The sequence below is a fragment of the Gopherus flavomarginatus genome, chromosome 4, assembly GCF_025201925.1.
Source record: "Gopherus flavomarginatus isolate rGopFla2 chromosome 4, rGopFla2.mat.asm, whole genome shotgun sequence".
Classification (NCBI taxonomy): Eukaryota; Metazoa; Chordata; order Testudines; family Testudinidae; genus Gopherus; species Gopherus flavomarginatus.
The window spans coordinates 136,149,071-136,394,630 of NC_066620.1; the positions used below are offsets into that span (position 1 = coordinate 136,149,071).

At 41.5% G+C, this 245,560-nt stretch overlaps 2 protein-coding genes across 2 annotated transcripts; both read left to right on the top strand.

The window, feature by feature from the left end:
• Positions 1-38,765: 38,765 nt before the first annotated feature.
• PREP (prolyl endopeptidase) lies at positions 38,766-207,590 on the top strand. Its single transcript, XM_050949268.1, has 15 exons — positions 38,766-38,879; positions 44,196-44,270; positions 55,189-55,322; positions 57,788-57,918; positions 66,291-66,500; positions 67,815-67,936; positions 88,037-88,142; positions 119,655-119,846; positions 135,216-135,413; positions 139,735-139,838; positions 177,320-177,456; positions 193,853-193,947; positions 196,486-196,617; positions 200,300-200,456; positions 206,838-207,590. The coding sequence occupies exons 1-15, from the start codon at positions 38,835-38,837 to the stop codon at positions 207,130-207,132; spliced, it is 2,133 nt and encodes a 710-aa protein (XP_050805225.1). The 5' UTR covers positions 38,766-38,834; the 3' UTR covers positions 207,133-207,590.
• LOC127049067 (zinc finger and SCAN domain-containing protein 20-like) lies at positions 187,649-190,080 on the top strand. Its single transcript, XM_050949341.1, has 2 exons — positions 187,649-188,371; positions 189,454-190,080. The coding sequence occupies exons 1-2, from the start codon at positions 187,849-187,851 to the stop codon at positions 189,717-189,719; spliced, it is 789 nt and encodes a 262-aa protein (XP_050805298.1). The 5' UTR covers positions 187,649-187,848; the 3' UTR covers positions 189,720-190,080.
• Positions 207,591-245,560: the final 37,970 nt, after the last annotated feature.

Genomic DNA, 245,560 nt, shown 5'->3' on the forward strand with positions numbered 1-245,560 from the left:
GGCTACGTCCAGACTACCCGCCGTATCGGCAGGTTAAAATCGATTGCTCGGGGATCGATATATCGCGTCTCATCTAGACGCAATATATCGATCCCCAAGCGCGCTTATATCAATTCCGGAACTCCATCAATCCCAACGGAGTTGCGGAATTGACAGGGAGAGCCGCGAACATCGATCCCGCGCGGTGAGGACGGATGAGTAATCCGATCTTAGATATTCGACTTCAGCTACGTTATTCACGTAGCTGAAGTTGCGTATCTAAGATTGATTTTCCCCTGTAGTGTGGACTAGCCCTTAGGAGGGAGGCTTCTGGAAATGTCTTTCTCTGAATTTGAAATTTCCATTATGGGGCTCTGGAAAGACTGTATGTATTCGCCATTATTTATTAGGCATATGGTTCTCAGGACGTCACTTTTTTTATCCCACATTTTTTTTTTGCTCTTCAGTGTTTAATTCCTTCTAAATTTCATAATTTAAATGATTTTGTTTTCTAATATGTCAGTGAAAACAAAGTCTGTTTCTGATATCCAACATACAGTACTTTAACTATTTACATTTACTGCATTTTCCCAGGGCTGCCAGGATCTGAGGGCCTGATCCAAAGCCTACTGAAGTTGGTGGGACTTTCCATTGACTTTAGTGAGCTTTAGGTCAGGCCCTTAGAGCTTTAGAAAAACAGACTGTTCTCAGTTTGAATCAAATCAGAGCTCAACCAAATAATGCAAAATATCTGTCAGTTTTCACTAATTGCAGCACATGGAGAATTCCATTTATGCCCATAAAGGTCAGATTGAATTGAATCCAAGCAAATTTTTTTCCCCTCATATTTTAACATCTTCAGTTTCACTCTGTTAGCTCACTTTTGAGAAATAAGTTGAATGCCTTCTTGTGAAATGAATAGCTTAGTACCACTGTTGTTATAGCTATGAGTGTGTTCCATTGTACAGAAATGAAAACAGAATCAACAATAAATACCAGATATTCTTTTGACATCAAACAACTTATTTGCCTTTGTTTGAACTCTCTGTGCTCCTCCTCTCAGTTTACTTTCTGTTATGGAGGGCAGAACAATTCTGTATCAGTGGCATAGTGACACCAACTGGTAATAAGAAAGATTGTAACTAGATAATCCATTGTCAATGCTCCTCATTCACCTTGGAGCAGGAACACAAGAGGTTCTTGTTAATGCTTTCAGCAGCAGCACTTTCTGAACGCGGGAGAAAGAATATTGCCTTGCACAATAAAATGCTGCCCTTCTGAAATCATATCTAAAGGCACCAACTCTATGCTCAGTTATAATGATTTAAATTGAATTGTACTAGAATAAATAAGATAAATATTTGGCCTTTGTTTTTTAAATGTCACTCTGATAAGCCTAAATAAAGTGCTTTATAAGGAAAATAAAATGACTGTGCAGGTGGGTGGATGAGTATGTGTGTGTGTGTGTGTATATGAATAGATATGTATCTATGTGTATATATATTCAGACAGAGAAAATTACTGTGTCAGCTTTAAGGAATAACACCCATAAAAGTAACACTTGAAAATGAGTATAAATTTACCCCTTGAAAATTCAATGAACAAAACTAATTTAGACCCTTCAGGCCAGATCCTCAGCTCAGGCAAAGCAGCATAGCTGGATCATTATCTACCCTACTCTGCCCTAACAAAATTACTTAAGCAATCCACAAGACACATCCTGCCATTCTCTTGTGTTTACTACAGAGGGAGTGGAGTGGAAATATAATGTATATGAGACAATTGTGCAGTATTTAGCGTGTCCTTTTAACAGACCATGTTTCAACAAGTGTTTTGATGCACAGCCACATTCCAGAATTTCCCTTACGAAAGTGAAACATGCGGCAGCACATCCTTCTGAACATTAACCTTAAAGCTGTAGCAAGCAGTTTGTCAGGGACTGAGGCAAGAGAGGGGTGAAATTGTTTTGCCTAATTTCAAACCCACTTGACCTTCATGGGTTTTAAAGTTCAACTGAGGCCTTGGCTACACTGGCGCTTTACAGCACTGCAACTTTCTTGCTCGGGGTGTAAAAAAACACCCCCCTGAGCGCAGCAAGTTACAGCGCTGCAAAGCGCCAGTGTAAACACTGCCCCAGCGCTGGGAGCATGGCTCCCAGCACTGTAAACTAATCCCCACGGAGGAGGTGGAGTACCTGCAGCCTCGACCACACTCGCATTTCAAAGCGCTGTATGGCTGCAAGTGTAGCCAAACTTGAATGGTTACGCAGTTTGCATTCTTCTTTGGTGAGGCTGCGAGAGTGGCAGAGAAGAGGAGAGAGGTGCTAGACTACGTAAGATTAAAAAATGGATCAGAGAGTGGGAAGAGAGACAAACAAATTCAGCAAAACAATGAAAAAGCAGCAAGGAGGAGGAAAGAAAAAATATAAAGAGTAAAAAAATATGCAGTACAGTATATTTATATTCTCTATAGCACACCTCATTGCTGATTGCTCTTTAAAGCCTATCATTGTTACAAAATGTGTTTACTGTGGTCATGTCTACAGGACAACAGAGAACGGGAACTTGTGCTAGAATAATGTAGAAACATAGAAGAATAGACAGCCCCTGTTCTGAAGAGCTTACAATCTAAGGCCTTGTCTACACTGGCAAGTTTCTGCACAGAAAAGCAGCTTTCTGCATTGTAACTCCAGAGGTGTACACACTGCCAAACTATTTAGTGCACAGAAACTGAGCAGTTGCAGCACTGTAAAAAACCCCATCCTGACTAGAGGTGAACAGCTTTCTGCTCTGGGGCTACACCACTGGTTGATTACAGCTCTGCTACTGGCCTTCAGGAGGTGTCCCACAATGCCTGTTCTCGCCTCTCTGGTCATCAGTTTGAACTCTACTACCCTGCCCTCAAGTGACCAACCGTGAGACCCCCCTTAAATTCCTTGGGAATTTTGAAAGTCACTTTCCTGTTTGCTCGGTGATGCGTGCAGTGGTCTCAGCACATCTTTCCAGGTGACTATGCCTGCTCTGTGCACCAGGCAATCCCCCACTTCATCAGCATTTGAGAAGAGGAGGCTGTTTCTTTCGCATGCTACAGAAGCTGGAGGAGTCTGAAGCAGATGAGAAGCAAGAGGAGTCAAAGGCTGTTTTGAACAAAGGCTTTGCCATTATGTTGTAGAAAAAGCAAATTCTCAGATTGTTCTCTTGGACTAAATACCTGAAAAGGTTCTGTATTCTGCAACATTTGAAAGCACTTTTCAACATTTGGTTCTAAGTATGTGACTTGTTTGGTAATCCAGTCAAATTCGATAACAATCTTATCATTCCTAAGGCCTCATCTACATTAATTCTGTAAGTCGATCAATTAGTTAAGTTATGTAAGTTACGTAACTTAAGTCGATGTAATTTACATAGACTTAAAGCAGTGTCTCCTTCCCTGTCCTTTTCCATCTCTCATTGAGGTGGAGTACTGAAGTGGACGGGAGAATGCTCTCCCATATACTTAGCTCATCTTCACCAGACCTGCTAAATCAATGGCAGCAGTGCTGATTTAGCATGGTAGTGAAGACAAGCCTTAACATTACTACCTCTGAACCTTAGATCTAAGAGGTTTGCAGCAAAAATCTTCCCATCTTTGAATAAACTCCTTCACTTTTACTCCTTCCTGACTTGTGAGTGGAGATGCACTTAGATTCTCAAAAACAGTTCACTTGCCCATAAGCTGAGGAATGTCTGACAAAAGTACTTTGTCTGGTTTAGATGCGGTGACTGCAGAAGCAATGGCTGTAGAACCTTCAAAGAGTTCTGCAGGTGAACCCAGAAGATCTCCTGATCAACTACAATGTATCATACACTTCTAACTACTTCAATACCTTTAAATATCACTGTTTCCTGAAAATCTACTTGGTTTTTCAATAAACTTTCAAATGACATCACCACACTTCCCCATCTTGTTTTGCTAGAAATTTTCAGTGTTACCATTTTATTCTTGTCATGCTTTTCTTCAGACTTCTTCTTAAATATTGCATCTTCAATATGAATAGTTTTTCACATATTTTAGAACTTTTCAGGGCTAAAATTCAGAGAGAACTGTCCAGAGCGGAGCTCCAATGAACCCCCTTGAGTTCTCATAGCATGTTGGAGCTAAGGAGGGTCTGAGGGGGCACTGGGAAATATTCTATAACAGTGGATCTCAACCTATTTAACAAAGTGTTACCTGGGCCGCACGTTGAGAACCACAATGCCCCCCACACCTAACTCTCCCCACAAACCCCTATGCACAGTGCCCTCCACCCAGAGACTTCTCCACAAAGTGGGGTGAGGAGTGGGGCATGGGGTGAGGAGTGGGGCATGGGGCAGGTGGCAGGGACCCCAATCCCAGTCCCTGCTGCGTGGGAACTCCCAACCCCACTGTTCAGGGCTAGGCAGCAACCAGACCCCGCCCCAATCCTGGACCCCACAACCCCGGACCCCAACCCGGCTGCAGAGAGTCCAGAGTCCGCAGCCCAACCCTGCTGCATGGGACTGGCAGCAGATGCCAGCCCAGGCCCCAATTCTGCTGTGTGGGTCTGGGCAGCAGCCCAGTATCCACAGCTTGACCCTGCCGTGTGGGCCCATGTGACAGTCTAGAGTCCGCAGCCCAACCCTGTTGTGCGGTGCTGGGCGGCAGCCTGGAACCCACAGCCCAGAGCCTAGAGTATGAGGCCAAGTGGCAGCCTGTAGCCTGCACCCTGAGCCCACTGTGCAGGCCAGGTGGCAGCCAGCAGCCCGACACACAGCCGGGCAGCAGGGCCCAGACCTATGGCCTTTAGCACACAGCTGTTCTGGGCTACATTTGTGTGCTAATTGGGCTGCATGTGGCCCATGGGCCACGGGTTGAGAATGGATGTTCCGCAAGAATTTAAGCCCTGCTTCTTTTGCTTTTTTATAGATCTTTTCCAGTGTGTCCCATTTCATGAAATCATTAAGAAGCAACTTTCGGCCATGGGGAGCATATCCTACTATCGTAATATGTGGATATTTTCCACTATGACACCCATACCGCTTTCATATTACTGGCATTATGAGTCAGTATAGCAAACACTTTCCCATTTCCAATCTTCTCTAGTACTTCACATATTTCACTACTAATATACTCTTCAGTATGTCTGTTCTCTCCTGTTTCAATGCTCTTGTATTAAACTGGTAAAGGTATTGTTATTACAAAGTTTACAATTTCTTCCCTCTATACATGTGTTCAACCATCTGTAAGTACTGCCAGACAAAGTGATTCATTGATATTTTTCTTGCACAGTTTGCATTGTGCATTCATACTGCAGAAGAGGCCTGCATGAAGAACGTCTGCTGGGTAATTGGTATGATGTTCTTAATAGTTTAAATGCTGTATTCCAAGAACTATTTTCAGTGACTGGTAATGGAGTGCTGGAGGTGAATATTGCTCTTCAGAGCATGGTCAAGTTTTTATTGATGTTCAGATGTCATCCTGTCTATAAATGAAGTAAATGCTGGTAGTATTTTGGATATAGTTGGTTGAGATGCCCATTTTCCTGATGATTGAAGAGCTGAACTTGAGAGTACACTTCCAGATGGTGATGTCACAGAAACAGAAGGACCTCTGGATTGAAAATGTTTATTGCACGTACAACCATTGTCAGAGTCATTTACTTCATACTCTTCTTCTTGACCTTCATTTCCACTCAGAAAGGATTTATTAATGTCTGCAGGACGTTTCATACTTACGATGTGTTTGGTCATCCTGGTAGCATTTGGAAATGCAGATTTCATTTGGTACTATTTGGAAAATAGAGGTCCTTTTGGGTCTGAATGACTTTCAGTGTGGAAATGCTTCCATATGTCCATTTTTGCTGAGGCAGAAGAAAAAAGTAATAAGAGCTCCTCCATGCTGGGTGCAGTTGGTTTCTCTTGTGGATTTCAGGGTAAGGATTCAGAGACAAGATTCATTCCAGCCTGATAAGGCGAGATGACAGCTAAGGGGTGAGTAGGCTGCTCACCAGGGCTAGGCAGGAGGACAGCAGCTTCAGGATAGCAACTGCGTCTCCCCTCCTGCTCACATTGTCTCCACACCAAACTTTACTTCCAGGACAGAAGTCACTCAAAACAGGCAGCCAGCAATCCACAAGAAAGGGCCCCTGTACTCACACACCTGTTCTCTAGCTCTCTCTACTGGTGGGGGCTGTACTAAGATGCCCCAGAAGATTACATAGATATATAAAGTATATAGACCTACAATATATAGGAATTGTACTTGCTTATTATTGTACATTTTGAAATAAATGAACATCATTTGAAATACTTATTAGTTATTAGAAAGCATTTTGAAGGACTGAAGTGTAGCATAGTAATATCAGTTTAAATATTACTCTAAAAATTCTTTCACTGTATATTCTGAGAGGAAATATTTCACATAAATATTTCTGTTCAATTTTCCCTCCAAATTTCCAATTTTTCCATACCAGGCCTCAGAGGGAAAAAAAAACACCAGTTTTTTTCCTGAAAGTTTCAGGGATTTTTCCGGCCCCTCACGCTGCATTGCAATGACAGCACAGTGGGTGCAGAAGCAGAAGCGCTCCTAATGGGATAATATTCTACTTTTATTACTTCCACTTAACTTTTATATATTGTTTTTTTCTTCAAATATAATTACTAATGTTCATTTTAATTGGCATCTGCCTTGGCTCATAAGCAGTACACCTTTTATGTTATTTTAAAACAGAAATCACACTCATTGGGCAAGGTTTTTTCAGTCTCTCACCAATCCAATTAAAATGTTTGGAGAGAAAAGGAATAACCTTATGGTTTCTTGCTGATGACATGTTTCTGCTCTCCATAGCTTTCTAACCAAAAAATGCCACCATACCTCAACTGGTAAAACCTGAGAAGAAGAGCCGTGTGCAATGCCTTCAGAAATTCCTTCACAGTGGATGTTTGAAATCACCTCATTCTTGTTGTTTTGAAATAAAAGTTGTTGAAATGCATTTATATACCAGAACCTTTCATGAAGACAGAAAAGTCTGTGGTACTCTCTCTTTTCTTATTGTTATATTTTAATATCTGATGTGTTCACAATTCACCACTTGCAGTTTTGTTTTCTTCCATTTCCCAATGTATCTGAGGTTTTCAGCAGATGAAAAGTGTTTAAAAATATTCCATTGCCTATAACAGGGAACTAGACAGCCCTGATCCACCTGCAATCTCTCCTTCTGTTTCTCTGGCATTTGAAAATAAATTATTTTTAAAATCACTAATGTTATATAGATCACTAGTTTAAGTGACTCTTGACAAGAGGAGAGCTTGTGAATTCAAGAAGTGGGTTTTTTGAGGCCTGCCCAGTCTCTTTGTTGTAGAGGTCCCAACATGAGGTCTCCCTGTGCTAGACTTAGTACATACACATAGTATGAGGCTGTTTTATGTATTTAGATTGCAAGATATTTGGGGGAGGGACAAAGGATGGAAGAAAGGAAGTAGTATTAGCCTCCATTTTATAGTTGGGAAACTGAGGCACAGAGATTAAGTGAATTCTCCAGGGATACAAAGGAAATCTGTGGCAGAACCAGAAATGTAATTCTGATCTGCTGAGTCCCATTCCAATGCATTTATGAAAGACCATCCTTCTCTATTCTTCTCCTATTCGCATAACTTCTATGACTACAACATCATTGGCAGTGGCTTCAGGTGCACTATAGTGAGGCAGAGTGGCCTCATTTCAATGCTGATGGGGAGGAACCCCTTTTCACCCCCCTAGTGGGCAGAGTCAGGCCAGCCCCACGACCCATGCTGGAGGCAGAGAGGCAGGACAGGAAGTATCAGAGGTGGAGCCTCCATCTCAGTTGGATGAGAGCCAGGAAGGAGGCAGATGCCCCTGCCTTGCTGCTGAACCCTGGACCGGGGACTGAGTTGTTCAGTGCCCGGACTGGTGGGAGAGACTGATGGTGGGGAGGAACTGCTGGGATTGCTGTCAGTCGAATACCCAGAGGAGCTGCTGGGACTGCCATCTGGTGAGTACCCTTACTGGACTGGGGTAGGAAGTAGCCCAGGGAAACCAGACATTAGTCTGGTTGAGTTACTGGGAGTTGAGTTAGCATGTTGCAGTGGGATCTTTGCCGACCCAGTGGCAGGATCACTCACCACTGCTAGTGCCCTGGGCTGGGACCTGGTGGAGTAGGGTGGGCCTGGGTCCCGCTCCCCCCTGCTGCCAAACCCACCCTTGGGGGTAGCCTATCCACCTGAGGCTGGAAGGCCTGTGTGTGTGTGCTGTCTGCCCAAACTAGGAAGCTGGGCTAGACTGCTAATTGCTCTGCCCTGTCCAGAGGGCTAGAGCCTGACTGTGTTTGCCATCTACCCAAGTGAGGGAGTTGGGTGATAGACTGCTGGTTACTCAACTTAGCTCCAAGGGGCCAGGGCCCTTGACCATTAACAGATGCCATACTTTTCTAATGCCCTGCCAATTGACTATCGATAGCTAAGTGTCATAGGAGACAGACTGGCCTCCCTCCGAGGCTGACTGGGAAGAACCACTCAAAGCCATTACATACACCCACAGCTGTGTCACCACCAAATGTCGAGAGATGAAGACCAAGGACAGGGTAGGCCACTTCCTCAGTGAGGGAAAAAAAGCAATAACAGAAAATATGGAAATGGCAGAAGTGCTAAATATTTTTTTCTTTCAGTAGTGATCAGATATCTAACACAGTGAATGTCAGTGACAATAAGAGGATCTGAGGCTAACATAGAGAAAGAACAAGTTAAAAATTACTTAGAAAAGTTATATGTCTTCAAGTTGCCAAGGTCTGATGAAATATATCCTAGAATACTCAAGAAGCTGACTGAGGAGATATTTGAGCCATTCGTGAATATCTTCAAAAAGTCACGAAAGATGAGAGAGATTTTAGAGGACAGAAAAAGAGCAAATATAGTGCTAATCGATAATAAAGGGGAATAAGGACCACCTGTGGAATTACAGACTAGTCAACTTAACTTCAGTACCCAGAAAGATAATGCTAGATCACAAGCTAAATATGATTCAACGGTGTAAAACTGCTGCAAAAAAACAAACCAACCTCATTCTGGAATGTATTAGCAGTGGTGTGATAAGCAAGACATGAGAAGTAATTCCTCCGCTCTACTCCACGTTGATTAGGCTTCAACTGGAGTATTGTGCCCTGTTCTGGGCACCACGTTTTAGGAAAGATGTGGACAAATTGGAGAAAGTTCAGAGAAGAACAACAAAAATGATTAAAGGTATAGAAAACATGACCTATGAGAGAAGATTGAAAACACTGGGTTTGTTTAGCCTGCAGAAGAGAAGAATGAAGGGGAATATAACAGTTTTCAAGTACATAAAAGGTTGTTACAAAGAGGAGGGAGAAAACATTTTCTCCTTAACCTCTGAGGATAGGACAAGAAACAATGGGCTTAAATGGCAGCAAGGGAGGTTTAGGTTGGACATTTGGACAAACTACCGAACTGTCAGGGTGGTTAAGTACTGGAATAAATTGTCTAGGGAGGTTGTGGAATCTCCATTGTTGACGATTTTTAAGAGCGGGTTAGACAAACACTTCTCAGGAATGTTCTAAATAATACTTAGTCCTGTCTTGAGTGCAGTGTCTTGAGTGGATTAGATGACGTCTCGAGGTCCCTTCCAGTCCTACAATTCTATGATGCTATGAGTTTTGGAGGCCGATACAAAAAATTAGTTTCATTTAGGCAATCATGCATTCTCAACATAAAAAACATAGCTACTTTTCTGACCAAATGCATTTCAATGTATAGACATAGGATCAAATACAACCAGTGTTCAGATGCACAAGCTAGAAGAGCCCACTTATTTTCCATCGCATCATCATGAAAAGTGCTGAGGCTCATTAGTGAACCATCAGGATTTGTGTATGGCATCATTCCAATACTGGAAGCAACACTAGACATTTTGGGAATACCCAGACTGAAAAGGATCCAGAATGACCACCTATGTCTTTCTCTTTCATTGTGTTAGCAATTGAACCGCCCAGTGCTTGCTTCCTCCAAATAACTGCCCAGTAATTGTTTCCTCTTGTCTAGCTCATTTTTAGAACGATATTAATTTCTCCTTCTATTGTTGATCCTGTTAGTTAAGTCTGTAATGTATATTTATTGCACACACATGACACCACCTAACTTTCTACCCTTCGTTAGCTTTAAGTGAAACTTCAGGGTAACAAATGTAAGTAATTTAAAAAGAACTGTTTTTGCCCATGTTACTATTTATAATGCCCACTTATACTATTATAAAAATTCAAATGCACTGTTCATCACTTATGCCATTTGCTTGTTTTATGCATTTCACTTAGACAATGAGTCTAGACTGACCAATTTCATTTTGTGATTCTGCTCAAGGATACAAATGTTGCCATACTTTGGTTACCAACACTGTAGTGTATTTACTTTTATTATTTTTAATCCAAGCAAAATCTCTTTTCAATTAACTCTTTGTTAAAAAAGATCCTGAAATATTCTATAAATATTAGGGTTTTATAATACTTAAATGCTGGGCTTAATACCCGATAGTGTCCCCTTAAATGTTCTCTTGCTTCTGTCTTTGGGAAGAGCTCAGCACCTCCATCTTCTTTGTTCCATTTTGAATTCAGTTTGCTTCAAGGAGATTTGATCCAGTTCTGCTCATTCTAAAAGCATTTAAGACTGGCTTCTCAGAAATCCTGATATTAATGCTTTCCCAATTCTAGCTGCTCTCCTCTGATACAAAGGAAAGCAACTAGAATGGTGAAAGTTCTAATATCAAGATTTTCTCTATTTCTCTCTCTTCTCTATTTCTGTCATATCTTTTAACGTTTTAATGTACTGACTTAGTGTTTCTCTCTAATAGCTGGCCTGCACTGACAATAAGAGCCTGCTGCTTTTGTGAAGTTAAGCGAGTTATTCCTTTAGCTGAAATTATAGGGATTGTGCTTTTGAGGACTGATCCAACACCCACGGACATCAGTGGAAAATTTCCCATTGATATCGGTGGGCTTTGGATCAGCTCCTGGATGATGACAGTCTCAGATTATATCACCAGTAATAGCCCTTGTGGTTATATGTATGCAGACCTGGGTCCTTTACAAAGTGGCATCCTAGATGAGGCTTTAACTTGATCCTTCTCCCTCATACTCTACTCATTGGATAGTCAATGTAAGGAAGAAAGAAAGGAGGGGGGGAACTAATGAAGATATATTTAAGATAATTTAAAGTTTCCATTTCCTGAATTACAGTTGCTGGATGATATAACCAACTCTCACTGTTCTTTATTTTCCACTTTGTTGAAAAATCAGCCATTTTGCTGACAAAAACGTAATTTTACTGTCAAGAATAACTGTCATGATTCATAACCTTAATGACTCCTCTCACATACACCAGAGTGACAAGAATAAATACAGGAAACCCTGACCTCTGATTTTCTGTATGTACTTCTCCTTTTAGCTATTGTTCTCCTATTTCATTACTAAATCCAGCAATTAAACTGAAACATTCGGGCATTTTAAACAATGTTTTCTCTATTCAAATTTTATTGCTTTCTAAATGCTTATATATATATATATATATATATATATATAAATATTTTCTACATATTTATATATGTAGAAAGTATTTTAAAGCCAGTTAGAAATATATATACACACACACACATGCATGCACAAAAATTAGGATCAAATGAGGAGTCTTCCTGTGAGCAATGGCAAGAGTGTGAAAAAGGAAATCCCCTTCTCCTCCGCACCATGCACCCAATGTTGCTAGCTCTACTTGATCCAATGGGAAGGTGACATAGCCTGCCCAATAGTGTTCTATCCCCAGAAAAGGCACAGCCAGTTAGGTTGGGGTCGTGGCCACAGCCTTGAATCTGCTGTGCTCACTTCAGCATCTGGCAACAGGAATGGAGAGAATATGCTATTACTTTCTAAAGGAAATGTAGTGAGTTCTGGGGCTCATGATGTTCTGGGGTATGTCTACATTGCAAAACAAAACCTAAAGCTCGGAATCTGAGAGCTGTGGTCAGTTGACTTGGGCTGTAGGGCTAAAAATAGCAGTGAAAACTTTCCTGCTTGGGCTGGAGCCTGGGCTTCAAGACCCTCCCCCCTTTCCAGTATTCAGAGTTCAGGCTGAACCTCTACACTGTTATTTTTATCCCCGCAGCCAGAGCCCTGTGAGCCCAAGTCAATTGACTCAGGCTCTGACAGTGACACTCAACTGCACGTTTTTCTTTGCAGCATAGATACACCACCATTTTCTCACACTCTCTGTGCCAGACAGGCAAACTAGCTACCTCTATTCAGATGCTTCAGCTACAAGCTTTATTTTCCAAGTAGAAACCAGGACACTTTAGGGTCACAAAAGACTTATTCAAAAGACACTTTTTTCAGTGTATGCTGATGTTTCTACTGCCAGCCTCTGACTCAACACTAACATGGCATATTTCTCAGAACCAAGAATTTTATTCTCCATCAATTTAATGTTCTGAATTAGGTTATCATGAAACCAGTGCTGTTAATATTCAACATGGAGCAACAGAACAGCTCTGATAGTGTCTACATACACTCATTCAGCTTTTCTCAGCACTTCAAACACTGTTCATCGCATTGATGACTTATTCTACAGCAGAGGCTCTCAACTTTTTTCTGAGGCTCCCACAACCTGCTATAAAAACTCCACAGCCCACCTGTGCCACAACAACTGCTTTTCTTCATATAAAAGCCAGGGCTGGCATTAGCAAGTAGGGCATTTGCCTGAGGCCCCGCACCGCAAGCCCCTACCTCAAGTGGCTCATGCTTCAGCTTCAGCTCCATGCAATGGAGCTATGGATTTCTGCCCAGGCCCACAGCAAGTCTAACACTGGCCCTGCTAGGTGTATCCCTGAAACCTGCCTGCAGCACCCCAGGGGCCCCTGGATCCCTGGTTAAGAACCACTGTTCTACAGGACTGTTTGTTCAAAGCAACTTCTGTTCAACTATGCTTTGAACAAACATTTTTCTGTTATCAGAAAGCAACAACAAGCATTTAGATTGATTAAATGAAAAACTGGAGCTTTTAGGTGTTCTAAAAGAAGTTCCCGGGACTTCATATTTAAAGCCAGGACATGTGATCTATCTGACCATTAGGTAGGCCCCTATCCCTAGTGCAGTAATTGTACTTAAAGGCATCACTTAGCCATGACTAGTAATAATGAAAATATCCTGCTGAGTTTTGCACAGAAAGAATTTAAAATAGACACAAATTGCACATTTTGTACCTCATGTCCCTTGATATGTAATGTGTGTAGCATTTCTGTGCTTTACTGTATCAGCAGAGGTTTTTAAAATGGTAAGCATTAGCTTATACATGATCATTTAAGGATTCTTTAAACTCCAGCAAGCTTCCGATAGCCTCCTAAAGAACAGAAGTGATACATTAACTAGACTTGAGCGACAGCGTTTGCTAACATTTCCATTCATACAAAACAAGAGGAAACCTAACCTTAGGAAGACCCTGCCAATGCTTGTTGCCAGACATTTTAATCATGAAGGAAGGGACAGCTACTGGGTGTTAAATTGCATGAGCCTGTGTGCTGCTGTTTAGATTTGTCTGCACTCTTCAAGCATGAGGGAAAATCCATTTATCAAGATATTTGCTGTATTTCAGTTTACCCTTAAAGCAAAAATATTGCATCTCCTCACTTACCTGGGAGCTGTATTTGCACTGGAATATTGTTTACATTTCTGATGAGTTGAGTCCTGCTTGCACATGGCTCAACACGTTACATTGCACTGTGTTATGATATTAAAGGTGGTGCTGTGTAACTTGAATGCTTTTTAGTGCATCAAATGACACAACGAAATGAAGCAGAAAGAATGTTGTGACATTTCTCAATAGGAAACATTTAACTCTGCTTCATCAGTGTTTAATTGACTTGCAAACCACTCAGGACTCCATGAATGTTAAGTGAACAGATCCTTAGCAGACAGTCATACTTTATATTAAGTGTCTCTAAGTGCACTTGTTTATAGTGTAAAAGTTCTGTAAATAACTCATTTTAAATAACACCTTTCTGCATGTTAGTGACTATGTGTAGCTTGGGCTCTGTCCTCACTGAAGTGTGCAGGGGTTTCACGTTTGGAACTCTAATAATAATTTTTGGAGTTACACAATGAGATCCCTGCTTATGTGTACCTGCTTGCATGCTCTTTGTATCGATCAACAACTGTTACAAAAAGCCTGAAAGTCCATTAGCAGCAAACTGTGACAATTTTAAAAGCAACTTTCAAATAATAGCTAACTTACCATGCAAGTTAGGGCCTGATACCATATTCCTTGGACTCAGTAGAAGTCTGGGTTATATGAGAAATCTAGGATCAGGGCCTTCACTGTCTTCTTTATTTGTAATATAATATATTTTGAGATTCTGTTGAACAATTTATGCAAACACTGGGGGAATTTAATTATAATATCTGTGTAATTTTCTACACCACTTCATCCTATTTAAACTGTGACGTAATCTTCTCATCCTTATTATATTTTCCATGCTTGCTTGTTCTGTTATTTCAAGTCTGAAATATGCTTTGGGCCATCATAAACTACCCAGAATGTAACCCATTTCTAGGAAATGAGTTATTGATTAAATATTGACAGATTTCTTCCCTCTTTACAGACTGGTCACTACCAATATGCTGCTCTAGAGCAGGGAAGAGAGAGGAGTTAAGACTCAAGCCTTCCTCGCTATGTCTCTGTGAGGAGAGTAGTGGCCTTAGTGGAGAAAGAGAGGGAAAGGGGCATTCTCTTTTGCTTTGGTTACTGCAAGAGAGAGGGATTTTAAATCCTCAACCTTAAAGGACTGTCCTCTCTGTGGATGACAATTCAGTTTTAGACCTTTCAGGCAAGACTGTTTTCTGTGAGCTGCACAGGCCTTTTCATCCCTCTGTCTGTCAGTGATCTGGGCTAGAGCTTTGGTCCTGGCTAGGACGGCCGGGAGCACTGCCTGTTTTCATATCATCATCCCCTAACAGCTCCTAAGAGCTCTATGCATGGAAGTAACATTGCCGAGGATTTTGGCCCTAAAGGCACACCGCAATTGGCTTTTATAAATTATCATGCTTTAAAGAAGTTAGATTTACAGGTTTGTCAAATTCCTTGGCACAAATGGTGTTTCCTAAACCTGGAGGTAAGGGGTAAACCCAGTCCCATCTGAAATTGCATGCTGTAATTTCTATATAGGAAATTCAAGAATAATTTGCATTCCAAATGTAAAGAGCTGCTTCTGCTACTTAATTATTTTAAACACTCCTCTTAACTTTCTGTGCCACAGTGACAACAAAATGGCCTCAAACAAAAGTCCCAGTATGAGAGATGAATGAAGGGTCATGAATCCTCAAAAACAACAATGCGACAGGTCTATTTTGGTAACTATCTTGGCAGACTAATATGGAAGCTTTTGTTAAGTGAACAACTTCCAAGTTTCAAGGGAGTGGGTCATAAATAGATTCTTCAGGAAATTCAAAAAGCTAGGGTCTGACACTGAGAAATGAAATTATTTGGTTAAAGGCACATGTTTGCATTTATACCCCTCTAACTGAATTACTACAACTGTGAAAGTTTTGTCGTAGAACTCTGAAGCTTTTCTTCTTGGCACCCTTATTTAGATTTTTTTAAATTAAACTCCCCTCCCTTTTTTAAAGGAGAATGTAAATGATCACGGAAGACAGTGATAAACTTTGAGCAAGGTTAGGGGAACATAGTACAATAAAACACATAGAGGTCGGTATGATGACAGCAGGAAAAGTGCAAGAAAAGAAAAGAGAGTGCTGCTGAAGGATATGTGCCAGAGAGGGAATGGAGACCTGAAGGGGTGGGGGGAAGCAGGGGTCAGAGAGTGAAGAAGATGAAGGAGTCCTGGAAGTAACTGTTATTTCAAGAGATGGCACTGATAGGCACAGAGTAGACTATAGAGCATGGCCACTGACCTTTAACTAGATTCATGTTACAGCGGCTGTCAATCTCTCACAATGACAAAGTTGTTCCCATCTTCAATATTCCTCTGAAACACTCATACACTGTATTGCACCTAATTCTCCCAACAGTTAAAAAAAGGCTCACTTTCCACTGTGTGTCATATTTAATCCACTCATAAATACCTCAGCTAGTCAAGCAGACTGTGCTTTTCTGCAGATTAGAGAGGGTAAAAAAAATTAATCCAAACAAAATTATGAGGAGAAAAAAGGGGCATTGTGGAAAAAAAATCAAAATATTTCATCGAAGGATTTAATTTCTTAAAAATAAAAGATTAAACATTTCAAAATGAAAAAATTTGAAATGTTCCACATTTTTTCTTTTGTTTCAGTAAGAAAATATTTTAAACCTTTTTAAAAGACATTCTTTTACTTTTTACATTTTTCCCCCTAGAAAAACATTAAAATAAATAAAAAGTCACAGAAAATGTGTAGGAGGAACCCTTTCTCTGACCGTTTTATTTTCTTTTTTTCCACTGGAAAAAGATTCTCTCTCTCTCTCTCTCTCTCTTTTTCACTATCTTTTAAAAAAGAAGATTAGGGTACTTCCAAACTTAAATGCTTTGATTTTGGCTTAAAGTATTTGGTTTTCAATTTTTTATTGAAAAATTAAAATTTCCCACAGAAGGGGGGAAATATTTTCTGACTAGCTTTCTATGGAAAGCAAGTAAAATAGAAAGGAATAGGCATAAAATCATTGGTGAATATAGAAGTTTTCATATTATCGCTAAAAGAAAACTAAGTTCAACCCATTCTTTATTATTAATAGGAAAAACTTACATTTATATAACACATTCCTCTCAAAGGATCCCAAAATACATTAGAAAGACATCTGAAGTACAAACCATACATAGGGATCACTTAATGTTATTGTCATGCCACCGCTCTGTGATGAAACTCAGCAAATAGTTAAAAGCAGGAAATGAAAAATATCTAATTGTAGGAGGAATAAATTTATGTTGATAATATAATACTTCAGTTTTGTATCTGAGCATGTCACCACATTTAACAACTCTGTTGTGACAAGTGTTATGAAATCCTTAATGGCTCAAATGATCAACTGCATTTCATCTGCATGATGTAACCCCCTAGGAGCATGGTACTGCCATAAGAATAGTGGGGACATTCCTGCCTGCTAGATCATAAACATCACTTTCTACAGCATTTGTGTGTTTCATGGACATCTCCTGCCCAAATACTATTCTGGCTTGACCCTATTCACATTATGGGAGCTGAGGGGCATTGCAGCACATAGTGGCATGGAAACTTAACATAAAGGGTTCACTCAGACTTACCACTCATCCTGAATTTTGTGAGACAGTCCTGATTTAAGCAGCTCAGTCCTGGGGCCTTCAAACAGCACAAGATAAAAATACCTAATTTAGGTTTTGTAGGAACAAGACCTCTGCAGAAATTTTGTTGTAAACTAGGTAAGCCACTAAAGAAACTTGATTGAAATCCAAGTTTGACCAACATTTTACTGAATTTTCTTCCTTTAAATCATGGGACAAATACAAGTTAAAACTGGTAGTTAGAACTTGTTCAACCTTTTATGCAATTATTTCCAGTGAATATACATACCTGCAGGTACCATGCCAAGAAAGTACAATGCACATTCCTGTGTACTAAATAAAGGTGTGCATTCTATTTGTTGTTTTGAAGACTTCAGTATTCTTTGATCAGCCTGCCATACCGGAACTGCTTTCTGAGGTATGTGGAGAGGAATGGCCTCTTAGTTACCCCCTGTTTTGTGAGAGTAAGACAAGTTAATTGGGCTTGACAATACAGATGACCCTTTCAAGTCATGTAAAATGAGACTGCTTTGCTTATCACAGATAGATAACCATTAATATTACTTGTACTGTCTATGGGAAGAGAAAGGGTCTTGTTTGTTTTAAATGTTTTCAAAGGTAGGCAACAAAGGGGTATTAAGGGGGTACCAGCATAGAGGAGACAGTGCAGCCATACAAATAGCTCAAAAGAAATTAACAGTCAGGATCCTTGAATAAAAATTGATCTTCACTCCTAAAGATCCGTTTATTTCTTTACCATTGGATTAAGCCTGTTCATTGAGAAGAACAAAAATTCAGAAACAGAATAACTTTATATTTTATTCAAGAGGAACTTCTGGGCAAACATTCCATTTGTTAAACCAAATCCTGAAATTTTTACCCACTTTTTACTCAATCCTTATTTATGTAAAACCCTTATTGATGGTGATCTGCACCACTCAGGATTTAGACCAATAGAAATTTTGCCTGAGTAAGTGACTGAATATATGCGAGTAAGGACTTGAGGATTTAGCACCTTACTAACATAAGCATTTATGTGGCACAATTACTGTAGTATACAGGCACACTGTACAATATTTAGATTTAATAGCAAATGTCATAGCTCATTAAATAGGCATATATTTCGCAAATCTAAGCAACGCTCAACTATCTAACATAAAATGGAGGGGGAACTAGTTAGTAGGGTAAGTGACAGGAGAATTTACAGGTGCAGTCAGTAGCCAGCCCAGACAAAGAGAGAAATTTTGCAAACACTGTAGCTGGCCAAATATTTTGTTTCCGTGGCACTAGTTATAGACCTGATTCAAAGCCTATTAAAGTCAGTTGAAATTGCCATTAAGAAAAGGAGACATGCCTCCCTACGAAAACTGAAAGCAAAATGTACATATTTCTTTGTTACATGTGGCTGTGATGCACCTTATGTGTATCAGTCTATTGAAGTCCATGAAAAGACTCCCATTGGCTTGAACGGGCTTTGGATCAGGCCTTAGCTGCTGTTTTTTCAGAAAGATCCTTTGCATTGGTGGTAGAAGCTTATTTCAGCTCAAAACTTAATGTTACAATCTAAAGATAGTGAAGCTGGAGACAGTATGAGCTGCTGTATGAACTTGTAGTAAAATAATATGAAAAAGACTACTCTGGTATTTATTTCCCATCAAATATATCATACAATGATCATTTTTGTATTATTTTAGGGACATCACTGTAAAATATACAAAAATAACTTCCCAAAACAGCAGCCAGGCATAGAGTTCATTGTTGAAAGGGAACTCAGTGGAGAAAAACATTACTGAATATGCCAAACCCCCAGTGGGCTGGAGTTCTCAGTACCCATTTATTAAGGGTCGGGACACCATTTTGTTTTCTGAACTTTCTGATGAACGTCTCCAAAACAGCAACAACAAAACAAAAAGAAAAATGTTTCCTCCTCTAATAAATAAATTTTCTTTAAAGAAATAAATGCATAATTGCTTTGCTTCAGCTGAATAATGAATTAAAATACCCAAAGAGACTTTGTACAAGATCAAACAAGAAGTTGAGTGCGTTATGTCAGTAAAAAAAGCCAGCATTTTCCAAATACCTTTCAAAAAACTTTTAAACTATTAAAAAATAAATTCTATGAAAACTACTAGAGTTGGTCAAAGAAGCAGAGTTTTCATTCTGCAGTAAGTTCTGACATTTTGACAATTTATTTCATTTTGAATTGGAAAGAAAAGTCTAAACTTCGAAATTTCTCACTGAATGCAATTTTTTTAAAAAAATTGATTTGGAAACATTGAAGCATTTCATTTTGATAATATCAAAATATTATAACATAATATAAAATTTAAAATAACATATAATATTAAACAGAATATACACATGTAATACAATAACATTGATATTTTAATATATTATAAAAGTCTAAACTAAATTAATTGAAACACTAAAGTTGAAACAAAATGATAAAGTCAACATGATACATTAAGACATTTTTCTGAAAAAAAATCTGAAATCTACACATTCCTTTGAAATGTTTTGATTTTGACAAAACTTCATTGGCAATGGAAAACTGTGTGTTCCATCAAAAAATGTCAATGAGCTCTAGAATATACCCTTCAGCATCAACTTTTCTGTGTTCATCATTTCAGATGTTCCAGTTTACACTTCTTGATGGAATGGATATTTACAGAAAGATGGCACAAAAGAGATAATGAACTCTATATTATATCTCAAGGCACATATAATCAAATATTTTAAGTTTTTTTCAGTGAACATATTTGTTAAAGCTGCCAGTGAACAAATCAAATTAAGCACTTGTTAATGGGCAATGCATTTTTCCATCAGCAGATTTAAGTAGTAGGGATCACAAAGTACTTTACAAAGCCGTGGAGTTAAATTTTGCTAGTACAACAGCCATACGTACTGAGCTATCGCTCGTATACAGTACTGGACAGTAGACCCTATACTGAGAGCAAATGATGCCAAGATATATTGAAGTTATTCTTTGTCCTTTGCAAGAAACATCATATGTTCTTTTGACTTCAGTAGCTAGAGATTATCATAAGAGAACTCTGTATAAAATTTCAAATGAAGGATTTATCCTCTTTGTAAAAGTCTTTCCATCATAAGAATAATGTTCCTTGTCTATACTGCGAAGTTTTGCTAACATAGCTATGTCAGCTAGGAGTGTGAAAAAATCACACATCCCTAGCCAACACAGAAATGCTGAGAAAACCCTCAATGTAGATGCAGTTAGGTCAATAAAAGTGTGCTTATGCTGGCTTAGCTAACCTCATTCAAGGAGGTGGTGTTAATATGCCAGCAGAAGAACTCTTTCTGTTGGCATATGCTGCATCTACAGTAGGGGGTTACGTTGACACACCTAGACTGACATAGGGTCTGCAGTGGACATATGGCCTTCAGAATGCTAATAACTCCCTTCAACCACTAACCCCCTACTAACCAAACCAAACCAAATGAACAAACTACTCTAAGAAGAGCTCTGACCCCATAATGGGAGAAGTGGCAGAGACTACATGAAGTCCTCTAGGGACTTCACTATTGCTATTGATTTAAAATAGCTCACACTCAGATACTTCAATGTTAGTCGGTCAGATAAAACCATAAGATTAGCTAGGTAGCTAGGATTGTGTCTCTAAATCCTCTTTCTCACAGTAAGATTTGAACAACTGCTATCAATTGTAGCACAGCATCAAGCTCCCCTGAGCCATTATTGAAAACAGTTTTAGCCCTCATGTAAACCTTCGTTTTAATTACTTGAGAATCCATTCCTCAGACAATTTGTTTTGTCCTTTGGAAAGGCAAAGATTTTGTTTGCTTTCTATAATTTCTGCATGAGAAGTAATTTGCAAAGACAACACGATGTACATACATTTTGAAGCAGGCCATAAAACTCATGCACTGGACAAATGAGGCTATATTCTATAGAAAAAATGGACTCTGTCCAGAGAGTTATCAGTCGGTCACTAGTTAATAAGTAACAGTCAATCTACAAACCCCAAGAAATGAACTCTTCATAATTCTACATCACTTGGGAAACTGCGCAGATACGGTCACCTTCCTTGATCTCATAAAATTTCCATTCACTGTGTTGGCTTCATGCATATTAGCTTTAACAAAAATTAGTTATTGTCAATAATTGACCTGATACAGTGTGATTTATTATGCAATAATACCCAGACAGATGTAGCTATTAACATAGAGAAATGAATTTGGAATATTTTATAAATAATAAAACCACAAACAATTATATATGTATATTTATAGTGCATGGAATTATTAAACCCTAAAAATATAGCTCTAAATTCAGTTAGTTTATGCAGGATCATATAATATAAAATATTTTGTAGGTTATTGACAAAATCTGTCAAACAAGTAGTTATTTATTTATTAAATCTTGACAAGTTTTTGATCAGCTGAAAACATATCAGCTTTTAATAGGCGGCAAACAGAAATGGAGCTGTTCAGGTTGTCATGTTGTCTTGTTAGAACTAAATGCATTGGAACAAGTTTATCTCTGATATAGCTCATTGGTCCAGATCCTAAATTGATACATATTTGTATAACTCTATTGTCTTAAATGGAGCTATTCTGATTTCATGTGCTGAGGATCTGGCCCAGCATTGACTTCAACACCAAGCTTAAATTTAGCCCATTCTTTTTTCCTTTCAAATTATGTAACAGGCACTTGAAGTTCTAAGGCATACAGATATCAACAACACTGGGTTCGCACCACCATTGGTGCTGAACCATTAGAGTTCCACAAAAGCACCCTGGAGTTCCACAAAAGCACCCTGGAATTGTGTAAGAATTATCCTTTCTGTGAAGATGGTAATAGTATTCTACCTTAACACAAAATATGCACACAGCAAACTTGTACACAAATGGGCACCCAAACTGAGAACGTTCCCATCCCTCACACACACACACAAAGTTTCAAAGTGATGCTGTGTTCCCAACTCCTAATATGCCCCTGATAGATCCTGATTCAAAAACTACAAACATTATTAAACTTTCATTGAACCTTAAAAATGTTTTGGCTCATTCCTTGGGCAGTGGTTTGCATTGATTCTTATTTATATCCCTAATTAAAACATTCAGTTTGATTCTTGGGTTTGCTGTCAAATTTAGGAGATAGTTGTTTTAACCACACATAGAATGTCTCAATTGTTTGCTAAAGGCTGTGGTCAGGGTCAAATACCCTTGCTTTCAACAGATTTTAACTTTGTATAACACTGACTCCTGAGTTCATGATAAGAAGGTAAAGCAAACCAAGAATGAGGTCTTCACACTGTATCTGAAGGAAATGCTGAATGTGCAGGGCCAAGTGTGCAGAGCATTCGAGTGGGGAAAGAGAACAGAGTGCATTGAGAGTGATCTTCCTTTGCATCTCTATGGAGGGGTCAGGCACATGATACCTTGATAGTGGTTGCAGTACAAACGTCCAGATAGACAGATGTTTGGTGCTTGCACTTCAGTGAGCAGAAAGACTCCACAAGATTAGTGGTACAAGTAATGCACACCTTTCCAAGGGTATGTCTTCCCTGCAGAGTTAGCTGAGGCTCTTACCAGGTGTTGCCTCTAACCCACCTGTTCATACACAAAACCTTCTCACCCAAGTTTGGCAGTGCTTTCAGTCTAGGCTAGCTGGGCTAGCTTCCCACAATTTGCCCCAAGTGCTCAGATAGACGGACAAGTTATCCCACAATTCACTGGGAAAGAATCATAGAGTGACCCAGTTTACTGCAGCACGAAGAACCATGTGATATGCTCCCAGAAGTCCTAGTTCTGCACATGGGTGAAACACAACACAATAACTTGAGTGTGGTTGCTCATACCTAAGCTAAGTGAATGCTGGTGCTCAGATCCAGGTGCCAATCACTTGAGTTAATTTTGAGATGAAGGTATGTTCCAAGTGGGTGGGAGGAAAAACCATGGCTCAGGGAAGAAAAGCACTGGAGAGTATTTTGCTACCTTCATCACTGTGGTATCTGTGCTTGTAGTCTCTGCATAGATGTGTGTCTGTTCACTATCCATGCATTCAGAGCCAGACTGTGATAGTCCCTTGTGTGGTTGCATGGGAATAAGAGGCCACAGAATCCTCCTTTATATGGCCTAGAACAAGGAATGATCATAATAGCAGTCCTTCTGATCAAGGACTGCTCATCCTTGTTCCCACAAAGGACCAAATTACTCAGAAAGAGGGGAGAAGAGGCAGAGCCTCAACTCCACTTAACACTGGCCTGTAGAGTTGGAATGGCACACTGGGAGAAGCAATCTGTTCCATTTTAATGACTTGCCCACAGTGTACAGCCTGACATGCCCACCAGGCAGCTCCACAAGAGCTTGAGCCCTCTGAGAGGAGAGGCGTTATTTAACCCAGTCAATGAAGATGTGCACTTTACCGGCAAAAGAAGGCAATATTCTCTTGATATATGCTTGGAACAAATGGACCAATTCTGTGTATTTTCCCTTGGAAAAGTGGGATTGCCAGTTATTTTCCGTTGCCAGGAAGAAGGGGACTCTCTTTGTTTATTTTCAGCATCCTCCAGGAATTAGTTTGTTAGGTGCATTATCCTGAAGTTAGACGACCAGTTTGCTTTCTTAAGTGGAAGTAAGGGCATGGGTACTGAACTTTATGAAACTTCGCCAGAAAGTGGAGACTTAAACCAACCCTATTATCTCTCCTCACTGCTTGGTGCCCAGATGTGCGTTGGCTGAGCTTGCCAAATTCAAACTCAGTCCGCCAATCCTCTGCAGAAGCCCTAAACATGCAGTAACCTTTGTTGCAATTCATTCAAAACACTCTCCATAAAATTATCAGGAGCTTGGTGAAAATGTATCTCCTCATATAAGTCACAGTTGTGTTTGTGGTAACATCATCCAGAAGCTGCCAGCTTTGTATTGTACGTGAAATTCAATGCAGTTATCTTACCAGAAAAAAAGAAAATCCAGGTAACATTACACAAGAGAAAGGTACATTTCTTTATAGAATCTCTTTATTGCTAATGAGGTTTAGATAACATGCTTATCTTTAAACAAATCAAGATATTTTGCAAGTCTGGCTTGGTGTGGTAACAACTATTACACTTTATACCTTAGTAAATATTGTGAAATTCACAACAGCAAGGGCACAAATAATGTTAGCAAACGTACCCTAACTCTGAACATCTCTTGCCTTTCAGCATGCATATTTAATTAAACAGTGAAAATTGATGTTTGGAAACTTGGTAATAGGACAAAAAACTCAGGTGACCAGAAAAAATTCCCCTAAAAGATTTTATCATTTCTTGAAGTTTTTGATAAGAAAAAATGAAAAATTTTTAGAGAGGTAATGAATGAATTCAGTGAAAGGCTGTCTACAGCATTAGCAACATCATAATAAGTAAAGATGGACAAGACCTGCTAGATAATCAAGACCATACCCCTGGAAAAGTAGGAGATATAGCCCACAATGTACAGTACTTGCATGTTTCCTTTAAATATGAAAATGAGATATTATTATTATTATTATTATCCCTCAGTATTACAGTATGGGGATAATTTAATAAAAAAAATAGCCTTCAGTACATACAAGATCTTTAAGCATAAAAAGGGAAAAGCTGTCTAAAATTTATCCTTATGAGTCACTAATAAATCTGGACCACCAACTGTCTCCTATGAGTTGGGTAATCAGGAGTTTTGTTAAACCCTCAGCAGAATTCCTACATTTTAGGTGCTCAACTGTACTTGCTCCTTAAAATTCTTGCAGTGCCTAAGACTCACGTCTTTTGGAGGTCACTGATCACGATGTTTGGCATGCCAAATGTGTTCTTGAGCTGCTCATACACCCTCACGGGTCACACCGAGTGGTCCAATAATCACTGAGCTTGCTTTTGTTCTAGTTTTCCATAATCATTCCACTTTGTGGTGGAGTTCTCCGTACTTCACTATCTTCTCTTCTTGTTTCTTTTTTATGTGTCTTTCTGCTGGTATGACAATATCTCATTTAACATGGTATTAATGATGATGATGATGCACTGGATTGTTATAAAGAAATTGAGTGTTGCACAGATGGAAAATTTGATATCAGTGCTCTCAGATTATAAAATGGAAAAATATAGGTTCTGATTAAGTAGTAACATTGACAAATACAAAACCAATTCAAACACTCAGGATCAGCTCCTCAACTGAACTACGCTGATGTACATCATCTGAGAAGGTGGCCCACGATTTCTTTTTCTCTGCCCTCCAGCTCTGATAGTCTTTGGGAAGCATCAATTTTTTCAGGCAGTTGATTAGGCTCCATTCAAATCTGATGCCAAAATTTTGGAGTACGTGAAATTATGGGAGTTTATATCCTAATACTTTTTGAGGGAGGGAGCAATCTAACTACTGATTCATTTCTCCAGAATGTGTCTCTTATAAGAAAACTCCCAAATACTTTAGCTCTGAAATTCAGACTAAAGAAAGAACGAAGAATTTGTTAGGATGTAATTATTGATTTTCAAAATTTATTTCAATAAATCTTTTTTTTAGTTTTAAACCTTCCCAAAAAGTATAGAAATCAAAACTGAAGATTACAGTAGAAGTACAGAAACGGAAACAGAGCAGTCTAATTTCAGTGTCAAAGCTGAACAAAATGGATAAGGTAAACCGTGTAAATGGTTAAAAAGAAAATTAGATTTTAAAAATATTCCTGTTCTAATAACCCAGCTGTTATTTGTTTCACTTCAAAGGACAATTTCTTTAAATAGGATTATCTTGAAAATGCTCCTCTAGCCCTTTTGGATGTTTTAGACATATACACATTTTATTAAGCCATAGTTAACTGATAGTATGGAAAGTGCTAGTGTTTTCAAGGCTAAACAAATTCCTTTATACCTCAGAGAAACTTTTGATACCAGTTAACTTTCCTGCTGAAGGATCTTTACTTAAGTGGTGTAAATTGGAGTGTCCCTGTTCAGCCCTAACTTAGGGCAGACGGAAAGGGGGATGGACGGCTCTGAATCACAACTGGCTCAGAGTGAAGAATCAAAACCTCAAATTCTGCTTCAAAGTAATTTTATTTACTGTAATATATTTGTCATGGATCCTGTTATCAGTTTCCACTGGAGCTGTGCTGTCAGGGAACAGGGTTGTTGAATTCTCAAAGCTAGTAGAGAGGCACTGATTGCCCTATGCCTTCTGACGTTCCCTTTGGGATGCTCAGGGTTTAAGGGTGGCACTTTCTTCCTCAATGATTTGGGTGAAATTCTGTGGAATTCCTCTTGTGGAGTTCTCCTCCTCCTGAACTCTGTCATGGGTATTTCTGCAAATGGGCACAATCCAGTCTGAGGAGCCTTGAACTGTGTCATTCTTCTTTTGACAATGTTGAGGAATTCCTTTCCATCAATGACAAAAAGAGTTTCCACTTTATGGAGTGCAGTGTCACACCTGCCGGTTGAAAATCACCTAATAAAGCTAATTATATATATAAAATTTGGTTGAAATGCAAAATTTTCCTCCAAAATTATTTCTACCAGCTGTGAAGATAGTAAAAATAAATAAATAAATATATTTAAAAATTGTGAAAATAACATTACCATTTTAAAATTTAAAAACAGTCGGGCTGTTCTAGTATCCAACACATGCTGCAATTTTTATGCAGGAGAAATTCCACAGCTCCATAGTAAGGGAAACACTACCAATTGTCTGCTTTAAAAAAATGCATAAGTGGCATTGGATTTCAGCAAGTTTACTGTGTCTTCAGAAGCAAAAAATTCATATCCATAAGAGGTAACTAATTTAGTAAATCATGTGGGGATTTAATTAGTTTAAATGCTAACCATTTAAAATTAATGAGCTTTTATTAACAATGAATGGCACTTTAGAATAGGAAAATAATGTCTCCATGCCCTCTCCAACTTTCTGTGGGAGATCCCTCTTGGTCCTTTTCCTGTCTCTCTCTACACTTTATATTGGGGGTAATCTCAGGCTAATCTGATCTGCAATCATAAATTCAACTACCATCTTACTACCAATGACTCACAGATCTCTCTCTCTGTTCCAAGCTATCTCCTTCTGTCCAAGCACGGCAGTCAGGCAGCCTTCGGTGGCATGTCTGTGGGCGGTCGGCTGGTCGCATGGATTCAGCAGCGTTTCTGTGGGTGATCTGCCAGTCCCATGCCTTCGGCATACCTGCCGCCCCCTGCAGCTTGCCACTCCAAGCACGCACTAGCTGGACTGGTGCCTGGAGTTGCCCCTGCTTCTGTTCAAATTAAAATCTCAGTCTGTCTCTCTCACATCATCTCCTTGTACATGTCTAGCCATCAGCTCAAGCTCCACATGGCTAAAACAGAGTTTTTAATCTTCACCCCAAGCACTCCCCGCTACCTCCTTTCTTAAACACTGTGTACACCACCACCATCCGGCCTGTCACTCAGACCCATAACCTGGGCATCATCTTCAACTCAGAGGCCTACACCAAGGCTATGTCTAAACTGTGAAGATTCTTTATTCATAACATTTCTAAAATACGGCCTTTCCTATCTAGCCACACCGAAGGCACCATGGTCAAGTGGCTAAAAGCAGGCTGGCCTGGAGTGCAAGGCTGTGGAAGGGAGCTTGGGGCAATTGGTTGGAAGGCAGCAGGGCCTGGGGGCCATGAGAGAGGTAGGAAATCTGGGGAGGGAATGGGGGACAGAGGGGATGGGGATGAATCTGGGGAGGCAGCCGGGGCTGGGGATGCCAAAATACAAGTTAGCCCAAGGCACCATTTTTCCTAAGGCTGGCCCTGACTTGTGGGCACTGCAATAATAAATAATAACAAACTAATAATTATTAATATAATTAATGTCAAGTTCAATTATAAAAACATTGGACATTTCTAATTTAATTACAAATTGTGTTTAGATTATGTTCATTTAGAAGAGAATCAAACACTACAGAAATTATCCAAACCTATAAAAATCAATTTTGAATTCTTTATGAATGCACTATTTTTATTCTGTGGTTACCTTGTTTTTCTTAATATACATATTCAAATATTTATTTTGGAACAGAAATTCTTGTTTCCTTCTTATTATTTTCTCCCTTATGAAATGTCAATGATAATATTTAAAATAAATTGTTTTAAAAAGCAGATAGAGCAATTTAACATGCAAAATCCTAGCACATTGCTTGATGTAGCATATCAGCTATAGTGATTCAACAATCTCTGAACTGTGCTGGGTTGGGGTTGGGTAGGGTTTTTTATTAGTTTAGTTGTTTGGTTTGGTTTTGGGGGGGGGTTATGTTAAGACGCTCTTCTCAGAGACATTCAGTTGATACTCATACAAGTTGAGCTTGGGTGGCTTTTCTGGTGTTTTTTACTCAAAAGTCTCTACTTTTCCTACAGAAATCTGTGGCATTATATGAAATTATAATGCAAAACCAAGCATGTGGTGGTAGAATGGGGTGTTGTCAAAATGTATGTATATAATAGAAGACATTTATCCATTTCTAAGAGTTTGATAAATGCAAGCAAAGTGTGTATATGTGCAACAAATAAAATTAGACAATGACTTCCTGAAAAAGATCTTTCATGCTGAGAACTCTTGTAAACAGGACAAAGCAAAGAGAGAAAATTGTTTTTCTTTCCCAGGAAAATATATCAATTTTCCTACATTTAGTATATTCCAGACTCTGTCAACAAGTCACAGCTTGTAAAAAGAAAGTTGACTTCTATGTTGTCTGCTAAGATTAGGGTTGAAATTCTGGCCCCATTGAACTCAGTGGCAAAACTTCCTGGATTTCATCCAAAACAAGTAAATGTTTATTGTTAGCTTTTGAAGATTGAAAAGAACACTCCCCTCCCATTCACACTTATCTACATTTCCAAGGACTGCACATTTAAAAGCTATTCATAGTATGATCATATTCAATAAAAAGGTTATTTTTGTAGATATTGATGTTTGAAGACAGAAATTTGTATATAAAGTATTCTTGCAGTGTACAACAAAAAGAATAAAGCAAAAATAATAGCAAACATATGTAAAAATAAACACACATCTGTACTCCCTTTAATATTTTTGTTCTGTATATATTTCTATAAAAAAGAGTAATTTATTGTTTACAGACATATTCTTGTTTTTACATTGTGATTTTTGCTGAGCTGGGGTGTGATCCAAACACCATTTAAGTCAATGAAAAGACTCCCATTGCTGGCTATGTGTCAGGCCCAGATGCAGTGTAAGACACTACAGAGAAACATAATATAAGCAGTTCCAGCCGCTCTGCAATAATTTTCTTTAGAAGAGCAGAAAATTTGTATTTTGTTCATGATGTCATAGCTGAATTAAACTATTTAGAGGTTTAAAAAAGTACTGCTTCATATTAAAGTGGGATAAGTTTCCAGAAATGCTGCAGGAAGTATAATTGATCTAATGGCATACATATATTGAGGGACCAGTCCAGCAAAGTGCTGGGCTTTTTATGGGAGGTAACGATTGTGCTCAACCACACTGATTTTTTCAGTGGGAGCTGAGAGTGTTCAGCATCTCCTCAGAGGCACTGAGGCCCACTTTTTCATAAATGGCGTCTAGTTTTTGGCACCTGTATTTTTCAGTGCCCAAGTCTAGTAGAGTTAGGCAGTTAAAAATTGAAGGACCAAAATTAGAGGCCACTTATGAAAATCTGGTTGTAAGTTTCTTGCCAGATCAGGCCCTAGACTATTGTTGAAAGAATATCCTATATTTCATTGCAAAAGAAAGGGAACAGGTTAGGCCTTGTCTACACAAAAAGTGTCACCACTTTAACTAAAAGTATTGGTTTCTAAACCAATTTAGTAAACTGGTACAACTTTTTGTGTGGCTATTTTTATATCAATTTAAACTTAGTTCATATTGCTTTCGCTTGTACCTGTGTGTAAACTAAATTGATATAAGATGCCAAAAAGTTTTAGCCAGTTTAATGAAATTGTTTTTTAACCAGTTTAAGTTAAACCAGCACAACTTCTGTGTGTAGACAAACCATAAGCACTTCACAGGGTGACGGAAGTTCCACATTTTATCTATATGGACAACAAAACTATCCAAAGTTATTATATTAAATACTAAAAATCAAGTTTTGGAAAAGATATAAAACCTCATCATTCAAGGGTTAAGCCAGTCTTCTGCTTTAGGAGCAGATTTTTCTGAGGGACAGTTTATCCTACTTGTGCTTACTTTGAGGCTTTCCCCACCTTCCTTGGAAGCATATAGTGCTGACCACTGTCAGACACAGAGATTAGATGGACCATGAGTCTGATTCAGTGTAGCAATTACTATGTATGAGCACTTTTTTTAAAGAGAAACATTTCTTTTTAATTTAATGTATTACAAAATAAAAATGTGTTTGAATCATTTGACTGGATAATTTCTTTCTGAGAGTTTTAGAAAAGTATTTTGCTCATAGAACTTCAGTAATTTCTGAGTCTAAACAACCAGCACATTAAAGTAAAAAGAACTAAACATTATTTTAGCAATTACTTCAATTTTTAAACAATTGATATTATTGGGGAGTTGTTGTGTACCAAATAATATTTATTTAATATGCTGTTGTATTATACAATACTAAAGACATATATAGAGATATGAATTTCATATTTCATCTCTACAGCCATGCAAGCTATCAATTATCCATAAATTATTTAAATGCTAATAAAATCTAAACTGTATATAGTGGGTAAACATGATTTAGGAGCTTAAGTCTCATTGAAAAACAATGGGATTTGGACTCATAACTCATGTAGGCATTTTTGAAAAATTTACTCACTATAGTGTGTATTTTCAGAAGCATATTTTCCCCAAACAACATTTTCCTGATATTATTAGACGAGTTTCAAATCATTCAGCAAACCCTGATACAAATAAGAAACTTTTCATTTAGCTGGTACAATATTTGTGAGAATGTGAAAGATTGAGGTTTTGCTGCCACCTGTTGGTAAATATCTGAAGAGCAGGATCTGTGTTTTGCCATAAGGAAAAAACACAAAAGTTGAGGAAAGCAGGAGCAAGGGTAGAAAGTTGACATCCGGCTTGAGGAGAGAAAAGTTTCAAGTTATTAAGTCATAATGATCAAATGGGGTGGGGAAAAGGGAAAAGGGAAGGTAAAAACTGAATTTCACAGGATTATTTTTCACATCTTTCTTTACAGAAGCAATGCGGTCATTTCCTACTGAGTCACTATACTACTGGAAGTGAGTCAGTGTGGATATGCTGAGTAAGTTGAAAGAATGTAGCTAATGACTGTATGATAGCCAGAAATATAATTATTAAAAGAACACAATGAACCAAAATATGTTTTTGAAATGAACAAACTAGTGCTAATATGGGAGTGCAGTGGAGAATATAAACCACATGCAGTGTTTGACCTTCAGCGGTTAAAAACCTTTTTTGAAGTAAAGGAAAAGAACCTTCCTTTACCCACTAACATAGAGTATTGCCTTCCATTTAAAAATTCAGGAACTATCTTGCAGGAACTGTTGTGTTGATAAAGGGGTTTCAGGCCCAACAGAAAATAATAATAATACCTAGCTCTTCTATATCATATTTTGTCAGTAGATCTCAAAGCACTTTACAAAGGTAGTCAGCTTCCTTATCGTCCGGGGGAAACAGAGATGGAGTGATTTGCCTAAGGTCACCCAGAAGGGAATAAAACCCACATCTCCTAAATCTTAACCCAGTGTTCTATCCACTAGGCAACACCCTTGTTTACTGCTACAGCTCTGAGGCCTGAGCTACACTACAAACTTAGGTCCATGTAAGCCACCTTGTGTCTACCTAGTTGTGACATGTGTCTACACTTAAATTTGTCTCCCATTGATGTAAGTGTCCAGTTACAGTGATGCAGTAAAGCCACCCCTCCACCTGCCCCCCAGTGGCGTTTAGCCATGGTCAACATACTGAAGTCGACTCAAAGCTAGTGTAGACATTGCATTACCTATTTCAACCCTAACAGTCCTCCAGCAGCTGATCTGCAAGGTCCAACACTGACCACTGTAATTACAATTGTGAGCGCCACACTGCCCAGGGGGTCATGGAGACTAGAAGGCCCCTCTCTCCTTTAAAGAAAGCCCTGTGGATTTTTGAAATACCTTTTCCTGATTGCCCAGCGTGGCGAGCACACCTAGCAGCTCTCCATTTTTGTGTGCAACTGCCCAGCTGACTATGGCAGCTAAAGTTTCATTCAACCAAGCAATTCCCTCCTCAATTCTATTTCTTCGGTGCCGCACTCACCATGGCTGATGCTGTGAGTGCCATAAAGCATCTGCAGATAGTGTATAGTCTGTGCGCATGCATACTTGGCTCCTTGCATCGGCACTGCTCATTCTTCCCAGGAGTTCTTGTGTTGAGTCACAGTGTGGCACACCATAGGTAGGGATCCTAGTGTGTAACCCACCACTGTCCAGCACACTGTCTTTTGGGAAGTTTTGGCAATGCATGGTGGGGAAGAAACAAGTTGCACAGGGTGACTGAGAACAAGAGGTCAACTTCACAGCATGCAATTTTCTCAGTCCCATAATGTCATCTGTCCCATCATTTTCATAAAAATCCTATAAAGCCCTCCTTACTGTCCACCATCTCTAACAGAAACCTGGGCATTGCTCTGCACTATTGTCATAAGCATTGAAAGCACGGGACACACAATCCTCTGGTATTTGCAGAGCCACAAGAAGAAGAGAATCAGCAGAGAACACACCCTTCTTTTAGATAGCATAGAACTATTGTTGCCATTGTTGCTGAACTCTGATCCTGTTTTCTTTAAGACAAAACAAGACAAACACATGAAAAAGACCAAACAGCAGAGAAGTTTTAGCTTCTGTCTCTGGTGCTGACTTTTAAAACTAACCTCACTACTATAGAATCACAGGCTCAGTGCATCTTCTTAATCAGCCTCACTCTGACAGCTGGCAAACTATAGGCCAGAGATTGGCTACCTTTGGCACATGGCTTGCCAGGGTAAGCACCCTAGCAGCCCGGGGAGGTTTGTTTACCTGCAGCATCCACAGGTTCATCCGATCGTGGCTCCCACTGGCCATGGTTTGCCACTCCAGGCCAATGGGGGCTGTGGGAAGCAGCAGCCAGCACATCCCTTGGCCCATGCCACTTCCCGCAACCCCCATTGGCCTGGAGCAGCAAACCGCGGCCAGTGGGAGCTTCGATAGGCCAAACCTTGACGTGGCAGGTAAACAAACCGTCCGGCCCGCCAGGGTACTTACCCTGGTGGGCGGTGTGCCAGAGGTTGCTGATCCCTGATATAGACTGTTTAAGCAGGGCTGGCTCCAGCTTTTTTGCCGCCCCAAGCGGCAAAGAAAAAAAAAACGAAAATAAAGAAAAACCTAGTTGAGCTGCCGCCGAAGTGCCACCGAAGAGGAAGAGAGGGAGTGAAGGACCCGCCGCTGAATTGCTGCCACAGACCCGGATGTGCTGCTCCAATAATGGATGGAGTGCTGCCCCTTTGTATTGTCTGTCCCAGGCACCTGCTTCCTTCGCTGGTGCCTGGAGCCAGCCCTGTGTTTAAGGCATTGCTTTTAGTTGTCTTTCTGGTCAAGTGCTCACAGCACAATAACAAAGGGTGAAGTTTTCTTGGTGGCTAACACAGAAGAGGGCTATTAGAAGACAAAATGAGAAAGATAGAACAGAGAAGAATAAAATGGAGAAGGAAAATGACAGACAAAGAGAAGAATGACCAAAGGAACCCAAGTCTGGCAATCCAGGTGTTGTTCAAGATTTAGCTAAAGCTGGTAGAGGTGATGATGTCATTTGGTTCCCTTTCTGTGGCCCAATGTGTTCAGAATATCTTTCAGGATTAGAATGATGAAGGCCCATTTTGTTGAAGAATTGCAACTTTTAGGTCTGTAATTGAGTGACCAGGGAGGTTGAAGTGTTCTCCAACTGGTTTTTGAATGTTATAATCCTTGACATCTGATTTGAGTTCATTTATTCTTTTGTGTAGAGACTGTCTGGTTTGGCCAATGTACATGGCAGAGGGGCATTGCTGGCACATGATGGCATGTATCACATTGGAAGATGTGCAGGTTAATGAGCCTCTGATGGTGTGGCTGCTGTGATTAGGTCCTATCATGGTGTCCCTTGAATACATATGTGGACAGAGTTGGCAACGGGCTTTGTTGCAAGGATAGGTTCCTGGGTTTGTGTTTTTGTTGTGTGGTTTCTGGTGAGTATTTGCTTCAGGTTGGGGGGCTGTCTGTAAGTGAAGACTGGCCTGTTGGGGGGGGAGCAATAGCTCAGTGGTTTGAGCATTAGCTTCCCAAACCTAGAGCTATGAGTTCAATCCTTGAAGGGGGCCATTTAGGGATCTGGGGCAAAAATCTGTCTGGGGATTGGCCCTGCTTTGAGCAGGGAGTTAGAGTAGATGACCTTCTGAGGTCCCTTCCAACCCTGATATTCTGTGAGAGTGAGGGCATGCCCTTCAGGATAGGTTGTAGATCCTTGATGATGCACTGGAGAGGTTTTAGTTGGGAGCTGCAGGTGACAGCTAGTGGCATTCTGTTACTTTCATTGTTGGGCCTGGAGTAGGTGACTTCTGGGTATTCTTCTGGCTCTGTCAATCTGTTTCTTCACTTCAGCAGGTGGGTATTGTAATTTTAAGAACACTTGATAGAGATCCTGTAGGTGTTTGTCTGTGCCTGAGGGATTGGAGCAAATGTGGCCGTATCTTCGAGCTTGGCTGTAGACAATGGATCGTGTGATGTGGTCTGGATGAAAGCTGGAGGCATGCAGGTAAATATAGTGATCAGTAGGATTCCAGTATAGGGTGGTGTTTATGTGAGCATCACTTATTAATACTGTAGTGTCCAGGAAGTGGATCTCTTGTGTGATAGCAAGCACCTTGGCAAAGCTTGCTCCCTCCAGTTCACCTGTTGCCATGCCCCCTTTTGGTGCCTCCCACCCCTCAGTTAAACGGTGTCCAGAGTAGGTGGCAACTTCATCTCATTAAAATTAACCAGTCAAAACACATATAAGTGATTTCTACTATAAACATTCCCTCCAACTTCTAGAGTCTCTCAGCTCATTGTCCTGTCAACCTGTGACAGGAGCCACTTATCACCATTCTTTTAACTTAATTCTGCTTGTACCAGTTATTAGTTTCCAACTTTTGCTGATTTTTACACTTTTATATTACAGCTGGACTTCCGTTTCCTTGGACAACTTAGACATCTGCTCAGCAGAACCTTGGTTGTGCATGGGGCTAACACTGGTAATTCACAATCAATAGCAATACCATGGCCAGAAATCAAAGCACCCTTTGTGTTTGACATTGCCTACCATGATGTGAGAATCCAGCCGACGGTGATTTGTAAAGCAACTTTCTACTTTGGACCTGCTCCTCCTCCCACTTACACAGATGCAGATCAGAAGTCACTCCGGTGAAATGGTTGGGACAATTGAAGGTAAGACTCAGGTGGCTGAGAAGGGAATCAGGCCCACTGTCTTAATAGTTCAGGGCTTGAAAATGTTACCAGATGCCCACTAACTGCAGGATTAAACCAACTGGTTACTACTTAAGAAAATACAGTGTTGGGAGACACATAAGCAAAGGTCAAAGACAGTGGCCTGATGAGAAGTCCAGCACTCGTGCCATGCCCAGCAGCTGGGAATGGGAAGGGTCACAGTGTTGGGTTTTCTACTAGATTGCTCCACCTTGTGTATCAGACTGAGGGCTTGTCTACACATTGAAGTTATTCCTAAATAAGGTAGGGTGTGAATTTAAAGGGGGCCAGCTTTCATAGCTCCATATGTGGACTGTCCTATTCTGGAATACCAGTGCCTTGTTCTGGTTTAGTTCTATTGACTTCCAAATGGCTCAAACTAAGGGTATGTCTACACTATGGGATTATTCCGATTTTACATAAACTGGTTTTGTAAAACAGATTGTATAAAGTCGAGTGCACGCGGCCACGCTAAGCACATTAATTCGGCCGTGTGTGTCCATGTACCAAGGCTAGCGTCGATTTCTGGAGCGTTGCACTGAGGGTAGCTATCCTGTAACTATCCCATAGTTCCCGCAGTCTCCCTCGCCCATTGGAATTCTGGGTTGAGATCCCAATGCAAAAACAGTGTCACGGGTGATTCTGGGTAAATGTCGTCACTCAATCCTTCCTTCGTGAAAGCAACGGCAGACAATCATTTCACACCCTTTTTCCCTGGATTGCCCTGGCGGACACCATAGCATGGCAACCATGGAGCCCGTTTTGCCTTTTGTCACTGTCACCGTATGTGTACTGGATGCTGCTGACAAACGTGATACTGCAGTGCTGCACAGCAGCATTCATTTGCCTTTGCAAGGTAGCAGAGACAGTTACCATCTCTATTGCACCGTCTGCCATGCCATTGTAAATTGGCAATGAGATGACGGTTATCAGTCGTTTTGTAATGTCTGCTGTTGTCATGGGTGCTCCTGGCTGGCCTCGCTGAGGTCGGCTGGGGGCGCATGGACAAAAATGGGAATGACTCCCCGGGTCATTCCCTTCTTTATGTTTTGTCTATAAATAGAGTCAATCCTGCCTAGAATATGGGGCAAGTGTACTAGAGAACCAGAGAGCACAGCCGCTCCGTGTCAGAGCCCCAGAGATCCCGCAGAAATGATGAGCTGCATGGCATTCTAGGAGGTGCCCCTGCAACAACCTCACCCGTTGCTTCCCTCCTCCCCCAACTTCCTGGCCTTCCGTGGCAGTGTCCCCCATTTGTGTGATGAAGTAATAAAGAATGCAGGAATAAGAAACACTGACTTTTTAGTGAGATAAAATGAAGGGGAGGAAGCCTCCAGCTGCTATGATAGTCCAGGCAAGACATTAAAGGGTGGCAGAGGAGAGGAGCCCAGCCTCCTGCTGCTATGATAGTCCAGGCAGTACAGAATCTTTTCTTTAGACATGAAGGGAGGGGGGAGGGCTGATGGAGCTCATCCTCCAGTTGCTATGATGAAGACGGTTACCAGCTGTTCTGTATCATCTGCCGGGAATGACCGGGAGTCATTTCCATTTTTACCCAGGCACCCCCGGCCAACCTCACCAAAGCCAGCCAGGAGTGCTCACGGGCTAATGATGACGATGGATAGCAGTCATATTGTACCATCTGCCACCGGGAAGGGGATGCTGGTGTTCAGCGCTGCAGCACCCCGTCTACCAGCAGCATGCAGTAGACATAGGGTGACATTGAAAAAAGGCGAGAAACATTTTTTTTCCCTTTTCTTTCGGGTGGGGGGAAGGGTGTAAATTGACAACATATACTCTGAAACACTCGGAAAAATGTTTTTGACCATTCAGGCATTGGGAGCTCAGCCAAGAATGCAAATACTTTTTGGAGACTGTGGGGACTGTGTAATAGCTCGAGTCCTCAGTACCACCTCCCTCCTCCGTGAGCGTCAATTTGATTCTTTGGCTTTCCGTTACGCTTGTCACAAAGCACTGTGCTGTGGCCTCTGTCCATCATAGCCTGGAGATTTTTTCAAATGCTTTGTCATTTCGTCTTCTGTAACGGAGCTCTGATAGAACAGATTTGTCTCCCCATACAGTGATCAGATCCAGTATCTCCCGTACAGTCCATGCTGGAGCTCTTTTTGGATTTGGGACTGCATCGCCACCCGTGCTGATCAGAGCTCCACGCTGGGCAAACAAGAAATGAAATTCAAAAGTTCGTGGGGCTTTTCCTGTCTACCTGGCCAGTGCATCCGAGTTCAGATTGCTTTCCAGAGCTGTCACAATGGTGCACTGTGGGATACTGCCTGGAGGCCAATACCATTGATTTGCGGCCACACTAACCCTAATCCGACATGGCAATACCGATTTCAGCACTACTCCTCTCGTCGGGGAGGAGTACAGAAACCGGTTTAAAGAGCCCTTTATATCGATATAAAGGGCCTCCTTGTGTGGAGGGGTGCAGCGTTAAATCGGTTTAATGCTGCTAAATTCGGTTTAAACATGTAGTGTAGACCAGGCCTAATTTGGAAACAAATTAACAAACCAGGGTTATTACAGGTTTGGTGTCCACACTTGTGAGCTCTTCAGGAACAGCTCATGTGGAGACAAGCCCTCAGGTGCTTGGTGCACGTGCAGCTCCACCTTCCTACATGCTGGAAGGGAATGAAGTGGTCAGGGTTTTTCTCCTCCCCTCCCTGCATCTCTGCTGTACAGGGGCTGCTCCCTGCTGGCACTCTGGAGAGCTGGGCAGCACGTGCCCACTAGGGTTCTCGCTTCCCGCTCTCTGCGGCGGACGCACCCCCTCCCCCTCCCCTCCGGCCTCACTCTGTGCACTCCCCCCACCCCAGGATGCTACAGCGCCACCAAGCGGGCAATATCCCCGCAGCCCTTCTAGCGAGCAGCGGCGGCCGGGGTCCGCTGCAGCCTCTTCCCTGCAGAGGGCGCTGTGCTCGCTGCGCTGCCGGCTCCCCGGCACACTCAGCCCTCTTGGCTGCGCGCAGCGGTGCCGGCGCAGCCGCTTCTTGTCAGGGGGGCGGGTCTTGGCTGCCGGCTCCAGCTGAGCGCGGCTCCACGCCTCTTTCCGCCTGCAGAGCCAGCGCCGCGGCAGCCGCTCCCGCGCGGCACCATGCAGAGCTTCCAGTACCCGGAGGCCTATCGCGACGAGGCTGCGGTGAGTCCAGCCTCGACCCCGCTGCCCTTCCTCCCGCTCCCCGCCGCCTTGGTCCGCAGTGGGCGGGCGGCACCCCCCGGGGTTGCTCCCGAGCAGCTGCCCGGCACGTGGGGCCCTTCCCCCCGCTCTGACAAGGTCGGGCCGGGGCTGTCTCTGCTGCTGTTGCCCCGCGGAGCGGATCTCAGCGGGGCTCAGGCTGAGGCAGTGGCATTCCCTTGGGGTGAGGTGGGGGGCAGCGCGCTGTGTTTTCGGCCACTCGGGTAGGGCCTGCCAGTGGGGGAGCCCCAAATTATTCGTAAACCGGAATGTCCCCTCCGCACCCTGTCAGTTGGGAGAGTATTAACAGCCCCATTTTACAGATGCAGATACTGAGTCCCTCCCTTCAGTGAGAGGCTAAGTGACCTGCCTGAGGTGCTAGTTAGCAGTGCTTGCTTTGAGCTCTGGACAAGGGTCTTTCCTGTTTTTGTTTTCGTTCAGGAAGCTTTGTTAGCATGATGTTATAAAATTGTGCTTATTATTTTTGTTCCTAGTCACTGTCTGTATTGTATGTTGTGGTGCAGTTTGTAGCACAGGTGTCAGTGAAAGGCAAATCTTATGAGCTTCATCCCAATCTTGAAAATGTTTTCTCACAACCCTCATCATTTTTTTTCCAGCTAAGCAGGCAGTAATGATACTGTTGATAAATAAAAGTATAATCTTTGTCCAGTAAACGGTACTTATGTTTTGTATTAGTTTTACAGACCTAAAGAGGTACTCCTACTGGAATTCTGTACCACTGCACAATGCAGAATTGTGCAGATTAATGTTCCCCTGTGCTGCTTGGGCTGACAACAGGAGTGTGATTATATTGTGTTATTTCTAGGGCTGTCAAGCGATTTTAAAAAATTGTAATTGTAGTTAATCTGTCTATTAAACAATAGTAGAATACCGTTTGTTTAAATATTTTTGGATGTTTTCTACATTTTCAAATATATTGATTTCAATACAACACAGAATACAAAGTGTACCTTGCTCACTTTATATTTATTTTTATTATAAATATTTACACTGCAAAAAACAAAATAAATAGTATTTTTCAATTCACCTCATACAAGTACTGTAGTGCAGTCTCTTTATCATGAAAGTTGAATTTACAAATGTAGAATTATGTACAAAAAATAACTGAATTCAAAAATAAAATAATGTATAACTTTAGAACCTACAAGTCCGCTCAGTCCTACTTCATTCCACCAGTTGTCAGACAAACAAGTTCGGTTACAATTTGCAGGAGATAATGCTGCCCGCTTCTTGTTTACGATGTCACCTGAAAGTGAGAACAGGCATTCTCATGGCACCATTGTAGCTGGTGTCACAAGATATTTATGTGCCAGGTGTGCTAATGATTCATATGTCCTTCATCGTCAACCATCATTCCAGAGGACGTGTCCATGCTGATGACAGTTTCTGCTCGATAACAATCCAAAGCAGTGCAGACCTACACATGTTCATTTTCATCATCAGAGGCTATATCTACGTTACAGCCAGGATCGACGCTCTGAGATCGATCCACCAGTGGTCGATTTAGTGGGTCTAGTGAAGACCCACCAGATTGACAGCAGATCACTCTCCAGTCGACCCCTGTACTCTACCCCCCCCCCATGAGAAGAGTAAGGTAAGTCCTGTCGATACCCCCCCCCCCCCCGCGCAGTGTAAACCCTGCAGTAACTCAACATAAGGTATGTCAATCCAGCTACGTTATTCATGTAGCTGGAGATGCATGGCATAGGTCATCTTGCCGCGGTAGTGTAGACATAGCCTGAGTCAGATACCACCAGCAGAGGGTTGATTTTCTTTTTTGGTGGTTCGGGTTCTCTAAGGCCATGTCTACACTTACAGTTTTGCAGCGCTGGTAGTTACAGCTGTGTTCGTACAGCTGTGTAGGGCCAGCGCTGCAGTGTGGCCACACTGACAGCTACCAGCGCTGCAGTGTGGCCACATTTGCAGCACTTGCAGCGCTGTTGGGAGTGGTGCATTGTGGGCAGCTATCCCAGCATTCAAGTGGCTGCAACGTGCTTTTCAAAAGAGGAGGGTGGGGTGGAATGTGACAGGGAGCGTGGAGGAGACAGACAGAATGGATTTTTGGAGTTGACCCTGTTCTCAGCTCCCTGCCTTGCAAGTTCTAAGGACTGTGGCTACCTTCAATCATTTTAAAAGTTCTAACTCCCTTCCCCCACTCTTCTCTCATTCACTAAATGCAAATTATGTACTTCTAAATACCCGTCAGACCAGATCAGCAACTGCTCAACACGGACTTCCCCCTTCCCCCCTGCCGTGTGAGAGTGCTGTTTCTCTCTTCAAGCAAACAGCTGTGAACATTCCAAAGTAATTCCCCTGCCTGCCTCCGCTCGCTCAGCAAACAGGAGCTGTGTTTGTTTTTTAAATAAGCAGTTTGGCTGAACTCCGAGCTCTCCCTTTCTTCCGGTTTGTTGTGGACAGGAATTCTGGGATACCTCCTTATACTCCGGAGGTCAATAAAAGCGCTGGTGGGCATCCACACTTGCTGACCAGTGCTGGATCACCAGCGCTGGAATCGCTACACCCGAGGCTCGACCGGGTGTACAGCCAGCGCTGCAACCAGGGAGTTGCAGCACTGGCCGTGCTTTGCAAGTGTGACCACATCCTAAGTTGCAGCGCTGTAACCCCCTCACCAGCGCTGCAACTCTCTAGTGTAGGCATGGCCTAAGTATTCTCCACACCTTGTCCCTCTCAGATTTTGGGCAGGGCTTCAGATTCTTAGACCTTGGGTCGAGTGCTGTAGCTATCTTTAGAAATCTCATAGTACCTTCTTTGGTTTTGTCAAATCTGCAGTGAAAGTGTTCTTAAAATGAACATGTGGTGGGTCATCATCCAAGACTGCTATAACATGCACTATATGGCAGAATGCGAGTAAAACCATGGAGCTGGAGATGTACAGTTTTCCCCCAAGGTGTTCAGTCACAAATCTAATTAATACGTTATTTTTTTAACAAACATTAGCATAGAAGCGTGTCCTCTGGAATGGTGGCTGAAGCATGAAGGGCAATACGAATGTTTAGCATATCTGGCTTGTAAATACCTTGCAACACTGACTACAAAAGTGCCATGCGAATGCCTGTTCTTATTTACAATGTCACTTGAAAGTGAGAAGCAGGCAGCAATATCTCCCATCAATGTAAACAAACTTGTTTTTCTTAGCAATTGACAGAATAAGAAGTATGACTGAGTGGACTTGTAGGCTCTAAAGTTTTACACTTTTTTTTGTTTTTTTAGTGCAGCTATGTAACACAGGAAAAAAAATCAGCATTTGTAAGTTACACTTTCATGATAGAGATTACACTACAGTACTTGTATGAGGTGAACTGAAAAATGCTATTTCTTTTGTATATCATTTTTACAGTGCAAATATTTGTAATAAAAATAATAAAGTGAGCACTGTACACATTGTATTCTGTGTTGTAATAGAAATCAATATATTTGAAAATGTAGAAAAAACATCCAAAATATTTAATAAATTTCAATTGGTAGTTTGTTGTTTAACAGTGCGATTATCATGATTAACTTTTTTGAGTTAATCATGTGAGTTAACTGCGATTAATCAACAGCCCTAGTTATTTCGATAAATATGTAGTATTTTATGGAAGTTTAAATTATTGTGCACAGAATTTTTAATTTTTCTTGGTGCAGAATTCTCCCAGGAGTACAGAGGGTAACAGTGTTGTGTTAGTACAGAAATCAGCAACCTCTGGCACATGGCCTGCCAGGGTAAGCACCCTACCGGGCCGAGCCGGTTTGTTTACCTGCTGCATCTGCAGGTTTGGCAATCGCGGCTCCTATTGGCCACGGTTCGCCGTCCCAAGTCAATGGGGGCGGCAGGAAGCGGTGCAGGCCGAGAGATGTGCCCAACTTGTGGACGCGGCAGGTAAACAAGCCGGGTCGCATGCCAAAGATTGCCAATCCCTGTGTTAGTATAATCATAGGACAAATAAAGGAAGGAATCGCTTGTGGAGTTTTCCCCAGAGAGTAATGTCATTGTTTGGGTGTAAGAAATAAAAGCTAAACTAAATCTTAAATTTATGGCAACTTTTTAAAAATTTACATATATAATTTATGTAGAAAAAACTATAGATTCAAATTTTCCAAAAGCGACTAGTGTATTGCAGGGTATTGGATTACCAATTTGAGATTTCTTAAAATGCCCTTACTCCTATAGTGCAGGTGCTCAGTGTGTCCAAAAATCAGGCCCTTTTGAGGGTTCTTAAATTTAGCATCCGAAAATTGAGGCCTCCAGAATCTCTAATCTCTTGGAAAATTAAGGCCTTAATCTAAATGTTGAAAGATGCAGAAAATCAGAAAGTTTATCTTCTTATATGATAATGCACCTGTAAGACTCTCACTTTGCTTTCTGTACATCAACATTCGGAATATATATTTCGAACACTAAACACCTCTGTGTTCAAATGGTGAAACTGATGTTCATTAAAAATAACCATGTAGGTTCTGTTAAAACTGGTTGGTGTTTTCCCCCCGCATCCTGTCCCACAAAAGGCAGTACTTTAGACCCTAATCCTGTAATACTTAGGTGTGTGTTTTAACATCACTCATGAGAAGAAGTGGATGCAGAATTGGAGCCTTAGTTGATACTGGCAAAAAGTTCAGCTTGACTTCCTACTTTTAAAGCTGAGTGAATTTATAAAACCTGAAATGTCTGAACTAGATTCACACCCTGGCTTGCCATGCAGTAACTTGTCATGTAGACAAGCCACTACTTAACAATATTCATGAGGCCAAGGAAAATTATTTAGGACAACTACAGTCAAACACACTCTTAAATAATTTGGAAACTTTAATTACTGAGTGACTGTAAAGGTTACTAGTGAAACGAAGAGTCACAATTCCAGTTAAACACTGGTCTTGTGGCCGTCTTAATTGTATTTTCAGATTGCTGAGCAAGACGATGAAGAGGATGCTAAATGATGGTTATTTGGCTTGGTTTCCCATATGAAAAGAGTATAGGATTTATATGTATCTTCTAGCAGTGAGTATAACTCCTGATAATCATCTGACTTTTTCTTTCATTGTGACTTTACTGACTTGGCCACCATTCTCCTGGCCACAGAAAATTGACTTGCTCATTTTGGAGCCAGGAATTACTGGGGTGGTTACTTGAGTGGTGCTTTTTATATTCCAGCTCTTCCGTTCCACAGAGCCTTCATCTTGATGTGGATCATCTGCTAATTTCAAAACAAACAAAGTTTGGTTTTGTGTTTTGTTAAAGAAATGTGTCTCTCTTAAATTCAGGTACATGATTACCATGGGTGTAAAATATGTGACCCGTATTGCTGGTTGGAAGACCCTGACAGCGAACAGACAAAGGTAACTTTTTATCTATGCAATCGGATGTTTTGACCCTCCTCTCTTTGTAGGCCTGCAAAATATTGGTAACTTTGTAACGCAGGGAGATGTCAGCAGTAACAATACTCTTTTTGATATCAATGAAACAGTGGTATTAAGACACTACATCTTGTGACTTTGTTAATGTAGAGATAAAGATATTAAACAATTTGGATAGTTCACATCTTACTTATAGTGCAGCCTACATCGGAGTGCTGGAGGTGCTGCAGTAGTAATAACAAAATAATGCTTTCTGCTTTCAGCACCCCCACTATAAAACTTGTTCCAGCACTCTTGCCCCACATCGACAGATGATTCCTGAATACTAAGGTTACCGAACTCAGGTTTCTGTTTCAAAATGTTCTATCACCTAAATTAATATAGCCAAAAGAGAGGAAGAAGGTTCTCTTTTTTCTTTAGTTTGTGTATTTGACAGCTCTTTGTGTAAAGTTTCTTTGCTTCCCCCCTTGTAACCAAGATAGCCCTGGATCTTGGGATTAGTCTTGTGAATAAGGTTTCACATGTGTATAAGTGTTTTCAGGATTGGTCCAAAAGTAGTCAGGCTCTCATATTAGAGTAGGTCTTTCATGCAGCACCAGGAGCGAGAAAACTGTTTGATTAAAAATAAGAAATAGTCATAGGAACTTGGGGAGGATGGGACAGAAGTAGTGTCTGAAATGGCTATTAACTTTTTTTCTTTTAAGGTGACTGTTGTCACAGTTCAGGGCAACTGCACCATTATTCCCCCCCCCCACCACCCCTCGTGGTCCAGCAAGGACACATGCTCTCAGGCTGCCAGCTCCCCAGCTGTCACCTGTCTTGGGTGAAGACGTGTCTGTTTCCCTTATGACCAGGATTATTCCAGACTGCGCAATTCCCTGCCTACACAGGTATTTCTCTAGGTATCCCACTAAAATTTATTTATCCTCAAAGTTCCTTCTTCTGTGTCCCGTGGTTCTAAAATAGCCCCTTGAAGCTCATAATGCTTCCCAGCTTTTGCATTAGTCATGTCTGCCTCTAGAGATGTTACGTACAGTCCCACAGTAATACACAAATATTTGCATTTTTAATATGAACTCCTAAAATGCTTAATTTTTGTGTCTTTAACTAGCTGCTCTTCAAATTCTTTCATGGCCTGCCTTTTTATACTTTTACTTGAATTAAGTTAAACCTTACCAAATTAAATTAAACCTTATTGAATTAACAGCAATTTTTTTTAAAGTACATCAGAAGCAGGAAACCTGCCAAATAGTCAGTGGGGCCACTGTCTGATAGAGGTGCTAAAGGAGCACTCAGGGAAGAAAAGCCATTGCGGAGAAGCTAAATGAATTCTTTGCCTTAGTCTTCACTGCCTTCACTGCAGATGATATGCGGGAGATCTGCACACCCAATAGATTCTTTTTAGGTGGTAGATCTGAAGAACTGTCCCAGGTGTCAAGAGAGGAAGATTTTGAACAAATTGATAAATTAAACAGTAATAAATCACCAGACAGTATTCACCTAAGAGTTCTGAAGGAACTCAAACATTAAATTGCAGAACTACTAATTGTGGTATATAACCTATTGCTGAAATCAGCCTCTCTACCAGATGACTGGATGGTAGCTAATATAACACCTATTTTTAATTAAGGTTCTGGAGGCAATCCTGGCAATTACAGGCCAGTAAGCCTAACTTCAGTACCAGGCAAATTGTTTGTTTGAAACTATATTAAAGAACAAAATTATCAGAGACATAGATGAAAATGATATATTGGGAAAGAGACAACACTGTTTCTGTAAAGGGAAATCATGTTTCATCAGTATTTTAGAATTCTTTAAGTGAGTCAACAAAAACGTGGACCAGGGGTGATCCAGTGGATATAGGGTACTTGAACTTTCAAAAAACTTTGACAAGGTCCCTCACCAAAGGCTCTTAAATAAAGTAAGCTGTCAGGGGATAAGAGGAAAGGTCCTCTCATGGGTCACTAAGTGCTTAAAAGATAGGAAACAAAAGGTAGGAATAAATGGTTGGTTTTCACAGTTGAGAGGGGTAAATAGGGTGCTTCCCCAACCATCTGTGCTGAGAGCTGTGATGTTCAATATATTCATAAATAATCTGGAAAAGTGGATGAACAGTATGGTGGAAAAATTTACAGATATTAAATTATTCAATATAGGTAGGGCCAAAGCTGACTGTGAAGAATTACAAAGGGGTCTCACAACTGGGTAACTGGGCAACAACAAAGCAGGTGAATTCAGTGTTTAGTGCACCGTAATGCATGTTGGAAAAAATAATCCCAACCATACATCCAAAATGATGGGATCTAAATTAGCTGTTACCATGAAAAAGATCTGTGGTCATTGTAGAACTCTGAATGCACCCGCTCAGAGTGCAGCGGCAGTCAAAAAAGCTAACAATGTTAGGAACCATTAAGAAAGGAATAGGAAATAGGGACAGAAAAAGTCAAATTGTCACTACGTAAATCCATGGCATGCCAACACCTTGAATACTCATGCCGTCTGGTAACCTCATCTCAAAAAGGACATATTAGAATTGAAAAAGCTACAGTAAAGGACAACAAAAATGATTAAGGGTATGGAGCAGCCTCCATACAAGGAGAGATTAAAAAGACTGGGACTGTTCATCTTAAAAAAGAGATGGGTAAGGGGATTTAAGATAGAAGTCTATGAAATCATGAGTGGTATGGACAAAATGAGGGAAGTGTTATCTACCCCTTCACATAACACAATATCTAGTGGTCATATGATGAAATCAGTAGGTAGCAGGTATAAACAAACACTTTTTCACACATTTTCGAAGTGTTGGTAGAGTATGTTGTAAAGGCCAAAAGTGTAACTTGGTTCAGAAAAGAATTAGATATACGCGGATGATAGCTCCCTCAATGACTATTAGCCAAGACGGTCAGGGATACAACCCCATGCTGTGGGCATCCCCAAACCTCCAACTGCCAGAAGCTGGGACTGGATGGTAGAGGGTGGATCACTCAAAATTGCCTTGTTCTGTTCATCCCCTCTGAAGCATCTGGCGCTGGCTACTGTCAGGGAGAGGATAATGGGCTAGATGGCCCCAGTATAGCCATTCTTGTGTTCAATACAGTTTGTCCAGGATGTTTCAGGAAATTGCCGTGTCTGTCACAAATATAATTTTAGGGTTGCACCATTTAAAGCACTGGTGTGTACTGTCAAATAGAAAATGGAGATCAGTGCCTTGATTTAAAAGTTAACAGATCCTGGAGGGTAGCAGCCTGCTAATGAGATTATGTCTAGTATATTATAAGTATATTATATATGTATTCACAAAAAAATTTAATAAAGCAGTAGGTCATTGAAGAATAATGGCTGGAAATGTACTAGAAGCATCAGTAGTAATTGTTAACTTTATAGAAATAACTATGACTAAAAAAGACCAAATCAGTGTATTATGCTCCTACCACAAATGTTTTAGGGCCTAAGCCAACATCCAGTAAAGTCCACTGTAGTCTTTCAATTGACTCTATTGGGCTTTGGATAAGGCCTCGATGAAATATATCATCACTGGAGTTAGTAATGCTGAGAGTTTAAAATGCAAGAGGGCTTGAAGAATTCTGATAGATTTATTAAATAAAATGGATATGGTAGAGTATTCCATTTCACTATCGGATGCTGTAGGAACTATATTACTTGCTTTGAGTAGCAGCCTGACATCTTCCTCTTCCCCCCCCCCCAAAAAAAAAAAAAAAAAAATTCTGTCTGCACTGCAATTGCAGTAACCCAGGGCTCAGGCTCAGGGTCCCAGGACCCTGCAAGGCTGGAGGATCCGAGCTTGGCTTAAGTCGGCACCCAGGGTCTGAGCCCTGTTGCTTTGCAGTGTAAACACAGCCTCGCTTGACTCAGGTCCTGGGAGTCAGCTGGACTTCCTTAGTCCCTCTATCCCAACAATCTGCAATCACTCTGTTGTAAGTGGAAGCCACCCCACCCAAAGGGCAGCAGCTCAGGTCAACATTAAACCATTAACTTCTGATCACTGATCCGCAAGCACACTGTTGGGAGAGCCTCCTGGGTTTGCAATGGAGAGCGAACCGATCAAGCCTTTTGCAAAGCGATTTGCTTCCTGGTAACATGCAGTAAAGTTTTCTGCACAGTACACCATGGTCCTAGGGCCATAGTGACCACATATCAGGATGGGGGGAGAGTGCTAGGAAATCCAAAATATGGTTACTTCGACTTGGATCTTGCACTACAGTGTGAACACCAGAGCCCTAGGTTCAAGCACAGGTGAGAATAGTCTTTTTATGTAGGGTTAAGATGCAATGTAGATGCTCTGGCCCAGGTTTACCTAACATTGGTCAGCCGACTTGACTTCCACTAATCCTGGGCTTACGTTGCAGAGTAGACATACCCTGGGAAGAGCTGAACTGTTGGCCCTGAGTGCTAAGCTGCTGCTGCAGAGCCTCTTGTAGTTGTCTACCTACTTTCCTCACTGGCCCCTTGCTCTGCAGCAGAGGGAAGAGGACATGGGTCTGCTTTCTCTCTCCCACGAGGAGCAGGGAATTTGATACTCCTGTCTTCCTCCTCATCAAAAGGGGTAAGGCGAAAGAGGAGGGACAGCCACGCTTTCAGCAGCAGAACAAATAAGCAGGGATTGAGGGTGTAAGAAGTTTGGACTACCTAGGATGCTTCAAGGAGTAATAGGGGCTGGCTTCAGTGCAGCCCTAAGGTCTCCCGCATTGAGACCTTTGCCCATCCCTCCCCTTCGCCCAAAGGCTTTCCATTTCTTTGTGGGCTGAGCATGCTTCTCAACACTCCCCGTCCCCCAGGTATCTTGGGGAGGAAGGGTATAAAATCTTATTCAGCTGACCCCATAGATCTCTTTTATGTCTTCTGCCTTTGCTTTGAAGGAGCAGACTGTCATTTGTCTCCACAGAGTCAGTGTTGCCTTCAGCTGATGGTGCCTCCCCTGCTTTTGCTGGAGTGAGCAACCCCAGTGGAGGGGTGGCATAGTGTCCTTCCTAGAAACAGCAAGGAAAGAGGGAATCTTCAGCTGAGGGTAAGGTGGGGCAAGAACCTAACGTTAACTTTAAACAAACAAGATCAAAATTAGTCTCTTATCCAAATGGACCCTCTGTTATCTAAGTAGGTGCTAATGCAGGAGTAGGCAATCTATGGCACGCATGCCAAAGATGGCACGTGAGCTGATTTTCAGTGGCACTCTCGCTGCCCGGGTCCTGGCCACCGGTCTGAGGAGCTCTGCATTTTAATTTAATTTTAAATTAAGCTTCTTAAACATTTCAAAAACCTTATTTATTTTACATGCAACAATAGTTTAGTTATATATTATAGACTTGTAGAAAGTGACCATCTAAAACCATTAAAATGTATTACTGGCATGCAGAACCTTAAATTAAAATGAATAAATGAAGACTCGGCACACCACTTCTGAAAGTTTGCTGACCCCAGTGCTAATGTGTATATATAGGTGACCTCTAAAAACAGTTGGGTTTTTTGTTTGTTTTTAAACAATCGTACTTACCCCTCCGTACCGCATTCTCCAATCCTGTTGTGCCTTTGTATGTTATTTAGAAATGCTACCACTTGTAGCTAGACTGATCTGAATCCTAGAATACCTTCTCTTTTTTCTATATGATTTTTAAATTATCCTTGAGTCAGGCATGCTTATCCTTACTGAGGGGAGGCACCTAACATTTCATCTAACCAACTCCATGGATAATCTTCTGTCTTCTTTTTACACTGTTATGTACCCGTTTAAAAGATACTGCTTTTGAACTCTCCACCTTGGTGCTATCAGGCTATTATTGCTAATGCAGATTGGCTGCAAAATACTGAGGTCAAATTATGTGAAGAGCCTACTTCAAATTCACAAGAGTAAAGAAATTCCAACCTAAAACTGAAAACTCTGATATTCTCTCCCACCAGTGCGACCAAAGTAGTCACCATTTAAAATGCAGTCATGATTAAAATATTGACATCTACATCAGATATTGAATTAAGTTCTTGTGAACACAGACATAGCTGTGGTTGAATTTAGCAAAAGCATAATGACGTGCTAAGATGATCCTGAGTGCTTATACATCCATTCATAACATGCATGAAACTTTTACCCAATGACTTTTTGGGTCAGGGAGATTATACTAAATGACTTGCCCTTTATCTGGGCAGTTGAACCTTTTCTGAGGTTCCTTGGTAACGCAGCTGCATGAAGAGGGTTGATGCCCAGGCTGTCCCATTGTGGCCATTTCATCCTAGAGGAGGAGCTCTGAACAGGGGGTGGGGGTGAAGGTGGACTGTCAATGGTGTTTCCAAGAAGAAACAAGGAACAGTATCCTCTGAGCATTGTGAGGCAATTCCGAGGCTGCTGCTGCTTGGTGATGAGGCAATGGTGCCGTATCTGAGGTTTGCAAGAGGGACTTGCCTGTGAGCAATTTGTGACCATCTCTGTTCAAGGAACCAGGACTCATGTACACTTCATAAGTAAACATATTATAATAGTAATACGTTAAGCCCATGTCACTGATTTCACCTCTGACATGAAACTGATCAGCAAGGGCTGACATCTACTACTGCTTGGCAAAGGGGCAAACGTAATCATGAATCTGCTATAGCAATAATGTGATTTTTAGACCAATACCCTTAGGAAATAAGCTGAATACTAAGCTTATCCTAGTGGGTGTTATGTTTGAAGGTGAATTGCAAGAGGTTTCTCCTATTGGTTGGCTGTCTTTAAAGACCTAGCTTCAGCATTAGCTGCTGAATGCCCCAGGGCATATGAGCAGACATGTAACTTTGATTTATCCTTGCTGTGGAATGCCTCAATATTTACTCTGCTAGTAATATAACTACCACAAAATGGGACAGAAGAATATCCTGTCCAAGGAAGGAAGGTCCTTCCCTCTCCAGCCCCCATATTTAGATAGTGCATGCAGGACATGAAATAACCGTAAAAAAGGAAACCATATAGAATTGCTGAATAGTGGGGCCAGGGAGAAATAGTACTTACTCCTTTAAAAACGACGAGTCTGGTGGCACCATAAAGAGTAACAGATTTATTTGGGCATAAGCTTTTATGGCTTAAAAAAACCCACTTCTTCAGATGCATGGAGTGAAAATTGCAGATATAGGCATAAATAATATGTGCTTGTATCTGCAGTTTTCGCTCCATGTTACTCTTTCTGGTGCCACTGGACTCCTCATTGTTTTTGTGGATACAGACTAACATGGCTACCCCTCTGATACTTATTCCTTTGTTATACTCCATTTCCCAGTCCATTTATATAAAAGCTGTGACAACAGCAATAAAGCATGTGCTGGAACAAGTACTTAGATTGAGATTTGTTATCAGACTTTGCAGCTTTGGAAAAACAAATTAATTTACACACTTCCAATAATCCCTTCAAGTCTACATTTTAGGCAACCAAAATGATTAGGGGGCTGGAGCCTCAGGAATGGCTGAGGGTGTGATGGGTTAGATCACAGAAACCCTCTTGGGAGCTGCTGCCTGATGTGCCAAGACTACTTCTACCCCTGCTTTCCCGGCTCGTGGGACCCCAGCTGAGCCAGACAACCCCATCTGCTCCAACAAAGACCCAGGATCTGAATTACTTGCCTCAAAGCTGCAGGTTTACCTGAAAGCAGCTCACAGAAGTGTGCTTGTCTTTAACTCTCAGATGCCCAACTCCCAGTGGGGTCTAAACCCAATTAAATCTGTTTTACCCTGTATAAAGCTTATAGAGGGTAAATGCATAAATTGTTCGCCCTCTATAACACTGGTAGAAAGATATGCACAGTTGTTTGCTCCCCCAGGTATTAATATATACTCTGAGTTAATTAATAATTAAAAATGATTTTATTAAATACAGAAACGAGGATTTAAGTGATTCCGAGTAGTAACAGATGGAACAAAGTAAGTCACCAAGCAAAATAAAATAAAATGTGCAAATCTATGTCTAATCAAACTGAATACAGATAAGATCCTCACCAATTCCAGAATGCTCCCTTTTACAGACTAATCTCCTTTTAGCCTGGGTTGAATAATCACTCACACCCCTTGCAGCCACTGCCCTTTGTTCCACTTTCTTCCAAGTATCCTGGGGGGTGGAGATGCTCTCTCTTTAGCCAGCTGCAGACAACATGGAGGGGTCTCCCAGGGGTTTAAATAGAGTTTCTCTTGTGGGTAGAGACCCCCTCCTCACTCCTATGCAATGTCCAGCTCCGTTTTTTCAGGCAGCATCCATTGTTTACATGCTATCTTGAACATCCTCAAGTAGACTTCTTATGTGGATTGGAACATTCCAAGATCCATTATCCTTTAAGTGTTTCTTGATTAGGTACTTAATTTCAACATTCGTTTCTCCAGGAACTGACCAAGTGCTCTACTAAGGTTATTTAGAAATCAAGCCGGTACACAGCTAACATTCATAACTTCAAATACAAAAATGATGCATGCATACAAATAGGATTAATACATTCAGTAGATCATAACCTGTTACATGGCATATGTAGCATAAAACACATTCTAAGCATATTTCCAAAAGCCTTATGGAAGGTACCATCACAGGGGGCATGAGAAGCTTTAGGGAGAAAAAACCTCACTGCACACATTTTACCCCACAGCAACAAATAACTGGCAAAGTTGATTCCTCCAGACCAGGGGTCCCCAATGCGGTGCTCGTGGGCACCATGTCACCCGCCGGGGCATCTATGTGCGCCCGCCTACTGGCCGCCAGACAAGCAGCCGCTGAAATGCTGTTGAGAAGTGGCAATGCCAGGAAGCGTCGCCGCCGAAATGCCGTCAAGAAGCGGCAACGCCAGTAAGTGTTGCCGCCAAGAAGCAGCGTCATCAAGAAGCGCTGCTGCCGAAATGTCGCTGATTTTCGGCGGCTGCTTGTTGGGCGACCACGCTCCTCGGCGGCTAGTTGTCCAGCGCTCGCCACGCGAAAAGGTTGGGGACCGCTACTTCAGACATATCAGGTCTTCAGATGGCACTGTGTGTTTTTGATGGATTTCTCCTAAGCTTGCTTAGTATTATACAAAGTCTTTGCCATCTGTACCTTAATCCGTTTTCTACAACATGATGTGTGCAATTAATTGTAAGCATGCAGCACAATCACAGTTTTGCTTGTACTCTTATTAGAATGGATTGTGGTTTTTTTCTGTTGCATGAATGAGCCAAACTCAAGTGAAAAAGACAGAAGTCGAAATTGATTCAAGTGAAGTGCCTCTGCTGCTTTTATCAGCATATATGGTTGTGTGGCGGGAGGGATGGTGGGCGTGAACTACTACAGACATGAAGGAGGGTGCAATCAAATAAATTTGAGAACCACTAGTCTGATCTGACAGTGAGCTGAACAGGTAATGTATAAGTATCACTCTGTTTGACACGCGCTATAGAGCGTAAGAATAGTCCTGAAGTGTTTACCTGTGTGTGATATACCAGTACAATTCAGGCTAGCAAATGGAATAAGTGTGTGGCTATTTATAATAATTTGCACACTTATATTGTCCCTTTGATCTGAGAATCTTAGTGTTTTGCAAACATTAATTTAATTAAATGAGTAGCCAGTGTGTTTGCTATCTACATTTTCATGATGGTGTAATTGAAATAATCAATTTGTTTTCCCTAAATTTATTTATTTTTGTTGGGCATTTATAGCTTCTAAATTAATACTCTTGGCTAGATTTGGTAAGTGCCTGTACTAGCAGACCAGGGGCTTATGTGAGGTCCTCTCGCATATTCAAGATTTGAATGGTACTTTTTACTCCATTGCACAAGAGGTAAATGAGTACTCGAGGTACAAGGACCGCTAGGATCCATTTTGTTTGTATCACACCTTGCTTTCTGAAGAATTCTAAAGAATTTTAGACTGCTATGTAAGCTATAAAGGGCTCATTTCATCTGCTGCTGAAAAGAACTCAACTCTGGGATAAAATATAGCACCTATTTAACAGCTCCCGGACACCCTACATAACAATTTTAGGATGTGAAATAGAAGAATATCTTTTTCTAATTGAAATTGCAGAAGGAACTTGGGTAGGCAAAAGATAATTGAGTGGGATTTGGCCTTGAGACCAGGGTTGACATTGCTACCCTTTTGTGACACTTAAATTTTAATGTCCATAAGTGATCAGGAACTTGATTATATGTCTCTCAAGAACAGAGACCCAGCTCAGAATATACCTTTATGCACCATTTGAGTCCTCTTCACATGTGTGAATCTTACCTGCTGTCATGAGGATTTGGTTCAGTACATTCTGAGAAGGAAGAAGTTACAAAACCAATTCCTGTTTCTACCCTGGGCTTTCCTGGGTTTACTGTCCAGACCAATTCTATATCACTTGTGAAATGTGATTGATTGACACAGCTCAAAGTGTTACGTATGTCTGCCAGTCATACACTGCTGTATAAATACTATCCTTATTGGGATGAAATACACTTTATTTTTCCTTATGAATGTTCCAGTTTTAGTAGTTGTAGAATACTGGAGGCGCGCCGTACAGCAGCTCTGTATGCTTCTTGTGATGCAAGTAAAGCTAGCGCTGTTTAGATATACACTATAATCTGATTTTTACCCAAGCCTCTTGGACAAATATGAGAAGCTTTCTTAAATGCTTCTTTTTGGGGGGATGGGAGGAAATCTAGTTTTTGGTGGTTGTAATTTTAATTACACAAGTGTGAATCTGAGAGTCTAGATTGAGATCTACTATTTTATCTTGAATACTTTATTTTCTATCACTTTATCATGATATTATGGAGGTAGGCGTTGAGACTCTTCACGGGTGACTCTACACATCAGATACATAGAGCAATTCTTTCTGTGCGACTTGTGTCAGAAGATAGATAGATAGTATTTCTTGTAGGACGTACAGGTATGTTTGACTCAGCATGTGCATTATTTTTTACCTTCAGGCTTTTGTGGAGGCCCAGAATAAGCTTACGGTGCCCTTTCTTGAGCAGTGTCCTGTCAGAGGGTTATTCAAAGAACGAATGACTGAGCTCTATGACTATCCCAAATACAGTTGCCACTTCAAGAAAGGAAAAAGGTATGTAAAGAAGCTGCTGGGTGCTTTTTAGATCATAAAGCTGAATTCTAAGCCCTGGTTAGAAGTAATACCTAGGATTACTAAACCGGAAAGGTCAGAGGGACTGGAGGAAATTTTGCTATTTTTACTTTGTGCAATTGACAGGACTTTATGTAGTCATTTTCATTATCTTTCTGTAGATATTCTTTTGCTCAAAAGACCCTTAAATATCAGCAGAGGAGCAGAAAGTCATACTGTTTAAGAAGGATTTAAAAAAAGAAAATGAGAATATAAGGGTACTCGTTTAAAAATTTTAGTTACTGACAATTTGCCAATTTAAATTGCAGCTTTTGTTCCTTTTAACTAGACGAGGGTAGAAAGGAGGATGCTGACTTTTGGGCTTTCCTCAACTGCAGAAATGGAGTTGCAGCTTGGGTTACCTTGTCCTATGACATCACTACAGAGACATGCAGCAATTCTCCAGCAAAAAGAGCAAAGAGGGGATGTGGTAGCCATGTTTGTAATGTCTCTTTGTGCCATGTGGACATTTATTAATTGTAAAAATCATGAAGAGCCCTTTCTGTCTTTCAGTTGAGCCTTTTTCCAGTCAACCAATAGGTTTTGATGCTTTCCCACAACTATCCACAGGTGCAGGGAATTCCGCTATGCCCCCCTCCATGCTGCTTCAGAGATTGGGAAAAGAGGACTACTCAGAAAGTGGTTTTGCTACACAAAGCCAGGGAGAGGAGCTGCAGCTCTTCCAATAGCATCCCTATCTGAAATATGTATTCACTATCCATTAGTAATGATCAACCTCATGTGAGAGACTAACTTCAAAAAATTGTGCTTGTACCACTTTTAATTGTATTTATCCAGATCTAGAGATTACATGATATAAAGGCGGCTTTCTCATGTACATCTTACTCGTTTGAAATAAGGCCTATAAACTTCTTATGGTTATAATATTTAGAAATTCATAAATCACATTTCGACTATAAGATAAGAAATAGCAGCTGCAACTAATCATCTCTGAAACAGCAGCTATTACCAGGGCCGGCTCTACCGTTTTTGCCTCTCAAGCCAAAAAAAAAAAAAAAGCCGCTTGGACTGCCAAAGCGTGTTTAAAAAAAAAAAAAAAAAAAGTCTGGACTGTGCTGCCCCAAGATTGTCCGGAATGCTGCCCCTTAGCATGTGCCGCCCCGGCATGTGCTTCCTCCTCTGGTGCCTGGAACTGGCCTTGGCTATTACAAATACTTTTTAAAAAGCTGAGGGAGCACACAAAGTATTCTGGGAAACAGTGGTCCAGTCATACTAATTTAATAAACTAGGAAGTGAAAATACCTGGCAACACAGAAGTGAAACTAACTTTAAAAAAAACAAAAAGATTTTTTGTGGTGATAATCAAGATTGCGCTTTTTAGACAGTTGACAAGAAGGTGTGAGGACACTTAATGTTAATATGAAACTAGATACCATTAACTTGGGTTTGAATAGAGACAGAGTGGCTGGATCATTACACACATTGAATCTGTTTCCCCATGTTAAGTATCCTCACACCTTCTTGTCATGGGGAAATAGATTCTATGTGTGTAATGACCCAGCCACTCCGTCTCTATTCAAACTCAAGTTAATGGTATCTAGTTTCATATTAATATTAAAGTTTCCTCACACCTTTTTTGTCAACTGTCTAAAATGCGCCATCTTGATTATCACTGCAAAAGATTTTTTTTCTCCTGCTGATAATAGCTCATCTTAATTAATTAGCCTCTTACAGTTGGTATGGCTACTTCCACTTTTTCATGTTCTCTGTAGGTATATATATCTTCTTACTATATGTTCCATTCTATGCATCTGATGAAGTGGGCTGTAGCCCATGAAAACTTATGCTCAAATAAATTTGTTCGTCTCTAAGGTGCCGCAAGTACTCCTGTTCTTTTTGCCGATACAGACTAACATGGCTGCTCTGAAACCTATCCTCTGACACTTATTGCTGTTCTAGACCTTAGCAAGGAAATGCAGGGAAACAGTTTCAAATGCAGTTTTTTATTTAAAACTTACTTATCAGCCACCAGATACAGAATCAGGATGGAAGGAAGCTTTGAAATAGTAATATTGAGTGCAAAGGTTTTCTAAGGTGCAGTCCTATGAAACTTCCCAAACTTCCTAAGATTTCAAGATTGTCAAACTGTTCAGTGTCATGTTGTAGTGTGGAAGTTACTTCATCCTCTATTGTATATTTTGTGTGTGTTTGGGTTTTTTGTTTTTTGGTAGAAAGTGCCTTAGATGAATTCCACATCCCTTTATTCCAGAAGCATTTGGATACTCTGTTGTAAAGATGTTACTACTGTATGGCTTCTGTTTGTCTTTTATCGCTTCTTACCAATCTTTCAAACCACCTCCTCCTCCTTTTTCTTTTTTCCTTTTTCTAGCTGAGCTGGAAAATAAAAATAGAGTTCCTTTTTTGCTCACTCAGTTTGTGTTTTCCAGGTTTTTTCACTTTTACAATACTGGACTGCAGAACCAGCGAGTATTATATGTGCAGGAATCCTTGGATGTTGATGCCAAAATATTTCTTGATCCAAATAAGCTTTCTGATGATGGCACTGTGGCTTTACGAGGTCAGTGAGGCAGGAGTTTTTAAAAAAACAGAAATTGGGATTATTTTTGAGGCTACAAAACTATAAAAGTTAGGGGATTTTTTGTTTTTGTTTGTTTACATCAAAACATAATGTTCATAAGTATTTTTGTGGGGAAAGTTACGGTGTCTGATAGGGGTTTTGTCTACTCAAAATAAAAAAGCAAAAGAGAAAAAGATGAGTGCGAGGAATTCTCCTTATTTCAAAGATTTCCTAATGGTTATATGTAAGAATATCTAATGTCACTTGGGTAATCCTTCCTCTTTCTCTCAGCACAGGCTTTTCGTTTTCTGAATTGTTTTATAATCTTCATATGCATTTGTGTGATTCTCAGGTGCCTCAGCACTTTTTATAGTGTAATTTCTTTCAAATGTCAGTTCAAAGTATTTGTCCAGCTTTATGCCAGAAATGGTAATTATTGGGCAAGGCAGAGTGGGAGTTCTCCAGGGTAGTGCTTTGCCTCTCCACTGATTGACTATCCAGTACAGAGTCCAGTTAAAGATGCTGATCTACCTTTTACTAAATTTTTGTATATTAATTAAGCTGTACCTGTGGCACTGTTATGTCCGCCTCATGCTACATCCCTGCACAGCCCAGCTACCTTGAACAAGCAAAGAATATCTCTAACGTGGGCAGAATCCTAGTGAAGACCAGGCAGTATGTAGTTTTCACATGAGTTAGCAGGTTGAGTTAGTGTGTGTGAGGAAGCTTAGGGCTTACCTTAACCTACTAACTCATGTGAAATGTACAAGCTGCCTCTGTAGGCTGAACTGTTTGGCAATAGTGACCATACTGTAATTAAATTTAACATCCTTGTAGGAGGTGAAAATATCAAAACCCCCACCACGGTAACATTTAACTACACAAGAATAAGGATGCTAGTTAGATGGAAATTAAAAAGAGCAGTCACAAAGGTAAAATGCCTGCAGCCAATATGGAGACAACTCAAAAACACTGTAACAGGCTCAGACTGTATACCCCAAATCAAAAAAGACAGTAGGAGGGTCAAAAGAATGCCACTGTGGCTAAACAGTGGAGGATGATAGAGGCAAAAAGGCATCCTTTAAAATACGGAAGTCAAATCCTAATGAGGAAAATAGGAAGGAACATAGACACTGACAATTAAACTTTTAAAAAAAAATATTAAGAGAGGCCAAGAAAGCATTTGAGAAGCAACTTGCTAAAGATGCCGAAACAGTAACCTTTTTTTAAAGTACATCAGGCCTAGTCTACACTACACATTTAAACAGAATTTAGCAGCGTTAAACCAATTTAACCCTGCACCCGTCCACACAACGAGGCCCTTTATATTGATATAAAGGGCTCTTTAAACCGATTTCTGTACTCCTCCCCGACAAGAGGAGTAGCGCTGAAATCGGTATTGCCATGTCGGATTAGGATTAGTGTGGCCGCAAATCGACGATATTGGCCTCTGGGCAGTATCCCACAGTGCACCATTGTGACGCTCTGGAAAGCAATCTGAACTTGGATTCACTGGCCAGGTAGACAGGAAAAGCCCCACGAACTTTTGAATTTCATTTCCTGTTTGCCCAGCGTGGAGCTCTGATCAGCATGGGTGGCGATGCAGTCCCAGATCCAAAAAGAGCTCCAGCATGGAGCGTACGGGAGATATTGAATCTGATCACTGTATGGGGAGACAAAACTGTTCTATCACAGCTCCGTTACAGAAGACGAAATGACAAAGCATTTCAAAAAATCTCCAGGCTGTGCTAGACAGAGGCCACAGCACAGTGCTGTGTGACAAGCGTAACGGAATGCCAAAAAATCAAATGGATGCCCATGGAGGGAGGGAGGGGATACTGAGGACTCCAGCTATCCCACAGTCCCTGCAGTTTCCGAAAAGCATTTGCATTCTTGGCTGAGCTCCCAATGCCTGAATGGTCAAAAACATTTTCCCGGGTGTTTCAGGGTATATGTTGTCAATTTACACCCTTTCCTTCCCCCAAAAGAAAAGGGAAAAAAATGTTTCTCACCTTTTTTCGATGTCACCCTGTGTCTGCTGCATGCTGCTAGTAGACGGGGTGCTGCAGTGTTGAACACTAGCATCCTCTTCCCGGTGGCAGACGGTACAATATGACTGCTATCCATCGTCATCATCAGCCCGTGAGTGCTCCTGACTGGCCTCGGCCGGGGGCGCCTGGGTAAAAATGGGAATGACTCCCGGTCATTCCTGGCAGATGGTACAGAACGGCTGGTAACCGTCTTCATCATAGCAACTGGAGGCTGAGCTCCATCAGCTCCCCCACCCCTTCATGTCTAAAGAAAAGATTCTGTACTGCCTGGACTATCATAGCAGCGGGAGGCTGGACTCCTCTCTCCCGCCACTCTTCAATGTCCTGCCTGGACTATCATAGCAGCTGAAGGCTTCTTCCCCCTTATTTTATCTCACTAAAAAGTCAGTGTTTCTTATTCCTGCATTCTTTATTACTTCATCACACAAATGGGGGGACACTGCCACGGTATCCCAGGAGGGTTGGGGGAGGAGGGAAGCAACACGTGGGGTTGTTGATGGGGCACCCCCTAAAATGGCATGCAGCTCATCATTTCTGCGGGATCTCAGGGTTCTGACACGGAGCGGCTGTGCTCTCTGGTTCTCTAGTACACTTGCCCCATATTCTAGGCAGGACTGACTCTATTTTTAGACAAAACATAAAGAAGGCAATGACCTGGGGAGTCATTCCCATTTTTGTCCATGCGCCCCCAGCCGACCTCAGCGAGGCCAGCCAGGAGCACCCATGACAGCAGATGGTACAGAGCAACTGGTAACTGTCATCTCATCGCCAATTTACAATGGCATGGCAGACAGCGCAATAGGGATGGTAACTGTCTCTGCTACCTTGCAAAGGCAAATGTATGCTGCTGTGTAGCACTGCAGTACCACGTCTGTCAGCAGCATTCCAGTACACGTACGGTGACAGTGACAAAAGGCAAAAAGGACTCCATGGTTGCAATGCTATGGTGTCTGCCAGGGCAGTCCGGGGAAAAAAGATGCGAAATGATTGTCTGCCATTGCTTTCACGGAGGAAGGATTGAGTGACGATATTTACCCAGAATCACCCATGACGCTGTTTTTGCATTGGGATCTCAACCCAGAATTCCAATGGGAGGGGGGGAAACTGCGGGAACTATGGGATAGCTACAGGATAGCTACCCACAGTGCAATGCTTCGGAAATCGACGCTAGCCTCGGTACATGGACGCACACCGCTGAATTAATGTGCTTAGTGTGGCCACGAGCACTCGACTTCATACAATCTGTTTTACAAAACCGGTTTATGTAAAATCGGAATAATCTTGTAGTTTAGACATATCCTCAGAAGCAGGAAGCCTGCCAAACAGGAGTGAGACCACTAGATGACAGAGGTGCTAAGGGAGCACTCAAAGACAAGGCCACTGCAGAGAAGCTAAATGAATTCTTTGCATCGGTCTTCACTGTAGAAGATGTGGGGTATATACCCACATTAGAGCTGTTCTTTGGTAGTGACAAAATCTGAAGTACTGTCCAACTTGATGTGTCAATAGAAAAATTTTAGAACAAACTGATCAGTAAACTGTAGTAAGTCACCAGGACCAGATGGTGTTCACCCAAGAGTTCTGAAAGAATTAAAGTATAACAGTACAGAACTAGTAACAGTAGTGTATAACCTATCACTGAAATCAGCCTCTGTACCAGATGACTGGAAGGTAGTGAATGTAATGCTGTCTTTTTAAAAGAGGCAATCCTGGCAATTACATGCAGGTGAGCCCAAATTAAGTACTGGGCACCAGTACTTTTGTAAAGGGAAGTCATGCCTCATTGATCCATTAGAATTCCTGGAGGGAGCCAACAAGAATACAACCTTGTATCTTTCTTTGAGAGTTCAACAAGCTTTGTGGATAAGGGAGAAGCGGGAGATGTGACATCTCTCAAGTTTAGTAAGGCTTTTGATACTGTCTCACATGACCCTCTCATAAGCAAAGAATGGCAATATAGCTTAGAGAAACCTACTATAAGTTGAGTGCACAACTGGTTAGAAAACTGTACTCAGAGAGAAGTTACAGTTTAACAGTGAACCAATGGTAAGGGCATATTGAGTGGGATCCCACAGTAATCTGTCCTGAGTCTAGTTCTATTCAATATCTTCATAAATTATTTGGCTAGCGTTATAAAGAGTATACGTATGAAGTTTGGTGGACAATCCCAAGCTGGGATGGGTTGCAAGAGCTTTGAAGGACAGGATTAGAATTCAAAATGATCTTGACAAACTGAAGAAATGATCTGAAATAAATAGGATCAAATCAATAAGTGCAAATGCGAAGTACTCCACTTAGGAAGGAACAATCAATTGCATAAGTACACAATGAGAAATGACTGCCTAGGAAAGAGTACTGCAGAAAAGGATCTGGTGGCTATAGTGGATCACTAACCCCTAAATATGAGTTAACAATGTAATACTGTTCTGGGATGTATTAGCAGAGGGCCAATGGGAGTTGCTGGAAGCTGCAGCCAGTATATTCCTCGGCCCGCGCCACTTCCAGCAGCTCCCATGAGCCGGGAGCCGTGATCTGCAGCCAGTGGGAGCCGCGATCGTCCGGACCTGCTGATGAAGCAGGTAGACACACCGGCCTGGCCCGCCAGGGGCTTTTCCTTCAGAAGCGCCGACCCCTGTTTGAGAAACCCTGTATTAGCAGGAATGTCATAAGCAAGACATGAGAAATAATTCTTCTTCTCTACTCAACACTGATAAGACCTCAACTGGAGTACTGTGTTCAGTTCTAGGCACCAGACTTTGGGAAGGATGTGGACAATTTGGAGAAAGTCCAGAGGAGAACAACAAAAATGATTAAAGGTTTTGCAAACATGACCTACAAGGAAAAAATTGGGTTTTACTCTGGAAAAGACGGAGGGAGACATAAGAGTGTTCAAATATGTAAAATGTTAGAAATTGGAGGGTGATAAATAGTTTTCCTTAACCACTGAGGACAGGACAAGAAATAATAAGCTTAAATTGGAGCAAGGGACATTTAGGTTAAAACTTCGTAAGTGTAAGGGTAGTTGAGCACTGGAACAAATTATTTAGGGAGTGTGTAGAATCTCTGTCGTGGGAGGTTTTTAAGAACAGATTAGACAAACACTTGCCAGGGATGGTTTTGGTAATACTAAGTCCTGCCTCAGTGCACGGGACTGGACTAGATGATCTGTCGAGGTCCCTTCCAGTCCTATGTTTCTATACTTCTGTGTGGATAACAGTGCTCCAGTCAATTTGGTGTATTTGGATTTTCCAAAAGGCTTTGACAAGGTCCCTCTGAGCAAACTGAGGGCATGTCTGCACTGCAATTAAAGGCCGGCAACTGGCCTTTGTCAGCTGACTAGGGCTCCTGGGACTTGGGCTATGGGGCCGTTTAATTGCAGTGTAGAGATGCTTGGGCCTGGACTCTGGAACCCTTCCCCCTCATGAGGTCCTTGAGACAGAGTCTGAACACTACACTGCAATTAAATAGCCCCATAGCATGAACACAAGTCAGCTGACATGGGCCAGCTGCAGGTGTTTAATTGCAGCGTAGACATATCCTAAGTAGCTTAAGAGTGAAGATCCCTTTGTAGATCAATAACTGGTTGCAAGATAGGAGACAAAGGATAGTAATAAATAGTCAGTCTTCACGATGGAGAGGAATAAAGAGTGCAGTCCTCCAAGGATCTGTAGTTGGACCTGTACTGTTCACTGTATTCATTAATTATCTAGAAAAGGGCATGAACAGTGAAGTGGTGAAGTTTGCAGATACAAAATTATTCAAGATAAGTCCAAAGCAGGCTGTGAAGAATAACAGAGGGATCTCACAAAACTAGGTAACAGGGCAACGATGTCAGATGTAATTCAACATAGATAAGTGCAAAATAATGCACATGGGGAAAAAATAATCCCAACTATACATATATAATAGGTTCTAAATTAGCTGTTATCACTCAAAAAAGTGGCCTTGGAGTTACCACAAATAGTTCTCTGAAAACATCAGCTAAATGCATAGCAGCGGTCTAAAAGGCTAACAGTATGTTTGGAACTATTAGAAAAGGAATAGGAACTAAGACCAAAAAATTGTAATGTCAGTACAGAAATCCATGGAGTACCCATGCCTTGAATACTGTGTCCAGTTCTGGTTGCAGTGGAACTGGAAAAGATTCAGTGAAAGGCAAGAAAGACGATCACTGGTAAGGAGAGTTTCCACATGAGGGAGGACTAAAAGATTAGGACAGCTCAACTTAGAAAAGAGACAACTAAGGGAGGATATGATACAGGTCTATAAAATTGTAAGCCGTGTGGAAAAAGTAAATAACACTTTGTTGTTCACCCTGTTTACCTTTTCATACAATACAAAAACCAGGAGTTATCTGATTAAAGTAAGAGGCAGCAGGTTTAATTCAAACGAAAATGTCCTTCTCTCACAAAGCACAACTAACCTGTGGAACTCATTGTCATGACATATGATGGCCAAAATTATAACTAGTTTCAAAAAAGATCTAGATACGTTCATGGAGGATAAGTCCATCAGTAACTGTTAGCCAAAATGGTGAATGATCCAAACCACGCTCAGCCATTGACTAGCAGGAAGTGGAAGACTGATGAATCATTCCATAATTGCCCTGTTCTGTATACTCCCCCTGAAGCTCTGTTGAGAGACAGGATACTGCTGAAAGTTGACCATAGTCTGGCTCAGCATGGCAGCTCTTATGTTCTTGCTTCAAGGGAGTTAACACCTTTTTTCCTATTGAAGACATAGCCTCATGAGCTATAAAGTTAGGTAGAGGGGTGGTGCATGTGTGCACAGGGGTGAAGGAAGGCTTTTTAAAAAAATAAATAAAGCTTAATTTAATTTGTAATTATATTGCTAGGGGACACACCAGGCCAAATTCAGGCCTGGTGTAATCCATTCTCTTCAGTAGAGTTGAGCTTGTTTATAACCAGACTGAATTTATCCCTCAATGTCTGGGCCAACATCCATCTAAGGCCCTCCTGAAAGATGTTGCAGAATCTTGTTTTCCTCTCATGATTCAGATAGAACTACATAAATCTCGGGTCTTTTCCAGCTAATTCTGTTAGGTCATATAATCCATCCATCTGGTGATGCATAATTTTTCCAGTATATTTCTCTGTATTTTCTATTGCTTTGCAGAGTCTAACTTGAAATGACTATCTCTAGAATGGCAATTGCTTTCTTTGAAGATGTTTGTCCTTCAAATTCATTAATTTTAAGCCTGCCCCCCTCTCCACTCTCCCCCAGTATCCACAAGCAATTGAGGAAAAGGCTCATAGTTCAGATAGTTGTTAGTAGAGTGTCCTCAGCATTTGTCACATACCAGTCTTCCTTTATGTTAAAAGGATGGTGTGCTAAGCTAAACTCTCAGTCAGTGAGCTGTGAAATTCTGGAATCTCCAGGGACTCCAGAAAAGTGAATACCGTGTGTTTGGGAAGAGTTGTTGTACTAAAGATCCCTTCATATTCCCAGAACAAATTACCAACCAGTGCTGATGAGATCTTCTGGGAGTAGGTGGGTGATCCTGCTAATTATGTTGACCTTTTCTGGTCGTTAGCTAATACTACTTCACCCAGAATATTCAAGTATCTTTTTTTTTTATTGGAACAAGTTCTGTTGGTGAAAGAGACAAGCTTTTGAGCTACACAGAGCTGTGTGGAGGGACTCTAATAAACTATAGATTTATTATAGGGTCAAACTGTGTGAATTTTGAAAGTTGCGTTTGGAAAAACAGTATTTAAAGATGTGTGTGCCCCTTCCCAATTTAATTACAGACAGGTTTTTAGAAGGGAGCAACTTGAACACTGCAATGCCCACCAGTAAAGTGCAATGCCTCCCGCTTCAGCTGTGGTTTACTCTAAGCAATGGATTGAAAGTGACAGAAACACTAAATAGTTCCATTGGTGGCAGCTCTGGGAGTAGAAATTAAGAGTCCTGCCTCTCTGTCTTTTGGGATAACAACTAAACAGCACTTCTTCTAGTTACTACATATGTGTATAAATAACTTGCATCACTGCTTCATGTTGGAAGATGGTAAGATGCTTCCAACCTAAAGATGTGCAATAGATGAGAGATGGCCAGCAACCAAAGATCGCTGGTGCTGCCATTGCATTTACTACTAGCTGCTGGCGGAGGGAACCACGACCTACTAAAGTAGTTTAAAACAAAAAAAAATGTGCTCTAAACGTTTATTCAAAAGTGACAGTTATTTTTTAAATGCTTTTCAACTTTAAACTGGTGCCATGCTTCTGTCTGTCTGTGGCAAGTGGTAGAAAGTTGTGCAGCCAAATAGTGAGCCAGGCATTTGTTTGGCTTTATCTGTAGGTTATGCATTCAGTGAAGATGGTGAATATTTTGCTTACGGTCTGAGTTCCAGTGGCTCAGACTGGGTAACTATCAAGTTTATGAAAGTGGATGGTCCTGAAGAGCTTCCAGATATGCTGGAAAGGGTTAAATTCAGTTGCATGGCTTGGACCCATGATGGAAAAGGCATGTTCTACAACTGCTATCCAAAACAAGATGGGAAAAGTGATGGTAAGTATGCCTTGAATCAGTGGAGAAAAGTAACCCCTTTTTTCAAGAGATGGATGTAATAGTGGCTAGAAAATTGTTTTACTTAAGCACTGTATAACCACATCCATGGCAAGTTGCCCCAGGAAATTTCCTTAGGCAGTTGAGAAATGTGTAGAATATTGATTGACTGCTTGATACTCTCTCCCCTCTGAGATTGCTACTTCTACAAGTACTATACACTGCACTCTCCATTCCTGAAAAGACTTAATGTACATATGCATTCCCTGATCATTGTGGTAAAGGTGTGTAAGTCTTTGAATGATCAGGGCCTAAGTCTATATACATTATTTTCCTTTATAAGTGTGTTTTTTTTCCTGTCTCTCCTTTCTTGTCTTTTTTTTGTGTAAACAATTTACTCATCCTTCTTTCCACGGTGAGGTTTTTGAAGATCTTGCTCCCAGTATGTTTATCAAAAAGTACTTGGTACAAGTCTTTCTCTTATTTTTACACATTCAACTGCTCTGGAACTATAATTTGGACAAACTTCCAAATTTGGTACCTGGCGTTGTCCTTTTTGCATTGAAATAATGCTCTAAGTTCAGAAGTTAAAAGATCGCATAGCAGTGCTGTAGTGTAAATCTAGAAGTATTTGGTAAGGATTGAATTACTGACTAAACTGCATCTGTCTGTCACTCCTGAACATTTAAAACAAGCAAATGGTTAATGAGAAAAAAAACAACAGGAAATGCAGCCTAAATGTTACATGTCCAAAAATTATTGGGCCAATATTCTTTTTTACCTTGATTTGATTAAACAAAATCTGATGGCATAGATTCCTATTTTCCTATCTCAAACTTTATCTAGCGCTTCATGCAAAGCCTTAAAATATCACTTCTTGACTTTCAGCAAGTATTATTATATGAACACTAACTGATAATATCCTAGCGATACCAATGTTATCTTACTTAGTTACTGAATATTTATTAAAAAGGATGACTATAAATGGCATCTCATGTTACATGATGCCAAAACCTATTCAGATATTTTGGACTCCTTGAATAATGTTTGCACTTGCTGATGGCTTCCAGAAAATGGAGCGTGAAGCGAGTCCTGAAATTATCAATATTTGTCATACCTGCTTCTCCCCCAAATACACACTCTTCTTACTTGTGTAGTGAGAATAAGAATGGAGCCTGATACGGGTCAGCAGCCAATCCTTGAATAACTCCTTTCACCACAAGTGTATGTACAGAGGCAGAGAAGCTTGCAAAAAGTTTATGATGTTAATAAAAATTGTCTTTGAAAATGAAATAATTCCCTTCTGAATTATACCAGGCACTGAGACCTCCACTAATGTGCATCAGAAGCTGTTTTACCACGTCCTTGGGATTGACCAGTCAAAAGATGTTTTATGTGCCGAATTTCCTGATGAGCCAAAATGGATGGGTGGAGCTGAGGTAAATTGCACACTTTGTTTATCTTTATGCATGTTCAGCCTCTCTGATTAAGCCAAACTGTAATGTTTATTACAAACAAAAAAATCTATGTTGAGACCATTATTAAGGTTGCAAAGTCAAAGGCTCAAAAGTTAGGAAGTGCCAGAATTAAAACTACTTATACAATTTTAATTCGGTCGTTCTGTGCACCAGCATTATGATACAGACTTTAATTTCATGATCACATACTATTTTTTTTTTCCTTGGGATCCTGCATCATTCAGCACAAAATCTGGACAAGCTCTGGGGATGAAGCAGGGTAGTGTAGTGAAAGAGACTGTTGTCTATAGGCCCCATGGCTCATTTGTTGTGGAAGTTGGAAGGTGCATTGCGAATGAGGCAGAATATGTTCAGGAAAAGAAGGGAGGGTTTCAGGGATAAATCAGGTGAATGCTCTCCTGGAGAATTGGATTTTATCCTTCCCTTGCCACGGAATTCCTATGTGATGCTGGACGGGTCATGTAAGTCACGATTTTTACAGGTGATCACTAATTGTGACTGCCTCATCGTTTGGAGCCTGACATGAGACCAGGAGGTCTGACTTGCAGAGGTGCTAAGCACTCACAGCTGCAAGTAAAGTCAACGAAATCTGTGATTTGAATATTAAGTATATGTAATATATAATGTTAAATACTCTGAGAAATCAGGTCCTAGATGTCTCAAGTTGGGTACACAATTAGTTAATACTTTTGACCTTGGTCTCAGTGTCTCAATTCTCATCTATAAAATGGGGATAATAATACCCTTCATCTCATAGCTGCCGTGTGTAGATACATTAATGTTTGTGCAGCACTCAGGTGCTATAGTAATGAGTACTTCAGAAAAGCCTGCAAGGAAATTAATAGTTGTCTTCAGGGTGAGATTTGAATAATGTGAAGAAAATAAGCAGAGGGCCACACGCTGAATAATAAAGATAAAACAAAACATTGAATAGCTGCTCGTTTAGTGAGCAGCATCCTATGGTACATGGAATGAGGCAGGGTTTTTGTGGAAAAAATTACATGTGATTAAGTAGTTAAAGACACTGTCATAATTAAGGCTAAGATTTTGTCATGGATATTTTTAGTAAAAGTCATGGACAGGTCACGACTTCGGGAATTTTTCTTTTTTGTCCATGACTCTTACTAAAAATATACCTGACAAAATGGGGATCTGTGGGTCCCCACACTGTCTGAAGTGTGGCAGCTGCACAGGGGCCAGGAGCTGCGGGGGTCCCCCACTGCCTGTGGGGGCCAGGAGCTGCAGGGGTCCCCCGCTGCCTGCGGTGGCCGGGGGTTCCCCCTAGTTCCCGACCACTGCAGGCTGAAGTCATGGAGGTCACTGGAAGTCACGGATTTTGTGACTTCTGCGACCTCTGTGACTAAATCGTAGCCTTAATCATAATGCATATTCAGAAGGTGCCTGATTTAAGGTTTCATAGGTAGGAACTGCCAGAATTAAAGTTAACTTTTGAGTGCTTAACTTTGCAGTCCTAATGTTCTTTTAACATAGTTCTGTGTGTAACTTCCTTAGTTGTGTGGAGGGGGGCTTTTTTGTTTTTGTTTTAATTTTTTAAGGCACACTGAAAAAACAAATGCCATCATGAGGCAGCATATTGACACCCACATAGATCATCAGCAGGGTTGGAAACTTGAGACCAACTAAGCAGACTTCTGCCACATGAACTAACGGAATAACTGATAGCAGTAGTAGGTTGTCATCCTCTATGTGGACCAGCACCCGGGGGGATGGAACACTGCCAGTGGATTTCACAGATATTTGCTGACTGTAGAGTAGTGATGAGACTTGGGATTCTTGGACTCCATTCCATGCTCTGGTGGGAAGTATGCTCTAGTAGGCACAGATTCTTCTTCTAGCTCCCCAAACTTGACTCTGACCTGACCATGTCACAGTCCTGTCTCTTCCCCACTCCAGCTCCCATTCTCCTCACCTAGCCAGTCCGAAGCTTCACTCCTCAGGTTTCTTATCTATCTTACTGCCTAGCCAGTAGTTCCTGCCCCTGGATGGATGGATGTGTTCTCAATCTCTCTTCTTCTCCTCCCTCCCCACCCCCCCGGCTTCATTTCCCTCCCTGGCTCAGGCTATGTCGACACTACCGTGGTAAGTCGACCTATGATATGTAACTCCAGCTACGCGAATAATGTAGCTGAAGTCGACGTACCTTAGGTCAAGTGGCCGCAGGGTCTACGCTGCGGGGGGTCAACAGGAGAAATTCTCCATTGATTTACCTTATTCTTCTTGTTGGGGGTAGAGTACAGGAGTCGACTGGAGAGCGATCAGCTGTCTATTTGGCGGATCTTCACTAGACCTGCTAAATCAACCGCCTTTGGCTCGATCTCAGAGCATCGATGAAATGGGTATTCACCCACGAAAGCTCATGCTCCAATACATCTGTTAGTCTATAAGGTGCCACAGGGCTCTTTGCTGCTTTTACAGATCCAGACTAACACGGCTACCCGTCTGATACTTAATACCGTCTGTAGTGTAGATATAGCCTTAGTTTCCTTGCCCAACAAGTTCGTCTTCTCTATCCATCCAGTCCCATTGTTCCATTCCCCACCTCTTAGTCCAGCTCTTATCCCTTCTGCATTCCAGTCAGGAGTAGGGGAAATCATTTGAGAGCACTGGGGAGACAGGTTCCCATGCTCTCACTTTAGGTGACCAGACTTGGCACCAGCAGGGCCTACAGCAGCCCAGAGCTGAAAGTGGGAAAAGTCCTGCTTATCCCAGGAGTGGAGTCTGATAAGCATATGTAAACTCACAACTTTTTTTAAAATGTCAAATATGGATAGTCTTTTAATGGGGATGGTTTAAAAAAAAAAAAGCATATCCCTGACACAGAGGTCACCCCTGCCAAATTTCAAATTCTTACTCCAAAGGATAGAAAACACTTCCCTGTTCCCCATCCCCTAGTCTCCTCTGAAACGGCTGAACCGTTTTGACTGAAATTTTCCAAAACAATTCAGCATGAGACAGACGGCAGGCATGGAAAATCAGTCCAAACTGTTAAACTCTGGCAAAGTTTTAAAAGCATCCTTTTAGTATGATGCGTTGGGCAATCTTAATATTAGGCTGCACTGCCAGTCTCACCTATAATAATTTATTAAAGAGCCACAGGCTTGAGTGGGTTGAAAATAGCAGCATATTGGCCACAGAGTAACTCATACCCTGCATATAAATTGGCTTACAGAATCGGTGATCGTCGTAATCATTCAGGTAATCATAGAACTGATCTTCTTAATAGTTGATTTTCTCTTGGAATTTTCAGATCTACTCCAGCTACTATGCTTAACCACGCTGCTCTACTACTATTTATGATCTTTTTATTATTTTTATTTTTATCTCCTTCATGATGAATAATACTGCTTTTGTCCTGTTTGGTGTATTCAACTCACAGAACTTCAGTAGTTAATTTTTTTAATTGCAAGTCACTGTCAACAGAAAAGCTGGAACTATTGGAAGACAGACAGTTTCTATCAAAGAATTTTAAAAATCCATTTAAGAAAAAGGCAGTGATCCAGATTTAGATTCCCCATTTGTGAAATTCCTTGGGGAGAAAAACCTCCATGAAGCAGAATTGTTTTTTTTTTGTTTTTTTGTTTTTTTTTTTTAATTAGAGCACTTACGGATCATAAAAACTAGAGATGGCAAAGACCTCTTAAGCAAGTGGTTTCTCAGCCAGGAGCCTAGAGGCCCCTGGGGGCGGGGAGGGCGCGACCAGGTTTCAGAGGGTCCGCCAAGCAGGGCCAGTGTTAGACTTGCCAGGGCTCAGGACAGAAAGCTGAATTCCCACTGCATGGTGGTGAAGCGTGAGGCCCTGCGCCCCACCACTTGGAGCTGAAGCAAAAGCCTGAGCAACTTAGCTTCATAGTTCTCCCTGTGGCGTGAGGCACTGGGAAACTGCACTGCTTGCTACCCCTTAACAGCGGCCCTGGCTTTTAGATGCAGAAAACCAGTTATTGTGGCACAGGTGGACTATATCATTTTTATAGCATGTTTGGGGGCCTCAGAAAGAAAAAGGTTGAGAACCCTTGTCTTAGGCCATGCAGTCCATCCATGAAGTAGTTATTCACTAGATCACATACTATAAACTTTAATCTGTCAGTGAAAATCAGTCGTATAGTAAAAACTAGAAAGTTTGTGGAGTTAAATTGATAAGAAAGGGATGTAACTTGAAAACTGCTGTCCTTATTTTCTCACTCTTGTAAATAAACTGATTCCTCTCAGTCTGTTGGTGACAGATGTCTCATAGTGATGAACCCACTGATTCACACTGGTGACGCACATTATTGGAGTACACATGTTGTTGTGAAAGCTAATTCATTTTCCTTTTGGGCACTGTGTTCTGATATGTACAAAACCTGGGGGATCTCTTTATGCTAACTAGGACAATAATATAAGAGGTGATGGTGTGCTCTCTTGAGTGAAATTTTGTCTCCAAACTCATAGTAAGAACCTGTTGGATGATCTTTTGTCAGTTAATGGAGGGGAACAGAGGCTGCAACAGAGGCTTTTCCTATTCAAGTGGAAGAAGCATGGCAAACATGTCTTGATGTCAGAAATGTGGAGCTAAGTGTGAGGAGAACTCATTGTAGAATCTTCATGGTGAAAGGCAAAGCATCTACCATGCCAGGCGCAGAGTTGCCATCACACCTTTGGCCTCTAAAGGCCATGTCCGTGTCAGTTCTGTACCCAGTGGTTCCACCTCCAAGACAGGGAGCTTGAGGAAGATTTACATTAATGAAAGATGTGGGCTTTTTTCTAGTAAAATTTGCCTTCTGTGACATTTTGTATGTGATACTGAAACACAGTATAGTGCTTGTATGCTGAATGAGCCAATCACCTTTCTAATGTTTTGTAGCAACAATTTATCTTTGTACAGCATGAAAACTAATATGAAGAGTGTAGGGAAGCTGCCAGATTCCTTAGGGCCTGCAGATGTTGAAAAGGTTTGCTGCTGTGAAGATAAGTTTCTGGATAATGAATTAGTAGTGCTTTCCTGGGATCTAGGAAGAGTAATCCACCTGAAATTCTGATCCCGGGAAGGGAGTGAGAGGACCTAATGGAGTTTGTTTGATTTTTTTGATTTGAGCGTAGCCTACTTGATTTTACTGATGAGACAAATAGCTATGTACTAATCTAACAAAGATGCTTAAACTGATGTAAATTGTAGGAGTGCCCTGGGCTCCTGTTGTGAAATACTTTACACCTGTGTGTAGTGGGGGGGAGGGGAAACAAGCTCATAAAAAATGAGGACTCTTACGGTGGGGGGGGGGGTAGTGTGTGGAGCTTGCCCATCAGTTTTAGTATCTTGAATAAAATTGTTTTATTGTTACTTTAATTGTAGTGTTTTCCCAATGTCCCTTCATGGTAAAAGGGAAATGACTGTGTGTAATCGGTGGGAAGGTAGATCAGAATTTCTCTTTATATGAACTTGTTTGTAAGACTAGACTGAATCTTGTCTGGCAAACTTTTGAAGGTATGTGTGAGAAAAATGGATGATACAAAGTTAACTGCAAAAATTCAAGAGACTTTGTACACCCAGAGCATCTGTCATTAATTGAAATGTTTGTTGGCTTTGCTGTTCTCTTTAAATATCTTTGACTGCTTATTTTCTCTTAAGGTGCTGACATCCTATGAAATATAACCATCTGCAATTGAACATCTTTTTATTAAACAGATTTGTTGTGTATATCCAGAGTCTTATCTACTTCCTTAAGTGACAAAAAGTTTATGTAGCACTAAGCCGTATTGGCCTTGCAGGGCTGGGAGAGCTGAATTCTCTTCCATTTTATACAGTTATAGCAGTGCAAACTCAAATAAGGCCATGGAGTATACCAAGTGTAATTGAAAACCTTAATCTGGCCTATAGAACCTTGCTTGCTGCTGGTGATACCTGAGATGGAAAGAACTCCTTTTGATTCTTGTAACCAAGGCTGAGTTTGCAAGACTGACTCACACATGGGGGAATGCCCTTTTATTTGCAAATGTGAAAAGGAAATCCTTGAGATGACAGAGTAAATCCACTGTACTTTAAAAATTCTCTATGGAAGATATAGAACTGATTAGGTATATTTTTTTTCAAAGGAGAAAAATGAAAATAGGTCACTGACTTGGGGAAAGCAAGGTAGAAGAAATTTGGTCAGTTTAATAACTTTGAGAGACAACATGCAGTAGAAAAACCTCAATTCCCTGACTCATTTCTCATTCAACTCTGGGGCTTGCATGTGTGTTTGATTTAAACATAATTGCTGATGCTGCAAATGGTATTATTGAAAGATTGCTTTGAAAGATTGATTGATAGAAACAATTTAGTTTATTTCCAGTCTGCGTGTTTTAAAAATAATCCTGCTATACATATAAATATGATGGCATCAAGTCTCGTTAGTACTCCAGAATATTTTTGTATTGAATTTAAGATGGGAAGGGGGGAAAATCAGTTTGGCTAACTTCCCAGTAGAGGGCAGTGTGGAATGAAGATTTCTGAAATGAGTAGTGTTGTAGGATATCTTTAATCAGGGCAGGTTCCAGGCACCAGCTTATCAAGCAGGTGTTTGGGGCGACCACTCTGGAGCGAGGTGACACTTTCAAGTTTTTGGCAGCAATTCGGTGGAGGGTCCCTCACTCCTGCTTGCAGCGAAGGACCTCCCACTGAATTGCTGCAGATTGCGATCGTGGCTTTTTTGTTTGTTTGTTTGTTCGTTTTTTGTTTTGGCTGCTTGGGGCGGCAAAACCTCTGGAGCCAGCCCTGGCCTTAATTAATACTGATGTTCGTGTATTACAGTATATTTTTACAAACTTCTACAGCATATATCCCTGTTGCATCCAGATTCATATTTTCAAAGTTAAACAGTAAGTTTCGTAAAGCCTTACACAGCTGGTAGAGTTGAAGAACAATTATTTCCTAAGACTTCCCGTTGTTGCTACCAGTAGTGGAGCTGAACTTGAGGTAGGAGTAGGTGAGGAAACTCTGTGGGCTGGTGGGAAATAAGTTACACACAGCCTGGGAGGGCTCCACCAATGTTTCTGGGGTGTTTTAACAGTGAGATCCACCTAGGTGGGTATAGAATAAGAAGAGATGGCTGTCAAGGCCACATCCTCAACTATTCAGGATTTAAACAACTTGCACTGTACTCAAAGGCAAACAGGAAGAAAGTGCCACATGCACATGCCAGTGTTTGCAAGGTTAGAGCTCTGGGAGGAGGTGTGGGTGCGGGAGGCAGTTTGGGGTGCAGGTTTCGGCTGGGTAGCACTTACCTCAGGCGGCTCCCAGAAGCGGCTGGCATGTCCGGCTCCTAGGCAGAGGCTTCAGGCGTCTCTGCGCTCTGCCCATGGCTGCCCCCACAACTCCCATTGGCCATGGTTCCCAGTTCCCTGCGGGAGCAGCACAGAGCGCCCCCGTGGCTGCCCCTGCACCTAGTAGCTGGACATGCTGGCCACTTCCAAGAGTCGCATGGAGTCAGGGCAGGCAGGGGGCCTACCTTAGCCCCACTGAGCTGCTAACTGGATGAAAACCTGCTGCCTGGCAACCCTAATGATTGGGGTGGGCGGGTCCTAGGTGCTACGATAATACAAATACTTATGAGGTCATTGATTTAATTACATTAACCAATTTTAGCCAAGCATTCATTTCAAGAATGTACTAGACCATTGCCATAGAACCTCACTCCTGATGGGTCTTAGACTGTCGCACAAAATATAGCATGTAGTGCAAAACAGTACTGATATCATTTAAAAGGAGAAATACAGTAGTTTTGCTTTGTCCTTTCTGCTTGTCAGTTCAGCAGCAATCCTCCTTCATGCCTGCAATCTTTCGTTTGGTAATAGTGCTGGAAAATAGCTCACTGTTGCTGTTGACATCACTCTGGTTTCTGTGCCCCTGGTTTTTGGTACCATGCATGGTGCAGCTGGATCTCTGTTGCCACCAACTCTTCCTTCTCCAGGTGGTCTAACCTTCCTCCGCCTGGTTTGTGGGAACAGTGAGTACAGTTCTTAACTCAGCCACTTGGCTCCACTTGAGTGCTTTGCTGAGTTTGTTCTGTTTCATTAGGAATGCATTATGTGATAATGACCATTATCCTCTTTGATATGCAAAGAACACTAGTGTTTGAGGAAGAGCAGCAGTTTGTAAAAAATAATGATCAGGGTTTCTTAATGGCTTCAGAGTGGGAATTATAACAGCATTAAAAATGTTTGGAGTTATAGGCAAAGTGAACTTATCTTCTCTCAAACACCAATGTGTTCTCTAATCCCTGAAGTTTTCTGCACTGAAATATTTTTTTTTTCATAGCTTGTCAGGCAAAATAATTTCTGAACTGATTACTTTTCCCTTGCAGTAGTACAATAGGACAAGATGCAGGAGGGTAAACAGGCTTGCTGGCTTGTATAGGAGTAAAATACATAGTTGCTTGATACAATATTGCAGGCTCGAAATACTGTCCTTTGTGAAATAAAGAGAAAGTTAAAAATGCATCCATCTGGAGTGTTGCTGCAGTGACTAGCAAAGTGATTTTAAAAGCATTGGTTGTACTGTTGATGAAATCTTGGGCACTATCAATCTACTTTACATTTTTTTCCTTTCAGATTAAAATTACTTTTATAGATGTTATAGTTGTGGAGAAATACATAAAGCCAAAAAGTATGAAATTCTCAATCACTGGTTATTTAAAACACAAAATTGGATGATTTTCTGAAAGATATATACTCCAGCCCCATCAGTAATTATTTTGGGGAAGTTCTATGGCCTGTGTTATGCAGAAAGTCAGACTGCAAGATCACAATAGTCCCTCCTAATCTTAGAATCTGTGAAAATCCTGCAGTCTCTGTGTGTGTGTGTGTGTGTTGTGATGGGGCAAGGCCAGATGGCTACAGTAAAGTACTGAGAAACAGGTATGTTAGCCCCAGGCTAAACAAATCCCTAGGACCCTGGTAACCAAATGGCAGTTGCTCCAGGTTAATCAAGGCACCTGGGGCCAGTTAAGATCTTTCTAGAAGGGAGTGGAGATAGCTACTTTAATTAGAACACCTGCAGCCAATCAAGGCAGGCTAATCAGGGCACCTGGGTTTAAAAAGGAGCTCACTCCAGTCAGGCAGGTAGGAGCCAGAGGAGAAGGAGTGTGTGAGAGGAGCAAGAGGGCAAGGAGTTGAGAATGAGAGAGTATACTGCTGGAGGACTGAGGAGGACAAGCATTATTAGACACCAGGAGGAAGGTCCTGTGGTGAGGATAAAGAAGGTGTTTGGAAGAGGCCATGGGGAAGTAGCCCAGGGAGTTGTAGCTGTCATGCAGCTGTTACAGGAGGCACTATAGACAGCTGCGATCCACAAGGCCCTGGGCTGGAACCCGGAGTAGAGAGCGGGCCTGGATTTCCCCACCCCTCCCCCCCCCGGCAACTCCTGATCAGACACAAGAGGAGCTGACCCAGACTGTGGGTTCCACTGAGGTGAGCATATCTGCCAACAAGCGCAGGACCCACTAAGGTAGAGGAGGAACTTTGTCACAGTGTGTGTGTGTGTATATATGTGTAAATACGTTAAATTATGTATGAAAATCTTAGTATTTTCTAAGCTATACACCTGGATTGAACTCTGTGGCTCTTACATAAAGTTTTTTTGATTAAATTGTCTTTTACCAGTGAATATAATAGACCATAACTGCTATCTACATATATTGCATTCATAAAAGTCCATCCGCTCCTTCGGATTACTAATATAACAAAGGAACTAATCTTTTTCTCTACCAAATAATGTGTAGCCTGCTGGAGAATATATTTGACTGATACTGAATGTTTTGAGTTCAAATGGTCTTTTTTCCTCTTCTTAGATATTAATTCATCTGTGTGTTTCATGGGTAATCCCATGTATCTTCCTAAATAGGTAATATATTTCCAAGAAACAAAGTTAATGTGAACAGAAAAAAACAAAACAAAAATCCACCAAACCCTAAGTTAGAAAATGAAAAACTCAGCCATCAAAAAGGTAATGGTTACAGAAAGGGTCCGGTACTTTGAAGGGCCGAATGAAACAAAACTTGTCGGACTAACTTTGTCTACTTCCTGGGCCTCAATGTTGTGTACTGTATAACTTTGACAAATGCTTTGTCTAGAATGTCATTTAACTAATTGCTTTGTTCATTTCCTAGTTCAGAAGTGTATTTCCCCTGCCCCCCCGCCACCCCCTCCAAAAAAGTTCCAATCTGGCATATTGGCAAAGAGGCCAGAGATTTGATGGTACTTGCAAACAAGATTGAGGTACACTGCTGGAATAATATGGGGAAGTTTGCACTGCTGCCTGTGCTCTACCCATTTTATCCATAGAGGCTTTCAATCCAGCAGTTTTTTAGTATTAAATTCTTTCATAAACAAGTTCAATATATGAAAAGTTCTTGGCAAATGTTCATGTATGCTGCTATTTATGAGACTGTTGAGACCACGATTTGAGTGTATGCCTAACTATATCTAAACAAACATGTGGACCACAGAGAGTAATCTTAGTTTTGGAACAATTATTGTCCATGTGCCAGCATAACAGTGGTAAATTTGTACATCCTTTTATACCTGCAGTCTTGGGCTATGGCTTCAGCAGACTACAAATGAATTCTAGAGCTTGGTCCTATACTAAGAATGGTTTGCTGTTTGCCCCTAGGTGTTCCACTGTGGAGATGTAAGGCCATTCCTTGCTGGTGGTAGCTACCATGATGGGGTATCATGTGAGAGGCAGTCTAGGTAACAGACTAGAAGAGAGCTCTTGTGCAATTCAGGGCTCCATAGATAGCTATGGACATCTTGGATTCCACCCAGGAATGAATGGGAAGCCAATGCGGAGCTCATGTTGGCTTGCTGTGCTTAGCAGCCGGGCAGAATGCATCTGCCCTATCTGAAACTTCTCAGTAGGTCTTCAGTGCTAGCCCAAAATAGAGCATGTTACAATAAAGCCACCTGGAAGTGAGATAAATATGGATAATTGTGAGATCTGTAGCAGCGAAGAAGGCTGGCATTGTCATCTGGAAGTCTTGCAGCAGTGAAGAATCCCATAATATAGTGATTGTTAGGGTGACCATATGTCCAGTTTTGGCCAGAACAGTCCCTTTTTTAAGCCCTGTCCTGTCCGTCCTGACTTTTATGGCAGAAGTGGGTATTTGTCCCGTTTGCTCCGCTAACTTGATCAATTGGCAAGAGGAAACAGAACAAATGTCTACTCTTGTCAAAAGGTGGGGTACAGAGGAATTTGCGTATGTGTGTGGGAGTGCGAGTGGAGATGCCAGGCCCTTGCAGGGGGAAGAGGCAGGGCTCTCAGGGGCATGGCAGGCAGGATTGCAGTGAACAGCAACAACCTCTTCCAGGGGTGGCAGGTAAGATTCCTGCAACCCCAGCTTCTTGTGGGGTGAGGCAGGGCTCCAGCAACCTGAGCCTCATGGGGGGTGCGGGGGGGGGAGGGGTCTTGGACCAGCCCCACATGTCCTGTTTTTCCCTTGGGGAATATGGTTACCCTAGTGGTTATGAATGCAGAAGAAAGGAAGTCACATCTGCTCAGTCCAGACAGAAATTGCTCATTTCATTTAACCCTCATGAATTTTCCACCTTAATTCGAGTCTCTCTCTCCCTCCTGTAAACTAAGCCTAACTTTCACCCAGGGGTTCCGTCGACAGGCCCTTCACAAATGTTGAGTTAGATATTGACAGTGCAGTGTCGTGTGTTAGTGACAGCCATATTTACTTGTGTTTCAGCATAGGATTTGAACCCGGATCCTAGTGTGAAACTTAAACTTTGTGGGCTATCAGTGAGTGTTACTAATTGGTCTCTTTGACACGATATGGCTACCTGAAGAAAATCCAAATGTGGATGGGGAGAATACGACTTCATTTTTTTTCTTCCCCTTTTGGAAACAACACCCAATCTGTGTACAGCACAAATTGGCCAATGGCATTTAGAGAAATGGATGTCTACCTCTCCAGTATAACATTTGTTTACATTTTAGTATGCTGCAGCCAACAGTGTCTTGTCCTGTTGCTGTTAAATTCCTTTGGGTTACCGAACTCACTGATGTAACAACAATTAGAGTGATGCAGACAGACCTAGTTGGCATCCCACCAGCATTATGCTTTGGGAGTTCCTGCCTCAAATTAAACGTAAACTGCTATCAGCTCTTCACTAGTCCATCTGGGAAATGCTGAAGGAAAACTCAAATCTGCTGTTATCAGAGGTTCTAAATTACTCTATTTAAAAAAAAAAAAAGTGGTGCAAACAAGTTTTTCTCTTAAGCATTAACTCACAATATAACTTTAAAAAGTACGCTGGTTCATGATTGAAGAATTGCAAAGCATAATATTACTGAGTCAAAAAATTATAATTTAAATATACAGTAGTTATATTAACACCTTCATGATTTTCTGAAAAGATTAAAGCAAAATAATAAGCAAACTAGTTTATATTCATTAAAGAAAAAATTAAATATGTAAAATATGAACAGTAATCAAATGTATAATAATTTTTGTTTCAGCTGACTGCAGTGCACGTGTCGCACTTTAAACATGCATCTCTCTGCAACAGTTAATTTTGATTTCCATCTCTGTATGTAACTTTGACTTGAAATAGATGAATTAATTCAAGCTGTCTTTATTCACAGCAGGTAAATTTGTCTGTTTCAGTGTACTGATGTTAATGCAAAATTAAAGCATGTTAACTATCTCATAGAGCTGGAAGGGACCCTGAAAGGTCAAGTCCAGCCCCCTGCCTTTACTAGCAGGACCAAATACTGATCTTGCCCCAGATCCCTAAATGGCCCCCCTCAAGGAGTGAGCTCACAACCCTGGGTTTAGCAGGCCAATGCTCAAGCCACTGAGCTATTGCTGTACCTCTCCCCTTCTATTACCAAAGGTATTGCAACCTGTTAGAGTAAGATTTAGGTATTCTTAAACTTATTGTGTAGCATCAGTTGCAAATATTAACAATCCTTATATCTAAGAAAGGAATAGCATATTTAACCAAGAAATGTAGGGCCACATGAAACTCTTCTGTCACTAAGAATCACATTTCATAACTACAGAGCAAAGAGGTTCTCAAACTGTTGTCTGCAGACCACCAGTGGTCCGCAAGCTCCATTCAGGTGGTCTGCGGATAGTTCCCTGGGCGGCTGCACACAAGAGAATGAGGGGCCACCCGTCTAATTAGTGTAGCTGCGCAGGCATGGCTCCACTATTTAGGTGCCTGGCCCCTGGAGAAAGCACACATGTAAGGTGAGGTGGTGGCCTTGGGAGGGGGTAGTGGAGTGAGAAGAGAGGGTGGGGGGAATTTGGGATGTGCAGGGCTGTGGTGGCCAGAGAAAGAGGCGACTTTCCCCAGTTCCAGGGCTACGGCTGCCAGTGAGAGACCTCCCTCCTTCCCAGCCTCAGCTCTGTGGCTGCTGTGGCGAGGGAGAGACCTCCCTCCTTCCCAACCCCAGCTCGGGAGCTGCCACAGTGGGAGAGAGTGGGCACATCCATTGCACTAGAAAGGTAAGACTACTGATATTAAAATATGAGTTGTGTGCTTTTATTTGTAGAACAAAAAAGTTAGTTTTTTTTTTTATATATATGTAGCGCTTTTATCCAAAGCACTTTACAATAGTTAGCTAACAGTACAAACAATATTTGGAAAGATCATTAAGTGGTCTGCTGAGACCATCAGCAATTTTGAAGTGGTCCTTGGGGGGGCGAGGGGGGGGTTTTGAGAACCACTGCTTTAGATATAGGATATTTCCTGTATACATTTTGCTACATCCTTACTGCATCAGTGTAACATACCGCATAGTACAATCTGGACTGCTGGATAGCTGTGTCTCCTCAGTTCTCCAGCCTGTAATGTCTTTTACACTGCTTTACTGGTGAACAGCCCCTCCTGGCCAGTTAACATACAGCCTCCAGCTGTAACTTGCTCCCAACTGCACAGTGTTGAGTGCTACTAGCTAACCACTCGTATATTACACTGCAGAAGAACATCAGCAGATTCCTAGTCCCAGTCTTGTCCCCCAGAAATGTCTTGTACTGCACAGTACAGTGCACTACCGAACAATGCAAGCTCATAGAAATGATGGGATTTTATATCAGCGGAAAATGATATGCACTAGCCTAGTTATCTCAAATGGAGTTTCCCATGCACTTTTTAATCCAAATGCACTTGTTAAAATAAAACAATAAGATTTTTAAGTGATTACAAGTAATGATGCATAAAAGTCAGGATCGGTTCCAAAAGAAATAAGAGTAAAATGCAAGCTAATACCCAAGTTAACAAGCTAAGTGAACTTAAAGCAAAAAGGTTTTGTCTTATTATATGTTTACAGCAGTCTGTATTGTCTGAAAAGCCTTCCAGCCAGGACCACCCCTCCCCTAGTTCAATGATGCTTTATTTGTCTTTTGAGACCATTGTAGCTGACCTGAGCAGAGCAGTGGGGAGGGAGAGGTGATTTGGATGCCACTGTCTCTCATTCTCATACCACTTTCCCCTCTTTGAGAATTACCTCTAGCTGGGGTTCAGGCAACAGGCAATCTGTTTACACCCCCACCCCACCTCCGCCTACTGTGTCTTTATCAATATGTGAAGTCCTTCCTCACACCCTTCTTCCTTCCAAGGAATGTTTAATTAGGTAATAGTCCATTGAGACCTGGCTGGATGTTTGTTTCTGAGAAACTAGTTTAGACCTACTTTTTTTAAACTTGGAGCAGGTTATAGCAGTGATGCATAGTAGAATCTTATAACTTCAAATACAACGTCGATAAGCATATCTTACCAGGACAGTAATAGTCAGAAGATTGACATTTCAACTGATACCTCACAAGGCAGACGGCACAAAATTTTTCATGATCTTGTAAAAATGGTAAACGTAATAGTGTAGACCATCACAATCGGTTTCTAATGTGACTTCCAACACCAGGATTTTGGAAGACTAAAAATGTACAACAGTTCACTTAAACAGGAAAACTTTAAATTGATTACTTTCCACCACAAAAGTTTTAGGCAAAGGACTAAATATACTTTTTTTTCTTCCCACTGATCAAGTTAATAAATAGATTTTTCTCTTACTACATTGGTACATGTTACCATGCCTTTAGTAGCAGTTACCAGGAAGCAGGACACCTATGAGAAGCCTGCATAGAAAAGAGGACTTATTGGTGGCTTCAGTTATGCTTTCCCATTAGAGCAGCAGGTGTTGGAGAGGAATTGAGTATTTGCGTACCACAAAGCCTCAGCTGGATATTATGATGCAGCTGTTGTTCCATAAGGTTGTAACATAGTTCAGTTTTAACAGAAGCTTCAAACCCTTATTTTGTGTAAATCTCATTGAAATGGCAAAAACTAAAACAGAGAATGTAAACTTTGAGCTCTACTTGAGTTTTTATGTTGGTTTGATGAAAAATGAATTAGTAGAATAAGAGTTTAAAAATTTCTACTGTGGGTAACTTTTTTTCTTATAACATTTTAGCTATCCTGGAAAACTTTGTATCAACTTGAATGAGTTGGATTTTAATGAGGGCAAATCTGCCATGGTGCAAGTGATGTCACTCACTTCCGGAGATGATAAAAATACACGTACAACCCTTCACTAATTATCCCTACAGCCTAAAGCAAAGTCCCCTGAGCTGGTAAAGGAGCCCAAATCTCACTTCTGAGTTCTGTTTAAATTCAAACGCTATTCATTCTACCATTGTTAAGGCCATGAACCCCCTCCTAGAAGATGGTTAGATAACAGCTGCTGAACATTTCTTCCCCCTCTACTTGCTTTTTTATTATTTATTTATTTATTTATTTATTTTATTGTATTATTCTCATTTGGCAGAGAGCTTATGCAACATCATGGCAGGCACTGAATGCAGGTCTCTAATGCAGTGGTTCTCAAACTTTTGTATCGGTGACCCCTTTCACACAGCAGGCCTCTGAGTGCAACCCCCCCTTATAAATTTAAAAACATGTTTTAATATATTTAACACCATTATAAATGCTGGAGGCAAAGCGGGGTTGAGGTGGAGGCTGACAGCTCGTGACCCCCCATGTAATAACCTTGTGACCCCCTGAGATCCCAACCCCCAGTTTGAGAACCCCTGCTCTAACGTGACAAACACCAGTCTTACCCACTGCCTCACACTGTCTGTCTTTCAGAGTGATTCAATCAGTTTGGTTCATCATGTATTGTCTGTAACCATTATAAACCATGCTCGTCTCCCAAAGTCAGTGATAGAATCTAGGATTCCTGGTCACTCATCATCTGCTGCTGACTAGTAAATAGTTGTGCAACCCACTAGAAAAGTGTGTATCTAGGAAGAGGCTCCAGTCTCTGCTCTGCTTAGTGAATAGCAATTATTCCCGTTAGTCAACAGCAGGAATCTGAAAATCAAGGGGTTCAAACCCTGCTGCTGATCTGAGGGGATGGCATGGCTGAATGTGAATCTCACAGTGAAAAGACCTCTTCAGTGCAGGTTTTGCACTGAAACTTGTATGATGATATGTACTTTGTGTGAATTGCCAAGTACACATTTCAGTAATATGTCACACATTTTGCTTTGTGTAAACCAGCTGGGGGAAAGGTGTATATATGGTCTCTCTCACTAATCCATAGAGGATCTGTCTTGATCTTGGGAACCTGCCTTTTTTGCACAAGCTTTGAAGACTCATCCTTTTAGTTCTGGAGGTCATCTGTTTAATCCCCAATGTTGGCTGAGATGGCGGCTGTACACTTGCTAAAGCAGAACATCTGCATGTTTATAGGTGCAGAGACATGTTCGTATGATGCATCTGATGAAGTAAGTTTTTTACCCACGAAAGCTTATAGCCAAATAAATCTTTTAGTCTTTAAGGTGCCACTGGACTCCTTGTTTTTTTTGTGGATACAGACTAACACAGTTACCCCTCTGATGCTTGTATACTGTTTGGGATGGGATGCCCAGAGGAGGGATCAGCACGATAAGCAGACCTGCTGGTATCATAGAGTCACATGCCTCTTGTTTCTCCTGCAGCTTCTGTCTGTATCCAGAATCAACTTCACAGAGGTTCTTTCCAGCTGACGGGTTATGTTGCTAATTCTAAACGCAGAAGGTTGCTCTTGATGGACCTTTTCCTCCCAATAACTTTTTAAACAGAGATAACCTTAGGATAGAGAGATTATGACTATGTTCAGCCCTTCTTAAAATATCTTTGCTGATTCATTATCTTATTCCAATTCAAGTTTTTCCTTCTTAAATCGGCCTCTGTACCAAGTGACTAGAGGTTAGGTAATGTAATACTGATTTTTTTTTTTAAAGGCTTTAGAGGCAGTCCTGACAATTATAGGCCAGTAAACCTAACTTCAATACGTGGCAAATTGGTTGAAACTATAGCAAAGACATATAGATGACCATGGTATGTTGGGAAGAGTTAACGTGGCTTTTATATAGGAAAATCATGCATCACGAATCTGTTAGAATTCTTTGAGGGAGTCAACAAGCATGAGGATAAGGGTGATCAAGTGGATATAATGTACTTGGATTTTCAGAAAGCCTTTGGCACAGTCCCTCACCAAAATCTCTTAAGCAAAGTAGGCTGTCATGGGATAAGAAGGAAGGTCCTCTCATGGCTCAGTAACTGTATAAGAGATAGGAAACAAAGGTTAGGAATACACATTTTCACAGTGGAGAGAGGTAAATTGCAGGGCCCAAGGATCTGTACTGGGACCAGTCTGTTCAACATATTAATAAATGATCTGGAAAAAGGGGTGAACAGTGAGGTGGTAAAGTTTGCAGATTATATAAAATTACTCAAAATACAAAGCAGACTGCAGAGTTATGGAGGGATCTCACAAAACTGGATCACTGGGCAACAAAATGGCAGATGAAATTCATTGCTGATAAATGCACAGTAATGCATATTGGAAAAAATCCCAACTATACATACAAAGTGATAGGTTTTAAATTAGCTGTTACTACTCAAAAAAGAGATCTTTGAGTTATCGTGGATGTTTATCTGAAAACATCTACTCAATGTGCAGTGGCAGTCAAAAAAGCTAACGAAATTAGGAACCATTAGCAAAGGGATAGGTAATAAGACAAAAAATGTAATGCCACTATAAAAATCTGTGGTTTGCCCATCTCTTGAATATTACATGCAGCTCTGGTCACCCCATCTCAAAAATGTGTATATTGGAAAAGGTACAAAGAAAGGCAACAGAAATGATAAGGTGTATGGAAGTAGTTCCACACTAGGACAGATTAAAAAGAGTGAGACTGTTTAGCTTGGAAACTAAGGGGGGATATGATAGAGGTCTATACCATACTATACTATAATATAATATATGGAGATATACCTATCTCATAGAACTGGAAGGGACCTTGAAAGGTCATCAGGTCCAGCCCCCTGCCTTCATTAGCAGGACCAAGTACTGGTTTTGCCCCAGATCCTTGAGTGGCCCCTTGAGGATTGAACTCACAACCCTGGGTTTACCAAAATCTTGAATGGTGTGGAGAAAGTGAATAGGGAAGTGTTGTTTTCCTCTTTCGATAACACAAGAATCAGTTCACCAAATGAAATTAGTAGGCAGCAAGTTTAAAATAAACAAAAGGAAGTACTATTTCATGCAATGCACAGTCAAACTCATTGCCAGAGGATGTTGTGAAGGCCAAAAGTATAACTTGGTTCAAGAAAGAACAACAGGATATGGCTGTTTATAATTGCCATCTTCTCCCTATTCCCTCTGAAGCATCTGGCACTGTCCGCTGTCAGAAGACAGGCTACTGGGCTAGATGAACCATTGGTCTGACCCAGCATGCCATTCTTACATTCTTTATACCTAGCTCTTGTCTTCCTTTCTGCTCTTATCTCCTTTAAATTCTTCCTCACCATCCTCTCTTTGCTCAGCACATACTGCTCATACTGAGTCTCTCCCTGTGACCTTTACTCATGATCACCACCCTGCCTGCTTTTATCCTTTGCACTCTTCCTAGAACTCCTTGTGGACCATGTCTACCTTGCCTTCGCCGTCTCCTTCCTAAGTCCATTTTCAAAACCCACTTCTTCAAGGATCCATAGCTTCTTTTGTGTGTGTGTATGTATGTGCGCGCACGCACACACGAATGTGTGTACATACTTGCATTTCTAATACATTCATATATACTAAATATATAAATCCTCTTTCACTTCCATCCAGACGTGAACATTAGCCAGCCAAGCAACAGAAATATCATATTTGTCCTCATCCTCATTCTTCCCTCTGCTGCCTTTCTACTTTTTGTTGTTCTCGTCTAAAGTTTTCATTTTCTCTGTAGGTTGAGTTTCAAGCAAGCTGGTGGAGCAGTATGAGAAAGCCCTCACTGACTGTGATGTATATATTCTGTAGCTTTGTGAAGAGCATCTGCCTCCAGTGCCATCAAACAAGTGCCTTTCAAGAGCACTAAAATATTTGTTTGAAGTCCAGGATTATATATTCGATGAAAAGTGCAGATCTTATACTTAGAAAATATGGTTGCATGTTTTAATATTTAAAGTCTGCTAGAAACTGAACTCAGTATCTGCAGACTTGCCTTTTAATTTTTTTAATAAGATGAGTAGTTGGCCTCCCATTTTTATTATGTTTGGGAAGCTAACCCTGATGGTGTATTAGCACAGATGACTATGAAAAAGTGAGGTGTAGAGAGGAGAGTGTAAATGAGTGAATACTACCAAGGATAGTAATGGCTAGACGTTAACAAAAATAAGTCAAGCATTCTTTGTCTTTTCCATTATGTCTCTGCTGTTGTTTGGATGTTCTATAACCGGTATAAAGCTACTTGATCCTATACTGTCAGTAGAAAATGAAGACACAACAGAAGTATCTACTTTTTGTTCAAATAGCACATATTAAACAGCCTTGCCTTTCAGTAAAAAAACAAACAAACAAAAAACACCACCATATTTTAGTTGTGAATTTTATGTGCTAGTCTTACTTCCTAGTAAAGTTCAACAGGAAAATTGTGTTCCTTCTTAAATAATTGTCTTGAATGTCTTAAATGTACATGTCACTGATTTTCCTATTTAGAAGTATCTCTCAAAATAATGTGTTGTCCTAACTTTCTGTACTCTCTTAAGGTATCTGATGATGGTCGGTATGTTGTCTTATCCATACGAGAGGGATGTGATCCAGTGAACAGGCTGTGGTACTGTGATCTACAAAAGGAATCAAATGGTATAACGGGTAAGTTTTTTTTTGTTGCTTTCTTTCATCTTTCCCTTCTTTTTTCCATATCCTCTCTCTAAAAAGATACATAGCTAACATTCAACTTCTTGTGTTTAACATCAAGGACAGTCATCATGTATACATCCCATTTTTGATGATATGTCTAAAAGGATGATAAACATTAAACATACATTCATGCATATGATTTGATTTTACAGACTGGTAACTTTTTTTCCAGTGTTTAAAAACAATTGGAATGTTTCTCCATGCCAGAATTCTGTGGTGCTTTTAAACTCAAACTATCACGTTCATTTTCAAAAGTGCCTGACTTGAGTATAACTTAGGTTTTCTTTGTACATTATCAGTAAAAGAGTGAAATATTTTAATTCTTTAGACCTGTAGGTATAGTGTCAAAAATTTTACTTTGTAGTATCGTTTCATCTCCAAAGGTAATTTTAGTAATTGCTACTTCATCAGAACTTTTGAATACTGTTCTAAGGAATAGTTATCATACATTATAGCTGGATTAACATATTTATTGTTTATGTAATAGCGGACTTATTTATCTTTCTAGCCACACAATTGAGGTTAAAAAAAGGGCACAGTCCTTTCCTGTGCTTTTTATGCCTGGTGTGTGTGTGTGTGTGTGTGTGTGTGTGTGTGTGTAGCTGTAAAGTCTCATATCTCCATGTTGGTAGTTTATTGTCCAGTGTTTTTGATACTTCCAGAGCATTAGCTAGAGAAATCTCCTCATAATATGCTCTCTGGTCAGAGCAGAACAGGCACATCTTTGCTCTGCTTTATTCTTGTTGTGTTGAAATAGAAATTTATAGACAGACTGAATAAAATCTACAACAGCTGCCACATCAAATGTTGGAAAATTGTATTTGTGCATGTAAACAGAGTACTAGAGGGATATTGTGGTAATTGGTACAGTTTAGAAACATTGGAGCATGGAATGGATTTTGGTTTTGGTTCCTCAGTCATTGCCATTACTATGCTATATGATTCCTGAGACATCCCTTAATTGACACACATGTTGTTCAGCTTAGCTGGTAAACAAAATTAAATCATTTGAACTTTCGGAGTACTGCTGGAATTGTTTCACTTTGGATACTTCCTTAGTGCTTAAATAATGCTAAGGTAAATGGTGTAGTTAATTCTTAACAGCTCCTTTCCAAGAGGAATACTCCTTTAAAATGTGGACACTCTTTCCGCAAGCAACGCTTTCTAACTGCTGTCAGTGTACCCTTATAATACAGTTTTGGACAGCTTAGTAACTGTTTAATGAGCTCTTATAATTGTGATAACTATAGGATAGGAGGCCCAATGAAAACAAAGTGCAGCAGCACAGAAAGGGTCTTTAGAAACATAAAGACAATGTAAAAGACTCTGAAAATGAAAGTGTTGGGGTAATGGAGACAGTCTACAGAGAGAACCATATAGTTTGTCATTTGAGCTAGAGAAGCTGAAGACAGGGGGATACCGACGCTACATGCAAAACACCTTTCTTCCTCTCCCCCGCATCATTCCTCCCACCACAAATGAATATAACACACAGCCTTAGAGAGAGTACTGTTATGGCGTCTCAGAAGACCACATGGGCTAATGAAATTTGTATTATGTATAGCTAAGGCCACGATTTAGTCATGGAAGTAACGGAATCTGTGACTTTCAGTGACCTCTGTGACATTAGTCTGCGGTGGTCGGGAGCTGCCAGGTCCCCCATCTCCAGCAGGGGCAAGGAGCTGCAGGGTACCCCCAGCGCCTCTGGCAGCCCCCAGAGTTCCAAGCTGTTGCAGGCAGTGGGGGAATCCCTGAACCACCACCAGCAGAGGACCCGTGAGCCCCTGGCTGCGATTGGGGGACCCTCTGAGCCTCTGGGGGAATCCCTGAGCCCCAGCCGGCAGGGAACCCACAGACAGGGAAACCCCCAAGCTCCCAGCATGCAGAGGAACTTCTGAGCTCCTGGCAGCCATGGGGGAATCCCCAAGCCTCTGCCAGCAGAGGACCCCTGGGCCGTGGGCAGGGGAATCCCTGAGTCCCCAGCTGCTGCAGATGAAGGGGGAGTCCCTGAGCCCCCGGCGGGGAACCCCACAGTTCCCAACCCCTGCTGACAGGGATACCCCACAGTTCCCAGCGGATATGGAAGGCGGGCGCATCCACAGCTTCCATCCCCCACGGGCAGTGTGGGACCCCCAGAGCTGCCTCCTCCTGCCCCGCTGCTGCAAGCAGCTCCTAGCCCCTGCGCAGCTGCTCCACTTCAAGTGGTGTGAGGATCAGCAGATCCCCATTTTGTCAGGTATATTTTTAGTAAAAGTCAGGGACAGATCGAGGCTTCCCATGAATTTTTCATTTTTGTCCATGACTTTTACTAAAAATATCCATGACAAAATATTAGCCTCGTGTATAACTCAGTGTGAAGTAAAAGTTAGTATATACTGAAGTTTAACCTTTTATAGCCTCTTCCTTAAGTCAGATTGAACACATGCTTGCGTGCTAGCAATAATATAACTATATGTGTGTGTGTGTATATGTATATGTGTGTGTGTGTATATAATATATATATATATATATATATATATAATAAAATCCTGCTTTGCTTGACTAAGTTACAAGATATAAAAATAACAATTTAAAAAACTCATATATGAGAACTTCTAGAATAGAAGTATAATTTGTTAATGGGGGTCACAGTAATTGGGCATTCTCAGTGTGCCCTGTTCTCACTACACCTGCAAGAACCTGATTACCATGATGTTGTAGGGACCTCCATTCCTTTCATGTTAATTTCTGGGGAGGGGCAGGATTTGAAAATGCTACTATTCCCATGGATTAGTGCTGCAATACATGATATGAAGCAGTAGTGAGCTCTGTACCAACTTTGGGAATACTATTTGAGTCCTGATCATCCCTCTTGCTGTTTATTCTGACCATATCACCTCACTCTTTTAATCACCATGCTGGCTTTTGTTTCTCCTTATCAAGTCTAAGGTCCTGTCTACACTGGCAAGTTTCTTTGCGGTAAAGCATCTTTCTGCATTGTAACTCCCGAGGTGTACACACTGCCAAGCCACTTAGTGCGCAGTTGCAGCGCTATTTAAAAAAACCACCCCAATGAGAGGCTGGGGTACACCGCTGCAGTGTCAGTGTAGACACCCTGGTTGATTACAGCACTGAGATTGGCCTCCGGGAGGTGTCCCACAATGCCTGTTCTTGCCTCTCTGGGGGATCATCGGTTTGAACTCTACTGCCCTGCCTTCACGTGACCAGCCGTCTTTCCGATCCTGTAAATTACTTTGGAATTTTGAAAGTCCCCTTCTTGTTTGCTCGGTGATGCGTGCAGTGGTCTCCGCACATCTTTCCGAGTGGCCAGGCCTGCTCTACACACCAGGCAATCCCCCACTTGGAGTAATGCCGAGCTGCTGGACGTCATCAGCATTTGGGGAGAGGAAGCTGTCCAATCCTAGCTGCACTCCAGCCATAGGAATTATGATACCTATGGACAGATTTCACGATGCACGACAGGGGCCATGACCGGGACACATTGCAGTGCAGGGTCAAAGTGAAGGAGCTGCAGAACGCCTACTACAAGGCGTGGGAAGCAAACTGCCACTCCAGTGCTTTGCCCACAAGCTGCCGGGTCTACAAAAAGTCGCACGCAATACTTAGTAGAGACCCCATCTCCTCTGCGAAGGCCACTGTGGCTACTTTGGTAGCTTGTGTGCCAGTCGAGAGTGGACCGAGCCAGGAGGAGGAAGTCTTGGATGAGGATGTGGAGCGGGAAGGGGACCCAGAGGCAGAGGTAAGAGATGCATGCAGCAAGGAGCTCTTTTCTATCCAGAGGAGGCTAGCCAGTCACAGCTGTCGGAGCTTGGTGAAGCGCAAACAGGAGAGGAGGCCCCTGGTAAGTGGCTTTGATTTTGGGAATCACTGAAGCAAGTTGTTGGGGGGAAGGAGGGTTGCAGAAAACAGGCTTGTGTATGTATGATGCACGTACCACCACGTGCCTAGTCTGATGAGTGACGGAATAAGCTGTTGATTGACTCCCTCACTTTACGGAAATATGCCTAATGAGTCTCCAGGAAACTCTCATGGAAATACTAGGGAATCCGCTGCTGCAGGTACTTTGGCAGAGCTGCTTTGTTTCTTGTCCAACACCACTCTGTCATCATGGGAGGGTGGAAGGGGGGACCATTGCTGCACACATCTTAAAGTTGTTGCCTCAAGGCATCCCTGATACTTATGGCCCCGCACTGTGCCCCTCTAATAGCCCTGGTCTCTGGCTGTTCAAATTTAGCCTCGAGGTGCTGAGCCTCTGTGGCCCAGCCCTGGTGAAGCTTTCACCCTTCCCTTCACAAATATTTTGGAGCGTACAGTACACAGCTGTAAGCATAGGAATATTGTCATCGGCCAGGTCCAGCTTTCCATATAGGCAGTGTCAGTGGGCTTTTAAGTGGCCAAAAGCACACAACAGTAATTCTGCACTTGCTCAGCTTGTTGTTGAACCACTTCTTGCTGCTGTCAAGGTGTCCTGTGTGTGGCTTCATAAGCCATGGCATTAAGGGGCAGGCAGGATATCCCAGGATCACAATGGGCATTTAGATTTCCCCTACGGTGATCTTCTGGTCCGGGAAGAAAGTCCCTGCTTGCAGCTTTCTGAACAGGCCAGTGTTCCAAAAGATGCATGTATCATACACCTTTCCGGACCAGCCTGTGTTAATGTCCGTGTAACACCTACAATCCCCTGGAGAACCATTGAGAAATACCCCTTGCGATTAATGTACTCGGTGACTAGGTGGTCTGGTGCCAGAATTGGAATGTGTGTGCCATCTGTTGCCCCTCCACAGTTAGGGAAACCCATTTGTGCAAAGCCATCCACAACGTCTCGCACGTTGCCCAGAGTCACGGTCTTTCGGAGCAGGATGTGATTAATGGCCCTGCATGCTTCCATGAATGTGAGTCTAACAGTCGAGTTTCCCATTCGAAACTAGTTAGTGACTGATCAATAGCAGCTTCCACAGTGCAATTGCCATACGCTTCTCCAGTGGCAGGGCAGCTCTCATTCTCGTGTCCTTGTACTGCAGGGCTGGGGCGAGCTCATCACCCAGTCCCATGAATGTGGCTTTTCTCATCCGAAAGTTCTGCAGCCGTTGATCATCATCCCAGATGTGCGTGATGATGTGATCCCACCACTCAGTGCTTGTTTCCCAAGCCCAAAAGCGGCATTCCACTATGGTTAGCAACTCCATGAATGTCACAAGCAATCTCGTATTGTAGCTACTACGTGTGGCAAGATCAATGTCGCATTCCTCTTGCCTTTGTAGTTTAAGGAATAACTCTACTGCCACTTGTGATGTGTTAGTCTGAGCGAGCAGCGTACTGATCAACAGTTCAGGATCCATTCCTGTAGACCGAAGAGGCTGGGCGCACAGTACACAAACTGTTGAAATATGGTGCCAAAGGTGGACGAAAGCACAGGGATTGCTGGGATGCGAAGCAATGCATGATGGGGCATTGGGACAGGAGCCAGGATGCCCCACGACCCCCACTCCCCACAACTCTTAGCGGCAGAAAAGGAAGAGATGCTCTGTGCGATAGCTGCCCAGAGTGCACTGCTCTGAATACTGCTGCAGGTGCCGCAAGTGTGAACATGCTATTGAGCAGGCAGTTGACAGTGTGAGCACACAACAGCAGTTTCCCTTCAGCGCTCTCTGAGCAGCGCTGTAACTCTGCCAGTGTAGACATACCCTTAGCGTTTTTTGTTCTTTCTTTGAAGATTCTGCATAGCTTTGCTTCTCCTTCCCTTCTTATGCAACCTTGTTTCTAATTGTATTGCTCCTCCAATCCTTCGACTTCATCACTGCTGCTTGTGCCCTGTAGTATGCTCTACTTGAGCCGACCAGCAGGGCTACTACTGCTGCCTTCTCATTGAAATTCCTCGCCACAAGCTCCCTCTGCTGTGATGTGTACACACAATTAAGCAGATGATAAAGGTTAGATGGAGAGGTGGGTGGCAATTGGTCATTATAGAAGGACAGTCTGCCCCTTTAAAGGGCCAGCATGCCTTGGGCCAGTCAGGTCTGTTCAGTTAGCCTCACCCTACCCCACTAGGGTAGGGTGGGTATAGGACCAAAGGAGGAAAGCCCAGCTGTTGAAGGCTGGGGAGGAGAACAGATGGGCTGCTCCAGCGTGTGGCAAGAAGCCAGGCTTGAGGAAGGAACTGGCAGAAGACCACAGCCTGCCAGATGCCTTTGGAAGGAAGGGAGACCTGACCCAGATGGTGGTTTAATTGGAGCCCAGGAGCTTGTGGTTAGACAGTGAGAGCCCACCTATAAGGAAGAAGGCTGAAGTCTGACCCCAGCAGGACCAAGGACTCTCTTGTTTTGATGTTGTGTTAGACTTGGACTAACAGATTCTGTTATCCCCGAGGGGGTTGAACACTTTAAAGTGGAAGCACATGTCTTAACAAAATCCTAATATTGTACGAGTGTAAGGCATGTTCCTGCACTTATTGAATGTAGTGCTTTTCCACTCTGAGTAGTAATAGAACTACACTTTCAATGCCAGCAGGATCGAGCCTATATTTATTAAAGTATCTATATATTAAAAATATACAACATTCAGGAGGGGGACTCCCCAGCCAGCTAAGCAGAATCTCTAGCCTGCTTCTTTGAATATTATCCTGATCCCCCAAGTAAGTAATGTACAATGTAGTATGTTAATGTTTTACTTTATTGTAACTTTGCTTTAATAAAGTTTGAATTTTTATATTAAAAAAATAAACACACTCTCTCAACATTTGCTGTCCTCTGAATCAGTGGCTGTTTTAATGAGATAATTTGCATATTTTTATCATCTCAGTCACTTCATGCTTAAGCTCCTTCAGGACTCTTGGATGTAAACCATCTGGGTTAGTTGACTTATTGCTTTTTAAATTATCCTTGCTCCAGAATATCCTTATGGCACCTCATTCTCTGAGGGGGAAAAAAAAAAACAGGTCAGAGGTAAATATCTTCCCCAACATGCTTGGTGGTGAAGACTGATTGAAGGGGGGAAAAAAAAGTTAGCTTCTCAGCAACATTCTTATCTTCTTCAGTTTCTCTTTTTAAACCCTGGTGATCCAGCAGATCCTCCAATTCTTCTGCAATCTTTGTGCTTCCCATCTGTTTACAAAATCTTAAGTTTCAGAAATGTCTTTAGACTTCATATTCAGAATGTTAACTCATTCTAATAGCATTCCCAACCCCAAAGACAAAAGTGTAACAGAAAAGTCTAGGAGGATTTTTTGTGGGGTAGAAAGGTTAGAGAATATTATTTTAAGTGACCTCCATAATCTTTGGGGATTTTTCTTTGTGTAACTAAAACTAAATTTTAGAATAAACAGTGGATGAAATTCTGACCTCATTGAAGTCGATGACAAAACTTCCACTGACTTCAGTGGGGACGGAATTTCACCTTTTTATCTATACCCTTCAAGCTGGAATACTGAATAGCAAGGGTCTGAAAAGGAGTATTGGTAGATGTCAGCCTGTAGTGAATATAAGATTACGTAAATAGCTTTAAGGTATGAGTAAGATATGATTCCCAAAATAATTCATATTAAACAAGTTTTATGGATCACTTTATTGTTTACAACCCTGTATGTACTACTTTGATATTTTATAGTCTGCAGACTTAGTTGCAAATATGTTTACATAGACTTAACTCTTCTTTGAATATTTGCTTTCTAAATAACTTTTTAGAGTTGAGAATCTAGAAGTTATGCCATGTGGTACAGAATAATTATTTGAAACTAAAGAAATCAAGTGCTAAAGTGCATTGAAATACAATATGTCAAGCTGTGAGATAAAGAATTTTCTGTCTTTGCTTTTATGGCACACTACAGAAATACCAAGAACCAATTCTAATGTATGATTAATGTCTGCAAAACCTGTTTTAAATATAATGAAAGTTACCTTAATTTTTTATTCACAGTGGTGTCTAATGTGGTGAACAATTATGCTGGCTTTTCCTCCCTTTCCTATGACAGAACGTACTCACATTCTTGTGCCATGTGTGACAATTTTGTTTCAGCAGTAGATGTTCCGGTAGTCAGGAGACATGATCATCACCAGTGGGTTTGTTTTTCTTTTGGTATACTGAGCGCCTTCTAGAGCTAATTGTAGTACCGTCACTGTTTCTTTGGACTTGATGATAAATGCAGCCTCCATGTCCTGAGTTCTTCACAACCATTTGTGAAGAAATATCATGAAGTTTAGTCTGCATATTAGAATTTGAGGCCTGAGTGACAAAATCATGGATTATAGTTTGTACAGACACTTTGGTAAAACGTGTGATATGTAAACCCCCACAGTTACAGAGAAATCTTCTCTTCACGAGGTGGCAAAGCTTAGCTTTCGTTAGGACCTAACTTGAGAAATCTTTCCAAAATGTATGAGTCAGAGAAGATAACCCATAGGCACTGATTTTTTAGGAATATATTGTGTTGATTCATTGTAAGTTGAAATGATTTTGGAAAAGAGTTTCCTATTACAGATTTTGTTGGGATGCCACAGTGAGGTAAAAAAGAATACTTATTTTGTGAATAAAAACAAAAAATTCACAGATGCTGTGACTGACATTCTCAGTTCCTTAAACGTCTCTGATGAAAATATTCCTTTACCGCCTTGTTATTGGCAACTGAAATGGCCAAAAAACCTGGCGAAAGGTGACATGCTTCCATCTGGGTGGAGCAGGCATGGCTGCTTAAGTGGAAGTTGAGGCAGGGGTAAATTCTCTCTGCAGCATTATGGCTTTTTTTTTTTCTAAAGCTGAGACAACTCTGCAAGGGAAAATCCTGCAGAAAATCTGGGGGTAGAAACAACAAATACAACCACAAATTCAAATGAGACATGGATTCAGTGTCCTTATCTACAGAACATTAGTCTGTTGTGATTGCAGGTTTGTTTAACTCATTTCTTCATATTTAATATACTTCAAATATTGTAATCATTTTCTTGGAGGGTTTATAACAAATCATGTTATAGTTTAGTTTCCTTCAAAGTAGTATCTCAAAAATATGAATGGCTAATTTCTTGCATGCACAATTTTATTACAGTGAAGCATGCCATTTGCAGCTCCTTTGTAACTGCTTGCTTATTATATCACCATTCAGTATCTATTCCAGTGTGATTGGCTGAGTAGGTGAAGTATCCAAGGCTATCTCAATTAATAAAATTAGGAATAATATGTAAAAGTAGAGATTGCACTGATTCTTCTTCATTTCTGGTACGATAGTACAGGGATCGACAACCTTTGGCACACAGCCCATCAGGGAAATCCGCTGGTGGGCTGGGGTGGTTTGTTTACCTGCCACGTTCGCAGATTCGGCTGATCGCAGCTCCCACTGGTTTGCCACTCCAGGCCAATGGGGGCTGCGGGAAGTGGTGTGGCAAGCCCCCCATTGCGAACCTGTGGACGTGGCAGGTAAAAAACCCATCCTGACCCGTCAGGGGGCTTACCCTGGTGGGCTGAGGGCCAAAGGTTGCTGATCCTTGCGTTAGTACCTCAAGACCCCCATCAGGGATCTAATTGTAAAGGCATTGTACAAACAAACAACTCCGTCTCTTTTCCCCAGATAGCTCCTAGCCTAAGATCTGCGGGAGCCTTAAATAAGCCAAATATGAATGACAACTTGGAGAATGTAGCTTCTTGAAAAAAATTGAACTTCCCAAAAAGGATGTAATCAATTCTTTTATTCAATTTATACCTGTGACAGGATTGGGGGGACCCCATCTAATGCGGGGCTAGTGCACTCCATCTCCTCTAGGATGTAGGCGCAGGGTATAAGTCAGCTGCATCTATGTCTCTGTAACCGGAGTCAATATATTCACCTCTGTTAGCAAGTCCATGAGGTCTAATGGTCAAAGTCAATGTATTAGCACTGTTCAGTGGGGCCACAAGACCTGGGGACCAAAGTCACTGTATCGACTCCTCAGGGCAGGGGGCACAGGGGCCAAAGTCAGTAGGTTAGCCCTTCTTAGCAGGACGGTAGAGCCTCGTGGCTGAAGTCAGTTAGAACTGCATCAGTTTGCAGAGCAGTAAGGGCTAGCGATCAATCCATGGATTTACCCCCGTTTGCAGGGCATTACAGCCCAGTGACCCCAGTCAATGGATTCACCCCCATTTGCAGGGAAGTACGGCCCAGTGGCCTTAGTTGGGGGAGGGGGCCACCACACCCAGAAAGGAGGGTAGTGGCAGCTCAAGCCCTCCCTCTCCATCAGGCCCCAGCCCAGAGCCCTGGTAGTGGCAGGAGTGCATGTCACTAAGTCAGTAGGGTGGGGTCCAACCAAAACACGCTGACTCAATACTCTGGTTCACCAACCAGGCCACTGTTTGTTTCCCCTGGGCTGCTTCTTACCATGTTTCTCACTGCTGCAGTCTGGGCATCTTGGCTGTCTCTGGGTTCCCCAGGCTGTACTGTCCCTGGCAACTCTGGACACTGCAAAGCCTCTGTGGGTAGCCTGATGTCTGCCTGGGTTGCGGCATCTCTGGCTTCAGCTGATCCTTGGCTGGAGCCTGCAGTATGCATCCTTCCTCTTCAGCAGTCAGCCCCAACTGACCTGAGCTGCTCACTTTTATACTGGCATATTTGGAGTGTGCTCAGTAGAGTTAAGGAGGCGTGGCTTCCTCAGCCCACAATGTAGGGTTAACCCCTTCCAATCTAGTGAAAAACGAGTGCGCCCATCACAATACCATATAAAGAAATTTCTCTTAGCCGCTGCACAAAAATGCCATCAACAGTTCCTTGGAATGAAGAGGAAATGAATGTGAAAATAGCTGTTTTTTCTTTTCCTGAGCTCTGAAATAATTATTAATTTTTTTGTGGCAGATTGTCTTAAATCAGTATTAACCAAATTGGATCTCATCAATATAGAGGACTCTGTTTTGCACAGTGTATAGAGTTGCACATTTTTATTAGCATTTATTTCCTTCTCTACCTGACTGATTTATTCAAACAATTAAAAATGCAGTAATTATATTCTCTTTGCTGAAGAAGAGCACAATACCCAGCTTTCTCTCTATTTAACCTGTATTAAGGATTTTTAATTAGGATTTGGTTTTGTCAATCCCAATATATTGTTGTTTTTTATTTTAGAGGAGGTGAACAATTCAAATTGAAAAACAGCAGATGGTAGGGGGCAGTAAAGGAAGAAAAAAAGAAAATATGATCTGTTTAGCCTCTTCAATAAATAATGTGATATATTTTCACAATGCACCTCTTTAGTCAATGATAATCTTCAGAACTGACAAAACTCCAATTACCAGAGTAATTGGACACTCTTAAGTTAATAACTTTCCTGAATGAAATTAATAAATATGAACAGCTTTTGTGTAAGATTCCACAGACAAGCTGTGATTAATGGTGGTCAATTTTCATATGTTAAAAATTATAGAGATTTGAATGACTATCTTGCCTTTCCTTTCCTTCCCCCCCGCACCCCCTCCATCCCTGAAAGCCATAAGGGCAACTTGCAGCTATGCCCCGTACCTTATGCTATGTCTGCCAATAAGGGGTACAAGGTCCAGTAAGTTTAATGCACTTTAGTGCTTTCCACTATTTCTAAATAAAAGGCCCAGCACAGAACTTCCTTCCCAAGGGAGGGGATAATGTGGCACTGAGCTACCTTTGTGCCCTCCCAGTCCTAGACTGCAGAGGTTCCTTGCATAACTGAGAGAGTCTTAGGGGCCTGTCTGCGTCATGGCAGCCTCCCTGGACTGTGGGACCACTAGGAATCTCCATAACACTGTGTGTGTTGTGGACCTACCCCAGCATTTGCTGCACACCCGGTCTTGTGATGCATCTTTGGGTGTTAGTTTTGCTGCTGTCATCCACAGTGCCAGGGGAATCCTCCCCCAACTGTAGACTTTTCGGGCCTCTTTAAGCTGCTCTGTCTTATTTATCTATTGAAAAGGGTCTGGAACAGAGGTTGAGGAACTTGCCTCAGAAATTTAAATGAAACTTATCTTGCTATGAGGGCAAGTACAGTCACAAAATTGAATCTCTGGAAACAAGGCTCATAATGGAAGTGTTAGTATAACAGCAATGGCTATAATATGTCATTTGTACATTAAGGCTGTATTTGCTAAGGAAGGAAAGAGTTACACGCATGAGCAGTTCTCTGTCTCTCTCTCAATATGTACTAGTATATACATGCCTACCTTATAGGCACAGCAGACAGAGTTTGAAAAGCAGACACCTGGATAAATGTTGGAATATCACCCTGTGTCACACTAGAGTGTGTGGATGCCGGAGGAGGCAAAGCCAGTACAAACTCTATACTGTGCTATCCGTAGTTTGCTTATGGTCTCTGAGTTGATTATCTTATAATGGAATAAGGTTTGGGTGCACTTTTTGTTTGCGTGAAGAATTGTGATGCTCCGTTGTTACCTTCTTTGGTACCAGGATGGTTTACCAAAAAATTGAGAAATTAAAATACACCTCTACCTCGATATAACGCTGTCCTCGGGAGCCAAAAAACTTACCGCGTTTTAGGTGAAACCGTGTTATCTCAAACTTGCTTTGATCCACCGGAGTGCACAGCCCCGCCCCCCGAGCGCTGTTTGACCACGTTATATCCAAATTCGTGTTATATCGGGTCACGTTATATCAGGGTAGAGGTGTACTGTTTAAAAAATTGAATCGGATATCCTCTTTGGCTGTGTCATTTCATGATTGTTTTGCTAGCTTTGGTGACTGACAAAAAAATGTAATAATTCCAAGTGTCTTTACTTTGAGTCCATCCATATTAGAAACACTTATTTAAATGCTGACAGAAAATACCACACACAGCTACAAAATAAAAATGATTAATAAGGAGAGAGGTTTTTCCTTATTTCTTTGGAAAGGCGCTTTCTCTTTAAAGAAGAAGAATGGTCTTGTGTTTAAAAGACTCTGTTGGACTGGATGGGGTGGGGGAAGCGGCAAGAGATCTGGATTTAATTCTCAGGCACTGCTGCAGACTTTCTGTATGAGTTTGGGCATATCATTTAATAGCTCTCTCTGTCTCAGTTCTCCCATCTATAATATGGGGATATAATCCTCCTCTCTCCTTTGGCTCTTGTCTGCTTAGATTGTAAACCCTTTAGGTAGGGGCTGTCTACTTTTATGTGTTTGTACAGTGCCTAGCACAATTTGATTGGTGCCTGTTGGCACTACTATAGTCTCTGAATTATAATTTAATTACAGGGGTTGGAAATAAGATGTCACTTTCAATCATAAAGTCAAAAATGAACAGATGTCAGTAATATTTATTTCCAACAACTGACAAGTCACAGGTTTCCACAAAGCTCCTTAATGAGCTATTAAAATGTTTACTGTGATCATCTGCTCCTGAAAACAGTAACAGTGTAACTTGCACTGCAATTAACAATATGTTAGACAAAGGTGAGCTCAGAGCTTAAATTAGTGCTGACCATTCACACGACATAAGCTATGTCTTGTAGGCCTGGTTGGACATTTGTAACCTGACATAAATAAGACCTCATTTCTTAGTGGGCATAATTGGGAAGGTGACTGCAAGGTTGGGTTGTAAAAAGGGACTTGATAAGCAGTGTGTTGAGTCAGGATGTCTGTGCTAGCTAACATAAGCAAGAACATCTTGGTATTAGGATCAATGGACAAGATATACCTGGAACAACACATGCTGTTCACAGATTGGTTCCTGAAAAGTAACCAAGCCAATCATGAAGTGTGTGATGCAATGTATAGTGAAGAGTGCATGTGTTGTTGGTGCTAGTAGAATTGTATATACAGATAAGTTTTCCTGTGTAACTTGGGATGTGTGGTACGCCCTATGCTTGAGTCTGATCAACTCAGCATAGCTTTGATGTATGCCAAATAGAGGAACCTGAGGGACAAGCTTGGAGTCAAACTGAGTTCTTTGGGAACTGAGTGGAAGAGGTCTCAGGAGAACCCCAACATGTCTACATTTACGGCAGCATGTAGAGTACAGATGCTGCAAACCTCCTGGCACTGGTGTAAATAATGAGGCCCTCTTAGGTGAATAAGGAGTTGACAGAACCTTAGTGGTATATACCTTACATGGCTCTCTACATATCCAAGCAGAGCCCCCCCATCTAGAACGCTGTTTTTAGCAGTGTAGTGTCCTGCTGCTGGAGCCTTTCCTAACTGCAGTGAAAGACTCCAGCAACAGGGAAAGGTTCTGACAATGGAGAGTCAACAGGGAAAAGCTGCCAGAGCCTTTTCCCCGCTGCCTCCCCACGTCAGAGCCTTTCACTACTGCATGCACCACAGTGTGGACGCAGCCTTCTTTTTATTGCAGAATGTGGCTACACCTACACTACATGCCGCTGCAACCAGTGTAGTCAAGGGCATAGTAGTGAAAACATCTGAATCTGACAATCCAACAGCTGGGATGTAGAGTGGATATATAATGACTGAGCAGTGCTACCACTAGGCTATTTCCATTCTTGTGTGTGTTTATTCTGCAGCTTCACTGCATTCAGTGTTCTGAATGGCTGCAGGACTTAAGAAATAGTGGGTGGATATGGGGCATTCTTAAGTTGTACTATATGTTGGGAATTTAATGGCTGTAGAGCTCTGAGGCAGTTTTTAAAGGTTACAAGAGAGAAAGCGGAACATCAGAAATAGCTGATCAGGAACCTTATATGTGCTAGAGGAGGCTAAAAGCCCAAATCAAAGCCCACTGACGAAAATTTGTGGAGGAGTTTGTTTCTTTCCAGTGATCTTTTTATAAAGCCCTAAGAGAGCAAAAGCTGGACTGATAAAAACTGAAGACAAAAATGCTGTATTTTAAAAATAGGTGAGATGAGACTATGCAGGAAAGTTCTGGGAAGAGAAAATCTCAAAGAAGCGAACTAGTTACAGGACCTTCTTAAACAAGGAACTGTTTCCTAAGTAACAAGTTTTATAGTACAGGATTACAAAAAGGGAGTGCCAGTTAATTTGAAAATTGAGGGAAAGTGAAAAAAGGGAATTAGGGATACAGTTGATAGAGAGCAAAGCCTCTGGCATGGAAGCCAGTGAAGGTGTTTAAAGATGGAAATCTTTGGTAGTGAAACCTTTATCATGCTATCTAGTCACCTTAAAGAACTAAGGTAAGAGCCCTAGTGTTCGAAATTGAGAAGGGTTATTAAGGTAGCACTGATACACGCCCAGAATACAGGACATGGGCCCTCGGTTGTCCCTTCCCCCACCAGTATGACCTCACACATGGGGTGTGTGTGTGTGAGATCACGCTGCACAGAGGATGCTATTTTGCATACAAACTGATGCTGGTGGGAGTGGAGTGATGCACTCTGCAAAATGGCATTGTCCATACATGATACTGCCACCCTTGGGGCCACGTGGGGGTGGGCTCAGATGGGCTGGGTGAGGAGAGTGCAGGGGGTGCCTGGATCCCATTGTGGTTGAGCTGAGCAGCTCCTGGGGAAGGGTTGCAGTGGTCCCGAGCTCTGGAGGGGGGAGAGAGTTGCAGAGCTCGGGATGTCTAGCCCTGCAGGTGGTGAAGACGCTACGGGAGGGTAGTGGGGCATGGATGTGGAGCAGTCCCTGATCAGAATTTCTTTTTACTCTGTTAGAATGTGTGTTTATCCTGTGCCCCTGTGAAACTAGACTAGATTCACAGGGGCACTCTAGCTCCTAAACATTTTGACAATTGAAAACCATTGTCAGCCTGGTCTGATCAGCCACTTAATTTGGATTTATGGCGTGGCCCAAAGTGCCTGGAGCATAGCAGTGAATTTTGCCCCATATGGGGTAGGATGAAACCCCATCCAAGTAGTTTGTGTATCTTAGAGATAATTAGAAGATGTTACAGATATTAGTGAGGGCTGTTTTTAATCTAGACCTACCATAAGAGCCTGACTTGCGTAGTGATGGACAAGGTATCATGATCTTCGAGAAATGCTGAGGAGTTAATGGCTGGTTGGTTGCCATACCATATGGATCCTTGTGTTTGGTTTCTGTTACACAGTGACTACATTTTCAAGAGTGGTCTGTATATTTGTGAGAACATTGGTTGCATTTGAGGTCCACACGTATGATTCATAAAGGCCAAGCAGGTGCCATTTATGCTCAAATCTCTGGGCAAAACTGTGGGTTCAGGAACAACTATTTGGGGCTTGATTCCTCATTTCAGCATTCCTGTTTTACAGCCATTAATTTAGTTCCAGTAGAGTTACACCAGTTTGATACTGGAGTAACACAATCATAGAATTATTGGACTGGAAGAGACCTTGATAGGTCATCTAGTCCAGTCCTATGCACTGAGGCAGGATTAAGTATTATCTAGCCTAGACTATCCTTGACAGGTGTTTCTCTAACCTGTTCTTGAAAACCTCCAGTGACAGAGATTCCACAACCTCTGTAGATCATTTGTTCCATTCCTTAACTACCCTTACGTTAGGAAGTTTTTGCTAATGTCTAACCTAAATCTCCCTATCTGAAATTTGAGTTCATTATGTCTTGTCCTGTCCGCAGTGGTTAAGGAGAACAATTTATCATCCTCTTTTCTATAATGTTTTATGTACTTGAAGATTGTTACTGTGTTTTTTTCCTCCAAACTAAACAGACCCATTTTTTCAATCTTTCCTTGTAGATTAAATTTGCTAGACCTCTAATCATTTTTTTGCTCTCCTCTGGACTTTCTCCAAATTGTCCACATCTTTCCCAAAGTGTAGTGCCCAGAACTGGATACAATACTCCAGTTGAGGCCTTATCAGTGCTGACTAGAGTGGAAGAATTACACCTCATGTCTTGCTTACAACAATCCTGCTAATACATCCCAGAATGCTATTTGCCTTTTTTTTTTTTGCGAGTGTTACATTGTTGACCCATATTTAGTTAGTGATCCACTATAGCTGCCAGTTCCTGTTTTACAGTACTCTTTCCTAGGCAGTCATTTCCCGCTGTGTATTTGTGCAATGATTGTTCCTTCCTAAGTGTAGTACTTTGCATTTGCCCTTATTGATTTCATCCTATTTATTTCAGACCATTTCTCCAGTTTGTCAAATCATTTTGAATTCTAATTCTGTCCTCCAAAGCATTTGCAACCCTTCCCATCTTGGTATCATCTGCAAACTTTATAAGTGTACTCTATATGCCGTTATCTAAATCATTTATGAAGATACTGAGTAGAACTGGACCCATGACAGATCCGTGCAGGACCCCACTCAATATGTCCATCCAGCTCGATTATGAATAGTTGATAATTACTCTCTGAGTACGCTTTTCAAACCAATTTTGCACCCACTTCATAGTAGGATCGTCTACGCTATATTTCTCTAGTTCGTTTATGAGACGGTCATGTGAGTATCTTATGGTGATGTCAAACACAAAATAGTCTTCAAAATCCATCTCACGCATGACAAGTTTACCATTTTTGAGCTAATTTCTGCAAGACTCCTGCACTATAAAATTTAGCACTACATCACTGCCAGTGAGCATTTTGTATAAATGTGTAAATAGCCTGCACATTGTGTATTATGGGTAAGATGAGTATGTTCTGATTTTCCAAGATGGTAAAGCTAAGGAAAATTTTAGATTTTGGAATTGGGAGGGGGACCACTAACCTATTCTTGCCACCTTGCTTTGCCCCTGTAGAAGTTTGGAGGGAGAAGGTCTTCTGCCAGTAGTACAAATCTGCTGCTGGAAGGTGAAGATAGCCAGGGAGGAGTCAGGGGAGTTAGCTAATTTATTTTTAAACACAGATATGAGTAATGGACAGGTGGTATTGACTAAACTAGTTTATTTGATTGCTAAAGGAGATTGAAAGAGAACAAAGGCTCCTATCAGATATCGACAGAAATATGAGAATGATCTTCCAATGAGATGAAACTGCCAATAGAGTTCTCCCTTTTCCAGGTAAAGGGAACTATTTTCCCCCTCATCCCTCCCAACACTTATCCACCTGTGTCTGATGCATAACACATCTCAAACAAGCACAAATAATTTTGGAATATTATGAGGGAACGGATAGGTCACCTAAATATGGGAGTTGCTATCATTTAATTATAACCAATTCTAGTGACTTTTTTTTTTTTTTTTTAAGAAGATCGAAAACTTTCATTTGTTTATATCTGGCTTTTGAAATTTGGCAGGGGCAAAACCTTCTGGGTGCAGAAGTGCCTTTCCATTTAGGTTTAGCAGAGTTAAATTATTGAAAGCAAGTGACAGAATGGAAATAGCGATTTGTCAGGAAAATTTTGGCAACATACCAAACGAATACCTACATATTCTGAAGAGCCATGTCCATACTGCAAAATACGGTGTTGGGAACGTCTGTAGTGGTGAGTTGGGAGAAGGGGAAGGAGCTAGGACTGGCTCCCCTTGTCCTATGGACAACATAGGAGGCAGCCATCTCCTGGGAGTGCTCTGAGGAAGAAAGCCAATTGGGCTCCCCTTTGCTCTCTGGATATAGTACATGGTGCCAGTAACCTTCCCTCCACTCTCCCTCCCCCACCCACTCCCGGATAACTTTCTCTTGCTTCTGCGAATATAGTTGGTCCTATGGCCAAAGTGCTGCAGTGGCGAAGGTTCAGGGTTAAAATCCTGCTGATGATACATGATATAATATCAGTGATTATCATTATATACAAATGAATTTGTTTTTACTTTTTTCCTTTTAAGAAAATACTGTGAAATCACATTTGAAAAAAAAAGAACATGGGATAAAATATGTACATTCAAATGTTATTTTGGTTACATATTCCAGCACTTGAAAGTTAGGAAGTGCCATAATTAGGTTGCCCATGAAACCATAATTCTGTTCTCTTGTACATATACATTAGGATAGTCTTTAATTACATGGTCCAATACTGTGTTTTTATTTGCAAAACTATGCCTCATTCATTGTACAGAATGGCTAGACAAAAGGGCAGAATTGAGGTTGCATTGGCATCTGTACATCTGACATTTCCTAACTTGGAAGTGTTTGAGTTTGCAATCTAAGTAACTTACTTTTTTTCATGTAATGCAGTAAATATGCTATATCTATTTATTAGAATGAGGTAAAGTGCTAGCTCAACTATTTCCTTTGTGTGACTGTATTTTTAAATTATGGAAAAGATGCCTAAAACATAGGATATTGCTTATTTAAAATATGTACTAGGAATTGGGGGGGAAAAAAAAGATCTATTCTAGTGTTCCCACTTTCTGAAAGTTCTGTGTTAACCGGAAAGTCAAAAAATCTCTGCGTTCCTCAGAATCTAAATAAAGCAAATACAGCTTCTGATTATTATTTAGCTTCCATTTTTCAGGACAAAGTATAGCAGCACCTCCCACTCCCAAAATCCCAGCCTAGGAAAGCAGGGGAAAAGGCAGGAATGAAAAATGAAGTCACTTTTTTCTGTACGGTGAGAAAATTTTCCCTGGAGCCTAATCCACCCTATTTACTTTAATATTCTTATGGGGAAATTGGATTCGCTTAACATCATTTCGCTTAAAGTAGCATTTTTCAAGAACATAACTACAAGGTTAAGTGAGGAGTTACTATATACAACTTAGGCCTATGAACTTGAGGCTGCAGGAACAGGTACTGAGCAGACAATGGTCCCCTCCTCAGGATGTAACTCGAAAAGGCTGTGGTTTTGCATAATTGGAAGTGGGGGAATTTGCTTTCAGATTCCCCAGGCAAACCACTTAACACTGTTTGTCTCAAAAGTCCATGCTCATCTGGCACATGGTTCTATATAATCATTTGAAGATTCCCACATGCAATCCCAGCCCACAATAATTCATAAACCAATACAGCGAACCCCAAAGATACTTAAACTTATTTCAATAAGGGCTCCCAAGGATATTGCAGGAAATTACCATATCTGTTACAGGTAGCGTGATTGATTTGTAGAAATGAATCCTTCCTCCTGGAAACTACTGCATTTGGGAGTCTGTTTTACAACACTTACTCATCCATGTAGATCTGTTGAAGCTGATGCAGGATTAAGCCCTATGTTTTGACTCTCCTAATGGTGTAGGTCTTGAGGCTTCATATTCTTGCCATTTCTATAGACGTAGAAGTAGTACTCTATTAAACACACACCACCACACAACTAAATGCTGACAGTGCGCAGAGTACTGAGCAGGATACAAATATAAAGACAGTCCTTGCCCCAGAGATCTTACAGTCTAAAAGTTCTCTCAATAAGTGTTGTCCTGTCTCTATTTGCTAGCCCTAAATGGTTTCTAAATATGTTAACACAGACCTTTCTTTACCTGTTGGTAGTCACGTTTCCTTAATTATGTTAAAGCAGCCAAGAGTCCTGTGACACCTTATAGACTAACAGATGTATTGGAGCATGAGCTTTCGTGGGTGAATACCCACTTCATCGGATGCATGTAGTGGAAATTTCCAGGGGCAGGTATATATATGCAAGCAAGAAGCAGGCTAGAGATAACGAGGTTAATTCCATCAGGGAGGATTGCCATAGGACTCTTTGCTGCTTTTACAGATCCAGATTAATACGGCTACCCCTCTGATACTTAATTTTGTTGACACTCTTTTTAAGCCTGTGAGGATATTGTGTGCTGTAAAGCTCACCTCAAGTCATGTTAGTTTTCAGATTATTGAGCAGAAAATTTCTCTTGTAGTTTACATGACTTACAGAAAACCAAACAAATTCAAATCCTGGTAAACTGCTCTCAATCCTTCATTAGGGTTGAGGTTTATCAGAGTGTTTACGTTTCTGTGAGCGAATGCTCCAATGAAGAGGTGTGCTCAGTCCCTCTGCCTGTTTCTCTCCCTGTTCCTTTCTCTCACAACATTTTATTATTATGGTTTAGTTATTTACAGTTGGGTAGCTCTCAACAGTTTGCTCGGCACACATATAAGACAGCACTGGTCACAAAGATCTTACCTTCTGAAAGATAAGTAATAAAAGGTGGAGAAAGGGGATAAAGCAGAGTAATGTAGTGGTTGATATACACACATTGGAACTATCAATGTATATGTCTGCAATAAACAAAATGACTTCCAGCTGTCATCCTACTCAGCTATTAACCAGCTAACGTTTTTGTAGGCTTCACGGAAGAAATAGGTCTATATTATTACCTGAGCTGTCACTTACACTGCCATGCTATTGTTAGGTTGATGGGGAAATCTTTTGTTAATTTCTTTAACTTATAATTTATCTTGTGTGTGAAATATGCTGATTGACAGCAATGGCAAATGAAATTTTCTCTCCATGACCAGATTGCCGTAGCATAGGCCCTAGCAGTATATGTTTTTCCAAGTAATGGCTCTGCTCTAACTGCATGAACTGTCTCTAGCGATTAGATTCCATGCAATCACTGGCCTTTCTGCTGAGACTGGTAGCCCCAGTGTGATGGTTGGCTGAAATATCAATCTCTCTCTTAGCAGTGTTACTTTGCAAATAATGGGAATAATAATTTATTAGAAGTTGTAGACTAGACAAGATTTCTCCTATGTTTTTATTCTCTTCGTTTTTATAGTATTTTAATATCTTAATTTTTGGTGAGCCACTTTTTGGCTGCAAGAGATATTGACGTAGTCTACTCAACTGAATCAAAGTCTAAAAATATAGCTGTTAAATCAGATATGCTGGGTTTACATCCGGAAAGCCTCTTCTGGAACACACATCAGCTCTGCTCTATATTAGGCAGTAGAGACCTAGACATAACGTAATAGAAGCATCTGAGCAATTTTTCTGATTTAGCTTTTACAGAAGTTAATCTGTTATTTAAACTGTGTTCTGTCTGTTATTTGCCACTTCATACTTGTATGAGTAATCTTTACTCACTACATTTCATGTACACTGTGCTTAGTATGAGTTTTGGAATTTTGTTACATGCACTTTCTGTAAATTTTAAGTGAAGAGATAAGGGTGTCATTAAAGACTAGGCAAGCATGACATTTTATTAGTTCTGCTGTAGAGAAGGCAGCTGTGTCTTGTACATTCATTGATTCTTGATGTGTAAGTGTCTGTGGATTAGTTGAAGTTAACTCATCCTACTTCTGATAGAAAATGAATTTGACTCTGAAAAGGAAAGCACATGTGTTATATGTTACTATCGAGCAGTGTAGAGTATGCTCTAGTTTAACTCATAAACCATATGCTGGTTATTTAAAAGATGTCTCAGAAGACTTAAGCTCAGAAGCTTTTCTCTCATTTCTAGAACACTAATTTTAAGATAGTGTGACAGACAGCCTGGCATCCTCAAAATGTTTGAATATTAACTGAAGAAAATTCGTAACTTTTTGTCAATACCTGGAAAACTAAATTAATTTGCAGCGTGACATTTTGTAATAGCCGTTGTCGGTTTGTCTTTCCCGCAATCATAATCTACATGACACAACGTTTCCAGTTTTGGGCTACTGGAAAACTGAAGGGAGCATCTGTTCAACTTTCCAGGTTAGTTAAAATGCCTTTCACGCTCAGTTTTTGTAACCTTCACACTGCGCAGAGTGTTTGTTTTATTTCTGGCATGTTGTGTATGTATAATACTTTTAACGGGGCAATCGTGAACTTCTTGATAAAAACCAGAGTAGGGCAGTGACAGGGTGTGTAAACCCCACATGGACGAGGAAGGGGCTAGGGGGTCTCTGTGTGCTAAGGTAGCTCTGCCCTTCCATTCCTGGCAATCTTGTGTGGTAAGGAGGAGGACTTTAAAAGGAGGAAGCTGCAGTCAGCAAAGGGGAAGCCTCGAGAAGAGAGCAGCTTCTGAAGCAGCAGAAAGAATCCCCCACCTCAGAGAGAGACACCACTAGCTCTGCAAGGATTCCAGTGAGAGACTGATTTGGCTAGGTGGCTGGAAGGACTCCAGTAAAGCTGCTACACAGGCACTCCTGAAGAAAGGTGGTGCCATTGTCCTTTTCTCTTTTTGTTGACCCCAGCAACGGCTTGGTCTCTGAGTTTGAACAAAATTTTTTTCCCATCCATAAAGTCAGAAGGCCCGCAAGGGTGGGGCCCACTGCAAGGACTAAGTGGCTGGGGCCTGAAGTGGGCTGACTCTATAGTGGTAACTGGACATGGGAAGGGAACCCAAACCCTGCTAGAGAGGTGTCTCAGAGCGACTCTCTTACGAGTCCCTTTAAAATAGGGACACTAGTTAAAATGGAAAACATTTTTATATGGTGAAAAAGAAAAGAGATGTCTTTCGTAACGTGAACTTTGCTTTAGTGTGAAATGTCAAAGGTAGTAAGATTTGTAGGTGGCTCTCACACACACATCCCAACCCAGTTTTTCTACCTTATGCTGTGTGTAAACTGATCTCTCTTAATTTTGCTAATTGATATCTTATGGTTGAAACGAAAACCTACTGGGCGCTAACATATGGTCTCTTATAAAGAATTTGTCTCACGGAGAAGCCTACCCACAACCCACCAGTTCTGGGAGTGTGCTGAGATTCCTACTATTAAGCTGCCCTTGGACCCTGCTTACAGGCTTCACTTTGTCTACTCTACTCAATGGCAATTTGAATTTCATTAAATTGAAGCTACACGGCTTCTTCTACCCCCACTCATGGCCGTTCAACAAAACAAGGATCTTCCTCTATGGACCACAGAGCTTCCTGAGTGAGTCTTGGGAGTAATGACTATTTTTCACTTCCCCGGCCTGCTGTGCAAAGCAAAGGAGTCTCACTTGCACACATCTCCATAACCTGTTTCGGGAGCTTCTGCCCTTGTGTTTCCTCCTCTGTTGCTCATTGTTCTCAGAAGGGAGGAGGGGAATAAAAATGTGAAAATTCTTGACCATTTCACACCTAGGGTTTACCAATCAAGAAATTGACTAATCTTGTTAATTTCACTTTGCTGCTTTTTAGGAAATCTAAACCGTGGAGGCACTGGAGCTGTGTGTTGACTCAGAAAGATAATACTAGGGGTTCATATTTGGAAGGTTTTCTTCACAAGCATAACAGCGTTATGTTTTTAAAATAAAAGTATACATTTTGCAGAAATTGAAGACTTAATGGCTGTAGTTTGAAAAAGTTTCCTAGTGCACTGGCCATTAGCAAGTAGATTTCTAAAGCTCTGGTTTTAAACAAATGTGTGTGTGCTTATTGTGGGATTTTTTTTGTAGTGGCTATTTTATCAAGCTTATTCTGACAGCACTTTGGAGGCTGCTTATATGTTGAACCAGCAGAAGAAGAAAACATATCCCATTAATCATTTTCCTTTGGTTGTTGTCCTTTGCAAACCGGGAAGCATGTCTGATGGTTATCAGAATAAGCTGGACACACAACAGTCTTGCACTTATGTCCGTTAAATCAGTGGTAGCACCCCACTGACAGAAGGAGCACAGTGTGGCCATGAAAAATCAATTTTATTACTGCAGTGGTTGTACGTCGATGTAAATGAAGTCAATTTAATTTTGTAATGTAGACTTGCCCTGAGTAAGTTTCGCATACCAGAAGAAGAGCTCTGTGTAAACTCAAAAGCTTGTCTCTTTCACCAACAGAAGTTGGTCCAATAAAAGATATTACCTCACCCACCTTGTCTCTCTAATCTTCAGTAATAGAGGTTGGCATTCCAAGGACAAAAGAGTTTTCTCATTTATATAAAATGTGTTAACTTTTAAACATAAGCACCATTTAAAGAAATATATTAAAGGTTATGTAAACTGAATCTGCAAAGAATGATGCAACTTTTAGAAAATGAAAATCTAGAGGTAAAAGGTGCCTAGATATCAGAGATAATGAGTGGCCTTTAATTTCTGTCTTTCCACCTCCCTATTTATGTGGGAACAAGTTAATTCTAAATTGTTTTCCTGTAATATAAAAATGTTTAATCTACAAACAAAATTCTAAATTATTTGGAGTGTAAGTATTGCTTTCCTGCAAGACGTACATGCAGAAGGAATATCTAGATCTCAGATGATGGCTAGAAGTGGCTTACAAAGTTTAGTGTTTAAAAAACAAAGAAACAATAGGCATCCATTGGTGTTTCACACTAGGTTGCACCGCTTATACCTCAGTGGTTGGAACAGGAATCTTGCCTAGTGGTCTGAGAAGAATCAGAGAGCAGAACCAGAGGAGGGGTCAAGGAACAAGCCAATGGTTGGAGCCAGGAGTTCAGAGGAAGGTAGGGACTAGGGTTGGAGCAGGAGCAGGCATGGTTTGGTCTAAGAAGCATGTCTGACACAGCTGTAAGCATGGAACACATTGAACAGCCACTGTTCTGCAGTTGCTACAAGCCTAAAGTGATCTATTGGACCTTCTGTCCACAGTCACTTAGTGAGGGTTTACTGGGCCCAGCTAGTTGCCAGGCAACCAAGGTGAGTCAACTGAATTCCTGACAATGGGTGGGATTTTTGCTCCTGGAGGAACACGGGGACTTTAGATAAAGAAGGGAGGCATAATGGGTGAGACCTATTACATGAATGGAAAGTAACTCTTTTATGCCCCCAATGTACAAATAACTTGCATAAATGGATGAATTCATCTTAATTGCTTGAGTACTGCAAGAAAGTATCACTTATGATTTGAAAGTAACACTTCAGCGTTTATATTCATAACTTCCAGTGCCTTTCACCAAGCTTAAAAATCAAATTGGATTAAAGTCTGGGAATTGAAAAATGGAATAAAGTTTGGTACAGACTTAAGTTTCTAAATGTGATTCTTGAGTATAATTTGGCCTATTTTATGTACACAGAATTGTTTAGACTTTAGTGAAACCACCCAATACTAAGTTCAGCTGTAGCCATCCAGCAAGTGTTCATTCTGTCTTGCTGAGCCAAGCACTCTAGTTACAGTCTGACTGTCCCCAGCACTCCAGATTTGTGGAGAAGCAATCATTCTTACACACAAATATAAGTGGCAACAATTGAAATGGAACATAACTTTATTGAGATTAAACTCTGTATCCTTACCAGTTAACAGAGTGCTACAGTACTTAAAAAGGTAATTGATATTTTTTACATTGTTCATAACATTTGCTGTCCCTCTGGTGTTGTTCCCATGAGAGTGTTAGCTGATCGATGAACCCCGTCTCTTCAGCTTGCACATGTGAGAAGATACTTGCTACAAAATATATGATGTACTGACCTCTCACGAAGTGTGGAGTATAATGGGAATTGCTTCGAACCTCCTCAAACTGATGAATAGTGACTCACTCCCAATGCATCATCTCTCCCCCAAAGTGGATGGCATTACTATGAGATAAGCATGGTGAGGGTGGAGGGGGACCTCTATAGCCATTCTTTCCATCATAACTGCATCTTGATCAAATCAGTTTTTCCAGCTGTTTAATCCACAGCCCTGAACTTTCAGTGAGCCTTGGATAGACACATGTTGTGGCCTGTTCAGAGTTCATGGCAGAACTAAGGCCTGAATTTGTACACTTCACAGATGTGATTTTTTTTTTCCTTTTGGGTTCAATACAAGAACAAAATTATTAAACTTTAAAATAATTCTGTCATATATGTTGTGGTTTTGTCCCTACCTTTTTTATTGGTATGCTATTAATTTCATGTTCTGTTGGGTTTATTGATGTTTCAATCAAATGAAGAAAATAATCTAACTGTAGTTCTTATCAGTAATGTAGTAATCTGAAGATAGTAATAGTGTAGCTTTTCAGTTCAGATACTTATATGTGCAGGCATATATAGCTCTTCAGCATTATACTTTCTGATGCGAAGACTAGCAGTGAGAAGTATTCAGTAAACTGTGTCAAGTGCTTTGCTTCTCCCTCACTATTTGTCTCTGTAGTGGTTCCTGCTGCTAGCCCCTGCACAAATGCAGTCAGGCCTGGTCTACACTGGGGGGGGGGGGGGGCGTGTCGATGTAAGATATGTCGACTTCAGCTACATATTCCCGTATCTTCTTCCAATTTACCTCCCGTCCTCACGGCACGAGATCGACGTCCGCGGCTCCCCTGTCGACTCCGCTACCGCCGCTCGCTCCGGTGGAGTTCCGGAGTCGATGGGGAGCGCGTTCAGGGATCGATATATCGCGTCTAGATGAGACATGATATATCGATCCCCGATAAATCGATTGCTACCCGCCTATACGGCAGATAGTCTGGACGTACCCTCAGAGACCAACTGAAGTGCAGCACCCGTGTCCTTTTATTGTTTGTGTCTGTTCCCACCACCTGTTTACAGAGACTAACACTCTGGGGGACTGCTAACTTCCTGGCCAGCAGGGATCCAGAGCCCACACTCCTCCTTTCCTGTCTCCTCCCTGCTTCCTGTTTCTTAGCCAGCTTTATAGGGTAGGCTGGCTACCCAGGCCTGCAGGTGGATCCACTCTGGTAATTAGAGTGTGGCCCCTCAGCCAGCCCAACTAATACCCTTCGTCCTCTGGAACAGGGCTAACGGGGCTGGCTTTTCTCTCTTAGCCAGCACCCTGTTACAGTCTCCAATAGAATAATTCTCTCTAAATGCATGCTTGAGTGGCCTTTATATCTGAGTCCTCATTGGTCCCCACATAGGAGAACTAGAAAGATTTACTGGTACATCAAAAATGCCAGTTTTCAATAGTTATTTCTGAGACCAACTTTCTCAAAGGGATGCTATGTAAATGTGTAACTGCTTACTCCATCTTATCTGCATTGATTTTTTTAAATACCTTTTGACTGCATATAGTTATCCCTCTCCCCCTTCTCCCTTTGTACTTTGTCATCTTAGACTGCAAACTCTTTGGGGATAGAATTGTTATCTTGTATGGTTGGACAGTTTCTAACAGACACTATTGGATTATAAAAATAATAGTTTCTCCACTTCGTTTAAATTTGCATCTCAGATTATTGATATTTTTCAATGTCACTTTAATTTTTTATTCATTTTTGCATTATTTGATATTTTTAATAGCTGGTTTAAAAAAAAAAAAGTTTCCAGATGATTTGGTCAACCTCAATATCCTGCTTCTGACAGACAGTTTCACATGAAACCAAGACCTTCACTGATGTACAAGTAGTCGTTATTGTTATCTGTAGGCATCAAAAGATTCTGTACCCCATTACGTCCATGAGCCACTCAAGATTCAAAAGTGTATGTTTCCTGCTTTGCTTTGTTTGTGATTTTTGTACTTACGCGACATAAAATGCTTTTATTATGGTGGGGAAAAATTATGTTGACACTCCCCCCTGCCCCCAAAATAATAATAATAATACCGGTACATGGTAAAGCCTCTTTGTTGTGAACTCTGATGTACTGCAGTGAAACTGTGCTCACAGGTCCTTATTCATAGGCTTAAGCACTTTGCTGATGAATGAGAACTTAATATAGTAAAATGTAGTGAAACAATTTTTGAATTTCCATATTTAAATTTAAGTGAGGATGTTCAGTTAAAGAAGAAGCAGACTTCACTATGAAAGGGTTCCAAATTGCTGACTTGAAAAACTGTAGTATGTTCTGCCTGTCTTGTGCTACAAATTGCACAGTATCTCTGGTCTGCATGGTCCGAAGAGATTTGATTCTGTGGAGAGAAAGAGGAACACATTTACAATAACCCTACATTAGTAATTTCAATTCCCTTATTGGAGTGCAGTCACCCAGTCCAAAATGGTAATCAGAAAATACCATCTCTTTGCACAGTGTGGCTGATCCTTTTTATAGGGTTGTGTTATACTATAACTGTGAAAAACATTTTAAAGACTGACAACTGCAGTTAAAAATAAAATTAAATACAATATAGAATAGGGGAAAAATTAACCTCATGAATTTCGTCTCAGAAAGGATATTACAGAACTGAACGGGGTCAGGTAGAGCAAGGAAAAGGTAAGGGGCATGGAAAAACGTTCATATGAAGAGATAGAAAAGACTGGGATTATTTTAGAAAGGAAATTAATAAAGGGGAATGTGACAAACTATATGAACTAATGAATGATCTAGCGAAGGTAGATCAGGAGCTCCTGTTGTCTGCATCTCATACCGGTAAGAACAATGTGCAATTCGATAAAGCTGAAATATGGAAAATTCAAAACTAGTAATAACTAGATTATGGAACTCTTTTGCTACAAGATGTAATTGAGGCCAAGATTTTATCAAGATTTAAAGAGAAAATGTACATTTGTATGGATAGCAAGAATAGAATTATTATTAACTATTATAACAAACATTTTGGAAGGGATGATTAAACCTCAGGCATCAAGCCTTAAAACAAGCTCCAACTATTATCTTAAAACTTTAATAAAACACAGATTATCCCATATCATCATACCTGCACCATCCTTTTATGCATCTGGGGTAAGCTGTGGGCTCCATTGAAGTCAATGTCAAAACTCCCATTGACTACACTGGAGACAGGATTTTTCCATATGGTGCTGGCCACTGTCAGAGACAGAATACTGAATTGGATAGAACACAGGTCTGATCCAATATGCAATTCACGAGCAGCCTTCATTTCACTATAAATTATTTAATACAAGTTAAAAGTAAACGATTTAAAAAAAAATTGTATTGCTGTGATATAGTCAGATTTAGTTGGTGCATAGATCACCTTTCATGTAAAGAGGAGGAAGGTTTCTCAAACCAAAATGGCAATTAAGAAAAGTTAGCTTTGCTGTTGCATTAGAAGGCTCTGATAAACTAACTTGTAACATTTAATGGGGTTAAAGTGGCCTGAGCCACTGAATAGCTCTTAGTGATTGTTTTGGGGTTTTTTACTTGCAGTAATTAAAGCTCAATTATAATCTCTACTTTTCTTGCATTGTTTCAGTTCATATTACTGAATGGGGGGTGATTTAAAAATAAATTGATGTAGTGTTTTATGGAGCCAGTACATTGTATGTCAGGGATCAGCAACTTTTGGCACGCAGCACGACAGGGTAAGTTTGTTTTCCTGCCGTGTCCACAGGTTCAGCCGATCATGGCTCCCACTGGCTGTGGTTCACCGTTCCAGGCCAATGGGGGCTGTGGGAAGCTGCGCAGGCCGAGAGATATGCTGACTACCACTTCCCACCGCCCCTATTGGCCTGGAACGGTGAACCACGGCCAGTGGGAGCCACGATCGGCCGAAACTGCAGATGTGGCAGGAAAACAAACCGGCCCGGCCCGCCAGAGTGCTTACCCTGGCGGGCTGGGTGCAGAAGGTTGCCGATCCCTGATGTATATCAACTTACCAAATGGATTATCTATTTTGCTTAAAAAATTAAAGCAAAGTACCTACATGCAGAACAAAATATTTAATAATGGGTTCTTCGATCTAGCTGAGAAATTCTAATACAATCCAGTGGCTGGAAGTTGACCTAGACAAATTCAGACTGTAAATAAGGTGTAAATTTTTAACAGTGAAAGTAATTAACCATTGGAACAGTTTGCCAAGGGCTGTGGTGGATTCTCCATCACTGACTATAGTAGATCAATATTTAGGTTTTTTTCCTAAAAGTTATGCTCTAGGAGTTATTTTGGGGAAGTTCTGTGGCCTCTGCAAATAGGAGGTCAGAGCAGGGCCGGCGCTACCATTTAGGCAGCCTAGGCAATCGCCTAGGGTGCCAGAATAAATGGGGGGCGCCGTTTTGCCGGAGGGGGCGGCAGGCGGCTCCGGTGGAGCTGCCGTAGTGGTGCCTGGGGAGGGTCCGGTGCTCGGCGGCTCCGGTGGAGCTGCCGCAGTCGTGGCTGCGGGCAGACGGTTGGCTGCTCGCGCGCCTCTGGTGGACCTCCCGCAGGCACAACTGCGGCAGCTTCACCGGAGCCATGGAGCACCGGACCCTCCGCAGGCACCACTGCAGCAGCTCCAGCGGAGCCGCGGGACCAGCGCGCGGGGCGGCGAAATTGCCGTCTGCCTAGGGCACTCAAACCCCAAGTGCCGGTCCTGGGTCAGAGTACATGATCACAATATTCCAGGGCCTTTAAAACTATGACAGTCTCTGTCCTTGATAGCATAGAATCAAGCCTCAGTTCTTTTGGATGTTTTTGAATCCCCAAGTAGACAGTTGGTGATGTTCTTGTATCCGCTACTTTAATAAGGAACCTGATTTTCAGTATGGCAGTTGCTGCATTTAAGAAGTTTTTTTGATTGGTTAGGTTCTGGACATAGCATAAGTATTGTATATCTGGTTTATTCTTTCTTTTTTTTCTTTCTAGGGTCCTATAAACCTATATAAACATAGTAAAACGTAAGAGGAAAAGTATTGGAATCTGTCATACAGTCTGTTCCCATCCGCAAATTTATTCAATTCTAAGGTTGTGGTATAAAGGGACAAAATCAAGCCAATTCTGATTTAAAAGCAAACTGTCCTCATTTTATCCAATGAAGCATTTTCAAAAGTTCCTAGGAAAATCAAAGATTCATGCCACACAAATTTAAAAATTACTTTTTAATGAATATTGATGTCTGATCTTCCTTTGGGTAAGTACCAAATGCTGTAAAATAACAATGTGTTGGAATTTCATTTCTCAATTGGTAAGCTCGCAGCTGCTATTTATTAAGTATTCAGCTCAAGGCTTGTTTGTGATTTTATATGCAGGAATAACTAATACAGTCATTATTGTAGAAGGAGGAAGAAGCTACTGTGCAGTCCGAAGAACTTTATTGTTAAGTATTAAAATAAAATGTTTCTTGTTTAAAGAGTAAGGAATTAATATGAATGATTTGTTTGCTCTTAGGAATTCTTCAATGGGTGAAGTTGATAGACAACTTTGATGCCGAATATGACTATGTCACCAATGAGGGAACAGTGTTTACTTTCAAGACAAACCTCCATGCTCCAAATTATCGATTAATCAATATTGACTTCAGTGATTCAGATGAATCCAAATGGAAAGTGCTTGTCCCTGAGCATGAAAGAGATGTTCTAGGTAAGAATATAAACCAAGTGAAAGATGTCCTGTTCTGTTTTTTTTCCAAGTCAGTCTGCTAGTTATTGAAAAGGGCTTGTCGTTTAGACCCCTTTTTTTTTTCCTATTTATAGTTGTAGGGATTCTTTTGAGTTGGTTAAGGCACCAGACTGAGACTTGAGAGATCTCGGTTCAGTTCCTACCTTTGTCGCAGATTTCCTGTGTGACCTTGCTCAAATTCCTTGTTTCTTTGCGCCTCATTTCACAGTCTATAAAATTATGCTAATTTTATCCCCATTTTATGGGGCTTCGTGGAGATTGATTAAACATTTGTCAGGCACTCAGATATGTTAACTGGGGCCCTGTAAGCAGACAAAAGTAAGAGCTAGCCTAGCAGTGGTACAGTACACTATAAGCCAGGGGATCAGATTTTGAGACACAGGTTTGATCTGTCGTTCTTGAGCTGACAGGAATTGGGAGTGCTGAAAGGCAAGGCAAGATTTGATGGCATAAAAGAGGTGGCTAGAGTATTTGATATTTTTTGAATTTTTTGTTTTTTAAGGAAAAGTGAAAGCAGGACCTTCTGATTTTGAATTAAAATAAAGATGCAGTACAATAAATTCCAGAACTCTGCACTAACTCAGGAGTTTTTTTTTTAAATGCACTTATTTTGGGATTTTTTTAGTATTTATGTGTGGTGAATTAATTGTAGATATTGTAGAAAATCCTATCCTGATGCATCTTTGTTCCAGTGTTTCAAAGTTTAATACATTTTGGTGCTCTTTGCTCCCTACAGTACGTTGTTTAATTATACCTGACTAGCATAATAATGACTGTTTGTTTGAAAACTACACATTTTTTTACTAGGTTTTTTGTTCAAATCCCCTCACTGATTTTGTGGTAATGTTCCTGTGTATTGCATTTTACATTGGTGATGAAATAATAAGAGTCCTGTATACTTACCAAGTGACTGCTGTCAGGACTGGCGCTAGGGGTTTAAGTGCCCTAGGCGGACGGCAATTTTGCTGCCCCGCGCGCTGGTCCCGCGGCTCCGCTGGAGCTGCTGCAGTGGTGCCTGCGGAGGCTCCGGTGCGCCGTGGCTCCGGTGGAGCTGCTGTGGTGATGCCTGCGGGCGGTCCACCGGAGTCGTGCGAGCAGCCGACTGTCCGCCCACCTGCCCGCAGGCACGACTGCGGCAGCTCCACTGGAGCCGCGGAGCACTGGACCCTCCCCAGGCACCACTGCAGCAGCTCCACCGGAGCTGCCTGCTGCCCCCTCCGGCAAAACGGCGCCCACCAATTATTCTGGCACCCTAGGCGATTGCCTAGGCTGCCTAAATGGTAGCGCCGGCCCTGACTGCTGTATCCCAGCTAACACAGCCTCCGCTCTCTTCTCTTTCAAAACACTGTTAGATCACTTCTTCCATGACACCCAGAAGCTGTGAATTCATGAGAATAATGTTCTAAGAACTCTGTGGATGATTCCCTCCTTTGGCTTTCCCAGTGTATCCAGCAGTCTCTGGACCACATCCTTGCCATACCCTGGGTTCTATGTGCCACAAAAGGGCTGTAAAGCTGCTTTAAATTGACAGCTGAAAAATCCCCCAACATGAGGAATCCCTAACTGGCATAGAACCACCTTAGCCAGCTCTACACTACCGTTTCCTATCTCTATCCCTGATACAAGGATTATTGGGCGGGGGGCGGGGAGGAATGGAGCATGACTGGACTATGCTTTTCCAAGTTATGCTCAAAGTCAAATGGGCCTTTGGCTGTCCTAAGGTTTTGGGGTTGCAAAGATGGCAAGCACAGCTTGGTCATACTCAAATATTGAGCCCTCTAGGTCTCTATTTTAGATTGTAAGCTCTTTGATGCAGGGAACTCCTTCACCTTTTACTTGTGCGGGGCGGAGTACGTTGTCAGTGCTATATGTGTAATAAATAATAGATAGAAGTGACAAATTATCTTCCATTCTGGTCATCTGTTAACTGTTCATCAATCTCTGAAGTTGTATTTAAGTCATAGGTAACAGCAATGTAAAACATGGCTTTGAGTTAAATATATAGCTAAAAGTCTAACAGTGCCCAAATGCTATGGATCTTGGCACTAATACATTTTGTTATTACTTTTCTGAAATGAAAATCCTGTGCTTTACCTTGATTTTTTTAGTTTTAGCACACGAGGAGTTATTTCACAATAAATTTCTGCTTCAGCTTTTCCTTTCTATAAGCAAAGTCAAATTGAGTATGTGTATAGTCATATAATAATTTTAATGCATCAAAAACATCTTTAAGGGATTATATTTGGCAACCTTGACTATTCAAATGGAACTAGGACTTAATTTAGATAACTAAAGGTTCAGATAAATCAGAGTACTGAGGGTAGTGGCCATTAGAAACTAAAAAATGGCTCAGACACTTCAACCTAAACACCAGTGGACATGTCCGACCTGCAGTGAACTGAAAGTTTTGGGTGACTGTGGCCTGGATAATCAAAATTTCACTATACCTACATGCAGAGCAGCAATACACAATAATATACAATGCCCAGAGCGGAGCTCCAGTAAATATTTTCTATCGCCCTGGAGTTTTTCTAGCATGTTGGGAGTGTAGGAGGCTCCAAGAAATACTCTGAGAATTTAAGCCGATTTAGCTTTATAGAGATAGCTATGTAAAATAATTGTTGCAATAGGTAAGTGGCTTCATTAGATAATGGGGATTAAATATATATTAAAGCCAACACTAAAATGAAATAATCTAAAACAGTTTGATAAAATGTGGTGGCACCTATAAATTAAAGGGCTGCATTCCTCTGTGCCAAAGGAACCATAAGTGCTTGTAACAATCCTGAGACATAGCTCTAAATAAAAGAAAATAACACTAGATTGACGCTGATGAAACTAGAATCCTTCATTCCTAAAGCGCAAGCTATTGTAGTGAAGAAAGACCAGCCTGCCGTTATGTCATATTGCTTTAATCCTTCCAAGATTTTGTTTGGAAAGACACAATTGTAGCAGAAGGCAGTTAATAATTTATTGCTGTGAAAGCCTTAGAGTCAAGTGAATTTGATTTAATTTGTTACAAAGATGACATGGTAATAAAACGCCTCCTACAAAAGTTATGACTATAAGAATTCAAAGATTAAATGAGCATTTGCTGCTTAGAGAGACAAAGTGGGTGAGGCAACATCTTTTATTGGTCCAACTTCTGTTGGTGAGAGCCACACAGAGCTCTTCTTCTGGTCTGGGAAAAGTACTCCCAGCGCCACAGCAGATTGTTTAGCATAAGTAGTAAGCACATATTGTAAGGGACCACTCAAGGCAGAGTGGCCTGTTAATACCTCTGCAGCCGTAGGACATAAAGAGGAGTTTAGTGAGTTACAGATTGTTGTAATAAGCCATAAATCCAGTGTGTCTGTTCAGTCTATGATTTTTAGTGTCTAGAAGAGTAATGAATTTAAGTCTCCAGGCTTGTCTTTGGAGAGTGTTGTGCAGGTTTCCTTTGAGGATGAGGGTGGATAGGTCAGATGTAGTGTGGCTGCTTAGTGAAAAGTAATAGGTGTTAGGGTGTTTTTGTCTTTTTTTTTTTCATTTTCCTGTGTGAGCTCATTCAAGAGCATAGGTATTGCATAGTTTCATCCAGATAGTTATCAGGGCATTTAGTGCACTGGATGTAGTACCATGTTGTGGTAGGCAAGTGTGGGATCCATGGATCTTGAAAGGTGTATTGTGGTGCGGCAGTGGAGATATGAAGTTTTGCATCTGTTGTTCTATCAGGGTGCTGCTTTGAATTGGTTTGTCCAGACTCCTGAACTGTGAGGAGCTTGCTTCTGATTATGAGCTTTGAGAGGTTGTGGGGGATCTGCTTGGTTCTATATAATAGTGATTATGTACCCAGATATAATGAACAGTATTGGAAATCACTTCACAAACATTTTAGCAACTGATGCTCCAAGGTACAAATATTTTTCTTGCTTAGAATGGAATATGGAAATCTGTAACTCAAAATTCTGCTGCGTTTCCATGATCTACTTGTTAGCCATATCTTCTCCTTTTCTGGATATGAACATAGTCTGAATTTCATAAAAACAACCACCACGTTATAATGGAAATAGATTTTGTGAGTCAGGACTAATAAATATGAAACTCTGCCAGTGTCCTCCAGTGGCAAAAATTTCTCACAGACTATAAGGTAATATGTCATACTGCATTTGTAGTGCAGCTAACGGCCTAACTAACAAAAAAAAATACACATACCAAGAAATGAGTGAATTTAATTTGCTTTACTGACCCAGTCCTCCAGGTACAGTTGGCCGTGGGCTTTAACTTGTGTTTGACAACCCAGTCCTGCATTACAAGTTCAATAAAACTTTGAAAAAACAAATGCATTCTGATAATATGTGGTTGTAAATATGACAGATGTTTAAAAGCATAGAGCGTAAAGAATTCTTCATTTGCATTCTTATTTTGAGTCAGTCTCTCCCTAACAGTAAGCACTGTCAAGGTTTACTTAATTCTCAGTAGGCATTTCACACAAAGTAAAGATAAATTTAGAACTCTAATCAGTGAACGAAGGGGAAAAAAAAAAATCACAACCATCTAAAAATGAAAAATTTTAAGTAAGGGCCCCAGGATATCTGCATTTGCCATGAGATGCATTCCCATCCATGCTCCCCCAACTGGAAAGCATTTGTGTTGTATTACATTTAATTCTCAGAGAGTATAAATATTTACCAAGGTTTATGAATTAATAGTAAAGTGCAAGTTTAAAAGATAACAAAGGCAGTATTAAATGTGCAGAGGTCATTCATCAAAGAGATCTCGGAACAGTGTGAGATCTTACATACCACAGAGCTTGTTTAAGAGCAGCAGGGTGATTTCAGTATGAAGTTTAGATCATCTCCCTCAGGATGGCTGGTAACTGAACCCCTAAGGCCTCACCCCTTCCCCAAAGATCCCAGCCCTGCGCTGCCTCTCCCCCTAAAGGCCATATGTCCTTCAGTTCGGTGTCTTCTATATTGGGGGGGAGGAGTAAGGAATTTAATGTTCCCTTGCCACCAGTGTGGCCACCTCCAAAAGTGTTTTTTTAGTGCATATATTCAAATATATTGTGATAGCTCCCAAAGGCCCTACGCAGGATCATGACCCCATTATGATAAGTGCTGTAAGAACAAATAGGAAGAGGGAATATGCCAGTGAAGCAGGTTATGCTAGATTTTTACTGCTGGGGACTGGCTTCACTCCCTCTCTGCAATGTGCGGAGGAGGATTCCTCCCTTTTGTAGCTCGCCTGGGGCTCAATTACTGGCCCCTAAGCAAAGGCTGTAAGAAGCAGATTTTAGTAAACTTCCAAAGTAGTTATACGTTGCAACTCAAAAGAGAGGGTACAGTTACTTTAAAAACAGTTCCATAGGTCTTTATTTTGGTGATGCACAAACTAGAATAGAGCCCTCTGTTCATTCAGTCATAGATAGATATATTGGCTTTGCAGGGGTACCAAGAATAAAGAGCAGTCGTTAAAGTGAGTAGATAGGACTCTGAGTTTGAAGTTAGCTGTAATGATTTCTAAATTTATATCTTGACCTGGTATTGTGGTGTTTATTGTATGCATATATTGAATTCATTCAATAGCCGGGCTGTCAGCAAAGGCCCCCAGGAAGGCAGAGGGGGTTCCTGGTATACCCTTCACAGCAAACACTTGAGACTGTGCAAGAGCTGTTCACATTGGTGCCCTGGTTTGATCCCTTGCTAGGCCTGCCAGCCATGTCTTCCTCGGAGGTACTCAGTCTTCGGGGGGAAGGAGGAGTTCAAAGCATCCTGAAATGGTTAAGAGTGAGACAAAAACAAATTCTAGGGGAGACTAAGACCCATCTCCCCAAAGGTTAGGAGTCTGGGGCAAGATAATCAGTGGGATAAGACAGGCCTTTTGCTGTTTTAAAAAGCCTTATTCTCTTAAGTATGCTTTACTCCTATCATTAGATAAACAATACTTTTGTTTTAAGAAGGGTGTTTTGGGTCATTGTAATCTACTGGTTGCAGATTCCTGAAAGGAAGGACCAGATTCACTCAGACTTGCTGGGCAAACAGTCAGCACACAGGATACTGTAGTCCAGCACCTGGTCTAAAAGTGGAAGAATTGCATGGTTCCACCTCAAAGAGAGGTAGAAGTCATGGGGCCTGATACCTGTGGGGCTGCAATCTGGGAAACCAGAGGTGCAACGAGTCCAGGGGTGGGCAAACTACAGCCTGTGTCATAAACAGATAGCTAAGGGTTAATGTTCGTTTACCTGTAAAGGGTTAACACAGGGATCCAATTACCTGACCAGAGGACCAATCAGGAAACAAGACTTTTCAAATCTGGGTGGAGGGAAGTTTTGGGTGTGAGTTCTTTGTTCTTTGTCTTGGGTCTGACCCTCTCGGCTCTGAGAATGATTTTTTCTATCTCCTGGCTTTCTAATCTTCTGTTTCCAAGTTGTAAGTACAAGGATAGTAAGACAATAGGTTTATATTGTTTTCTTTTGTATTTACATGTGTGTAGTTGCTGGAGTGTTTTGAATTGTATTCTTTTTGGATAAGGCTGTTTATTCTTTTTTTCCCTTTAAGGAATTGACCCTGTATATTGTCACCTTGATACAGAGACTATATATAATGTCCTTTTTCACTCTTTTTTTATATAAAGCTTTCTTTTTAAGACCTGTTGGAGTTTTTCTTTAGTGGGGAATTGAGTCTGCAGCTCACCAGGGAATTGGTGGGAGGAAGAAGTCAGGGGGAAAATCTTTGTGTTAGATTTACTAAGCCTGACTTTGCATACCCTCTGGGTGAGGGGGGAGAAAGGTTAGCTCTCTCGGTGCTTGTGTTTCAAGGACTTGAAACAGGGAGGATGGAATCCCTCTGTTTAGATTCATGGAGCTTGCTTCTGTATATCTCTCCAGGAACCCAGGGAGGGAACACCTGGAGGGGAGGAGGGGGAAGGGAAAGGTTTATTCCCCTTTGTTGTGAGACTCAAGGAATCTGAGTCTTGGGGTCCCCCAGGGAAGGTTTTGGGGAGACCACAGTGAGCTAGGCACTGTATAATTCTTAGCTGGTGGCAGCGATACCAGGTCCAAGCTGGTACCTAAGCTTGGAGGTTTTCATGCTAACACCCATATTTTGGACGCTAAGGTCCAGATCTGGGAAGAAATGTTATGACAGCCTGTGGGCCAGATCTGACCCGCCAGCCATTTTAATCCACCCCTCGAGCTCCCGTTGGGGAGTAGGGTCTGGGGCTTGCTCTGCTCCAGCTGGGGAGCAGAGTCTGGAGCTGCTCCATGCGGCTCCCAGTGGCATGTCTCCCCTACAGTTCCTATGCATAGGGGCAGCCAGGGGGTTCTGCACACTGCCCCCGGCCCAGGCATCAGTTCTGCAGCTCCCATTGGCTGGGAACCATGGCCAATGGGAGCTGCAGGGGCAGCACCTACGGAACTGGGCAGCATGTAGCTGAGCCACCTGGCTGCGCCTCCGTGTAGGAGCTGGAGGGTGGACATGCCGCTGCTTCTGGAATCCTGCCTGGAACCTGCACCCCTGAGCTACCCTGCCGCCGTGAGCTACCCTGCCCTACACCACAACCACCTGCCCCAGGCCTGATCCCCCTCCTGCCCACCGAACGCCTCTATCCCAGCCCAGAGCACCCTCCTTCACCCCAAACCCCTCATTCCCAGCCCCACCCCAAAACCCACACCCCCAGCCAAAGCCCTCAACCCCTCCCACGCCCCAACCCCAATTTCATGAGCATTCATGGCCCACCATACAATTTCTATACCCATATGTGGCTTTTGGGCCAAAAAGTTTGCCCGCCTCTGAGCTACCATGTAACTCTGACAGACTCTGAATAGAAATATTGAATGAGTCTATTGAGTAAAAAGATGCTATTTTCATGTAGTCATTTAAGACTTAGGACTCAGATGAGTTATGTTCCTGGTTGTCACAGACTTAAGTGACCTTAAGCAACTCAGTTAATGTCTTTGTGCCTTAATTTCCCCTCTCCAAAATGAGAATAGCAACAAGAATGTACAAACTTTAAAGTACTTTTATTCCCTCATGTAGAAGGTTATATATAAGTGCAAAATATTATTTATTTTATCACTTTTTTTTCTCAGTTTTAAGCCTTGCCCTGTAGGCATCTTTTTTTATGACAAAGTTTGGTATTAAAATAACCTTTCTGTCATTATTTTGCTGTTGATATAACACAGATTTCTAATTGCATTTTTTATTTAAATTCACTATAAAGAACCCTTCCAAACCTCTGGGCATTTCCCAATCAATATAAAACTTATATTGCAATGTGTAAAAAAGTTTGTACATTCTTGCAGAGCTTGCTTGTTCAATGCTTTTAAGTATATAATGCTTTGCAATGGAGAGACAAGATCTGAAAACTAAAAACTCTATAATCAAATATATTCCTATAAAAGTAAGATTATAGCAAAACTAGATCAGAGAACAAAATCAAACTTCGGAATCAGGATCACAAAATAGTTGATCCTGATGAGAAGGGATTGTTATCTCTGTGAGTAGTAACTATATGTTTATTCCAACTATCAGGAGACTTATGCATTCCATTACTTTCATGTTGTCTTTAAAAATATCCATGACTTTTTACGCTGTTGAGTTTTGCATGCATATTGAAAGTGGGGGAGTGAATGGATGCATGAATATTCTTGAGGAACAATTGCACAAACTTTGTTCAGAACCTTAAGAAAATACACTGTGAATTGCACAGAAGGCTAGTAGGGAGCAGGGAATTGGCAGCTACCCAAAGGACCAGATTGGTGAGCTTGTAGTAGAAACCATTTAGTAGCTGGGGGTGTGGCTTAGCCCCAGAGTTTCGTAGCAACAACTCTGAGCTGCTCACACGACCAGAGCATGCTCAGACCAAGAAACGGCCCATGAATCACAGTCAGGAGGAGATGTTCTAGTCCAGAAGCACATCTTTGACTGAAATCTTTATCTGACTTTTCATGACCAGGGCTACCACAGGTCCATCATGGCTTTTTTCTCAAGAGATACCATGGCAAACCTGCACCAGTCATGATTGACCGAGGAATAGCCTTGGGTTTCTCGAGAGGCTTAGTTCCCCAGTGTTTGCAGCTTTAGAACAACTTTGCACTTTTTTCCTTTCTCACACGCGTATGGCAATATGGGTTGCAACTGACCTGAAATGTGTTAGGATCTTATTTTAGGGTGTCCTTTGCCTCCTTTTTATGTGTTTGTTAGATATGGCCATTTATAATATATATCTACAGTGAGTAATGCTTTATTCTGTAAACTGTTAATATTGTCTTTGCAGGTCTTCCTACACATAAATAATTCTAGGTTTATTGTAGTGGGGGAAAGTGTTATTTTCTATGAGTTCTACAAACATGACTGTTGGTCTGAAATGTGGACTAACTCACATGGCAGAAGAAAGGAAAATTGCACACTAGCAGCTGTCTTTGAACTCGAGCTTTGAAACTCCATCAAAATGTATCCCTTATTAATGGGGTTGACACATGTGCTTGGTCAGGAAGTGAGTTTTTGATGTTTCCTCTTAGGAAATATTTGCACATGGGATCTTGTCTTCATTTTGGTTCTCTCTTCTCCTCCACCAGTGATTCAGGATAAGAATGTCAATATGCATCTGTACAGTTGGATTACATGACATGATGTGTCTAGCACTGCAAAAATAAAAGGTCAGCACTAATTTCAATACCTTAAGTTTTCAGGATGGGTTTTTGACATGAAGGAATTCAACATTCTGTACCTAAAACCAAATTAAAATTATTAGGAGGGAAATTTTTATTAGTGGAACAGAGACATATCCTTGACCTCAGTGAAATCCATTGTCCTAAAGGGACTGTTTTTTGGGGAAAATATTAACACATATTTATAAAAATATGGTCTGACAATCCCTCCTAAACTGGAAGGGTTGACACATTTCTGAGCTCCCAGGCATTATTCGTGACTAAAATTCTACTCTAAGCCTCTCTCCAAAGCCTAGAAAAAAACAGCTCAGTGCTGAAAACCCCTTGTACATTGGTTGTAACAAAATCCACACAAACCCCAATGTACAGGCAGTATGTAGAGTTGCAACACAGCTCCTCTGTGCTCTCTCTTTAGCCACTCTTACGGCTCACTTCTAATAGTCCCCTCACCTTGCGTCACCATTCCCACCCCCAAAGTGGAAGACACAACTTTGCACTTTGGGAGAGTTTCATCTAAGGAAAACAGCATTCAGTATCATAACAGCAAATTCAGTTCTAGGACCGTTTGCACCAGTGTTATAAAATGTGGTTTGTATTGGTTTGTTTAAAAAGTCCATAACCAGGATCATCTTTTCTTTTAACTGTAACATACACATTTGTGTGAATGTTAATAAATATGTGCCAGAGAATATTATGATGGCTACATACTGGTTAAAAAGGAAACTTTCTGTATATACAGTCTAGACTCTAGACGTTTCCTTGAGGTGGAAAGAAACCAGTTAAAGCATTCTGGATACGTGCTTGCAGTGTCAGCAGAGGAGGTGAGGTTATGGGCTTGACTACAAAGTACAATAGTGTCTTGTGTCTCCAATTCTCAAAACAGAGATTAGAGTACAGAGAAATTCAGTTCATGGTTTTATATAGAGAAATGGCTATTATTAACAATTCAGCATTATTTTAGTTTGATAATTTAGCACTTCACTTAATTGTAGGCTCTTTACTGTTCTTTTAAGTCTAGTTAAATTTTTTTCTCTTTCTGTGCTTGTATAGCCCATACTAGTATTTATTTTCTGTAACTATGTTTTGGGGGAGACTTTCAGAAGTGCTCTATACATTTATGAGTATAAGTCCACTTGGCCTTCCATGGGACTTGTGCTCCTCAGGCACTTTTGAAAATACTCTTTCCCTCTCCTCTCCCCTCCCCTCCATCTTGTTATCTGTTTTCTCCACCTTGTGGAGATTATTTATGACCACATAATATACTGAAGGGGTGGATAAGAGCCGATATCACCACCTTCAAAGCATGCTCCACAATATTTGTAAGAGGTATCAATGGAAACTAGATGCCTTTGCCCTGAAAAATTGAAATGATCTCTAAGAAAAGGGAAGTACAGTGGAAGTGAACATTTAATTAATTTTATCCTGTACTGAAAGGATCCATCAAATTACATTGTGTAGCCAACTAATCAGTGAGGAATCAGTGATTGTCACAATTATATTTTAAAATGGAGAGCTTTCGCTTGATATTTTTGATGGGGAGTAAGTATTTTCATAAAGAGGAGATCTAAATAAATATTTTTTCATGCATGTTATGGGTTATACCCAGTTCTGAGGTTAATACAACTTTAAGATGCAGAACATTTTTAATGTAAAAGTTGAGAATTTTCTAGTTATAGAAGTACTTTGTCTACTGGGAACACAAATTGCACTTCTGCATCCCATATTTGTGCTGCCTAACAATTACTTGTGTTGCCAGAAGTAGAATATTGCCATTATTGCATCTATGCTTTTTTCTTGTTAATATTTTTATTAATAAACCAAAGTTATAAAATGAACTAAAACCACTTTGAACGTTGGCATTTTGTAGATTCTACAGTTTTATTCAAACTGCCTATTGTACATAGGAACCATATAAAAAGAGGCTATATAATAATGTAGTATTTCTTATTTTAGTTAGAGCTCGGTATGATGTTATAACTTGAAATGCCTAATAAGATGTAAGAAATTAAAATGTAAAACTATATTTCATTATCCATCCTCACTTATAAGATTTATTCCACACCACAGCAATGATTATATAGCAACTACTATTTTATAAAGAGTGCCATACTTATCTATTACAGTATCTTGTCATACCAGGTCATGGCTCCATGATTAAAATACCAGTTAGTATTCCAGTATAAAGGGTTTGGCCTGAAAGTTGCCAGGTTTACGTTAAAAAAACAGAATTGTTTCCTCCAAAAATCTGAAGAAAATGGGTCAATCGCTTGAGTTGCATATGTAATGTTTAAAATAACATAACTATAAAAATTTAAACTAGTGTCAAATTTTCATTGGCCCTTCAGGAAAGAGGATGAGGGGAAGGTGATGACTCTGTACAGTCATTAGGATTCAAAGGTGAGCAGGAGCCAGGGTGTCACAACAGTGGAAGGACAGATCTGACCTATATAAGGAAAAGAAACAGTTATGGACAAATTAGTTTTGACCTACACTTCTGAGAGTTTGTTATCCTTATCTAAAATTATGATGATGAGGAAGAACATAACACATTCTGGAACTTTTGTTCTGAAAATTGGATGTGCAAACATGTTTTTAGTCTGTATTCAGCTTTGCTGTGGTTGGTTTAAAAAGACTGTTGGGGAAACCCTGAATTCTCATAGAGAGTTTTAAAACCCAGGATAAACCTGTAAGATGGGTCTTTGTCATATTTTAGTCGGTTTTGTTTTGCTTGCTTTGTTTCTGTATTGATTTTCATTGTTTTCTGTTTTTAGTTATACAGTAGAATCTCAGAGTTACAAACACCTTGGGAATGGAGCTTGTCCATAACTATGAAATGTTCATAACTCTAAAACAAAAAGTTATGGCTGTTCTTTCAAAAGTTTACAGCTGAACAGTGACTTAATACAGCTTTGAAACTATAATATGCAGAAGAAAAATGCTGCTTTCCTTTTTTTTTTACTAGTTTACGTTTAACACAGTATTGTATTGTATTTGTGTTTGTTTTTTTCGTCTCTGTTGCTGTCTGATTGTGTACTTCCAGTTCCAAATGAAGCGTGTGGTTGACTGGTCAGTTCGTAACTCTGGTGTTCTTAACTCTGAGGTTCTACTGTAGGAGCAAAAACTATTGGTCATGATGTTACTTGAATGTAACAATACCCTTAGGCAATCCTAGCTCTAGTCTTTGTCTGCTCATTTAATGGCATCTCTGCAGTTCCTTGCAACCATGAGCCAAATGAAAACTTTGTTCAACAGTTGGACCTTGGCTGTGATCCAGCCCTCCAACCTGACCCAAATGAACCACGTTCTCTTCTGCCAGGGAAAGAAGCCACAGTTTTGGCCCAAAGAACACAAGAATTGTTATCTACTTATCACCTGACAAGAGAAAGGAGAACTTATTTTATATTTTCCCCTCATCTCCTTTCTTATCCTTTACCTCTGTATCCATTTTGTCAAAATTTGGTTGAGGAAGTTGACTTGGTAAAGGAACAACTGTGAGTAAGTGAAAATGTTTTAGTTAGTTGCCAGCTAAGTAACCCTTTTCCTAAATGACAGAATTACTTAACGTGAAGCTGTTTTCTATAAGCTGAATTTTTCCCTTATGTGTAAGTTAATAAATTATGTGGTTAATAGGGATCTAAAGCCTATGGCATGAGGGAAACCCCAGGCATTTTAGGACATACTAAGAATGATGTGCACCAAGCAACATATAATCTGTAAGCCAAGGCACAGCATCCAAGTATCCAGGTGAATGCCACATGATAATATGTGATGTGGGAAAATTGGCACCATAAAGAGCTCATAAGCTTCCCAAGATAGGGTATGGTAGGGTAGAATCAGGTACCTTACAGACAGAGCTGGTCGAAGATTTTCCAACAGACCAGTTTTCTGTCAGAAAATGCTGATTCAATTAAGTCAAAATATTCTACACGTTTACCAGCCCAGAAATTTTAGAAAATTCCATTTAGGTTCTTCTGAAATTGAATGTTTCAAAATTTCAATCCCATGCAAAATTTTGCATTTCTGAAAGAATTTTCATTCTAAATTGGAACAAAATCAGAAATGCAAAATTTTCCATGGGATGAAAATTTGATTCCTGCCCAGCTATCTTCCCTATCTGGGAAATCCTAAACTATGTACTGGCCTTATATTAGATTTAAAAAACTGACACACACATGCTTGCTCAGAAATTAACTTTGATATTCTGATAATATCTAGAGATCTCAACCAGATTGGTACTCATGGTTGTACAGTGCATATCACGATAAATGACAGTCCTTGCCTCTGAGAATTTACAATCTGAAAGCCAGTGCATATAAGCAGTCTGTGTATGTCCCCATAAGAGGTGAATGAACTGCAGTGTGATCTGTTAGTTACATATTGCAGTTCAGTGAGGATTTGTGAAGCTTTGTAGCTAAAGGTTGGAAATATAGGTGATGTATGCTGGTTGGTTGTAAGAGGATTTCTGGTTCATGATTAGACTCATTGGAAGGGGTAGAGTTAAAGTTTGAGGGAGGGGCGGGATTGCTCAGTGGTTTGAGCATTGGCCTGCTAAACCCAGGATTGTGAATTCAGTCCGTGAGGGGGCTACTCAGGGAACTAGGGCAAAATCAGTACTTGGTCCTGCAAGTGAGGGCAGGGGGCTGGACTCAATGACCTTTCAGGGTCCCTTCCAGTTCTGTGAGATAGTTTTTTTTTCAATCTACAATGTAATATTTTATACTTATACATTTTAAGATTATATGAAGTGTGAAGATGTGTGAATATTTGTTTTATTTAAATCTAAATGCTTAGGTTTTTCTTTTTCCAACAGCATTGCTTGGTATATTTTAACTAATACCAAAGTAACAGCGTTAACTAAAAATTAGTTCTTGTCCTTTAATCTATATACTTCAAAATCGCTTCTCTTCATACTTTAAGGTTTAGTACTTATCAATATTAAGTATTAATCATCTGAAAAAGAAGTACATAATCTTTGTCTTAACTTTATAACATTAGTGTTCTCAGAACACTAGCTTGGGACTACATGGATTCCATTAGGCATCCTTAATCACAATGGAGTAGTTCTTATTCATAAGAATAGTCTACTGAATCCTTTAAAAGATACAAAAATGGCAATGTACTGTACATGGCTGTTCGCCTTTTCATTCTCATAAATTTTGTTTGCACAAAAGCTCTGGTTTATTTTTCAGTCTCGTATTCTTCCATAAATAATTTCCCTGATATATTTTTGACAGAAGGATTACCCTTTTATGAAGAAAACATTGTACATTTTGTCAATATAGCTTTGAAACACTGGACATACAGTAGCAACGTGAACCATTAAACACTGATACAGAAACATCTTTTAGTTTGTGTACATTAATTGCAAGGAGTTTGAAAAAGTATTTGTTAGAATGTATGTTCTGAGAATGTAAGTCTTATGAATATTACAGCTCTTTCCTGGCATCTTTTCTTTCATATTTATATGTAAATTTGCTGATATTTTGAAGAACTGTTCATTTTCACAGCTGCAAGGAAACTTTGAAGCTTACAGAATTTTAATCAGATATATGCCATAAGAGTTTTTGTGTGTGTTTTTAAAGCAATTTTTAAGGTTAGTTATATTTAATTATTTTGTTCCCACTGTAGTTTCGGGATCTTGTTTCGCTTTACTTTTTTTTCTTTTACCCCTTTTACAGAATGGGTTGCTTGTGTTAGGTCCAACTTCCTGGTATTGTGTTACCTGCATGATGTGAAGAATGTTCTACAACTTCATGATCTAGCCACTGGCACACATCTCAAGACTTTTCCTTTGGAAGTCGGCAGCATTGTGGGATATAGTGGCCGAAAAAAGGACACACAAATATTTTATCAGTTTATGTCCTTTTTATCTCCAGGTAAGGTTGTTTATTTCCTCGGGTGTTACCCCTTTTACAGGGGACCTGCCCAATGGATCTTTAATTTAGGAGGTACTGTACACATAATGAGACTGAATTTTGGTTTGATCTTTAGAGACCTAGAAAAAGGTGCTCTCCCCTAAACAGTGTGTAGTTGTTTGGACTGTGCATTTAAAATATATTAATGGAGAAGACTTTTAGATCTCTTGGATCTACAGTGAGTTAATACGTTAGAGATCTGGGTTCAGAAATGACTGAATATTACAAAGAGTTCTGTGGAAGATTGCAGCTTCTTGCTCATTCTGTCCTCCTAAAGAAGGAAATTAGTGTTGCTTTCATAGCACCAATTAGAGGCTGTACGAATGTGCTTTGAGCAGAACGGCATGATCATGGAAAAGTGGGCTAGATAATACCTTTTGGCTTATTCTCGAAGTGGGGTACTAAACTATGAAGTCTAACCTTCTCCATAGTGACTGCCCCATTCAGCCATCAATAATTTTATAACAGGTATCGTAGATCATCTGTGCTAAATGTAGGGAAATGTTAAAGTGTATTTCTTTCAAGAGCAAATCTGAAAGGGCCTGCTCGATAGTTAAATTCTAGTGAAAGCTTATGGACTGATGTTTTTTTTCCCCAAAAGGTATCAAGCACTCACAACTTCCATCAAAGTGCTCATCATCTCTGAAAATTAGGTCATTAGTGCAACCCAGAAAATGAACAGTTTGATGCTAAAACAAGGGTATGCTTTCCCATCATATATAGAAGAGCAAGCAATATTTATCTGCTTTGTGTGGTCCATGACGTGCTACTGACCCAAACTTCTTTCTTCTGAATAACAAAATATCAAGTAGCTGGATCTGGAGAAACTGTTAAAATTCATCATTTTGCATTTATCCCAGTTTCTGCTCTGCAGTTCTTGTTGAAGTAATACATTGGAGCACCCAGTGACATTCTGATTCTCTCTCACTAGTGGCAGTTTACAGTTGGACACCCAGAACTTATTCCAAAAACAGTTTGTGTGTGACAGGCCCTACACTCCACTGTGCTACGGAGACCCTCCAGTCACTGTCTAGAGTCCTGGCTTTCAGAGGTATTGAGCACACATAACTCTGATTGACTGAAAAGGGAGCTATGGGTGCTCAGTAAACCAGGCCCTATGCAAACTAATTAATCTGACAGTGTCCACAGAATGATATAAACACACCATGCAGCCACACACATTCTTTTGTTAGTGAGTTTTCTTGATTACTCAAAAGTCAAGCAGAAGTTAATCCCTGGATTAGTAAACTAGGTGGAAGGGGGAGAACCAAGGTCCCTAGAAAATTACTGATGCATTCTAAAGCAAACTTACTGTCTAAAAACTGATCATGAAGGTCTTAGCTTCCAAACTTAAACTGTATTTTTTCTGTACGTGGTCCTTGCTATATATTCCAGATTTTAACCATGAAGTATAACTATCACCCAGACAATGCATGTGCTACAATAGAAGAAAATGTGCAAGCAGTTGTTTGAGAGGGAGTGGTGTTCATTAGCCTGAGAGGAAGTCATGTGCTGATCTTTTCATTTAAAAAAACCCCCAAAATATCTGGGATGGAGCATGGCTTGTTTGAATAGGATTACTTTCTAAGTGGGCTTCCCCCATGCCTCATACCCTGAAAAATACCCTTTTCATTTTGTCATCCAAACTCTCCCTTCATTTTACACTAGAGTACGAAAATTAATCTACAAAACATAAAATATTTTCTTAAAATAAGTTTTTGTTTTTTTCCCCTCAGTTTCAAGCATAAAAAGAGAGGCAGGGAAGACTATATATCCAGATTGGAAATGATCTGAATATATGCTCTTAACATGAGTGGTGGTGTTGTGAATGTTGATGATTGAGTGTGGAGCCAGAAAGGAAAAACCCCACCAGCTTCAACCAGAAAGATCATGCAAGTAAAATCTTGAGTTACCTCAACAGACTGCAGAACAAGGCTGTGCATAAAGGTTTATCTATGTAAACTGAATAATTGCTGGATAAGATGGGGAAGAATGATGAGTGCAGAATGGGATGGCTCATCCTGAGTGCTAATAAAAGCAGAAGTCCCAAAAGGCCTGTAAGCTTCTTTCAAGCAAAATCATCTGCCCAGTTATTTCTGCAAGATGCCGGAGTTACCTTGTGAAATAAACAGCCTTTTTGTCCCAATGTATAATGAAAGGGTTCAGAGTAGGTACAAAATTATTCATAGTAATAGCCAGAGAGACTAGGAGAGAAATATGGCTAGTTTGGGGTTTTGTAAGAAAATTATATAATTTAAGGGAGAGGGTAGATTTCTTGCTGCTTTTCCTTTTCTGAGCTCCCTGCTGTTTAAATGGTCCCTGCTTTTTTTTACTACTTCTACTACATGTTAATACAGTATGATGTTTAGGGTAGGAGGAGCAACTTGTGTTAAAAAATAGTTAGATTTTCTTACTGCTACTTAAATCGTAGGTTTCTGTCCTTTTAATCAGCTGATATAACTAAGTCTTGTATTTTTCCTCTTTGCTGATAGGTAAGGAGATCTGTTACTGAATGTTTGTTAGATGCAAACTCACTTTGTATTAATGTACTGTGCTGAGAGCACAAGGGAATCTGCAAGCTGGCTATGTGCATCTTATTTTTGGCAATGTTGTCAAGTCAGTATACAGATAGACGGGCAATTTGGGCTGACCTTACTTTTGTTCCATTTACTGGCTCTCTACTGCAGTTGCACTCTCAGCCTCTGCTCTTTATACTCTGACACTGAGTGTTTCTCTCAGCGGTGATGGTATTGTACCTATTAGAGAGGAGAAATCATTAGGGAAAAAAAGTGGTAAGTTTTGGTACTTCCATACAATCCAGTAAACAGAATCTAAATCTTCTTCTCTCACTCCATCACCCTCACACTGTGTTTTCCTCTTTAATCTTAATTTATCTAAATTTGAAAGGGCAGTGCTCCACTTGATCAGAAAAAGCCCTATCCTAGGTCTGTCACCGACCCTGAATTTTTTTCCAGCTTTTGACAGAATGATCCTCTGTCCTGCAAGCCTAAGGATATTGACTGCTGGCTGTTGAAATTATGTTTATTTGTATCACACTAGGATTCCCAACCAAGTCTGAGGCCCCATTGTGATAGGAACTGTACAGACGTATGTTAAGACTCTGTCCTGATGAGCATACAGTATGACTAGACGAGACAAAGAGTGAGAGAGAAGCAGCACTATAATCCCAATTTTACATCTGAGGAACAAAGGCACAGAGAGACAAAGTGATTGTCCAAGACCACACAGGAAGTTTGGGAATTGAACCCTGATCGCTTGCATTGCAGTCCAGTTCCTTGATCACAAGACTGTCCTTATCCTTTCCTACCAACTGACCACCTTGGAAACCATTGGGGAAGAACGTATCTTTCTCAGGAATTGTAGAGAACAGAATGGGGGCAGAGAGTTTAAACACATGGTTAAGTGTTTGCAGGATTGGATCCTAGAAAAGGAAATTACAGTCTGAAAGCCAGATCCTGCCTGGCCCTTACACTGGTGCACAGTGACTTTTCCTCCATGTTCCCCTATAGGAAGGGCTAGGTAAAGAGGAAATGGGTGCATGGCTCTGCCTACTCCATAAAGGTGCAGTGGATAGAGAGGTGCTCCCCATAAAGGGCCGTTTCAGCAGGTATGCTGTCACTGGGCGATGAATGTTCTAGATTCCTGCTTCCCTGAAAAGAGTGTCTCCATTCCCTCAGGCAGTGCGGCTCTGCCTCAATCACACCCTTAAAAATGAGTTTAAGTCTAGCTGCTTCATCATGGTCATGTGCTTGAGCACGTGAATAATTTTACTCATATGAGTAATCCCACTGATTTCATTGAGCATGCTCAAATGAGTAAAATTATTCATGTTTAAGTGTTTTCAGGATCAGGCCCTAAGTGTTAGACTAAATTCAGTTCAACTACATAGGTATAATCTGTATTAACCCACCATGGTTCCAAGCAGACTCCTAAATCTTTCCATTATCTGAATTCTGTTGGGTTTATCATTCTTACTAAATGCAAAGCAGCTTAATTTTTTTTCCTTTTATTTAGTTGGTTGTGGGAATTCTAATGTCAAATGCTTAATATGGGCAGCGGTAATTGTTCTTTGCATATAGAAAGGCTCTGCATTCTTCAGTGAAGAAGTGCATGTCAGTTATTAAGTGTAAGAATGTATCAAGGCTGCTTCTTTACCCTACTGGGTTAACTTTGCCATCGTTACAGTCTTTCATATTTTTTAATCCAATGTCTTTTTAATGATGTCTGTGCACTTAATTGTCAAATTTGACCTCTGTTTCAGGTATTATTTATTACTGTGATCTGACGAAAGAAGAACTGGAGCCAAGAGTTTTCCGGGAGGTGACTGTGAAAGGATTTGATCCTTCGGTTTATCAGACAGTTCAGGTAATAACAAAAACATGAATTTTTCTACCTTTTTAATCACTTGCGAAGCAGGCTAACAAAAGCTGCATTTAAATGAGAGTAAGATCACTTTCAAGCATCTCCTGTGTAGTTTTCAATATCAGAGGTTGTAGCGTTTTGAGGCAGGACTAATGGGCCTTTTTTGGATAAGTTTTTAGCATGTGCCATGCCATGTAACTAAGAGGCAAACACAAGCATGCATCTTCTCATTTTGTTAATTTTAAAGGTATAGTAGTGTTTTGCATCAGTCTCAGTGATGTAATTGCTTTCCATATTCTGTGCAGTTCTTCCACTTTACTTAGTACAGTCATCCATGTAAACTCTTTTGATCAGGAACTATTTTGTTTTTATTTGTACAATGGGGTCCTGGGCATTAATACATTACAAATCATAAATAGATGTGTACAGCATTTGGATTCTGACAAGCTAATTCCTAAAGCTCCAAAATAAGAATGGCCATTCCAAGTCAGACCAATGGTCCATCAAGACCAGTAACCTGTCTCTGACTGTGGCCAGTGCCAGATGCTTCAGAGTGACTGAACAGAACAGAGCAGTTATCGAGTGATCCATCCCCTGTTGTCCAGTCCCAGCTTCTGGCAGTCAGAGGTTTAGGGACACCCAGAGTATGGGGTTGCATCCCTGACCATCTTGGCTAAAAGCTATTGATGAATCCATCTTCCATTAACTTACCTAGTTCTTTTTTTGAACCTGGTTATTCTTTTGGCCTTCACAACGTCGCCTGCCAATAAGTTCCACAGGTTGACTGTGTGTTGTGTGAAGAAGTACTTCCTTATGTTTGTTTTTAAACCTGCTGCCTATTAATTTCATCAGGTGATTCTAGTTCTTGTGTTACATGAAGGGATAAAAAACATTTCCTTACTTGCATTCCCATACCATTCATGATTCTGTAGATCTCTATCGTCTCTCCCGCCACCACCCTACATTAGTTATCTCTTTTTTAACCTGACCAGTCCAACTCTTTTTAATCTTTCCTCATGTGGAAGCTGTTCCATACCCCTAATCAGTTTTGTTGCCCTTCTCTGTCCTTTTTCCATACTAATATATCTTTCCTGAGATGGGATGACCAGAACTGCATGCAGTATTCAAGATGTGAGCATACCATGGATTTATACACAAGTATTATCTTTTCTGTCTTATTACCTCCTTTTCTTAATAATTTGTAACATTTTGTTAGCTTTTTTGACTGCTGCCGCACATTGAGCAGATGTTTTTAGAGAACTATCTGCAATGTCTCCAAGTTCTCTTTCTGGAGTGGTAACAGCTAATTTAGATCCCATTGTTTTCTATATATAGTCGGGATTATTTTTTCTAATGTGCGTTACTTTTCACTTATGAAAATTAAATTTCATCTGCCATTTTATTGCTCATTCACCAAGTTTTGTGAGATTCCTTTATAACTCTTGGCAGTCAGCTTTGGACTTAACAATTTTAAATAATTTAGTATCATCTGCAAACTTTTCAGCGTTACTGTTCATCTCCTTTTCCAGATCATTTATTAATATGTTGAATACCACATGTCTCAGTACAGATCCTTAGTGGAATCCACTATTTACCTCTTTCCACTGTGAAAACTGGCCATTTGTTCCCACCCTTTGTTTCCCATCTTTTAACAAGTTACTGATCCATGAGAAGACCTTCCCTCTTGTCCTGTGACTGCTTACTTTGCTTAAGAGCCTTTGCTGAGGGACCTAGGAAAATGAGGAAACAGATTGACAGAGTGAGACGGGTATCCAGAAGTCACCTACTACTGGACAGGCCCAACAAGGAAAATAACAACACCACTGGCCATCATGTACAGCCCCAGCTAAAACCTCTCCAGCACATCATCAACAATCTACAACCTGTCCTGGAAAATGATCCCTCACTCTCATAGACCTTGGGTGGCAGGCCAATCCTCACTTACAGACAGCCCCACAACCTGAAGCAAATACTCACCAGCAACTCCACACCACACCACAGAAACGCTTCCCCAGGAACTAATCCCTGTAACAAACCCTGTTGCCTACTCTGTCCCCATATCTACTCTAGCAATAACATCATTGGACCCAACCACATCAGCCACTCCTTCAGGGGCTCATTCACCTGCACATCTACTAATGTGATATATGCCATCATGTGCCAGCAATGCCCCTCTGCCATGTACATTGGCCAAACTGGACAGTCTCTATGTAAAAGAATAAATGGACACAAATCAGACGTCAGGAATGATAACCTACAAAAGCCAATAGGAGAAAACTTCAGTCTCCCTGGACATTCCATAACAGATGTAAAGGTAACCGTCCTTCAACAAAAAATCTCCAAAAACAGACTTCAAAGAGAAACTGCAGAAGTACAATTCATTTGCAAACTTTACACCATTAATTTGGGCTTGAATAGGGACTGGGAGTGGCTGGCTCACTACAAAAGCAATTTTCCCTCTCTTGATATTCCTTCTCCTCATCAGTTATTGGGAGTGGACCACATCCACCCTGACTGAATTGGCCTTGTCAACACTGGTTCTCCACTTGTAAGGTAACTCCCTTCTCTCCATGTGCCAGTATATTTATGTCTGTTTCTGTAATTTATGCATCTGAAGAAGTGGGTTTTTTACCCACAAAAGCTTATGCCCAAATAAATCTGTTAGTCTTTAAGGTGCCATCGGACTCCTCGTTGTTTCTCTTACCAGGTTTATTCATCGGGTAGCCTTCAACTATGTATCTCCAACCAGCAAGCTTTGCTGGGGAGATGCAATTACAATCTGTGAGACTCTCAAATTTCAAAGACTCTCTGCCTCAAGAGTCGAGGCAGGAATTTTCTGCCCTCTTGGAGGAGGGTAAGAATGTGGCCAGGACCTCTCTCCAGGTAACTCTCAATGCAGCCGACGCAGCAGCAAGGACAGTGGCCTCTGCTGTCACCATGAGGTGATGTTCTTGGCTCCAGTCCTCGGGACTTCCTCACGAGGTCCAACAGTCCATCTAGGACCTCCCCTTTGAAGGCTCCTCACTATTTTTGGAACAGAAAGACATGAGACTTCACAGCCTGAAGAACTCTAGAGCCACCCTCAGGCCATCGGGCCTCTATGCTCTGTCTGCTTCCAGGAAGCACTTTGGGCCCCAACAGCCACCTCATTTCTCAGCGCCCTCTCCGCGACAGGAGTCCTACAAAAGGGAAGGCAGAAGTTATAAATGACATCAGCTGCTCCCATTCACCTCAGCCTCCTAGCCAGAGTCTGATAGGTACCCTGACGGGCCAAAGCAGGCCTTTTAAAGGTACACCCAAAGGTGCTATACTAGTTCTCACTTCAGATCCACTGCCTCTTCTTTATTTTTTGGACCATCTGTCCCATTTCAGCCAGGCATGGTCCTGCATAATATGGGGCCATTGGGTGCTAAGCACAATGACAATTGTCTGTATCCTTCAGTTTTTATCTGTCAATAACCTAGTCCCAGATTTGGACCTTAGCATCCAAAATATGGGGGTTAGCATGAAAACCTCCAAGCTTAGTTACCAGCTTGGACCTGGTAAGCTGCCACCACCCAAAAAATTAGTGTTTTGGGGCACTCTGGTCCCCCCAAAAACCTTCCCTGGGGACCCCAAGACCCAAATCCCGTGAGTCTCACAACAAAGGGAAATAAACCTTTTCCCTCCCCCCCCCAGGTGTTCCTGGAGAGAGACACCGAAGCAAGCTCCGTGAATCTAAACAGAGGGACTCCACCCTCCCCGTTCCCAGTCCTGGAAAACAGAATTACTTCCCTCTTCACCCAGAGGGAATGCAAAGTCAGGCTAGTAAATCTAACACACACAGATTTCCTCCTGACTTCTTCCTCCCACCAATTCCCTGGTGAGTACAGACTCAATTCCCTGGAGTTCCGCCCACTAAAGAAAAACTCCAACAGGTCTTAAAAAGAAAGCTTTATATAAAAAGAAAGGATAAAAGTACATAAAAATGGTCTCTCTGTATTAAGGTGACAAATACAGGGTCAATTGCTTAAAAGAAATATGAATAAACAGCCTTATTCAAAAAAAGAATACAATTCAAAGCACTCCAGCAACTATAGACATGTAAATACAAAAGAACATATAAATCCCTATCTGATCTTTGGTACTTACAACTGGGAAACAGAAGATTAGAAAGCAGGAAATAGAAATCCCCTCATAGCTGAGAGAGCTTACAGGGAGACAGAAGACAAAGAACTCAGACACAAACTTCCCTCCACCCAGAGTTGAAAAAATCCTGTTTCCTGATTGGTCCTCTGGTCAGGTGCTTCAGGTTATTTTTTTTTTTCAGGTGAAAGAAACATTAACCCTTAGCTATCTGTTTATGACATGCCCCCCAAATTGCAGACAGTGGGGAAGCTCACTGGCGGCGATTTCCTTCTAGAACTTTAAACAGATTACTACAACACATGCACCTTTACGTATACCACTAAGTATATAACTAACAGACTTCTACAGTTTAAGAACACTTTTTAACTACTAGATTCTGGGAAACTCTCACGGGAGAGTGCATCAGCTACTTTGTTAGAAGCTCCTGAGATGTGCTGAATTTCAAAATCAAAATCTTGGAGAGCTAAATTCCAACGAAGAAGTTTCTTGTTGTTCCCCTTGGCAGTATGAAGCCACTTTAGTGCAGCATGGTCAGTTTGTAGCTGGAACCGCCGTCCCCAAACATATGGGCGTAGCTTTTCCAGGGCGTACACAATGGCGTAGCATTCCTTTTCACTGACTGACCAGTGACTTTCCCTCTCAGACAGTTTCTTGCTGAGAAACACGACAGGATGGAAGTTGTGATCTGTTGCTTCCTGCATGAGAACTGCTCCTATACCACGTTCAGATGCATCCATGGTTACTAGGAATGGCTTGTCAAAATCCGGGGCCCTGAGTACAGGGTCAGACATGAGCGTTGCCTTAAGTTGGGTAAAGGCCTTTTGACACTCATCAGTCCACTTAACTGCATTTGGCTGGGTCTTTTTGGTCAGGTCGGTCAGTGGGGCAGCGATTTGGCTGTAGTGTGGTACAAATCGCCTGTAGTACCCGGCCAAGCCTAAGAAGGATTGGACCTGTTTCTTTGACCTTGGGACAGGCCACTTTTGGATAGCATCCACCTTGGCCTGTAGGGGGTTTATGGTTCCTCGACCCACCTGGTGCCCCAGGTAAGTCACTCTGTTTTGGCCTATTTGACACTTTTTGGCCTTAACAGTGAGTCCGGCCTGCCTGATGCGCTCAAAGACCTTTTCCAGGTGTAGTAGGTGTTCGGGCCAGGAGTCTGAAAAAATGGCCACATCATCGAGGTAGGCAACTGCATATTCTCCCAGTCCTGCTAGTAGACCATCTACCAGCCTCTGGAAGGTGGCGGGTGCATTTCGAAGGCCGAAAGGAAGGACATTAAATTCATACACCCCCGCATGGGTGACGAATGCTGACCTCTCCTTGGCAGGTTCATCTAGCGGTACTTGCCAGTACCCCTTGGTTAAGTCTATTGTAGAGATGAACTGGGCACGTCCCAACTTCTCCAATAGCTTATCGGTGCGTGGCATTGGATAGTTGTCTGGACGAGTTACCGCATTTAGCTTACGGTAGTCCACGCAAAAGCGTATTTCCCCATCTGGTTTGGGTACCAGAACCACTGGAGATGCCCATGCACTGGTAGATGAGCGGATTATACCCATCTGTAGCATGTTCTGGATCTCCCGTTCTATAGCAGCTTGGGCATGAGGAGACACCCGGTAGGGTGGGGTTCTGATTGGGTGAGCATTACCTGTGTCAATGGAGTGGTATGCCCATTCAGTCCGTCCTGGGGTGGCTGAGAACAATGGGGCGAAGCTAGTGCACAGCTCCTTGATTTGTCGCCGCTGCAGACGTTCCAGGGTGGTTGAGAGGTTCACCTCTTCCACGCCACCGTCTTTTTTCCCGTCGTAGTAGACACCATCAGGCCACTTAGCATCATCTCCCTGGACTGTAAACTGACAAACCTGTAAGTCTCTGGAATAGAAAGGCTTGAGAGAATTAACATGGTACACTCTGGGCTTTAGTGAGGAATTGGGAAATGCTATGAGGTAGTTTACAGTTCCCAGGCGCTCCTGGACCGTGAATGGCCCTTCCCATGATGCTTCCATCTTATGGGCTTGTTGCGCCTTCAAGACCATAACCTGGTCTCCTACCTTGAAGGAAGGTTCTCTGGTATGTCTGTCATACCAAGCCTTTTGCTCTTTCTGAGCATCCTTTAGGTTCTCTTTAGCAAGGGCTAAGGAGTGTCGGAGGGTGCTTTGTAGGTTGCTTACAAAGTCCAGCATGTTAATTCCTGGAGAAGGCGTAAACCCTTCCCATTGCTGCTTCACCAACTGTAATGGCCCCTTAACCTCGTGGCCATACACAAGTTCAAACGGTGAAAACCCTAAACTGGGATGTGGTACAGCCCTGTAGGCAAACAGCAACTGCTGCAACACTAGGTCCCAATTATTGGAGTATTCGTTGACGAATTTACGTATCATGGCCCCCAAAGTTCCATTAAACCTTCTCACCAGGCCATTGGTTTGATGGTGGTACGAGGTGGCAACCAAGTGATTCACTCCATGAGTTTCCCACAGTTTTTCCATGGTCCCTGCCAGGAAATTAGATCCTGAATCTGTAAGGATGTCGGAGGGCCAACCTACCCTGGCAAAAATGTCTGTTAGGGCCAGGCACACAGTGTTAGCTTTGGTGTTGCCTAGAGCTACTGCTTCCGGCCATCGGGTAGCAAAGTCCACTAAAGTCAGTACGTGCTGCTTTCCTCTGGGTGTCTTTTTTGGGAAAGGATCCAGAATATCCACAGCTACTCGCTGAAATGGGACCTCAATTATGGGGAGTGGCTGGAGAGGGGCCTTGACCTGGTCTTGGGGTTTTCCCACTCTTTGGCATACCTCACAAGACCGGACATACTTGGCAACATCCTTGCCCATCCCCTCCCAGTGGAAGGACTTCCCCAACCGGTCCTTGGTTCTGTTCACCCCAGCATGGCCACTGGGATGATCATGGGCTAAGCTTAAGAGCTTCCCCCGGTACTTAGTTGGAACCACCAACTGTTTTTGCGGCTGCCATTCTTCCCGGTGTCCACCAGAAAGAATCTCCTTGTATAAAAGTCCTTGGTCTATAACAAACCGGGATCGATTAGAAGAGCTGAGAGGCAGTGGGGTGCTTCGTGCCGTCGCCCAAGCTTTCTGAAGGCTGTCATCTGCTTCCTGCTCAGTCTGGAACTGTTCCCTTGAGGCTGGGGTCACCAGTTCTTCCTCAGACTGTGGACTTGGGCTTGGTCCCTCTGGAAGCGATGTAGGTGTAGGGTGGTTTCCGTTGCTGGTGAACCGCTCTCCGCTGGTGCACCTGAGGGTATTTCAGGCTCAGGCTGAGCCTTTTGGGTATGACTGTATGTTGCTTCTGCCAGTTCTGGCTCTCTGGCGCCCTCTGGCGTTGAGTTTGAAGATGAGGTTGCACTTGTTGGTGCTGGTTGCTGTTCCAGTTCCGGGCCTGGGACTGGAGGTGCTGTGGCTGCTTCAGTGGTTGGCATGGAATCCGGGTCCACTACATCTGTCTGGGTCTCTGGTAACACAGACGGGGCCTCTGTGGACGGCTCAGGAACAGGAATGGGTCTGGAAGCTTGCCTGGTTTGGCTACATGTAACCATTCCCACTCTCTTGGCCCGCTTCACCTGGTTGGCCAAGTCTTCCCCCAGTAGCATGGGGATAGGATAATTGTCATAGACTGCAAAAGTCCACATTCCTGACCAGCCTTTGTACTGGACAGGCAGTTGAGCTGTAGGCAAGTCTACAGCTTGTGACATGAAGGGGTAAATTGTCACTTGGGCCTTTGGGTTGATGAATTTGGGGTCTACGAAGGATTGGTGGATAGCTGACACTTGTGCCCCCGTGTCTCTCCACGCAGTAACCTTCTTTCCGCCCACTCTCAAATTTTCCCTTTCGCTCCAAGGGTATTTGAGAGGCATCTGGGCCTGGGGATCTTTGGTGTGATGTTGGTGTAATGAACTGCACTCGGATGGCGTTCTTTGGACAGTTGGCTTGATATGTCCCAGTTCATTACACTTAAAGCATCTTCCATCTGATGGGTCACTGGGTCGAAGTGAGTTACTGGAGACTGGAGAGGTGGAAGAATACTGTGTCTGTGGCTTTACTTGGGTTGTAGGTGGGGTTTTTGGCTGCCCTCGGTTGTAGGGTTTATGGTTGGTGTGCCCCCTGGGGTATTCGTTCCCCTTGACCGTAGCTTTCTTGCTTTCTGCCACTTCCATCCATCTGGCTCCAATCTCCCCCGCCTCAGCGAGATTTTTGGGTTTTCCATCTTGTATGTACCATGTTATGTCCTCAGGAACACCATCCAAGAACTGCTCCATTTGTATGAGGAGGTGCAGTTCTTCCAAGGTTTTAACATTGTGTCCTGATATCCAGGCCTCATAATTTTTCCCAACGTAGTAGGCGTGTTTGGGAAATGACACATCTGGTTTCCACTTTTGGGTCCTGAAACGCCGACGGGCGTGATCCGGGGTTATCCCCATTTTGTATCTGGCCTTGGTTTGAAAAAGTTTATAGTCGTTCATTTGCTGCTTAGGCATTTCAGCTGCCACCTCTGCTAAAGGTCCACTGAGCTGTGGCCTCAATTCTACCATGTACTGGTCTTCAGGGATGCTGTACCCAAGACAGGCTCTTTCAAAATTTTCCAAGAAGGCCTCGATGTCATCACCTGCCTTGTAGGTGGGAAATTTCCTGTGCTGTGGAACAATCATTGGCGCAGGGTTGTTAGGGTTGGCTGTGTTTTGCTTAGCCTTTTCTAATTGCATGGCCTGTCGGTGGGTCTCCCTCTGTTTTTCCAACTCTCGTTGGTGGGCTGCAATGTTTGCTGCTTCTTGTTTTTGTAGCCTTTCCATCTCTTGTTTGTGAGTTGCCTCATCTCTGGCCATCTGTGTTCTGAGCAGTTCTATCTGTTTTTCCATTGCTTCCAGCTGTACTGCCTCTGGTTTTCGTGACATCTTGTTTTCTTGTGTTGGGGTGCCCTCCGGTGTTTATCTTCTGAACTGCAGGCTCTGTTGCCTCCTGGGGTCTGCCTAGCAACAGTGCCTTTTTCCCTTTCTTTCTCTAGCTAATGTTTTCAATGTAAAGTAAATGAGAAAAACCACTTTATTTGCATGTATATAGTGCTGGTAATGACTATCAACGGGAGTGCTATTGTCTGACAAAAGACCTGTTTGTCACAGCTTAATGGTTCCTTGCTTAATATGCAAGCCAAAAACTGCCAGAGAGAGTAGAAAAAAAAATTCTCTCTGGTTCCCTTTTAAAACCAAACTGTTTCTCTCTGCTAAAAAGCCCCTAGCAGAGAAAAGAAAAATATAATATTCCTACTGGCCTCTGGATTCTATCTTTCCCACTACGCTGCACACCATGTCAATAACCTAGTCCCAGATTTGGACCTTAGCGTCCAAAATATGGGGGTTAGCATGAAAACCTCCAAGCTTAGTTACTAGCTTGGACCTGGTAAGCTGCCACCACCCAAAAAATTAGTGTTTTGGGGCACTCTGGTCCCCCCAAAAACCTTCCCTGGGGACCCCAAGACCCAAATCCCTTGAGTCTCTCACAACAAAGGGAAATAAACCTTTTCCCTCCCCCCCCCCCGCCCCAGTATTCCTGGAGAGAGACACCGAAGCAGCTCCGTGAATCTAAACAGAGGGACTCCACCCTCCCCGTTCCCAGTCCTGGAAAACAGAATTACTTCCCTCTTCACCCGGAGGGAATGCAAAGTCAGGCTAGTAAATCTAACACACACAGATTTCCTCCTGACTTCTTCCTCCCACCAATTCCCTGGTGAGTACAGACTCAATTCCCTGGAGTTCCCCACTAAAGAAAAACTCCAACAGGTCTTAAAAAGAAAGCTTTATATAAAAAGAAAGAAAAAGTACATAAAAATGGTCTCTCTGTACTAAGGTGACAAATACAGGGTCAATTGCTTAAAAGAAATATGAATAAACAGCCTTATTCAAAAAAAGAATACAATTCAAAGCACTCCAGCAACTATAGACATGTAAATACAAAAGAACATATAAATCCCTATCTGATCTTTGGTACTTACAACTGGGAAACAGAAGATTAGAAAGCAGGAAATAGAAATCCCCTCATAGCTGAGAGAGCATACAGGCAGACAGAAGACAAAGAACTCAGACACAAACTTCCCTCCACTCAGAGTTGAAAAAATCCTGTTTCCTGATTGGTCCTCTGGTCAGTTGCTTCAGGTTACTTTTTTTTTTCAGGTGAAAGAGACATTAACCCTTAGCTATCTTTTTATGACATCTCCGCGACAGGAGTCCTACAAAAGGGAAGGCAGAAGTTATAAATGGCATCAGCTGCTCCCATTCACCTCAACCTCCTAGCCAGAGTCTGATAGGTACTCTGGCAGGCCAAAGTAGGCCTTTTAAAGGTACACCCAAAGGTGCTATACTAGTTCTCACTTCAGATCCACTGCCTCTTCTTTATTTTTTGGACCATCTGTCCCATTTCAGCCAGGCATGGTCCTGCATAATATGGGGCCATTGGGTGCTAAGCACAATGACAATTGTCTGTATCCTTCAGTTTTTATCCATCCATCCCTCACATACCCCATCCCTGTCCCTCTTTAGGGACCCTTCTCACGAGCAACTCCTTGCCCAGGAGGAGCAATCTCTCCTATGCATCGGGACTGTGGTGGAGGTTCCTCAAGACTTGAGAGGGAAGGGGTTCTACTCTCGATATTTCCTAATCCTGAAGGCCAAGGGAGACCTCTTCCCCATTCTGGATCTACGTTGCCTCAACAGATATCTCAAGGAACTGAGGTTCTGCGTGGTCTCCCTAGCCTCCGTCATTCCCTCCTTGGCTTCAGGGGACTGGTACGCCACCCTGGACTTAAAGGACGCATACTTTCACATTTCTGTCTTCTGTGACTACAGAAGATTTCCCAGAATTATTGTGAATCAATGCAATTACCAGTTCATCACTCTTCCCTTCAGCCTCTCTGCAGCCTCTTGGGTTTTCACGAAGTGTATGGCGATAGTAGCAGCCCTTCCTCAGACAGCAAGGCGTCCAGGTCTACCTGTACCTCAACGACTTGCTGATCCAAGGTCAATTAGAGACTTATGTGTGGAACAGCATCAGCATGATCTAGACACCTTCCAGGCATTGGGCCTGTTGATAAATGAGGAAAAGTTGGCTCTTGTTCCAGTTCAGGGAATAGAATTTATTGGGGTAGTGCTCAGCTTGACCAAGGCTAAAGCCTTCCTTCCGGAGGCCCAGTTTCAGACTATGTCAGACCTGATATCCATGGTTATGGTACACCCAATTGTGACTGCCTGAGTTTGCCTGAAGCTGCTGAAGCACATGGCCACATGTACTTACGTGGTTCGGTATGCAAGGCTGCGTCTCAGGCCCTTGAATCTGTGGCAATTGTCATTTTACTCCCTAAACAGACACTGCTTGGACTCTGCTCACTATTCCTACCCTGGTCCTCACCTCTCTGGACTGGTGGAAGGACCTGGGGTCAGTAATGATGGAGGTACCCTTTGTTGCCCCTCAGCCATCAGTCTTCCTAGTCTCAGATGCATCAGATGTAGATTGAGGAGCCCACCTCGACTGTCTCAGGACTCAGGACCTATTGGTCAGGGAATTCAGGGCTGTATGTTTAGCTTGCCAAGTGTTCCTCCCTCAGATCTCAGGCAAGGTGGTGCAAGTTCTCACAGACAATACCACGGCCATGTTCTGTATCAACGAGCAGGGAGGTGCTCAATCCTCTAACCTGAGTCAGGAGGACATCTGTCTGTGGAGATTCTACATGAAACACTCCGTCCACCTGGAGGCAACAAATCTCCCAGGAGCCCAGAATGAACTGGCAGATCACCTCAGCAGATCCTTTTCCCTTCACCCGGAGGTGGTCCCTTCACCTGGAAATTGCCAGGTTCATTCCTCAAAGGTGGGGGTCTCCCCAGGTAGACCTGTTCACGACCAAGCAGAACAGGAAGTGCCATCAGTTTTGCTCGCTTTGTGGGCTCCCTGTCTGACACCTTTCTGCTCCCCTGGTCAGGACCTCTGCTCTACGCTTTTCTCCTGGTCCCTCTTGTTCACAAGGTCCTCCTGAAAATCAAGCGGGACAAAGCGAGAGTTATTCTCATAGCCCTGGTGTGGCCACACCAGTGCTGATTTAGCATGCTACTGGGTCTTTCAGTAGCATTCCCTCTTCCATTCCCACTCCATTCAGACCTGATCTCACAAGACCACGGCTGGCTGCTCCACCCAGACCTCGCCTCGCTTCACCTAACAGGATTGATGTTAGATGGCTGAACCTGGAGGAGCAGGCCTGGTCAGAGCAAGTTCATCGGGTCTTTCTAGATAGTAGGTAACTGCACTAGGACTACCTGCCTGGCTAAATGGAAATGCTTCTCGATATGGGCATCTCAACAAGGTCTCTCTCTGGTTTGTTCTTCCCTGTAAGCTATCTTAGACTACTTGCTCCGTCTGAAGCAGCAAGGTCTGGCCTTTGCATCTGTCAAAGTGCACTTAGCAGCAATCTCAACCCTCCACCCAGTGAATGATGGGTCAGTATTCTCCCATGAGATGACAGTCTGATTTCTCAAGGATATGGAGAAACTCTACCCTCAGGTCTGTGAGCCAATCCCTGCATGGTATTTAAACCTGGTTTTGTCAATCTCATTGGTCCTCCATTCAAATCGCTAGCACCATGCCTGCTACTGTCTCTCTCGGAAGATCACTTTTCTGGTGGCCATCACCTCAGCCAGAAAGGTCTCTGAATCAGGGTTCTTACATCAGAACCATGGTACAAGGTCCAGCAGTACCGCCACCCAGCCTTCCTGTCAAAGTGGTGTCCCAATTCCATAGCCACCGGGCTATTTTCCTCCCAGTCTTCTTTCCGAAGCTTCACAGGAACTCTGAAGAGCAGTGGCTTCACTCATTAGATGTTAGATGTGCTCTCACCTTCTATATTGAGAGAACTAAACCCTTTTGCAAATCCACGCAACTCTTTGTAACAATAGCAAAAAGGATTAAATGGCTCCCAGTGTCAGCCCAAAGTACCTTGTCCTGGATAACCGCATGTATTTGAGCTTGCTGTGAGCAGGCAAATGTCCCGCCGCTAGCCATCCTAACCACTCACTCAACGAGAGCTCAGGCCTGTTCAGCAATGTTCCTCGTGCAAGTGCCCATCCAAGACATCTGCAGGGCTGCAGTTTGGTTATCGGTGCATACCTTTGCATCCCACTATGCCATCACCTAACAGGCTCAAGGCAACGCCAGATTCGAAAGAGCAGTGTTGCAGTCAGCATGTTCATGAACTCTGAGCCCACCTCCTGAGGTACTGCTCGTGAATCACCAAACGTGGACATGAGCAAGCACTCGAAGAAGTGGTTACTAACCTTCCATAACTATTGTTCTTCAAGATGTATTGCTCAAATCCTTTCCACGACCCACTTTCCTGCCTCTCTGTCGGAGTTGTCCAGCAAGAAGGACCTTAGAGGGTGCATGGCTGGCAGTGCTCCTTATACCTGCGCATGAGTGTCATGGCTCCAGAGGGCACTAGAGCTGGCCTGACAGATACCACTGAGGGAAAAATCTCTGGCAATGGTGCACATGGTGTACACACACCTAACGTGGAACGGACATGAACAACATATCTTAAAGAAAAACAGTTGCAGAAGATTAGTAACTGTTTTTTCATCTATGTGCCAGATAATTCTGTTCTTGCTATAGTTTCAACCAGTTTGCCTGGTACTGAAATTAGGCCTGGTGGCCTGTAATTGCCAGGATTGCCTCTGGAGCCTTTTTAAAAAATCAGCGTTCCATTAGCTATCCTCCAGTCATCTGGCACAGGTGCTGATTTAAGTGATAAGTTACATAACGCAATTTAATATACGCACAAGGCTGTTGCAAATAGCTTCGTTCATCTCTTGCTTCCGTAGATAGAAAGATAAGCTTTGCAGAGGCCAGTTTGCCAAAGATGCAATCATCGAACATTTATCTCTTGGCTTGAATTCATTAGGGAGGCTACTTCTTCTTTCTCTATTTTATTTTATGTATATATAACAAACTTCAGAGGATATGGGCTTGAAGGAAGAAAACAGCATTCTCTTTGAGAAAGAACATAGGTATAGCTCCAATTATTATTAGTTATATAATCATCTCCTAGAACTGGAAGGGACCTTGAAAGGTCATTGAGTCCACCCCCCTGCCTTCACTATCAGGACCAAGTACTGATTTTTTGCCCCTAATTTCTAAGTGGCCCCTCAAGGATTGAACTCTCAACCCTGGGTTTAGCAGGTCAGTGCTCAAACCACTGAGCTATCCGTCCCCACTATCAAGTTCAGTGAGATAATAATGGAATTAAAAAACAATATAATAAATATAATTAAAAAGAGGTTTAGAAATAATTACTGTAAAATAGGAATATTGTATTTTACTGCAAATCAAATGTTTTATTTGAGAAACAATTGTGGAATCAAAAGCCACTTTTACATATAAATCAGTTATTTATTAAATTAGGCTAATAATTAAAAATAAATTCCTTAAGAGAGTTCTTATCCAGAAGGATCCCAGTTTTTTTGTTTGTATATAGAAAGGGATTATTTTCCCCACCACTGAGAAGCTGATATCTTTACATTGCTTTAGTGATGTAACCGTGATTCACTTTCAGCAATGCTCCATGTGTTTTTAAAGCAAGAAAAATAACCATCCATTTTCCCTACAGCTGGAATTTGATTAGCAATGCTGAGTTTAGCTATAACACATCAATTACTACTACAGCATTATAATTCTGGTAAGTGCCCTTGGATCCTTAATGACGTGGGGTGGGGAAAAGCAAGAAAGAGTCCTGTGGCACCTTATAGACTAACAGACATATTGGAGCATGAGCTTTTATGGGTGAATACCCACTTCATCAGATTCGTGGGTTGGGGAGACAGTCCTTGGAACCTTGTACAACCCAAATACAGCACCTGTGATAACAGAGTGGGGCCCTTGTGCAATGGGATATTATGTTTTGCTGACTTGAAAGGAAAGGTGCCATATCCTGAGACACAAGTGCCACTTCCTATACCATCCTCTTTGTGTACGCTTCCTTGTATTTGAGATTTGAGGAGACTCCAGCATCAGAGAAGAGAGATTTCATATCTTTGATCTGGCCAGTTTATTGTACATTTAAATCTCAAATTCATTTGAAATTGCTCCTTTAAAATGACACCTATGTACTTGAATTGCATTGAGTTCAATCACAGCTTTGCCATAAGCCCCGTGTTAGTGTCAAAGTATTGCTGCAATGACCATAAAGCTGCCTAAATCACAGTTGTCCACCCAGCCCTTCTCTGCTTCTACTCCAGGAAAGGGAGCATGGTGTGTCAGGACTACCCAAGTTTTGTATGCTCTCCAAGATGGGGGTGGAGCTGCACCACTGGGTGCATTGTGGAGCCTAAACCAAGGTTCCACCTCATTCCTTGCCTACTCCCCACCCACTTGCATGGGGGGGGGGGAAGGGAGGAGAGGAGAGTTGCATTCCCCTCCCACAAGGAATCTGCATGTGTATGTGTGTGAATCTAAATGATAACCTTTTTCCTCCTTTTACTTCTGCACCACCCCAGAGCCCTGGCCACAATTCAGGCAATTGAAAACGATAAACTGAAAATGGATGTAGGAAAAAGTAGTTGTGCGGAAAGTCACAGGTTGAGATTAACTACTTCACTATAAATAACATTTTATAAGAACCTCAGTTTCATTATTGTGATTTATATCAAAATTGCTGAGTGCTGAAAGGGAGAAAACAGAGCTTACTTTTTTTTTTTTCTTATTGGACCAAGGCAAATTTGATTCTGCACTGAGGGATGTCCTTTCTTAATAAGATACAGATGAAAGGAATATCCCGTACAAAGCTTTCTACATTTATTCTCTTCCACTTGAATGAACAGAATGAATGCACACACATCTGGGAGTTTCCTAGATTTATTTACATAACATACATGAAACTTTAATGAGAGTTGTTCTCTAAGTAGCCTCTGCGCATAATTGAGCAAAAGTATTAGAAATGAATGTTTGTGTGTGTGTGCGCGCGTGCACATGTGTGTGTGTTAATCTGAACTGAAATTGTCAAAATGCCAAATCTCTGCTCTTTTGGGCACATTTTCAATATTGCATGGATTTTTTTGCAAGACGCTACATGACCTTTAAAAAAAAAAAAATCCCACTGCTAAATCCCTATGTAACATATCAAAAATGTACCTTGTATCCTTTGGTTAATGTATGTATTAAATAGTGTTGTTAATCTTAACTAAATAATGTTTCCTGATAGGTGGAAAGGGGGTTTGATTCTCTAGATAATTTCATCATGTGATATTTTACAGGGAGTAGTAGAGAGTAATGGATTTATGAAGGGAAACATTGGCACAATTTTGTTTAACTGAGCAACTTATAAGTAAAATTTATCGTAACTCAAATGCTCCTTGAACTAAAGGTCATGAATTTTATCTTTATGAAATTGCCAACTGAGTTCTTATGTACTGCTTGTTACACCTCATGGTGACACTTAATCGTTGATAAACAGGCTGCTGTCCTGTCTCTGAATTAACCTACTTTTATGCTGGCATGCAAGATTGCAGGTGTTGAAATTGTAAGCACGAAACAAGTTGTTTGGATCCCTTTGCCATTCTTTTAACATCTTTCAATGTGTTTTAAATAATTCAAGATTGCAAAAGAGTATATGTGCTTAGCAAGGGTTGTACTTTGTTTAGCTACTGTCTTGTAAAAGAGCTCTGAAATTCATGATATAACCTCGTTTCATTTAAAAGCAGCTGCCATTTTTTACATTGTATCAGTAAATGGCCAGGTGGAGGGAGAACAGGATTAATTGTATCCTGTGTCTTTTATAAAACCTATCTTTATAGGAACTGAGTAGCTGAACAATGAAATAACTCATAGTGCTACCTGAGGAGACCTGGGTTCAAATTATGGGTAGTTAACAAATGAGAATGAGTTTACTGTCATTCCAGTTCTTCACAGAGATTTATCTACACCATACAGGTTGGCATAATCGGTTTCGGTGCGTCAGGGAAGTTTAAAACTAAGAAGATGAATCAGAATCGAGATTGATTGGCAGAGTTGTCGGAGAAACTTGTGCTCAACACCTGCCAACACTATTCCTGGATCTTGCCATTATTATTAGTACATTAATTTATTAACATTAAATTTACTCATTAAAATTTGTAAAAACACCCTTATTCAGGGATATGCAGAAGGGGGCCCCAGTAATCAGTGTGGGCACAGAACTCCTCCAGCTCCAGGGACACGGTTGGGGAGACCGAGTGAGCTCTTCTGGCCCTGGGGCCGCGGCAGGGGCACAGAAAGTGCCCCTCCAAAAGCAGTCATATTTGTATTCCTGCCTATGCCCCTGGCCACCTTGGTTGGTGTCCTGTGGATGTTCTTATCTTTTTAGATCTGCCTAGCAAAATATGATCTTCAGTTATAATTTTTTAAAGTGGATGTGAAGAAGGACTTATTGTTATTTCTTGTCTTTTCCTTAGCACAGATGAATGGTTCCCTGGTGTTTAGAGAGAACTTTCAATGGCTCTGTCATCTCAGCTAAGATGTAACACCCTCAGTATAACAGACAAAAGGCACATTCTTCAGATGAGTGTCATGTTAGGAAGCAAAATTAAAGAACATTCTCCTCTTTCTTTCTTCAGTAAATAAATTACTCTGTACTATTTTCCATCCTCTTCCCCCACCCCCTTTTCCTTAACATGAAAGCTCTTTTAAAGCTGGAGCTTTTAAAGGCCTGGGTAAAGAATGATGAATTTTGAAGAATTATACCATATTATTATACCATATTGGTTCTGTGGATGCTTGGAGTGTTTGATTCCTCACGATCTCATTGTAAAGGCATACATTTTAATATTAGAAAGGGCAAAACAAGTCAGTTGTTCCTGTCTCCTTCAGTTTTACTATTTTTAGTTCCTCCTGGCTTCCCAGTTCAGAAAGATAAAACATTTAGCCAACCTTGTTTTGTGTAAAAATTGATAGTTATTTAATGCCTGCCACAGTATGGCAGCATCATGCCCTCATCCAGTTGCATGCATAAGGAATGTTGCTATTTTAGTTGCTTCAGTTTCCATTAGAATTCCAAGAAGAGCACAGAAGGGTTCAGCTCTGATCTCTTCTTGTAGTTTGGCAGTGACTGTGGTGTTGGCACCAAGATAACAAACAGTCCTGCTCTGGAGGACATTAACAAATTCATTTTGACAACTCTGGCACTATTGGCTACATGCCTTCTGAATTCAGTATGAGTAGTAACTTCTTACTCTGCTAACATGGGAATATGGGAAATGCCACTTTAATCTGCCATCGCTTTCTCTAATTGCAGCTCAGTGGAGAAGTGCAACTCAAAATGCATTGTTCCAATTTTAGAATCCTGTATTTTTTTAAGCTCTAGAGAAGTGTTTTAAAAAGTGAAAGTGTAGCCACTCTGATCTCCTTTTAAGAGGGGTTCCCTCAATATGAAGAATTGTAAAACTAGAAAGAAACTTCTAGAAAAGCATCCATAAAACTAAATGGAGGATTTTGCTTAGTGATCTCACACTTGGGCTTTGGATCCCAGACACCTAATTAGATGAGAGGTAGCTGGATGTCCTTGTGATAATTGTCAAGGGTTAGAGCAGCTCCATGTAACATGCTTTGAATAATTAACAGTAGAAATCCTAGTTGATGTTGGCACTTCTAAATATCTGGACTAGTAGGTAGATCACCTTGTTCTTGTTTGGTGTATGGCACAGTGGGTTATTGCACTAGTTTTCACCTCTAGAGTTCAAATGCAGGTTGAGGTCCCAAATTAAAGTGGTTATGGTAGTCTGTCATCCTAACCTCTGTGTGTGTCAGAAAACAAATGATTGGCAGCGTTTGCTCAATAGGAAATGGAATAGTGGTAATGCTGTGGGTCAGGACTGAGGTGTGCATAACACAACTATAAGTGAGAGTTTGCACAGCACCACACCATGCCTACATCTGAAACTAGTATTAAAATACTAATCTCCCAGTCACCTGGATTACCACATAGCCTATGGGTCCCAGCCTCGTAATTATAGTGTTTCCTTTCTGTTGAAGATGCAGGGAAATGAGGCGACTATAGAGTGGGGCGGGAGAATCTTCAGACACAAGGTCTTATAATAAATATTCATTTTTTTCAGTCCAAAGAGGTGGTGATACAGAGCTGCTTAGTAGTCTAGCTAAGACCAGGAGAAATACATTCTCCTTTTTTACCTTCACTTTTAAAACTTTTTGCATAACACTACTCTTTACTTTTTATTCCCAGTGCTAATGAAGAGGAATATTGAGGTAGTGTATTCGATCCCAATTTAAGGGCCTTTGTTTTGCTTAGAACTTCCCGAAACAGAGAGCTAAAATAATATAGATCTGTTCTAATTCATAACTATTGATCCTAGCATACGTGAATCATATACTTCGTGTAAGAGTGACTAGGAATTAGCGCTTAAATCAATTCTAATAAGAGTTTAAAGGATTGCTTTTACATCCTCAAATATCTTAAACAACTGCATAACTGCTGGCAAAAAAAATAGTTTTACAGTAAATGGGTGAATACAATTTTGCTCTCAGGAAGAGTTGGTTATGGATAGAGACAGATTAAAATGAGAAACATCTTCATTACAAAAATAAGAGTTTCCTTCTTGTCAACTTTCTAAAGCAATTACTGAAGACTTTTTTTCCTTCCTTCTCATAAACACTCATCTCTAAGTTTGATTTTTTTTTTCCGTCCTGTACTTAACCATTAACACATTACTAATTGACTTAATTTCCTTGGTCACAAAACAAGGAATAATTTCATCTTCTCTCAGTGGTATTTTCTCCCAACTTTCATTCTTTTCTCTGATGATCCCAAAGTACTTCCCAAAGGTAGAGAAGTATGATTAACTTAATTTTACAGATAGAGAAACAAAGGCATTGATCAATTGTGTGACACATCACAGCGATCAGTGGCTGAACTAGGAATTGAGCCGTGGTCTCCTGACCTCCAGTTCACTGTTTTGACTACAAGACTATGCTGCTTCCCTGTGTATTAATTTAGCAAAATGAGTCTTCAAAATGTGTTTAAAAGTAAAATTGCAATCTAACCAATTATTATAAAGTCTGTTCTACAATCAGCATAGCATAACATTTGAGTACCAATATAAAAACAATTATCTCTAATATAAAACATTAACATTCAATCACAATAGTATCTGGATGTGCTTTACATAATTTAGATGAACAGTAACATTTCACAAATATAGAGCTCAATCCTTTGCCCACTGAAATTAATGATAGAGCTCGCATTGTCTTCTGTGGGGCATGATCAGGCATGTAAGCAGTTCCAACAAAACAAACACACAAAATAACATTTCAGTTTTTCCTGAGCTGATCACTTGATGTTTACCTGTTCAGTTCATTCCTTCTGAAGCACCTGGCCTTGGCCACTGTCAGAAGACAGGATACTGGCCTAGATGGATCTTTGGTTTGACCCAGTATAGCCGTTCTTATGTTCTTATGATGATTCTTCAGTCCTTCTGTACTGCCATTGAAATCAGAGAGTTTTACTAAAGTAAGGACTGAAAGGTCAGGACTGCTGTCAGTATTTCTTGCAACAAAAGAGATAAATGATAACTGGCAAAATATGTTACTGTTTCTTCTGTCTGTATTTTTCTGTATTTTATTTGGGTCAATGAATCAAATTAAAATATAAAACTTCCCTGTGCTTGCATACCAGATTTGTTCAGGAAGGGATTACTTTTATGAATGTGGGAACTGGTCAGTCCCCCTGCCAATTCATTTCTCTGCTGAGCCTACCAACAGTGGTGTTAAATTGCTACAACAATTTTGTGACATCCCTGTGTAGGACTGAGATCTCCATCCTTATTTTGCACAGCTGGCAAAAGGTCTTTAGATGGCTCCAGCTGTCAGTTATCATTGACATGAGCCAAATTCAAACCACTGCTGTGGAAGGGAAAGGCACTGTATTACCAATCTCTTGACACATCCAGCCTCTTTGGAAGGCTGATGCTGTTTATTGACTTTTTTTAGTGCTACATTAATGGTGTTGTACAAATCTACTAAATAGTATTAAGTAACGTTAGGTCCCCAAAGAATCAGTGAAGAGTAATATACACAGAAAAGTCTATTATGTCTCTTACAGCAATAGACTCAGAAAGCTTATGGTTCTGAAATTACATCTGATTTGGAGAGCATCAGCAATTGTGTTTGGCAGTGAATCTCACATTTCTTGTTTTTTTCCCAAGCTTGCATAATACGATGAGTTTCCTGCATTAATGGGCATATGCTATTTATTGTGTAATTTATATGGAAGTCTCTCTTGAATGCTGAATAATACTCAATGTAAACAGTTTCTAAACCTGGTTGATGTTAGAAGGGACCAATGTGTATTCCAGAATTTTAAGGGAGAAATAAGTATTTCAGGGTTTCTTTGGTTGCCAATCCAGTGAAAGCACTTTTCTGTTTCCTTTCCCAATCTTTTTCTCTCACTGCACATTGGATTTCTTTCATATATCTCAATTTCTGGCAGTTTTACCCCAATGCATAAAAACTATTTCTAGGTGTCTTCTCTCTTTTAACAGATGGTGGTTTTGGTGAGAATAGAAGAAGAGGAAAGGAGGGGAACACTTGTTCTCTTTCCTGACCCTTCCAAAAAGTTTGAGATTTCTCCCCTTTCCTTACTGCTTCAGGACAGCATCAAAATGCTGTTCATAGATTCCAAGGCCACAAGGGACCATTATGATCATCTACTCTGACCTTCTGTCACGCACAGGCCATAAAACTTCCCCAAAATAATTCCTAGAGCACATCTGTTAGAAAAACATCCGCTCTTGATTTAAAAATTATCAGTGACCGAGAGTCCACCACAATCCTTGGTAAATTGTTCCAAAAGTTAATTACTCTCCCTGTTAAAAATGTACAGCTTATTCCCAGTCTGAATTTGTCTAGCTTCAGCTTCCAGCCATTGGATTGTGGTGTTACTTTTTCTGCTAGATTGAATAGCCCATCATTAAATACTTCTTCCCCATGTTGGTACTTACAAACTGGTCACCTTCTCTTTGTTAAGCTAAACAGATTGAACTCTTTGAGTCTGTCACTGTGAGGCAGGCTTTCTAATCCTTCTATTATTCTCATGGCTCTTCTCTGAACCCTCTCCAGTTTATTAACATCCTTCTAGAACAGTCGGACACCAGAACTGGACACAGGATTCTAGCAGTTGTCTGTTGCTGATGTCATTGCCATATTTGACTCTGAGTCACTCACTCTAGGGCATCTGTTAATAATTATGGGCAGAAGGGATAGCAAGCGTCTCCACAGTACTGTCCCCAATTTAAACCACTATGGTAGTGTACAGAATTTCTGATATAGCAGGATATTTGAGCAGCCTACCAGAGCCTTCAGAACAAACATTGCTCAAAGGTGGTTGGTTTGGTTTATTAATTTGCTTCAGGTGCAGAACTACAAACCTTCTAAAGGCTTCTAAACACACTCTTCAGTAGTAATCAGTAAATGATTGGGGTCTGACACGCAGCTGATAAAATGTTTAAGGTAGTTATAATTACAGCAGCTGAGAGAGGATAAAATTGGAATAATTCCAGTGCCTGAATCAATCATAGGTATGGATGCGATTTTGTCACAGTAAAATCAGGCAAAATTCTTGAGGCAGTCATGGTAAAAATGTACAAAATCAGGATATGATCACACCGGGGCTGGTGCTCTGCTGCGGGGCGGGCCTGAAAGTCACAGAGAGCTGTTAGTCTCAGAATCCGTGACATCCATGATCAAATCATATCCTTAGTCATAGTCTCCTAAATAGGAAAAATGCATGATGGCCATGAAAGAGTAAGTCACAATTGTGTAGGGGTCCAACGTGTACAAGAGCCCTGAAATTCAGTTGGTGTATTTAGCAATAATGTAATTGTACAGTGATTACAGTAAATGAGTCAAAACCATAGGATAATTAGTGAAGTTTATAACTTGTGCACTTGTAAATATTTCTGTGAAATGCAACTAAACTTTATTTATATTTAATCATCCTGGAAAAGTTCTACTTACCCACTTACTCAAGGCCAGAAACATTTTTTTTTTGATGGGCAAGCCATTTATTATTTTGTAATAATTCATCATCATGGTGGATGGCAGGAAATTGGGGGCTGATCAATGGTACCTTACTGGGAAGTTGCAGATCACAATGTTGCCAAAACCTAACACAGAAGCACTGAAAATAACAAGTATGGCTAATAATACAAACCCAATTATGGAGGCCCCAAGAAGTTTACTGAGACTCCATAACTGTACATTCAAATGGGCAATATGAGTCAAAGGAAAGGAATTAATGGGGGGATGATTGCATATTATTACATAAGATGTAGTTGCGGTTAATCCTTAGCTATTTATACTAATATGAGCTAAGAAAAAGATGCATATGAAATAATATGATGTATAACAAATTAACATGATTAATTCATACTGTGGTAAAACAGTCTTGAAAGTGGAAATGGGCATATTTCGAGGAACCTCTCAGAGCCTCAGTGTTTTGGGGGGATGGGATTTGGTAGCAGATATGAAAATGAAACAATGTTCAAAGCCCTTTTCTCAACAGCCTGTTGATGTTCTTGATGCAATAAACAAAATAACCACCGTTTAACATGAGTACAATGGTAGTTTGTTAGCAAATTTATGACAACAGCAAAGGATGAGTTAAGCCAATTTAATTCACTAGCAAGTTATCCAGGCTAGCCTTTTCTCATGAAAAGACTAGAACTGAGTTACATATTCTCATTCACTGGTCAAAAGACACAACAGGTGAACCTCAGAAAGTTTGGACTTTGCATTTGGATAAACATCCAAAAATTCAAGTGAATCCAAATTACTTGACTCTGGGGAAAAACTGTGCTGGAAATCTTGTGCGAATAGGCTTTCTTCTCATTAGATTTTATCACTTCTATATCATGCCATAGCAAAAAAAATCAGCTTTTTTTTAAAAAAAAAAAATAGTATCTGAGTATGTCTGCACCTTTGTAAAAATGGTTTGTTTCAAAAAATGATCAAAGAGCACAGTTATCTCTTCCCAAATCCAGTTCAATCGCTAGTTACAAGAGTTTGGGTTTGGTTTGTTGATTTTTTTAATTTTTTTCCTTGCTTGTTAGTTAGCCGTCTTCAACACAAAACAAATTCATCAATGGACAATCTTATTAAACATATTTTCGTTAGCATCTTCATTTAGGAGTTGACTTAATTCTGTCAACATATAAATACATTACCCATAGGTATTTAGAGTATATTATCTTTACTTAGATTAATTATTTCTGTTCTGTCCTTGAGACTTTTCATGGAAATTTATGGGGTAGGGTTAAGCCTGTTGAAAGTATCATTAACATTCATAACAAGCAGTGTTTGAACTGCTAAGATGAATGATAGCAAGAAATAGAAGGTCTCCATAGTCCTGGACTTCTGTTCTCGCAGATAGGAGAAAATATGTGTTTGTTTTTCAGCTAATGTATGAACTAGCATCAAAGATGACAGCGTGTGGTAAACAGTGTTAGCTAGACAGTAGGAAAGACTGATGTAAAGTGGTATTCCTCATTAAGAATCCTTGCTTATGTGAGAAGATTTCTAAGTATAAAGGAGTTTCAAACGTAAGGTTATGTCTAGACTGCAATTAAAAACCCATAGCTGGCCCATGTCAGCTGACTTGGGTTTGTGGGGCTTGGGCTGAGAGGCTGTTTAATGACAGTATCTGCACAGCTGCACTGCATTTAAACAGGCCCTTAGCCTGGGAGCTGTGAGCCTGAGTCAGCTCACATGGGCGAGCTGCAGGGTTTTGATTACAGTCTACACCAGGGGTCGGCAACCTTTCAGACGTGCTGTGTCGAGTCTTCATTTATTCACTCTAATTTAAGGTTTCACTTGCCAGTAATACACTTTTTAGAAGGTCTCTTTCTATAAGTCTATAATATATAACTAAACTATTGTTGTATATAAAGTAAATAAGGTTTTTAAAATGTTTAAGAAGCTTCATTTTAAAATAAATTAAAATGCAGAGCCCCCTGGACCATGGCCAGGACCCAGGCAGTGTGAGTGCCACTGAAAATCAGCTCACGTGCCATAGGTTGCCTGCCCCATGTCTACACATACCCTAAAAGGCCAGGACCTCTGAAATCAAGGAATGCTTCACTTTAAAATTCCCCAGGTTTCTCTTCTACACTTTAGTGTTTGTTGAACGCCATTAGAACTCGTAGTTCTGGAAGCTAAACTACCCAGAAATTTGCTGAGTTACCATAATTTTTTTCTCTGGTGATTTAACAGTTTTGAGAATTAGAAAAAGATGGGATTTTTTTTGAAACGTTGTTTGCAGATGGCCCAAGAAGAGATCACTGTAGACTACCCATTATATCCACAGCATCATGACATACTTTAAATTTTTTACCATTCTTTTTTTATTTTTGTTTCTCCTCTAGCCCCAGAAGTATTACAGCTCTGGGTCACTGTACTTTTTGACATTAATATTATCAGATCAAAGAGCCAGAAGTCCTAATATGTTGTCCTTCTGTGAATCAGACCATAAACTGATATTGCTACCAGGATGTATTATTTTATGAGTATCTCCAGTGCCATTTTTTCCCTAAATATTGCTACAGCAGTGTTACAGGAAGTCATTCTTAGTATTCTTTTCTGCTTTCTACTGTTCGTTGGGTTACTTTTCTTCAGGTTCATCCATGGTTTTCAGATTTATAAACAATGAAGTGTCATCTCTGCAACATTCTAACACAGCAGGTGCTCACCAGGAGATGCTGTTGAAATCAAAGTACCTGCTCCTTAGTCCTTTTCTAATCTAACACCCTGTGGGTTACTTGGGAGGGGGATTTAATTTCTCTAACTCATTAGCAGGGATAATTAAGTTTTTCCATTTTTGCTTATGTAGATTGGGGCAAACACAACCTAAACTCAAACCCAAGTCTAAGACATAATGTTGTTCCTGATTGAGAAACCTCAAATGGAAGGGGCATCACAGGCTTTTAAATCAGCAAAATCTTTGGTATAAGCATTTGCATGCACTGGGGTAAAATCTGTGGAACTGGTTTTGAACTATGTACTGGCAAATATAGCAAATCGCTGCACATTTCTTATAAAGAGGTAAGGACAAAGAACCTCATAATTATTACTTAGAAATGGTAGTGCCCGTTGCCAAGATTTTTTAAAAGTGTGAAGCCTGGACACGACCGCTACCACAATCTGCCTTATAAATAAACAACAATAATATTGTATATATTAAAGTCCTGTAATCTCTTCCTTTATTAAGGAAGAAATAGGGGTTTGCCAGATTTGAGTGTCTGCTTCAAAACCAGAAAAGTAAGTGTTTGGTTAAATAACGAACCCAAAAAAATGTCTAGACAACTTCCAAGCACACAGGAGGCGGCCACAAAGACTACAGTGTAAAGGTGGTGGCTGTGGTACACTTTACCAAAAGGAGCAGTAAAATCCAGTCAAGCCTTGCCACCAGTTTGTACAAACAGAGTCTTGTGGGAACATGTCTTTAGCTTGGTTACAGATGGCTTGTAGCCACCTCCTCTCCTTTGTTTCAATATTTTTTAAAGAGCCTGTCACATCATTCAGTATGCTATCCATTACTGTTGCCAGTTGTTTAGCTGTATCACCTCACTTGGAGAGTGTTGAGAGGAGGACAGTGAAGGTGAAAAAGGACTTACCAGTGTTGTCTAAGATGAATTCTTGTCTACATCATTATAAGTTGAGCTCATTTTCTACATGAAGGTGATTGTGATTGTGTTTTTGGCTTTTTATCTGTCAGTATAGTATTATAGTAAATCTCTTGGAGCAATCGCCTCATTGAAGTAAAACCTTGTTCAGGGTGGATTTGATTTAAATCACTAGTCAGGAAGACTCAATGTATTCATAGTTTTCTACATAAAAATGCATTCTTGTTGGTTGTTATAACCTTAATACGTATTCTTCACAACTCAGAGATAGATGTAGGTTTCATTTTTAGAAGGTACACGCATTTTTAAACTGATTTATTTTGAAAACGTTTCAGATTAGTTTTACAGCTATATCAGAAAATGAATGATTGGTTATTTCATTTACCAAAGATGACTGAAGCAGATATTTATGAAGTCATTGGGAGGTGAACTATCCAATTAAACAGGTTAATCATTAATATTTGGGGGATTTTCTTGCCATGCTGTATTAGGAGGAGAACATCACCAGATAGACATTTAAATTATTTTATTTAACTAAAACAACAACGTTAAGTATTCTGGATTTTTTTCTTCAACAGCAGACATAAAATATTTTAACAAAGCAAGCATATGTCCCTCCCATCTCACATTTATCTCCAGACTTCTTCTCCTTGTCCAGATCTATTCCACCCCCAACAATCTTCTATTCATTGAACTTTTTGAAACTTTGCACTTTTCACTTTTAGAGAGAGGTGAGTGATTGACTCTATGTACACAAATTTGCAGAGGGACAATAGAGTTGAGGTCTGTTTTTTTCCCTTCTCTATATATTTATTTATTTATTTAAGAACATTTTTGCTGTTAACAAGCATGTTATCTCTGGAGACACAAATCCACAGTTTGAGAACTGCAAAACTAAGTATTTCCAATGATATCTTCTAGACCAGGGATCGGCAATCTTTGGCACACAGCCTGTCAGGGTAATCCGCTGGCTGGACAGGCCGGTTTGTTTACCTGCAGTGTCCGCAGGTTAGGCCAATCGCAGCTCCCACTGACCATGGTTCGCCGTTCCAGGGCAATGAGGGTTGCGAGAAGCAGCGGTCAGCACATCCCTCAGCACCCATTGGCCTGGAACAGTGGACTGCGGCCAGTGGTGGGCGCTTTAGATAGTTTTTTCCTCAAAAAGCATTTTAATCAAAAAAATCCGATTTAAATTTTAAAAATCCATTTTTTTAAATCATTGATTTTTATCTATCCTGACCTTGTTTTAATTAAGGGAATTGGGCTACCAACTGTTAATTACAATTTTGTTTGTTCATAGTAGCTTGCTCATATTGTGTTACACTTTGTGTGTGTGTGTATATATAATATATATATGCATGCACACACACACAGAAATCATGTAAGAAAGACACAGTGATGTCCATTTGGACTAAAAACTTCAAATAACTTGCCCCTTTTTGTTCTAAATGCAAGGCTTACTTCTTTGACCTTGCCTTCACTAATATCAACACATAGCAGAGGGTACATTTTAATTTATAACAGAAACAAAAATAAGATAACAAAACACTACACTGCACACACAATTTTCCCTCTGGGGAAACAATGATAGAGAACAAACCACACATGACAAGTGTTAGTTGCATTACTGGAAGGGTCTCAGATACCACCATGATGAGGGCAGTAGAAGAACCTTTATAGAATGGTTTAATTTTCTGTCAGATTGTTAAAAGTATCCTTTATCTAGTGGCTCTTTAAAGGGACTGATTTGGTGTATTTTGCCACTTATACCTTTGACACTTGATATTTATGCAAAGGGAACAAAACCTTTCATTTAGCCAAGTAAATGAATGATTCAAAAAAAAATTTTTTTCTATGCCTTCCCTGCAGGATTTCTGAACTTCAATTTATTTTTTTTCTCACTTTCTCCCCATTCCTTCTACCACCTAGTGAGCTGCTTCCCAGCAGCCATTTGCTCTAGATTGCTGGGCTCACTAACAAGGGATTTTTCTAAATGACTATCTTCTGGCACTTAGCCTCCATCAGCATGAAACTGCTTCAAGTCCCAATGGGTGGGTGGTAAAATGATCTCTTCTAAAGAGCTTCTTGATTATTTCTGCAGTGATTTTGCAATTATCTGTAAGAGGTGGTCTTTGAGGCTTTTACCTATATGAATTTTTTACTATGCCCAAGTTACTTTGGCTCAGGTCCTGCCCTGTGTTAGGGCAGCTTTGCATCCATCTGCCAGCACAAAGTTGTCTTAAAGCCAGTGTAAGAGGCCACTGTAGGATTCCTCCTGCATAGCAGGAAATCTCAAATAGCATGGAGCTACTATAACAACTCTCCCCCACTGTTCCTCCTACCGCCTGGTACTTATGTATGAATAGAGAGAGAGCAGATCTCATGTACTCTGTCCGTTTCTGGCTGTGAGAATGGCCACTTGGTCCACCGGCTGTTGACACAAATTTATCCTGAGGACTGGACTGCTGCCAGAATTGCCCCAATATTAGTTGAGACATCCTGTGATGTGCTAAGCACTCCTCAGCCACAGCCCAGAATTTAGGCATTCATGATACCGCAGTGATGAGGGCCACATAAGAACTAGACTAGAATAGAGTGTGGAGTGGTTTTCTCAATGTTAACGCTTGGTTTTAAAAACTTGCAAACCAGAGCTGAAATTTTGGCTCCTTGGAAGTCAATGAGAGTTTTACCACCGACTTCAGTGGGGCCAGGATTTCACTCCATGTGTTAAAAGATTAAAGCCAAAATTTCAAACTTGGCTACTTAAAATTAGGCTCTTGTGGTCTGCTTTTCAGAGGTTCTTAGTGTACTGGCACTTCCCATTAAAGTCACTGGGAGCTGTCTGAGCTCAGCACCTCTGAAAATCAAGTCACTTTTCTTTAAACATCCAAGTATAGATTAGGGTCCCTAGCTGTTGCCACCATGGTGTGAAAATTTTCTCCAAGTGTTCAATTTCTATAACTGTATTCCTCCAAATATATTTGTTCGGGTTTTTTAAAAACTGTGCATGCTTTTATTAAAGGTTCTGTTGGTGCCTGATCATGGTAATTTGGGATATAATATTATACCACAAATTTCAAACTGTACACCTCTGTGGTCTTCAAACAGAGAGTTAATTTATAGAGGCTCCTATTACCCCTCACCCCTTCCCAATTTTTTACACTTGCTGTCTAGTCACCCTATAAGGGACAGTGTAAGAAGAGGTACAAAGTGATGTGTGAATAATGGGAGTTCTAGAGAAGCCAGAGTGGAGAGTGAAAAAATTATCAAAAAACAGACTTAGCCAAGTCACCTTTTTCATTGCGGCTGATGACTATGCAAGATTTTAAGTTTTAAAACAAAGCCATCTCTGGAATGCAAGTTTCTTTAAAAATGAATATTTGGAGTTTCTTTAATGCTTGGATAACTCAGAAATGGCGCAGAAGACTTTCTTAAAATATTTAGTGTTTGGTTTGAAGTCTTTCGTGCTTATTTCTTATGCTTTTCTTAAGTGTTAGGGGTCTTGACTCTCATTTACACTAAAACCGCTTTGCACTTCTCCAACTGCATAAAGGATCTTTAAGGTCAGTAGAAGATGCATCTACAACCACTCGAAGGCTTCTTTACATTGCCAGAGCAGCACAAAGTGTATATAATAGGAGTGCTTTCTCAACACTATAGCACTGTTTGCTACAGGGCTATAATTTTGAGAGTGGTTGTTTTTAGTCTTACCTCCACCCCATAAATTAGCCATACGTGAGTTTATCTCATAATGTAAGGAGATTTGATTGAAGCCTTGTCAGTGTTTTATTCAGAAGTTATTTATTTATTTGCCTTTTTGGTATATTATAGCTGCAACAGACTTACACTCTATTATTAACCATTGCTAATATACTTTACTAATACACTGTAACTAGCACAAGTGGATCTCTCCTAGCTCTGATAAAACAGAAACCAGTAGTACCCTTTTATAAACATTCTCCAGTAAAAGCTGTCAGAGTCTAAAATTAGACATGAAATACCATCCCTAGACATTCTTCCCTCTGTAGGGCTTGCCCTTTCCAGTTTACCTTAATCTCTCAGATAGAAGCACTTCCCGTTATTGGTCCTATGAATAAACTGATAGACAGTTACTTCAGAGAGAGCCCCAAATTTAAGGTGAGATTGAATCATTTGAAAATCATCTATTTAAAGCAGCGTAAATAGCTTCACATATCTCAGTGTCTCCTGAATTGATTCTCTACCCCTTGTTCATTCATTTTGGGGGGAGGGACAGGGGAATAATCATTATTTCAACAAAGATAGTTGGAGTGAAACGCTTTTAAATTCTGAACAGCAATGTCACCTTGACATGCTGTTTTTCTTTGTTGTCTTTTCATTTAAAGGAATGTTAAATCTTCACTGATGATAATGATTAAAAAAAAACCCTCTTAAGCCGGTCTTCAGACAGTTGTTAGAAAAGCTCAAGTTCAGAGTGAAGGAAGGGAAATTGCTGTTGGTAGATCAGTTACTTTCCCTTGACTACAGGCTGCCAGTAGTCATTTGGTGGAAGGATTTGGAGGGCCAGATCCTCAGCTGGTAGAAATTGGTGTAGCTCCACTGGAGTCAATCGATGAAGTTTTTAGGAAGTGTTTTCTCTGAACCTCTCGTACTGGTCTCTGCCCAAGCACTTTTATCTCCACTGAAATACTTTAACTCCTAGAAGTTTTTAAAATAAGCATGTTAACAAAACAAAAAAATACACACACACACACCCCAAATGAACAAAAAGAAAAACAAAACCCTTTTGATAGCTTTATAACTTTTTAGTGATTGCTGGTGCATGTTTCATGGGTGACGCCTGTGGTCATACCAATAGCTAGAAATCATTTTAAGGTGGGCAAAAATGATGTAAAGCTTTGTCCCTACATTTCACAAAATGGTATATGATATAAACTAGAATAGTAAAGTAAAGAAAACTTTTGTAAACTCCCCAGAGGTAAAGTTCCTGGAGGTATGTTTTATTTGTTTGTTTCATTTGTGAAATTACTTGTATTTGCTTAGCCCCTCAGGAAACAAAAATTGGTGGGGAGGGGTTAAGTGAGATGCCATGAAGGCTTTGTATTTCACTTTACAGCTAGTGCTCATGATAAAGATACTTACTAAATACCATGTGTTGGAAAAGATCATATTTCTGTTGGGGCTTGTCGGATAGCTGTAAAAATAACTCCTATTTAGTGTTCAGTATGGTGTCATAGACATGAGGGTGTCTCACTTTCCTTTGAATACAGGCAGCTGTGTAACAAATGTCATTTTGTTTTTGTTTCTTTTTAGTTTTAATTAGAATAGAAGCTGTAAATAATGATGCTAAAAAGCTCAGCATGAAGAATAACTTCTTAAGTTAAATCTCATTAACTGAAAGGTTTAGGACAAGCAGTTACTAACTGGTGATGCACTCATAAGAAGGTTTTTTAATCCAAATCTGTTTAAATGAAATGTGGATGAATTACAAGAATCATCATGAATAAAATGGAAATTAAAAATCCTTTTAAAAACACTGTGTGCTTGTTAGGACAAACCTGACTGACTGCATTCCTGGTGATTTAAATCTTCTATTCATTTATAGAACAAATACAGCATAAGTGGAAACGGTGCAAACTACCACACCAACGTGGCTCAAATCTAATCTAGTGGGGCACTTCTGGGAGCTAATATACACCAAAATAATTAGTTTTAGTTCACACCTTTTGTTGTTTTGGTGCAAGTCTTTGTGTGGATGCTCGTGTTTCGGATTAAGAATGTCTTACATCAGTTTGGCTTAATTTGGTTTTTATTTAAATCAAAATAGGACAGACTTAATGCTAAGTAAGAGTGTCCACAGGCAGGCTTGCACTGAAATAACAGAAGGTGTTAATTAAAACCCAACTATGTTATCTTAGCATATGTTAGTATGTAGACAAACCACAGGAGTGAGAGAGAATGCATGGAGTTCAGCGTTCAGATTCATACCATCCTTTGGCAGTCTCAGAAAGGTAGTTTTTGTGATATGGATACTTGTCTGCTTGGGAGCAGACATCCTTAGACTCAATTCTTAAAGATCAGTGATTTTCAGCTTGTATGTCAGAGCTGTTATGGGTGGTCTTCAGAGAGCCAGCTGATTCTCTGTATTGATACGCCCTGTTTCTAGATGCTAAATTTCATTAAAAGACAGCTGAAATACATTAAATACTTACCTGATATTATTTTTACAAATCAGCGATGTATGTAGTTGCCACTATAATATGCAATCAGAAATGGAAGGGGAGACAGTCTATGCAATTGAAAGGGAAGTGGTCCTCAAGAAAATCTGTTAAAATTTGGTACATACTGTGAAAAACTGAGAACCCCTGATATAGTCTACTGAGCAGCAATTGAATGGAAGCAACATGTGATTTCTTCAAAGCTGAGACTTGATTTGAAGCAGCCACCAAAAGCTTAAAAGATTCTATCTCCTGTTACCAATGTCCTTGCTCATCCAACTTCTCATGATCATTTTTTCCAATAAGTTTAACCTGATTTTTTTTTTGGTCAGAAAATTCCGAAGTCAGGGATGGCACCCAATGGTCAGCTTCTACCCTCATGGGGAGTACAATAGCCAAGGCTGCCAAATGTGACAAATTTTGCATGACATTCCCAGATTTGGTTGCCCTGTCATGCATTCCCATATCTTAGCAGAATGCCCGTGTATGTGGCTGAGCTGTGGGAAGGCAGCAAACATTTGCCAGAGGTTCTGCCTTTCTTCTACATCACATGGGGCAGGTATTTGAGTTTCCCTCATGCCGTTCCCCATACTGGAATACAGGCAGGGAAAGAACAGATGGGAGCAGCAGGCTGCCACAGTAGTTGAGAGCAGGTGCAGCAGCAGAGGCCACACAACTAGTGAGGATAGAAGATGAGAGTGCTCAAGACTGGCCCCCATTGTCCACTCCAGAATGCCATGTCAACTCACCTAGCTACTCCCTAGACAACCCCACCTACCTCCCATACAGCACCCCAGCATATTAGCCACCCATTCACCCCAGCAATCTCAGAAGCCTTCAGACAGAGCCCAGAAACACCAGCACACCAACACCACAACTGCAGCTATACTTGCCAAGTGTGCTGCAGCTCCGTGCCCTACCCATGACCAATGCTTAGGGCAGGTGTGTTCTTCATAAGTTAAAATTTATGATTGTTTGCCCTTCAGCTCATTAAGTGATTTCATAAAATGTCACATGTGGAGCTGCTCAGAACTTGTAAGTTATGAATAGCACAAAGTTATAGTGGAGGGCTTGACATCTGAAAGGTAAGTAAACCAAACTGATACAAAGATATGCTCAAAGCCAGTTTGAAGAAGCTGGGAAAGCTCATAATGTTTATGATACACAGCAGCTTAGAACCTCTGAATCCCTAAGCTAGGGGGGAGCTGGAGGGAAGGGATTGGTACAATTTATTACTAGAAACGTATGAAATTATTTTTATTTTTTTATAATTTTGCATTTTATATTTTGTTAATTTCTTGTTATATCATTTTTCCAAACTCCCCCCCCACCGGCAGGTCGGGGCCTGACCTCCAGGATGGGAGGGGGCAGGTCCTGAGTGACACTGCAACCCCATGTGTTAGGTCACAATGCCACTTGTTCAAATTTGGCGTGGCCAACCTCCCATCGTCATGACAGAGGGGTGGTAAGGCCAGACTTGAGTAGCACTGTAATTCCATGCATGAAGTTGCAATGCCCAGAGCAGGGATCCAGGACCAGCCTGGAGGGGCAGGAGCTGCTGCTGCTGCTGCTGCAGAGTGAATTTTTCATCATATGTTGTTTTTAATTATTGTTTTTTGTTTTATTTCATGTTATTTCACATTTGCAATAAAAACACAGGGCTCTGCTTGGCATTAGCAACATAATGCTAATTATGTTTGGCACTATTTGGTGGATTTCAGAATAGTGTGCAACCTTATGGTATGTGCTGTAATACTCATTCACACTGAAGTGAATGGCTTAATACAAAGCCACTGCCTTGGAATTTCTGTGCTCTCATGAGTTGAATCAGCACCATCAGTTTAAGGATCAGCTTTCCCCCAGATTTAGCAGGATCGTGGTAGCCACAAATCCTTGTCCAAAACTCCAATACAATGGTACTTCAGCCTGTTTGCAGCTTTGGGGAAGATTTGGATGTGACAATCAATGATAGCAGTGAAATACCCCGTCTCCTGAATATCCCTCCAGGATTTTTCTGCCTCCACAACAGCTGGCGGCTTAGCGAGGCCTTCCTGCTGTAGAGCTTTACTGAGGGAAATTCCAAACAATTTCCAGTTTCTGACTAACAGCTTTTTAATGTGTTTGTCTGATCCCCAGCTCTGTCCCGGGACTGCGTTGATTTTAGGGATGATTGTCCCCCCATCTGTGCTTCCTTTTGAGGTGTTTGCAGCAGCTGGTGCCCCTGCAGGCTTAAGGGAAAAAGTTAGGCTGAGAAAACCCAGGGGCAAAAGGAAGAGTCTGTGTCTCCTGCATCAAGCCTTTATTGAGTGTCGTCTTGGAGAGCTTGGCTGGCTCTGTGAGCAGAATACAGTTCCACCCGACTGCGCAGTTCAGGCAGGATTGACTCAGCTCCTCTTTCTCCCACTCCCACCCCCGGAATAAAATGAGCCAGACGGGATTGGATAAACTGACTCTGGGCACCTGGCTTCAGTCCTGGACCCAGTGGAGTCCCAGGAGCTTTTGTAGCCCTGGTCTACGCTACAAACTTTGTCGGTATAACTACGTCACTCAGTGATGTGGAAAATCTGACCTTACCATTGGCATAAACAGTGCTATGTCAAAGGAAGGGCTGTCCCATCAACAAAGCTACTGCCTCTTGAGGAGGTGGAGTGCCAATGAGACAAGTTCCCGTCAGCACAGGTAACATTTTTACTAAGTGCTCCAGTGGTGCTGCTGCACTACTGTAAGTGTAGATAAGTCCTTTGGAGATGAGGCTTTCATTTCTGGATGGAGATTGCTATTTCTATTGCTATTATATTTTTATATTTCTGCCAAATGTCTTGTCCTTAGTTTCAGTGCATTATTCATTCATCTTAAGAATTCTTCTTGGTTTGTCTTCTGTATTTAAAATTTTGTGAGATTGTAGCATCCACAATTATTTAATATCCTCCTGTTCTTTCTTACTCCACTGAATAGCATAAGCCATTTTTAGTCCATTAGCCTTACTTAGTCAAATTACTTTAGATTTGTTTTGTTCCTCTATGCTGTATTTTCTGCTGCGTTCTTTCCCACCAGGCTACACAACATCATTCTATTATTCATAGTTAGGTATGTACAGTGCAAAGCAAACAATGGGCTGCATGCTGGCCATTTTGTCACTTCCCACCTATTTCACCACTTCAGCCCTTTCACCCACCACTGTCTTGACATTTGTGCTTCTTTAATAATACTCTCTGGTTTGTATTCCCAAACCAATCTGAATTTGTTATAATAATTTCCTATTTTTTTTTAACCTTGCAAGTCAGCCAGTTCTAAGGTCAAGTGTAAATGCTTTTTTTGAAATCTGTGTGTGTGTGTCCCCCTTACTAGATTATACATTTAAAAAATGTTCAGTAGTCTCTTTCCATCTCAGTGATTTCATTACTGTAAAAGTGTTTAGCGTTAGTACGAAGAAACTCTTACACCAGTCAAAGATCACTCTCTTGCCTAAAATATGATGTGTGAAAGTGACACTTCTGATTGGTGAAGAATGCTGTTAATACAAATGTAATAATGCTGTTGTGGCTAATGATGGAACAGCCGTGGGCCAAACCAAGAATATCCACGATAAAAATAAATAAAACATAAATGTTCCTAGATATGTTACCATGGATTTTTAAAATGCTGCAGTCTGCCTCTCATGTAAAATTGTGCTTTTAGGTCCCAAACTCTAGTTGACTTCAGTAATCTAGGATCAATCCCATACAGGATTTTTATTTTATTTTATTTTATGATCCTTGTTTAAATACTCCTATGGTGTCATGAAATCTCCAGTTATCTAGTACTGACCTAGTCCTAAGTGGGCTAATCACTAAATTTTTACCATAAGCTTATCAGTTTCTCCTGCGACTAGTGCAGCAACAGTATCTGGAATTTTGAGATGTAATTCTTAAAAGAATTATTTGTCAGCTTCTGATAGCTCTAATTGCCTACTCAATCTTTTGGGGAACTGATGAAGCTTCCTTCTCCTACCTCTGTTACCCTGCTTTCCTCCTTGTGTGAATGTCTAGTTCTAGTATTTTAAAAATATATATTTTATCTTAATTTGTAATTTTTCTTATTATTCTTTGTCTGTGTAGCTTAGTATATTCCTTTCATAAAGTTTTCTATGACCATTAGTCATTTGAGTAAGTACTATTCAGGGTGAGTAAAAGTAACAGAATCATACTCTTAGTAAGGTGTTTGGTCTTATTTTGGTACATATTTTTTAAAACTGTCAGTCAAGTTAGGGACAAACCTTATGGATGGTGATAGTTATGGCCTTCCTCTCTTTTTTCAGTAACAAACTATTAAATTGCAGGGGAAAGGCTACAGTTCAACAGTTCCCAGACTTCTATCCGTATAAAATAAAAACATAGAAATAACTACTTGTGACTTGTGAGTTCTCAAATAGTTCCCAGCACTAACAGTACTTCAAACATCTTTCCTCTGTGTTATCCTAGGTTTTCTACCCCAGCAAAGATGGTACCAAGATCCCAATGTTTATTGTCCACAAAAAGGGAATTAAATTGGATGGATCTCATCCTGCTTTCTTATATGGCTATGGGGGTTTCAACATATCTATTACTCCAAGCTACAGGTAAGCAAGACATTTTTGACAGCTACTGTTCCAGCACCTTCCTCTAAAGTATCTGGTGCTGGCCACTGTTAAAGACAGGTTTCTGGGCTAGATGGACTTTGGGTCTGATTCAGTATGGCAGTTCTATGTTTTCTTTTATGCCTTTGTAAACAGAACAAATTAGCTCATCATCAGGGGGGCGGGGTAGGAGGGGGAATTACAGGATGTGTCCAGTCTGTATTTTTCTTAAAAACATTTGCTGCTCTTCACTTCCTTTAAACTAATGATGTACCAGCTACTGAAAAAGCTTTTCCCAATGCTAAGGCCATAAGTGGATGCACATGGTCCCAGAAGCTTGCCAATGGGAACATTCTTTCTCATTCAAAAAATAAAATATGATCACTGTAACATAATAAAAGTACATACTAGCCTTTTAATAAAATATGGCAATATCTTCTCTGTGTAGGAAGGCAAGAACTGCCAGCACAAGCTACCGGTACAAATTCTCCTTCACTAATACTGTCTATAGCTTCCTTAAACAATTCTGGTACACTATTTTTGGCTGAGACGTTAGCTAATTTCTGGAATCTTTAAAAACATGCAGGAAATGCTGTTCACTTGAATATGTTATAAATGAATTAATATAATAAAGAAAATCTCAACCTAGTATGAACTGTCTTATTTTAAAAAAGAGAGCAAGAGGCCCAGCTAGGAACCCAGTATTGTTAAGCATACCTCGCAATCTTCAATGTATTTATTCTTTCCACACCCCATGAGACAGGGAAGTGCTGTTGTTCTCATTTTGCAGAGGGAAACAAGTGTCTTGCTCGAGATCACACATGAAGTCTGTGGCAGAACAGGGAGTCAAACCCCAAATCTCCTGTGTCCCACGCTAGCACCCTAACCATTAGAGTATGGACTCACTTCCTCAGTGTTTTTCTCATTGCACTCAATAGGATTGCTTATGGGCTTAAAATAAAGTATGTGTTTATGCATTTTGCTGACCTGGTACCTTAGAACATATTTTTTCTGCTCAGTAATACAAATATCAACATGTGGAGAACAGAGAATAAAAGGGAGTGTGTAGGAGGGTTTCTTTTCATGCAAATCAATGCATCAGAGATCAAAGATGGTAAGTTTAAAACAAGATTTCCAGTCCATTCTGTAGCTCATGAGTCACAAACAGCAGCCTGCTTGACCCATTAAGAATCTTTTAAAAGGGAAGCAATGTTTACTTCACCAGCAAGTGAACTCTTTTTGTAGGCTTGCCAAGATATGACACTGGGATTATTTTACAGCCTTCAGTACAAAGCAAATTCTGCTAGACACAATTTCTTAGAAAAAATAAATAAATGGCAAGTACAGGATAAAGGAAGATTCTTCAGACAGTAGGTTTGCATCTTGTCACAAAAATAATCTACTATTAATCTGTCCTGTTAAATTTACATGCAGTATTAAGAGCTACAGCAGTTTGCTCCGTGCTATATTTCTTGCATTAAAATTGGCAAGTCTCATGAAATAATAATTGGAGATATACCAATCTCCTAGAACTGGAAGGGACCTTGAAAGATCATCGAGTCCAGCCCCCTGTCTTCACTAGCAGGACTAAGTACTGATTTTTGCCCCAGATCCCTAAGTGGCCCGCTCAAGGATTGAGCCCACGACCCTGGGTTTAGCAGGCCAATGTTCAAACCCCTGAGCTATCCCTGCCTGCCTCCCTCACTCCCTCCCTCTGCATACCTCATTCTTTCATGGTTATTGTGACTATATATTTTCAGATAGCATTTATAATTTTCTGGTCCTTCGTATCAAATACATTGTGTAACAATGGGCCATACTCTTACGATGTATCATGAAATTATCTGAATGCTCTTTTCAGCTGTCTTCCAGAAGCTACATTTTTAATTTCTGGTGGTTTGTGTAAAACAGAATTAAATACACTAAATAGTTTTTTTAAAAATATTTATGTAAAGAAGGTTCGACCACTGATGTATTAGTTCCTAGTAGGATGTGTAAAAGCAGCAAAGAATCCTGTGGTACCTTATAGACTAACAGGTTTTGGAGCATGAGCTTTCGTAGGTGAATACCTACTTCGTCAGATGCATCTAGTGGAAATTTCCAGGGGCAGGTGTATATATGCAAGCAAACTAGAGATAATGAGGTTAGTTCAATCAGGGAGGATGAGGCCCTGTTCTAGCAGTTGAGGTGTGAAAACCAAGGGAGGAGAAACTGGTTTTGTAGTTGGCAAGCCATTCACAGTCTTTGTTTAATCCTGAGCTGATGGTGTCAAATTTGCAGATGAACTGAAGCTCAGCAGTTTCTCTTTGAAGTCTGGTCCTGAAGTTTTTTTGCTGCAGGATGGCCACCTTAAGGTCTGCTCTAGTGTGTCCAGGGAGGTTGAAGTGTTCTCCTACAGGTTTCTGTATATTGCCATTCCTAATATCTGATTTGTGTCCATTTATCCTTTTCCGTAGCGACTGTCCAGTTTGGCCGATGTACATAGCAGAGGGGCATTGCTGGCATAAGATGGCTTATATGACATTGGTGGACATGCAGGTGAATGAACCGGTGATGGTGTGGCTGATCTGGTTAGGTCCTGTGATGGTGTCGCTGGTGTAGATATGTGGGCAGAGTTGGCATCAAGGTTTGTTGCATGGATTGGTTCCTGAGCTAGAGTTACTATGGTGCAGTGTGCAGTTACTAGTGAGAATATGTTTCAGGTTGGCAGGTTGTCTGTGGGCAAGGACTGGCCTGCCACCCAAGGCCTGTGAAAGTGTGGGATCGTTGTCCAGGATGGGTTGTAGATCCCTGATGATGCGTTGGAGGGGTTTTAGCTGGGGACTGTATGTGATGGCCAGTGGAGTCCTGTTGGTTTCTCTCTTGGGTTTGTCTTGCAGTAGGAGGCTTCTGGGTACACGTCTGGCTCTGTTGATCTGTTTCCTTATTTCCTTGTGCGGGTATTGTAGTTTTGAGAATGCTTGGTGGAGATTTTTTAAGTGTTGGTCTCTGTCTGAGGGGTTAGAGCAGATGCGGTTGTACCTCAGTGCTTGGCTGTAGACAATGGATCGTGTGATGTGCCCGGGATGGAAGCTGGAGGCATGAAGGTAGGCATAGCGGTCGGTAGATTTTCGGTATAGGGTGGTGTTAATGTGACCGTCACTTATTTGCACCGTGGTGTCTAGGAAGTGGACCTCCTGTGTAGATTGGTCCAGGCTGAGGTTGATGGTGGGGTGGAAGCTGTTGAAATCATGGTGGAATTTTTCCAGAAACTCCTTCCCATGGGTCCAGATGATGAAGATGTCATCAGTGTAGCGTAGATAGAGAAGGGGCGTGAGTGGACGAGAGCTGAGGAAGCGTTGTTCCAGGTCGGCCATAAAAATATTGGCATATTGTGGGGCCATGCGGGTGCCCATAGCAGTGCCACTGATCTGGAGATATATATTGTCATCTAATATTTGAAATAGTTGTGTGTGAGGATAAAGGCACAGAGCTCAGCAGCCAGTTGTGCTGTGGCATCATCAGGGATACTGTTCCTGACAGCTTGTATTCCATCTGTGTGTGGGATGTTTGTGTAGAGAGCCTCTACATCCATGGTGGCTAGTATGGTGTTTTCTGGAAGGTCACCAATGCACTGTAGATTCCTCAGGAAATCAGTAGTGTCACGGAGATAGCTGGGAGTGCTGGTTGCATAGGGTCTGAGTAGAGAGTCCACATATCCAGACAGTCCTTTAGTGAGAGTGCCAATGCCCGAGATGATGGGGCGTCCAGGATTTCCGGGTTTGTGGATCTTGGGTAGTAGATAGAATTACCCTGGTCAGGGCTCTAAGGGTATGTTGATTTGTTCCGGTGTTAGTGTAGGGAATGTCCTGAATAGACGGTGCAGTTTCTTAATGTATTCCTCAGTGGTATCTGAGGGAAGTGGCCTGTAGAATTTGGTATTGGAGAGTTGTCTGGCAGCCTCCTTTTGGTAGTCAGACCTGTTCATGATGACAACAGCACCTCCTTTACCAGCCTCTTTGATGATAATGTCAGGGTGGTTTCTGAGGCTGTGGATGGCAAGCGATGTTGTTTTTCCACAATTTCTGCCTGTGCATGTCGGCGGAAGCATTCAATGTATAGGTCCAGACTGTCATTTCCTCAGGAGGAGTCCATGTGGAGTTCTTCTTGTGCTGTTGGCGGGAGGTGTCGTGGAAATGACCACCAACGAGTTGAGTTGATCAGACAGCCTGAGGCTCCTTTATTGATTAATCAGAGAATACATGCATATGCACGGAGAGACGACAGGTCCTCTAGCAAGAGGTAAGTCGCTCTACCTTACAGCAGTGATACTTGTGCTTATAAAGCCTAAAACCGCAAATTATCATATGAGCTTACACATCCGTCATTACCTTATTTGGCTGATACATGACATTTTCTCAAAACAATTATTGCAAAAAGAGCTAAAAATTGCAAAGCTTGTCCTTTTTACTTCCTTTTAGGAAGCTCCTTCTATTGCCAAGACCTTGACACCCCGGTTACCCTTTTCTTGCGGTTTGAGCAGCTGTTTCTCAAACAATTTTGAGGAACTTATGTTCCAAAAATACATATTGTTTGTTCTGTTAGTCAGGTTATTATGATTTATATTTTATGCTTACATGAGCTACTTAATAAACTATAATGACCCAACAGCTGTTAGTCCTTTTTGGCAGTGATAGACTGGTTATTTCAGGGATTTTCCAGTTTTAACCCCATATAGCAGCATTAATTATTTTAGCAGCATTTAGTAATATAATAGTGTTATGATAGTAGTGTTAGGATAGTGTATACTAAAATCAGAGAGTGAGCCTCAAGTGGGTTAGTAATTAATCATTTTTCTTACTCTGCTGTATGTTAGTACGATTGAGGCCTAAGGCCTTGATGTAATTACGAGCCTGATCAAGACCCAGCTTTTGGGCCGGGAGTTAGTTTTCTTTATCAGAGGGTATCTGTGTATCAGTGCACTGTTCAGTGTTGTCCTGAAAGTATTCTTTGGGTCGGAGATGGTGAAAGTAGGCTTCCAGATAGCCGCAGAACTGTATCATGTTGGTGGGGTGGCAGGGCAGAAAGAGACTCCCTGAGATAGGACAGACTTTTCTTCTGGGCTGAGTGTGTAGTTGGATAGATTGACGATATTGCTGGGTGGGTTGGGGGTACCACAGTTGTGACCCCATGAGGCAGGTAGGAGTTTAGACAGCTTACAGTCCTTTTTCCTTGGTAGAGAGGAGGTGAAGTGAGTAATGTAGATCTCCTGTCTTATTTTAATGAAGTCCGTTTGTATGGAAGTTTGGTTATTAATGAGAGTCTCCAGTAGCAGTAGGATGTGATGCACTGTAATATGCTCTAGGCATTTTTGACAATCTTTTAAGAATACACTAATTAAATAGATCCATCAGTTCCCCCAGATCATATAAAATGCCCAGTGACAGTGTTAATATAATAGAAATTAACTAACCCACACACAGTCCCACACTAGAACCTTATATTACTACTTGCCAACCCTTTCCAATACCTAGCTCCTCATGGGCAGAGGCAGAAAGGAGTTACCTTATAGTGCACCCTGAAAATTAAAAAAGTTTGGCTGTTACAGAGTTGGGGAGGTAGTGAATTCCAAAGGCCATGGAGAATGCCAGCCATTCACTTTGTCAGACTGATGGAGGAGATTCAGTTTAGGTGCCTCTGCTGACCACAACTGTAGCCACATGTCAAGCAGAGAAAACAGTTTTAGGTTCCAAACCATTTACAGACTGTATACGAACAGGGAGTTATTGATAGATGATGGAGATGAATAGGTCATTGTGTTAGGTGAGTATCACCCTGAAAATATCTCTTTCCTCCGCCATTAAGAATATATCACTGACTTCAGCTTGTTATGCAGAGTATGTGTTTCCTATAGAGTAAATTGATAAACACATCATATTGCTTTTAATTATTCACAGAGAATCCAGTTCACAAGACCTCACAAGATTATTTATTATTTACATTGTGGTAGTGCTTAAGAACATCAATCAAGGACCAGAGCCCTGTTATAGTAGGGGTTATCCAGACAATAACAAAGGAGAGTTTACAGTCTGTCTTACCCACCTGTCGTGTCCTGACATACAGACAAACAGGCTGGGTTGAGAGAGTGAAATTACACTGCAACTATATAACAGTAAAACAAAACTCAGCTCATTTGCACACAATAGGTTGGAGATTGTAGTACTACATAGCCCTTGCCTAAGATAGATAGATAGATAGATAGATAGATAGATATAGATAGATATATATATATATGGAAATAGAACTAAATTCAATGAAAAATTCATCATCATTTTCAGCTTTTTTTTATTATTTCTGGTCTCCACTGAATAACCTAGAAGCAAAAGGGTTTTATTTTTTTGTTAAGGTAAATACTCAAGATTTTTATTTGATCTCAATATTCCTGTAACTTATCACAAATCCAGGTTTTTCCAGTTTCTACTTTTCTTCCTGGGGACTCTGTTTTTACCGTTACCCTTTGTTCAGTTAAGTAAGGTGTCACCCAGCTAGTGTTTTGTATTATTGCCTTTTAAGTCTGGGGAGCTAGCCCTTGTAGGTTTGTTTCTCTTTGAATGAGAAATTATAATGAGACTAAGAGATATTCTTAATGCAATCTTGTTGATTAATAAAAAATTTACCTGAATTTCTTTTTTCCTGATCACAGTAGAAACCAACGTCAGCAGGTCACTCTAGCAGACTGTGCCCAAGAATCTCTGTCTCTGTGCTTCCCTTCAGTCACACACTCAACTCTTGCAGGCTTGCTTCCTTCAACAGACAGCTTCCAATCGGTCTCTCTTTAGCCCCCTGGCATTTTATAGATTCATAGACTCTAGGACTGGAAGGGACCTCGAGAGGTCATCGAGTCCAGTCCCCTGCCCTCATGGCAGGACCAAATACTGTCTAGACCATCCCTGATAGACATTTATCTAACCTACTCTTAAATATCTCCAGAGATGGAGATTCCACAACCTCCCTAGGCAATTTATTCCAGTGTTTAACTACCCTGACAGTTAGGAACTTTTTCCTAATGTCCAACCTAAATCTCCCTTGCTGTAGTTTAAGCCCATTGCTTCTTGCTCTATCATTAGAGGCTAAGGTGAACAAGTTTTCTCCCTCCTCCTGATGACACCCTTTTAGATACCTGAAAACTGCTATCATGTCTTCTCTTTTCCAAACTAAATAAACCCAATTCTTTCAGCCTTCCTTCATAGGTCATGTTCTCAAGACCTTTAATCATTCTTGTTGCTCTTCTCTGGACCCTCTCCAATTTCTCCACATCTTTCTTGAAATGCGGTACCCAGAACTGGACACAATACTCCAGTTGAGGCCTAACCAGCGCAGAGTAGAGCGGAAGAATGACTTCTCGTGTCTTGTTTACAACACATCTGTTAATGCATCCCAGAATCACGTCTGCTTTTTTTGCAACAGTATCACACTATTGACTCATATTTAGCTTGTGGTCCACTATGACCCCTAGATCTCTTTCTGCCATACTCCTTCCTAGACAGTCTCTTCCCATTCTGTATGTGTGAAACTGATTGTTCCTTCCTAAGTGGAGCACTTTGCATTTGTCTTTATTAAACTTCATTTTGTTTACCTCAGACTATTTCTCCAATTTGTCCAGATGATTTTGATTTTTGACCGTGTCCTCCAAAGCAGTTGCAATCCCTCCCAGTTTGGTATCGTCGGCAAACTTAATAAGCGTACTTTCTATGCCAACTTCTAAGTCATTGATGAAGATATTGAACAGAGCCGGTCCCAAAACAGACCCCTGCGGAACCCCACTTGTTATACCTTTCCAGCAGGAGTGGGAGCCATTAATAACTACTCTCTGAGTACGGTTATCCAGCCAGTTATGCACCCACCTTATAGTAGCCCCATCTAAATTGTATTTGCCTGGTTTATCGATAAGGATATCATGCGAGACCGTGTCAAATGCCTTACTAAAGTCTAGGTATACCACATCCACCCCTTCTCCCTTATCCACAAGGCTCGTTATCCTAGCAAAGAAAGCTATCAGATTGGTTTGACACAATTTGTTCTTTACAAATCCATGCTGGCTATTCCCTATCACCTTACCACCTTCCAAGTGTTTGCAGATGCTTTCTTTAATTACTTGCTCCATTATCTTCCCTGGCACAGAAGTTAAACTAACTGGTCTGTAGTTTCCTGGGTTGTTTTTATTTCCCTTTTTATAGATGGGCACTATATTTGCCCATGTCCAGTCTTCTGGAATCTCTCCTGTCTCCCATAACTTTCCAAAGATAATAGCTAGAGGCTCAGATACCTCCTCTATTAACTCCTTGAGTATTCTAGGATGCATTTCATCAGGCCCTGGTGACTTGCAGGCATCTAAGTTTTCTAAGTGATTTTTAACTTGCTCTTTTTTTATTTTATCTTCTAAACCACCCCCTTCCCATAAGCATTCACTATATTAGACATTCCTTCAGATTTCTCAGTGAAGACCGAAACAAAGAAGTCATTAAGCATCTCTGCCATTTCCAAGTTTCCTGTTACTGTTGCTCCCTCCTCACTGAGCAGTGGGCCTACCCTGTCCTTGGTCTTCCTCTTGCTTCTAATGTATTGATAAAAAGTCATCTTGTTTCCCTTTATTCCCATAGCTAGTTTGAGCTCATTTTGTGCCTTTGCCTTTCTAATCTTGCCCCTGCATTCCTGTGTTATTTGCCTATATTCATCCTTTGTAATGTGACCTAGTTTCCATTTTTTATATGACTCCTTTTTATTTTGTAGGTCATGCAAGATCTCGTGGTTAAGCCAGTGGTTTTGCCACATTTTCTATCTTTCCTACCCATCAGAATAGCTTGCTTTTGGGCCCTTAATAGTGTCCCTTTGAAAAACTGCCAACTCTCCTCAGTTGTTTTTCCCCTCAGTCTTGATTCCCATGGGACCTTACCTATCAGCTCTCTGAGCTTACCAAAAACACTTAAGCCACCTGGTTGAGCAATGCCCTGGCTATTTGGCCTGGTGCTTTGGGCAGTAGCTACATTGTGTATGTTGGCATTGTATTTTGTTATTAGCAATCTTCTTTAAACGTATCGTACCCAAAAAGGGAACTGCAGCTGTTACTATGGTTACTACATTTTAAGGAAACTACAACAGCATAGGAAGAGTTTAGGTCGATAGATCCAGAAGTAAATACAAATAAGTAACAGCAGACTAAAGTCATTAACCCAGTTAGAGTAGTACTTTATTTTTGGATATAAGCATGCATTTCTTATTTCTCTCTCTCTCTCTCTCTCTGGACTGAGTAGCTGGATTTAGAACCAGTTCTAATAGAATACACGCTGTAGCACTGTCATCAATTATACAGCCTTCATAGTCTGTGTAGAAACACTGCAGCTAAAAGGTGTGATAAAATTGATGACATTCAGTGTGGGCTTGGTAAAGCTTCTGTGAAAATATTATTGAAAACCCACTAGTGATACCTCAGATTCTGCACACCACCCTGAAGAAGGTGCCATGTTTTACCCTGTTGCTCCATATATGCCTTTGTAGATACAGTAGAACCAGTTTTTAGTGTATACTGAAACGTTGATTGTGAAGTAAACCATAAATCTAAATTGACATTCCTGTTACAGGGCCAGATTCTGTCAGGACTTAAGCAAGAGCATAGTGTGGAGAAAGGGCATAATGACCCCTTTCAGAGCACACATAATGATCAGGCAAAATAGCAGCCACTGTGTCCTGCGAAGCACAGGAGCTGCTTCTGACCTAAGATCTCTACGGCACACAGACCCCCAGAGTAGGTGGAGAGAAGGCAAGTCCATGGCTTTTTCCTCCTCTCTCCCAACACATTGGCCTACTGCACTGGAGAGAGTAAGTTGCATCTGTCAAAAGAATATCATCTCAGACATGCAGAGTCTATGCATCCAAAATTTCTTGGAAACGTTTTGCCTCACTGAAGCAGAATTCCTTACAATCCCCCTCCCACAGTCTGTGGCTAAAGGCACAGTGTTTCCCCTAATATATATCCACTTACAGGCCTTGGCTACACTACAGAGTTGCAGCGCTGGTGAGGGGGTTACAGCGCTGCAACTTAGGATTTGTACACACTGTGTACAACTCCCTGGTTGCAGCGCTGGCTGTACACCCGGTCGAGGCTCGGGTGTAGAGGATCCAGCGCTGGTGATCCAGCACTGGTCAGCAAGTGTAGACACCCACCAGCATTTCTATTGACCTCCGTGGCATAAGTAGGTATCCCAGCATACCTTAGAAGCCTCTCTGGTAATCATGCAAACTCCACTGTCCTGGGCTCACCTGACCCCTCCTTTAAATGCCCCGGGAATTTTAAAAATCCCCTTCCTGTTTGCTCAGCCAGGTGTGGAGTGCAATTAATCAATCAATCAATCAGCGACCATGCCTCCACGCACCAAACGAGCCCCAGCATGGACCAATGCAGAGCTGCAGGACCTCATAAGTGTTTGGGGAGAGGAGGCTGTGCAAGCACAGCTGCGCTCCAGAAGGAGAAATTATGATACCTATGGGCAGATATCGCAGTCCTTGATGAGAAGGGGCCATGAACGGGACGCGTTGCAGTGCAGGGTCAAAATAAAAGAGCTGAGGAGTGCTTACTGCAAAGCTCGTGAGGGAAATCGCCGCTCAGGAGCTGGCCCCACAACCTGCCGTTTTTACCAGGAGCTGGATGCCATACTTGGGTGTGACCCCACTGCCAATCCGAGGACCACGATGGAGAGTTCACAGCAGGGAGAAGTGGGGGAGGGTGTAGAGGAAGGCGACAGTGAGGCTACTGGCGTGGAGGGAGACACCCCGGAGTCCCAGTACACATGCAGCCAGGAGCTCTTCTCAAGCCAGGAGGAGGCTAGCCAGTCGCAGCAGCTGGAAGTTGATGGTGAGGAAGAAACTGAGGATCGTGCTCGGGGTAAGTAGATTTTTATGTTTTGGGAGAGGAGGGTTGGGGTTATGGCTGCCTGCATGCATGCCTAAACGTGGAATAGCCCATTGATTTGCTCTATCACGTCTCTGTAATCTGCCTCGGTAATCTCTTGAAAAGTTGCAGCTAGAGCGTTTGCAATTTGCTTTCTCAAGTTGATCGGGAGAGCCACCGTGGTCCTTGTCCCGGTCAGGCTAACTCGTCCGATCCACTGTGCAGCGAGGGGTGGGGGGACCATGGCTGCACACAGGCAAGCTGCATAGGGGCCAGGGCGGTATCCACATTGCTGTAGAAGACCCTCTCTTCCCAGGTAACACGCAGCAGTGATATGTCTGGCAGTAGGAAACCCTGTTGAGAATTTAGGGATACTTGAGTGCAGGGCGCCAGGTTCGCATTTCCCCAGCCCATTGCGCTCTGTTGTTTACCCCCCCCCTCCAAGCACGTAGCCAGCCACGCGGTGCGCTCCGGTGTTATGCACCCCCCTCCCAACAGGCATCCAGCACCGTGGTGCACTCCGGTGTTATGCACCCCCCTCCCAGCACGTAGCTAGTCCCGCGGTGCACTCCGGTGTTATGCACCCCCCTCCCAGCACGTAGCTAGCCCCGCGGTGCACTCCGGTGTTATGCACCCCCCTCCCAGCAGGCATCCAGCACCGCGGTGCGCTCCGGTGTTATGCACCCCCTCCCAGCAGGCATCCAGCACCGCGGTGCGTTCCTCCCGCCCCCTCACCAGCAGGACGGCATGAACGTGTACCAAAGCCCAAACCCACCCCCCCCCCAGCAGCTCGCCACCTTCCTGTTCACTACTGTCCCCTGTTCAGGACACCAGCTACCTCCTGTACCCATTGCAGATAAACCCCAGTGACCCATCGGTCAATTCCCACTCCCAAGGGGAACTCGGGGGAAAACCACTCACCCCATTGCTCGCCATGACTTTAGCTTCCCTGCCCTCTCTGTGTTATGTGAGGTATGTGAGAAGGATGCCACCAAAAGTCTAAAAAGTCTTTCACTGTGTGATAATAAACAATGTAGCCTCTGTGTATTACATGGTTCTATCTCTCTTTTTTCTAGTGACCTTGACTAATGCAGCCGGATCACCGGCCTCACGTAGATTGCAGAACTTGAGACGAAATCCCAGAAAATCAAAAGAGGAATTGATCAAATCTGTTATGAGTCACTACAACAGAGAAAGTAGGAAGACACAGGAATGGAGAGAGAAAATGTATGAATGGAGACAGAGTGTACATGAATGGAGGCAAACAGAAAGCAGGAGAAAGGAATTGTCTGCCAAAAAAAACCACAAAGCAGATGATAAGCCTCCTGGCTCGCCAAACTGAGTCTTTCGAGTCTCTCGTAGCCATGCAGACAAATATGTACTGTTGTAACCCACAGCCCTCCCAAAGCCCTCTTTCTTGTTCCCCAGTATTTCCACAAAACAACTTTCTCCAGCAGCCAGTTTCTTATTACCCCCAGCTGCCCCCAACACCTGTACGATCACCTACCAGCCCTGATAACTATAATTCTTACCCTGTTCACTCCACCCCCATTACCCTGCATCATAGTAATCCTGAAGTGCAACAGACATTGAATAGTGATCAAAATAGGACATATTCAAACCTGTGCATGTACAGTCCACCACCCCAACCCCCTTGCCTTTTATGTACTGTATGTTGAATAAAGGATTTTTTTTCTTTTTCACTACGTTATATTATTGCTGGAAGTGGTAAATATTGTACCCCAAGGTACAGCAAAGCACATCAAATGCACCAAACATTACTGTTGGCTCTCAGCATCAAATTGCTCCCTTAAAGCATCCCTAATCCTTGAAGCCCTTTCCTGGGCCTCCCTATTAGCCCTGCTCTCTGGCTGAGCAAACTCATCCTCTAGGCGTCGAACCTTGGAGGTCCATTCCTCACTGAATCTTTCACCCTTCCCTTCACAAATATTATGGAGGGTACAGCACGCGGATATAACAGCGGAGATGCTGCTTTCCCCCAAATCTAGCTTCCCATAAAGACACCTCCAGCGGGCTTTCAAACGGCCAAAAGCACACTCCACAGTCATTCTGCACCGGCTCAGCCTGTAGTTGAACCGGTCCTTGCTCCTGTCAAGCTTCCCTGTATATGGTTTCATGAGCCATGGCATTAAGGGGTAAGCGGGGTCTCCAAGGATCACAGTGGGCATTTCGACGTCCCCTACTGTGATCTTGCGGTCTGGGAAAGAAGTCCCGGCCCTCAGCCTCCTGAACAGGGAACTGTTCCGAAAGATGCGTGCATCGTGCACCTTTCCAGGCCATCCTGAGTAAATGTCAGTGAAATGCCCATGGTGATCCACAAGCGCTTGCAGAACCACGGAGAAATACCCCTTGCGATTAACGTACTCTGATGCCAGGTGGGGTGGTGACAGAATAGGAATATGCGTCCCATCTATTGCCCCTCCACAGTTAGGGAAACCCATTTGTGCAAAGCCATCCACAATGTCCTGCACGTTCCCAAGATTCACAGTTCTTCTTAGCAGGGTGCGATTAATGGCTGTGCAAACTTGCATCAGCACCATTCCAACGGTGGACTTTCCCACTCCAAACTGGTTCGCCACCGATCAGAAGCAGTCTGGAGTTGCCAGCTTCCAAATTGCAATAGCCACCCGCTTCTCCACTGGCAGGGCAGCTCTCAATCTCGTGTCCCTGCGCCGCAGGGTAGGGGCGAGCTCAGCACACAGTGCCATGAAAGTGGCTTTTCTCATCCGAAAGTTCTGCAGCCACTGCTCGTCATCCCAAGATTGCAGGACGATGTGATCCCACCACTGAATGCTGGTTTCCTGAGCCCAAAGGCGCCGTTCCACGGTGCTGAGCACGTCTGTTGCTGGCACAAGCAATTTAGTGTCTTCACCGTCAGGCGATTCAATATCATCGTCTGACTCCTCACTGTCACTGTCACTCTCACTTTGCAGCTGAAGGAATAGCTCCACTGCCATGCGTGATGTGCTGGCAACATTCATCAGCAAGGTCCTCAGCAGCTCAGGCTCCATTTATAACAAAAACCGCAGAAATCGTGCTGCAGAATCACAATGCCGCAAAACTGCTCGGAATGTGTAGCAAAGCACCACGGGGCGTTGGAACAGGAAGCGGAAAGACCCGCACACTTCCTTCCCCTTCCCACAAGCCACAGCGCCAAAATGGGACGAGGTGCTCTGTGAGATAGCTGCCCACAATGCACCACTCCCAACAGCGCTGCAAGTGCTGTAAATGTGGCCACACTGCAGCGCTGGTTGCTGTAAGTGTGGCCACTCTGCAGCGCTGGCCCTACACAGCTGTACTAACACAGCTGTAACTACCAGCGCTGCAAAACTGTAAGTGTAGCCATACCCACAGTGAAGTTGTTCTATGCACGTGGGGTAAAATGTTCAAAATTTCTAAGTAATTTAGGAGCCTATGTATCAGTGAAAATTTGAATCTCAGTGAAAATTTGAATCACAATGACTGCTCTTTTAAAGTTCCAGTGTTTGTATACTTTTGGCATGGGATGAATTCCCAGTTTGGATTTGAGTTGTACAAAAAAAGGCACTGATAGTGAAGTATTCAGAAATTGCTTGGGAAGTGGGGGGTGGGGTTTGTTTTGGTTTTGGTTTTAGTTTTTTAAATAGCTCTGAATAATGTATATTGAGTTAGTGATGCCATGCTCAATCACCTATATCCTGTGATAGGTTGCTTTTGCACGCAAAGTGACCAATCAGGTAGGTTTGGACATAAAGACATCCCTTTTGATTTTGTTTGGGATACAAGGAATGAAAAGAAGTACAATAAAATCTGGGAGTTCTTCTTTCTGTGACTATAATCCACCAAAAATTGATTGCAAAACCACAGTCTCTTGGAGCAGTCTAGTGTCAGGCTATTCCACATTAACTATCTCAACTTCTAGAAATTAGTCACTCTGCAGTTTGGCAAAACAGTGCACTGTGACCCTTTACACAGTATATGTCTGGAATATAAATTTAGTCTCTGACCAGGACATCACAGAGACCTAAGCCTTGAAATTTGTTTTGAAACGAGAGAGAATTCACATTGCCCTAGGTGAGCTGATGGCTGTAGATAATAAGCGTATTCTGGAGGATTTATCCTTTGGGTGGATGATGAAACTGCAGGAACCTCTTCTCAATTCCCTGTCTACAAGTTTTTTTTTCCTCTGAAAAGTTTACCCCTGTACGTACTATGCAAGAGAAGTCACCAGCAGGTGTTAATTGTTTTTAGAGCTATGAAAATATTACTCTTTTTGTAATTACAGACTTATGGACACACTGTAACATTATAGTCTTTTCTGTGATTAACAAAATAACTTGGTAGGCGAGTTCACAAGAATAATTGTGCTTCTTTAGGAAGCATTTGACAGCAAGTGCATGGGAAATGACTTTTCAGAAATATATCTGAATGAGTCTCATAAGTGGCATCAGGGCTTAAAGACATAAAGACCCAATTTTTTCTTATGTGAGTTAATAAGACTAATTCATATAGGTATGGAGTTGCCTGTGGGGGAAATCTGGTTGGGGTTAATTCCAATGTTTTACTATTGTCCTTGGTGATCTTGGTTTGCCACCAAGAGCTCTGGCTACATTAAGCTTTTGCCTCAATTGAAGGGAGGCCTGCTTCCCTTCCTGCTTCCTTTTTGATTGTCAAATATGATTTAAGTGACTTTTAATTAAATCTCTTTTTAAAAGATATTAATGACACTAATATCTTAGTAATTTAATATTGAGATATTTTTGTATTACATTAGCTTTTATCCAACATCAGAAAATTACCAGTGAGGTCAGCTACTGATATTTAGATTTGAAAGTTCTTTTATACTGAACTATGTAAGTAAACAAAACAGTTTTGTTTTGTCAAGAACTCAAATGTATAACCACTGGTACAAATATTTGATGTAAGAACATGATCTCTTTTGCAAATACAGCCTTGTAAATGTCAGAGGCAAATGATGATATTAAATACAAATTTAATGCCTATTCAACGACTTCTACAATTCCTAAACAAAGCCAGGCCAAATGGTGGCCTTAACTTTTAGCTCTTGTTCATTTGTTAACAAATAAGTTGCTTCTCTGAAGTTGCAGATGGCTCTACACACAGTGGAGGAAATGTTGGGAGACTGTCAAGGAACAGAGGCATCACCAGTGGATCTATGGTTACATAGATCTGCTGGCCACTGCCCTTGAGGAGGGCTATAGGACGAAGATTGGAGTAGCTTTGCTTTCTTTAGATAGACTCATAGTAGTGTCCCCATGGAACACTACTGAGACAAGTTTGGCAACTCGGGCTTGGCACAGAGGGAGGATTTAACCCTTTATGTTGTCACATACATTATGCCAGACTCTCTCCTGCATCTAACATACACACAGGATTGGGGTGAGGAGGGAGAAGAGGTAGACATTGGGGGGCAGGAAATCCAAAGTAATCTACCTTTCTGTTTTTCTCCTTCAGTGTATCAAGACTTATTTTTGTGAGACATCTGGGCGGTGTTCTAGCTGTGGCTAACATCAGAGGAGGTGGTGAATATGGAGAGACCTGGCACAAAGGTAAAGCGTTCTGAGTACAAGAACAAATAGTGGTTTTAGCAGTGATACTGACAAAGGCTGTGTCTACATTGCACAGTTAACCCATCTTATTGGCTCCTGGGTTTAGCCTCATCTGGGTGTGAGTGTCCCTATAGCAAAGCCATTCTTGTGTTACTATGTCCTCAAAGTCTGTGCACCTGTCCACGTGTGCCTGGGGTCATATCCCTTGGTTCTTTGTGCAAGGATGCTCTTGGATTCTTTTCCAGTCGATTGTGTCAAGTTGTGAGAGAACTTGTCTGCCCTTCAAGGGAGAATGTGGGAGGGCACTTGAGTGATGAGCCTGTCCTCACTACAAAGTGAGCAGCTTCGAGAGCCCATGTTCTAACCCACATTGCTGTCTGGATAAGCTAGCATGGGCTTAAAGCACTTTTCTGTATGGATGGGAGCAAGCTTGAGGCTAAAACTCTGATAAGAGCCCAGATTAACTATACATAGTGGACATACCCAAAAATTGTCTGCCTTTCTTCTCTCACTCTTTTTATGTACCCAGATAGTTATGAAAGTCAGAATTGTTGTCAGTCAAACTTATTTATTGCACCTGTAGCTCCCTCATATTATTTGATCTTTGCAGTTAGATTGTTTTGCTTGTTGCATCCCAGTTAAAAATATTTTACAACATAGTGTAAAAATTTATTTTACAACACACTGTGTAAGTTTTCCGAGGAAATTATTAGCATTTTTACAAAACAAGATGAACTTTCTGGATTCAATGCAAATATTTGTGAATACTACTTTTTATCTCGAATCTCCTTTCCAAATGTATCCAACTGTACCAATATTTGCATACTATTTCTGTTGTTAACCTATGGTAAGGTGATTTTGCTCAGTATTGCTCTTTCATCTCTTTCTGCTCTAACACCTGTCTGGGACATTTCCATGTAATTGACTTAAAGATGTAATGGTTTCATAAAAAGAAATAGCATATGCTCAGGCATGCATAATGTCATTGCTAAAGACAAAGTATCCTTCAGTAATTTGAATTTGGCCATCGGTTTTTAATGAGGTTTTATCTTGCTATGAAAATACTTCTTTAGTCCCTCTATTTCCTATTTAATTTAATTTCAGCTCAAGTCTGTTATCTCAGTTGCATAATTAGGTCTGTATCTGTTCTTTGTTAATTTCAGAGACAGCTAGTACAGTTGCCTATTTGAGTAGCTTTAACTTCATGAATAGGGTCCTGACCTTAGACCAGACCAGAATTATTCAGTATTCTGAGTAAAGCACAGGATGTCTCTTAAACTTCTATTTCTCCTCCACTGTTGCAGTTTTGGGAGTTAATTAATATAAAAGTATCCAATGTTCCCAGGACACCTTTTGGGTGGTCTTTGTGTTGGATGAATTGTGTTTTCTGCATTTTTAAGAAGTTTTTCATTTTAAGAAGTTACACAGTTCTGCAGAGGGATTTGTACAGCTGTAAAGTCTGCCCCCGAGAATCCCTTTACAAGATTGAACATAGCCTTTGGTATAAGGGTACCAGCACTTAACTCTCAATTCCCACCTAATTACAATTCCTAATTAGTATTTAATTATCCAAGACAGGACCGTCCAGGTCAGGTAGGGGTGGTATGCATTTGCAAAGCTTTATGCAGCCTTTGATCAGGAGCCATTTATAGCCTCATATCAGATGAGCTTCTTAAATGGGAAAATGTAAATTGGAGTTTTGGTCAGTTGTGAATCCTTCTGTGAATATCATAGTTTGGCAATTATTTATTTTATATAAAAAGGTTGCAGAGCAAGACTCCCTCTCATATGGGTTTTGATATTAGAATTAGAATATATCTTGCATACAAAATTCTATGTTCCCCAATTTTTTAAAAATTGTACATTTATTTCCCCTTATTATGAGCCTTCTTAAAATTTTGTCTAAAAAGACTACAGTAGCTTCACTATAGTAGATTAATAAGAGGACAGTAGCTTTTCAAAATTTGAGCTGTAATGAAATGCCAAATTAAAATCTGACTCTGAAGTCACATTTCTATCATAGCTGTATGCCATCAGATTTGAAAACAAATAATAATAATGAAACCCAGTAAATTACCAGTTATGTATCTGATGTCCAGCAAACATTAGTGATAGCTTATTTTTTACAGCAGTAAGTTTGAAGTTTTATCTTCTTAAAAGATCATAAGTGAGCTTAATTCTGTTAAGTTCCATTAAGACATACCTCAAGTGGAACTGTGTGTGGTCATTTTGTGTAAAATTGGCAGTGCAAAGCTTTTAGCTGGAATCTCAGTAGTAAGGAGCATTACCTGTTCGATCCTCAGCATAGATATGTATTATTCAAGATTTTGAGAGTATTAGAGTCATTGGCAGAACCATCTTATAATTTTTGTGTTGGAAGAGTTTTTCATTTTCCTTGGTCTTTCTCAGCTGCATCAGTTATTAAAATATTCATGAAGCTGGAATTCACCCTAAGCATTTCCGCGTACACCTCTTTCTGAATAGGTGCTGTCAAATGCATTTTATAGAACTAACTGTTTTGTTTTCCTTGTGTGGTAGGTGGTATCTTAGCGAACAAACAAAATTGCTTTGATGACTTCCAGTGTGCAGCGGAATATCTTATCAAAGAGGGATATACATCTCCAAAGAAGCTGACTACTAACGGAGGTTCAAATGGGGGTCTCTTAGTGGGTAAGAACTATTTGTGTATTTACTGTTATGTGGATGCTAGCACGCGAATGGTTTTTCATAAGCTAAGCACAGGGAAAAACTTATAAGAGCCCTTGGGTGTAAAAATTGGTGGCATGTCACTGTGTTAATACAGATAAAGTAATTCAATTCCACTTCAGTCTCTGGTGGCATGGGACGTTGGCATTCTGTATCCTTTGGAAAATGCCCACTGTTAAAAGCCACGTGGACAATTGCTGCCCATAGTCAAATGCATGTTCTTCATGTGTGTTGGAACCTGCCCTGCACAGAATGTGCAACACAAACTGAGCTAGTGGAGAAACCAGGGGAGATGTTCACAAACAAATATTCTTTTTTTATTTTTTCTTCTTTTTTTTAAGTCCAGTTGTTAATGACCTTTTAATTAAAAATAAATTTGGGAAACGTCATTCAGATTCACTAGCAGTTCTCCGTGGTAGTAGCCACAGATGGGTCAGTTCACCACTGGATCTGCATAGTTTACCCCAAATCCTCATAGTTAGCCATGCACCTAAACCCACATTCTGCAAGCCCATGGAGACAATTACTGCAAAGTTTCCTCTGCCTTTCTGTGGTCTGTTGTAAACACACACATATCATGGCAATTCTGCTGCATTTAATGACTTTGTGCACAGATCAATAACTGCAACATTTGACCCTATATTCCTTGTAATGAGTTGAAAAGATGACAAAAAACAAATGTCTCTGACAAAAATACATAAAAGAAAAATTAAGTATAAATAGTGGGCAAATTTTGATTCTCAGAAACAATATAAATCTAACACACCGTTTATAAGTACACCTTATTAATGTATAATTCTCTAACTCATCTTTACTCAGAACAATTTGATCTTAAATATAGAAAGTCCATCTCAAAGAAAAAATTCTCACATAGCCAAATTTGTCCCTAAATAAATCCCTACTCTGCGCTCATCCTCGGTATCAGAGGAAACAAAGGGAAAGGACTTTTTACCCCCACCCTAAATGGGAATACAATGACAAAGGAATAGTTGGGGCAGGGGAGAGAGAGGATATCTTTGAGAGGAGCATGTTGCAGTTTGACAGCCTAAGGCTACTGAAATAAAAACACACAATGTTTTAAAGATTTTTTTTTTAACAGAATTAATGTTTAGGTTTCAGCAACAGTAAAATTAGACTTTTACGTTCAACTTACACAATATCTTCTAGCAAAAAGAAAGTATTGCAAATGAGAGCATAAATAGAATGGGAGGTTCATGGCAAAGAGCTGTTGGGCATTGATCTCTCTGCAGTTCAAGCACAAAAAAGTCCATTTTACAGGTGCATTGAGCACCTAATTGAGAGCTCAGTTTAACATTTAACTGGCCATCCACCTTTTCTAGTTTTTATTTGAATTTGGTGGTTTAACTGCTTATGAAAATATTACTTTGTTTCATGCCTGACTGAACCTTAATGAGCTTTTAAACTATATTCTACCAAAATAGAGCTTTAAAGGCCTATAATCAGAGTTTTCCAGTTTGATTTCTTTGAGGCATAAGGAACAAGAAGGGTTTTTCCTCTCCTTCAGCAGAATCAAACTGCTATGTTTTTGTTGCTCCTTTATTTTAAAATTCTTACCTGTGCTCTTTCTTCAAAGGAGAACTGAATTTTTTCTCTTGTTACCCAAAGGATTTCAAAATAGCTATTCATGTCCTTGTACAACAGCTATTGTGTGCTACTAATAGCTCAGATGCAAGGGCCCAATGCCATATTTCCTCAGTTTGCTTTCACTGAAGAAAAAATTGTTGGCATCCCTCCAGAATAGTGTGTTCTCTTTTAGTCTGATTACTAAGAGGTGACTCTGAATAGGCTGAAGCCTTAGTTTCTGGCTCATTCAACTGCAAAACAAGATTTCCTTGTCCTGCACGATGGAATCATAGTGTGAGGCAAAGGCTTAGTTGGCAGCACAGCTGTGGACTAAAAAGACCTCTTCAGACAAGGAGGATCCCTGTACTGTACTGTTTGACCTCTTGTACTAGCTTTAATAAACAGTTACGGGATTTTGTGGTCTTTGGCATCTGTACTTGCAATTCAGGAATTCGTTAGCGAAAAACTCTTAAGGTTTTGTGGAAAGGGAAAAGCCTGTCGAGAAAGCTGTAGTGTCAGAAACCAGTGTGCTTTAGCTGTAGTGATTAGTCATGTGCATTCCTTAAAGTGGGGCAGCCGTTATTCTTTAAAAATGCCCTATAGTAATAGGCAGATTGGAAGCATAAGGAAACAAAATGCAAACATTCTATAAAAAATGAGCTCCTCCCTCTGTGATTACAACTGAGGCCATCTCTGCACTATGGGGACAATTGCATCATAGCTACAGTGCCAGCATAACCCTGTTGTTCAGGGGTCGGCAGCCTTTCAGAAGTGGTGTGCCGAGTCTTCATTTAGTCACTCTAATTAATTTAAGGTTTTGTGTGCCAGTAATACACTTTAACCTTTTTAGAAGGTCTCTTTCTGTAAATCTATAATATATAATTAAACTATTGTATGTAAAGTAAATAAGGTTTTTTAAATGTTTAAGAAGCTTCATTTAAAATTACATTAAAATGCAGAGCCCCCCGGACTGGTGGCCAGGACCTGGGCAGTGTGAGTGCCACTGAAAATCAGCTCGTGTACCATAGGTTGCCTACCTCTGCTGTAGTGTAAGTGCAGCCTAAAGCAAGGGAAGGTTTTTTTCCTACTGCTGTGGGAATGCCACCTCCCCAAGTGATAGTAGCTAGGTCAACAGAAGCATTTGTCCATCGGCCTAGGTGCATCTCCATGAGGGGTTAGGTCGGCATAGCTACAACACTCAGGGATGTGGATTTTTCACACATCTGAGCGCTATAGCTATATCAGCCTAAAGTTCAAGTGTAGACCAGGTGTAAGTCAGAAATGATTATTTATCAGAGTTCTTTGGCTTGCATATAGCTGAAAAATGAAGGAACTTCTGTGTTCATGTAGCAATAAAAGAGCTTTATGGTGCCGTTTCACCCATGGAGAGCAATAAACACAGATGTGTGCTTTCAGTTTCTTTTTCCTGACAGTGATATCAGAACACTGGAGAGTGCCAAGCTGTAATTCATCAAACCAAGATCTTTACTTATGTTACTGATTACACTGTTGATTGTTTCAAGTGAATTTCTTGTTTGAATCCAGTTTGTCAATAATTATACTCTTGGGCTGGAATTTACAAAAGAGCAACTTTACAGGTGACCAACTCTATTTCAGTGGTGTGTGGGCACCTAACTCCCTTAGACTGTTTTTAAAACCCCATTCTTTGTTTACACTGTTCATTTGCCTCAGTTTGAACAATGAGAATTAGTGAATTCACTTACACACGTGTTTTTAAGTCAGTTTCCCTTGACATTCTTTGCACCTAAACCAAAACCCATTGAAGCCATTGGAAGTCTTCCCTTTGACTTCAGTGGCTATTGTCAGGCATTTTTAGTCAGTGGTTGTGTTTCAAGCACTGCATGAGGGTATTTATTTTTTAAAACAATTGTTTTAACTGGATTTTTCCCAAATGTGTAAAATTCTCATCCTTAAGTTTTACAAAAGCTGACACTACAAAATTTAACATTGAGCTAAATTTATGTTGACCGTACCTTTTATTACTGCCCTTGATTTCTCCTTTAGACTTCAGTGTTAATAGAATTGTCTTGCTGTTTTTAAGCTGCTTGTGCTAATCAACGCCCTGACCTGTTTGGTTGTGTAATTGCTCAAGTTGGAGTAATGGACATGCTTAAGTTCCACAAATACACCATTGGTCACGCCTGGACAACTGATTACGGCTGCTCTGACTATAAAGAACAATTTAAATGGCTCATCAAGTAAGTGCCTTTTGGTGTTTTTAATGAACTGACTGGTGTGAATGTTATATTGTGCTGTAGCTGACTGGTAATTACTGAGTGAAATCTGACTATTTTAAATGGCAGTTGGCAGTCAACAATAACTAAGTATTGTACAAATTAATTTCTCCCTCACCCATGTGAACTGAGTAATGCTATGGATCAAAATGAGTTTATTAAATGAAAGAGACAAAGTAGGTGAGAGAGTACGTTTTATTGGCCAACTTCTATTGGTGGAAGGGAGAAGCTTCTGAGCTTCACAGAGTTCTCCTTCAGATCTGGGGACAGTACCCAGAGTATCCAAACTAAATACAAGGTGGAACAGACTTAAGCATAAGGAGTTCACACATGCTATAAGAGATCACTTAAAGTGAAGTAGGCAGTTAACACTTAGTTGTACGACAACAGAGGGTTAGCAAGCAGTAGGATGTGTTACAAATTGTGGTAATGAGCCGTAAAACCACTGTATCTGTTAAGTTGATTTTTAGTGTCCAGCAAAGTTATGAATTTGAGGGTATGTCCACAGGGTTTGAACTCGCACTCAAACCTACCACCACCCCCCCTCTGCCTGTGTACAAATCGCACTAACCCAGGGCTTGAACCTAGGATCCCCAGACCCCATAAGGGTGGAGAGTCTGAGTGTAAGTCAGACTGGGACCAAGGGTTCAAACCCTGTTGCTTTCCAATGTAGATGTAGTCCCACTGGATTTGTGTTCTGGGAGTCCACCAAAGTAGACCACAATCCCACAGGCTGACTTTCTATGTCCTCTGGACAATCAAGTTTGGTGGACAATCAAGTTTTCCCACACTGCACCATGAACAAAACACTAGAGCCAGCCACATTTTGGGAGAGTGCTAGGAAGTCTGGGATATGGATGGTTGGACTTGGTCCCACATAATGCAGTGCAGACACTGCAGTCCCTGGTTGGGAGCCACAGTTCAAAAATTTCTAACTTGGTATTTCAAATGAGTATAGATGCTCAAGCCTTAGGTTAACAAACCCAGGTCTGCTATCTAATGTTGTACTAACCTTGGGCTTATATTGCAGTGTAGACTTACCCTAAGAATATGTCCACACAGGGATAAAAACCCTATGTCATGGCCATGGCTGGCCTGGGTCAGCTGACTTGGGCTCAGGCTGCAGGGCTAAAAATTGCTGTGTAGATGTTCGGGCTTGGAGCCCTAACTCTGGGACCCGCCACCCTTACAGGATCTTAGAGCTTGGGCTTCTGCCCAAGTCCAAATGTCTACGCAGTAGTTTTTCAACCCCGGAGTCCAGGCACTGTGAGCCCAAGTGGGCTGACCCACGCTAGCCGTGGGTTTTTTATTCTAATGTAGGGGAATACGCTAAGTTCCCATGCTTGACTTTTTGAGGGTGTTTTGCCTATTTCCTTTGAGGACGAGGACTGAGAGATCAGATATGGAATGATTGCTTTGTGAAAAGTGTTCACCCATGGGTGATAGGATGTTTTTGTCTTTCATCATTTTTTCTGTATGAGTTCATTCCAGAGCTTAGTGATTGTCTGGTTTTACCCACATAGTTGTTGTTGGTGCATTTAGTGCACTGGGTGAGGTAACACCACATATTGTAATAGGCGTGTGTAGGACCCAGGGATCTTGAAAGGTGTGTTGTGGAGGGTGTTGATCATCATAGTAGTGGAGATAAGTCTGTAGGTTTTGCATCTGTTGTTCTGGCAGGGTCCAGTGCTGCTTTGAGTGAGTGTGTCCTGGTCTTTGGGGAGCTTCATTCTGATGATGAGCTGGGCAAGGTTAGGGTGTTGTTTGAAAACCAGAAGAGGGGATTTGCGAAAGATTTCTTTCGGTATTTGGTCCCCATCAAATGTGGATTGTAATTGTTTGATGTTTCCCCATATGGGTTCTGGTGTAGAGTGGTAGGTAACGGGTGTGCAGTCAGTGGGGCAGGGGCCGGGATTCTGTATTGAAGCAGGTTCTCCTGGGGTATTTGGGTGGTCATGTCAGGGAACGGATCTACTTCTCTGGTGGAGTGTCCTTGTTTAGTGAAGGCGGTGTTAAGGTGTGTAGCCCAGACTTTCTTTTCAGAGAAAATTCTGGTATCTGAGTGCCTGGCTGTAGATAACAGCTTTCTTGGTGTGTCCAGGGTGGTTGCTAGATCTGTGGAGGTCAGTGTGGCTGTGGAGGTCAGTGTTGGGGATCCGTGAGTTTCTTGTATATAATCCTCTGTATATAATCCCTTGCTGAAACTGATAGTGGTGTCCAGGAAGTTGATAAATATACTGGACACTGAAAGTTCAAAATTAACTTTTCAGTCACTTTTATAAAAAAGTATATTTGTACCTTTCTGCTTTTTGGAAAAATTCTGTGAAGCCAATGGGACATATTTTCAAAGGTTACATACCATGCAAGGTTGGCTTTTTTAAGTAATGACTACTTTTTCTGGTAGGCTGTCCGAACAGGGCACTCAGCCCAACAGCTAAACAAAGAGTGTTTTTAATTATATGGGAGAGCAGATTGCTTTTCTAAGTTATATTTTGAATGTAGATAGGGTTTATTTGTGTAAATTGATTGGGAGTGGGGCACAAAAGGAAACTAATTCAGGTTTTAACTTCTTGCTCAGAAGCCTGAAAAGATTCTGTATTTTCACAGACCAGTTTTGTTTTTGTTTTTGTTTTTTTTTAATGTGCTGCAAATTGATAATGGATAATAACGAGTCTGTTACAATATGTAACATAATTTAAAAAGTACTTCTGTAATACTTGCTCTCCTAATGCTGAATTTTCATTTCTTTAACAGTGAAGACTAAGAATGAGGATTTCTCACAAATATTAAACTACTATGTAAGATTTAATACTAAATCTAGGTATTAGATACTAAAATAATAGCCCCTTTAGATGTAGTGTCTAGATACTGAAATAATAGCCCCTTTAGATGTAACTGAATAGACAATTTAACTCTCATATGTGAGCTAAAGCATTTATTTAAAATATCATAGAGTTCAAAAGAAAAGTAATGCAAAGTGAAAACACTTTATGATCTGTTAGGCCTAATGTAAATCATTTGCCCCTTGATTTCCATTTTATCAAGACAGTATAAATTTTCACATGGTGATATTAATGGCAAGGCATTTTTACAGTATTACAGTGCACGATAAAATTTGTTAATTGCCAAGTTCATATTTTGAATTTTGTCAGAGGTTTTTTCCCATAAAATCCATCTACTGTAGATATGATGCAAATGTTTGTGTGCAATAAAACTTGTTTATATACTGTGAATTCAGATATGATGAAATTTGAAGTATAGAGAAGGAGAATGAGAATCTTAAAGTTGCTCGGGGGCGAGGGGGGCGAAATACACATAGTAAGAAGGTTCCTGTGTAGTCTGTTGTACATATGTCCATTGTAGGCCTCTCAAAATCAAAACAGGTGTTTTAGAAACCATTTTATCTGATGTTAATCTGAAAAGTTAGTATTTTTTAAGAAAGACAAACTAGCTTAATCTGCTGTACCATCATATTATATCCAGAGCAATGAGTGGTTCCCTTTGGCTAATCAACTGTCAAACAACTGGTAATCTCTTACCAAAAAAAGCAAGATATTTGATAGTTTTGTGTAATTGTGCTTAGAAACTACCATCATGGGCATCCTAGAAATACCTTAAAACAAATATAATGCTCTTTATTGTCCAATATTTAACTTCTCAATACAAAATCTAGTTCTGTGACTCTATGAAAAAAAATTCCTTCTAGTAAGCTGTGTTAGGCATTGCTAAACCCAGACAAAAATAAAGGAAATTTCAGATAACTTGTATGCCTCTTTTACTTACTTACTGAAGGAGTAATCTGAAGCTTGTTTAACTAATGTGAAATTAAAACAAAATTAACGCACAAATACCAAATGAGCTCAGTTGGCCTCTGTATTTGTTATCAGTAAAAACAGGAAAAAATAAAAATACCATTTTGAAATAAGGAAGCTAACTCTTCTAAAAGTTTTCTTCTCTCTAAACAAAGTATGTGTTACAAAGGGGAGGTCCATATTACAGGCCAGTAAGCCTAACTTCACTATCATGCAAACTGGTTGAAACTATAGTAAAGAACAGAATGATCAGACACATAGATGAACCTGATATATTGGGGAAAAGTCAACATGGCTTTTGTAAAGGAAAATCATGCCTCACTAATCTATTAGAATTCTTTGGGGGCGGGTGCTCAATAAACGTAGACAATGTCCTTGAACTTTCAGAAAGCCTTTGACAAGGTCCCTCACCAAAGGCTCTTAAAGCAAAGTAAGCTGTCATGGGATAAGAGGGAACGTCCTCTCATGGATCAATAGCTGGTTGAAAGATAGGAAAGGTAGAAATAAAGTGTCATTTTTCACAGTGGAAAGAGGTAAACAACAGGGTCCCACAGGATCTGTACTAGGACCAGGGCTGTTTGACATATTCGTAAATGATCTGGAAAAAGGGGTAAGCAATGACGTGGCATGGTTTGCAAACAATACAAAATTATGCCAGATAGGTCCAAAGCAGACTGTGATCTCACAAAACTGAGTCACTAGGTAACAAAATGTGTAGTTGTAGCCGTGTTGGTCCCAGGATATTAGAGAGAGGGGGTGGGTGAGGCAATATCTTTTATTGAACCAACTTCTGTTGGTGAGAGAGACAAGCTTTCACAGAGCTCGTAAGCTTGTCTCTCTCACCAACAGACGTTGGACCAATAAAAGATATTACCTCACCCACCAGAGGCAACAAAATGACAAATAAAATTCAATGTTGATAAATGCACAATAATACACATTGGAAAACATTCCCCCAACTATACATATAAAATGATGGGGTCTAAATTAGCTGTTACTACATAAGAAAAAGAACTTGGAGTCATTGTGGATAGTTCTCTGAAAAAATCTGCTCAGTGTTCAGGGGTAGTCCTAACAATGTTAGGAACCATTAGGAAAGGGATAGTTAATAAGACATAAAATATCATAATGCCACTGTAGAAATCCCTGGTATGCTCACACCTTGAATAGTGAATGCTGTTCTGGTTGCCTCGTCTCAAAAAAGTTTTATTAGAATTGGAAAAAGTACAGGGAACGGCAACAAAAATTATTATGGATATGGAACAGCTTTCCTATGAGGAGAAATTAAAAAGACTGGGACTGTTCAGTTTGAAAAAGAGATGACTAAGGGGAGATGTGATAGAGGTCTATAAAATCATGAATGGTGTGGAGAAAGTAAATAAGGCAGTGTTGTCTACCCCTTCTCATGACATATAAGAGTTCACCCAATTAGTAGGCAGCAGGTTTAAAACAAACATAAGGACGTACTTCATACAATGTGCAGTCAACCTGTGAAACTCATTGCCATGGAATGTTGTGAGAAGGCCAAAAGTATAAAAGAACTAGATAAATTCATGGAGAATAGGTCCATCAGTGGCTGTTAGGCAAGATGGTCAGGGACACAACCCCATGCTGTGTCTCTCCCTAAACATCTGACTGTTAGAAGCTGTGACTGGATGACAGGGATCACTCAATAAAGTGTCCTGTTGTGTTCACTCCCTCTGAAGCCTCTGGCACCAGCCACTGTTGGAAGACAGGATACTGAGCTAGATGGACCATAGGTCTGATCCAGTATGGCTGTTCTTATGTTCTTATATTATAATCCTCTGTGTTTTAGTATTGCTGTGATATTAATTTATAATATAAAAGGAGTCTGGAGAGAGTTTATGGTATGTTAGTGTTTAGGGCTATATGGTGCCCACTGGGAGTGAAACAAATTATTGGAAGCCAGGCCATCCCTTGCTCAGAGAATTACCCATGAAGGGGTTGGTTAAAGAGGCAGGAAAACTCCATCACATTCCCCTCCCTTTCCTGCACAGTGTCCCCTGAAGGCAAATGGGGCTGAAAAGGGGTCCAAAGATTGGAGGGGCCCAGCCTTTTAACCTCATGTTCCCTGGAGATAACCATTCCCAGATCCATAAAGGCCAGGAGCCATCCCTATGGACAGGTCAGTTGCTTCTGCACAGTACTTGGCTGATTCCCAGCAGCAAAGCACCTGGAATGGATGTAGTGTGGATGCTCCAGCCTATTTCGTTTCCCTGTTTCACGAGTACTATTGCAGTTGCTGATGAGTCTGATGTCTGTCTAAAATGTTTGCATGTTTACTTCCAAAATGGACGGAGATTACTAAGGGCTTCTACAGGGCTGAGAGCCAGAATATTCAAATAGAGAGATAAGTGGTCGTTGTTCTACTTTAATAGCACACAAGTGATAGAGAATCACTACCTACATCACATAAAATTGATTTTATACAAATGGGGGACTGATTTTCTGAGTGCTGTCAGACACCACTCTGATGGCTTGAATATTAAATAGCCTTGTGTCCTCTTTTCAGGTACTCTCCACTTCATAATATCAAAATACCAGAAGAGGACGGAATCCAGTATCCCTCCACGTTACTTCTCACGGCAGATCATGATGATCGCGTGGTCCCTTTGCACTCACTGAAATTCATTGCTACCCTGCAGTACGTGGTGGGCCGAAGCCGTAAACAAACCAACCCACTTTTCATTCATGTTGATACCAAGTCTGGGCATGGAGCAGGAAAACCAACAGCTAAAGTTATAGAAGAAGTGTCTGATATGTTTGCCTTTATAGCACGATGCCTAAATCTTGATTGGATTGAATAGGTAGCGTACATATTACTGTCTCAATTAGAAATCAAGGGCTTTTACACTATTTGAAAACAACCAACCAGTTGGTGTAGTACTTACATTTAAGAACTGCAGTTTAATATTTTATTGATCCAATCTGCTGTGGAGTTTTGGTCTTTTAAGCTTCCTTCTTTTTAATATTTACTGGGGTTTCTTTTCTACTAGGTTCAGGTATATGTTTTAAATAGCACCTTTGAATAGGTAGCTGAATTGCTGGCACTGCTGTTGTGAAGATTTAGATTCCCAAGCTGGTGGTAGTTGAGCTTATTTCATATCAATCAATTTTAATGTATTTTGCACCTATAAACATAACCAATTCACCTGTAATTAAATGTAAGTACTGTTCCTGTACAAACACTTGGAGAATAATATCTGTTATTTAAGAATGTTATGGTTATTACAAAATCTTTTCAATTAAAATGCTGAAGTACAAATACGTTGGGTCATTTGAAGTCAAATATTGCTGTTAAAAAGCTTACACTTCAGGTTGTTCATAACAATGTATTACAGTCCACCATACTTCTGTTGCTTAATTTAATCAGTTTGTTTTAGCTGTCCTGTACTTCACCAGCGTTGTATCAGGTAATTTATTTCCACATGTAATAGAAACTCAACCTGGAGAACTTGGATCATCTCTAGAATTTTGCTCTTTTCTTTTCAAGTTGCACACATAATCTTGACAATGTTGTCTCATTGCTCCCTGCATCTTTAACTACTTCTGAACAACAGACCAGCTATCACCAGTGTAGCACACAGAGCCCTGACAGAGCTCCCCCAAAACTGGACACTCACCAGGCTGTTGTGCTTGGGGCCCACCTCACTGGGTACTGTGTGGTCTTTAAGCCTCCTGAGTCTGAACAGAATCCAGGTACTACTACTGGCGTATAGTACCTATGCATACTCAGGGTGAAGGTCCTCTTGTCTGGCATTCCCTCATGAGAGATGAGACCCTGCAGTCCAACTGCCCAGCCCTTCAGACTAGTGCTGACGCCTCAGGCTCATCTGTAGCTTAAATACATACTCTCCCAGAGCTCCAGCCATGTGAGCATTCAGGGTTTACAGTTTAGCTCCATGTGGTCATTCAATGGTGAAAGCAAACAGACCCATTAACTTTGCATAGGATTCTAAAATAGCATTACTCTTGGGGGAATTCTGGACCACCATGCATGTGCAGAATTTATGTCCCTCGCAGATTTCTGTGCTTATCTGCGGAAAAGGACTTTCTGATGGGGAAGCAAAAGGAAGCCACAAGAGCAGTTATGCAACCCTCCCCCGCAGTTTTAAGTGCCAAGGGTAGCCAGCAGAGAAGTAAATCACTGCATGGCACCCAGGGCCATGTCAGACCCACCCCCAGATTTCTCCCCGTCTCCGTCTGTAGGAAACTCTGCAAACTCCTCTGCCCACCCCCCCCACCCCCATTGCACTTCCTGCAACCCGTCACTCCACAGCTGCAGGGGGAGGGATCACTGTATGGAGAGCTGATCCCCTTTCCACCCAACCCCCATGCATCCAGACTCCCTAACTCCCAGACCCTCCAGCCGATCCTCACCCCCTTACACACCCAGAACCCCCACACCAACAAGCCCCACTCTCCCTGTACCTCTACCACCCCAGTGAGCCATCTGCACCCAGATCCCCACCCTACCAAACCCCAGCCAACTGCAGCTTGATCCTCACCACACTGGGCCCCACTCCCCTCAGCATCTTTACCCCTCACTCAGCTCCCCATACCCAGAACCCCCTGCCATGCTCTAATCCCCGCACGCCCAAACCCCTCCCTGCTGATCCCCAACCACTGTCGCCTGGACCCCTCTGCAAAGTCTCACTACCTTTGCACCCAGAACCCTCCAACAAGCCCCTGCACCTGGATCCCCTACTGAGCCGCCCACACCCAGATTGCCTCACACAGACCCCTCTCAACCCACACCTGAATTCCCCCCACACACTAAGCCCCTCCACTGTTGGATCCTGCCTTGCTGAGCCTGCTGGCACATACCTGATGCATCTGGCATGGAGGGACAGGGCCCTGGGGTGTTTCTGGGGCAGACCCTGTCCTTGAGCTATGTCAGCGTGGGTGCAGCCTCACTGCTGAGTCCGTGTCGGGTGGTGGGGGGGTACTGCTGCACACTGATCTCCAACCTCTGTGAAGCCAGTGGCCTGTGCTCCTCAGTGCCATGCTGGCGCCTCCACATTTGTTTGACAAAATTTGCAGAATTTCAAAATACTGTGCACAGAATTTTTATCTTTTTGTCATAGAACTTTTAATGTTTTGGTGCAGAATGTCCTCAGGAGTAAGACTCTTTACTTAGGTAGCATGAGAAATACACAAATCTAGACAAAATAATGAACACACTTGTTATGCATTTTCCCTGACTCAGTTTCCTTGACACTCTGAGGAGTTCTTAGGGCTTGAGCAGAGTTCTCTGTGTAGTCCAGGTGTAGCCTGCTGCACGTGGCTTCTAAGAATCATGGCATTACCCTTTCTCCTGCAACTAGCTTCCTTTGTCTTTGGCAGGTCCGACTGTTAAACAGAACACCCCTGTGTACAAAAGCATGCTGTTCTCTCCTGCCCAAAGCTTCCTGCTTATCTGTGTGTGTGTCTCCCTCAAGTTTATATATCCCACTGTCACCACTCAGATTGGGTTGGGTTTTTTCGGGGGGGGGGGTGGAGGGAATGGGGGTTATTTTTTGTTCTTCTGCTCAGAATTTTTCAGTCTCCCCTTTTCCAGCCCCTTGTAGAGAACCTTGGTCAGTAAGATTAACCCTTAGTGAGTCACTCGACTCTATATGGAAGAAGTGCCATATCTTTAGAAATACACTGGTATTGCAACCTTTTGGAAGTGGCTGAATTTGAGAGTTTCATTTGCTATGTAGACTGAATAGACTCCATATAGCAGTATAGAACAAAATGTGGATGTTCTCTTGTGGACCCATATGTGGATTAGAAGTGCTGCTTTAGATTCAGCTTATTGTAAAGATGCTGCTTCTGTTCTCTTGAAGTAATCATAGACATTGAGATAACCTCTGTGATTTGTCAGGTACTAGTTACGCTCTCATCATAGTATGGTATTTAAACCTGAGTGTTGATGATTTGGCTTAAGTAGACCTGGAACCAAGTCGTCCCTAACTACATAAAACTAAAACAAGATCTCAGGCCCTCTGTGGGTAGGTTGGTTGGTTTTTAAAGTGGAAGTGCTCATTTCTGTATGGGCAAACTTTATATGCACTTCTGGTTGGCTTGTGCCTACTGATTCTGGAGGATGAAAAAAATTCTTCTGCAGTGAGGAAGTTAACCTGATCTGTACCAAAAAGCTACTTTTAAAAAAGGGAATCTGTTCTTTGCAACAACTAAAGTAACGTTTTATTTGCATAGACTGAAAATATTGCTTTGTTTGTATTATTTTTATTAAACATGTGCGACTTCAATCTTTTTTTTTAAATTAAAATGTGTCTTTCTGCATTTCTGTCCTTTTAACAATCTTCACAACTAATGGATAGATATAATAAATTAGACACTTTTCCAGTGAGAACGTGTTATTGATAGAATTGGTTTCTGTGTGAGAAAAGTCAAAAGGGTTGGGTTTTTTTGAAGGCAGGAAGATAAAATAAATGACATAAAGCAGTTAAAATAGCATCTCAGTGGTTTTGAGTTGTTTTTTAAATGGGGTTAATTTAAATTTTTCATTACACAGTATAAATATCAACTTACAGGTGCCGTTTGCTCCCCAAGAACACAAATACACAGGTATAGCAAATTGAGGGAATGGGGGAGTTGGCTTGTGGGTGTGATAAGATGAAAGAAATTCTAAATACAAGTAGGATCTGGAGCAGGTGTATTACTGACAACTGGAATTTATCCTGCAGCACCAGGATTTCATTTAACATGGCCCTTGACTGAATCCACCTTCTGTTTTTCCTGCAGGAAAGCGGTGCAAGGATGACTCTGCTTTTAAAGCTCTCCACAGCTTTAAAACATCTGTTTCTTGAGCTCATTTATTTATTTTTAGGCACAGGTGCACCTGCTGACTTCAGAAGAGCCTGATTGTGGACTCTTTTTGACAACCTATGCTTTCAGAGGGCTTTCTGAGTTGTTTGGGTAGGATTTTCTATTTGCAGCTGGAAACCATCCTGATAAGCAACTGCCCCATCTCTTACCAAGCTCTTCTGCTCTGAAATTGTTTAATAGACACAGCTTCTGATACTTACGCACAGTCTCTTCATTCAGCCTGTTGTCAGAGGTGTGTTGTCAGATGCCACTTGTGTGGTGCTCTGCTCTCTCCAATGTTGGTATCACTCAGCTGCGTGCATGTGTTCCCTCTGTGTGCTGTCCCAGCTCTTTGAAGATGGCTGACACAGCAGACCCGAAAGGAACTCCCAATGACCACAGAGTCTAGTAAGGTACGAAGGCACGTCGGCCAGGTTTATTGCCATATTGGACACAATAGTAGTTCCCTGTAGGTTTCTTAGCCTAATTCAGGGCATGCTACAAATACCCACGGTCAATGGACTTGGCTCAGTCAGTGGCGGGACTTTCCACTGCCCTCTCGGCCGGACAAAGACACCGCCCCAAGGATGCATTCTTATACACAGGTACAAACAAGTTACACATCACTCCTGACGTATTGAGGTGAAACCCTTCTACGTAGCAAGGTACAACCCCTCAACGTATTAAGGTGCCGCCTCTCACCTTTTACATGTTGGTTTCAACAAAACAACTCTATCCATCATATTACCCTTTTGCCCCTGTCATTGGGATGGGTCAGTCTGTTCCTTGTTATCTGTGTGGAACGTGCAAGTATGTGAATGTTCTGATATCTAGTGTTCAGTACCTTTTAGGTACGTATCTTCTTGCAGCATCAGCCCTTTCCTTGCCAGCTTCTGTGCACAGGGCCTGCCTCTGGCTCACAGCTTAATTTTGCTTTATGTTAGCAAAGACTTGACCATTACTTTAGTTCAGGCCTCATACCAGGCCTCTAATACCAAGATTTATATCTCAGGGCCTCCTCTTACTACACAGCCAACCATTATTATTATTTAGATATGCCATAAGTATGCTAGGCTAGGCCATTGCTTTCTTAGCAGTCCTTCCCAGTGTCTTCATCTCTCTACTTTTTCCTCAAAATACTTTCTTTCCTGTTGTTTTGGAGATGGGTGCTTGGTTTCTGTGGTTGGGAGAGAGAGGTTCTTGTTTTGCCTCTGTTACTGTTGGATATTTTTCCAGTCTCCTGTTTTTGTTGACAACCCACAATGGGTCTACCTCTGGGGAGTATTGATATTGGGTGAGATACTCTTGCATCTGAAACAGAAGGTATATTGGGTTGAAGTCCCATAGTAGAACTATGGCTAATTACTCGCAATCAGACAAATACCAGAGGAGTGCTAGTCAGATAAATGAGTTAGTTCTTAAAGCCCTTGTCATGGTACAATTCCCCACTCTGAACCTTAGCGTCCAAAAGATGGGGTACCAGCATGAATTCCTCTAAGCTCAGTTACCAGCCTAGAACCCGTAGCGCTGCCACCAACCAGGAATTCCAGTGCCTGGTACACTCTGGTCCCCACAAAACCTTGCCCGGGACCCCTAAGACCCAGACCCTCTGGATCTTAACACAAGGAAAGTAAACCCTTTCCCTCACCATTGCCTCTCCCAGGCTTCCCCTCCCTGGGTTACCCTGGAAGATCGCTGTGATTCAAACTCCTTGAATCTTAAAACAGAGAGGAAAATCCACCTTCCCTCCTCCTTCTCTCTCCTCCTCCCAGACTCTCCCTGAGAGAGAAAGTAATCCTAACACAGAGAGAAAATAACCTTTCTCTCCCCCTTCCCTCCTTTCTCCCCACCAATTCCCTGGTGGATCCAGACCCAGTCCCCTGGGGTCTCACCAGAATAAAAAAACAATCAGGTTCTTAAACAAGAAAAGCTTTTAATTAAAGAAAGAAAAAACAGTAAAAATTATCTTTGTAAATTTAAGATGGAATAGGTACAGGGTCTTTCAGCTATAGACACTGGGAATACCCTCCCAGCCTACGTATTCAAGTACAAATTAAAATCTTTTGAGCAAAATACCAATTTGAACTCCTTCCAACCAAACACACATTTGCAAATAAAGAAAACAAACATAAGCCTAACTCGCTTTATCTGCCTAGTACTCACTATTCTGGATCTATAAGAACCTGTATCAGGGAGATTGGAGAGAAACCTGGTTGCACATCTGGTCCCTCTGAGCCCCCAGAGTGAACAACAACCAAAAACTAACAGCACACACAGAAACTTCCCTCCCTCAAGATTTGAAAGTATCCTATCTCCTGATTGGTCCTCTGGTCAGGTGACAGCCAGGCTTACTGAACTTGTTAACCCTTTATAGTCAAAGAGATATAAAGTACTTCTGTGCTATTAACTTTTCTTATCTGTTTATGACAGCCCTATTTCCCATTCTTCCTTGCTGTCCACATGAAAGTTAAGGATAAACTGTAATGCTGAAGTTTAAAAATTGTGTTCAGCTCAGCCAAAAGGTGAGAGGGAACTTAACAGGTGGATTCTCCCCTCCTCCACAACCCCTCTGCACTGCTGTGAGCAGTATAAAGCCTCTTAACCACACAGAACTTGCTTCATGGTCTTGCTTTTTGTTTCAGTCTCTTCATCTGTAAAGTAAGGACAATTCTGAAGCTACTTATTGGCAACAAAGCCACCACAAGGTCACTATTACAGCTTGAGGGTTATTGTAACTTCCACAGTTGCTGCACCCTTGAGAAGTTTAGCTAATAGGTCCATATAGCTGCAGACCCAATGGCCCCCCATAGCAGGAAGCCATGTAAAGTACTGCTTGGAAGCACCTAGGGTCTGTGGACACCCTGCATGTGTTCTGCTTATCCCACTTGATCCCAAATGCACCACTTTCACTGCTTTTTGGGCCTTCTGTGCCCAAGGAAGTGGTAGGGCTTTGTCCTTACCACACTGAACTGTTGCTTTTTTGCTTTTTTTGAAATAATGCATACAAAGAAAAGGATCCTTTAAATATCTATAATTCTGTAGCCTGCAGATAGTGCTGCCTGAAGTACTAAACTCTACAATCACTGCGTAACCTTAACAAGACCATGTCAGTGGTTTGGAAGCGAAAATATCATCTGAAACTGGACTGCATTATATCTCAGCATTGTTTTCCAAATATACGAAGGGAAAATTTATTAAAAGGATAGCAATGAAAAGAAACAATTTCAGAACTGTGTTTAACCCCATCATTCACATGTATTATCTAACCTCTTCAATATTTTAGGGTGCACAGTCATAAGGACCCAAAAATGAACATCCTATTCAGCCTCATCTCGCCCAAAAGAAACCACAGGGGAAATACTTATAACACTTATAAAATGGGAAATACAGCAATGCTACAAATTCCGCACACTGAGTTGAATGAAATATCTTCTCACTCCAACACAAAGGCAAAAAGGATTAGAGGTGATTGTTTCTTTTATTTAGTGACATGATCTTTCTCATGCACACATAAAGCTGCTTTCTTTTCTCTGCGAAGGCTATGCCTATGCCTAACCTATAAAATCTCCTCAGACAAATGGCTTTATCAAGATATACTGCATTTCAACGATGCCATGCTACTTTCTGTAACATCTGACACTAACACTAGCCCTGTGGGAATCCGAAAGTGTCACATCACTGCAGCAAGTATCCAAAAATATTGCTAGCTTTGGCACCCAGTAGTCATGGACCAACAGCATATATATAAAATAACTTAGCAATTTATGCCTTAGTTTAACACAAATTGATGCAATTTTTCAGAAATTCTGATGGGAATACTTAACAGATGAAGAATTTCTCTGCTTCATTAAGTTTTTAGACTACTTCCTAGCATGAGGCAGCAACCTATCATTTTGACAGCAAATGACAAAGTGCAGTGGTGTGGGCTGGCTTTCTTTTTCCTTCCCGGTAAAGAAGTTGAATAAAAAGTTCAATTATTTTACTATTTAGAATCCCTTGGAGTTGTGACAAGAAGAGAGAATGTCTCCTGCTTCTTTCAATCTAAATAGTACAATTCTCTTACCAGAATCTGATTCTTGTGATAGATAGTGCAACCAGGTGCAATACTTTTGGGGACAATTGTATTAATTTTATGGTTTATCTGTATTGTTTTTGTGGGAAAGGATTGTATTCTGCACCATGAGGGAGGGTTACCACAGTCCCTCCAGGAACTATAAACAGTGGGGAGTAATTACTGCAATCCCAGGATCTGTAAACCTGGGACTGTTTGCATATACTCCTTCAAGCTAGGTTTCCGAGAGAGGCGGGAGATAAAACAAGAACATGGGGTCTAAAGGACCTGCTTGAACTGACCAGTTCCACAAATGAGTGTGACTTTTTGTCCAAGGAAGGATCCAAACCTGCAGAAGGGTTGGAAAGACTGGAACTTGCCCATGTCTCTGTAGGACTAATGGAACTATTGGTGAAACATTTATATCATGTTATTGTTTGTTTTCTCTGTATAATTTTGTCCTTAAATAAATGTTCTCTGCTTTGGAAGAGCTGTGTGGTCCCTCAGAACTGCTGGCATTCCTTGATCCTGGCCTTTGGAGAGAGAACAAAGTGCAGGGACTGATCTTTAGTGAGACCTTCCTTAGATAATCATAGTGCAACTGCAGACAGCTGCATGGGCACATGTCCCTTCTGAGAGAAAAGGGATGGCTAGAGGCATGACCTGAGAGGACATTTCTCGAGCAGACCAGGGGTGACCAGAGGTGCAGTTGCCTCAAAAATGTGATAATGCTTACAAAGTACTGGCATAGGACAAAGAACTACATCCTCAAAGAGAAAAAACTGCTCTGGGATTGACTGCATTAAAGTTTACATATGATCAGAAATGAAGTCCAGATTGGCTGTTAATGTTAAAGCACCAGATGTGCCTACAGCGTGGCCAACATAACTTACACATTGAATGTTGATATTTATAATTTTTCTGGGTTATATTGAAAAATGAAATTCACCTTGCAATTTTTTCAAAAATGTGTATCCTACAGAAAATATTGTTGTGGTTGGATTCTTCTCTATAGAGAAGGCAACAATCTAGAACCATGAAAATGCAATGGGCATGAAATTGTAGCTGCTGATATGAGCCACAACCTCAGCTGGTGTAAATCAGTGTCTTTCTTGTCCATTGTATTTAACAGAAAGTCTCTCTCCAGCTTGACCTGGTAGTCTGCAGAACCTTACCTTTAGTACAAGAAAGAGGAAATAAGCATTTGTAATCAGTGTGGTATCTGGGAAATATATTGTTACTTCATACATGTATAAACACTGTCATAAACAAATAGTTAAGGGTTAATGTCTCTTTTACCTGTAAAGGGTTAAGAAGCTCAGTAAACCTGGCTGACACCTGACCAGAGGACCAATAAGGGGACAAGATACTTTCAAATCTTGGTGGGGGGAAGTCTTTTGTTTGTGCTCTTTGTTTTGGGGGTTGTTCGCTCTTGGGACTGAGGGTTTGGCTACACTCGAAACACGGCAGAGCTTTGAAGTGTGAATGTAGTTGCAGCGCTGCACGTACTCCACCTCCTCATGAATATAAGCTTGCAGTGCTGGGAGCTGTGCTCCCAGCACTGTTTACACTGAGCTTTACAGCGCTGTATCTTGCAGCGCTCAGGAGGGTGTTTTTCCACACCCCTGAGCGAGAAAGTTGCAGCACTGTAAAGCTCAGTGTAGCCGTGGCCTAAGAGGGACCAGACGTCAATCCAGGCCCTCCAAATCTTTCTGAATCAGTCTCTCATGTTTCAAACTTGTAAGTAAAAGCCAGGCAAGGCATGTTAGTCTTATTTTTGTTTTCTCAACTTGTAAATGTTCCTATTTTGCTGAGAGGATTTTACCTCTGTTTGCTGTAACTTTGAACCTAAGGCTAGGGGGGGTTCCTCTGGGCTATATGAATCTGATTACCCTGTAATGTATTTTCCATCCTGATTTTACAGAGATGATTTTTAATTTTATTTCTTTAATTAAAAGCTTTCTTTTTTAAGAACCTGATTGATTTTTCCTTGTTTTAAGATCCAAGGGGATTGGATCTGGACTCACCAGGGATTGATGGGGGGATGGTTAATTTCTCCTTGTTTTAAGATCCAAGGGATTTGGATCTGTGTTCACTAGGGAATTGGTGAAGTCCCTAAAGGCAACCCAGGGAGGGGAAAGTTTTGTGGGGACAGAGAGTGCTCCAGACACTGGAATTCTGTGTGGTGGCAGTGTACCAGATCTAAGCTAGTAATTAAGCTTAGAAGTGTCCATGGAGGTCCTCACATCTGTACCCTAAAGTTCAGAGTGGGGAAGGAACCTTGACAAACACCCTGCTTGCTTCTAGGGGGAATTAAAATAGGGGGTTAATAATTAAAGAGGCTCAAACCTCCTTGAGCATTGAAGTTCAGATCTATACCTTAACTTCATGTTCTGGTCCATCTCTTAAAATACCTGAAGACAACTTTTGAGAATTGGTTTTTATTTGCTGTGTGATTATCCTGCAGAACTGACTTCTAGAGCTGTGGCAACCAAGGACAGACTGGAAAACATACTCCTCTCACAGATGACAGTCATTCGCACAACTACCCAGCCATTAAACAGTTTGCTGCCCTAGGCCTGCTGCCCATTCTTCCTGCATGGTAGAGCTTTCCAGCCTTCTTGAGTCCTTCTAGCATTTGCTAAAGAAAATAGATTGGGGGAAGGGTTTCTTAGTAAGAATAAGAATTTTCTGTTTCAAAGTTAGCAAAGTTGTTTCTAACCAATGAATCAGAAATTCCGTTGAGATGAAACTAGTTCATTCGACTTTTCTGGCAGTATTTGTTAATTTTTATACTTGTTCCTTTCATTAGGATTTAGGCAGCCTGTTCTTTTGCATGCTAGTCACAGCTCTGCTGGGGTAGAGAGAGAACACGGGAATTATTCCATTGTTACATGGTTCACATCACATTTAGAGAGATTCAGAAAAAAAAACCCACCACGTTTTAAATAAACTTGTTTTTAATACCAAAATACATTTACTTTTGCCTTATTTATCAAGTTAGATTAGATCATTTCAAGGGAGCTTGTGCCATAAATTTGACTGAAGAGAGAAGCATAATCCTATTTGATCCACAAAATGAACATTTGGTACCTGAACGAGGCATCTGTTTGCAACAGTACATAGCCATATACATACATAAAATGTAATCACTGGCCAAACATAAGCATATAAGATCAAGGATGGGGATAAAGGGGTAATAGAATTAGAGATTTGTGCCTCTGTGACCAGAAACGCAGACCATGAAACTAAGAGCTGTCCCCTAGCTGTCAGAGGCTACTGTTATATAAGCTGATCTATTGTAGCCAGTCAACTGTAGCTGATCCCAAGTGCCCAAACCAACCATTGTACTAGCTTTGGTGGTTAACTATTGGATTTGAACCCTCATAACTTAGAATGCTCTGTATCTGTATGTTGCTTTGCTGTTGGTTTGGGAGCTTGGGATAAAACACAGCTTGGGATAAAACATAAAACACAGAAGTGAATCATTTAAAAGGTCGCCTGCTAGGATATTATTCAGACAGAATTTATCTGAGGCTTTAAATTCAAAGTGCCAAATTATGCCCACAGTTAATGGCTACAGTCGGGTTGTTGGGATGTAACTGACAGCAGATTTGGGCCAAGAGGTTTTTTGTCTCCGCTAACCCATCTGGGAAGGTTAACTGAGATTTTCTAACATAACCCTAACATGACCCTGCATGCATCTCATTTAATCAAACATGGGTAGAAGGAAAAACAACTGAAAGTAGCCTGGAGGACACATGTATAATGAAAATTGTTGTGTGGTGTATGGTGCACATGCCAGGTGTGTTTGTTCCATGAAACTCAAAACTTTGGGATGTGTTGATACAGTTGGCAAAAAAGTATATTCTCAACCCTACTGTAGAGTCCAAAAGAAAAGAGCTTTTGGCATTGCAGCCTCAGTTGCCAAGTCTAGATACCCACTCGCTGCTGGCAGGCATAAAACTAGTATAGTTGGTACCTCAGTCATTGTCCCAGCTTTTATAGTGACTAATGCACCAGCTCATAGAAGGGTACTTGCTTTCTGTACAAATGCCAGAGCACATAGCTTGACATAGCTCTTTGCTGTTGATGGAAATGGGGTTCTTTGCAACCAGGACAATATTTTCACCTTAAGAACTATGCTCCCAATTGTCTTTCCTCAACTGAAGGCCTGTATCTTGTCAAATTACTATAGTGATCTCTCTCTCTCCTTTTTCCATGATGGCATTGCTGCCTGCCAGAACAACAGATGCAAAACCTGCAGACATACCTCCACTGCTACAACGATCAATAGCCCCTCAATATACCTTTCATGATCTGTGGGTCCAACTCATGCCTATCACAACATGTGGTGAATCTAATCCAGTGCATCAAATACAACTATGTGGATGAAACTAGTCACTATGCTCTCAAACAAATTCATGAAGAAAAATGATAAAAGCATATCACCCATGAGTGAATACCTTTCACATAAAGGTCATTCCATATCTGATCAGCCCTCATCCTCAAAGGAAACCTGTACCGATCTTCAAAAGATGAGCTGGGAGCATAAATTCAGAACTTTGCTACACAATAAAAATCATGGTCTCAGTAAAGACACTGGATTTGTGGCTACATTGCAACAATCTGTAACCCACTAACCCTCCTGTGTTCTATGATGGTTAGGTGTTAGCTGTCCACTTCACCTCAAACGTGTCTTTCAACATGTGAAAACTTCTTTGTTTAACAATCTGTTCCATCTTGTATTTATCTGTGACACTCTGGGTACCTTTCCCAGACCTGAAGAAGAGCTCTGTGTAAGCTCGAAAGCTTGTCTCTTTCACCAACAGAAATTGGGCCAATAAAAGATGTTACCCAGACCACCTTATCTCTCTAATATCCTGAGAACAACACAGCTACAACAACACTGCAAACATTTAAACACATATGTAACACCCTTAAGTCTGATGTTTGCAAACATACCCATTAAAGGCTATTTTCTGTTCAGAGTTATTGCTGTGTTTGTCAATTTTTCTGAGTTTTCCCCTCTATGCAAAATGACATGAAATGTCTGATGGGATTTACCTACCCACACCAGTTCAGCAGGGGTTGACTGCATTTGGTGACAGAGGAAGCCACACCTCGTCATCCCTGCTGGGCATGCTCCAACTAGAACCAGAGGATAAAAGAGAGTAGCTCAGCTCAGTCTGGGCTGGCCACCAATGAGAGCAGACATGTTACAGGCTTCTGCTGGGAAGCTACTGGAGCTCTGGGCTACAGAAACTCCCTGGGCTGAGGAATCAGACCAACCGCTGATTCCAATGAAGGAGAGACAGCAGATGCCACTAGACTACCAGCATTGGAAAGAAGGAAGCAGCCCAGGGAGTGGGACTGTAGTTATGGGTGACTGAAACTGATCATAGAATTACCGGTTCCCTAGAGCCCTGCGTCAGGACACAATGGAGAAGGGTGGGACCAGGTCCCCCTACCTCAGCTGTCCTGCCGCCAGAGGCAGTTAACACCTGAAGGGGTGAACTTTGCCCAGGGCTGGTGCAACCCATTAGGCAACCTAGGTGGTCGCCTAGGGCACTAGCATTTGGGGAGCAGCATTTTGAGTCCTACTGCCGCGGCTGAATCTTCAGCCACCCCGATCGTTGTTGGCATTTAGGTGGAGGGAGCTGGGGCAGGGGACCGCGGGGAGGGTCGCCTGCAGCAAGTGGCGGAGGATGGCACGCAGGGGAACTACCCTCCCCAGCTCACCTCTGCTCCGCCTCCTCCCCTGAGCATGCCGCCTTGCTCTGCTTCTCTCCCTCCCAGGCTTGTGGTGTCAAACAGCTGATTGGCACCTCAAGTCTGGGAGGTGAGAGAAGTGGAGCGGCAATGGCATGCTTGGGGAGGAGGCAGAGCAGAGGTGAGCTGGGGCGGGGAGCTGCTGCATGGCTCCCCGGGCTGGGGGGACCTGCTGCGGGCGGGGGCTCAGGGAAATGGGGAGCTGCCGGGGGGGGTGCCTTAGGGCAGGGGAGGGGGGTGGAGAATTGCCACAGGGCTCGGGGGGCGACTTTGCCATAGAAGAACAGCTTACTGACTCTGGCCGTTGGGACATACTACCCTGGGCTGCAGGGCCACTACATAGACCCTGGCCACCTGGGCTATCAAATACCCACTTGGATAACCCTCAGAATCCAACACCTCATAATGAGGTGCACCTACCCCACATGAAAATATCAAAAAAGAGTTGTCTGAGTAAAATCTGACATCTTATGTTCAAATGTAATTATTCAAGTCTTTGAAGTCTGTACAAGCCTTTTGTGAGGTCATGTCTCCTGTATTTCTAGCAGGCAATGTGTTGTAAATGCTGTTTGCATTCATGAAAAGCTCTTTCACTGTGACAAAAACAAAGACTCTGGGGGGGTGGGGGGAAATCTTACTACCATATCTGCAGAAAATACCCTGAAATGCTATTCTGTGCAGCACTGATCAGGTCAAGAGTTAAATTTTCTTTTTGTTGGCCATGGTATTTCTCAAAGAATGAGGGCATGAAAGGAAGGGAAGGAAGATGGGCCACCTTCAAAGATGTGTCCTTATCACAGTGCCCTGCAATGTGCACCCTGGAACAAGTCAGAAGATTCAGTCTCTGTCTCCATTTGTATAGCTCTTTTCTAGGGACTTTCCTTCCCAAAAGCTCTGTTTACAACCCTGTTCCTTCATCTATGCTGTCAGGTCATGTGTGTTTTCCTGCCCTCAGCTGAGATTGTGTCTCATGAGCCTTATCCCATTGCTCTCTCTGCAGTGCAGTTTTCTCCTTGTATTAAATGTGACAACTGCATCCCATTTTCTTTAGCTACTTTTAGCTCCACAAATAGCCCTCATTTACTACTCCTCAGTTGTACTAATAACATTACCTCTGATCATTTTTCATCCTTTGGCTCTCCTGCTGTTTTTAGCTTGACTATACCTTGCATGATCTGGAGCTTTGGTCTGCAGGATTTTTATACAACCCCAAATGCAAGGAAACCTGTATTTTGCACAATTGTCTCTCTGCTCTGTTGCAGACCACAACTTAGCACTCCATGTATCGCTAATAGCAACCACTTCAAGGACAGCAGCAGGATGAAGGAATATGCTCCTCTTGAGTCCTATTTCTGAGTTGTAAGTGATGCCCAGACATTGTACATCATCACAGAGATTAATTTCTTTCATTGAGAATGCTTGGTATCAGTGTGACAGTTCCTGTTTTTCCATCTGTTCTTATCCTTACTTGCATTGTATTTTCAGCTCTTTGATGTTAACTCTACCAGTCATCATCTTAATGGAAGACTTTCCCAACTACAGAGTCTCACAAGTTTTGATGGGTCTCCCCTTTAGATGTCCAGCTGGTATTCCATGCTGACATTTTCCATACCAGACACTCACATTTTACTTCTATGAATGTCATCCTGGCCTGCTTGATTAACTCCTCTAATTGGAACGATCTGATTTAACTTGCATTACTATGGGATTTTTGTCATTATTTCATCAGTGTAGGTCATCCCTACAGACTACTTTACGCTCCCATCCTTTGTATACTCCTTCATTATCATATTAATTGGAGCTGCAAGCAAAATCACTTCACATGACTTTACCTTTTCCTTTGCATGCTTAAAGGATATAGGGCTAATAGAGTTTGGAACTAACAGAGATTTAGCCTCTGCAACTGTTACTTGTCATTATAATTGTTTCAAATGTAAAAGCTCTAGAGACTGCTTTGCTATCCTCCTCCTACAAGCTTTGTGTAGTTTTCATTATCGCATTCTTTGTAGCTGCAAAGAGAATTAATTGGCCTGACTTTTACATTTCCCTTTTCCCATTTAAAGTGTATATAGCTAATAAGGTTTAATAGTCAAATACAATCCAATTGACTGATGGAGTCATGTGCCCTAAAAATGTTGTACTGTTCTAGCAAGCCAGTAATTTTGGATTTTGGAAGCTGATTAACAGGTAACTGTTGAAACAGGATAACTTGACCCGCTATGTACTTGATCCAAAGTCTATTGAAGTTAGGGTGACCAGACAGCAAGTGTGAAAAACTGGGACAGCGGATGGGGGGTAATAGGTGCCTATATAAGACAAAGCCTTGGATATCAGGACTGTCTCTATAAAATCGCCTTAAATGAAGTCATCTTCAGCGAGCTATGGATCAGACCTTATGATTGGGTGTCTACTCGCTCACAAGACCTGAGGATGTAAAAATGGCCAGTTAACCCTGCAACAGGCTGCACCTGGAGATGGGTCAGGCCTGATAAGCTCTGATGATGAAGCCCAGCTGGGCAGGGGCAGGCTGAGCTAGTATAAAATCAGGAAGTAGAGAACAAGAGGGGCTGTAGGATGATCTTTGAAGTCACTCCTGAAAGAGAAGGGGAGTTGGCAAGAGTCAAGGAGGAATCCAAGCAGGGAGTAAGCCCTGGAATCCTGCCATGGACTACGGACTCTTGCAAAAACCTGAGATGGAGTGAAGAAGTCGTGGGGAGCAGAGGAAGCTTTAGTGGCAACCCAGGGGGCCAGAAGATAGGAAAAGTAGGAAGGAGGCTGAGAAACAGCAACAGGATCTGAGATTGTTTAGACCATGGTTCCTAGTCATAGGGTCCCTGGGCTGGAACCCAGAGTAGTGGGTGGGCCTGGGTTCCCCTACCAGCCACTGGGGAAGTGGCACAGTGCAGGTAATGGAGCAGAGGACTGCCGGAAACAGATTGTCTAGTGGGACTTTGATACCCTGAAAGGAGAAAATTGTAGTGATCTGTCCAGAGGGCCAAGCCACAAAGAAGGAGCAACTGAGTCCAGAGATAGAAAGACACACCCCCAGTGGTGTGCAAACAAAGGAGTTAGAGTCAGACGTAAAGAGCCAACCCCTAGATATGGCCGTAAGGAGGTGCTACAACAGTGAGTAGTAAACCCTGTGACAGATCTTAACAGAGAAACTTCAGCAGAGTCCTTCTGATGCTGCAGAATGTATAGGGCTAAAGGACCCTCTACTTGAGATTTTCACATAATGCAACAGCTCTTCTGTTGCTCTTTCATATCGATCTTTATACAAGCCATAGAAGATCCTGAGAAGTATGGACCAGTGAGCCTTAGTTCATTAATTCATTCCAAACAAACTTGTTGATAAAGAGAGAATTTTAAAACCGCTAGATGAATATGTGCAGATAAATTTATTTAGCTTCTGTAAAGGAAAATTTTGCCTCTCCAATCTACTAGCATTCTTTGATCTAGCTACTATTTTGTTGACAAAGGGAGAATCACTGAAGCAGCATGCCTCAGCTTTCAAAAACCCTCTGACAAAGTCCATCTCAAGAAGCTGTTAAGGAAACTAACCAGTGATGAGAGGAAGTGGTCTGTCATGGATTATAAACTGGCTAAGAGACAGCTGGCTAAGAGCAGGAATAAATGGACAGTTTTCAATATAGCACAGTGGGGTGACTTCCAGAATGCTGGGTACTAAATATAGTCATTAATTATCTGAAAAAGGAGTGAACAGTGAGGTGACAGTTTTCAGAAGATACAAAGATACAGGGATATTATCTAGTTTCTTCAAGACTAGAGAAAATTTCAAAACATATAGCAAATCTATGCAATGTGGCACATGAAACTGAGTATTAGTGAATGAAATGTTGGATTCTCGGTTAGCCATCACCATTCGGAGGGGGGAAAGACCGCAGCGTTATTTGTGGGCAGCTAAGTAAAACATCTCCTCAATTCATAGTGGTGGTGAAAAAAAGCAAACAAAATGTAGGGATATATAAGGATTGAGAGAGAATTCTGAAAATATTATGTCCATATATAAATCTGTAATAAACGGTCCTCCAGAATACTGTCACCAGTTCTGTACATCAAATATCAAAAAAAATCTATAACAGAAATGGAAAGCTCTAAAGACTGGTAACAAAGATGATTGGATGAATGAAAAGATTTTCAGATGAGAGGAGAGAGCTAAGATTAGGAATACTGTATTCAGAGGGGAGAGATGGATGGGAGCATGTGACAATGAATGGTCTAGAGGAGGTAAATCAGGTACTAATATCTGTGCTGTCTCATAATACAAGAAGGGGGCACCCAATGAAGTTAAAAGGCAAGAATTTTAAAATAGATAAAGGGAATTAGTTTAATACAACACATAATTAAGTGTGGAACTCATTATCACAAGATGTTGAGGCTGAGTGCTTGGCCTGTTTTTTTAAAAATTGATAGGACGTTTGCATGGTTAATTAAAACATTCAAAGGTTTCAATTTTCTTGCTGCAGTATAATAGCTGGAATTTAGAAACCAGCTCTGTTGATGATGCAAAAGAAGGGATAGAATTCAGATTGCCCTCTTAAGGGTGTGGTTGGCTGTGCTGGGGCTAAGGGTAGGTCTATACTACTTTAATCAGAATCATCTCTAAATGCAAAGAGGGAGCAGATCTTTTGCACTGATAGTTACTTTTCAGAGTAGAACTGAGCTTTGAGCTCTGAAGGGGTGGCCAAGAATATTCAGAGTGTGAGGTGGAACTCAAATGTGAGAAACAGTGTAAAAACAGAGGAAATATTTTCACTTAGTTATTCAAGTTGCCTGTCCCTCTTACTGCTGATGCTACATTTTGAGCCGAATTTAAGCCACAGCAAAGGATAACTGATGCCATCTACATTTAGGTAAATATATATTTCAAAAGGTATCTCCAGTTTTGCCTTAAATATTATATTCCACCCTTGATCAGTTTTTCATCACTGTAACCACCCAAGGCTTCAGTTTCTCTCTCTTTTATATAGGATCAATATATATGTGTATAGTCACTGGGGTAGTTAAAAAACCAGCATTTAGATTCATTTTGAATCTCTAATATGGATTATTCCAAGAAGTTGGAAACACTTAACAAACTAACTGTAAATTACAGATAAAACTTACCCTCTTTTGTAAAGAGCTTTGTGATCTTGGAGTATAAAAAGCTATGTAAGTGCTAAGTATTATGGTGGTGGTGATGTATGGCTCCATCAAGGATTCTCCTGAGTTCTTCCAGTTCTTTTTTGTTCAGAGAGAAGCTTTTGATCCCAACATTTGTTACTGCAAGTATATAAGGCTATGTCTACACTAGTACTTTTGTCAGTATAACTTTTGTCTGTGAGGGGTGTGAAAAAACCACACCTCCGAGCAACATAAGTTTCACCAACAAAAGTGCCAGTGAGGACAGCACTATGTCTCTAGGAGATGCTTCTACCAACATAGCTACCATTGCTCATTGGGAGTGGTTTAATTTTGCTGGCAGGAGAGCTCTCTCCCACCAGCATAGAACGGCCATACAGGATACCTTACAGTGGTTCAGCTGCAGTGGTATACTGTGCCGCTGTAAGGTCTGCAGTGTAGACATAGCTTGAACCTTTGCAGATCCTTTGCTCTACTGGCACTTATTATTGATACAGGCCCATTTGGTAATTGCCACCTAATTAGCCTAACTGCCTTAGAATTTTTTCTCTCAACTTAATTAACTGCACTGTCAATGCTAACATTGATACATTCTCAGGCCATGCCCTTATGCCTTTGGACTTCCAATTTGCATCTTTACAATATTTCACTGGCAAGGTGAGGACTAAGACCTTTTCTACATTGCAAAATTAAGTTGACCTAAATTGGACTGATGTACAGCCACTGCAGTAATGGCTGCTGTTTTTCATGTCCACACTACCCTCCTTCTGCCGGTGGTGAGCCTCCTTGCTAGGAGCGCTTGCACTGACTTAAGTGGGGCAGTGGGGATGGTGGGAGACTGAGAGCCTGAGCTATGAACCCCACACGAGGCTACCAGCTCAGGGCTCCGGTGGCAAGGCTCCAGCTGTGAGTCCCGAGCACAGCTGACAGCCAACAGGCGATGTAAGTAACAGTGTCTACTCGAACACTTCATCCGCCTAACTAGGTTGACCTAAGCACTGCACCTCTCATGGAGGTGGTGGTATGATGTCGTGTAATGAGTGATTTACATGGCAGAAGCAATGTCGCAGGGTAGACGCTTACAGAGTTAGGTCAACATAAGCTGCCTTATGTCAACCTACCTGTAGTGTAGGCCAGACCTAAATTACCTAACAATTCTTTTCCATCTGTAATTACTCTGAATCCATGGGTGGTAGGTACCTAGCTAAAGAACATTACATTGAAACATTTCTTATAGACCAAAGATTGTCACACTCTGGTTGATGGACCTTTGGTAGTCCATGAAGAGCTGGCAGATCTCACGGCACTCACTCTCTTACTTCCAGATGCTCAGCTGCATTAAAAGTCAGCTACTATATGAAAATTTTCTTAATACTACTTTTCCTTGTAAGCAATTGCTATAGTTTCCATAATGATGTTCTGCAGTCACCAATGGGGAGTAGTAGACCTGATCTAGAGACAAGTTCTGTATTAAAATGTGGTCTGTGTTAACCCAAAAGTTTCATAATCTGTTCTTGTCTCTTTGGGCCATATTATTCTCCCATGTCGGTTTTACTCCATTGACTTTAGTGGATTTACCCCTATTTACGCTATTGACTCAGATCCTTTATTTCTGTCCCGCCTGAAGGAAGAACTGTAGCTCTTTCTCTTTCTGTGAAAGACAACCAAAATTTATCTAAAGGGCAAGTATATTTCCTGTGATGAACAGCTTGCTCTGTAGTATATCACCTCTTCTCCCATGCCCTTCAAATGACAGAAATTAATTCATAATCAGGTGAATGTATTGTGTACCTTCCAAACAGCAAAAGGAATTTGCAAGGTAGGCAGTCCTAGCAGGAATCTAGCAAGAGACTGACTAGCCTTTCCTCTAAAATGGATGACTAGAGCTGGCCAAATTTCAGCAATCAACTTGGACCCAGATCCTCAAAGTATTTAGATGCCTAACTCCTATTGTTAGGAGTTGGGTACCTAAATACCTTTGAAGAACTGTGCCTTGAAGAGCTGTTCCTAAATTTTTAATCTATATTTTGCTAATATCTGCCCCAGACTATTCCCAGCCATTGACATCTTCGTTAGGTCCCCTCATCAGACAACCAGCAATGCTGTTTGGAAACCCCTGTTGACCAAGAAGAAACATGAGCCCAAGTTCACTGGGGCTCGACCTTCTCCGGGGCGGAGGGGAGCCACGCCGGCTCACTACACGCTGATGGGTCTGGGAAATTAGTCCGGCCTAGAGGTCTCCCTTGGTAGCCCTTGTGGTAGCTGGCTGAAAATGTGGTTGATCTGACCCTGGCTCAGGTGTGGCAACAACCGCTGAGTCAGGGGGCCCAGGCCCTCAGGCAGGGCTGAGCAGTAACAACAGTTATAAGCCCGGTCCTAGGTCAGGGCAGGCAACAGCCACTGAGGCAGGAGGCTCAGGCCCTCAGGTAGGGCTGGGCCATAATGACAGTTCTAAGCCCCGGCCCTAGGTCAGGGCAGGGCAACAAATGCTGAGTGAGGGTGCTCAGGCCCTCAGGCAGGGCTGAGCAGTAATAATAGGCTCCGGCCTCCTCAGGCCAGGGAGAGGGGGAGTCTGCCACCCAGGAGTTGGGTGGAAGGGAGAACATAGGCCCTCCTACTCCACTGCGTCCCAGCCCAGGGCCCTAACAGCGGCTGACGATCTGCTGCTTAGTCAGTGGGGATCCTGGCCGCAACACACTGACATAGGCTCTGGTCGTGCTGCAGCCAGACTGGGGTCGGCTGCCCCCAGACTACTTCCATACTCCCCCTTGGGCCCTACCTCAGTCCTGGCGTTGGCCTCTGGGGGGTCCAGGAGCATGGGTTCATCGGGGCAGGGGTTGGTCGGCACGTCCAGCAGCTCCTCCGGATAGCAGGCACAGGGTAGCTCCGGCAGCTCCCCTGTATAGCGGGCACAGGGCAGCTCCGGCATGTCACAGAAGCAGAGCTATATACTGAATGAATATCATCCAATTTATGTAAATTTAGGAAGGATCAATCTATTTATAAGGTAGGGCTTCTGCTGAAATTTCTTATGTTTAACCAATTGGTCAAAAGAATTCTTTTTACATTGTCTATGGTATTTTTGATTAACTCTGAAACAGCATGAAAGTCAGCATGTGCCTTTGTTTTACAAAACACAAAATGAAAGAGCCAGCAAGAAATAGTTAACATTCTCTAAGAGAAACTGTAGTGAAATGGAGTACACTTCTTCTTCCATGTGACAGATGTGTTTTGGTGTTTTTGGAGGGGTGGATGTGGAGGAGAGAGTAAGTAAAACCCAAGATGACCTTCCTCTTAAAGTATATTAAAATCTGACTAGAATTATGTGGGGCAAATTCGCTTCCAGCTACAGCATGTTGTGAAGGAAGAGCAAATTTTAATTTTGATGAGGGAGGTGAACAGGGCACCATAGGTAATAAATTATGCTTAAAATACATTAATCACTCAGATCCATAAAAGATTTATTGTTAACAGAGCTGACAACAGCTGTTAATCATAATGTTTTTGTTGCCCAACTGTCTGATGGAAAAGAGAGTACTTGCCTTATCCCTTTAAAGCAGGCATTGGCAACGTTTGGTATGCGGACCGCCAGGGTAAGCACCCTGGCGGACGGACGGTTTGTTTACCTGCTGCGTCCGCAGGTTCGGCCAATTACGTAAATCTAAGTAACTGACATTGGAATCTGGCCACTGATATTTTGTCTATGAATGGTTTTAGCAAAAATGCGTGCCATAAATGATGATGTTCCTGCCAGAAAAGACTAGCAATAAAAGCATCTTTGAGTCTATAAATCAATGCAGCAAACTCAGAAAAATGTTCCTAAAAGTAGTATTTCAGCTTTTTTTTTTCTTAAGTAAACAACTAAATGTGTGTGGAGGAAATCAGCTCTGCTGAAAGATAATCTCCTTGTCAATCCCATAACAAAGGAAAAGAGAATGTTAACATGAATTAACTTGTCAAAAAGAATGAACCAGGCAGGATAACTGATATTCTTGATGTCCCAGTAATCTTTGGTATAGTTTATCGTTCATCTCTCTCTAAGCATTGGTGTGTGTATGTATAACCTGTTGTATTAATTAAGATGGAATAAATGGGGCAAAGGTGTTAACATGACGCAGTGTCCAAAATTAAACAGTGTTAAACAAAGTCAGGGTTCAGTATACAGAGATCTCAGCCTGCTTAGAACCATGGTAAACACATCATTACAAATCCACTGTAACCTTTTTTTTAAAAGATAAAGAAAGGAAGGAAAAACAGTTAAAGCATTTGAAATGCCAGGTAATAAATAAGGCCTGCATTTTAATAACATCTCTTGTTCCTTTCCATTTAGCTGCAGGGAATTTTTGGAAGGAAAACCTCCTTTGCGACAGCTGTAGATGACATCAAAGATTCTCTTTCCCCAAAAGGACAGTTAAGTTAGTTAAGATGGGCTAAAGCTCTTGTTGCTGCTGCTGTTGTTTAAGTCCAATCCTGTTTCATCGAAGGTGGTGATGATTTAGCTGGGGCCGGTGGAGGTGACAGTGTCATCTAGATCCTTCGTTTGGCTCATTCTGGTCACGACATGTCTCAGAATCAGGACAGTGAAGACCTTGCATCCCAGGAGATGGTTGGCAGCCAGGATGGTGAAGCTCCCTCACCTAGTCCATATTTCTTCCCAGAGTCTTTCTTTAAAGGCCCACAAAGGGAATAATGGATGCAATAGCCCATCTCATTATTTTGTCCACCAATTGGACTTAATTTCTGACACACCAATTTTAGTTCACTGATTTCTGGTTCCATGCTTTTCTTGTTTACCAGGCATGATCTTACCACAGCTCTTGATTTACATCAGCAGGCCTTTTTGCTTGCACTAATTCAGTCACTGTGTCCCTTTCAGTCCTTTTCCCATCAACATTTGTTGTTATAGGTCAGGGATTGGCAACCTTTGGCACGCAGCCCGCCAGGGTAAGTACCCTGACAGGCCGGGCCGATTTGTTTACCTACTGCGTCAGCAGGTTTGGCCTATCATGGCTTCCACTGGCCGTGGTTCGCTGTCCCAGGCCTATGGGGGCGGCGGGAGCGGCGGCCAGCACATCCCTTGGCCCACACTGCTTCCCGCAGCTCCCATTGACCTGGGACGGCGAACCGCGGCCAGTGGGAGCTGCGATCAGCCAAACCTGCAGACACGGTAGCCCCGTGCTTACCCTGGAAAGCCGCATGACAAAGGTTGCCGATCCCTGTTATAGGTTACTGTGATGTCTTATGAACTTACACACACTTTTTACAGTTGAATTCACAAACAGGGTAATTGGTAGGCCCAATTATCACAACAAACCTAAGTTATCTGGAACATCAAGAATCTGTTATTCTGGTCAGCTGATTCTTTATATAAATATCATTATGGCTTATTCTATTGATTATTTTTCCCTCCCACCCCCATTATTAATTGGCTATTTTATTGGTACTAGAGAAGCTGCTTATGTACATGCTGTTCTGAGACATTTGTTCATCAGAGGTATTTGCAATAATGAATAGCAAAATGAAGTAGAAATCAGCAAGTTAGTGAATCCAAGTACCAAGTAGGGGCAGAAAGTGTTAGGTGGCAGGAGGAAGTAGACTAGAGGGCATCTGGAAGCTGGAGAGAATCCCTTCTGACATTTTCAGAAATGAGGTGCACTCTGATGCCTAGTTTCTAGGGAAGCCACAAAGAGGCATTTCAGAGGTAAAATAGCAGCCATTGCGACACCACACCAAACACAAAGTTCACTAGCTTAGAACAAAGAATAACTTTTGTATTCTGTACTTACTTGAATGCGAGTGCCAGCAAATTGCTAGCATTCATTCACAAATCAAATATGAACTGAAGATTAGTCACTGTTATAACCTTGTGTGTAAAGGATTCCTTTGCATGTTGAGACAAATTACCCCACCTACCTTATCTACAAAATAAGAAGTGAACCATGAGGAGAAAAGTTCGTAGACAAATATATTTTCAGGTGCTAGTACTGGTAACGGCAACCTTCATTCTCCTCTCAAGTAGGGCCTAATCCAAAGTCAAAGGGAGTCTGTCCATTGATTTTCATGGGCTTTGAATTGGGCCACATAGAGGTGCATTACTGATTAAGTTCAGGAGAAGATGCACCTCTGTGAAGGTGGTTGGATATGGCTCAGAAAGAGGACCACAATTCTAGGTGAAAGAAATGTCCTTGTCTATAAACATTCCTTGCCCTTCCCACTCTCTAGGCAAAAGCCAAATTTCAAGGGAAAAAGACTCCCATTGATTTCAGTGGTCTTTGGATCAAGCCCTCTGTGAATTTTTTTGTCATCCAAAACTCTTATTGACTTCAGGGGGAAATTTTGTATCTTCTTTCCGGTGTTTGCTAAAACAGGCATAGATGTTAATGCTCATGAAACAATCATTATGATATTTTTGTTATTGTTTTTGCCATATCTCACTCTTCAGACAGGATGCCTCTTTATATTCGTTTTTACTGAACATTCATTATAATATACTTTTTTAATAAAGGAAGTATATGAAAGAGATTGGTGCTGTGCTTCATGGTGGAAACTAGTGCTATCGTGTACATTTTTTTTTCTTTTAAACCGTACTGCATCCACTTTCACTAAACTCTACACTCTTTAAGGAGGTGGCATTAAGATAGCTGGAATGTTACAGATCTCTCTACTCTCCTATAATGTCTCATCTTTTTCTGTTGCTTTAAACTGATCCTCTACGTGGTTTTACGAACTGGAATATATTAAACTAATCAGTATTATTTATTTCAGAGTGTTCAAGATGTAAATCATTGCAGCTCCATTGAGGTCAATGAGCTGTGCCAATTTATACCAACTGAGAATCTAGCCCTTGGATTACTTGACCCCCCAAACACTGAACCTTTTGAGATTCACTGATCATTATTACGATACCCTTTTTACAACCATGACTAAATACCAGAAATCAAATTCTTCTGCTCCTTTAGATCAGTTATTCAGTGGTCGCTCTTAAAAGCTTACCAGTTGCATTATATCACTAAATAAGGTTATTACTAAAGAAATAACTGTATTTCCTACAGTAGCATAAGGGGTACTGCAAATATTGAAGTAAGCATCCCTTTTACTCTATGGCAAAAGTTTTTAAGGGCAAGCACTGTGGATAATGATTCCATATTGTATAATATATGGTTCCTCATTTGTTTCTCAGGAGGTAAGGAACAACTTTTGAAAAATTTAAAAGGGTTTTAGGAGCCACCTGGTAACAATGGTCATTTGCTCTGAAGATGATCCTTTCTTTGAATCTGAGGGACACTCTAAAATCAACAACGGGGACCACGAAACTTTAAATATTGAACTTTAAATACCTGCATTAACTTAGGCCCCAAACTGCTTTTCTTGCTGCCAGAAAATGAGTTGATGCTCAGCACTTTCTGAAAGTCAGGCCCCTCTAAGGTGTCTCAGTTTGGACCCCTGAAACTTGAGGCACCTAAAATTATTGGCCACTTTTAAAAATCCTGGCCAATAGCATTCTCCTTGCTTATGGCCTTTCATCACCCCTGCTGCCTCTCCAAGAATGCTCTGAATCTCATTGTGCAAATAAATGATTGTCATTGAGACTTGCAAAAAATGGTGTCATCTATAGAAAGATTGCAGATGATGATGCCTCGTAACAGTGGCAGTCGCTGAACTTCATAATCACTAAATTGTAACCACTGAAACTGGCAATTAGTTTTTTTAATGTGATGCTGACCACTTTTAAAGCTATATCTTAAAGCTCAGAACTAATGATATGTTTAATATTCTGGAATAATTCACCTACCTGCACCAGAATCTAGTAAAAAGGATCCCCTGTGATACTGCCTGTGGCTGGCATGGCTTGCTGTGCATTTATCATAGTGCTACAGACAATATTAGTATTTAATGACTGTGCTCTGATAAATCTGAAACTGGATAACAGAATATCTTCCATCTAGTTGTACTTAGGGTAACATCAACTTTCATTTGTATCATAGTCACTTGCAGCCATTCAAATATACTCCAGAAATGCTGAAAGGGATACTCTATCACAGGGATAGGCAACCTATAACACGAGTGCCAAAGGCAGTACGTGAGCTAATTTTCAGTGGCACTCACATTGTCTGGGTCCTGGCCACCAGTCTGGCGGGCTCTGCATTTTAATTTAATTTTAAATGAAGCTTTTGAACATTTTAAAAACCTTATTTACTTTACATACAACAATAGTTTAGTTATATATTATAGACTTCTAGAAAGAGACCTTCTAAAAATGTGAAAAAGTATTACTGGCACGCGAAACCTTAAATCAGAGTGAATAAAGTCCATTCTACAATCCGCCCTCCATCCCCACTATCAGCATTTCCGGCAAGAAGCAACTGAGGGTGGGGGGAGCCAGCGGCCCCCTATATACAGCAGCATGTGCGCGCGATTCCAGGGAGTGCCAGAGCTAGATACTGCTGAGGGAAAAACTTCTGGCACCGGTGCATGTGGCGAGCACACACACCTAAGTTGAATAGACATGAGCAACACATCTCAAAGAACACCAGTTAGGGGAAAAGGTAACTGTCTTTTCAGTCTTTTCGGCACAGCACTTCTGAAAGGTTGTCAACCCCAGCTCTATCAAATCACAGCTGAATGAAAGATCATAACAATGAGTCTGTCTTTCTTACTGTCTTTGGATTACTTTAATAAAAAGCATTTGTATTCCAGAAAGGAAGCAAAAAATATGATTAATGAACGACGCAACTGAATAGGAACACTGTCTAAGTGATTCATTAGGAAGTAGTTTCAAGAATATTTATTTTGATATACTCTTTATATAATTCATTAGCAGCATAATAAAGTGAAGATACTCAAATGGTTGCATTTCTATTTTTATACCTCTAAATTAAATATAACAATGCCCCAGCTACCTGCAGCTGTGCTGGAAACACTGGGAGTCTCTGCAGTAAATGGTAAGGGCAGCAATCATGGTGGATGCAATTAATGCAACAGGGAGCCTTGTATTGACAGGAGACCTTGTTGTACTCATAACTACCAATCAAGCCAGGAATCTGACACACAGAATCCAACACTGCAACTCAAAGAGACTGATAACTGAATGTTTGTGAATACTGAAAAGACAGTTACCTTTTCCCCTAACTGGTGTTCTTTGAGATGTGTTGCTCATGTCTATTCAACTTAGGTATGTGTGCTCGCCACATGCACCGGTGCCAGAAGTTTTTCCCTCAGCAGTATCTAGCTCTGGCACTCCCTGGAATCACGCGCACATGCTGCTGTATATAGGGGGCCGCTGGCTCCCCCCACCCTCAGTTCCTTCTTGCCGGAAATGCTGATAGTGGGGATGGAGGGTGGATTGTAGAATGGACTTGACCAACACCTCTCGAAGAACACCAATTATGGAAAAAGGTAACTGTCTTTTCTTCTTTGAGTGCTTGCTCATTTCCATTCCATATTAGGTGACTCCCAAGCTGTACCCCTTGGAGGTGGGTAGGAGTTCATGGATGTGTAGACTGCAACACAACTCGGCCAAACCCAGCATCGTCCCTGGCCTGCTGAGTGATGGCATATTGGGCTGTGAATGTGTGCACGGAGGACCACGTCATGGCTCAACGGATGTCCGGGATTGGGAAGTGTGCCAGGAAGGCTGCCAAAGGTGCCTGTGTTCTGGTGGATTGGGCTCTGACGATCGGCAGCAGAGGGACTCCTGCTAACTCATAGCAGGTTCGAATGCAAGATGTGATCCAGTTAGAAATCCTCTGCATGGACACTGGGAGGCCGTTCATCCTACCAGCTGTAGAGATGAAAAGCTGAGTCAATGGAAAGGCTTTGTCAAATCTATGTAGAAACTAGGGCCCTTCTTATGTCCAAAGCGTGGCGGCACCTCTCTTCCTAAGTCTCATGGGGCTTAGGATAGAAAACCGGAAGGAAGATGATGTCCTGGCTCACATGGAAAGTAGACACCACCTTGGGAAGCTGTCCTTATAAAAGACCAGGTACCCTCAAAATGGATGCTTGCCCACCTGCTTATTGTGGGTTGAGCTGGACTGAGAAGCCTATGAAGGCGAGTGACTAGGACACCACTTGTAGCCTCTGGATTTCTTATGAGGAGACTCCTGGCGAGAGTGACTCTCCTGACCCTGAGGCTGCTGAGGCTTTAACCATTTGAGGACAGGGCTGGGAACATACAGGCCCAACATTTTCAGGGTCATGCAGGAGTCCTTGAGGCCACGGAGCTTATTGTCCGTCTGTTCTGCGAACAAGGCTTGCCCATCGAAGGGAGGGTCTTGCATTGACTGCTGAGCTTCCGTGGACAAACCAGAGTGGAGCAGCCAGGAAGTCCTACGCAAAGCGACAGCTGAAGCCGTGGTTTGGGTGGTGGTGTCTGCTGCATCCAATGACGCCTGGAGTGTTGCCCTGGCTGCACTCCTGCCCTCCTCCATGATCACCCGGAACTCCTTCCCAGAAGCCTCAGGAAGGGATCCCTCGAACTTGGCCATGGCTTGCCACATGTTAGTCATAGCATCCCAGGATGGCCTGATGGTTGGCTACCATCAACTGGAGACTAGAGGACGAATAAACGTTATGCCCAAACAAGTCTAGTCTCTTGGAATCTTTATTCTTAGGGGTAGCTCTGGGTTGACCCTGTCGCTCCCTGTAGTTAACCACCTCTACCACTAGGAAATTTGGGGCAGGGTGGGTGTACAGAAACTCATGGCCCTTGGATGGCACAAAGTACTTGCGCTCAGCCCTCTTGAAGATGGGGGGCAAGGAGGGAGGAGTTTGCCACAGGGCCTTGGTGATCTTTGGGACCATTTCATGAAGGGGCAGAGCCTCCCTGGCCGGTGCTATGGAGCAGAGGGAATCGAAGAGAGTCTCCGAGGGCTCCTTTAACTCCTCTGCCTGAAGACTCAGGTTGGTGGCAACCCTCTTCAATAGTTCCTGGTGTGCCTTAGCATCATCCTGAGGAAATGGGGGAGGGAGCCCCATTATGGCCTCATCTGGTAATGACAAGGAAGATGCTGGTGCCATCGGGTCCTCCGTGACTATCAGTGGCCCAGTAGCTTGCTACCCTACTTCCCCGTGGACCTTCAGGATCCTTGTCTCTGAGGCTTTGTACACCAGGACGGTGGGAAAGAGAGGCAGCTGGTCTCTCTGAGGCTCCAGACACCAAGTGGGTGACTTGGGAGGCCTGGGTGAAGCCCCACGGGTTCCATGGGTACCATAGCACCAGACATTGAGCCTGAAGTCACAAGGCCAGTTTCGATACTGATGATGTAGCCGGCATCTCTGATACTGGGGCTTGCCCCACCATCAGGGAACCTTGCTCTGAACCAGAGTTGGAGCCTGAGTGGTCACTCTGAGGTGACAAAGACAGGGCAGAGCGGTGGCTCTGTCCCAAACAGTGCCAGTCACTCTACCTGGAATCTGGACCTGGAAAGGTCCACTAGTGCAGCCCCCTGTGCTGTGGCAGCACCAACTAAACCTGGACAAACACCTGTCAGGGATGGTCTAGCATGTTCCATTGATGGGGATTCTACAAACTCCCTTGGAAGTCTAGTCCAGAGCTTAACTATCTTTACAGTTAGAAAGTTTTTCCTAATATCTAATCTAAATCTCTCTTGCTGCAGATTAAACCTATTACTTATTGTCCTACCTTCAGTGGACATGGAGAACGATTGATCCCTGTCCTCTTTGTAACAGCCCTTAACCTATTTGAAGACAGCTATCAGGTCCCCCCTTGTTGTCTATTCTAAACCTTTATCATTTTTGATGCTCTCCTCTGGGCTCTCCTCTGTTTGTTCACATCTTTCCTAAAGTGTGGTGCTCAGAATTGGTATTAGCTGAGACCTCACTGTGCCAAGTAAAGCAGGACAATGACCTCCCATATCTTATGTAAGACACTCCTGTCAATTCACTTGAGAATATTAGCTTTTTTTGCAACTGCATCATATTGTTGGCTCATATTCAATTTGTGATCCACTATCATCCCCAGATCCTTTTCTGGAGAACTACTACTTAGTCAGTTATTCCACATTTTGTACTCATTCATGTGATTTTTCCTTTCTAATTGTAGTATTTTGCACTTGTCTTTATTGAATCTTATCCTGTTAATTTCAGACCAATTCTCCAATTTCTTGAAGTTGATTTGAATTCTAATCCTGTCTTCTGAAGTGCTTGCAACCCCACCCAACTTGGTGTCATCTGCAAATTGTATAAGTGTACTCTACACTCCATTGTCCAAGTCATTAGTGAAAATATTGAATAGTATCAGAGCCAGGACAGATAATACAGAATGACAAGACTTGGCTTTGCAGAGGATGCCTTGTGAACATTATAAGAAAGTTATTGGAATGCATTTCTTTAATTTCTCTAGGGATATGATAAACCTAGCACGGTAGAGTCATTCTCTCACTCGCCCATTGTATATTTATACACATGGAAGAGCTGCAACAGGCAAGATAGAGAGAGACAACTCATCAGCATACCCCATAGTCTAGTGGTTATTGTGCTCAGCCTGGAGGTAGGAAATCCATGTCCAAATGTCTTCTCTCTATCAGGCAGAGAGAGGGATTGAACTGAGATCTCCCACATTCTATGTGAGTGCCCTAACCAGTGGGCTAAAGATTGTAAGAGAAGCCATCTCCCCTAGCTGTTTTGTGTGGAGTTGGGCATGCTTTGAGAACACCTACCAGATCAGCCTCTGCAGACACGTTAAGTGGGCAATGACTATCTTCTGGTTTGAGGATTCCATTCAGGCTTGGGTGTAAGATAGGCACTCAAGTAGCTACACTGATGCATTGTGCACATGCCCAGTGGCAGAAATTTAGGCGCCGAAGGGACTTCTACAGTGAACATTTAGGTGCTAAGGGCTTTAGGTGCCTCCAAAGTTAGGCAGCTGAGAAGAGATTTTCAAAAGTAGAAATTAGGCACCTACATCTTTTTGTGGGTCTGGGACCTAGTAGCTGAGAATAGTCCAAGAAGGAAGCCAAAGTCAAGCCAAATTTAAGAAGCAGAGGGCCTACATCTCCAGCAAGTTGCTGCACCTTGTATCTGGAACTACACCTGGACAGAGGCTAAGTACTACCCCTGGCACTTTTAAATGTTAAAGCCTATCTAGAATATCGTCTAACACTTTACACCTTATTTTCAGCTAAGAATTCTGTAAAGTACACAAATACTACAGTGGTCATCTGAAAGTCCCTGCAGGAGAAAAGAGAAAAACAATTAATGAACTTTAAGCTTTAACATTTTAAGTGACATATGAAACTTTTGCGTAAATTAAACCTGTTATATCTGGAACAGAGAACGAATACTGCTCCATAATTTGAATTTTGGTTTCTTTGGTAGTGGAATATATGAACGACAGAATTGTATTATGTTGAGATATGACCTGGGTTTTTTTTATTTTATTTTTTTATTTCTTGCTTTTATTAGTCTGTAGTAAAAAGTAGAATTTAGTTGACACAAGTGGAGTCCTAAATCCTCTGTCTTGAATTATACTGAATGCTAAATAATTTTGGCTTTTTCTTTAGGAAAAGTCAGTCTTCTGATATGGTTTTTCAAAAATTTATAAAGACTTGGGTTCCAAGTGGCTAATATTCCCTCCATATTGGCTTCTTCAGATGACCTGAAAAAATGAAGTATTAGAGGGAGCGGAGGGAAATCTATAGCCTATAAAGAAATATTTTATGATGTTACCATAGCTGTCTCTCTTGCTTTTTAAGTTATCTTTATTGACAGAGAAGACAAAAGAATGCAGAAAAGAAAAAAAGCATGTGCACTGAAGATTTAGTGAACATCCAAGATATTCTAAGAAAATAAAATATAACGTCTCACTAAATTATGTCAGAGATACAGGAAATGGAGTGATTTGACAGTGGTAAAGGAAGAGAAATAGAGTTGTGAGAAACCAGTTAGTGGATATAAATCTGAGGAACTCAGGGGTACTACCTTCTAAAAAATTAAATCAAATATTATGTTATTGACCCCATCATGAGGAAATAACTAATTCTTCTCCAAGGGAAGATAGGATGTCAGTATCCCTTAAATGAGCAATGTTTAGGTTCTTGGTCAAGAAGCCATCTCTTGACCATAATGATGTCACCTAATTACTGCTTTTTAGTTTGGAGGCAGGGCTGTTGAGAAGGAGATAGCAAGACAACCTTGGTATTTTATGGAGTAATCAGATTTCCATGATCCTGGTAAGATGAGTGATGGTGGTGAGTCTCTACTTCTCTTATGTAGCCTTATGCCTTCGCTGTCATAGATGGGTTTTGTCTCATGAGTTGATACTAATCCTCACTTTCATATGTCCATGATGATTCCGTTAGCTCTAACAAAAGTCTTTGATACCACGGAGTTCCAACTTACTCTTGGCTGCCAAGGAGTTGTTCCTGCAGCTGGGAATAGCCAAAGCACAAGGTCACGCCACTACACCAGCAGTTGGAAAGGGGGAGGATAAAATATAGCTGCTGCACTGGCTCTATGCCAGCTAAGGAATCCTCCTACACTGTGGGAATTCCTGGGTAGATGGTTGTCAGCAATACATTACTGCTGCTTTATGTTGCCAGAACTGTGCAAAGGCAGCAGTTTGGAACCAACAATTAGACCCTTGATGTCATTCATCTGACTTTCCTTTGTACACTTTTTTATAAGTGCATGAAATTTTTACCGTTAAAAATGTGTACTTTATATTTTGCGTGACTGTTGCATGGGACAACGTCTGTTGTAATTTGCTTTTGTATTTATTTCATTTGATCTCAGAATGAATCACTTTAGGCAGATAAAAAATACAAGACTTTTGAAATGAATCCAACAGGAGACTAATTACTCAGCTGGCTGATTCAAAGCATGATAGACAAGGTAAGTATATCCTCATTATGCAATTTTATATCCATTCTGTTATTTTCCCACTCATCCTTGTATGTACTCGTATTTGTAATATGCATCAGTCATGAGAGAAATTGTCCTACAGGAAGATGGGATCTAAGACGAAGATTTTCAAATGTGATTTTTAAGTCCTCAGGTTTTGAGCTTGGGACATCTCATAAGGGCCTGAGTTTCAGTGAATAAATGCCCAACGCATTATGAAAACCAGGTGTCTCAGTTTGGGACTCAAAAATTAAGGTTCATAGAATGACAGGTCTCTTTTGAAAATCTTTATCTAGATCTCCTCTCTTCTCTACCTATTTTGTGATGCCCTGATAAACTATTTGAAAGCAGTAATGGTTTTGTTAGTAAATCAGTACTGACTATTGCCCTTTTCCACACTAATTCCACCCAATTTGCACTTTTTATGCAGTTTATTGCAGCAGCACATGCATCCCAGCGTACTGCACTGAGACTAAATTTAGAAGGATATTTGTAAACTCAGTTCCAAATTTCAATGGCTAGAAAATATGTAATATAGATCTGAGTGGATTAAAATAGGCAGCATTATGGTACATTAACTGTGCCTGGATGATCCATGCTGTGGAAGAATTTAGGTTTCTTGGTCATTGCTTGAGATTAAGAACAATTAGAAAAGTACCTCACAGATAAGTTACCAAAAAGCATTAGAATGTCTCCTTTCTCCAATAATGAAGAGCATTTTTAATTAATGAGTAAACCATTAATCATTAAGAATCACCAATAAGAATTCATCAACCAATTTATTAATTAATCTAATTTCCCAAGTCAATTCCCCACATCAGTTATACTGATTTATATGAATGATTGGATCTTTGTAGATACTTTAATTAGACAAAAATAGAAACTTCAGAAGTTCTCTTCTCTTCATCTCTATCCCATTTGTTATTAGCCCAATGAAAAATAAACCTAATGGATCAGGAACATCCTTAAAGCAACTGGGAATGAATGTGAACCAGTGATCAGAAACCTTCAACTCTATCCTTATATCTGAACTTTGTATACGTGAGACAAAGATCACAACAATGCAAGGAAAAATACGAATAATCATGGGAACTGTAAGCCTACATAATCACTGATTTAGTAGTGTAGAAATCTCAAATAAATGGTGTTGCTAGAATTAAGAATTTTCATGACCTAATATACAAATCAGGTTTGAGAAAAAACTAGTGAATACTACTTCACACTCTCAGAAAGGAGTACTTTTTTATTAAAGGTTAGAATTTTGTGCCACTTCTAGGAAAAGAGGGGCGGCTGGGAGTATGTCAGATTTAAAAATTTTATTAAAGTAAATGCTTGAAATGAAATATACACAGGTTGAGAGGGAAGGTACTGTACATCTGGGGTCAGGCTTGGGTTATGGGGGGTTACAGATACCGTTTACAAGGATGAAAAGATACATACATATCGCATAACCTGCATAGACCCAGATTGGGGTGCAAGGGTTTTTTAAAGTGTCAGTGAATAAGTGGGCTCGGGTTCGCCCCCCATGGAATGAATAAGGGGTCCAAGTCAGTATTGGTGGAGCGGATAGGTACATGGGTGGGGTGCATCCCTTGGTCCCTCAGGGAAGGAAGTGGGTTATTTCCCTGGTCGGCTGTCTCAATTACTCAGTTTGGTATTGGCGGTGTCCGGTGATGTGTTAGATATAAATGTCTCTAGACCACCTGATGGCGTCAGACACCATGAGCTGTCTCATGAGCCGGGCGTAGCATCGACCGACCCCACATGCTCTCAGAACCAGCTTGTTGCGGGGGTCCCATGAGCCCAGGACTCCCACGATCAGGGCATGTACCTGGACTTCATAGCCCTGGGCTTTCAGGGTCTCAGCCAGCGAGGCATACTTCGACTCCTTACGTGCTCGGGCCTCGTGGAAGGCAGATGATCGGTTTTTGAAAGACACCGTGACATCTACCAGGAGGACCTTCTTCTTTTCTGTGTCCGTCACGACGATGTCGGGTCGCAGTCGGCTGTCTGTCCCGGGGATGGCGGAGTCGACGGTGATCTTCCCCAGGGAAGGTGGGATGACTTTCACTAGTCGGTTTTGGATGGCATTGTGGTGGTGCCGCCAGGCTACAGAGTGCTGCTTGCATCCACACAGGACGTGCGGCAGAGTCTTGTTCACGTAGCTGCACTTCCTGCAGCGCTTGTCCCGGCTGCCGTGGCGGATGGCTCCGTTGAGGGGAACGCAGTTGAGTCGGGCTCTGTGGATGAACCGCCAGTCTGCGAACCTGGTAAAGCTGCCCCCAGGGAGGAAGTGGTTACTGGCGTCTCACTTTCTGGACACCTCGAACACCTTGCCCTGGTCAGGCTTCCGCTTGAGGTTCTCGGCATAGTGGTAGCGGATGGTGTCTTTCAGGGACCTTTCTAGCATGGCTCTGGCGGTCGGGATGATGATGGTGTGGTCCAGGGTCTTTATGAGTGGCACCAGTATTCCCAGCTCCCGGCGTTCCTCGCACCACTTCCAGCAGCAGCCGATCCTCTTACTCAGGCGTCTTGAGGTGTTGCGGACGCGGGTCCAGAGAGAGGATAGGTCTCTCCCTTCTCTCCCGAACTCAGCCTCCAGGGAGCCGCTGAGGTAAGTGGCAACATCCCGCTCGGAGGGGGCCCTGGCGATGCATTTCCTGACCACACCCCGTACGGACTCCTGTGCAATGCTCCTCACTGTTGGGTCCGGGCACGTCAGGAGGCGGAAGGTGTGGGTCATCACCGCCACGTCGCACAGATCAACCATCCGAGGTACATTGGCACTGCCCTGTCTGTGGGAAATCCTAGCTCAACTGAATTCAATGGGAACTTTACCACTGACTTCTGCGGGGCCAGGATTTCACCCAAGCTGCTTTAAGCCTGGTCTATACCTATAACTTGACCTAGCTATATTGATCAGCGATGTGAAAAATGGTGTGCCCTGAGCAACGCAATTAAGTGGACCTAACTCCCCATGTAAATATGACTAGGTCAACAGAAGGCTTCTTCCGTAGACCTAGCAACCACCTCTCAGAGAGGCGGGGATTATCTACATCAACAGAAAAACCTTTTCCATCACTGTAGGAAGAGTCTACGCTATAGCGCTACAGCAGCATTGCTGCACAGCTGTAGCATAGACATATCCTTAGGGTGAAGTGGAGAACGGAGGGATTAGCTGTACCATACAGTGACAAATATAGAGCTTGATAACTGCTTTCCAGTCAAGATCCCAGATGCTTTACTTCAGTGTACATTTTGTTAAGGAAGCTTAGGCCCAGAACCAGCAAAACATTTAATCACGTGCTTAACTTAAAGCATGTGAGACATCCCATTGAATTCAGTTTGTGTCTGCAAGACAATAAACACAATAGACTCACTTCGGACCTATTCCAGCACAAAACATTTAAATATCTTCTTCATTCTAAGGATTGAGAAGTCCCACTGAAGTCAATTCTTTAATCTTCCAGGCACAAAAACAAGCTTGGCTGAATTCAATTTGGTATTTTTTTTATAATTTGAGGGATAATATTGATGTTTATTTTTAAGCATTTTTAAAATGTTTATCTATTTACATTTTCTCAGTTATGAGAAATTATGTGGGTGGAGTAAGACAACAATTATTTAACGACAACAGATGTAGAGATTCAAAAAGTTAAAGCTTTACAACTGGTAAAACACAAATTGTCAACATCATATGTCACAATATACAAAGTAAACATCCTTAAATCAAGCTCTCTAATAACTTCTCAAGCAGCATTTTTCCCACCTTGCCTAGCAGTAAATTTCTATTATTGATGGAAATATTTTTGTCGGATTGTATGTGTATGGTGAAATCGATGTGTACTGATAATAAAAATCTAATCCTTCCAAGCCTATCCTCCTCCTCTTTATGTTGTGCTATTGGCTTCAGAGGGAGCGCAGGACTGAGTCCAGAAATGGAAACACTGCAAAAATATAGCTGAAACTTTTAAAAAAAAATTACCTGAAAGTTGTGTTCACAACACCTAAAAGGCAGGTGTTCAGAAAGGTGCTGTAAAGGCCTCTATAATTAAAATTTTAGGTTAATAGACTTAATATTACCCTACTAGATAGGTATGTTTTTCCCTGAAAAGGGTAGACCACAGCGTTTTGGATCTATGTAAGGTAGGGCTGCTGTTGGAGCTAATCATTCTGATGCTCTATTTTTCAAGTATTAGGAGAACAAATTAATGAGGAAGCATGTGTCTTCTTCCCTGACAAATTTGGAGCTCATATCTAAAAACATGGAGAGAGAAGCCATGGAAAGTGGATCTGAAAGTTGTTGCAATAGGTCCCAATTCTGCAATTTAAAATGCATAGGTAGATTGCTGCACCCACTTTCACCAGGACTCCATATGGGCACAGCAGTTTGCCTGTATATTTTAATTTGCAGAATTGGGCCTCAGTCCTCACAGCTGGCCACTATAATATTACATCACTGGAAATCACAACTGAGGCTCCCCACACTTAATGTTTAAAATGTGCACAGCTCAACCTCTAGTTCGGGGTAGTCAATAGGTGGACCATGGGCCAAACCTGGACTGCCAGACCCTTTTGAATGGACTGTGAAA

Bases quoted from the DNA above. Each gene is read 5' to 3' on its own strand.
- PREP (XM_050949268.1), top strand. From the start codon at position 38,835: ATGCAGAGCTTCCAGTACCCGGAGGCCTATCGCGACGAGGCTGCG. The intron at 57,919-66,290 runs GTCAGTGAGGCA...CTTTATCTGTAG, and splicing joins TGGCACTGTGGCTTTACGAG to GTTATGCATTCAGTGAAGAT. The intron at 66,501-67,814 runs GTAAGTATGCCT...GAATTATACCAG, and splicing joins ACAAGATGGGAAAAGTGATG to GCACTGAGACCTCCACTAAT.
- LOC127049067 (XM_050949341.1), top strand. From the start codon at position 187,849: ATGCCTCCACGCACCAAACGAGCCCCAGCATGGACCAATGCAGAGCTG. The intron at 188,372-189,453 runs GTAAGTAGATTT...TCTTTTTTCTAG, and splicing joins AACTGAGGATCGTGCTCGGG to TGACCTTGACTAATGCAGCC.